The sequence below is a fragment of the Paramormyrops kingsleyae genome, chromosome 22, assembly GCF_048594095.1.
Source record: "Paramormyrops kingsleyae isolate MSU_618 chromosome 22, PKINGS_0.4, whole genome shotgun sequence".
Classification (NCBI taxonomy): domain Eukaryota; kingdom Metazoa; phylum Chordata; class Actinopteri; order Osteoglossiformes; family Mormyridae; genus Paramormyrops; species Paramormyrops kingsleyae.
In genome coordinates, this window is record NC_132818.1 from 17,394,132 (window position 1) to 17,641,469 (window position 247,338).

At 46.8% G+C, this 247,338-nt stretch overlaps 4 protein-coding genes across 10 annotated transcripts; 2 read left to right on the forward strand and 2 right to left on the reverse strand.

The window, feature by feature from the left end:
- Positions 1 to 16,166: 16,166 nt before the first annotated feature.
- LOC111852841 (cdc42 effector protein 4-like) lies at positions 16,167 to 28,664 on the reverse strand. Of its 4 annotated transcripts, XM_072705011.1 has the most exons (3): positions 28,363 to 28,664; positions 19,922 to 19,989; positions 16,167 to 18,805 (listed from the first exon to the last, which is right to left on the reverse strand). In XM_072705011.1, exon 3 carries the CDS (start codon positions 18,611 to 18,613, stop codon positions 17,597 to 17,599), a length of 1,017 nt encoding a protein of 338 aa, XP_072561112.1. In that variant the 5' UTR covers positions 18,614 to 18,805; positions 19,922 to 19,989; positions 28,363 to 28,664; the 3' UTR covers positions 16,167 to 17,596. The 4 variants fall into 4 exon arrangements, with proteins under 4 accessions (XP_072561112.1, XP_023684915.2, XP_023684912.2 ...); XM_023829147.2 differs by lacking the exon at positions 19,922 to 19,989 and having other exon boundaries at positions 16,167 to 18,800; XM_023829144.2 differs by lacking the exon at positions 19,922 to 19,989.
- A 4,090-nt stretch (positions 28,665 to 32,754) lies between these two features.
- On the reverse strand, positions 32,755 to 147,970 carry LOC111852845 (protein sidekick-2-like). Of its 2 annotated transcripts, none has more exons than XM_023829153.2 (45): positions 147,728 to 147,970; positions 77,341 to 77,500; positions 73,532 to 73,638; positions 72,955 to 73,102; positions 68,278 to 68,411; positions 67,865 to 67,976; positions 67,176 to 67,366; positions 66,957 to 67,040; positions 66,680 to 66,874; positions 65,975 to 66,091; positions 65,508 to 65,675; positions 65,150 to 65,252; positions 63,228 to 63,404; positions 62,074 to 62,210; positions 61,460 to 61,607; positions 60,382 to 60,522; positions 59,843 to 60,024; positions 59,582 to 59,697; positions 58,998 to 59,193; positions 58,620 to 58,718; positions 58,194 to 58,385; positions 56,632 to 56,753; positions 56,418 to 56,527; positions 55,613 to 55,763; positions 53,922 to 54,159; positions 53,251 to 53,366; positions 52,863 to 53,052; positions 52,399 to 52,497; positions 52,084 to 52,278; positions 51,301 to 51,502; positions 50,337 to 50,440; positions 49,889 to 49,959; positions 49,576 to 49,711; positions 48,802 to 48,858; positions 48,149 to 48,250; positions 47,899 to 48,014; positions 47,297 to 47,483; positions 46,986 to 47,123; positions 45,178 to 45,339; positions 44,709 to 44,834; positions 43,905 to 44,069; positions 43,543 to 43,683; positions 41,557 to 41,701; positions 38,322 to 38,451; positions 32,755 to 34,891 (listed from the first exon to the last, which is right to left on the reverse strand). In XM_023829153.2, exons 1-45 carry the CDS (start codon positions 147,831 to 147,833, stop codon positions 34,466 to 34,468), a joined length of 6,642 nt encoding a protein of 2,213 aa, XP_023684921.2. In that variant the 5' UTR covers positions 147,834 to 147,970; the 3' UTR covers positions 32,755 to 34,465. The 2 variants fall into 2 exon arrangements, with proteins under 2 accessions (XP_023684921.2, XP_023684922.2); XM_023829154.2 differs by having other exon boundaries at positions 32,756 to 34,888.
- A 56,864-nt stretch (positions 147,971 to 204,834) lies between these two features.
- Positions 204,835 to 231,075, forward strand: LOC111852847 (protein tweety homolog 2-like). 3 transcript variants are annotated; one of them, XM_023829161.2, is made up of 15 exons: positions 204,835 to 205,161; positions 205,269 to 205,415; positions 214,710 to 214,885; positions 220,023 to 220,134; positions 223,281 to 223,501; positions 223,959 to 224,054; positions 225,827 to 225,899; positions 227,159 to 227,228; positions 227,375 to 227,430; positions 227,876 to 227,968; positions 228,119 to 228,211; positions 228,436 to 228,578; positions 228,683 to 228,877; positions 229,258 to 229,342; positions 229,776 to 231,075. In XM_023829161.2, exons 3-15 carry the CDS (start codon positions 214,731 to 214,733, stop codon positions 229,854 to 229,856), a joined length of 1,473 nt encoding a protein of 490 aa, XP_023684929.2. In that variant the 5' UTR covers positions 204,835 to 205,161; positions 205,269 to 205,415; positions 214,710 to 214,730; the 3' UTR covers positions 229,857 to 231,075. The 3 variants fall into 3 exon arrangements, with proteins under 3 accessions (XP_023684929.2, XP_072561257.1, XP_023684928.2); XM_072705156.1 differs by having other exon boundaries at positions 204,835 to 205,415; XM_023829160.2 differs by lacking the exons at positions 204,835 to 205,161; positions 205,269 to 205,415 and adding an exon at positions 207,305 to 208,395.
- A 575-nt stretch (positions 231,076 to 231,650) lies between these two features.
- On the forward strand, positions 231,651 to 237,948 carry LOC111852848 (charged multivesicular body protein 6-like). The gene is made up of 8 exons (XM_023829162.2): positions 231,651 to 232,065; positions 232,347 to 232,456; positions 232,975 to 233,062; positions 233,368 to 233,454; positions 233,687 to 233,752; positions 233,883 to 233,963; positions 235,180 to 235,243; positions 235,939 to 237,948. Exons 1-8 carry the CDS (start codon positions 232,000 to 232,002, stop codon positions 235,983 to 235,985), a joined length of 609 nt encoding a protein of 202 aa, XP_023684930.1. The 5' UTR covers positions 231,651 to 231,999; the 3' UTR covers positions 235,986 to 237,948.
- The last annotated feature ends 9,390 nt before the right edge of the window (positions 237,949 to 247,338 follow it).

Consider the following 247,338-nt stretch of genomic DNA (forward strand, 5'->3'; position numbering starts at 1 on the left):
GTAGGAATAGGAATCTTGTTGCCAAATTTGGTCAGTCTAGGACTTACGGTTTAGGCTGGGCATTCAGTTTTAGGGAAGAAAAATAATTATTGTTCAACCCTCTGGAGTAGTGCCTGAGCACGTCTAAATTAACAATAATATAAGCTTCATTGATCATCGTGGGGGAAAACGCCTTTATGTCTCCCCAGCTCACTTCATGGAGGGTATGCTGTGCACATTGGGCTGCCTAGCTCGAGTACCTACCAAAGCTGGGTTCGAACCTGTGACCCTCTGATTACAAGCATACAAGTTTAGCCCACTGAGCCACCCGCTGCTGTGAGTAAAACGGGTGGGATCAGTAGACACCTTCCTACCTGATCTGGAAACTGATTTTACCTCAATGAGCCTAGGTGGGTCTTAGATGTATATAGACAGTGGCGTAGCGCTCCTGATTGACCGATTGACACGAAATTTGGACGGTCTCTCTGTGGTACAGTCCTACATCAGTGAGCCAACTGTTGTAATGATTGGCTGAAGCATCCCTAAGATATAGCTGTCTGATTGAAATGGGCAAGACACCAGTACAGTCAGGGTGTGGCTGGTGGCTGTATCTTACCGAAAGTTTAAGATTTTTCTGTAAATCTTTAAAAGGACTGTCTCCTGATTTGAATGACACCAGATTTATGGATGTTAGTCGAAAATCCTAGGAGGTTAACAAAAAAACCTGTTTTCAAAACATCTGTAAATCATGCAAGAAGGCAAAGATGTAGAACCAAGATCTATATACAGTTTGATTCGTCAGGACATAGTGAATTGGACTGGCAATAAATTTCAACTGTAGGCTTGACAGGTCTGGAGATATAGGCAGAAATGCAAATCGGGGTGCTGTAGCGCCCCCATCTGACTGACTGGGACGGGTCAGTGGGACTGAGTAGTGGGTAGGAATAGGAATCTTGTTGCCAAATTTGGTCAGTCTAGGACTTACGGTTTAGGCTGGGCATTCAGTTTTAGGGAAGAAAAATAATTATTGTTCAACCCTCTGGAGTAGTGCCTGAGCACGTCTAAATTAACAATAATATAAGCTTCATTGATCATCGTGGGGAAAACACCTTCACGTCTCCCCAGCTCACTTCACGGAGGGTATGCTGTGCACATCGGGCTGCCAAGCTCGAGGACCCACCTAAGCTGGGTTCGAACCTGCGACCCTCTGATTACAAGCATACAAGTTTAGCCCACTGAGCCACCCGCTGCTGTTGGTAAAACTGGAGAGATCGCTGGACACCTTCCTACCTGATCTGGAAACTCATTGTACCTCAATGAGCCTAGGTTGGTCTTAGATGTATATAGACAGTGGCGTAGCGCTCCTGATTGACCGATTGACACGATGTTTGGAGGGTCTCTCTGTGGTTCAGTCCTACATCAGTGAGCCAAATTTTGTAATGATTGGCTGAAGCATCCCTGAGATATAGCTGGCTGATTGAAATGGGCAAGACATCAGTACAGTCAGGGTGTGGCTGGTGGCTGTATCTTACCGAAAGTTTAAGATTTTTCTGTAAATCTTTAAAAGGACTGTCTCCTGATTTGAATGACACCAGATTTATGGATGTTAGTCGAAAATCCTACGAGGTTAACAAAAAAACCTGTTTTCAAAACATCTGTAAATCATGCAAGAAGGCAAAGATGTAGAACCAAGATCTATATGCAGTTTGATTTGTCAGGACATACTGAATTGGACTGGCAATAAATTTCAACTGTAGGCTTGACAGGTCTGTAGATATAGGCAGAAATGCAAATAGGGGTGCTGTAGCGCCCCCATCTGACTGACTGGGACGGGTCAGTGGGACTGAGTAGTGGGTAGGAATAGGAATCTTGTTGCCAAATTTGGTCAGTCTAGGACTTACGGTTTAGGCTGGGTATTCAGTTTTAGGGAAGAAAAATAATTATTGTTCAACCCTCTGAAGTAGTGCCTGAGCATGTCTAAATTAACAATAATATAAGCTTCATTGATCATCGTGGGGAAAACGCCTTCACGTCTCCCCAGCTCACTTCACGGAGGGTATGCTGTGCACATCGGGCTGCCTAGCTCAAGTACCCACCGAAGCTGGGTTCGAACCTGCGACCCTCTGATTACAAGCATACAAGTTTAGCCCACTGAGCCACCCGTTGCTGTGGTTAAAGCTGGTGAGATCGGTAGACACCTTCCTACCTGATCTGGTAACTCATTTGAGCTGAATTGGCCTAGGTTGGTCTTAGTAATATAAAAACAGTGGCCATAGCCACTGTTTACAGGGTAGGCTGAGGGTCAGAGGACAAATGTACCAGCTAAATTTGATTTAGATTGGTCATCATTAAGCCAGTCAAATTGCTGCTTGATTTTGATTGGCCGATGGCGGCCACTGTTTCAGGACTCATGACTGCCATTGTACGTGACTGACCTCAGGCTGCGTCCTAGTACATACCTTCCAAATTTCAGTTGGATTGGCCGAGGCAGTCAGATGATATTGGCAGTTTTTAGTTGTAGCGCCCCCTATGGACGAAATGCGGCCCGCCTTGGACCGTGCCCCCAAAATGGTGTAGGGAGGTAGGATTTGAAATTTGGTCAAGGTAGGCCAAGGCACGGCCAAGTTATAGTAGTCAGACCACAATGTGTCAAATTTAGATATTGTTTGGGCTAGGCTAATGGCCGTAGGACATAGAAATGTCTGAAATTTGTGGATGATTCTTGATCAGGTCAGAGTTCTGATTCATTTGACACCTCATTTGTCTGATTTGGTAGGGCAAGCTAGGACTGTAACAAAAAAGTATGATTTGCAAAATATGCAAATTAGCAAAAAATCTAAGTAGGCGGAGCTTCATGGTCCCATTGACTTTTTGGTAGGGCATGGCTGTCTGTATCAGCAGAAAAAAGAATTTCGATTGTAGGACAAACAGGACAGGAGATATCGACTGAAACGTGTTGGGGGGCGCTACGGCGCCCCCCTCTGGCTGAGTCGGACGGGTCGGACAACCTGAGTAGTGGGTAGGAATACCAATCATCCTACCAAATTTGGTCGGCCTAGGACTTACGGTTTAGGCTGGGCATTCAGTTTTAGGGAAGAAAAATAATAAAAAAAAAAATAAAAATAAAAATAACTAGAAACTGCAAGCAGTTACGAAAGGGTCCAAAGCGTAGGACGATCGGACTGGTAGGACAGTAGAGGAATAACGGCAGAGAACCAGCGGCCAGGGTAGTAGAAAGTCAGACAAAATTAGACTGCCATAACAGGATGAAGATTTAGCGTAGCTCTAATGCGACAGGAGATGTAGGGCAAACCGTAGAGGAGGGTACTAACAAGTCAGACAGAACTACAGGTCAACAGATGTCAGACAGAACAGAACTTGTTTAGGTCAGATGGTTTTAGTAGAAGGTAGAAATCAAGATGCAGATTGTTTAGTATCGGTCTAACAGGTCAGGAAATGTAGGACATAATGTAGAACCCTGTGGTGTAGTGCCTGAACCTGATTTAATGCATTGTTTTGGTCAGATGGTCTGAGTAGTAAGTAGAAATCATGATATAGATTAGTTAATATCGGCCTAACAGGTCAGCAAATGTAGGACAGAATGTAGAACCCTGTGGTGGAGTGCCTTAGCCTGACTGAATGCATGGTTTGGGTCAGATGGCCTGACTAGTTGGTAGACTTAGGCACCTTCATACCTGGTCTGGTAAGTCTAGATATTACACAGTTGCTTATTTATACTGCCTGTGTAAACATAGGCTGTGTTGCATATTCTTAACAAAGTGCTGAGTTGCGGCAGTGTGACATGTAACAGCAGTAATATCATGCTGTATCATATTGTAGGTTGTACATTTAGACAGGAGAAAGGCTAAAAGTATTGAAGGCATTATTGAAATGGAGCGCTGACTCCACCTGCTGGCCAATTTATTATAAAATTGTAATTGCTGCAGTGTACACAGCCTGAAGAAAGATTGAAGTTTGAAAGATTTGTAAAAGTCAAATGGCAGGACAATATAAGCAGATTAAAAATATGGACTTAGATGAAGGGAAAGGTGATTAATATTTAAATTTTTAAATAAACAGTAAGCAGATTTCAGCTGCATTAACCAAGGTTGGTCTTAGACATATTAGAACAGCGGCTGTAGCACCCCAATTTGACCGATTGCCACCAAACTTGGAAGGTCTGTCTGTAGTACAGTGACACAGAAGCGAGTCAAATTTTGTAAGGATTTGATGAAGCATCCCAGAGATATAGCTGTTTGATTGAAATGGGTATGGAAATGGTGTGGCCAGCAGGTGGAGTCAGCGCTCCATTTTAGAAATTCCATTTAATACTTTCAGGCCTTCTTATGTGTAAATTAAGTCTGATAATGTTCTATGAGGCAAATCGGTGAAAAATGAAAGTAAATAAAAAACATGGACTCAGGTGAAGGGAAAGGTAACAATTTTTTCAAGGTTTTATGAGAAATAAGGACATTTCAGCTGAATTTGCTAAGGTGGGTCTTAGACATATATGGACAGTGGCTGTAGCGCCCCCGTTTGACCGATTGGCACCAAAATTGGAGGGTCTGTCTGAGGTCCCTTACTACATTAGGCCGTCAAATTTGATGAGGATTGGCTGAAGCACGGCTGAGATTTAGATGGTTGATTGAAATCAGCATGGATATGGTGCAGGTTTGTTGTAGCTGGTGGCCATAGCATACAAGTCAAAATATTTTTATGAATTATCCATAAGGGCAATGTCCTGATTGATGTACTACCAGAATGACCTACTTGGGCTGGACATTGTAGAAGTTACAGTAATATGTTATTTATTAAGTTTTTAAACATCACAAGGGAATGAAAATTACTATCATTCGGCATTGCATGTGTCTTGATTTGGCATGACTCACAGAACTGGCAGTACAAAATATTTTAACCAGTAATATGTCACTATAACAGAAATGAGATAAATGTAAGTTGAACTGATTTTCAAGGTTTATACAGACATGTTATATTGTTGTAGCGCCCCCGTTTGATTGATCGGCACCAAATTTGGAGGGCCCTTCCGGACTACTATTCTACAGGATATATTAAAGTTTGGTGATGATTGGCTGAGGCAGGCCTGAGATATAGCTGTCTGATTGAATTGGGCATGGCACCTGTATGGTTTGTGTGTGGCTGGTGACTATACCTCATGGAAAGTTTATGATTTTTTTATGAATTATTTATTATGACTGTCTCCTGATTTAAATGATATCAGATTTGGGTAGGTTTGGTGAAAATCCTAGGAGGTTAATGAAATGTCTTGTTTTCAGAACAATAACAATTATGCAAAAACGCAAAGATGCATAAACAAGCTCTACATGTTGTTTGATTTGGCATGTCGTACTGAATTGACCTGGCAATAAATGTCGATTGTAGGCTTCACCGTTCTCGAGAAATAGGCAGAAACGCAAAAGTTGTCACTGTAGCGCCCCCATGTGGCCGAGTGAGGTGTCCTTTGCATGTTGGGCTGGGGGTCGGAGGACAAATATACCACCAAAATTTGGTCTAGATTGGTCATTGATAAGACTGTCAAATGGCTGCTTGATCTTGATTGGCCGATGGCGGCCACGATCTAAGGACTAATGACTGCCATTGTATGTGGCTGACCTCAGGCTGGGTCCAAGCACATATCTACCAAATTTCAGTCAGATTGGCCAAGGCAGTCAGGAGATATTGCCAGTTTTTAGTTGTAGCGCCCCCTATGGGCGAAATGCGGCCCACCTCGGACCGTGTCCCCAGAATGGTGTAGGGAGGTAGCATTTCAAATTTGGTCAAGGTAGGCCAAGGCACGGCCAAGTTATAGCCGTCAGACCAAAACGGGCCAAATTTGGACATTGTTTGGGCGTGGCTAATGGCCGTAGGATATAAAAATGTCTGAATTTTCTTAATGATTCTTGATCAGCTGAGAATTCTGATTCGTCTGACACCTCATTTGTCTGATTTGGTAGGACAAGCCAGGACTTGAAGGAAAAAGTAGGATTTGCAAATTATGCAAATTAGCAAAAAATCTAAGTAGGCGGAGCTTCATGGTCCCATTGACTTTTTGGTAGGGCATGGCTGTCTGTATCAGGAGAAAAAAGAATTTCGAAGGTAGGACAAACTGGACAGGAGATATCGTCCAAAACGTGTTGGGGGGCGCTACGGCGCCCCCCTCTGGCTGAGTCGGACGCGTCGGACATGCTGAGTAGTGGGTAGGAATTCCAATCATCCTACCAAATTTGGTAGGCCTAGGACTTACGGTTTAGGCTGGGCATTCAGTTTTAGGGCAGAAAAATAATAATAATAATAATAACTAGAAACTGCAAGCAGTTACTAAAGGGTCCAAAGCGTAGGTCAGTCGGACTGGTAGGACAGTAGAGGAATAAGGGCAGAGATCTGGCGGCCAGGATAGTAGAAAGTCAGACAGAATTAGTCAGCCATAACATGATGGAAATTTTGGCATAGGTCTAATGCGATATGACTATATATGTTCCTGGATTTGGTACGACATAGTAAATTTGACTGCCAATAAAATTTAAGTGTAGGACAAGTAGGACAGGAGATATCTACCAAAACATGTTGTGGGGCGCAACGGTGCCCCCCTCTGACTGACTGGGATGGGTCAGAGAGGCTCAGTAGTGGATAGCAATAGGAATCTTACTGCCAAATTTGGACGGCCTAGGACTTACGGTTTAGGCTGGGCATTCAGTTTTAGGGAAGAAAAATAATTATAATCGAACCCTCTGGAGGAGTGCCTAAGCCCGTCTGAATGGCTGGGTTAATAACAAAAATAGAAGCTTCATTGACCATCATGGGGAAAATGCCTATATGTCTCCCCAGCTTGCTTTACAGAGAGCATCCTGTGCACATCAGGCTGCCTAGCTCAAGTACCAACCGAAGCTGGGTTCAAACCGGTGACCCTCTGATTACAAGCACACAGGTTTAGCCCACTGAGCCACCCGCTTCTGATGGTAAGATGGGTGAGATCAGTAGACACTTTCATAACTGATCTGGTAACTCAGTATAGCTGAATTGGCCTAGGTTGGTCTTAGTAACACATAAACAGTGGCCGTAGCGCTCCCGTTTGACTGATCGACACAAAATTTGGAGGGTCGCTCGGTGGTATAGCAATACATTAGTGAGAGAAATTTGGTAATGATTGGCTGAAGCATGCCTGAGATATAGCTGTCTGATTGAAATGTACGTGGCACCAGTATGGTCATGGTTTGGCTTTTGGCCGTACCTTACTGAAAGCATAAGATTTTTTCTCTAAATCATTAAATGGACTGTCTCCTGATTTTAATGACAGCAGATTTAAGTAGGTGTGGCAAAAATTCTAGGAGGGCAACGAAAAAGCCTGTTTACAGACAATTATAAATTATGCAAAAATGCAACGATATATAACCAAGTTACATATGTGTTTAGATTTGCCATGACATATTGAATTAGACTGGCAATCAATTTTAACTGTAGGCTTGACAGTTTTGTAGAAATAGGCAGAAATGCAAATGGGGCCACTGTAGCGCCCCCATCTGGCCTAGTGAGTTGTCCTTTACAGGGTTTGCAGAGGGTCAGAAGCTGAATGTAGCAGCCAAATTTTGGTTTGATTGGTCATTGTTAAGCCTGTCAAATGGCTGCTTGATGTTGATTGGCTAATGGCAGCCAAGCTTTTATGATTGATGACTGGCATTGTATGTGACTGCCCTCAGGCTAGGTCGTAGTATATGTCAGCAAAATTTCAGTTCGATTGGCCAAGGCAGTCAGGAGAAATTGGCAGTTTTTAGTTGTAGCGCCCCCTATGGACGAAATGCAGCCCGCCTTGGACCGTGTCCCCAGAATGGTGTCGGAAGGTAGGATTTCAAATTTGGTCTAGGTAGGCCAAGGCACGGCCAAGTTATAGCCATCAGACCAAAACAGGCCAAATTTGGACATTGTTTGGGCGTGACTAATGGCCGTAGGATATAAAAATGTCTCAATTTTGTTAATGTATCTTGATCAGCTGAGAATTCTGATTCGTCTGACACCTCATTTGTCTGATTTGGTAGGACAAGCCAGGACTTTAAGGAAAAAGTATGATTTGCAAATTATGCAAATTAGCAAAAAATCTAAGTAGGCGGAGCTTCATGGTCCCATTGACTTTTTGGTAGGGCAAGGCTGTCTGCATCAGGAGAAAAAATAATTTCGATGGTAGGACAAACAGGACAGGAGATATCGTCCAAAACGTGTTGGGGGGCGCTACGGCGCCCCCCTCTGGCTGAGTTGGACGGGTCGGACAACCTGAGTAGTGGGTAGGAATTGCAAGCATCTTACCAAGTTTGGTCAGCCTAGGACTTACGGTTTAGGCTGGGCATTCAGTTTTAGGGCAGAAAAATAATAATAATAATCCTAAGAAAAACAATAATGGTCCATAAGGACTTCGTCCTTTGGACCCTTAATAATAATAATCCTAAGAAAAACAATAATGGTCCATAAGGACTTCGTCCTTTGGACCCTTAATAATCCTAAGAAAAACAATAATGGTCCATAAGGACTTCGTCCTTTGGACCCTTAATAATCCTAAGAAAAACAATAATGGTCCATAAGGACTTCGTCCTTTGGACCCTTAATAATCCTAACAAAAACAATAAGGTTCCATAGCACTACGTGCTTTGGACCCTTAATAATAATCCTAACAAAAACAATAAGGTTCCATAGCACTACGTGCTTTGGACCCTTAATAATAATCCTAACAAAAACAATAAGGTTCCATAGCACTACGTGCTTTGGACCCTTAATAATAAAAGAGAAAAATCCTAAGAAAAACAATAATGGTCCATAAGGACTTCGTCCTTTGGACCCTTAACTAGAAACTGCAAGCAGTTACGAAAGGGTCCAAAGTGTCGGACGATCGGACTGGTAGGACAGTAGAGGAATAACGGCAGAGAACTGGCGGCCATGGTAGTAGAAAGTCAGACAAAATTAGACTGCCATAACAGGATAGAAGATGTAGGAGAGAGCAGGACGGTCTCAGTAGTAGGCAGACATTATGATGGAGATGCTTTTAGTGCAGGTGTAAAACGCCAGTCAACATCAGAGAGTACACTGTGCACATCAGGATACCTAGCTGAAATACCAACCTAAGCTGGGTTCGAACCGGCGACCCTCTGATTACAGGCACACAGGATTAGCACACTGAGCCACCCGCTGCTGTGGGTAAGATGAGTGAGATCAGTAGACACCTTCCTACCTGATCTGGTAACTCATTATAGCTGAATTAGACTAGGTGGGTTTTAGACATATATGGACAGTGGCTATAGTGCTCCCGTTTGACCTGTTGACACGAAATTTGGAGGGTCTCTCTGCGGTACAGCCTTTCATCAGAGTTAGAAATTTGGAAATGATTGGCTGAAGCGTGCATGAGATTTAGCTGTCTGATTGAAATGGATGTGGCACCAGTAGAGTCAGGGTGTGGCTGGTGGCCATAACTTACCAAAAGTTTAATTTTTTTCTCTAAATCTTTAAAAGGACTATCTTCTGATTTGAAGGACAACAGATGTATGTAGGTTTGCTGAAAATCCTAGGAGGTTAACGAAAAAAGCTGTTTTCAGACAAATATAATTCATGTAAAAATGCAAAGATGGAGAACCAAGTTCTATATGTTACTGGATTTGGCTAGACATAGTGAATTTGACTTGCAATAAAATTTAAGAGTAGGACAAGTAGGACAGGAGATATTGACCAAAACGTGTTGTGGGGCGCAACGGCGCCCCCCTCTGACTAATTGGGATGAGTCGGAGGGGCTGAGTAGTGGGTAGCAATAGGCATCTTACTGCCAAATTTGGTCAGCCTAGGACTTACGGTTCTTAGGCTGGGCATTAAGTTTTAGGGAAGAAAAAAAATTATAATCGAACCCTTTGGAGGAGTGCCTGAGCCCGTCTGAATGGCTGGTTTAATAATAAAAATAGAAGCTTCATTGATCCTCATGGGGAAAACACCTTTAGGTCTCCCCAACTTGCTTTACAGAGAGTATGCTGTGCACATTGGGCTGCCTAGCTCAAGTACCCACCGAAGCTGGGTTCGAACCGGCAACCCTCTGATTTCAAGCACACAAGTTTAGCCCACTGAGCCACCCGCTGCTGTTGATAAGATGTGTGAGATCGGTAGACACCTTCCTACCTTATCTGGTAACTCATTTTAGCTGAATTGGCCTTGGTTGGTCTTAGATAGGGCTGGACAATAATTCGATATCAATATATATCGCGATATAATTTTTTTCGATAACGGTGATACGATTTTTAAACACATTTCCGATATTTCGATATACATTTGAATATTATATATATTCACCGGCTTTTAAAAATGTATCACAAGTGCTAAACAGCACGTATTCAAATCGCATTCGCATGGTAATTTGCTGAACAACGCAGCTGTGAAACGTGATCCAGGTAAAACTTTTTTAGACAGCATAAATAATATTGAAGCATTTGTTTTCAAGCAGACTGTTAAAAGCAAAAGCAACAAAGCATTTTAGACTTTGTAAAGAAACCATAGTAACCACGTGTATGATACTTTTCAGAGCTGCGTCAGAGGGAAATGACTCGTGAATTTAATTTTGACACTGGTTAGCTTTTTGTGAAAAAGGAGCTACAGTACACCCCGCAGGTTTTTTGTGATTTTGTGAGCGATCTTTGTGTTTTCAATGTTGGAGAATATAATTAAAGGTTTGTATCAAGAAACGACGGTGGTTTTTATTGTATACTGGTAAATCTCTGCTGTTAGTTGGTGGTATGTCTTTTGTTAGCCAACATGTATGTCGGGGCCGGCTCTACGCTGGGGCAACGCCCCCTTAAGCAAACGTCCTGCCCCCTTAAATCAAACTTTTAGAAGTTGAGGAAGAAAATAATAATTACCCACAAACTGAATATGGACAAGATTTACTACAGTAGCTGAAAAATCCACTGAAAAAGGCACAAACGAGATAAGTTTCACTTCTTGTTCGCTCTTTCCCTCCGCGTTCTGTTTGTGCGCGGGCTCACGCAGCACTCGGCAGATCCCCCACTCACCCTCCCCCCAGCTAAACATCCAATCACTGTTAGTATGCAAATGAGCCAGTTTCTCAGTAGGCAGGGCAAAGCGAAATGAGCTGCGTGATTGCGGAAGGTTTGGAGGAAACGGCAATCTCTCTCGTCAAAATCATAGTGACTAGTGAGATCATGGTTCGAATTATTTTTGTCTATTTGGGGGGGTCTTGATCGGGGGGTACTGTACCCCCCAGTACCCCCCGATCAAGACCCCCCCCAAATAGACAAAAATAGCAGTTTGGGGGGGGGGTATTAACATTTTTCTTGTTGTTTTTTTTTTTTTTAAGAAAGAACCTCACCTTGTAGGAAAATTTTATGTAAAACGATTTTAGACACCCCTAGTGTGGATCGTACCATTTGAACCACCTTGGCGCTAGAAGCAGCTTAGCCAGTCGGTTACGTCATTCATTCTCATTGAGCGACTTGTTCGTTGTGATTTCAAGATTCTTTATTCGTCACATACATAGTTATAACAAGTACAACATGTAGTGAAATGAACCCTGACCGATCCTATTTTTCAGTTTTATATTTCAAGACTCGGTGAATTGATTTTTTCTTTTTCATAACTTAGCCTACCCTTTTTAGTTTTGGTAATATTGGCAATAGTGAAAAGTGTTTTGTTGGGTTCAAATATGTTTGATATAGGCCATCCAATTAAGGTAAATGTCTTGTTTTTAATCTGATGAGGAATATTTTATTTTATTTTTTGTTTTACTTTTCAGTTTTCCCCCTGAGGGATTGCCACCTTATGTGGTCAGGGGCTTTGCGTGCCTCAGTGACCCTAAGAGCTACACCAGCAGAAGCTTAGCCTTCAGGTGGGACACCCAAGTTGGACAGGTCTTAGGGCAGAGGCCTGACAAAGTGCAATCCAATTACATGACAAAAACAGTTATCCAGAGCACCACCCCACCCCTTTCCCGCCTTTGTCGCCACCATGTGCCCCCTTCACATTTCTGTCTGCCCCCTCATATATGCATGTCTAGAACCGGCCCCGATGTATGTACATATTTATAGCATGCCGATCGCGTCAAACAAATCGCGGCAATGCCAAAAACCCGTGCATGTACATTCTCAGTTATTAACGCACATAAATACATTTCAAGCACATGCTAATATATTGCTGCCATCTCGATCATCGGTTATCTCGTCGCTTTTTGGCAACCCCCTAGGCCGGCGACATAATCGGGTTCGACTGTATATGAATAATCACCCTGTTCTAGTTTAAATGGAAATATATTATTGTTAATAAGCTGAGTCTGAGAGTTTTATTTATTTGAAAGTTTATTTCACATTTCTTGTTTGTAAAGGCTAAATACAAATAAAAAGTGAACCTTTTTTTTTTGTACTGTTTTTATTTAAAAAAAAAATTATATAATTTTAATAGGAGGAGCCTGGAGGTATTATAGACTTTGCAAATTCAGTTTGCAGACAACCATTGTGCGTGTCCTCGGCAGTTTTTTCCTGAGGCTTTTTAATATTGTCCATATCGATATCGGAATTATATCGTATCGACCAAAATTAAGAAATATATCGTGATATAAATTTTTGCCATATCGTCCAGGCCTAGTCTTAGACATATATAAACAGTGGCCGCAGCGCTCCCGTTTGACCGATCGACACAAAATTCGGAGGGTCTCTCTGGGGTACAGCCGTACAATAGGACCGCAAATTTGGTAATGATTGGCTGAAGCACGCCTGAGATATATCTCTCTGATTGAAATGGACGTGGCACCAGTATGGTCTTGGTGTGGCTTTTCGCCGTACCTTACCGAAAGTTTAAGTTTTTTTTCTCTAAATCTTTAAAACAACTGTCTCCTGATTTGAATGACACCAGATTTAAGTAGGTTGGGCGAAAATCCAACGAGGTTAACAAAATGTCCATTTTTCAGACAAATATAAATCATGCAAAAACACAAAGATGTAGAATTAAGTTATATATATTACTGGATTTGGCATGACGTAGGGAATTGAACTTGAAATAAAATTTAAGTGTAGGACAAGTAGCACAAGAGATATCGACCAAAACGTGTTCTGGGGCGCAACGGCGCCCCCCTTTGACTGATTGGGACGGGTCGGAGGGGCTGAGTAGTGGGTAGCAATAGGCATCTTACTGCCAAATTTGGTCAGCCTAGGACTTACGGTTTAGGCTGGGCATTCAGTTTTAGGGAAGAAAAATAATTATTGTTCAACCCTCAGGAGGAGTGCCTGAGCCCGTCTGAATGGCTGGTTTAATAATTAAAATAGAAGCTTCATTGATCCTCATGGGGAAAAACGCCTTTACGTCTCCCCACTTGCTTTACGGAGAGCATGCTGCGCACATCGGGCTGTCTAGCTCCAGTACCCACCGAAGCTGGGTTCGAACCGGCGACCCTCTGATTACAAGCATGCAAGTTTAGCCCACTGAGCCACCCGCTGCTGTTGGTAAAATGGGTGAGATCGCTGGACACCTTCCTACCTGATCTGGTGACTGATTTTACGTCAATTAGCCTAGGTGGGTCTTAGACATATGGATAGTGGCTATAGCGCTCCCGTTTGACCGATCGATACAAAATTTGTAGGGTCTCTCTGTGGTACAGCTGTACAATACTATGCCAAATTTGGTAATGATTGGCTGAAGCATGCCTGAGATACAGCTCTCTGATTGAAATGGATGTGGCAACAGTACGGTCTTGGTGTGGCTTTTGGCCGTACCTTATCGAAAGTTTAATTTTCCCTAAATCTTTAAAAGGATTGTCTCTTGATTTAAATGACAACAGACTTATGTAGGTGTGGTGAAAATCCTAGGAGGTGAATGAAATGACCTGTTTTCAGAGAAATATAAATCATGTAAAAACGCAAAGATGGAGAACCAAGTTCTATATGCAGTTGGATTCTTCAGGACATACTAAATTGGACTGGCAATAAAATTTAAGTGTAGGCTTGGCAGTTCTGGAGAAATAGGCAGAAATGCAGATGGGGGCACTGTCACGCCCCCATCTGGCCTAATGAGATGTCCTTTACAGCGTGGGCTGAGGGTCAGAGGACAAATGTACCAGCTAAATTTGATTTGGATTGGTCATCATTAAGCAAGCCAAATTGCTGCTTGATATTGATTGGCCAATGGCGGCCACTGTTTCAGGACTCATGACTGCCATTGTAGGTGACTGACCTCAGGCTGGGACCTTTCATGGTTAATTCTTCATTTTGTTGATTTTAATCTGCTTTTGTAACTGGAAATGTAAACTAACACAAAATAGACTAAACTGCCCAAAAGGGCGTTATATAGTGTTATCACAGAGCACAGGAATCACATGATTCACAATGACATTAAATACAGATATATATTATACATGATGTGTTTATTGAATATGCCTTTACTATTACGGTAATACCACACACACTCTCTTTTTGCACGGTTCTCCCAGTCAGAGCACACAGAGCAATGTTTGGCCACTAGACATTTCTGTGAAGCAATGAGATGAACACTTTGAAAGATTCGAACTTTGGCTGAATAAAGTGTTTCAATTGTCTTCGTCTCTCAGAAGCCCCATTTTTTGCCATCACTACATTCACCAGTAGGTGTCACTAGTGTACAGTGTAATAAATGAGACTTGGCTGGAAATGGAGCTTAACAGGAACCAAAGTTTGCAACAAAGGGCTCACATACACTATATAACACACCTCTTAGTCAGTGAATTCAGGTGTTTCATTCAGATCCATTGCCACAGATGTATAAAATCAAGCACCTAGCCATGCAGTCAGGTTTAAAGACATTTGTGAAAGAATGGGTCATTCTGAAGAGCTCAGTGAATTCAAGTGTGATACTGTCATAGGCACAAAGCAAGGTCCATACAGACATGGTTGAGTGAGTTAAGTGGAAGACCTTGACTGGCCCACACAGAGCCCTGACCTCAACCCCATCAAAGACCTTTGGGATGAAGTAGAATAGAGATTGCGAGCCAGACCTTCACATCCAACATCAGTGTCAGAAAATACAAATGCTCTTCTGGATGAATGGGCAAAAATTCTCACAGACACATTCCAATATCATATGGAAAGCCTTCCCAGAAGAGAGGAAGCTGTTACAGCTGCAAAGGGGGGACCAGCTTCATATTGATGCCTATGGATTCAGAATGGAATGTCATAAAAGTTCCTGTAGGTATAATGGCCAGGTGTCCCAATACTTTTGTCCTTATAGTGTACATATACCCCATTCACTATATATCCCATTCACTATATACCCCATTATACCCAAAGACTACAATAAGGGCCTCTTCCCCTCCCTCAGAAAGTTACCCTTGATGGTCACAAAGTTAATAGTCGTGTGTCTCAAGCTGCTCAGTGTAAGACTTGATCTTGGAGGGACAGTGAAAAGAGCCTCATGAAACAGGGATTAGAGGGAATCGGCACCTTATTTGGGGACAGGAGTGAACAGAGAATATAAAAAGGGTGGGAGGAACACAAAGAATAGTCACCATTTTGGCTTCAGCTGAGAGAGCAAGCAGAACCAGCTGTATATGATCAGTAATATCAGAAAGTATTACTACTGTTGTATAGTGAGCAGACAAACTGAAATTTGGACACTGACCAATGGGGCTGTAAGACACCACAGGCCCCATTTACAATGATGTTGATAATCATTCTTATATATTGAATGAGATATAATTCTAGCCTTAGCGGCAGGGGGAGAAGCTCATAGTGTGTTTTTATATTTTACTAATACTGCTCTGTCAATGTAATCATGATTTTATCTGTCTTGCTTTGCATAATTGTGTCTTTATTGGAAAAAAGTTTGCATTAATGTGTGGGCAAACTTTGCTGTTTTCAGAGTTTTATAACACAGGTAAAATTGAGCCTTCCCTGGTCAGTGAAGAAGTGAGGCATCTTATCCCGCAAGTGGAGGGATTATCACACCCTTTGGGTTACATCAGGCAGGGACTGACTGTTCCCCTTATTTCCAAGATGCTTGAGTTTGCAATTTTTCACGTCTACCTCTAGGGGGCAGCACATTACAGTTATTTATAATGGCTACGCTACATCCATTCTTGATGTATGGAAATCATAGATGAGGTTATAAACATTTATGAATAAAATAACTTCTCTTGTCAATATGACCAAAACAAAAAAAAACAACAATAACATAAATACAAGCTGGAGGAAGCACTTTAATATAAAACGGGGGGAAATTCCATGGATAATTCTTCATTTTGTTGATCTTAATTCATGACGTCTGCTTTTGTAACTGAAAATGTAAACTAACACAAAATAGAGTAAACTGCCCATTTTACACTGTACAAAAGGGCGTTATATAGTGTTATCACAGAGCACAGGAATCACATGGTTCACGATGACATTAAATCAGGTGAGACCTGCATCTCAGGGCTGAGTGCAAAACATCCATCTGGGACTAATGTGCGAAATTACAGCCTGGAATACAGTCAGATTATGGTCCCGTTTGTCCACAGAGAGCTCAATCCAAGCTGGGGGCCGATATCCTCCCCCAGGAAACATCAGAGAGCTGAGAAGCTGCTGGAAAACTTCATGAAAAGTAATTTGACAAAATCTCTCTGTCCCTTCACAGAAAAACATGGAATATGAATGAGACAGAATACAAGACTCACATTCCCAGAATGCATTTGGAATCTCTTCTGATAAATTACTAAGGAAAAAAAAGCTTTCCTCTTGTACTTCCTGTCAGATGATCAAGTGAGGAAGTGGTCAGACAGTATGAAGGATTTAAGCAAAACAGCTGGAAAATTATTTATAAAATATTTGCATGGATAAACATTATAAAGATTACTATTGCTAAACAGAATTAAAAGAACAAACTTAAAAGTTATTACTAAAGAGAATTAAATGGAAGAAGTAGTGGGTACCTAATTGTGTGAATCAATAGTCTGATTAGCACAATGTGACTGAAACACAAAACTGCAGATCTAGGGCAAAATGACCAAGAAAATCATCCCAGAATCCATCAGTTTGATCTAACAGGCAAGACAAACAGTGGAAATTCAAAACACCGGCACCTGCTGAGGTTTAGCAGAACCTAAATGGGGTTTCCTGTTTGCCAAGATGCGGAGGGGAGCGGGGGAGCGGAGTCTACAAATGAAACAGGTGTCTGGTGAGGCCCAATGTCTCCATCGAAAACAGGACCATCTATTCTTCTCTGTGACACCATCAGTAGGACGGCAATGGCACTCTTTAAAGGCCCAGATCTACCCCTGATACATCTCTAAGCAATGGGTCAGTGTAAAGGGATCCAAAGGTCTGGTACTGATTCCCCAAGCCATGGTCAGGAGGTCTCCATAAGAAGGGCAGAGGTGTTCGCAGAGATGATCCAGAGGGTTCTGATCCACATAGACCTGACTGGACTGTTGGCTACATTTATCCTTTACATTGAGCTCGTCTAATTTCAGCTGGTTGGAGATGTGAGCTGACCAGGGTTCTCTGATGTGGACTGAAGCCTGTCCATTAGGACTAGATCCGCAGTGAAATAAGAGTCTTGATCCAACATCCTCCCCCAGAAGTTTCACCCTGCTCCTGTTTGCTCCTCATGGTCAGATCTCGAGGCCACCTTACACACGAATCTCATCATCCTCTTCATCCATGAAGAAGCTCTCGTCTCCTACCTGCGGGGAGCTGAAGGAGGCGCTGTCCGTATCACCTCCTGGCAGCAGGTGGGGTAGTTTCTCCTCCATGGCAGCGGAGCCTGAGCTGGAGACAGAGCAGCTGTCTAGGTGCCCTGGGTGTCGGGCAGATGTTTCTGGGGTGCTGGAACCGACGCTCTGGTTCTCCAGATCCACAGAAGAGGAGAGCGGAACCGGGAGCTGCTGAAACACCATCCTCGCCTCCTTGACCTCCTCCTCCTCTTCCTCCTCCTCCTCTCCCTGTCCAGAAGCAATGAGCAAGGGGGAGCCCCTGTCCTCACTATTTCCACCCTCCTCATACCCGAGGTCATCTTCCTCCCTCTCCATCACACCCAGGATGTCCCCCAGCATGGAGGGGCCGAGGTCCACGTGGAAGGACAGGACGGACACGGCGTGTTTCAGGCCGGCACTGCGGATGGGGGTGGAAGGCAGCTCTGTCAGCTCCCCAAAGTGCTTCTCGTCCAGCTCGGGGTCCTGGGAAACACCGGCTGCTGTGGCGCCATTGGCTGCCCCGCTGTCCTGCTGCTTCAGGGGGCTGGACGAGAGGCTGTGGGTCACAGGGGTGTCCCCCCGGCCCCTGTTCCTGTCGTTGAGATAGGGTAGGGACATGGCGCTCTTCACAAGGGGCGGCGAGCCACCAGGGGGAGTCAGTACCTCGTTTTGTCGGTCCACCCGAGTCACCGATTGTGACCGCCGGCTATTCCGGAATGTCCGGGACAGGAGGCTGAGCTTCGGGGAGCGTGGCTGCATCCCCCCGTCCCTAGGGGGCTCTCCCGTCCGCGTGCCGAGGAAGGACGTGTCCCCAAAGGCATCGCCGCTCCGGCCCACGTGCATCGTGTGGCGGAAGTCCCCCAGCGGGGCGCTGATCATCTCCGGCGTTAGGTCCATCCGGGATCGGCGCTTGGACTGGGACGAGGTTGTTACCAGCTGTTTGAGGATGGGCATCTTGGCACTTCCTTATGACCCTCCAGAAAGTCGTCAAAGCCTCTAAAACTGCGAATTTACGTTTATGGCGTCAGGAGTTGGCAGGTGGTCAAGGAACAAACAAATCCAGGTCATGTGGCATCATCGCCATAGCAGTCGTCTGGAAGAGTCACTCAGGCTCCCGGAACCTCACTCACAGCCTCTGAAGCTACACTGGAGAAAGACAGAGCAGATATCAGATCAATGTTACGATGAATTCCAGTAAAACCAGTGTACTGTTATCATTCAAGAATTTGACTCCCTGAGATCTCCAACCAGACACCCCCCCTATCAGAAAACACACCAAATATCTACATCTCCTCCAAGACCAGTCAAACAGCATCAAGCAGCTGGTGAAATGTGTGCAATGTACATTCTTGGTAACACCTTAATGCATCAACAATACTGTCATTATGCATTATAATGCATTCATAAAGTATCATGAACATGGCTATAATTATTTATAAAAGGGCATAACACATTACAGCCATGATTATTATTTATTATGAATGCGCTATGAAGCTTGCGTCTATAATGCACTATAGATACCTTCATAATGCATTATAAAGGTCAGTATAAGAATTAAGGATGCTTTGTACTTCATTATGACAGTACGCTACCGTTCAAAAGTTTGAGGTCACTTAGAAATTTAGTTGCTTTTGGAAAAAAAAGCAAGTTTTTGTTCAATAAAATAATATTGGATTGATCTGAAATACTGTGTAGACATTGTCAATGTTGTAAATTACGTTCATAGCTGGAAACAGCTGTTGTTTAATGGAATATCTACATAGGTGTACAGAGGCCCGTTATCAGCAACATTTAGTCTTATGTTCCAGTGGAATGTTGTGTTTGCTAATGCAAGTTTATCATTTTAAAAGTTTAATTGATCATTAGAAAACCCCCAATTATGTCAGCACAGATGAAAATTGTTGTGCTGACTAAAGAAGTAATAAACTGGCCTCCTTTGGACTAGCTGAGTATCTGGATCATCAGCGATTGTGGGTTTGATTACAAGCTCAAAATGGTCAGAAACATCTTCTGAAACTCAGTCTGTTCTTGTTCTGAGAAATGAAGGCTATTCCATGCAAGAAATTGTCAGAACACTGAAGATCTCATACAATGCTGTGAACCACCCCCTTTACAGAGCAGCGCAGACTGACTCTAACCACAATGAAAGAGGAGAGGGAGGCCTCGGTGCACAACTGAGCGAGAGGATAGATATATTAGCGTGTGTAGTTTGAGAAACAGACGCCTCATAGGTCTTCAGCTGGCAGCTTCATTAAATAGTACCTGCAAAAGACCAGTCTCAACGTCAACAGTGAAGAGGCAACTTCAGGATGCTGGCCTTCTGGGCATAACTGCAAAGAAAAAGGCGTATCCCAGAACGGCCAATGAAAAGAAAAGACTGAGATGGGGAAATGAATACAGACACTGAACAGAGGAAGACTGGGAAAAGTGCTACGGACAGACTAATCTAAGTTTGAGGTGTTCGGATCACAAAGAACGTTTCTGAGATGCAGATCAAACAAAAAGACGCTGGAGGAGTGCTTCACGACATTTCTCAAGCAGGGTGGAGGCGATGTCATGGTCTGCGGCTGCTTTGGTGATGGTAAAGTGGGAGATTTGTACAGGGTGACAGGGATCTTGAAGGAGGAAGGCTGTCACTCCATAACGCCATGCCATAACCTGTGGACGGCGCTTAATTGGAGCCAATTTCATCCTACAACAGGACCATGACCCAAACACAGCTCCAGTCTATGCAAGAACTCTTTAGGGAAGAAGGAATCAGCTGGTATTCTGTGTATAATGGAGTGACCAGCACAGTCACTGGATCTCAACTCTATTGAGGTGTTATGGGAGCAGCTTGAGCGAATGGTACGTAAGAAGTGCCCATCAAGAAATCCAACTTGTGGGAGATGCTTCAGAAAGCACGGGGTGAAACCTCGTCAGATTACCTCAACAAACTGACATCTACATTTATTTAGCTCTATTTCCTATTCAAACTCGTTTCATGTGTTTCATTTGAAAGTGAACCCAAACTTTTGAATGGTAGGGTATAGTGCATTACAGATGAGGGCTTCATAGAGCATTCATAATGCATAATGAACATGGCTATAATGTGTTATGCTTTTCCATAAATGGTTTTAGTCACATTTATACTACTTTATGAATGCATTATAAAGTTATCTATAAAATTAAATTTAATTCAATTTTTCTAGCAGATGCTAAGAAGTGACATACTGAAAGCAGCCCTGAAACAATTTATGTTCAGGACCCCAGGACCCAACACTAAGGAGGTTTCTCTTTTTGCAGCAGGATTAGAGCCCACAACATTCTGGATATGGTCCCAAATCCCTCACCCACTGAGCTACACGCCACCATACCTGGGCTTCAGGGTACGACAGCAGCCCTCACCCACAGAAACATGAATTTACAGCAGGTTCAGAGTTGCCATCCTTAACCCTGCGGTAAAGTCACGCTGACATGTAGCCCTCATATAGGTGACCTAAAGTCCAATCGCTTCTAAAGAAACCCCATCGCCCACCACACTAATTACACACCACAAGACAGACTACTGAACAGAAAGGCGACTGGAGGGAAATAAACCTCTAAATTAGTCATATATACGAAAAACAGGGAACAGCAAAACAGGCGAGTTTAATCTTCAGAGACTGCTGCAGTGTGTGGCAGACAGAACTAATGATGAAACAGAGGTTAGGAGGTTCCAACATGGGGGGTGGGGTTCCTCTTTTTGGGCAAATTAATAACACAAAGATCGCAACGCCTTTTCGGTAAAATCATCCAAGGTCAGGGTGGTCAACTGAACTACCGGATGGACCTATAAAGATATCAGGACTCCCAGCCCCCCAGTATCAGCACAGACACCCAAAGACTCACAAACCCGAGCAAGACCCAATCGCAGTCAGCTGACGTCCGGCTGACTTTGACCAAACTCGTCCCCCGCACTCACCTTTGCACACATCAATTCTTCAATTCTCAAAACACTCCTGAATAACTTGGCTTAACAATAGTTCATATTTCCCATCTGGAAAAACAAGAAATTAATCAAAACTCCAATCTGTGCTTAGAACAAACCGCATGGCTCAGGCGGCTGTAGCATCGTGTCAGGGATGGGCTCTCCCTCAGAGTCTGGCTGCCTGCCACCATCAAGTCTGCATTTCCTGCCTCTCCTCGCTCACCTGCTCCGTCTCCATGGCAACCCCGCTCTGAAAGCCGCCTGAGGGTTTCTACTTCCTGTCTGTCCGCTGTGTTGTGACACAAATTGCGTGCCACGTGGGTCCTCGCTTTTAATCGCAACAGCAGACAGACCCGGCTGCTAACCACAGTGAATTCAGCCGCTTCTCTGAACGCCCAACTAGGGCAATGAAAGAAACAGATGGAAAGTGGAATGAAATTAACGAAAAAAACATATCAAGGGCAACGAGGAACCTGCACTAAATCTCCAGTTTCCTGCCTTTAGACGATGGTTTTGTTTTGCACATGCAGGCCTGCAATGCAATATTTACAAGAGCTGCCTGCTATATGTCGTTTTCCTGCAATCAACAATCCCCAAACCCCCAAATCTCAGAAGGATGCACTTGCATTTAGTTTTGCTTAAAAATATTCACTGCTTCATTTCTTTGAAGAAGTCTAGGCTCTTAGCCGTGTAGCGACAGTGTAATCTCTCTTTAACAAGATTTCACAATGAACATGAGAACGAGCTGACAACCTGGGGCCTTGATTAGCTTGGTGTCATTTGAAAACCTTCCAGAAACCCATACAAACGTTCCTGAAACAATTTATATTATATTTATAAAATTTATGTACACAAATACATATATATTAAATATGTGCGTGTGTGTGTGTGCATGTGTGTGAGTACTACAGCAGATATGGACCGCCCAGCCCCTAAAAAAACTACATTTCACTTTACATTTTACTTTACAGCTCTGATAGCTAAAGGGTCCACTCACTGAAACCCAGAATCAAACTCCCACTCCGGCTCGTTAGTGCGAGTGATTTATGGTATCATCTCGCGCTACGTCACCAACTTTTCCGACTTCCTTAACAGAGCAGAACGGTTTACATTTTGGGGTTTAAATCTATGCTAATTATCACCAACTTTCACAACTGAAAAACACTTGGTTTTATTACCATTTGTCAAACACATGCACATTTATCATAGCTGCATTACTGAGTCACTAATGGTTGGTCAATGTCAGGTGACTACTCCTTCAACAGACCCTTTCGACCAATCAAAACAGACAAGCCTCAAATAAAGTGCCGGCAGACTGATTAAAAACCACCCCTCCATGCAGGATCCAGGAGAGGGCTGAGGAGAGCCTGAAGACCATCCCATAAATACAGGACGCAATGCAGGGGATACACACACAATCACAATGTGTGGGTGATTCCCCAACTGTCATGTTTTTGAAATATCACTAGAGACTAGAGTACCCAGTGGAAGCCCGCAAGAACAGAGAGAACACCATGAACTCTAATAATGTGCATAATTATACTTGGTTATTATGTCACAATTAAGATTACATTTTGGATTGTTTATTGCTTAAAGTCAAGGGTTTGTCTCCAATTCTGGAGAATTAGTCGTCGTCCCCGGGGAACAATCCTTCCAGTCCCCTATTCTTTTTCCAATTAACTGCTAACACCTATTCCGTTGGAAAATCCCTACAGGCTACAGCCATTTCAGTAGAGCCCACATCAGTAATTAATTCTAAACTCCAGATTTCGCTTGAAATTCCATGCACCCCCCACCGCGGCTCACGATTCCAACGAACTTCTAGACACCAGCTCCTAATTCAGCATCAGTACGGGACAGATGAGGAGACAACAAGGTGCGGCCTTCAGCTGAAGCTCCGCTTTGACCTGCTTCAGACCTGCCAGCTTCTCCCACTTCGACACAGATCCTTCCTTTCCCCTGACTTCCTAAAAACCAGGATCACAGCTAAACTTTCTGTGGAGGACGTCCCGAAGCATTAGAGGCGTCCCAGGGCTGCTCAGACATGTAACCCCCCCCCCCAGCCACTGGGATAATCGGATGAGAGGCCCACTTGTTTATTCTACAGTGCCACACTGGCATCGCCCAAGCCCCCGAGGATGGAGCGAAGAGGAAAACATTTACAGACCCCCCCCCCCACCCCCAGCCCCACCCCAGGGAACCACACTGTGCTGCAATATTTCAACTTGGGACCTAAGACCAAATGATAAGACCCTAAAATGAACCCTCCAGGAAATTACTTAAAAGCTGAATGAAAGATCCATCTGCACAAACAAGCAAAGTATAGAGTTGAAAGTCATTGATGAAGGCGGCATAACTAAATGCTTGAACGCACCGAAATGCCTACTGAAGCACGGCCCATACCCGACTCCCCCCCGCCCCCCCCCCCGGCTAAGAGTGCTAACGCCCACTGCAGAGCAGGTGTTCGTTTTATGGAGGCAAATTTAAACGAAGTGGATGAAATCCGAGTGCCTCGCCTCGTTCTGCTAGAAGCTACTTACTTTCATCAGCGATGTCCCACCCCCACCACTTTAATAACCTAAAGGAGTCGGGGGGGGGGGGTGACCTACCCCAGGACCTTCATGCTGTGCTTCTGCCCTGCAGCCATTGCCCTCCTATATTTTTTATAATTTTTTTTTTTTGGTATTTTTTAATTTTGACAATATGTTTCGTTTGCGTACTTGTGTCTTGTGTCACCAAATTCCTTGTACTTGTGTACATGGCGAATAAAAAGAACGCCGATGTAAAAGACTCAGATTAGCGATGCCCAGGGGAACCGGGTGGAGCTGGCAGCCCGGTAAGGGCTTGGTGTGTGTGCTGTGCCGGCCTGTCGGGTCCAATCGGGCACAGAGCCGAGTGAGGGGACACAAAGCAACATCACGTGTGACAGCAATATACACACACACACACAAAGAGGTCAGCTAACAAGCGAGAGCACTCTGTGTGAGGGCGGGGGGGGGGCAGGAAAGCAAGGGCAGTGTATGTCACTGTGGCATAAACACACTACCTGAAATTACAAACATCACTCTATCAGTGACAGAGCCTATTACCTAATATCCCTGTGCATGTGCACAATGACAATAACGTTGATTTTGTCGATCCAGGCAACCTTTGAACAGACAGATCCTGCGTTCATATTCTTTTCAGCTGCCATTTGACGAGCACCGTTCCTTTAGCGACTTTCAATAAACAGTGCAAATGTAGCAAATGCACACTTGGCAAGAGCTAGAATTTATACACATGTAGGGTTTTTATTATCGAGGTTCAATCTGATACTTGACACGCCCGTCATGTGTCAAACCAAGTCTAAAAAAGCCATCATATTTCACACCGAGAGCGGTTATAAAGTGATGCTTGAGGTTTTCAATGGCTTTTTACAACACAGCCTCTACCGCTAAAAGAGTGGCGTTCACGTGGATTCCCCCAGAAACCCAACGGGGCTTTAGGTGTCAGCTGAAATTCAAACAGGGCCAGACAGAGAGGCTGTGTGCCCGCTCCAAAACTGGACATATTTTACAAACTAAAGAGGAGAATTTTTCAAACAACTCCCAGTGTGGTCACCTTAAACATCACATGAATGGCCAGGAAGACCACCCCCATGTGCCAAAAACCGAGTTCTAAGTGCATACAAGCAAATGTGAGCCACTCTGCCGAACAAAAGCAGCAAACAAAATCCGTTCACACACAGACATCTGGACCTGGTTAAAGTTCCCCTGGGGGGGATCGTGGTAAACTGAACATTTTTACTAATGTGACCGATTCACACGGTCAGCGAACATACATGGGGGTCCTGACAGCCTGGGGGCTGTTTAAGTAATAGAGAGCTACGTTTCACAGACTTTGGAAACGGAAGCTGGGGGGTGACGCTAAACCACTGTGTGCAAGGCCTCAGAGGGAAAATAACCAGCGACCGCGGCCTCCACCGAACACTGCGTGATGTTAGGATAATACAATGTATTTCAAATAAAAATACATAAAATTTTATTAAGGCCTTGTTGTTTGCTTAGCGACGCAAAACACATTCTCTCAAAACCAAATAAGGTCTGTTTCCTGTGTTGATAAAGGATAAAACAGACAAAAAATAACATATCTAACACGCTTCCCCTTCACAACCCCCCAAATATGATATAGGCCTATATTTTTCTACATGAAATATTTCCGTACACAGTCCCCAGTCAGTTAGCATCTCTCCCAGTCCTGACAGCTGGAGAGTTTCACCAAAAATAAACAAGTTTGGGTCGGAATTTCCTGGAATGCAAAGGGGCGTGGGAACGGTGAGAGTAGCACGACCAACGACGTATTCCGACGCGGAACGGGACACGTAGGCCGAAAATGGCCGCACTGGTTACTCAACGACCGAACCAGAAGAGTGGAGCAACTGGTGTGATGCATGTGCACATCAACTCAGATGATACTTGACCTTGACCTCTTATCATCCTCTTCAACTGATCTCTACTGGCAGCCAATGGCGGACTAGTAAGGAATGGGAAGGAAAAAAAAAAACGCAAATGATTTAGTGACTGACAAATGAACTGTGCAGAGATTGAGGCAAGAGATAATCAGTGTCTGGTCAAAGAAAATGTCACCCGGATGATGGATCACCATGAGCACCCAGGACGAAAGAAAAGATTCTGGTAGCAGCAACAATGAGAGGTGCAGAAAGGGGGATGAAGAAAAGGACAGGAAGGGCAAGAGGCTGCAACCTTGAGAAAGATGCATGAGGATTTATGTGTGGATTAAGTGTAGATAGGAAGAAGACAAGCAGATGTTCTGAGCAAATGAGTGTGTGTGTGTGAGAGAGAGAGAGAGAGAGAGAGAGAGAGAGAGAGAGAGACCAGCTGAAACCCTTTCTGACCCTCGGTGAAGACACTGCACACTCCGGGGAGTGACAGACCACTTTGGCCTCTGGACTATGAGAGAAACCAATCACTGGGCCCGGTCTCAAGGTCAGGTGGCTCCGGGGTCAATCCCATGTCCCGCCCCTTTCACACGGCCAGGCGCCAAGCAGAGAGACCTGCAGCGATGAGGTCAGTCACAGGGACGTCCAGTGACCCTAAATTAATGACCGATGAAAAAGCGAAAGCAGGAGATCGAGGCTGATATGCTGACCTCTGAGGTCCCTCTTAAATATGGCTCTTGGGGTTTACAGAGAGAGGCGGGGGAACAGACAGAAACATAGCAAATGCATTGAGCTAAATTCCTGCATCTCAAACCGTAAATGTTCTTACATGCGCCTCGTAGATGCAGATGCACAAACATACAGGTTTTCCTGCAGGGGATTGGAGCATGCCCAGTCACATGGGTTGCCCTTGGTAACCTCAGCTTCTTGGGATGTTCATTGAAGTAGGCAGATATATACTGACTGCCGGAGAGCCAAGTGACAGTGGTGGCCAGGTGGGATGGAATCACCCGCTATGGCAACCCTATCATCTCTGAATCTGAGCTCAATCTGAAGCTCAAAACCTCTAGGGTGACAAAGAAGTAAACTTTTACTCTCGACTCGCCTACAAAGTCCTTAACTGCAGAGAACACAGTAGCATCTCATGAGGAAAAGTCTCGGGATTTTCAGTGATGAACATCAGCAGTGTGAAAGGTAGACAGACTCAGATATATACGGATCTGGGGTGAGTTTCCCGAAGCGTTCTTAACGCTACGTCGTTCTTAAATTCTGTGTTAAAAGATAGAACTAACAAACGACGTAGCGTTAAGAAGGCTTCGGGAAACTCACCCCTGATCTCTGCTAAAATTTTAAAAATGAACCGAATTCTTCCACGGACCCTGCCACCCCATAGTCCGCAGCTGTAGTGAAAATCTTGGTACGAGGATTCAAGGCTACCCTTACAACTCACCAACCCAATCTAAGCCATAAATGGATAATATTATATTCAGTCATTTTTATATATATATATATATATATATATATATATATATATATATATATATATATATATATATATATCCAGAAGGATGATAGGGAGAGTGAGTGAAGAAATACCGCCACAACCTATTGAAACTTTCTTTGCGGTAAGTTGTAAGAAGTAACACTTAAAGCTTAAAAAAAAAGACACAGAGGCACTTGTGGCTCTTTGCAGTCCCACAAACACATGCAAACAGAACGATTAGCGCATGTCGCATGATGCACGTGCGCCTGAAAGGTCGCGTCCAGCTTTATAATAGCCGAAGATGTTACTCTGCATCTCCTGATACCACATGCACTCTAACGGAAACTCATCAGGCAACGGATGCTGCCTGGAACTACTCAATAATTTTGAGCAGCATCATCAGTTTTTCGAGAATAAACGGGTACACCCCGACCCTAAATTGCACAGGACATACACGTATCTCGATGGAGGGCATCGTCTTCGTCTGACCCTGTACCTGAGTAAAGCAAAGCTCACCAGGTGCCCGCAAACAAAGACTCTCTGGTGCAAACGGAGTCCTTTGTCCGCAAGCGCAGCTGACACTCCCAGCACAGCAGCGGGGCGCACATGCAGGATGCACTGCAGAGTGATGTTTCATCTAAACGAGCTGACTGATTAAAATCTCATCGGGCTGCAAAGCTGAACCGCCATGCATCCTCCACGCCAAATATTTCCTTGTAATTAAATAAACGACGATTTGCTCATCCTTTGGAGATCAGCGCTGTAGTTCCGGCGATCAACTTAACATCAACACAGAGTTTAAAGAACATTTTTCTTTTGCTAGTAATACTTACCCAGTCGGATCAGATTGTGAATTTCAGATCGAACCCTCTTCGCTTTGTGACAAACTGTACTAACAGCCCGTATCCCCTTTGTTCAAAACAATAAGACGACCTTTACATTCCGGAATAATAAAAATAATCCTTTCGACTTTATATTAAATTAAAACTCTAACAAAGAAATATGCAGTATGAATAGTTGTTTTTGTTAATACTGCGTTCACTATGTTTCTGAATTCAAACTCATACCAATTTTCTGCTGTCATGTACCGGAGGCGCGCCTCTGAGTAGCTGAAAGGTAGCGCACTGAGGGCAGCCAGGCCACACCCCCTACAAATACACATCCCCGCCCCCTTTTTCCATGTAAAGGCACAGAGCGACTCTATTCGACAGTGGTTTTGGGGGGAGGAGTCAAGACCATTCTATATTATTCATATATCTACCCATTCATCTTCAGACTGCTTCTCCTAGTGAAGGTATTACGTTTTTTTTGCTGGGGTCTTCTTTCTTGACATTAAAAAACGTCAAAATATATTATTAAGTACAATATGGTGGACTGTCAGTTATTTTTTCTGCAATGTACCATTCCATTTATACAGATGCATAAATGAGGAACTGAGGCGTTTATATATATACACACACACATACACACACATATATATAGATAGAAGTATAACAAATTAGTTCCCATGACCTGTGGCATCATATTGAAGATCCAATAGCTGCATAGCATGTGCGAAAATAAATGAAAGTGTAGTGAGTAGAGGGCTGAAGGAACACATGCCTTTTCCTTCATGTTTTCCCAGGGGGAGGGGGAGGGGTGCCCCGTCGGCCAGTGGAACGGAAGTCCACAGAGCTCGGGGGGGCTGAAAAATGCCTGGTTTGCCCTTCAAGCCCCTGGGTTACAAACATCCCGAGCTTGTTTAGTGGAACGTATGAGAATGTATGAGGGGTCGTCACAAAGGTCATGCCGGCCTGTATCTGTGAATACTCTTTACAATTCTGATGAGCCACAGCTGCCCTCTTCCTGCACGGAACCCTGACACGCTACAGCAGCCCTGTTTACCCCACGGGACCCCGACACGCTACAGCAGCATCATCTGCTGCCTATGATCCATTTCTATATGCTAATTATGTCTGATCTAACCTGGTATGTCAGCATCAGTGTTTGCAAATTACAGGAGATAACAGGCTCAGGTTCTACATAAAGGAGTAAATATTGTCTTAATGGCCGAGTTGGCTAGATAGCATTCTTGGCTACATTGCAGAACTACAATGCCTTCTCCAGGTACTTCAGTTTCCCCCCACAGTCCAAAACCAGGCTGAGGCTAATTGGAGTTTTCAAATTGGCCGTAGGTGTGCATGTGTGAGTGAATGATGGGCTGGGCCCCATCTTGGGTTATTTCCTGCCTTATGCCCATAGGTTCCGGATTCCCCATGACCCTGAATAGAACAAGCAGTTACAGAGAATGGATGGATGGATGAATTACAATGCTTCTTCACTCCCCCTGTTGGATTTCTAGTGAAAGTAGATTCAGACACAACCTATTTACATTATTTACAGACAAAACCTGGTCTGTTTTGGCTCATAAAGTAGGCCTTGATTAAGGCAGTGTAAGCTCCACCAATACTGTTCCGGAACCATACAGAGAAGCGATGAGATAGGATGCCCTAGTTAGAGCTTGTGCCTGATCACGGTCAATCTACCTATGTGTTCCCCAGTTTTGAGGAGGTCCAGTGCTGATGTAAAATGATCAAGACTCCATCTCCTCATATTTTCATCTCACTGGTCATTGCTTTTTCACACGGAATATAAATATATTTCACTAAAATAAGCTCTGATTCTTCTCAGCATGGGGTTTCCCCATGAGTAGGATTAGTTCACCTTTAATATCAGAATGTTTTGGCCCTAGTAAAGAAGCATAAAGGGTTAATTCACACCAGGAGATATATACCGTGCCCAAGCACATTTGACCCCCCCCAAGTCCAGTTCGTTTTACTAGTGTGATCACCTAGATGGACTCAGTCACGGTGTGCATCCAGTGTGATCACTAACCATGCCCGAGCATGGAACACTGACATGACGCAATTGATGTGACTGGCACATGCGTGTGCGCATGTATGCTATACATGGACCGGACCCAGAAAGAACGGATCTGGTAGGCCGTACAGATCAGGTAGCAAAAAACATTTAGCAAACATTGCAGCAAAGGGATCACTTTTGAGCAGAGGTGCAGTGTTTGCTGGAAACATGGGCTGATGACAGTATCCAGGAACCAGATGCAGCGCACAAAAATTGTGTGGATTTGGTAGAATATAGTACCGTCTTATAAGTGTAGCAAGATTTAATGAAAATCGCTGCATTGCATATTTGATAGTTCTGTAAAAGGAAACATCAAGGCCCTCTCGCTGAAGCCTAGTATAGGAACATCAAGGCCCTCTCTCTGAAGCCTACAACATAGGCCTAGTATAGGAACATCAAGGCCTTCTCTCTGAAGCCTACAACATAGGCCTAGTATAGGAACATCAAGGCCTTCTCTCTGAAGCCTACAACATAGGCCTAGTATAGGAAAATCAAGGCCCTCTCTCTGAAGCCTACAACATAGACCTAGTATAGGAAGATCAAGGCCTTCTCTCTGAAGCCTACAACATAGGTCTAGTATAGGAAGATCAAGGCCCTCTTTCTGAAGCCTACAACATAGGCCTAGTATAGGAACATCAAGGCCTTCTCTCTGAAGCCTACAACATAGGCCTAGTATAGGAACATCAAGGCCCTCTCTCTGAAGCCTACAACATAGGCCTAGTATAGGAACATCAAGGCCCTCTCTCTGAAGCCTACAACATAGGCCTAGTATAGGAACATCAAGGCCTTCTCTCTGAAGCCTACAACATAGGTCTAGTATAGGAAGATCAAGGCCCTCTTTCTGAAGCCTACAACATAGGCCTAGTATAGGAACATCAAGGCCTTCTCTCTGAAGCCTACAACATAGGCCTAGTATAGGAACATCAAGGCCCTCTCTCTGAAGCCTACAACATAGGCCTAGTATAGGAACATCAAGGCCCTCTCTCTGAAGCCTACAACATAGGCCTAGTATAGGAACATCAAGGCCCTCTCTCTGAAGCCTACAACATAGGCCTAGTATAGGAACATCAAGGCCTTCTCTCTGAAGCCTACAACATAGGTCTAGTATAGGAAGATCAAGGCCTTCTCTCTGAAGCCTACAACATAGGTCTAGTATAGGAAGATCAAGGCCCTCTTTCTGAAGCCTACAACATAGGCCTAGTATAGGAACATCAAGGCCTTCTCTCTGAAGCCTACAACATAGGCCTAGTATAGGAACATCAAGGCCCTCTCTCTGAAGCCTACAACATAGGCCTAGTATAGGAACATCAAGGCCCTCTCTCTGAAGCCTACAACATAGGCCTAGTATAGGAACATCAAGGCCTTCTCTCTGAAGCCTACAACATAGGTCTAGTATAGGAAGATCAAGGCCCTCTTTCTGAAGCCTACAACATAGGCCTAGTATAGGAACATCAAGGCCTTCTCTCTGAAGCCTACAACATAGGCCTAGTATAGGAACATCAAGGCCCTCTCTCTGAAGCCTACAACATAGGCCTAGTATAGGAACATCAAGGCCCTCTCTCTGAAACCTACAACATAGGCCTAGTATAGGAACATCAAGGCCTTCTCTCTGAAGTCTACAACATAGGTCTAGTATAGGAAGATCAAGGCCTTCTCTCTGAAGCCTACAACATAGGTCTAGTATAGGAAGATCAAGGCCTTCTCTCTGAAGCCTACAACACAGGCCTAAATTAAACCAACGCCCTGTCACTAAGAGCTTACATATACCAACAAGCTATGTAACAGAACTCAATATAACAACTTGAATAAATTAGTAAAAGGTGTTTTAAATTTTGATTAATAGACCTTCGCACATAAGAATTACGAGGTAAAATGAAAAGCAGGTATTATTAATTGATCGACTTGCCCAAAACATTTGTTATACCCAGTAGCTCAGGGGTTGCTTGTTAGCACACAGTTTCTTTAACTGTTTTTTTTTAACGTTTCCATAGTGACAAACAAGCAGTTCTTACGATACTCTTCTATTAGCATTACTACCAAAACTCTTGATAATTAAGAACTGTTCATTGTATTCCTTCTTTCTTGAAGACAAATGTCAATCACTACATGAAGCCACTGTGGAAAACACAATAATGCATTTTGGGATTTGAATTTAATTTATCTGTTTAATAGCAGACAGTTTTATACGTCAGTGATCCCAACACTGTGGGAAAGAGTCAATCATACCATTGAACCTACAGCCCTACCAGGCTTGTGACCAGTGCTATGCGGGATCTCTGTGTGACCCCAGTTCTCACTGACCATGGCTTTCCCTTTTTAGCACATTAATTCATGTGAATTACAAAATATCTGGAATTCCAGCAATTCGAGCTTCATTTTAAAAATGCATATATTCAATATATTCATATATTCAAATTTCATGAATGTAAAATATAAGCTATATATACACAATGAATTAGAATTTCTGTCTTATTAAATAAAATGTATAGCTTGTATTTTGAAGTCAATTGTTTATTACATAGTGACTTACAGTACAGGTTTTTTTTTCCATTTCAATGTGGAGAAATCACATTGTGAATCCTAGTAAAACACATATTTATGCCTCTCATTGTCTTCCACAGATAAAACAAATCCAGAACTGCTCAAGCAAACCCCCAAAAGTGTAAGCCACTGTTCCTGGATCAGTTTGTCTATTTTATTCATTAGGTCACATTAAAGCTTCTGTTAAATGTCCACCACCCTCCCCACTGACATTTATAGGTTCAAAGACTGAAAATGCAACATTATACCACCTATATTATGCTTTATTTCAAATATATCTCAGGTCTTCATCATCTTCTCCCAAAGAGCAACGTCGTGGATTGACACTGCACCTTTCATGTTATCTGACGTGGAAAATTTGCATGACATCGCCCTCTGGAGCTCTTGGCCCGGGATGATGATGTCACCAGAAAAAAAAGCAGCTGACAAGGCAACAGCAGCAGGGGAAAAAAAAACAAAAAAATGACATCACCAGAAATAGAAGAAGAACCTGTAGAGAGCTAAGGTCAGCTGGCCCTACATCATGACACAAGATCTGCTGAATGTGGCCGAACAGAGTCATCACAGCTGCCTGGCCGGCCTGTCATCCCCAAAACGTTACATCAGCCTAGCTGTAATCACGTAGGACTTCCTTAATCGAATACACATCCTTCCTCAGGTAATCCTATTTTCCTGATGTGCGATGAGGCAAAAAAAAAAACACAATTGCTCCTCCAGCAACAAGCTGAAACATTAAGGTAGCTCTACAAAATCCACGGCCAGTAGAGAAGTGTCCGGAACTAATCGGTGTCCATTAATCAATCAGCCTTTATTTTGTGCGCTGCTGTTCCTAATTGTTCACTGCTTCATGTCAATGTAGCATTTAGGATGCAGTTGCACCATTAGCAATGGGGCACGTTGGCAGACAATGTCAAATGTGTGTTATCTCGGTGAAATTTCTCAGCTGAAACACATAAAGCACAAATAAAGAACAAGACGTTCGCAGCAGCTTTGCTCTGGCCGACCACAAAAGACAACCTTTACAAATGAGAATGCATGTTAGAATTCTCTTACCTTTTTGTTTTACCTTTCAAATGTCTCCTTCTACACTCTTCCCCCCCCCCTTTCTCTGATATGTCCGTTTTCAGTACAAGTGTCAGTCACTTTTAATGAGTGTCTTTGTAACATTTGCCATCCACAAGGGGCACAGTTGTGATAGAATAACATCATTAAAAAAAAAAAAACAAAAAAAAAATCTGCCTTTTATCTTTTCAATAAAACACACACGCCTGGACACAAATATAAAAGAAAAGGGAAAAATGTCTTTATGCTTAGGGTTTGTCAGGTAATTTTAGGTATACCTATATCACTGTTCCATAAAGATATCTGCTTAGAGTTGAAAAACAAGCAAAGAAAAGGAGGAAAAAAAAAAATAGCAAGAATTAAAAAGAAAGTGCCAGATTCACATTTGTTGATTTTTTTTGTTTGGGACCACGGTGGAGTAAAAGTCTCGCCTCAAACAAACGAGGAGAATCCAGCGACGGGCGTCTGGGCGCCTGCCCCCAGGCTGCTGGGTGGCCTGTAGAGGGTGCTGTGCTGACTGGGCGGGTTCGAGGACTGCTGAGAGGGCGTGGGAGTCCGGCTGCCCTTGGGTCTGAAGAGGGTACCCTGGCCCAGGGCCTGGGGTTGAGGCTGGGGCTGCGGCTGGGAGGCAGAGGCAACCTGGGGTAGGAGAGGGGGTAGGGGGGGCAGGGGCGGGGGTGGCCCGCGTGACTCCGCCTCCGCCGTGTCCTCCATGTAGCCGTAGGCCTGCGGGCGGGAGAGGCCCTTCTGCTGGCGCCGCCAGGAGTTGTAGTACGTGGGGTCGCTGATGTAGTGGTTGACGAAGGAGTGGATCTTGTGTCGGCTCTGCTCCATCTCGTACTCGCTGTCGCTGCCCTGCTGTCGCACAAGAGGAGGTCGTGGAAGGTGTTATCAGGTGTGCATCAAGGACTCCGCAGTGGCATCAAATCAGACAGGGCAAACTCTTATCAGACTATTCCTTACAGATACTTTTAAACAGGCAGAACATTAAAGGTTTACTTTTTGAGCACAACGACCCTTATGTTTTATGAAAAGAATTAATGCCGACTGGTTATAATGAAACGAAAGCAACAAAACAAAATTCTTTGTGGCATCCAGGTTAATGCACGCCAAATACTCTCAAAGCAGGAAGCATGAAAGAAGGGCGAAGCAGATTTATTTACGATTTAGTTCTATTGTAAAAACATTCCAGAGGCAGCAATGCGATGCTTCTAAAGCCATCCTTGGCCTCGGAGCTTTTAAAAAATGCTCAGATTATGATGTGCGCTCTTTGTGCAATCCACCCTTTAACCACTTCCTACTTTGTGAAAGACGACTGTTAAAAACAAGTCTTTTTACTTCTGAAATGAAAAAAAAAAACATGGTGCGGCACTATTTAAGCACAACCGAACGGAAACATAAACCGCTCCTAATGGCCGCAGCAGCACCAAAAATAAATCATTCTCCATTTATGAAAAGGTGAGTCTATATCTACTCATTAGGTTTTACATTGTATTTCTCTAACTAGCCTAGCTAGTTCTAGACATAGTTCCTTTTCTAATCGAATGCACGCAGGAGCTCACCAAAAACACTGGAAAGCACCATTCTGGTACAAAAACAAGAGATCTTGGTTTCCAAACCATCAGTCACCACCATAAGTCGTACTAGGCGGAATTGGTGCGCAGAAAAATAAATTTGATGTTGCGAACAGGAAACGGGAGCCCAATGAACACAATTTGGACTTACAGTCCTCTTCGTTCGTATGTCTGAAAGTTCATAAGTTGAAAGTTCGTAAGTAGAGGAGCGTTTGTATTTCACTGTAACTTTTCAGATAACTTCTCAGCGGAAGGTGATAAACTCTCAGAGTCTAGATAAAGTCTCTGGTCACTTGGTGCAAAGTGGCCCCCCGTCTGGAAGCCTGCTGGCTCTCTAGGTAGCACACTTTCCCCACACTTCCAGCTGTGTGCATTGGAAGCTACCATGTGACTGCATGGATTTTACATTACGTTCATTACGTTCAAGAGAAAGCAGCAGCAGACAGTCCCTGGAGCAATTGATGGTTAAGGGCCCCATCCAGGGGCCCAACAGTGATACTGACTGTGCCACCCCAGTGATTTTAACTGGCAACCTTCTGATCACAGGCAGAGCATCCTAACCTGCTGAGCCACACGTCTCCATGTGCTTCACAGGCCTCTGGTGTCACATTGCATGTTTTTCAGTTCTGCGTGACATTTCCTTCCTGTTTCATGTAACGATCTTTTAGGAACAGCCACCCCCTTCTGAAGTTAGACTACCCCAGCTGACAAGAAACTTTTCTTAAGTTCTTTAAAGATGTGTTGAAATTTAAATTTAAAAGAAAGAAAGATACTGTAAGCATACAATTCATACAGCGATATTAACATAAAAGTGAAAAGCAAATGGGGTAATCTAATGCCAGTGTCCAATATCTGCCATTGTGTGCGTACATGTGAATGAGTGAATGTATTTCTGAGAGAGAAAGATCCTGGGAGCTCACACCACAGTGACCTGAAATTTAATAAAAACTATGGGTGGGTGAGGAGAAGGTAACCCAGCCCACCCAGGGTTCTTATTCACCTGTCAGGGTTCATAATACAATTCAGGACCCTACTTTACTCAATAATAGCTGTCCATTGATATGCCTGAAAAGCAATAGAATATTTCATTTACAAAGGAGGCAGCAAAAACATATACAAAGCAACTGGGGAAAAATAAACCACAGATATGGAAATTTTCTGTCAGCAGGAGAAACAGTCTCATATCCTGTGCCTTATTTTAAACAATATAACAAATTAATTATTCATCTGGAAAAATTTTTGTTCTCCAATCTGTGGAAATATTATTGTTAAAATGGCTATATTCTGAAAATGAAAGTGAGTTTCCATGGCGTGAATTAGGGATACTGCATTGGGAAAACAGTGTAGTAGATTAAGGAATGACAACCTTATTTAACAGCGTTCCACACAAAGAAAAAGAAAAGCTTCTGGTAATGAAAAACATTGCATATAAATCATTATATATCATGCTGCCTTGTATACCAATGCTGGACTGGGATCAAAAACTGACATTGAGGTTCCCCATGATATATTTTGTTGAGTGTGAGTGGGGGTCGTTCTCAAGATGAATTTTGCTGGTTAGAAGGGGGGTAACCCCACGATAAATATAAATTTTGCTGATTGGGGGATGGGGGCGGGGAATTGTCCTCCATGACAGCTCAGGAGGTGAGAGGTATCTGAAACGTGCCCAGAACATGGTTTATGTTGCACTTGGATAGTAGTACTCATTGAGTAGTATTCTTGTTTGGTTTTTGTTTTGTTTGGACAATGTTGTGCAGCTCCTGCTCCGATATTGCTTACACTTCTGGGCATTTACTGGGAGCCCATCCGAGTCGAGACCTCAGCAGCAGTTTGTAGTCTGTCTGACTTCCACATCGCTTTGGACAGAAACATATTACAGCTGAACTAGCTTTGGCTGGGTGAGCTGGGGAGAGGAAACGGAAAAGTAGGGCAGGGGGGCAGACAAGCACTAGAGGGGGCAGTAAATCATCCTTATGAATGATTCAGCCTGGCAGGAGATTACAGAAAGGCGCAAGAGGCAGGACACAGTCCACCCAGGAAGGGCGTGACAAAATCAGATCATCATCAAAAGAACGACATTGTTGTTTTCAAGCGTGATGCTTGCTCAAGGGACTTGTCGTCTCACATTTCTGAGAACGGGCAAGTAATTGCATGGTTTCTGCAAGTTATTGGCCCAAGAGATACCTTAGTTGCATGTGATAGGACAGGACTATCTCTGAAGCTATTTCAATTGGAGGGGATAAAAAAAAAACAGAGTTCAGGCATGACCTTATTGTGTCAGCCTGAGTGTTGGGCCTTCACACAGCGGGAAAGGAGAGGAGGAGGAGCTCTTTTTCAAAGCGGACAGCGACCACAGATGGGCGGGCAGGAGGCCAGTAACACAGGCTATGTTTGCTAGCATCACTCAAACGTAAGAACCGTGACTCTCAACAATATGACTGTAACAGAAAATAAACAATGATCTTCATAAAACTAAACTTTTGTGAACTGCTGTGTGTAACACAATAATGAATCAACAATAGGAAATGTTTTCCGAAATAGTTTTTGAACTTCCTTATACAGGGATGTGGAACTTGCCAGAAGTTCTGCCCACACAGTAGTCTCTAACATTATATTACACTGGTGCTCTATCACAGTCTGCATCTGGACCACAATGGCTACCGTGTATAGAACTCGGGATTCCAGGCTGCTAGGCAAGCAGTGGCAAGACGCACCTGCGAGTCGGAGACTTCAGACGGCTTCTCCGTCAGACTGCTGCTCTCTGCGGCCACCAGGTCATTGTATTTGGCGCTGACGTCCTCGTCCGAGTAGTGCAGACTGCCCGGACTGGGCCGGGGCGGAGACCTGGGCAGGCAGAGGACATCCGTAGAGACTGCGGTCACATCTCAAGCCCTCCAGTTTGAGTTTAAGTGAAACAACACATTTTTGCTCAAGTGTACACTGTCAGAAAAAAGGGTACAGCCCTGGTACAAACAACATTAATGTACCTCAAATGGTACAACAATGTTCTATTTCTGTACCTTAAAAGGTACATTTACCTACAGCTATGGTACAATTGGCAGACCCTTGAGGGTACAGCCTCAGTGACAAGTAATTGTACAAAGGTAAAAATTGGTACTTTTTCTTGACGGTGTATCTGTTCTATACCACCAAGCAGGGGTATAGAACCAAGGGGGTGTAGAACCTCCGAATGTTTAAATTGGCTTCATTCTTTATTCTATTAAGTTGTACCCCCCATAATATCAAACTCTCTCCTACACCCTTACTGCCAAGCTATACCATCACTCGTCAAAAACGCAAAAGCACACAAAGATCGGCCCACATCCCTCTGATTCACCAAGAGTATTTCTGGATATATATAGAATATATAATCTGTCTACAAATTCAGTTTCATTCTGGGATATTATATACTGCCCTGAGGTTAGAATGTTCACCCTCAGGCTAAAGCCCGAAATGTGATTAGAGGGGAGGCAGTAAAGCGAAAGAGATGACTGTGCCGTTATTTGCAAGGAAAATCAGATTTAAATTGGGTTACAATGTTCACAGCAGCTCTGAAAACACTGGGACTTTGGGATGTTAGGAGCAGACAAAGGCACAGACGCACTGTGTAGAGCCCTGACAGAGGCCGCGATCTGAGATAAGATAGGCCAGGCCTCTATTCAAATTTACAGATAGAGGGTGGGAGACCGGGGGATTGATAATGATCGTGGGGCACACACAAAATCCCACGGGGGGGGTAACACGCTGCCAGACTCAATGTTGGGGGTGGGGGTATGGAGACATTGCAGGGGTGTTGTGGGGCACGACTGAGCACACTCTAGGGGAGGGAGACTTCTGTTTGCAAAAGGACCCTCTTTTCATTCAAAGCACCACAGACCTGAGTGACCCCCCCCTCCCCCGTCCCCCCGCCCCATCACAAAATCAAACATTGCAAACCAGAAAAATCTGATGCAAGCCCAAGCTAAAAGCCCACCAGTCTTGCCATAATAAATCTGGACTCTTGTGAAAATACCCCCCCCCACTGTTTTTCCCACCTCCTGGCTGGGTTGTAAATTGCTTTTACACAGCTATGTGCGTGGGGGATTTTTCATTTTTTATGAAAGCTTTTTTTTTAAAAGCATCGCAGGCCTCAGGAAGTGCTTGCTTTAGCATAAAAAAAAACACTTCCCCAGAAAAGCCACTGAAAAAAAAACCATGGTAATAAGTTGCTCTGGCAGACAAACACGATTTCGGGTTGATGATCACCTTATTGGTGGTGGCGAAAGTCTGCTCTGCTTTACACATACACACAGAAGCTCTAGCAAAGAAAAATGTCTGGGGCAGGGCATTAAAGGGTTAACAGGAAGTGACACTAAAGGGTTAACAGGAAGTGACACGAAAGGGTTAACAGGAAGCCACTTAGTGCTGAAGAGTGAGAACTGAGGGATGGAGATTCGCCTGTTTGAGAATTCTGGAGAGACCCTGACCTAGACAGACAAGAAAACTTGGGGGGTGGAGTGAGGGGGGGGTGTATTCTGAAAGCAACAGCCTAATGTTTAAATAATTCAGAAGCAGCCCAGGCTGGAGCCCCCACCCCATCCTCAGCCCACCACAAAAACATGGAGACAACCCTCCCCCATGTGGGTGGAAGAAACTCAGTCCAGGCTTATTAGTAGGGGTACACCCAATGAAGGACTTCAAAGGCAGGACACGGCTTCCAGTCCCGTCATCTAAGAGGGGGGAGGAGACGGCCAAGGACCACCCCCTTGATGGCCTTGCTAGCCCTAACCCCCCCGTCCGTCCGTGACCCATCTGACACCATAGCTCTCAGTCTAGAATAACAATCCATCTGCACTGAAGGTAAGCTGCCACAAAAGCCTGCCGAACAAAACTTTCCCTTTCAAATCTCCCCGGCTCCTGAACAGAGATACACCGAATGCTGAGGAGATCAAAAGGCTACTTTCATATGACGAATGAATGAAGAAGCCAGGGGGCAAGCAATGAATAATTTATACAAAATACTTTTATGAAAATCAGACCAAAGAAATATAATCATTTAGAGAATGAAGTATCGGCGATTTAGAATACCCTGCCTATTAGTATGGTGGATACACAGATTTAAGATTCATTTACATCAGAGCTACTAATATTAACAATATACTGATGCACCGAATTTATTACAAATGGTTAACAACTATCCCCATGAGGAAGAGAATAATGTTTGGTCCCCTGTCTTAACACTTCAAAGAGTTTTGAAGCTGTCCACCATGTGACTGGGAAGCTGAATTAACCGTTTTTTTAGGTTGCCGCTGAACTGTGCTCACTGCTGCCTCCTCTGGCGAACAACTGAAAATGCCATAAGAACACATCAGCTCTGTAATGGGTGTGGAAAAATCAGTCAGATTTCGAGCGCAGCACTCATTTCCGGGATTTATCAAAGGCTGCCGCCTGGGTGGCAGGACTGAAAGGCTTCACCGCAGGAAAAATACGTGCTGATGGGAATCTATCCTCCTCCTGGCTGTTGTTTCGCTATGGAAACACGCGGCGATTTGTCAATTTACTGATTCCGCCACATTAGACTATTCTGTGTAATGGTCCTCCCGTTGGGGCAGCACAGCCCAGACACAATGTGCACTTACCCATTTATCACTTTACTGTCTGCTTGAATAAAACCACTCTTGTAAGATTTCTTAAAAACAATTCTGACTCAAACTGGCATGTCTGGCACAGGGGTGCTTTTTGGGCATACAAGAGCCTTTTGACAGCGACATCACCCCCTGGAGCAGTCGCCTGGTTCCCCGAGCGGTAAACTCAGGTATCAAGCACAGCTTGCTAATTCTTTTAGCCGGCAAGTGGTTTCGGTCGCTATGATATGGACTCGACCCCTGGCCGGTGCAGCCCGATTACCTTGGCATGCACTTCCTGTATCCTTTTCACCGGTTGCCGTGAAATTGCACACAGAGGCCTCACCTTGTGTAGATCCCGTTCTTGCGGCAGAAGGAGTTTTTAACGGACAGCCGTCGGTTGTTGAGCTCCAGGGTAGGAAAGCGGCCCTCGTCCAGCCTCACCATGTCCCCATGGGTTAGCTGGAGCGCGCTGCATTTAGTGTGGTTTCCTGGGGGGGGGGGGGCACATTGTCGCTGTGTGACGATGGCGTCGAAGACGTCGCAAGGCATATGCCAACTGCCCGCCGCTACATGCTAATCCATTCCAATAGCCCTGCGGCTACTTTATGCGAATGCTATTAGCGCTGCTGCCGCTGCTATCTATGCAACTTTTACAGCTAATGCTAATCGCTACTATGCAGCTACTATGGCAGCTACAAAGCCTAGCTGCACAGATTTAGCTACTGATGCTAATCAACAACCAGAAATACATCTAATAGTATTTGCAGATCAACATTCCTGTGCTCATTTTACGCCTGTGCGTCCTGCAAGCTCAGTTTGTCTAGTCCTGTGTTTTCAGTCCACGCTGCCTGCCCTTCACAAGATGGATGGGGAAGAGGCGCACGGGGCTATAAGGCCAGGATACATATGTTTTGCAAAGACCTAAGCAAGTCATGTGACCTCCACAAATAGCCCACTATCGCACATCCTCATGTGATGTCATGTTCAGCAAATTATCCCGGGGACACCGGGGGGAAATGTCATTGACCCTAACCCTGCTCCAACAGACTGAACAAGACCTCCATGCCTTCCCGGGACAGGTCCGAGGATGAGGCAACGGTCAAACAAACAAATTCAGTGGATGCGGGATGGTACGGTGGCTTGGGCGGACGGCGCCTTGAGAGAGGGCCTTTGTGTGGCACATGAACAAGCCGCTTGTGCTGGTGTGCACTCTCCATGGCGCAGCTGGGGCCCAGTGGTGACTGGGGGGAGACCACCGCGCTGACGTAAGCCCAACGTTAGCCTCAACACATCCCTGAACACCTGCCAGAACCCTGCGTCTGTTTTTGTTTACCCAGGGAAGCTGCTCTCAGATGATTCCTGAGATTGTCACGTGTCACATGTCAGCCAGCTCTCCGACTGAGACTGTCACATGTCAACCAGCTCTCCGACTGTCACATGTCACATGACAGCTAGCTCTCCGACTGAGATTGTCACATGTCACGTGACAGCCAACTCCCAAATGGGACTTATGGGTAAGTGGCATTGTTTATCAACAACTAAACCCAGGACAGGAGAAAATCTTGAAAGGTAAAAAGGCACTTTCTGTCCTAATATACTCTCACTGTACATACAGTTGTCCTAGCGATTACACACAATATTACAACATAAACCTAAAGTATGCTCAACAGACACCCATGAAATCTAAAGTACCATCTTCCCACAGGAAACACAGGAAATCCTCCTGGGCTAAGGGGCGGGTCCCCTCCATCACAAAGAGCCTGCCGCTTTTGCTTATGTCCTGCGCCCAAGTCGTCCCCAGTAGCCCACTGACATAATGGGCGCGGAACGTGTTATATTGACCGGCTCTCATGCTAAAAAGGCTCTCAGGCCAGATTGTTCGGTTTCCGATAAACGCCCTCCATAATTTCAAAATACGAGCTGAGTGCTTTGAGCCTGGGTTCACTTTACCACTGTAAAGGGGGTGACAGTTAGGACGATTCCAAGGGCCCCTAAGTACCAGGGGCCCCTAAGTAAAATTTGGAACATAATTGGATTGGTCTGGGTTGGAGACTCGATACGATATACTTTCTTGGGGTGCAAAATCTGTAGTGGTTCTCTTGCTGCTGTAGCTTGTACAGGAGATTGCCACAGGCAACAGGGGATTTTAACAATGCACAGATGAGCGCATTGTTTTCTAAGTTTTCTAAGTGTTTTCTCTTCACCGACCATTTTGATTTTCTAAGAATAGTCAAAAAGGCTGCTTTTTTGGAAAATGAATGGATATACGACCTCTAACACAAAACGTGGATTATTATCTCCCGCAGTCGAACCTGTGACGTTTCCTCACCTGAGTCTGATTTCTTTGCATATTTTTTGCTCTGTCCTCGAATGATGAGGATGAAGACCAAGAGGAGGATGAAGATCAGGCCGACGAGGGCGATCACCACCAAAAACCACCACTCTTCGTAGAATGGCGCCACCTTCTGAGCTAGAGGTGTAAATGACAAATTTAATAATAGAAAATAACAAGGAAATGGATAAATGCTCAGAATAATGCTGAAGATATTTTTGGTGCACTGTTCTGGTACAGAATCTTATATACTTATTACTAAAATGTGTTTTTAACTTTTGATATTTCTAGATGAGAACCATTCGTTGTTTTGGTACAATGCAAAGCAACTATAAAAGACGTAGAAAACTTATACATACCAGATATGGAGGGAGACGGGGCACTGGGTGACCCATAGCCGTAGTCATTTACGCCGATGACCCGGAAGTCATAGGTGACCCCTTCCCTCAGCATATCCAAGTTCAGTGTGTATGATGTCACTTCCTTGGGAATGTCCTTGATCAGGATATCCCACAGTCCCTCATCTGTGAGAGGTTGAGTGAGATGTGACTGTAGTTACTGAAGACCTCAACACTGACTGTGACCTCTATGGCCTTGTTGGACCACTGGGTTTAAAAAGAACACTCTACGACTCTTCATGTATACATATACATACATGCATATATATGCACGTGTGTGTGTGTGTGATGTAGGATCCATAATTGAAAGACAGATATAATGAAGATTACTGATCCTATTTAAGTACTGTGTACTTCTCCAGTCATTTGTGCTACATTTCCGGATTTGTACTGTGGATACCATCCTTGCTCCTTGTTTGTTTTGCACATGTGCCAGCCCTCAGGACGGCCCCTTTGCCTTGAGTCCGCCTCTATCTGGGGATATCAAGGCTCTCCGGTTATGACAGCGGAGAGAGTCCACTGCCACCAATTACCGCCGTCCCGCTTGTGCCATAAGACGTGGATAAAAAGCATCAGCTTTTGCATCTTGCTCATCTCCTCCCGTCTTATGTTGCTGTGTAACACGCTATATATGTGTTTGTCTCTGCTCTGTGTGCCTTGCTGCTGTATGCACAAGAGTTTCCCCCTGGGATCAATAAAGGTTCTCTAATCTAATCTAATCACCAGACTTGGCTGCCCGATGATGCGACGCTCTTAGATGCCCACCAGAGGGCCTGGCCTCAATGACGTAGCGGGTGATGGGGGCTCGCCCAGGGTCGCCGCTGGTCCAGTGGAGGGTGATGGAGGTGCCGTAGCGGGAAATGAAGGGGTCACCTGGGGGGCCTGGAGCTCCTGAGGGTGACAGCAGGAATATATGATAAGGGTGCTGGAGCTGCAGGAACAAGGTGAGCCCCAGAGCGTAAGTGCAAGGCATAACTGAGCGGCTGCTTAGGGCCCAGTGGCCACCAGATGGCGCCCCACAGCTGCTCAGCCTGTCAGAATGGGGAGGAAGGTGAGAAATGACAGCTTGGTTAATCCAATTTTCCATAGGGCACTGAAAAGGCTTGGGGCGACTCCAGTCAGAAAGACATATATGTGGTAAAACTGAGACGAACACAGGTTCTACGAAAGATAATTAAATGCAAATGACACAATATTATTATGTGTTAATCAGAGAAAGAGGACAGGGACAAACCTTCACCAGGCCCTGTGGTTATGTTAGCTTCGGCCTCGGGGCCGTAGGTGATGGTTTTGGCTCGAATGCGGAAGTTGTAAGTAACCCCATCAGCCAGGTCCTTGATTTTAATCCAGAAGGGGGCGCTGCCTTTCAGGTCCACTGTAACAACCTTACTGACACCTGGTTGCAAAGGAGGAAAACAGAAAACAGGAGTTGGGGACAACCTCCCCCTCTACCGTTCTCCCCCCCCCCCCTCCTTGGGCTCAGCCTTCATGGGAAAGAAGTGAGACTGAAGAACAGCCAGGCTTCCCATTTACCATTAACCCTCAGGATGTGTGGCGGGATGAAAAAGAAACCTGTGATCTTAGGATCTCCCATGGTCGACCGCCCTTGGTCGACCGCCCTTGGTCGACCGCCCTTGGTCGACCGCCCTTGGTCGACCGCCCTTGGTCGACCGCCCTTGGTCGACCGCCCTTAGACCATGGTTTCCGACTTATTACAGTTTTTCTCGTTTGCTTTGGAGTATTCTCTAAATTGCCACTAACATTTGCAAAACAATAAGCGTAATCCCCACATCATAATGTCCCTTCTGCACAACAGAACATCATTTCCCATTGCTGCACACCTAATTTCCTAATGTACATCTGTGCAAATGGTTTTGTACAATTGTCATCATTTGGCGCTATTTTCAGTCGATTTAATCTTGTTTGTCAAAATAGATGATGTAGTTTCCCATTGTAATAATTTTAGACCCAAAATCCACCGTGTTAGCCACCTCATGCAAAACAGTTACCAAGCTTTCGATTTCAATAAATTGCAGTGGTATTGCATTGTTGTGTTTTTGGTTCCCATGGTATGTGATTTTGTTGGCATTTTGGTGTTCTTGTGTTGCCGTTATACAGTGCTGTGTGACTTTTTTGTTATTGTACTGCGTCTTGAGATCTGAAGAAGTTACATGTGCATGCGAGTGCTTTCTCCTGCCAGTGAACTATACATACTGCAGTGTTGAAACTGGTATCTTTGACATGGATAGGTAAGAGTTTGCTAAAGAAAAATGATCAGTCGGTGACAATGAGAAAGCAAGAACCGACTATCCTTCACAGTTGTGGAGCTCAGAAACATACTTACACTGACATACTTACACTGTTTTACTTACACTGACATACTTACACTGACATACTTACACTGACATCTATCTAACCATTTTGACTCTCATCGCTAAAACAATGCTGATTGTACTATTTATTTTGGTGGCACGGACTAATTCATTGGTGGAATTATATGCTTTTAAGTTAATTGTTTTGGGTTAGTTACAAGCTTTTACAGCTAAACCATAGTGTTGTGCTGTATGCATGAACTGTTCTGAGAAATGTTGAGAATGTTAAGTACGTTTCATGAAATGTGCCGAAGCGATCGAGAATAACTGTAAGGAGCTGGAGGGGGTTGCTGTGATTTCCAGGAATGAGAGGAATACTCAACAAAACCTCTATTATTCAGGTGTGAATTCTCAAACTAAGTGATGGAGCTTCATGTGAGAATGCAGGTCTCCAAATGCAGTATGGATGGACAGACATAGATAGAAAAATACAACAGAGCAATAAACAGTAACAGAGCGAAGAATGTCTGAGTGTGGAATTCTGGAACTTAGGTTAAGGCGTAGAACTGGAGTTACCAATGACAGTACTCATTGTTAGAGTTTAACTGATAGAGTTCAACCAGCTCCCCCTCTGTAGACTTTTGGTGGCCCATCGTAACTAAGGTTCTGAATGTTGGGCAATTGTTTTGTAAACAATTAGCAGGAGTCGGGCAGCTTGGCTACTGCCTACCGTCCACGGGGGTGCAGGGCTCGTAGATGAGACGGTAGCCCTCGATGATGCCGTTGGGGTGCAGGGGTTCGGCCCAGGACATGTTGACGGAGGTAGTGGTCAGCTCGCTGAAGTGGATGAAACTGGGGGCACTGGGTGCTGAGAGCAGAGGGAGGAGATGGTGATTGGAATGCAAGAGGTGCAATGCATTGTGGGTTTTATGCACTTGGTAACATTGTGTCTACACAGCATCTGCGATGTGGTACAATGAAGGTGCCATACTACCCAAAGTTATAGAATGTAATATTTAAACTTCCCCTTTTTCTGCTCACCTGCTTGCTGAGTGCGCCCCCTGGTGGGGGGGGAGCGAGGCCCATCCCCAGCTGCATTGAAGGCGGTCACGCTGATCATGTAGGTGGTGTACCCCGTCAGGTTCTTCAGCTTGACACCAGCCTCAGGCAGGAAAAGGACCCGCATTCGCTCTGTCTCGTTGCGCTGTTGGAACTCCCAGAAGTATATCTGTGCGTGCGGTAGGCGTGGGGGGGGGGGGGGGGGCGGACAGCATGGGGGGGAACATGTGTGGTGTCAGCTGGCTCATGCTCAGGCAGTGGAGGCCTCTTTAATTACCCCGGGGAGTCCATCCTAGCTACAGTAGCTGCGCTGACAGAGATCCTGAGTAAAGTCACACTTTGTTCCGCTGGCTTATTCGATACCGTCACCCACAGACAGCGACGCCGCCTCATGCTTGCCGTACCTGAATATTTTTGTGAAGCGACCAAAGCACTAAGCTAGCATACAGTGACAGTTTTTCTGCAGGAATCAGCAAACCACCAGCTTAAAGTTTACTGGCCTCCCCATCACCTTATGTCAGCCTTCTGTCCCCTGTGGGGATCAGATCTCAAAAACCATGCATGAGTGACGGATTTCGACCCACCTTATACCCCTGAATGTCCCCATTTTGAGCTTCCAGGGGAGGCGGGTCCCATGTGATGTCAAGCTGGGTGGCCGTCGCCGATTGGATGGCTACATTTTGGGGCGGGGCTGTAGGGACTGACAGACAAGGCCGAGATGCGATGAGCTTCAAATAAGACCGTTTTTCGAAAAGATGACACTTTGTAATGGCGCGTGAGCATGAGTGAAGCCCGGGAACATTCGCGTGCGAAGCGTGCCCTGCATCCACTCACCCGCCTCTCCGACAAACACTTCCTGTGGTGTGCTGGTAGGGCCCTCGCCCACAGCGTTGTACACGCTCAGCCGGATCTCGTACCGCTTGTGTTTACTCAGATCTGTGCGAAACCACAAACCAGCATTAGTCTGGCGGCACAAGGCACCACACAGAGACACCTAAAACGCACATAATTATAGGCATTTTACCCAGCCTCACTCACAACATCCCAAGTATCATTAACATTATTAGTGTAGATAGGGTAAGTTTCACCATTTTTGCTCACGTTTAGATTCAGCGTTATTGTCATTGTGCTGAGTATAGTTACAGAGACAGTGAAATGCAGTTAGCATCTAACCAAATACAATTAGTACAATAAATTATGAATAAATATGAATGTGAATTATGGTTGTCTGTAAAACGATACATGAGGTAATTAGGGACACAAGACACAGACAGGAAGTACGGAGCGAACGACTGTGACAAGAAGTACGATACAAACGTGATATAACAAAATAAGTGGGTCAAACCCTGATTTTATAATCAGTCTTGTTTATCAGCACAATATATTTGGGTTAAAAAACATTAGCAAAAACACGCATACTGAGGGGCAGATGGAGTGTGTGGGCGTATATGAGAGTCTGAGGAACATGAAACTGCACAAGAACTTACTGTCCAGCTCGTACTCGGTCAAGGAGGACTGGCTCAGGTTCCTTACGCTGTAGGATGCTGAATGAGACAGCAGGGGGAGCAGTTTAGGGCACGATTGGGGCAGAGTGGGAAGGAGAAGGAGGCGAGAGCATGGAGAGAACGATTTTGGCGGATTAGCGCGTGCTGTTACATTGTCAAAAGATTCAAGCGGGATGTAGCCAGCGTGTCAGGCTGCAGGACGGCCAGAGAGCTGGCAAACAGAGCAAATAGATCCACACTGTCAGGCTGAAAGCGGCTGCTGGCTGGCAGGGAGCAGCAGTCACACAAACCAGGTTATAAACATTCACAAATGGTCATGGCAGGTCTCTGTCGAGAATACAACTGGTGTGATATGATACGACCGGTTCAGCCTTGCTTTCTGTGGGTGTGAACCACTTAAACCCACGTCTGTCTGAGAGAGAGACTGAAGTACTTCTTCTGTGGACACGAGTTTACAACTAAGAGAAAAAAAAAACAAGACGGCCATGCGTGACGGATGTATTTCTGCACCATGATGCTGAAGACAGCGAGCTGAAGTCCCACTTGAGTATAACACTTATTCTGCAGAAGTATGTAGTCAAATACCTGAAAAACTAGGTGTTACATAAAGTGCTGATATATCTAACCCTAGAGGAGGGATGACTGCTTAGCAGTTTTATATAACATGCTAATACATCGTTAGCACTGGCAGAGTAAGGTCTAGCTGAGTGTGACAGGGGCAAGGTTCCATCTGCAGGGGGCGCTCTCGCGACTCACTCGTGAGCTCCGCCCACGTGTTGGTGGGGCTGTTAACCGTGCGGACGGTGAAGCTTCGCAGACGGTCATACTGGAGCTCCCGGTACCGGACCCGAAAGCCCAGGAGGATGCCGTTAATCCGTTCATCCAGGGGGGGCTGCAGAATGTGGGAAAAGGAAAAGAGTCGGATCAAAATATTGCTCTGATTTACCGGTACTGCTCCCCCCCACCCCACCCACATGTGCCCACTACACCATCCCATACAGGTACTAAACCCCAGCCACGCCCCCCACACCACCATAAAAATCATGTCGCCCCCCCCATCCCCACTTGCCTGCCAGCGAATCAGCACTGACGTGGTGGTGTGCGGGGTGACAGAGAGGATTGTGGGAGCATCGTCAGGAGCTGAATGGGAAACGAGAGAACAGAACAGAGTCCGCCGCTTAATGAACGGGACGATAAGCAGCAGAATGATTAAATGATACTGATTAACACACAGCTCATGCGCGAGGTAATTAGGGGAGACAAGAATGAAGAGGAACTTTAAATAGTTGTCCTGGTTGCTGGATGGGAAGCTGTTTTAGTCAGCATGAACAACATAAGCATCCCATAATTTAACTTAATCTATAATGTCAGTATAGTAATTGTGCAGCGCTTGAATGTTGGTGTTGGGAAAATCCCGATTAAATGCACAGAAGGCCGCAGAAACTGAGAAATCAATGGCCTTGTTAGAGCAGCATACGGGAAAAAGGATGGTGTCAGAGGTCAAAGGTCAAGCTCACCATCCTGCAGTGTGGTGATGGCCTCACTCTCCTCACTGTAATCGCTGTCCCCGATGTCGTTGGTGGCTTTTACTCGGAACTGATAGGAGGTGAAGGGCTTGAGCCTGTCAGGCGAAGACCGGGGGCGAGAACTAGTCAGTGTCATGATTAATGAAGATCCGTCATTCCTCCGCGCTGTTTGCGAGACATGGGGGGAAGCAAGGGGGGCTCTGCACACCTCGGGGTTTAAAACTGGGGATTGTAGCCAGGAAAACTGATGTCAGGTTTTGGAAAAGGTTGCAAATGGGTGTGGATATGGACAGGGGGCATAGCTGGAAATTCTGGGCCCCCTGACAAATGGTAAATTCTGCCTAGTTGGGGGGGGGGGGGGGTCCCCCACAATAGATTTCGTCAAGCAGTGGGCCCCCGACGGTAGATTGTGGGGCCCCCGTACAGTGCTGGGGCCCCTGATTTTGGCCCTGGTATGGCAGTGGAGCGAAGGTGAATGAATGGGCTGGTCACCAGACTATGCCACACCCCCACAGAGGGCACACCCCCTCACCTTACACTCTTACACCAATGTATGCCGTATGTACTGAGGTCACTCCGAGCACATGACAGCTGCATATATTATAACAATAATGAGCACCTGACCATTCAATTCAATTCAGTTTACTTTTATATAGCGCCTTACCAAACAGACTCGACGCAAGGCGCTTCACATGGGTGTCATACATTCCTGCACCATTTGTATACAATAATACAAAAATAGGGAAAAGACAAGACAAAGAAATGAAAGAAAGAAAGCCAGATGACAACGGAGGAGAGGGACCAAAAACTCCCAAGTGAGGAGAAAAAAGACCTCTGGGGGTCCAAGGTCAAACCCCCCCCCCCCCCCCAAGACACAATAATATTATATTATTGAAAAAAGAGAATGGTCCAGTATGTTCTCCTTTAAGATACTGGCTATGTCTGCATGACCCACCTGTCCACGATGTAGGAGATGGCCTCGTGGTTCACCGAGGCCGAGTGGACGGTCCAGTTCCGGTCCGGCAGCTCCCGCACCTGGATTGTGTAGTAGCGTACGGGGGAGAGCCCATTGCTGCCCGGCTCCCAGGAGAGCAGCACGCTGCGTGCCTGCACCTCCTCCTGCGGCACCAGCGGGCGGCTCGTGGGCTGGGGGCGTGCTGCGGGGGAGCGGAGGCTCCGGAGTCACTTACCCTACACGCAAACTCAAGGCCTCCCACTATCGGGGTCATTCAGAGACCATCAATCGGTTTGCCTTTTGGTTCATTGTAAATACTTAATACAAACATCTCAAAGTAAAAATCTGTCAACCAATGAAATCAAAGATTTGTCTTTATTTACAATGCAAACAGATCTCTTAAGCAGGGACATACACAGGGACACCTGCTGAAAGCTCATTGGTTCCTGGAGAGTCCCCTTCCCTGTCACTCACCAATTCAAAACATATCATTGGCTAATGATAAGGTTGACCCCTCTGTTTAAATTATGGCCCCTCTTATGTCTCCTACCTTAAAAAATCAAGGTGAGGTCATTTAGCTGAGATTGCTTGATTCCTCTGCTATTTTATTTTGACCAACCTTTCACAATTTGATGTAGTTTTTTTGTGGAAAGACTGAAAAACCTCAAAAACTGAAAAAAACACACTTGCTGAATCGTCCATACTGCTGGCTCATGGTAATTAATTGTCACCGGTGGGACGAAAGCATGCACAGAGCACAAGCAACCCGCCATTTCCCCGTACCTCTCTTCTCTGTGGTAACCACCAGCGCCTCGGCCGCCTGCCCCCAGCCCTTGCGCGTCTGGGCAGTGATGCGGAACACGTAGACCAGCTCAGGCTTGAGACTGGATGCCGTGTACTGCCGCGTGCTGGGGTTCAGCACATCCACCGTGGCCGTGTTGCCATTGGTGGAATTCAGGCGGTAAGTGATCTGATATGCTGGGAGGGGAAAAGGGGAGGGAGACGGCAAAAAAACAGGACCAATGGCAGTCTGGAAGACTCACTTGGGGGGCGGGAGTACAAACAGGTCCACGTGATGTGGGGCCGACACACACTCACCCAGGATGATGCCGTTGGGCTGGGCTGGGGACTGCCAGATGAGGCGCACGGAGGTGGTCCGCACCTCGGGGAAGAGGATTCCCACCGGGGGGCCTGGCACTGCGGGTGAGGAGGTGGGGAGGGATCAGGAAATGGTAGTCTCACTATTTTATAACCATGGACAGACCCTGGCTGCTGCCTAAGGAGGTATCTTATGAGGATGCGCTCTCTCTCAGGCAACCGCTTTTACCATGGTCACCCACCCCACCAATACCCCCACCTATCACCTATTTAATAATCTATTTGGCTGAGGCAAAGTAATATCGGATAGTTTGCTGGGGGGAGCGGGGGCACTATTAATGACACCTGTTAAGTTAATAAAAGGTAAATGATGACATTTGGATGATACCGGTAGTTCCGGTTGGGGTTGCAGTGTCTTGCCTTGCACAGCAGAGGCATAACAGGACGCACTGAGAGGGTCGTACCGTCATCCAAGGTGCGTTCCAGGATGGGAGGTGAGCTGGGCGTGCCGTCTCCGATGCGGGTGAAGGCCAGCACCTGGATCTCATACAGCACGTACTTCCCCATGCCAGTCAGCTGCACACTGTGGGTGGTGTTGCCCTCCACCGTCCAGAACTGCAGCGGTGCCTCCGAGTCCTTTTCCTTGTACACCACCTGCAGGAGCGAGAGGGAGGAGGTGAGGGAGGTATAAAAGGAGAAAGAGAGTGAGGAATAGCTGCAGTGATAAAGGGAGAACCTGTGTACCACGTCTGATCATCGAAATTTCTGATGGCTATAGTATATCTAAAAACAAATGATACTGAGAATGTACAACATTCTGCATTTCTACTGGTCAGCCAGCAGATGGCGCACCTTGTAGCCCAGGATGAGCCCATTGCGGTCGGCTTCTGGGACCTCAAACCAGCGGACCAGGATGCTGCTGGAGGTGGTGGCGAAGGCGGAGATATTGGTGGGGCCACAGGAGGGGACTGAGGACGGGAGGGAAGGGTGTCAAAGGTCAGAGGTCCCGCTTGTGGGTTATACACTCTGGTATTCCCAGAATGCACTTGTATGCTGTCGTTTTTCAGACATGAGTCAGAAAGTAGTAGGTGTTGTGCTACGAGGGCTCTACTGGAGAACCACAGGCACACGGGATCCTCGCCCATCTTCCCAGTAGTTGCCATTTCTTGCCCATGCACTCTGTCAAGTACGACAACCCGACACGAAGTGGGCAGGCAGAGGCTTCAGCAGCACTCCTAAGACATTTGCTTCTGCTCACGCAGCACCAATCCCAAGAAAACAGGCAAATGTGTCAAATGAATTTGAGACCGGGGCTTGTAAGGCACACAGCATGCTGAAACAGTCTAGAAACATTGGATCTGTGGGTAAAAATGCTTAATCCACAACGCAGTGTGACAAGTATATGTGTGTAAGTGTCGGCATGTTTCTGTGCTCTGTGCATGTACAAGTGTAATTTGTGTGTGTGTATGCATGTGTGTCTGCGTGTGTGTGTGTGTGTGAGTGTGTGTGTGGAATGGACATACCAGACTCCCGTGTCCTTCCGTGCACAGGCTGGCTCCAAGGCCCCACCCCAATGCCGTTAAGCGCCTGCACTCGGACCTCGTACTCGGTCCACTCCTCCAGGTCCTCAATGGTGAACTCACGCTCCAGCCGGTCGGCGATGATGTGGAACAGTGGCTGGGACTGGGACCCCGTCTGGGAGTACTGGACCCGATAACCTACTAGGTCTGGGTTCCCATTATACTCCCATTCAGGGAGAGGCTGAAAGAAACACAACACATGATCAGCCAGGCAGGCACTCACACTCCTACAATCAGACGTAAAACAGCCAGACGGGCACTCACACTCCTACAATCAGACGTAACACAGCCAGACGGGCACTCACACTCCTACAATCAGACGTAAAACAGCCAGACGGGCACTCACACTCCTACAATCAGACGTAAAACAGCCAGACGGGCACTCACACTCCTACAATCAGACGTAAAACAGCCAGACGGGCACTCACACTCCTACAATCAGACGTAACACAGCCAGACGGGCACTCACACTCCTACAATCAGACGTAAAACAGCCAGACGGGCACTCACACTCCTACAATCAGACGTAACACAGCCAGACGGGCACTCACACTCCTACAATCAGACGTAACACAGCCAGACGGGCACTCACACTCCTACAATCAGACGTAACACAGCCAGACGGGCACTCACACTCCTACAATCAGACGTAAAACAGCCAGACGGGCATTCCCACTCCTACAATCAGACGTAACACAGCCAAACGGGCACTCACACTCCTACAATCAGACATGACACAGCCAGACGGGCACTCACACTCCTACAATCAGACGTAACACAGCCAGACGGGCACTCACACTCCTACAATCAGACATGACACAGCCAGACGGGCACTCACACTCCTACAATCAGACGTAACACAGCCAGACGGGCACTCACACTCTTACAATCAGACGTCACACAGCCAGACGGGCACTCACACTCCTACAATCAGACGTAAAACAGCCAGACGGGCATTCCCACTCCTACAATCAGACGTAACACAGTCAGACGGGCACTCACACTCCTACAATCAGACGTAACACAGCCAGACGGGCACTCACACTCTTACAATCAGACGTCACACAGCCAGACGGGCACTCACACTCCTACAATCAGACGTAAAACAGCCAGACGGGCATTCCCACTCCTACAATCAGACGTAACACAGTCAGACGGGCACTCACACTCCTACAATCAGACGTAACACAGCCAGACGGGCACTCACACTCCTACAATCAGACGTAAAACAGCCAGACGGGCACTTACACTCCTACAATCAGACGTAAAACAGCCAGACGGGCACTCACACTCCTACAATCAGACGTAAAACAGCCAGACGGGCATTCCCACTCCTACAATCAGACGTAACACAGCCAGACGGGCACTCACACTCCTACAATCAGACATGACACAGCCAGATGGGCACTCACACTCCTACAATCAGACGTAACACAGCCAGACGGGCACTCACAATCTCTCTCACACAAGATCAGCGCAGCACAGATGTGCACACATACTGACATGCACATTAGGCATATTCTCTAAGAGCTGCAACCCATATTTTAGCATTTTACTAATGAAAAGCAGACATAAAGAGTCTGTCAGCAGTGTCTGCTGACTATGCAAACATTTTCCAGATTGTGCCAACCTACCACCCATCGCAGCCATAGACTGGTCTCGCTGGCCGTGCGCAGGGTGACATTGGCGGGGGCCACATCGGGTGGGGCCTGCAGTGTCTGAATCTTTCTGGATGGCTGGCTGGGTGGACTGGTGCCAACGATATTGATCTGCCGCATTCGGAGCCTAGAGGTAGGGTTTGAAAATTAAGGATCATTAGCTAATCAGCATCCACTACTGCTTTACAAAGTTGTTGCATGGTAATGACCATGAGTTACCACATATCCTGGCCACAGTATGGCTGTTTTTGAAACTGCAAACTGTAACTATTATATACTGCGTACTGCATCCTGTTAGTCAGTGTAGTATCCAGGTGTAGTATGCTAGGATTTCGTAAGAGTTTTGTAGCATGCTGCATTTTACTATGAGCCTTTTAAATCCATTCTCCATAGACAAGGCATCGTTTAAAACAATGTTTTTCAACCTGTGTGTTGCAGTAACTAGTAAGGTGTGCCATGGAAAATTATCAGATTCTACAAACAGGTTTATTACCAATAATACCTTATGACTGTCGCTATAAGGTTTATGATATTGCACAGATGTAGTATGGTACAGTATGTCTACTTCTAGGAGGTTTAGGATATAGTATGGATGCGGTGTGGGTACAGTATGATTACTTGTAGGTGGTTTAGGATATAGTATGGATGCAGTATGTGTATGGTATAACTTCTTGCAGGAGCTTTAGGATATAGTATGGATGCGGTGTGGGAACAGTACTGTATGATTACTTGTAGTGGTTTAGGATATAGTATGGATACAGTATGAGTAAAGTATGACTACCTGTAGAATGTATACGGGTTTAGACCAGGTACTTCCAGGGATCTGGCATCTGGTTCATTGGGCAGCTGGTGAACCATGACCCACTCTTCCTGATCTCCAATCACAGCAATCTGTAGATAGACAGAGCAGACTGACGCCCATCACAACACATTACAGATGGGTCAGCAGGACCAATTGGGTGCCGGGTTCCCTTACCCCAAATCCACCCCCTTACCTGGGCTTCCACCAGCCACCGGGAGATGGAGGTCTTCCCGTCGTAGCCCGGCTTGAACTGCAGAGTGACGGAGCGGGGACCGATGTTGGAGATAGCCATGTTGGTGGGGGGGCCAGGCAGTTCTGCCAGGAAGAGAGCGAGCGGGAGCCAGACAGACAGACAGACAGGCAGACAGACAGACAGGCAGACAGAGAGACACACATGAAAACAGAAATTAGGTACAAAAATATCCACACTATTTAGAAGTGAAGTATCTAAAGAAGGTATCACTATTGTGGACTCAATGTGATCTAACACATCTAGTATGCATTGTCAGGGATTGGATCAAGACAATATAGTTAAGGGAGACCACATATTATGTCAGTAAATGAATATTATGTATTAAACAAAATCACAACACAGTTGCTGATAACTTAGGAATTTAACTTAGGAATTTTCCTGCCAACCTTAAGTAAAATTATTTGTAAGATGAACTCTGACCAAGATAGTCCTACTTTGTTTTTAGATTTCGTGTGTAACTTCTTTCTCACGCTTTATCAATAATTTCCAGTTTTGGCTTGTGTTGATCGTTGCATTGATCATTGAGCGGGATTAAATCTAGGAACCTCAACGGCAGCCAGAACAGCATTTTCTTCATGTTGTATTTGTGAACCTGGTGGGATGCTACCATTATACTTCTGTGAAGGGGGTGTTTAAAATCTGATGGGTAAAACCAAGTTGTTAGGGGGGTTTATTACATGGCATAATGAAAATTGACATTTTCAGTCTTTTGTACGTTTTATGACTACATTTGAATAAAATTATATTTTGAAATAGTATATTTTAGAACTGCTAATATGGGATGTTTTGTATTGAGAATGTCAATTGTTTCTTGGGTTAATTGCTCCGGGGGAGGGGCTAAAGTCTCTATAGACCAGTGTTTCTCAACCCAGTCCTCAGCGAACCCCAGCCAGTCCACGTTTTTGCTCCCTCCCAGCTCCCAGCCAACCAGGAACACCGAATAGCTGGCACAGGTGCGCTGGGAGCTGAGAGGAAGCAAAAACGTGGACTGGCTGGGGTTCGCTGAGGACTGGGTTGAGAAACACTGCTATAGACCCTGTGGAGGCCGTGACATAAGAGAAGAGTGTGGTAATTGGGGGGGTTGCTTCCGACGCAGGGCCTGCCAAAATATCACCTGCCTTGATTGATTATCTCTGTTTTTATTTTCATTATTATACATTCTCACACATTTTTCTGAGGTTAGAATGAAAGTTTCTCATAGTATTGGAACTCCTTTGCCTCCTCTGGTTTTTGGAACCTCCGTCCACTAATCCATTCCTAACACGCATCTTAAGCCTTCTACATATTTAGTGCACTGAATATAAATGAAATCACAACAAACCAATTTGGAAAGGTTGGTACAGATATGCATTCTTCAACAAGAGCTCCCCCTGCTGAGCAGAATATCTAATGCAGCCCAGCACATTATTTTTCGGCGATCCATGACAGCAGGATCTATCATTAACAGTTTAACTTAATGTGTGTAAGAACAGCAGGTGTACTGAGGAGGTAGGGACTCTGACCTGGGGGCACGCCTGAGGAGATGGTGGAGGAGGAAAGCTGGCCTTGGCCTTTGGAGGTCATGGCAGCCACTTGGATGGTGTAGGTGGTGAGGGCCGTAAGACCCGTGACGCGATACTCGTGGGTCACGTTAGGCAGATAGTGGGTCACCCTAGTATTGGTCCGGTTATACTCTTCCCAGGAGATGCGGTACCCTAAGGATCAAAGAGGGATAGGAGTCATGGGATAAAGATCATCTCACATGTCACATGTACACCCAATCAGAGAGAATAGATAAGCTTCAGAACAAACCGGAACTTCCCTGCAATGCATTATGACTTACACTAATGCAATGGTCACATGACACACTGAATGTCAGCTGACTCGGCGAAGCACTACGGCTCCTTCTCTAGCTCACGCGTAGGCCGTGATCCTGGGTGCCGTCTCACCTGTGAGGATTCCATTCTTCTCATGTGGATCTCTCCAGCTCACCTTCAGTGACGTGTCCAGGATCTCCGTGAAGCTCAGGTGGCCCACAGGACCAGGGGCTGGTTGCAGAAGGACAACAGGTTGCATGAAATAATGTGACCCCTCACCGTTAGCAATGAGACCCAGCTGGTCAGCCAGCATGGGACTTTATCTCATAAGAGATGATTAACTCCTGAAGGGCCACAAACAGAAAGAGCCAAAGATTTATCTGACACTTTTATCCACAGTGACCTACAGAAGAGGAAGGGAATCAAACTCACACCATTGCATTCCTAGCAGAATGTGCTACTTGTTGAGTAATCATTTTCACTTAAGGCTGAGATATCTATCACACTTACTGTCCTCATGCGTGCGCAGGCGCTGGGGGGGGCTCCGGGGCCCGTCGCCTGGCGTGGTGAAGCACAACACTGAGGTGAAGTACTCTGTGAACTTCCTCAATCCGGTGATGTAGCCGACGTGGACCGTGTCCTGGAAGTTGGGCCTCACCGTCACCACGGTAACCTCCTCCTCCTGACCCGGTTCCCATGCCAACAGCTGAATGCAAGGAGAAGGAGGAAACACGACAACAGATGAGCCAATGCTCCGACATGCTTCCGCTCTTAGGAAGTGCTTTAGTCAGTAATATACAGTTGTAGGTGTATCCTACCTTTAGCAATGTGGAAAATTTGACCAATACCGATGACCAATACATTTGTCGGATATTACTGATAATGATAACCAGCTAATCCATGAGCCACTCATGCCGGCAGTGAAACTTGTTGACCAGGAGAGGGTGCTACTAAGTTTGAAAAATTGACAAAGTTTTCATATTGGCCAGAAATATTGACCAAGACTGACACATCAGACCACTAGCGATGTCATAATTTAAAAGAAATATTGGCCAATAACGACATTAACCAATATATCATGCAACTCTACTCACCTTGTACCCCTGGTTGATGCCATTGATGAACTGAGGACTGGGGGCGCTCCAGGTAAGGCGGATTGCCGTGGAATTGGCAGCCTCAGCCTGGACATTGCCGGGCGGCACTGTTGGCACTGTGGGGGGCAATGGGAGACGGATCAGCGGCCTGTAGGTACAACCCAAGCTTTTGGGTTACATCCTTATCATCCATTGCTCAATACTCAAGTCAACTAAGGGCGGGGCTACACTGGCTTCACCGGATGGTGGCTCCGCCCTCACCTCCCTGCAGCGTCCACTCGGTGACCTTGTGGCTGTAAGTGCCCAGCCCCGCCCCATTGTACGCCGCCACCTCGATCTCATAGTTGGTCCAGATGATGAGGTCCTCCAGCAGCAAGTTGGTCTGCTCGTGGTTGGTGATGTTCTTGAACTGGTAGCCCACCGGGAGGCCGGCCAGGCAGTAGCTGGGAGCCCACAGGCAGCAGGTAGGACGACAGGGGGGTGCCCAGGAGGAAAGGAAACATTTGCAACATGAACGGTCTGATGTGACATATGTTGCTGCTCGCTATAGGATGTCGTGCATGTTGAAGATGTGTAGGACTGTGTGGGACCGTGTTTGTGCTCGGGTGACTATGAGACATCAGTAACAGCATGAGTGCTTGGTATGCATTTGTTTGTGTGATCTTTCAAAGGTCAACATGTATGGTTTTGAGACACGTAGAAGACACGTAGGTGTGATAGACAAGCACTGCATGAGCGCATGAGTGATTCTGCATGGTTAATGAGGGGTGCGGGGGCTGGGGGGTGGGCAAGGCCCTCACCGGATGATGTAGCCCTGCAGGATGCCATTCTGGTGGTTCTCTGGGGGCGGCTGCCACTGGATCATGATGGACTGGTTTGTGCGGCCGCTGGCGATGACCGTCTGGGGGGGTGCGCTGGGGGGCTCCTCCGGGAGAGATAACCTGCAGCAGAGGTGAGTTTAGAGTGGGGGTGGGGGGGCACAACTATTTTCCCCTGAGGTCCAAATTCCAACAGCAAAACAAAGCCAAGGGCCACTGCCCTCAATAAAATTTGCCAGTTGGGGGGTGCGGTCCTCCCTGATAAAATTTGATGAACGGGGGATGGGCCAGATAATAAAATTTGCTGGGGGCAGGTTGCCCTATGATTAAATTTGGCACGCAGATTGCTGACAATAAAATTTGCCATGTTGGCGGGGGGGGGGGGTATTTGATTGTGCAGTCTAGATTAAAGGATGAAGATGGCGCACTGGAAGAGAAACCTGCTGTTCAGAATTAGATGCTCTTTACCTCATTGGGCTTTTGATGTGTGTGTGTGTGTGTGGACTAAGCTTATATTATATTGTGATGTCCAAATGTCCCCCACAATGTGATAAAAATCTGTTCTTTTGACGTTGTGGGGACCATTTTTCACATCCCCTCAAAGATCTGTGAATAAAATCAAAAAAGCAAGAAAACCAAAACTCTCATATTTTGTTTGGTTACTTATGGTTAAGGTTAGGGCTGAGTAGGGGTTGAGGTCGTCATGTTTTCGCCATAGAAATGAATGGAGAGTCCCCACAAAGATATAATTACAAAACCTGTGTGTGTGTGCGTGCATATGTGCATGTGTGTCAGCAAGCTAAAATGTGTGTACCTGAGCCATCGCTTGGGTTGCTTTAAGGGGTTTTAGCCGACCACTAAAATGTTCTTTAGTCCCCCAAATAACTATACACTAATTAGTTTAAATAGTGTGTTGTCCTTCATTTCCATTACAATCAGACTCCACCCCCCCGTCCCATTAGCCGGAATCTGGGGGACACCATTAGCATGCTGCGGGATTAACTCGCTCCCCATCTGGCAGAAGGACAGGCTCGTGCAGCAGGTTCGCAATGCCGCTCACCGCTCCGTCTCCCTGCTGAACTGGCCCTTCCCCACGTCGTTGACGGCGCAGAGGCGGAACTGGTAGGAGCGGGCCGGGATCAGGCCGCCCACGATCACGCTGGTGGAGTCGGGCTCGATGTTGGCCAGGAGCACAGTCCACGGTGCATCTGCATTAGACAGAAGGATGTTGTGGGCCTCTACCTCAACCTCATAGTTGGTCGAGATAACCAAAGATATTAAGACTATGACCAGCTTTATTCTTCTCAATCCAAGCACTTCCAGCCCTCTGGATTTTTACATTTAACTTATTTTACAGACTTTTATCCAAAGCGACGTACGTCAGCCAGTCCCTAGGTTAAGAACCATGCCTGTAGCCAGAAATGAATTACTGGGGAAGGGGGGCAAATTTTAAAGAAAGTTCAAACTAGATATTTTACCACATGCCTGTTAAGGGCCTGAAATGTCTTTGCCAACCACAGGACTGGCGACCTTCCGATTACAGGCCATACGCACACACCCCTCTCCCACCATTAACCCTTCTCTGTCGTTACCAGTTCCCATCCGCATTCCCAGTTTATCCTCCAGTCTTTCCCAGCCCCTTGTCTCCCAGCCAACTCGACGGCCGCCACTCACTGTTCTCGGACACCTCCAGTATGTAGCGAATCAGAGGGCTGTTCCCGTCGAACGGCACGGCCCATGTCAGGTTGATGGCCCTCCTCTCAGAGGAGCTCAGCGTGGCCACCGGGTTTTCTGGGGCATGGGGGAGCTGCCTGCGGGGACGGGAGGGAGGGGTGATGGGAGGGAGGGGTGATGGTATTATATCACGGTATTACTTTTTTGCACGTTTTGGGAGGAGTAGCATGTCCTGTCCCTTTACGTAAATTTAAAAATAACTTTATAATGTGTTAAGTACAATTTACTTGCTATTACAGATGGGTATGTGCGCTCTATATCCGGGACCGGGATTTTACTGTAATCGCACAAAATTTGATTATTTTGAATTTTTTAATTTGCTATTGCAGCACTGTCTGCAATTCACAGAAAATTCACACAGCGCAGATAAACCGGTTACATACACTGTTTAAGGGCAAGTGTTCAGATTACAAATAAAGCTTTGAAGTACATAAAATGCTTTATGTTTTATAAATAAGCTGTTTTATAATTAAAATGTTGAATTCTCACGGTTAGAGATTTTCAAGTTCTGAGTTATTGGTAATGCGTCAATGCACCACGATGTGCGATACTATTAATATTGAATGATGAATAGAATATGCCCTTTCCCCTTCAGATAAACCGTGCATATTGACACAGAACACCAGTATCGTTCTGCATTCTGACCAATCACATGAAACCAGCTCGTTTTAGTCACGCTTTCGCCCCCCCTGCGAGTAAGGATGGCCATGTCAACAAGGGTAGGGGTTAGGGTTAGGGTTAGGGTTAGGTACGGCACGCTTGATTTACAATAGAAGACCATCACTTCACGGTACGGCTATGGCTGGGATCTTGGTGGCTGTTGAAAAGTGTTTTTATGTTAGCTAGAAAAAAAGGGCAGAATTCACGTACAGGACCCTTTTCTGGGAGGTGGTGGAATTTGATGAATCTAGTTGTCATCTTTCTACCCATTCTGACAGGCTAATCAGATGGAGAACCCCCCCCCCCTCCCCCCCGGTGGCTGCCGGGCCCAAAGCAGCCGCTCTGATTGCTTGTACCTCAGCTCGGCCATGTCTGTATGGGAGAGAGACGGATGAAGACAGTTCAGGGGCGCACAAAGAGGCCCTGGGGCTGACCTGACTCGCAGGTGGGCGCTGCGTGAGTCGTTGCCCCCCAGGGAGAGCACTCGGCAGGTGTACGTCCCGATGTCACCTGACCACGTCTGGGAGATATGCAGCGTGCCGACCGGCTCCAGGCGAATGCGGGGGGTGGAGTCGATGTTGAGGGGGGTGCCCCCTTTCTCCCACACGTACCTGCGGCAGGTACATGCAGAGGCGCTCAGTGCTGCCGTGCGTTAAATGCAATAAGACGATGGGGCTGGATTTATTTTGGTATTTTTTGTATTTAATTAGCAGATGGTTTTATTCAAAACAATATACTTTTTTTTTTTGAAAAATCTGGGTCAGACGATCCCTGAGGCGATTTTGGGGTTGAAACCATCACTGAATCCAAGTACAATAATATAATAATAGTAATATACAATATAGACATACAGTATGTAGGTGAATAGTGCACCAAAGTCAGGCAGTGTGCTCATATATTCTTTTAGCAGCGCTAAACGTAACTGCAGATGTTTAAAACCTTGGCAGGTGATATATGGTTAGAAATGAGCGCCGCATCCCGGTGTTGATGAGGTCTCAGCGAGCGTAGAATATGAATGAAAGTCCGTTTCGGATGAAAGAACCAGGTAAACGTGCAGATAAGAAATAAGGAGCAGCTTCAGTCGGGGGAGCCGGAGGCCGACGTGTCTGCAGACGCCGCAGTACAGCGCCGTGCGCCGCAGAACCACACCAGCCCAGTCACCATACGGCACAGTCATACTGAATGGGTCTGTGCTCCATGCCCGTCTCCGCACCACACGAGCAGAAATCCCGATGCCTGTTTATATCTTGCCAGCTTCCTCTTGTGCGGATGCCTCCTTCGTCTTGACTCCTCCTAGCTCATTCCTTGCACCCCTTTTTTCTCCCGTCCCAAAATTAAGTCCCCCATTCCATCCTCTCGTCCCCGAGTCACATTATCCTGTTTGTTATCCTGCACGGAGTCTGTCTTATAAAAGCAAATGCAGAAACATGGAAGGGCCTTCCACACTCACACACACTCGTACACACACACACACACACACACTCAAAGACATATGCACGAAACACAAACAGAGAAGCTCCCTCACCCACACAAACGGACACCTTCTGTCGCGCACGCACAAACGCCGACGCGTTTACACACGTCCGCCGTGTCCACCCCGCCAGCATATCCCTCGTTACTCGTGTTTAATTAGCGCTCTGCTCTTGCTACATCGCCCCCTTCTGACCCGCAGAGGCGGCGGAGGAGAGCTGCGGGTCTGAAGCGACGCCGCGGTCCCGGCTGTTCAAGCTGCGCAGCTGGGAAGATGCATAGCGGGCTGTCTGACAGTGAAACAGGAGAGGAGGCCAGACTACATAAAAATCCAGCGGATGGAGGAAAACACAGGAGACGAGTGAGGCAGCAGGATACAGGCAATGTCACATAAGCGAAGAGAGAGCGGATATAAGATACAGCTGTTTACATGGAGCCCTATGATGGACTGGTAACTCATCTAGGGCATTACATTACATTACATTACATTTATTTAGCAGAGTGTTTTATCCAAACTTTTGAGAGGAAGCTGGGTCAGACAGTCCCTGGGGCAATTAGGGGTTAAGGGCCTTGCTCAAGGTCCTAATGATGACATCACTCTGCCAACCAAGGGTTTTGAACCTGTGACCTTCTCTGAGCCGCACACTGCCCCCTATCCAGGATGTTCTTTACCCTTGGGATAGGCTCCTGACCCTCCATGACCTTCTACTGCATTTGCGTTTGGAAAATGGATGGATGGAGGGATGGAGGGATGGATGGGTGGATGGATGGGAGGTATATACATTGTTGCATGAGACAGCTACACACAGGGGACATAACATACAAGTGGGCAGGAAATAGAAAAAATTGGGGCAAACATTAGAACAGGCGAGAAACGTAGGCTTACTTGATGGTGACAGTTGGGTCATGGGTCACCCCACAGGTCATGACAGCTTTAGTTCCCTTGATGACGCTCTGATCCTGAGGAGGACTGGTGATACGGGTTCGAGCTGGAGGTCGAAAGGAGGAGAAGGAGCCAGAAGCCTTTATGTGGCTGATGTACAAAAGACTTAAGAACAGTTACAGGTGACCTACACCCAGTGAGTACACAGGTACATGTGACCCAGACTGACCCTTTTGCTGTATGTAGACGGTCACGGATGACTATGCTAGCCCGAGAACTCTGATGACCAGTTAAATGCCCAGACAGCCATCAGTCAACAGAACAGAACGTAAGCTGCGAGTGGCGGAGACGGGGGGCTCACCCAACACCAGCAGATTGGCGGAGGCCTCGTCGATGCCGCGCGAGTTGCTCGCCATGCAGGTGTAGGTGCCAGCATCCGCGACGTGGGCGGGGCTTATCAGGAGGCTTCCGGACTCCAGGAGCGTGAAACGCGGCAGCTGGACCGAGCCACTGGCCAGGATCCGCTCACCTGGGAGGTGGAGAAGAGGGCGCGGGTGTTGTCACCATACACCTTAGTACCCAGAAGTCCCTGCTTCACTGCTCTGGGGCCGGGTCAGCTCAGCGCTCTTACTCCAAGGTGGTGGCATCAAATTAAATTCCAATAAACCAAAATAATCTTTCATTGTTACCTAAGCGATGTCAGAGGAGGCGGAGCTAGGCATGACTTGCCATTTGATAGATATTATGGGCAGGGGCAGCTGTGATTGGCTATTTCGCAGATAAAGGCTACTTATTGGCCAGGCAACGACACCGGAAAGTTCAACACACCATTCTGCCAGGTGATGGCTGGCCGGGGGGCGCCAGAAGTTTCACAGTGCAGGAAGACCGGCATGCCGTCGATGACTGTGCTGTCTGATGGGCCGGCTGTGATGTTGGGGGCGATGCCTAAGAGGAGGGGAGATGAAGTCACAAAAACTAGGGAGTGTTTTCTGATTGGTCAGTACACTTGACAGTCAGGGCCACTGACGAATAAAAACACAAGTGCAATAAAAACACTCCACAGACATTTCCCCGTAGCGACTAAATAAACTTGCCCGAGATGCCGAAACACTTATAAAGAAGCCGCATTAATGCATTATGACATTTTTACTGATAATCTTTACACGAATAAACAGCACATTAGTATCGACAAGCCATTTACAGACGCCGAGCAGAGCATTCAGCGACGGTTTAAAGCCAATTCACCAGACCAAATTTAATTCAAAGTCATGCTGAAGGTTTGCATGAGACACACACGGACGGGACAGGTGAGAGACAGAGACGTAAGGCAGGGGAGACACAGCTGGAAATGAATCAAAGCGGATCAGCATCTCCCGGGATGCCGGCGGCTTTGTGGAGAATCCCAAACCGCAGCCGAGCTGGCAGTCATAAAGCTCGCCTCCCTCTCTTCTTCATGCAAGCCATTAATCACTCTGACAGGAGGAGCAGAGGCAGGGAGCGGGGAGGCGAGGGGAGGCGAGGCGGGGGCCGTACTGGTGACGGCGAGGTAGGTGTTGCTCTGAATCTCCCCGGCGGCGTTGCGGCCGAAGCACTGGAACATTCCAGTGTCGTCAGGAAGCAGGCCGTTGATCTGCAGGCTGCCTCCTACCAGCACACGGTACCTGGGGGTTTTCACGGGGCTGATGGGAATGGCGTCCTTGTACCACACGATGTCAGGCTGAGGGACACCTGGTTGGTAGGAGAAGGAGACTGAAGATCCAGTGCAGAGACAACCTCACGCCCTGTGGCCCAAACGCCCGCCCCTGCCGACCTCGAGCCTGGCACGGAAGATCCACCACCTTCTCCATCTCAGCAGTGATGTGCTTCTCTGGCTCCTTGACAAACTGGGGGGGCTCTGATCAGGGTTAAGGGAGGGGTGACAGGTGTTAAATGGGGACAGAGAGCTGGGTCAACACAATTCAACCAAGCCTCGAACATGCTATCCTCGGGAGTCACAGGGTGACAATGAGTTCAAAGGTCAGGGACGCACCGAGCACGTGCAGGAAGGCACCGGCACTGACGGACGGCACACTGCTGCTGCGCAGCTCTGCCTCGCACTCGTAGAAGCCACTGTCGCTCACGGCGGGGCCCGCCACCGTCAGCCGGCGGCCAAAATCGCTAACGCCTGCGTGGAGCACGGCGCCGTCCTTACGCCAGACGATGCTCAGCTTGGTGAGAGGCCTGGGGGGTGGGGGGGGGAGCACATACACACACATCCATCTTTATAGGCTTTCACTTTAAATGCAGAAACTCCAGGTCCCACTCTATCAGAGCTCGAGACAGGGTGTATTCATGGGCGGAGCTACATGGGCACCAGCTGAAAACTGATTGGCTGCCCTCCCCTGTCACTCACCAATTCCAAAAATATCATTGGCTAATGATAAGGTTGGTCCCTCTGTGTGAATTATGGCCCATCTTATGCCCTCCTCCCCACCTTAAACTTCTCAAGAATCACCTCCTGAATTCAGGAGAGGTAGAAACTGCTTTCATGTCGGGACGTCTATGAGACACGTGTGTCCCCAGCAGGACAGAAAAGCACCCACAGGCGTGGAGACGAACACAGAAAGGCACACAGATGTGATTAACACTTACAGTCTGAAAAGATTTAAACACTTACTTGGACATAAATAGTCACACAAATGTTACACGCACACAAACACGAGCTGTGACATCACCCACCTGGCGTTGGCCACGCACTCCATGGTAACCTCTGCTGTCCCAGTGACCACACTGGTGTTCTTGGGAGGGATGATGATGACGGGGGCAATGGGGTCGGCTGGACCCCCCACGTCTATACGGAGCCGACAGAGACAGGCACAGGTCAGGGGGTACAAAGATATCGACTCACACGAAAACTGCTCGGTTTAACACAATGACAACCAACAACCAATAAGAACCTGCCAATGATTAACAAGCTTGCTAAAGGCCAATCATCGTTTCTCCCATTATTTGTGACTGGAAGGCAGAACTATTACGGCCACTAGAGGGCTCCAAACTCCTGTTTTTGTACACATGTACGGCCACCTGTTGATGTTTCGGTTGACGGTGTCTCACGTACAGTGAGGTTTTTGTGGTTTTCTGTTAATACTCACTTTCCACAGTCAGAGTGATGGGCTGGCTGGTCTTGTTCTCGCCGTTCTTGTCGTTCACGGCCTGGGCGTAGTAGCGGCCCGAGTCCGTGGCAACGGTGGACAGGATCACTAGCGCGTTGTCCAGAGTGATGGCGCTGAGAAGGATTGGGAGGGGGTCAGAGGTCACAGGAGGTTAGTGAGTCAGATGGTGTGCAGTGGGGGCCGTTGTTGGTTTTGCGTGACTGGTGGAAATCTCCCCAAACCCCAATGCTGATCGAAGCCCTTACAGAGTCTTCGGTACTCGGTGCCAGTGCCCCCCCCCCCAGTTTCACTCTGTCTCATGCTCTACATGCTCCTCACACTGGAGGCGTCATATCAGTAGTTGCTGTTGACCCCCCCCCCCCCAGAATATGGTGCCTATTCACCTATGTTGCAATGCCCTGCAAAGCCCTATGTGACGACTCCCCCCACCTGCTCTGCTTCAGCGGGGATTCATCTCAGCCCCCCCACCAGCCCCCCCCCCCCCCCCCCCCCCGCCCCACAACCCTCATCTGTCCCTGCCCCTCCTCCCCTCCTCCGCTAGATGAGTCGTTGGTTCTGCGCTAAATAAACATCACTCACACAGCTGTAACTCTACAGGCGGGGGGGGGGGGGGGGGGGGGATACAGCACCCCCCCCCCACAGACACACACAAAGGCAAACAGGCTTTTGGTCTCCCTCAGACACACATACTGATCCCACGCTTCCACACACACACACACACACGTACACACCCACACACACACACACACACGTACACACACACACACACACACACTCACACACAGGCACACACACGTACACACACACACACACACAGGCACACCCACACACACACACACACACACACACACACACAGGCACATCGTGGCGCACGTTAACAAGGCAGCGTAGAGCTAAACGAAAACCCTCCCGCGTGCGTCTCAGTCCTCCCAGATACAGAGCAGCAAGCGGCACGTCACCCACAGCACTAAGACTGACTGCCTGTGGTCTCCGGGTGGGGGGCGGACACAATACTGCTAGTTAGCATGGGATGGGGGGGTATGGAGGCTGCTCATAAACAGCTGTGGAGCATTCTAGCTGGGGGGGGGCAACAAATGGGATTGTTCCACTCGCCGGAAATGCCTCCATCCTTGGTGGTGGTGGGGGTGGGGGGGGGATCAAGGCATTTAGAGGTCACCCGCTCCTCCAGGTTTCCCTTTTTCAAGTTACGGACACCTCCCGACAGTTTTGGCATAAAAGCCCCCACCAGAGAGCACGGCCCCCCATTTCCGACATGTGTTCTCTGAAAGTGCTGCAGCACTTTATATCTGTTGACACAGATGTGTGTGTTTATTTATTTATTTATTTATTTGCGAAATCAATTGTGGTTCGATTCAATTGAGTACAGTACTTTGTTAAACAGCAGTGCCGTCCCCCAGTTCGAGCCTGCGGATATTTGATTGCATTTTCAGATCCTTGCCCCCCCTCCCCTTCCCACCAAAGGCAAACAAAACACAGAGGGCTCGTCGTTCATTCGAGCTCACCAGCATCTTTATAAGACTGGAAAACAAACAGATGTCCATGGAGCCTCTCCAACGCGGCCTCGGCGACCCGCTCCGGAGGAGGGGGAGGGCACCCCACATCGTTAGTCTGCACTTATTAATCCCATAGCCTCTTAACCAGCCTTTCATCTGGGCCGCCTGCGCAGCCGCGATGTTCGTTAATCTGTTTATTAATATTTCCGCTGGCTGGTTTTGTGCACTGCGTGCGCTCAGTCGCTGCATACTTAGGACTCACAGGTCTAAGGGTCTTAAGGCGACATCATCAGCTGGTATTTAAATGTATGCAAATGAGGATGGGGAGGCGACGCCCCCTCCCACCGGCGCTACTGTAACGCAAATCGCCGTAATGGCTAACACCATTATTATGTCATCCGTCTTCTAAAGTCTCCCCCCCATTGTCCGGTGCTCCAAAGAGAGGTGAGCGCATTTTCCCGCGTGGAGAGAGCTGACCAGCTGGGTAGCTGGTAACCACCGGTAACCAAGCCCGGCTGAGAAACGGAAGGCACGCTCCTGAGCCAAATAACACAGGCTGGCAGGCGGGCACTCTCCGGGGTGCCGGTGTCCAGGTCACGCTCGGTTGGACTCGCACACTGCTGTAGGGGGTGGCCCTCAATTCCAGCCAGCTCTGATTGGACACAAATTAGATCAATTTTACTTGTACCGAGGTGTCCTACTTTTGCAATAAAAACATTTAGAATCTTTTCAAAACCGCGTTTACTTGGCACGCCAAAAAAAAAAAAAACCTTCTGAGGCTCACGGTAACAGAAGCTGGCTGTGAGATTTTAACGCGACTAAATATTACAGTAAAACGCTGTAACTGACGTGACGGGTGTACCAAACCGCGACGCAGTTATCGGTCTCTGCCCCAATTCCTCCGGAATTGAAGCCAGGAAGAATGAAGGAAGGCACCGTAGATACTTGGGCAGGATCCCCGATCCGGAGCTCACGCTCACGCTCACGCCGCCCCTAGCCGCCCGACCCGACAGGTTCTCTCTGGTTATGTATTCGCACGCCGTCTGCGAGGCCATTTGCTAATTAGATCCCTTGCCACCTTTATCTCCGGCTGGCCCTGCTGCTGTGTCCGGCCCGGAGCCGGGCAAGATGGCGTTCTGTGACAGGCCCCACCGCAGAAACCGAGTTATTAGGGTCTTCTGCCCCGAAAACCCGACAGGCGACGACTTTGGGTTGGTGGGTGGATTCCGCTGGAAATTCAGAGGCCTAATTGGCCCAGCCGAGCAGGCGGGTGCATGACGGCAAGCATCACGCCATAGATCCGTGTCGAAAAATCGGCCTGGTTTGCTCGCCCCCCCCCCCCCTCCAGCAGAAGCGGCACCCTGTCTCGTCACACTTGTGTGCGTTCACCTGCGTGGGCGTGTTGTGCGAACCGTCAGACTGTCTATTGGTTGCTAGGCTTTCTTTCCTTTTACGGGAGAGGAAACTCCATTTCCCGAGTAGAGCAGCCGGTGAGACCGCGTGCAGCCGGGACGGGAGGTCGTCACGGAGACGCCGAGGGTGATGCCGTCAGGTTGATCCCATGCTAAGGGCGGCCTGTTGTACTGATGCTGTCTGTCCTGCGAAAAAGCAGCGGCTTGGCACTTAAAATGTGAGACATGAAGCTCTCCTTGGAATGGGCCCCACATCCAAAAGTCCCCCCTTCCCCCCCCCCCCCACCATTACAGTTTTGTAGGTCCGGTGGTGTTGAAAGAAGGAAGACTACAGGGTCAGTAAATAAATGTATAGATTCGGTCTGGAGGTGAGCGCCAAAGACCACAAAGCAGACCACAGTGATGCACCAGGGACAGCTCCTCATACATGGATCCTGAAGACTGATATAACCCCCAGGGACAGAGAGTCTCCCTGGTACACACCCGCGAGCCACATCAGGGTGGGGGAGAATGAGCAGCGGAGGAAGAGGGGAGATGAAACAGATAGAGATGAACGAGACGGAGGGAGGCGGGAGTTGAGGGAAGGAGTGAACGGAGGATGAAAAGATGGAGCCCACGGCTGCCGGGAGAGATGACAGTAGAAGTGGATTTAAGGAAAAAAGGGAGATGGATTTGGAAGGAAGCCAAATAAGTTTGCGTGGAGGTACAGAAGCGGATCCTGTACTTCTGGAACCCCCCCCCCCCCACACACACACACACACACACACACACACACACGGATGCCCCCCCCACCAACCCGGTGGGCAGCAAAGGCCCGGCGATGTTGAAGTGCCGAGAGCTGAAATTAGTTCTGCTCCCGCTGGGACTCTTGACCAAAAGTGGCTCAATCCAAAATGACTGCAGCTTTGCTCCTCCTCCGACGGCGGGGGGAACGGGGTAGCCAATCAGGAAGCCATTCCGGTATCCCGCGGCAACCGCCACCACGTCACTTATATTGTCCCTGCCTGAAAATTTACCCGATACACAAGTATCCTGTCCCCCACCTACCCCTTTTCATTCGGAAATAAACAGAAATGAAAATGCAGCGGGGGAGAGGGCTGGTGACCCTGCCCCCCCCATAGCAGACATCTCACACACCCACGGACATGTCAGCGGAGACACAACAGAAACAGGTCTGGACAAACATGGACACATACAAGCTTGAATACACAGACATGCCAGCATGCAAACACATGCAAATAGAAGTGTGGATGTACATATAAGAACACTAACAAAGCAGGTTTATAAAAAAAGACACATAGACATATATAACATAGAGGGAGGTACACACTGATTGAGAGTGGACACACAAATAATAAAGGATAGGGAGAGCGAGCAGGATGGAGACAGAGAGACAGAGGGAGACGGAGAGGGACTGAGACAGAAAGGGACAGATACAGAGAGGGACCGAGACAGAGGGGGACGGAGAGAGAGAGGGACTGAGACAGAGAAGGACAAAGACAGAGAGGGATGGAGACAGAGAGGGACGGAGACAGAGAGGGACGGAGACAGAGAAGGACCGAGACAGAGAGGGACGGAGACAGAGAAGGACCGAGACAGAGAGGGACGGAGACTGAGAAGGACTGAGACAGAGAAGGATGGAGACAGAGAGGGAGATGAGTTCTTAGTTCATATTCGGACACACAGTAACGAACGTAAACAGTAGACTGGCCCGTAAAAATGGGACTTACATGCGGCTGCTGGGCGGGATCTTCCGTCCGTCGCGGAACCATGTAATCTGGGGGCGGGGGAAGCTGTGGATATGCGGGGCAGGAATCACCGCCGCCCCTCCCTGCGACACGGTCTGGGAGCGATCACCCTCGACAAAACCGCCCATATCTGATACACACAGACACAGACAGCGGGGACATATGTCTCACGGATGGGGGGGTACTCTGGCTCATCCGTGGTACTAAAAGCAGGATTGGTCATACGTCAAGTGCGCTCTCTGATCAAAGGACCGACCCGATTACAACAGAATAATAATGTACCTGACACTGAAATACTTAAAATATTGAAAGTTCTTTCTGACACTCATGAAAGGCTTCAAGGGTATAGCTACTGAACGGGTGTTATCTCACTACCTTAGTGTGTTATGTACAAAGATGAGAAAATAAAATAAAAATGAATTTCCCGTGATTCAACCCGAGAAGCGCCAAAGGCACTATGTATTCCACACCCACTAAGGTGAAAATATCGCGGTGACCCAATTATAGCTTCACAAACCCACGCAGCCCTCTAGTGTCCTGGAGGGAGTACTGCACTTACAGGCCACCTGCACTTCAGTCTTCCGTTGCATGATGGCTCCAACGCGGTTCCGGACGATGCAACGGTAGAAACCAGCGTGGGATCGATCCAGCGATGGGATCAAGTATCTTTTAGGAAGAAGAGAGATGCGACGCAAGGTTAGTGCCCTTCAGTTAGTATGGGTGAGGGATCTGCTCTGAAGTTGCGGAGATGAATGACTATATTGACTATGTTGAGTACCACAGGCACCAGAAAGGATACCTACACACACTGACTGACCCTCCTCGACAGCTGCCAGAGGAAGGCCACATCTGGGGGTGCATCTCCCATACCCCCCCCCCCCCCAGTATGCCGGCACCACACAGGTGAGCTATTTGCTGTGAAAGTGGGCAGCATTCAGGAAGAGCATCCAGGGCACATGTCCATCAGCAGTCACCCCAAAGTTCGACTTTCATGAGGCATCGGGGCTGAAATGGGATTAAAAACGGCCCCTACGTGTTTTGTCTACATGCCTATGACAAAAAGTGCCACTCTAGGGCCGGGGGGGGGGCTTCCCGGAACTAATTTTGCCATCTTACAATCTTCAGCCAACCAGGGAAATGCTAGTATGTCATATGGTCAGTGCAGCTCTGCGAGGCGTTGATGTTGTTCTCTGAAACCCACCGGAGTGAGATGGAAGGCCCCCTTGTGAAGAAACCATTTTCCTTTTGCTTCTGAACCAGGTCACAACACCCTCCGCAAATTCCCTCTAATGGGAACCAAGGTCCGATTTGTCAAGACCAGCCAGCCAAGGTGGGGGAGGGTGAGGGGGGAGTTATTTTCAACTTCCACGCTCCCTCATCAAGCTCTCTCCGTGGCCTTCAGAATGTGAATGTGCTCAGGCGAAGCTAGTGACGTCCAGCCCGCATCCTCCATGTGCAGCGGCGGACGGACAGAAGTCCTCTTCCTGGTGCTCGCGCACGCAGGCGATAAGTCAGAAAGCAGAAAGCGAAGGAATTATATTCCAAACATGACAAAGTCTATTCCTTATCTGTCTGGCTTATTGGATTTTTAAATAACTGTGCGGGCCTTGGATAGTCCTCATTTAAATTCTGTAATTTATAGTTTACATCACGCAGATGCAGGTGGGACTGACTGGAGAAGCTCCGCTCTGTTTTCACTGAAGATTAAAAAAAAAAAAAAAACTTTGGAAACCACATTCAGTTACCTGCAGAGAGCTCTACATCTTCACAGTGATTAGACAAGAAGTTCTGTTTACAGTCGATTTATCGAATTAAATGCATTCACTCCGAAAATCCATTTCTCTTCTCCATTTTTTATTTCCTGTGTGTGGCTGGGAACTGTAGGATGACTGTGGAATAAATAGACTGGGGAAATGGTAAGACTGATCGTATCTCTGCCGCAGAGCTGAAAAGGCACTAAGCAAATGACCCCCACTTGCCGCGGGACTCAAATCACCGTTCCGGGAACACCAGGGAGCTCCGAGAAGACACGGTCAGCGGGAGTGAGGCGAGGAGAGAGAGGAACGAATCAGCTGGGGGTGCAACTCCCGGCCTGAAAGGCAAATTATCTTGGAGAGACCTGACAGAGGGACAGGTGACGGAACCAGGGCTCAAGTGGCAGATGCGGAACTAACCCTAACCAAAAAGGCTGCCTACTATATCTCAGAAAAGCAGATGTTGTTATGAAAGCCACCATGAACGAAACCATCTATATCAAGCATGTTAATGATGTAATTATCAGAGCTCCAGTCAAAGACATGGTCAGGAGTAGGGCCAGCCTGCCCTATCGATGACACAGGCAACCGCCTAGGGCGTCATCTGATTAAGGGGCACAAAGAAGAGTAGAATCTCGCCTAGGAACCAAAACACCAAGGATCAGGAGGGTTCAGTTGGTGTATAATGAATTGGACAAAAATTTCCAGCCCACCATCACTCTCCCAATACAGCTTTGAACCGCACTCAAGGACAACAAGAATGGGAGATTAAAGTGGACGAATGGCCAATGAGAGCAGTGAGAGTTGACAGGGTGAGAGGAGCCATCTGGCAATGCTTTAAGAAAATTTAGCCTGAGTACAATATGTTGCGTAACGTTAGCAGGGAAGCTACTGGAGTAGATGCATAGTACCTGACACATGGCCTTTTCTGAAAAAAACAAAGAAGCCCAGGCATAGATAGTGAGGGTGGGAGGATAGGGGGGCAACCCACGGCAAGCATGAAGACCTGGCTTAGAAACACCACCAGCCCTGACTCGGGGTGTCCAGAATGTGGGACAGCTCAACCAAGTGGACAGTAACCCAAGCAGTGTCCAATGCAATATTCTTCACTTTGGAGTTTTTAGATTTTACGTGCATGCCGGCTCCATCAGTAGCACTACTGCCTTTTCAGGCATTGAATCCTGCCTCTTTGTGTGTGGAGTTCGCATGTTCTCTGCATTTTGAGTAGGCTTCCTCCACATTGGCCAAAAACACGTGATTAGGCTGCCATCTCTAAATTGCTCATAGTGTGGAAGTGCATGCATGCATTTGTCCTGCAATGAACTGGCCCCTTGCCCAGGGTGTTACCCCTGTTTTATGTATGATGATAGGTCCCAAGTCCCTTGCGACTCCAACCTGGATAAGCACTTGGAAAATGGACAGATCTTATAGAGCTTAGTTTTGGCAGTAAGGTTCTTAAGACCCTTACCATTGACACTCAGGTGACCATCTAAGTTCCTTGAGACTATTAGTCTAAGTGCTTATGCATGAATTTATTTATGTCTTGCAAGTGAAGAGCTATTTTCCTGGTAAGGAGCTCTTGCTCGAGACAGAGAGCCCTTGTTTGTAGCAGAAGCTCATGAATAACGCTTCTTGGCATGATCCAGATGCGACACCTCTGTCTCTGGTGACCACTTCTGAGCCCATGCCTACTTGAGCAGCCTTAGAAGTGGAGAGGCTGGAGTGCTGAAGTAAAGATGAAGTAACAATTAAACAGCTGGTTAATGAAGACAAAGTGGACCCTGCTTACTCAAGTGTGCCAGCACAGACGAAGCCCATTGGTACAATCCAAGCGGAATATGGCCTTGCTAGAGTCTATTTGCTAGGTAAAACACAAAGCAAACGGCCCAGGAATTGAAGGACAGGCCTCTCTGCTCACTCTCCCGGAGAATGGGCTCCATTAGCATCATCAGAAACAAGCAGACAGTTGTCTGGATTCATGGTCAGTGGGTTAATGGTGAAACCTTCGCAAATATGGGGTACATAGACGTGGGCAAACATTTCCACCGGGATACTAGTCAGTCCACCCACACCTCCAGTTCACGTAAACCTTGATATTTTGCTCCATTCCCTTAATGACAACAGAGCACTTAAGGCATCCTCCTACACGGACCAATAGCTATTGTGGACAGAAAGCTTTCAAGACGTCAATAAGCAAACGTGTTTCACCGGGATGCACGCCAGACCGAAACAGAAGAAGACAATCAGAATGATCAGGGACGGTTCACAAAGGCGAAGGTGCCTCAAGAATCAACCAAAAAAGGAATTAATTGATGTTGGTCTCATCTAAAAGGCTGCGAGTGTGAATCACAAGTCTAACATCTATACAGAGGAAGTTCACCCCAGGCAGTAAGGAGAGCGTGGTGCAAGTGAATGGCATGGGCTGTAATAATGTCATGTAAAACAAAAGCCTGAAATTAAATCCCCATGCTTTCTCATTAGTCCACTTCCACAAAGAAGACTTTCTGAAGCAATAATAATTCACCCACTTTAACTGAAGCGGCAATTTGTGTGTGCTGGGAAGATGTAGAAGAGTCCCTAAAAAAGACGCTAATCACACAGCCAGCAGACCCACCTGTACTCCAGGGAGAAACGCGTCAGCTCGGTGCCATTGTAGACCCACTTGAACTCCAGGGGCCAGCTTCCTTCTGCCATGCAGGTCAGAACCAGTCGGTTCCTCTCCAGGTGGACCTGGGTCGGCACAGGCTCCATCTTGAAATACGGAGGCACGTCGTCTGCAACACCGAAACATCGGCACGTTAGCGGAGCAGGTCTCGGCTCTCCAGAAACATCTACATTTTATTTATTTAGTTGATACTTTCATCCAAAGCGATGTACAAATGAGAAAGTAAGGTTAGACAATCCCTGGAGCAATTAGTGATTAATGACCATGCTCAAGGTCCCAATGGTGAAATCACTTTGCCAATCCTAGGATTTATACCAGCAACCTTCCGACCACAGGAACAGCATCTTAACCCACTGAGCCTCACACTGCCAGACTTTTCGTGTAGAGACTTTTCAAGGGTCCTGGTGCTCAACCTTGAATGGGAGGGGTTCGTAAAATATGAAATATGCCGATGGGGGGTGTCTGCTGCTGAAGTTAGGGTTAGGGATAGGGTTGGGTGCTGGTGTTCCCCCTCAAGAAATTTGTCATCAAAAATGGGTCGGGACCTCAAAAGGGAGGGAGAGGGGACCATGAACCCCTGAGTCCCAGCCTGGATAGGCACCGTCCCTGGATCAACAGGTGCCACCAAATCGGCTCGTGGAGGCCGAGGTGAGGGCTAAACCCAATCCATTAATCTCACGCCCACTCCAGCACAAGCAGGGGTGAGACCCTACCTGGTGCACAATAAGAACCCAGCGTGAGGAGCTCATTATCAGCAGAGCGACACGGTGGATGGAAAGCTGAAGATGGCTGACGCGCCAAAATAGAGCTTCCTTCCGTGAAATAAAAGTACATCGCTTGCAGATACGTCTCTGTGTACGCCTAGTGTCTGCCCACAGATTCTACATAAGGTAAAAAAAAACATTCCCATGCAGGGTTATCTATTATTCCCAGTCCACCAGGCTTCTGTTCGTTCAGTGATGAGATCGAGCCAACAGACTCGATAGTCAGGCTGGGTTCAGTTCAGTTTTTTTAAACAGCTAAATTCACCCCCCTCTCCAACACTGACAAACACAGTTATCCAGTCAGTCAGACCTCCTGATTTGCTAATGAGGACATCAGTCAGGCTGTAATGTTCTCCCTCCGGTTAAATTCCATAATTAAATGAAATCTCTTTCATTCAGTCAGAAAAAATAGAAGATAACCCTCCTACTTTGTTTCCTTCATGGATATTAATTGCCTCTCAGTAATTAGCATGGCCCTTACAGGTGACTGCTGAAAGCCTGGTGATTTTCTTTATTTACAAGCGCATGTTCAAGCACAAATTCTCGCCACGGTCCTTTTCACTCTAGCTGATTGTCCAAAGCTACTTCCAAGGTTTCTTTTTTTTTAAGGTGAATTAAACTTTGTGAAATTCAGATGCTTAAAAGTACTACAGCGGGGACCCCCCAAACCCCCTCCCCCCCCCCCACCAAGACGTGAGCCAGAGACCTTAACCCCTCATCGCTGCACCTACAAGAAAAACCCAGAAAGAAATAAATCAATAAACACTTATTTGCACTCCAGTACCTGGCACAAAGGTCACCATCAAGAGCCAATCAGAAAGGTCCAGCTGAAACTGTTCCTCTTTCCTCGCCTCCCAGTCCGTGTATCCCTGGGCGACGAGGCAGCAGTAACGATGCTGCGCCCTGACAGGCATACAGCTGCTAAAGCGGTTGTGTTTAGACAGGCGGGGCCAGAAAGTTGATTGGCTCCTGGAGTACCCGTCCCCTGTCACTCATCGATTCAAACAAATTATTGGCTAATAATATGGCTGGGCCCTCTATGTGAATCATTAGAATCGCCGTTTCTCACACTAGTGAACGTCAAACTCCTTTAACCACCAAGCAAGGCCGTATGCTGCTCTTTTATTTGTGCTAATGTGCTGTTGTTGTTATTAAGAGCCGTAAATGTAACACTCTCACATAAGTTCTGTCCCTATCATGGTGGCTGCTCTTTCCTGAAATCGTAATGCTGAAAAGTTTTCAAACACAGTATGTATTTTACAAAATGCTGGATAAATAGACGTAGTTTCCGCTTTTAAACAGCTGCATAAATCATCGCTTTTTTTTATAACACGAATCACCTCAGGTGAAACACTTAATTAAAAAATGTATGTTTTCAAGGTTTCCAACTCTCGCACATCTGGCGTGACACACACGCTTTCAAACTCTCATGCCCACGCAAGAAATCTTACGGCAAATATATATTATTCAATTAAACCTAACGCAAAATTAGCTACATCAAAAGCTTTGGGTAGTTTACAAACCCTACAGACTATTTCCATGGTAATAAAACTGATACATGTGTGTGCAGACTCGTCTCGAATTGATAATCTCACGCCAGCTGTCACAACTAGAAGGACATTGTGGTGGAACATGTGAGGTTTATTATGCATGTAAATGAACAGAGTATGGAAACAAACTGGACCACAAGGGATCAAAAATAGGAGGACCAGAAATTAGGAAGGGCACAGGCAACAGGAGGGTTCAACGTCAATGGCTGGACTGGGGAACATAGGACAGCGAAGCACGTATATATGGGGCTAACGAGGGAGCTAACAAGAGGCAGCTGGGAGAGATTAACATGAGGGTTAGGAACGAGAAGCAAGACAAACGAGTAACAGGCGTGGCTTGTTAGGGTCATGCTAGGGAGGATACAGGAGGGTCAGGAGGACGTGGTGGGCAGGACGTGACACCAGTCAGCTGACCAAAGTTGGCACCCCTTCTCTCTATTTGAAATGATCTGTAAAATGCACTGTTTAGGCTGAAGTATCCTGTCATTCTATTTGCATTGTTACTCCGACAAATATAAAATGAATATGAGAAAACATTACCTGTGTCACTTCAATTATATATATTTAAAATAATAAGACCTGTCATACCCAACTGCAATAGCAATTAAAGTCATCAGTTCTTCTGGTATTTATGTTAAAGTGAGGCTTTTATTTCCGTAAGAGATTAAGATTAATTTTACAAGATTAGTCTATCAAAACCAACACATAAATCAATAAGCAAAAAAACATATGACATAAACATGGCCATTATGGGTTTGACAGCTTTTTTGGGGTGACAGTAACCATGCCGCAGTGTGGCTTACTGACCGTCCCATTGTTTTCCTGACGGGTGAACAGTACGCTAATGCGATGCGCCGTTAACAAAAATGAAAGGTGTGATGCACCGAAGTACATCACTGCTGGCGGTTAAAGGAGGCAGTTCTAGTGTTAAATCCTTGACATAAGGGGACCCCAGAGCCCGTCAAAGCTTGGCTGACTAATGAAGACAGCGTGAGAGCCTGTCTGCCAGTGTGTGCATGCAGGCCCGTGTGATTACTATCAAGCAGTTTACCGCCTCTGATTGTATAACCCTCAGGACACCCAACTCATTATGCTTTTCAATTGTGATAATTACAATAATCTATTAGTTAATTTGACTCTTTTTTGATACGAGCTCTGAAAAGCAGCAAAGGACAGCCACGTGCCGACTGGAAAAGAGTTTCGGCTGCCTTCTCAGTGTAACGATATTTTTAAAAACCCATTTACTGGAATCTCTGGACCTTTATATTTTAATGTGATCCTTTTTTTATGCCTTATTCGCCTGGTTAGACAAACCCTACAAAGTCATTGTAACTTGCCTTAATTTATTGGGAACGATACAAGTTATCTATAGTACATGCTGACTGGTGTGTGCCCCCCCCCCCACACCAAAGAAAAGAAAGCCCCACCCTACCCCATCCCAAGGCCACACTGCTAACGTTGTTCCTGTGAGTCATTCACTCTGTCTGCTCCCAGCTTTTCTGTGTCATGCTCCATCTTGTCTATCTAATAGGATCTCAGCTCATTTGCTCATCATTATGTGTCAGTGTCTAGATCAAACATAGATACCATTCCATGTAGGAACTGGAAGGCGTGCTGCCAAGTGGCCAGGAAAATGAAACAGAGATGTGACATGTCATTACTGAGGTTGGGGAGGGGGTGGTTATTAGTGCACACGGTACAACATGGAGATGCTGACGAGGATGAAGACAATATCAGAGCGGTTTTCATCACCGGCTGTCCCAGACCAAAGGCTGAGAACCTGCCTGGTAACGGCTTTCAGTTTGACACACTTTCTGGTCCAATGCTGTCAGATGAGGAGGGGAAGCTGATCTCCTTCCTCAGCGAAACGGTGCCCATCTGGACCATAAAGTGGACGAAGGGGCATTTTAATTCGGTTTTGCTCTGCTCAGTCTTCAAGGACCCCACACAGTCCACATTTTTGTCCCAAGCACATGGTAGGTCTTTTCCACCTCAAAACCACCATGACATGGAGGGAGGGTGTTACCTTGGATACAGACAAGGCTGCCTGCGGACCTGACACGAGTAAACGCACATCCCAGTTACCCAAGGCCATGAGACTGGAGTCAAAGCACAGACCAGGATCAAAGATAAACCGCAGTGAGGGGAACGGCAAGTCCAATTCCCGTGCAGGAAGCTGGGGTCAGAACCCAGGCAAGGACTCAGAAACTGGCAGTCAATTAAAAGCACGTTAAGTCGACAGTTCAGTGAGGAGCAGGTGCAACCCTTCAAAACACCTCCTTGTATGTTCAGTAGGGCAATTCAGGAATGTGCAACAGGTGTGACTCATATTTGCATTTTCTAATCTATCTAGCAAACACTTTTACCCAAAGCAACACATTTTTTTGTGAAAGCAGGCTCAGACAGTCCCTGGAGCAACAGGGGGCTAAGGGGCCCAACGGTGACATCGCTCTGCCGACCCTCGGATCCAAACTAGTGACCTTCCTATCAGAGTCACAGAGTCCCATCCCAGTGAGTCATGCACCAGGCAGAGATGTGGTCTCTGGGCGTTGGCTGCAGGGACCAAGCGTTAAAACCGGCTTGAGAGGCACTTTGGACGAGTTCGGGGATATTATCATGGCTTTGAACCAGACGCTATTATTACACCACAAAGACCTCTGACCATGAAGCTCTGAATGGGGGCAGAGAAAGGATACAGCCACGCAAGCGGAGACTCCCAAACCCCATGAGCTAATAACATCTAAATGAAAAAGGCCAGCTACACTGCGGCTGCTCTTTGCTGTCTTCTCGCATCGGCAGCTCAGTCCCTATATCGGGGGGGGGAGCGTGAGCCAAAACCGCCCAGGGGAGACCAAGCGCGACTGACATATTGGATCCAGTGAGACGCGATGCCCCCCCCATGGCGCGGAAGTGACGCCCGCAGTCATATCGCCAGCTGATCCTGACAGCCGCGACGGAGTAACTACCCAGCGTCTGCCAGGGATGAGGAGACGCGCGCATGTACCGGGGCAGCGGCGCCAGAGAGTAACCCGGACTTAGAGATAGCATCCAGTGCCGTGATAAATGATAAAAACGATAAAAATGATAAAAACGATAAATCCTCTATTCGCCATTTGCACAAGTACAAATACAGGTACACTGCAATTCTCCTCTTCTCCTACTCCATCTTGCTTTCCATAGCTTGGGAGGGTCACAGCGCAGGGTCGGCCATCGTGCGGTCCCCCCTTGGAGCGGGGGGTTAAGGGCCTTGCTCAAGGGTCCACGGACATGTGACTATTTTGCCGAGACTCCTTGCTAGCCCTGAGTGGGGGGGAGGGGTGGGGGGAACACCGCTTGACAGGTCCATTAGTGGCAGGCTAATTTCAGCGGCAGTCTGGCTCTCCCTGACAGGTCCCCCCCCCACACCCGCAGCTTGCAGGTGTTGCGTGTCGCCTTGATAAACAATGTTATTAACGGCGGCGGGTCCGTCAGAGACGCGCGGCAGGTAGCAGGCAGGGGCCGGGCCTCATCATCGTGTTATTTATTTCATTAGCTGGGGCACTTTAATGGAGGGAGGGGGGGCGAGCATGCTGCTTTGCACACTAATGTACATGGAGAACATCTGGGATTAAGATCCCGGCGCTGGAGCGCGAGCGGCAGCATTCGTTCCACATCCAGGGCTATGATTCCAGAATCCGCTGGGATCAATGCAGCAATTCAGCCCAGCCCCGAGGACGAGGCACAGCCTGAACAGTAGGGGGAGCCACCGTCCGGTGGTGAAGCCAGATAGATGGGCTCATAGGGGAAGTCGCTCATATGCCACAGGCTATTAGACATGAGACGGGGCCATTGGAGGGAGGGGGGGAGGATTTGGAAGTCCCTGTTTAGCTAGGGGTGCTCATTGGCTGGGCAGGAGCCAGAGAAAGAAGCACCGGTTTGTTCACAGAATCTTAATGGCCACAGGACCAATCCAATTGCATCCATGAGACAGCCAGTCCGCGGCACGTCGTGCAGGTCGGCGGCCCCCATCTCAACCCTCTCCAGAGTCCTGGGGGAGTAGTACGTCCCCGTGTCTGCAGACCCTCAGCTCTGCGGGGGTCACTCTTTATTGAGGTAACGCCTTGGCCACCTTCCTGCTCGCCGTTTCTCGAGCAAACAGCTCAAACTGGCCTATCCTCGCAAGGTGGTCGACCTGTGAAGGTTTCAGTGCCGCACCTGGTCCCTTGGCGTCGATCTCGTCTGCCTTCTCGTCCTCTATGTTGGAGACATGGAAGCCTGTATATCTCAGGACACGGGGAGGTCAAGGCAAGTCCATCTATGCATTTACATCATACATTTCTGTTATTTAGCTGTCGCTACTATCCGAAGTGACATGCATTTCTGAGAAGCCAGGGTCAGCCTGTCCCTGGAGCAACTAGGGGTTAAGGGTCATGCTCAAGGGCCCAACAGTGACATCACTCTACGGACCTTGGGATTCAAACCGGCGACCTTCTGATCACAACCACAGCATCCAAGCACATTCAGCAACACGCACCATTTAGACTTCATAACAAATCATATATTCATGGTTACCAAGCTGAATTCACTGTTCATCCAATGCCTTTTTCATCTGGATCCATTCTGCATCCCAGCTGACACACATATTACTAATCTCTACTGCAGTAGCCAGAAAAGGATCCTCATTCCTCCCTCCTCACATGGTTCAACTTCTGGTAGTCTGGGAGGGGTTTGTCATGTGACATGGGGCAGACCCTGGCAGGGGTTTGTCATGTAACATGTAGTGGGTCCTTGCAGGGGTAAAATTGCCCAGGATGACATCTTCTGATTATCACCGATTTTCACTGCAGCCTACTTGACTTCTATGCATGTGAGACAAAGTGAAATCGGGCAGTGAAGCCTGCCCGGGATAAACATGAATGAGGGTGATCACGGCGACGGCGGAGTGCCCGCGTGTGTGAGTCTGCGCACTCTCTGGGAGGGTTACATGCCTTGGCCTGGACCACCGGAAGTGGGTTATCAGACTGCCGGCCCAGTCAACCGTGAAGCCTGACAGATGTTTCCACGTCTGCCAGGCCTTCAAAATGCCAGGGTGGGAAATTAATTATGTGCATAAGATCTTAGTAAAGAAAAAAACACACACACACGCTCTTAGGAATTCCTTAAAAAACGGACTGGTACTTCTTGATTTTTTTTTTTTTCAAGAAGCAGCTACCGTGGAAACGACATGACAAAGATGCGGTTGATAGAAGATGGAGGGAGAGAGCAGAGGAATTGGAAGGGGAGGGGGTGGGAGATGTACAGCCCATGAAGGAATACTAAGGAAATGTGGCCGGGGGTCATTAACAAGACAAGGTCTTTAGCTGGGAAGTGAACCGTGCACCGACTGGTGCTTGCCTGGACATAAAGATACCACCACTTCCTGAAAGTGAGGGACCCCCCCCCCCCCAATAACTCTGCACATTATAAATTCTTGCCGGTGGGAGAAAAACCAGCTTTGCAAAACCATGGTGGGCCGGTTCTCATGTCCGCTGTCAGTCACCGGCCCGATTTTCCTGGAGGGGAACCGGCGGGGTGTGCGTCTTGGAGTCTTACCCCTTCGGAGAGGAACAGGCCAGGGGGCTCAGTGAAAGTGCAGGAGGGGGCGTGCCTCAGCTTCCGTCCCCAGCCCCCGGGCCACCCCCCGAAACAGCAGCTCCGGGGCCATTAAGGCAATCAGCCAGCTGACATACGGAGCAATTAATTTGGCAGGCCAGGCAGCAGGCAGCCCCCGGCCCCCACGGGCAGCCGCGGTCACCTCGCGCCAGGGCCAGCTCTCTTCTCCCTCTCTCCCTCTCTCCCTCCCTCCCTCCCTCTCCCCATCCGTGCTTTTCATCAGGGGCATCACTAGAGATTTAGGAAAAGGCCTTTACTAGGGCGGTCTGACTTTAATGAAATGAACGAGGGCACACTGATTAGCGTATATGTATTTTTTTTGGGGGGGGGTCGCCCCTAGCAACACCCCTGCTTTTCTTTTTGCCATTCCTTACCTTCTTCCCCATTTTTATCACATCATTCCTTTCATCTCACCCTCTTTCCCCTCCCTCTCAATTCTTTTCTTCTTCAATTCTTTTCTTCCTTTCTTCCTTCCTTCCCTTCTTCTTGCCTCCCTCCTTCACTCTTCCTCATTCCCTGCCCTTCACATTGCCCCCCCCCCCCCGCATCCATACCTTTCTGGTCCTCAATGCCCTTCACGTCTCACCTTCTCCTCTTCCTCTCTTCCTGTGCCCCCTCTTCCTCCTTCCATGTCCTCCACCTGCTTCTATCTGCTTCTCTCCGTTGCCCGCCGCCCGCTGACTCGCTCTCCCTCCCTCTCTTGCCCCACTGCCCACCCCCCCTTTGGCTAACTGCCACGGCAGGGACCCTGCGGACCTCCGGCGTGCCAGCGGCATCCCTCGGATTAATTGGGCACCGGAGAGCGGTGGGGAGCAGCTCACCAGGACAGCAGAGCGGAGGAGAGCGGCCAGGTAGAGGGGTGACATCCGAGCGCCAATCAGCTAATGAGGCGGCAGGCGGATCACACAACCCTCCGGCGTCTCCGTCGTGCCCCTGATTGCCTCTGTGAGCAAGTGTGATCATGTGATCACGCTCTCCGGGAGGATTTGAGCCACCTTAGAACAGATACAAAGAGGGTGGGTGGCGAGGGAACAGCCGCCATGGGAGATTAGCATCTGTTCACCCCCCCACCAAAAAAAAACCACTCAAAGTACCTTCACAGGGTATAAAACTCCCAACAGGTGATGGTGATAGTGAGACGACTATAAGGCTCATATCTTCAGACACGCCGAGGTCCTTCCTTAGTGCCCCGACACATGGGGGCCACAGGCTCCCCCGGGCTGTTACAGGCATTAACAAGATATTTCGGCTCACGCTCTCAGTTAGGTGGAAGCAGGGGAATGGCCGAGGCAGGCCGGCTAAGCGATGATGAGAAACAGGGCGGACGAGCGAGCGCCGAGCTCAGGGTCACCCGTGCAGATTCCGCAGCCTCTGCCATCTGCTGTGATCGTTTACTCAGCCTCACATAATTAGTTTCTAATTAGTTAATGGCGGAGGGAAGCAAGAACGAAAAAAAAAAAGCCCTCTGCTTCCCAGAGACATAATGATTCATGGCTGGAGCCTCCAGTAACGACTGTACAGATGCTGGCTGAATATCCTAAGCGCCGGGAAGAGCGGAGGGGGTTTCAGGTTGACAGGCCGGGTTGGACCCTTCGGCCCCCCAACACGGATTGTTGGGGTGACCTGGCGGGGATCCGAAAGCCAAATTACCCAGCAGTGTCTCCCCCCGGTGACCGGCTGTCTGGCAACCTACCTGGGATGGGTTTGGCAGCCAGGCTGGAGATTACTCACAGCTGGTCACCACTAGGGGGCACAAACTGGCAAGTTTTACCATGAGGTGAGGGCTGGAGTGGTGGGTGGGGGGTGGGGGGTGGTAGGGGGGTGGGGGCGGCCCAGTTTACAACCAAAGAAATAAATCCTAGTAGATTTGAGAGATACACGGGCTTGGCATATTTCAGTGTTTACTTTAGAAATATGCCTGAACCTTAAATAAGCTTAGAAGGAATTAATTAACAAGCCAAACCGAGCCCTCAGGCCGAACATTTCCACACAACGCTAGATTTGACTGAAATTTCAATCAGTGCATAAATTAGTGCAAGTCCCTTGACGGCAGTTTGCACACTGCGCCAGTTCAGGTGAAAGACTTCTGAAAGGAGTGCCGGTCCCTGGCGGGCTCCTCTGTCGAGCCGCGCCGCTTAGATGTGACGGGGCCGACGGTGAAAAGTGCCAGAACTCACCCCGCGTGTCCCCCCCCCCCCACCCCCGTCTACACACGTGCCTGGTCGCCCAGCTAATGCACAAAAGAGCAGCGCTGTATTGAGTAGTCAAGGGTGGGAAAACCATGGGTATGGGGGGGGGGGCTTTTAAAAATGTCACCCTGGCCCCCATTGCCACAGAAGCAAGTTCAGGCAAACGGCTAGTTTCTGACACCGTAATTGAGCCGTTCGGCATACGGCGGAGTCTCGCGGCCTGACGAGAAAATGACCGAGTCCACAGCTACAAGTGCCCTTTGGGATGCCTGTCGTTCATCCACGATCCACACCCTGCCAGGCCACTCAGCCCAAATTCATTACCGCCGGTCTCTCCCTCTTCGCAGGTCGTTGGGCTCATTCCCCGGCCCCTCCCACCTCCGCCACCACCCTCCACACGGAAGCTGAGCGCGGTGTGCTCTCAAAGTCCCGATTAGTATTCCTGCTGTTGCTCTCGCTCCCTTGCAGAATTTAATTTCGGCCATTCGGCTTGTCAGAATACATCCAGGCATCACAGCAGAGCTAATCTAACGATTTTTTAAACCGGCAATTACGAGGTGTGCGGATCAATCGTCGCGGGGGGGGGAGAGGGGGGAGTGGGGGGGAGGTGCAGGTGACACAAAGGGGTGGGGGGGCCAGAAAGACACAGAAAAGTGGAGAAAGGTTTAGCCGGCAAAGGGTTCTGGATGACGGATGGGTCGTCTTCAAGTTTTTTTGAGATGCGCCGTGGAGAAAGCAGTGAAGGGGTCCCACTTGTGCATGCGATGGTCGCATTGTATCAGCGGTCTCAGTCGAGCAGCCGCAAAGCGCAAATGGGAGCCAGAGACCAGAACTCTCTGACCCGAAACTAAATTGTAAACTCACGCCCAACTTGTTCAGCCGCTATTTTGGTGAGAATCAGCTTTCAGTTCCCAAGGCCACTCAAGACACAGCGGATCGCTCCTCAGCACAGACACTCATCTGCATTCACCGCAGGCCAATCCCGGGAGTGCGACGTGGCCCAAAGCCAATCAAAGGCCTCACTGCCATTTGGGTCTGCCCTCGTGAGGAATCCAGGGCGTCTGATCAGCATGGATGATGGAACCGTTCGGACCGGTGGCCGAGAACTCGCAATGCAAGACAAGGGCCTCACTCTGAGCAAACCCAGCAGGCCCGAGAACCGTCAGCCTCTGGATAAGACAGTGACTGGTTCCCAGCACCAGGAATGCTCACGGCCCAGTAGACGTATCTTTAACTGCTGGGCCAGCAGGTTCCATTTCCAGGGTCACACACCAATCAGTTTCTACTTTATAACTGACAGAGCGGATCGATTACACCGAAAGTGGGCCTTTGTGCCTTGATTCTCACAAAAGATGAATCCAGCAGACCCCTTATATCGATTCCTCGTCCCCGTTTACTTTGTGTCCGTCAACGACAACATCGCCCATGAGCCGGTAACATGCTAGTTTACTCTGGCAGCTGCGCCAAATCTGGTTGACACGTCTGAGCTCGGCAAAAGAGAAATAAAATGAAAAAAAGAGAAGAAATTAAATCACGCAGGAACCCAGCGGGGTCCTTCTGCCATAAAGCCCCCCCAGCTTAAAGAATCCAGACCGCTGGACGTGCAGAAAGCGCTGAATTTCACGGCCCTCGCTGACCGCCTCGCTATCCGCCGCAGTGGGATTGGAAACGAATGAGAAGGAAACATAAACCTGGACCCTCGCTGACCCCCCCACCATCTCCCCAGACGGCACCGGACGTGACCGCCTCTGTAACGGAGAGCGGCGTGAGTATCCTCTGCACGTTCTCCTGACTTGAAATGACTTCCACACAGCATTTAATCACACAGGCAGGTCATCTGCAGTTCTGACACCATGGGGGATGGGTGGTTTGGGGGGGCGGATTCTCCAACTCAAAGTCCTCCCTCCTATTGTTGTACAGTCATCCAACCAGGATGTTGTGAATTTAAGTCTTGCCTTTCTCTTGCTGCCTGGCCAGGTGTGTCGATCCATCCATCCATCCATCCATCCACCCACCCATTCATCCAAGACTAATCTATTATAGGGATACAGGGAGCCTGCAGCTTATCCCAGGGAGCAGAGGGGACGAGGGGGGAGATGTCCTCAATGGGGTGCCAGTCCACTGCAGGGCAGGGTGCAGTGGAAAAGAAAAACAACAAAATGTTAATTTAATTGTGTTTTTATAAATGTGTGACTTGGGAGAGGGGTGGGTGTAATGGGTTTAAGTAATGCGATGATGCACTGTGCACTGCATTAGATCATTTAAATGAAGGAGAGAAGCATCGGACTTAGGGGCTGTTCAGAAAAGCATTTCATCGGATCCGCTCCGATTATGAACGGCATTATTTTCTCCACGACGCGAACGACTAACAGTTTTCCAAACTAATTGCCCGTGCATTTTTAATAATGGGAAAATTATGTTTCAGCAATAAATTTAATGAGAAAATAGCTTCTTGTTGTCATGGCTCAAAAAGGCTGGAAATTAGAGCAAAAGAAAAAAAAAAAGGGTCTCGTCTCTTGTAAGCAGGCACAGCTATTGTGGGCGCCAGCCCCTGCACTGGAAAGGCTTTCACATTCAAGACACCGCAATACACAACCTTCCACAGGGACTGATCCATAACACCGAGTCACACAGCACCCCCTGCTGGTCAGGGCAGGAAGACATTCCCAGTAAAAAAAAATTTTAAAAAGAGAGAGAGAGATTGAGGACCAGAATTCTGTGCAGTTTCATTCCAGTAAGCATATAGTTTTACCTTATGTTATTGCATTTGTAAACGCAACATACGTATATGCTGAATGTATAGTGCTCAGTCATTTGTTTTATTTACAATTCAAGCTTATAATCCCAGGCTTAAATGATCAACCCAGATACAGTAAATACTTGAGGAAAATAGCAAGTAAACATATTAACTTACAGCGAGTTACAGAAAATCCCCACTGCAGACAGAGGCTTTGCTCCTAAATGCCCCCGAAGCACTTAAACGGGGCATTTATGCTACAGATGGTTTGCATATAGATCATCATACTGTGTAAGAAAGTCGCAGCCTGTCCGTGCGCATTGTCTGTCCATGACCATGGGCGGTGTCGGTTTTCAAAGGCAGGAGGAACCATGTGACTTAGCGGGAGATTCGAGCTCACCACAGACTACCCCCAAATCCAGAGGGGGGGTCATTAGCGCAAAGTCAACAGAGAGCGATTCTTTTTTGGTCATGAATCTAATAAGATGTTTGACCAAGCAAGCTGGGCTGATCTAAGTTTACTTTCATATAGACTCTTCCCGCAGTATAATATTCCTCACTCCGCCCCCCCCCCCACCCCAACCCCCCTGTGTCTGGTTGTCACTGAGAGCATTTAAGCTCTTTTCCATATGCCAGAGAGGTTCCGCTTCCATATGCAATATCACAGCCTACAGAAAACCCGAACCGTACCATCCGTCTCACGCATATGGATGGTTCTTCAAATTCCGTTTTTTTTTTTATTCGTCCCTATAGCAATAAGAGACAGATGCAACTCAATCCTGATTCCTGAGCCTATAAAGTGCAGGGATTTAAAGCCTTTATCCTATCGAGGGCCATTTCTATCTTTATAACATCCTTCGGGGGCCATACTAAATGATTGAACGCGTATATCACGCTAACCTCGCGTGAAGTTATATTTCGTGATACTGTACCGGTTCTCAAAAGCACTGCGTCGATTTTTAATTAATAGTTCACATGCAAAGATTCGTGGCAGACGGTCGTTCATTTTGTGAACCCCCGACCGCAACAATTTTCTGCCATTTGACTCCTCCGCTCCAACGTTACGCGAAGTAGCATAAGGACGCACCGCTAACATTAGCATTAGCAAGCCCAAGTGACTTACCTGACAAGTAGAGCTACTGATTCTGTGGTGTACCGAGCTTATGCATTGGTGCTTTTTGACAATCACTTTTGTTTGTTTTTGTTTACCGATAAAGGCAAATGTTTATTCCTTTGTTCAGATTCCACAATGATGTTCGACGTTACAGCAACTGTGATAAATGAAAACGCAGATCCCACTGTTCTGATTACATAAAAATGTGCTTCATGCATATGGTAGTGTGTTCTTTATGCTATGACAGTTTCCGAAAATTACAGAAAAAAAAAATCAGAACATATCGCCTTACACAGCCCATATATTTAATGTTATTTTCTTTTATCACATGAAAAAAGTAATTGCTGTACAGAAGGTTGTTTTTAGTTATTTTTTGGGTTTATGAAAAGCCTTGTGGGCCAGATCAAACTTTCTCGCAGGCTGCATACAGCCCGGAAGCAAGACGTTGCCCCACCCCTGCTCTAAAGAAAGATAACAGGACTTACTTTTTGTGGAGATTGAAATGAAAAACCAGTCAGTTTGAGGACACAAGTGCTTCGGCTGCGGGACACCCAGGGCTGACAGGACTGAGAGGCTTGTGGTATTTAATGGGCATTAGGGGTGAAAAATAGCAGACACCATCTTATTCCCATCATACAGAATGAGAAGGCAGGTGGAACCAACCACCATGGTCACCTGAGCTTTCCACAACACGCTCGTTTCACACCGGTGATAACTAGACTGTGCAGAAACGTGTTAATTACACTCCACTGAGCGTGATCGCAGCAGAAGCTGTATTCTGTCCCAGGCAAAAAAATACCAGACAAATAAAAAGGAAAGAGGCGGAACACTCCTTCCTCGGGGTTAATTTCCAGAACAATCAAAGGTAGATCCAGACAGGCATCCGAACGACAAAACCTGCGGCAGCTAAATGCGAACGGAGTTCGAGGTCTGTAAGCCATTAAGGTTAAATTCTTTGCAAGTTGTAGGACGGCAGATGCATTGCCGATGCGGAAGAGAGCTCAGCGGGTCTCTCGGAGCCCCTGGCATCCTCTACTGTTCTGGACTTTAAAATTATACTTTGCTGAGCACAGTCCATACCGGACGAGCAGAAGCCCGGTAGCACAGATGACTCAACGCTACTAACACTTGCTGTACATGACTCAGATCTCTACAAAAAGAAGCCCCCGCACATTTAACCCAAAAACACAAATCAGTCCTAGAATAACTCCACAAGTCCTCAGTCCATTCTACAAATCGAGCTAAATCAACGTTATCTGAGGGCGAGAGGCTCCTTTTTACACTTTATTTATTTAGCAGATGCTTTTGTCCAAAGTGACGCACAAGTGAGGCAGATAATGCATAACAAACGTACATCAAATTCTACTAGGCCAAGACTGCAAAGAGATACTGGTAACAAGTTCAAGTTAGCATTGAAGCTATAAAATGCATTACACAAGGCTGCAGGGAGCAATTATAAGAGCTATTCATATCAAACACCAGAAGGACTAGAATCCTACGAGATGAATGCGCAGCACGGGGGTTAGTTACAGCGTTCCCGGAAAAGAATTATCTTGAAGAACCCATTGCTGGGTATGAGGAAAAATGTGCTAAAGTTATGGAAAGACCTGACGTCAACGGAGGAATGGTGTGTAAATGAGGTGTGTGTTACTGGTAAGCCAGCCATGATGAGCAGCGATGCACCTGGATTGGTGCACAGGTCACACCCACAGAGCTCAACGTTCCCCGTATCTATTTACTCGCTGACTTCCCCTGAGGCCTTCAACGGAGTAACAGAAAAACATAGCGACAGTGCCTATGATACTAATTGAATCGGCAGACTCTCCGTATTCCCTGTTCCTGGCAGAGAGTGCGCGGGGAACCTTTTGAAAACGGAGTGGAGCCGTTTCCGAGTCGGCAGACCTGGCACTGCAGTGCAGAGCTCACTCCGCTGAGAGGCAGAGCTGGCAGATCCACGGAATGAAGCGAGACAACGCAGCGCCTCCCACAGAGAAGCCTGCACCTTCCCGGGGGTCCCAGAAGCCCAAATCAAAGAGGCTCCATTAAAAAGGGTCCGAGTGGGGGTGGAGGACTTAGCACAGGGGACAATCTCAGGTTCTTCTGGGCCAGTTCCAACCTCCTCTGATCACCTGACAACTGCACTTACCTCCTACGGGAAGCACAGAACTAACATCGCTCCAGTATTGATAGCCTCCCTACTCATATCACTGAGCAACCAGACCTGGTGCAGATTCAAACTTTTATGAAGATCCTGCGGTGGTTTCAAACGGAAACTTCCTGGGAAGATCACCGCCTTTCAAAGTTTGCTTTAATTACGCAGCGGAGCGCATTCCGCTTGTGTGTCCGCCGCTACTCCACGTCCTAAAAGGAGGGGATGAAGCAGGCAGGCAGATTTCACTGCTGTAAATGTTCTTATTCTAAAATTTCTAAAATATGCCCATCAAAAGAAACGTCTCAGACTTTTCACATCTTCTTCGGCAGGCCCTTAAGGACACCTGAGATCCTGAAAACTGTGTGAAATGTAAGAACCGATGGAGAATTAAAACAGACAGCGCCCCTCCGCCCCGTGAATCATGAGCCAACACCTCCGTAATGGTCCAAAGCAATTCAGTAACATCTTTGAGGTTCAAAACCCAACACAAGTACAGCAACTCCAATTAAACGAATCACAGCTCATAGCTGATTTTTTTTCGAAGGCATTTTCAAAGATAGAAGTAGATAAAAACTCCCTAATAATCTTGGTTTGCTTTCACTCGTGTCAGAAGTCTTTTGAACCTGCGGATGTCTTTCGTCCCGTAAGATGAGAGTCAGATTCTACTCACGTTGCGGGATGGTGTGGGTGGTGAAACACTACTTACCAGCCAGCTGTATAAGCCTTCATAAGAAGTACTGTTCCAAAACACCCAGGATCAAAGGTAGGGAAGGGAAGGTTAGAAGGTCTGGTTCCATTGCTCTCAGCAGGGGACCGTCAGTGGTCCACACCTCCCTGGATGTGATATCTAAGCCAGGTCCGATCAGCAGCGCCCTGAAGGCACTGAAGAGTCCCGGATGCATACAGATGATGATATATATATTTATTTAGAAGACGCTGTTATCCGACGTGATATATTATTGAGGTAGGGTGAGGGAGAAATTCGAGGTTAAGGGTCTTGCTGAAGGACGCTACGGTGAAATCATTCTGTCGAACCCGGGATCTGAACCGGTGACTCTCCCATCGCGGAGACTCTACCCCCAGACCAGCATGAAGGTTTGCAGGAATGCAACAGGACCATTAAAATCCCGTGAATGTAGACAAGTGAGGAAATAGAGGTCAAGAATAGGAGAGCAAAGGAGTTTGCATGTCCATCCATTCTTCCAGTTGCTGTGGTTATGGGGAACCTGGATAGTATCTTGGGCAGCAGAGGGAACAAGGCAGGGGGCAGACTGAACACACACAGAAGGGAGGTGAGATATAAACGGCCAACCATGGAGGGTCAGGAAACAGCGCCACCTGCTGGTCCACCGTGGGCCATTGGGTATGTCTGCCTGATTAAAGGTGCATTGGCAGGTTCCCATTCATCCAAACCTGCACCCACCCTCCATCTGCCCAAGGACAATGGTGATTCTAGATCAATTCGACTGGGGGGGGGGGGGGGCAGTCAGGGGCCAGCTGCTTTGTAAGAGGGTCAGATGCATTTAACCTTAATGTCCTCCATGTATTACTTATACTAGATTGCCAGCATTAAGGAGCAAAAAACAATTTTAAAAACAGATTAGTTATTTATGCAATGCTTTGCAGTCACGTTTTACAGTCCTTACAAACTCACTCTGATTTCTTGTTGAGATTGTCTTGCTTCCACAAGCTTGATCATTTTTTTTTTTGTCGTTAACTTTTCAACAACTGATGTGACCCCACCACCCAGATTAAGAGTCCGTCGAGAAGATGTGCTAACATTTGTGTTTTGCCTGTTCCCAACACACAACATTGTAGCCCATCCATCCATCCATCCATCCATCCTTTATCCAAACTGCTTCACCTTCTGGGTCACAGCCTATCCAGGAAGCTATGGAGGTGGGGAACAACCCAGGATGGGGGGGCCAGCCCATCACAGGGCAACCTCACACACCATTCACACCTATGGGAAATTTTTAGTAACTCCAATTAGCCTCATTATGTTGTTGGACTGTGGGGGGTAGCCGGAGTACTTGGAGAAAACCCCACAACGACATGGGGAGAACATGCAAACTCCACACACATGTAACCCAGGCAGAGACTCGAACCCGAGTCCCTGAGGTGTGAGGCAGCAGTACGAGCCACTGCATCACCATGCCACCCCCATTTTAGCCCACATATATAAATGTAAATAATTATAATAGCAATAATAAAACATTGATTTCAAACCTAAGCAGCATGCATATATAGGGGGGGGGGGCATGCACGTTGTCACAGGGGCACTGCGCCCCCCCGAACCTCCCCTGGACTCAACATGGTTCCAACTGACCAATCAGAAACTCACATGGCAGAGCGAGGGCGGAGACACAAACCTGGGTTTCTTGCCATTGGTCAGAGATCAGAATTACACCGCATGCAAAGCATGTTCCCATCAAACCGAAAGCTTGTAGAGTGTGTCTCTAACGACCAAACAGTGCATTCTGGGAAAAGAAGCCTTAAAGGCAGAAATGGAAGCGCAGGGGTGAATGCAGTGATGGCCTGTGACGCCTCCTGCTACAGCAGAAATTGCCTAAAATTGTAGAGCACCTTTTTTGCAGAGCTCTACAAAAGGCCAGGAGACTTTTTTATTTTTTTTGCTATTCTAGTGTCTTTTGAATTTCTTTTAATGCAGGCATTTTCACTTCTTCCTCCCTTCGTGGCAGATTCGGTCCTGTTGCACATAATTTTGCCCATTACCCTGAGCGCGTAGGCAAGTGCGTGTGCCTGAGAAACCGGTCCGTGTGCAGACACCATGCGAAACACAGGGACATTAGGTTTGAAAAGACCACAGCGTTCCTGGGCTCAAATTGCAGAAGGCACTAAGCACATGTTCCTCCATTCTTACCCCTACCACCCCCCCCCCCCCAGCACCTCCCCATCACCTTATACCTCGCCAACAAATATGATTAGGCAAACACAGGGCATTACATGATAGAGGTGCATCAGAGTGTATCATGAATCCCCGAGTCTATGAGAGAAAAAAAAACAGATACACGCAGTATGATCAGAGAAATCCTGAAAATGAGATTTATCCCAACATGACGAAAAAATATCAGTCAGAGGTGACAGCCAAATACAAAGGCATCATCCCTGTCGGTTAAGGCTGTCTTCCTCTACACTGCGGTGGCACTGAACGTGAATAAACATATTGGTTTTTGTCTTGAGGTGCCACTTTCCCAGAGAACCATGAAACCATTTTCAAACAAAACAGTTAAACGTAAGCCTTTTTGCAATTTTTTGGAGCCAGTTGGCCAAACATAATTCAGTGTGTGAACTGCAACCCTGGAGCACGTCAGGTACAGCAGAGTCAACATCAAGGCTGAGTCAGCTGGAAATGTTGGCTCTAACCATTGTGACGGCGGGAGAGCGATTCTGGACTCAAACTCAATTTTAATGTCCTTGACTTTTCCGGGTTGCGAGTGGGACCATAAATGAAAACTTGGCCTTCCGATACTCCACACACACAAAAAAAAAACAGCAAAACAGACAGTAAAAAGGATAGTCAAATGAGAACCAGGAAGGCAGAGGAACTCTCAGTGAGCACGTTAGGCTGGAAGCCCAGAAGCAGAGTCTTCAAAGCTTACAGTCCAGCAACTACTGTTTTGTCAGTTGAGTCTTTCAACTGAAACATGTTTTTGTTCCACTTCTGCTTCTTTGTTCGGTATTAAACGTGTCTCAAACTGTCTTGAATCGCAACATCTCCCTGTTGTCTGGTTACGATTATCTTGCCTCGCTGTTTGTTTGTCTGTTTTTTTTTTGACCCAGACACTTCTTTTTCACATTCTGGACACCGCCGCAGGGGAAGGCCGCCAGCTATTTGTACTTTTACTGGAGACGAGAACAAGAGGTGCACGAGTACAAGCGGGACCCACTGGGCTGACCCTTGTCCGCAGGAGATCGGAGAATCAGACGGATTCAAAACGTGGATGACATTTACCACCAAACATGTGCAATCCTCTTTTTTTCACCCAGCACATTTTTTTTTCTGTCACATAGCAGCAGACTTTGAGTTACTTTCACTGTATCTCTCCAGCAGAGACATAATGTTCTGTCATGCCGCTAACATTCAATAGCCTCTTCTGGTTCAATATAATCCACTGACAGTACAGCCCATCTGCACGCCAGTGCTGATCATTCAGCAGAACCCTCTCCACTAAATTAAGTCAGAGAATCACATGTCACACCTTAACAACGAACATCCTTGACTAAATGAATTTTCAGGCAGCGGGGAAGGCAAGGTAACCTAATGAGACACCTGGATGCTTTGCTGAAGATTCCGCCATTTCCTTGTCAACTCCTTTTTCTGTTCGTAACACCTCACTAATGAACTCACACCGTCTTCCTGACCCTGCCGGAGGTAACGCACCCTTTGGATTAATTCTATTAACCTCCACTGGACTTTTAGTGGAACTTCTTGTGATATCTCCTCAACCACAACAACACAAGACCTACATCACCTCCTGAAACCATTCTTATTCATTTTTCTTTGTCTCCCCTAACCCTGTAGTAGTGTGGTCTTTATTATTTGTTTAGTCATTAAGGGATATGGAATAACAAAGTCCTTAAAGGGAGGCTGGGTAATCAAACAAGCGTTAATATGCCCAGCGCAAACTCAATCAGTAGCGAGATGAGGCAGCCATTGTGAACGTGCATAATGGGAACTCTGAGCTTTTATTAAAAATTATAATTGCGCAGGCAGCTAATCAGTGCTCATGTGGTACCAGGCTGTACGGACAGGACAGCTTCCTGTAAAAAAAAAAAAAAATACTATTATAGATGAAAAACAGACTCGTTTCCACCCTGAAGAGGGAGGGGACTCTATTATAATAACCGCACTCATCACAAAAGGTACCTGGAACAGCAACGGTAACACAGGACCTCAGGCAACCTAGCAGATGCCCCTGTCACCGGCAGCCAATGAGAGTTCTCGGCCTGTTGCTGCAACGTGTGACCCCCGGACTAATTTCCATCCACCTGAACAAGACAAAACCCACACACACCCACACCAACATGCACAAATGTGGGGCCAAACAATTACCGGAGTGCTTGCTTCCGAGGCTAATTTTTGAACAAAAATGCATGAGTCCAGGCTTTATGGTAATCTCAACCTCGCTCCATCACTCCCCAAATGAAGAGCAAATTTCCAAAACTCACTAAGTCCGCAGAAATGGTACTTACTTACAAATGTATCCCATCCATGTATCTGGGGGACTGAGTGAGTTTGGGAAATTCAGTATCAGTCTCGTTGCCCGTCTCCAAATGCACTCTCAGCTCAGCCCGCCCCAAAACCCCCTGCAGCTCTGACATCACCCCATGTGTTGCACCACTTAACCCACTAAAGGGAAGCCAGTGGTGACTCAGCCGATGACGCGCTTCTCGCGTCACTGTGACCCACTGGCTTTGCCTCGGGCAGCCCGGACGGGCACTTAGGGAGTCTGGAGACAGTGGCAGCTGGTCAATTCTAGGTCCCTCCAGCTGGAAAGGATGGCTGGAAGCTGCTGTCTTCCAGTAAAAGCCCTCATCTGTCCAGCACAGGATCACTGCCAGCTGTGCAGCTGCCAAACCCACTGGTGAGCATGTGGAGCCCTTATTACTTTGCACGGCTCAAGGGCACAATGCCCAGCCCTGGCTAACGCTGTGCACAAGTACCCGAAAGGGGAGTCTGAAGTGCAAAGAGGGAAACTCGAGGATGCAATCTGAGGATTTTTTTTCTTTGTAGTTTTTACTGTATCTAAATCCCAGCTAGGTGGAGGGTAGAACGTTTGGACACAAACAAGAACCCAACATGCACCTCTGCAGGCCAGGCCAAATGTAAGGTCATATAACTGTGGCAGCTTTGAAGGGAAGAAGGGGGTGGGTCTGGGCTGCAGTTAATCTCTCTGCAGTATGGGGCATGCAGTCGCTCCTGACTGGAGTTCTGCCATGCTATCTGTCCTTGCTGTGATGTAGCTAAGCGATGACTCGGCTGCTCAGTGGTAGATTAGTTGGGGCTGCCACAAGGAACAACGCGAGAATGGGCTATCTGGGCTTGGGCTGAAAAATGGGGATTTCACCTCAGCGGCTTCTCTTACTCCCTGCTCTCTCTCTGCATGTCTGTAGCTGGTGCCAGAAAATGCTTCCGATCCATCAGTTAACGGTCGACCGTCCTTGTCGAGAGTGCGTTGCTGTTGCTGGCACTAGCTCAGCGCTTGACACTGATAAGGAGCTTTGTGCTCTGGGGTTACGCCCACCTGTCGCCGTGATGTATCATTACCTGGGCAATATGCTGCCCCAGCTCAGTGGTCCGAATGGGCACCCAGGTTCGCTAAAGTGCCTGGCATTTGTGGGTTGTAACGAATGCTGTTTGGTTGCACCGGTTGTCCTGTGAGTGCTATGTGGCCCCACCCCCTTCTTCCAGCCGTATAGTTGTGAACATAATATAAAAACCCTGCCTCCCTCCACCCTCATTTTGCAAGCTGCACCCCGTAACCACTCCCCGACTATGCCCACCTTGGATTTTCCATCGCCTTTCTCTAGCACAGACGAAGCAGGAGAAAGAAGAACACAGAAAGATCTAATTATGCAAATCGCTGGCCAGGCTGCAAGCAGGGAAACAACAGGACCATATTGTAGGTGCATGTGGAGAGCAGCGCAGAAGAAGGAGCTTCATTGAGGCCGTCGTGATGACTCAAGCATAACCAGACCACACCGGGCACCGCTCCTCTGGTCAGGCTGTGTTGGCAAAGCTGATTCTCTGACGTACAAAAACCCAGGACGCGCTTCTCTTTTTCCGCTGGACCAGTCGTGATCTGCCCACACAATGTCAGTACTGGGGCCAGTCCTTCTGACCTCCCATTTTCTTCATCTGGAAATACAGCTCTACATCAAAGAGGTCGCGCCGCAGAGTGGGCCGGTAAATGCTTCACCAGCGGGGATACTCGTCGGCCCAGGGATGAAGCAGAACCTCATCAGCAGTCTTGGGGCCGCCTCCATGCAGGTGTTTCCGAGCCAGACCAGCGACCGTAAACAAGGAGGTACCAGGAACCCCCGCAGCACGATTCCGCAGAGCTCAGCGCTTTGGCCCGGAGTCCTGATCCCTCGGCATTTCGACAAGCTGCTCCCCGCCCTTCTACACACCAGATGGATCACAAATTCGTGGATCCCTCACAGCTAACGCTTCCAAGCTGCCTGACGACACAGACGCTTTCGGTAGTTCGACATATCCCGGCGTTCTCTTGCAAACACCAAAAACCCTTCCCGGCCGCTAAGTCTCCCCGCAAATCTTTCTCGTCTCCCATCTCCTTGCTTTTCTGTTTTCCTGTCATGAAATAGATTTTAAAGTGAGGTATATATTCAGGTTATCTGTAATGCTTAAAGGAGAAAAAAAAGTTATATTTGAGCAAGAGTCCTTGGGGAAAGATTGGATTATCCCCTTGACCTTTGCTCCTATGCTTTTCATTCAAAGAAAGAAGATTAAGTTGTTTTCCTCTTCAAAGGGCCCAGAAACGGAGCTGAGATAGAAAAGAAAAGTTCTCATGATGTCAGCGCAAGGCCATCGCGTTACTTATACAGATCGTACAAACATATTGGGAAAGTTCTGTGCCAGCTGGTAAGCGTGGAAGATAAATATATATAATACATTTTTATATAATTAGGGATTGTTTAAGTGACTCGACGGAAGAAGGAGAGTGAGTGAGAAAGAGAGTCGGAGAAATTCGACTGATTTAAACACTTAAATTGCTTTAGCTGAAAAAAAAACTGGCAATTCAGCTGAGTCAAAGTAGCGTGTTTGGATTCAATGAAACATGGAGGAAGAAGGAAGGAGACAGAGAGATTCACAAGCCTGAGGCCGCAAGACTCTGGCAGGAGGCTGTGCACTGCAAGACTGACACTCCACTGCAGAGTGCAGCATGTTTGATAAAATTCAAGAGCAGTGCTCGTTTAAAATATGTCTCGTGTGTATGTGTGTGTGTGTGTTTGTTTCGTGTCTCCTTAAAGATTGGAGGTCCACGTGTTCATTCCTTCGGAGCAGGAGTGTGTGTTGTTTATGCAAGAAAGCATGTCTGCAGAGGCTGTATGTGGGATTTAAGCAACTTAAATGCCTAATGTTGTCTGGAAGACATCTCTCTTCACTGCTAGGACCACTGTGCAAGTGGGATGAGGGGGTTATGAGGTTTGACAGGCTGCAGGGAGCTGTGAGGGCATGTGCTTCCTTAAGAATGCAGAGTGAGTGTGTGTATGTGTGTGTGTGTGTGTGTGTGTGCACGCATTTTAGTGGCGCGCAAGTGTGTGTGTTCAAATCATGTGGTGTATGCCACGCGCTCACTTAATAATTTTCGCACAAACGTGCAGGAAAGCGAGTACAAATAAAACCAAAACAGAGGGCTTTGCATCACAAAAAATAACATTCTCATTTGCTCACTCTCCTGTTTCCTGGTGCATTTGTCAGGAAGGTGACCAAAAAAAAACCAGTGAGCTCTGTCTTGATGTGAAATTCTTTTCCATGTGTGTGTTGAATGATTATTCAACAATCAAGATGGCCCATGGACCGTTTTAATGTTGAAAAGCACGAATTAGTATACTACCTGGTGCTGTTTAGAAATGAGGAAACACTGGTACAGGATTTATACTTGATGCTTGTGCATTATATCTGGTACGATTATTTATAAGTTAACAGCACCAAGCTATCAAGGCACCATATACTTCAGGAATGAAAAGTCCTCTTGTACACCTACAGTACACATCTCCTGCAGCTTGTGTTCTCCATTAGTTATGTTGTGAAAATTGGCTACTCGGTTCTGCTTTCTCCTACATTCATCATCGAGATGTCCTCAAGATAGTGCTGATCTGCAGCCAAGACATTCCGCTCAAATAACTCTCCACGGATAGCTCTTCCTATCTGTGTTCCCCTAAATATCGAGTCCTCCAAACACACAGAAATGCCAAGATAAAGGGCTTAAGCCGGACATCTGCACAACAACGGGGAAAACTGAATGAAGGAAATGGAAAAGCTTTGGTAATATGGGAAGCATATATCTGCACAATGGCATTGGGCATTTCTTTATTGTCTCCAGCTATATATGCTGAGCTTCAGCTGTTTCACTCCCAGTGGTTGGACGTATACATAACAAATCCTTAATATGAGTTCACTGATGTCAACTGGTAATAATAGTCATGATTAATGTTAGATGCTTCTCATGGGCCAAGTCAAGAGGGCCTTGGCTATAGACAGACCACACCAGCAAACCAGTGTACCCGTCTATAATTTCCATGTGTTTCTCCTTCTCTAGAGCTTAATGGTTGCTTTTTTGTCTCCTGTCATCCTTCTCCCTCCGTTTCCTAAACCACAAAACCCAAACAAATGTCAGTGGATCAGTTAGCCATCTTAGTGCTAGCAGTGAAGACTTGCCAACATTAAAACCATTTCCAATGTTAGAAAGTGAAATCTGAGGTTTGAGAATTTAGCCTGTGGTTTACCTCTTCAAGGAGGAGATATGATCTGAAAACATCCACATCTCTTTGTTTGGACCGAGGTAAAGGTCAATACTCAATGACATGCACCATCAAACAGCAGTTATGGATGGTAGGCAGAGATTGTAGGTGTGAGTACAGTATTTCTGTATGCATTTGTATTCACAACGAAGTTCAGGTGGTACACAAAGGTAAGACTCTTAATTATAAGATTCCGGGCTTTTTGAAAGGTCAGTTTGGACAGCCAGTGCAAGGGGCGTGTTGATCTGTGGCGCAGGTAATAAAGCATCATGCCACAGACAAAGTAGGAATATAAGAATTCCATTGTTCCCCCCCCCATAACTAGCAGACCCACAGAGAAATTGTAGCCGTGAAATCCTATCATTGGTCAAGGCCGTCAATAACATTCAACATGTGGAACGAACGCGCCCTCCCCCTCCCCAGGCATTCTGGGAGAAGCGGGCCCCCAGATGGGCACGCAGAGAAAAATACCCCACAGCATCCATCCCCAAGGCAGGGCATGCAGCAGTCACAACGATGAGGAAGAAGAGCAAAATGCACCCGAAGAGTCAGGTGACGGAGGCACGAGTCCAGGAACCATTAAGTGATGGAGAGTACAGCAAGACATTAGCTTCTAGGTAGGGTGTATACCGGGGTGGGGCCACATGGGCTTTGACCCCAGCTGAAAGCTGATTGGCCCCTTGTGCCACCTTTCCTGGCACTAACCAATTAATATCACTGGTTAATGATAAACCCCTGTGTATGAATTACAGCCCCTCTTATGTCCCCCATCTTAAAAAAATTCTACACCCGCCCCTGCTTCTGGACAAGGTCTCATCATTCTTGGGGCCCTAAGTGTTGGATGGGAGCAGGGGGGGGCTCCCTTAAATATTAGTGTCTAGGGATTAAAAGGAAAACTGTCCAATGGAGGGATTGGCAGTAAACGACACTAGAGTGTGGCCCTGGATCAAGATGGAGGGCCATCACTGCTGTCCTTATCCCCTGCGCCCCCGAGAAGGGATTCAGCCTCCTCACACAAAAGCTGCCTGGACTGACCCCCTCTGCCCCACCGTCCAGAGTAAGAGGGTAAAAAGAGAAGCAAAAATGGAAAATTTAACAGACTTGTTGATGGAGTGCTTTCAGGCCACGACAAGTGTTGCCCAGGTACCTTAAATGCTCAGGATGATGGGGAGGATGTTCTATGGGCTATCAGGATTATGATAATAGCCGCAGTCACTCCTCTGCATCTGAAAGTACCACAGTATGACTCATTGGGTGAGGGAGTGCAGGAGAGCTTGATTGGCATAAACCCGGCAACCAATAAGGATCTAAGGCGAATATAGTATTTTCTTCATAAATAGAACCTCATAATTAAAAAATAGCTGACATCAGTCTTCTCTAGCAAACCTAAACCATGTGGCTTAACTGAATTATTGTCTTTATATTGGCCATAGTGAGGGATTGATTGCTTTTTGAATGACTGACATCACAGCCAAGGTACATGCCGTTTGGGACAGACGACGCGCTTCATAGAACGTCACTAGAACGAGAGTCACATTTTTAGCGTGTTTTTAATTGGCAATGTTGACATAATTGAGCCAAATAGTCAGAAATATGGGCCGACTCCGCCGGCCACCTTTGAGTGATTTAAAGGTACATCTATTCTGTCTTGAAGTTGATTATTCCTCACAGAAAAGGTGATATCCTCAGTTAATTGCGACGCTTCTATAAAATGGAAATATTTGCCGTTCTCATTTCCCTGGCTGGCCGCATATTATTCAGCTGTTAATCTTTTTACAGAAGACAAAGACCGGTGAGTATAAAAGGGAAAAAATATATAAAATGTCAACAGCAAGCAGACAAAGAGGCAATGAAGCTTCACTGAAAAAAACAAATACTGTATGTCCAATCCAGTGGCTAACTTTAAAATATCATTACATGATTACAACTGATTTAAAAGATCTAGTTTTTTTGTCATGCTAACAGAACCTTCCAGAATTAAAATTTGGGACACATGGGTGGGGGCTCCAGCCTGATTGGAAAGAAGCATCTCAAATGACCAACAGCCAGGAGAGACTAGGCCTTCCTCAGACCCTGGGCAGTTTTGTCCCTCTTCTGTCCTGCTGTCAGGTGATAAACACACGCTTCCACTGAAACGTTCATCATATTCCTGTCGACATAACGTCTAATGTAATGTTACATAAAGGGGCGGGGCCACAGGGGCACTGGTCCCAGCTGAAAGCTGATTGGTCCCCGCAGTTCCCCCTCACCTGTCACTAAGCAATTCTAAACATTTCATTGGCTAATGATAAGGTTGACCCCTTTTGTATGAATTGTGGCCCCTCTTATGCCCCCCTCCCACCTTAAAAAAATCATAGAATCGCCCCTGGCTATAGACAGAAATGCACACGTTGTATGGGAGTGACCTTCTTAAATGGCATGCTGTGGACAGGGGTTTACCACGGTGGATTACTGTAAATAATCTGTTTTCAGAAGGGCTCTGAGGAGCACAGAAGAACACTTGGTGGGGGACGAGCTGGATTAGAGCTCCTAATCTGCTCTGGTGGAATGGGCAGGGGGCAGGGATGATGTGCTTTATGTCACTTCGAAATTGCTCCTCATCTGGTCCCCACCATCCCGGGGCTGTCACACAGTAGGGGGGGGCGGGGTCCTGGGGCCACCGTCAGGCCCCCCAAGGCGTCCAAAGCTCCTGGTGGATTATGCTGATCTTTGTCCTGGAGAGCTTCCCCATCCCCACCCATCCAGACCTCCGGCATCTCCACCCTGATCTTCACAAATCCTCCCCCCAACCAGCCACACTAATCCTACCGGTCCCAGGATAAATAAATACCACAGGAGCTTGTGTTTCTTCTTCTTCTTCTTGTGGTTCTTTTACGTCCCCATTTTTTAACAATAATTGTCCGTCTATCACGCTGCTGTTATTGTTAAATCTTTGTTACGCGCCCCGGGCCAAACCATGCCGGGGAAGGACGCTATATAAAAATAAATCGAACGGAGCTGAGCTGACGGTTATGTGTATTTCCCCTAGATATAATACACTTGATGTATGTTGCGCAGTGATTATAACAGCGGGCTTGTCTCCCGGGGCTTGTGCCGCGTCTGTCGGCGACATCACCCTGTGTCACATGACCTCAGCTGCGTGGTGAGCGGTAATGAAAACAACCTCGATCACGGCGCCTGCATACGACTGCGGGACGTGACAGGCTGGGCCCCTGTTCAGGATGCCCTGCCTCATGCAGCGGATTCATTTAAATTTTGCATAATTTTATTTACTTAGGAGGTGCTTTTATCTGAGGGAACTTACATTGTTATGGAATCGGGGGTTAAGGGGCTCAAGGGTCCAAAAGCAGAATCACTCTGCCTACTCTGGGATTCAGACCTGATCATAGGCACAGGAGCTTAATGCACTGAGCCACACAACATCCCCACCTAATATGCACCAACTAACATACACGCAATGACACAGACACACACAAACCCATAACCATGCACAACAACGGTGTTTACCATTTGGGGGGGGGGCTGTTGGCCACACAAAGGCACTACCCAATGGGGGGACTTGGGCTTAGAGTTAGGGCTGATCTTTTGGGGCCCTAGAATCAACAAACCACCTCCGAGCCTGCAGAAAAACTCAAGAATGCACGCAGAAAACAGAGGTGCACTCTGGGAAAGTTAAAAATACTCCGCCCATTGCTAATGTTTTATATTTGATTGGGACTTTAGAGATGTTTTTATACAAGACAATAAAGTCTTAAGTAATCTCTGGTGAGAGCTACATTTTGCCGTGTAATGCTCGAATTGCCAAACGAAGAATGATGCACTTAGACACAAATCCAGAGGCAGGCTCTCACACACTCACAAAAATGTGTACGAGTATAAATGCACACAGACAAGACAGCACCAGCCTGTGATTTTCAGAAAGGGGACAGTCCATTCCTGTCCAAGTCTTTAGGCTACATTTTTAGGGAGCGCAAATTTAGCTTTAAATAAGTCAAAGAAGGGCTGCTTGGAACATTTAATTCCAGATGTTGATTCAGGTCAAACTGCTATCATCATGAAACTATCCTGACTGGAACACCGATAAAAATAACTTCAAGACTGTCACTTTAAAAGACATATGAGAAAGACCCCAGAGTCCAGCCCTGTCATTAACTCTGGTGGTTATTAAACACAGAACGCTGGTTTCTTCAAAGCCTCTGAACATCGGAGCATGTTCAACACGTGGGCCCTGGACGCTGCTGGATCCCTCCCCAACGGAGGCCGAGTATCCGCTTCCAGGGTCGTGCACCAGTTTGCCCCCCACAGGGACCACCCCACCCCCACCCATGCAGACCCTCAGTTGCCTATGGGTCAGCCCATCAGGGTTGGGGGGCGGGGAGGGGCATAATCGCACACCATGCCGTATAACGCAAATAGAAAGCGACCACCCCCTAAATGGGAAACAGATGACAGAATTAAATCAATTTCCTGCGGCTGGGAAAATGGCTTCATGATGAGGCACGAAGTCATCGCACTGCTTCATGTGGCTGGGGAGTCATTACTGCCTGTGGCGGGGAGGGTGGGTGCTTTGAAGAGGGAGGGGGGACAAGATTCCACGAGCACGGCAAACGCCGGGGGAATGTCCACCTTCCTTGGCCCTTATTCCTAAGCTCCGCCTCCTCTGCCTTGGGCGAATCTGCCCCAACTGTCCTACTGCAGCTCCCTGTTTCCAAATAAATCACAATTTTTTTTTATTATATTTGTTCTGCCAGTGCCAGGTGGGTGAGGTGTAATTCATACAGAGGCAGCAACCTTATCATTAGCCAATGCCAGTGAGTGACGGGGAGGGGGCTCTCCGTGGGCCAATCAACTTTCAGCTAGGGCCTGTGCCCCTTGTGGCCCCGCCTCTCGTGTGCACACAGTGTCACTGGGGGCTGTCCTGATCTGCGGGATTGAAACGCAAGACTGGCCCACGGTGCCCACGCGTGTGTGTGTGTGTGTGTCTGTGTGTCCGAGCAGTCTCACAGGCGCACGTATCCGTGAGCAAAAAAAAAAAGAAAAGAAATTAACATATCAGTGCCTGACCTGTCCAGACACCCAACTAACGGGGCTCCCTAGAGGAAAAACACACACACCGTTTTCAGAGCCACATGCAGGAAGCCACCGCCACTGTTACACATGACTCCTGCCTAGAGGGGCAGGGTGGGGGAGTAGGAGAGGTGGGGGAGGGAGGAAAAGACAGAGAAAACGGCAGAGAGGACGTACATTTTCAAATGTCACGCCGGCATTACGTTGACATATATGGATGCATGGCGGCACACTGGAAAGGAGGAGACGACGGAGGTGGGGGAGAATAGGCCGCTGGGAGGACCAAAGGAGGCTCTGGAGGAGTGATTCAGCTGAAAGGACCTTCTCACTGACCTCCCGGCCACGGGCACTCCAGCACGCGCTCTTCCTTGACACGCGTGTCTGAGAGGGCAGCATCCACAAACAATATAGAGCATGAAGTCGGAGCTTCTGCTGAGTGAAGTACGTTAAACTGAAGACCGGGGAGGTTAACGGGAAATGGCACACGATGCCGGCCTTGCTCTGACGAACAAGGCCTCTACAGGCCTCCCTCCAGCAGATACTGACCACTGAACGCCCCCACCGTGCTCCCCACCCCAGCGAAACGTGGTCTTTCAAAAGGCAGGCCCCGCAGGCCTTAAACAGGGATGCCCCGTCATCCACACAGATATTTATATCGTGGGACCGTACGAAGAGACACAAACAGAGCGGTCGATTGAAAGACGATGCCGTCTACGAGAAACCGAAGACGGCCAGAAACGGCACTTCGGTGTTCGATGAACGGCAGTTTGGCCTCTTCTTGTCCTTTGAGACAGTTCCTCAGACACCCGCGAACAGGGAGGAACAGATTTTTATCAGTACGGGCAACAGGGGACAGGTGGACAGGGCAGGTGGATGATGAGCCACTAGAGGGCACCCCAAAGTCGACCATGAGTTGGTATGAGAAGTAGGTGTGGGTATGGGCATGCTCAGTAAAGGGACAATGAATGTGGGGGGGGGGGGACATATTTCCAGCCACCATCTGCCAAAACACGAACGACCTGACTTTGCATATTCTCGAAATCCCGTTCCTCGCTATCCTCAAATCCCCAGGCAGTGGAATGCACCATCCCTCTTTCATGGGACACAAAGGGCGGATTGTAGGCATAAGCACACCCCCAATGAGGGGAGACGAATACGCCCAGCAAGGCAACAGCGGACGGCCTCAACACCCCCACACCCCCCGGGCAGCAGGGATGCTGACCGTGACAGCTGGGGTGGCGCGCAGAGATGAAAGCCCCAAGTGCTCCACAGCACCACCTAGTGGCACTTATACACTTGTAGTCCTTTATCACCTATTTATGCAACATCCACCGAGGAGTGAACGCTATGTTGTAAATAACAGCTCGAAGAGAGATTTTCTGTGCCCACTTCGATGACCTTTCCTTTCACGTATTTACCACCGCTTCATCTACTTCTGAGCACTTGAAAGATGCCAAAACGAGGTGAAAATATCAAGGAACAAAAGAATCCGAGAAATAAACATGTAAATTTAAGAGCAGGGCAGCAGCCTGAGTTTTATTATGGGATGCTGCCAGGTTGCTAAGGAGCACCCCCCAGGACCTCCCCGTAAAGCCTGAAGTTATCCGGCATGCCATGGGGTCTCGACCTTGACCATGACACCCCCCATAGGCTCCTCACAGAACGACGAATAGAAACCGCCTCGCCGCATCAACTTCTCCTCCGTTCGCCTGTTCGATCCACCTCCCTCTCATCCGTCTGTTCTGACCTTTCTCCCATTTATTCTCTCTCCTTTATTTGCTTCTTCTGTTTCTTTCCTTCTTCTTATAAGAAAAGGAGGTAGGAGGGAAGTGGAGACACGTTGAGTAATGTTACCTGGATGACCTGCCCCCCCCCTTCCCCCATCTCGGTTACGGGCAGCCGCATTGACGCATTATACTGGGGGGGCTCGTCACTGCCTTCGGGAACGGGGCTGCTGGGGAGCAGCACTGCCAGATCGATTCGTTTTTGTGCCCCCCTCCCCCCACCCACCCACTACCGAGGCCCATTTTTCAGAGGAATGGGAAGTGTGGGCCGGGGGGCGGGGCTTTCTGACCAACTTGCCATCCGTGTCCCATCAATTCCATACGTTTTCTTCTCGGAGAGCCTCGAGACAAACCCCCCACCCCAGATGCCAAGGCGCAAGATGGGCAGTGAGCGTGGTCGCCATGACAATAAGCCTTCCTAGGAAGCCTTGTCTGAAATCAACAGGTCTGTAAGGACTCAAAGGCACTGTGGAGCAGTGAACAGGCTGCGGCAGGATGACCAGCATCCGCCATTCCCATTTCCAGACCTCACATCCGCCATTCCCATTTCCAGACCTCATGTCCGCTATTCCCATTTCCAGACCTCACATCTACACATCTATTCCCATTTCTGGATCTTACAGTACATCCGTCATTCCCATTTCTAGACCTCACGTCCGCCAATCCCATTTCTAGACCTCACGTCCGCCAATCCCATTTCTAGACCTCACGTCTGCCAGTCCCATTAATGGACCTCACGTCTGCCATTCCCGTTTACAGATCTAACATCCACATTCCTGGTTTTTTCACCAGCCGCATAGTACAGGCGAGACCACGAGCCAGGTGTTCTCCAGCCTGGGCTGATCAGCGATGCCTGTGCCGGGCTGCTCCTTCACAACGGCGCCGCTGGAGGAGATCTCGTTAGTGTCCCAATTACCGCTAAGGACCTTGTTCAAGGTTACATCTGCTGCGCACTGTCCCGTCCACCTTGCGCCTTACACGCACAGGCAGGCCGTCCCACGCTCCCCAGTGGGCCCCCTCCGACCCTAATGGGCTTCAAGTTACTGAAGTCAAACGCCAATTAAAGCTGCCTCAATATGAATGGTGAGTCTTTAATTGTTAATGCATGTATTTAAATTTTTTACCAAGTGCTGAATGGCCAACTGGTGGAGCAAAAAAAAAAAAGGTAAAGAACTTTGGCGGAATTTGTTTCTGTGAAACAAACGGTAGTCGTGAACCAGCAATAAAACGGCACACGAGGCTAATTAATGTGCCAGCTCGCCCCCTCCCCCAACCAAAAAAAAAAAACCCACAAAAGTTTTTAATTCTATTAAAGCCAGAACATTGTCTTTGCACGACACATATTTTTGGATAATAGTCGTCTACTCTCCAGTGGAACACGGCTTATTTTAAAATGGCAGTTTTGCCTAATAATCCACCCCCGCCCCCCAAACCCGACACTGCCAGATGATTTGGGGCACGGCTGGGACTCGCGCCAAGCTGCCAGAGCGCCCGTCCCATCCTGGGGAAGGTTAATGCACTGCCGGGGCTTTAACGAGCCCGGCGGACCATTAGTCTGAGCGCAGCGGAAGAAGCAGGATGCTTGGGACTGGCTGTCCGGTGTGTAAATGCGGCCCATTCCATTAGCAGATGCACACACGCACACACGCACACACTCCTCACACGCGTGCACTCCATTCCAATAATACACACACACAACTGGTGTCCTGGCTCTGAATTTCTGGGACCCGGGAAGGGAGATGATAACCAGACGACTCCCACCAGATGTCCGCTTCACTTGTGCCCCTCGTCATCCCATCTGCAGCTGTCTCACAGGATCTAACTCACCGTTAAATACCACTCATGGCGACATGAGGAAGGTCATGTAGGGTCACTTGGCAAATAACCTTTATATCGTTTTCAATTTTCCCCAACTTCTCATGATCTTGGGCAACTACGCCAAATTATACACCCACGTTGCCCCCTTCCAGCCCAAGGTGTAGCTTCTGCTTCAATGTCAGGAGCTCACCAGCAAACCTCCAGGTTTATAGCATCTCTCTACCTCCAATTCTTGCTTCCACATCGTTGCCTTTTCTCTTCCTCTGACCTGCTCCCCACTCCGGAGAAGATTCCGGGAAAGAGATACAGAGTCTGATACGCAGATCTGTGTATATATCACCGAGGGGGCAGAATCACCACCTGTGGGTATGGTGTCGGAAGGTACGAGTTTGGTATGAGGAGCTAAACAGCAAGTCTCACAGGTGTCCAAGAAAATTCAGAGGCTCTGAATGACTCATTAAACGTCCGAAAGGCCTGCTTCCTGACCATACTCACGACTCTTCGAAAAAAACAAGGAATGACGTTCTAGGGATCTATCTCCATTAGCTAGGGAGGCTTTCCAACAGAATAATTCGTTGTTTCAATTACACACTCCATCAGAGAGGAAGAGGAAGAGAAAGACGAAGAGGCCTTAATTACGTTCTTCTGATTATATGACCCTTCGGCTCCTTGTGGGTTTTAGGCCGGAATGCAGCACGTATTGGATGAAATGGCCTGTGAATAAAAATGCCACTTTGAGCTTTTCCATAACGCCAGAGCCTCCCCAGTTCATGAGGGCTTGTGAGGGAACATTCAGAGACCCATGGGAGATCCAGATACATTTCTACCATGTTCTGGTCCAGAAGAAATCACTGTGGATAGCCAAAAAGAAATAAGAAACAGAAGAAATCAATTAGAGAAGACATCTGAAGAGAGAGAGACACTGTAAACAAGTCGAGAGTGGTCAACGCAGTGACCTCTATAATTTCTACTGCCCATCATATTGCCTGAGGTAAAAATGACGGCAATTATTTTTCTATAGCCGAGGTTGGTGACATATTGGTGGTTAATTGATTTTCGCGTTTCTCTTGCAGCGCAAAATATCACAAGAGAAGATTCCCGTCAGTTGCCACGACTACCTGGCTGCTGCTTCGCTTAGCCAGCGGACGTTTTCGCGTCTTGGGGAGGAAAGGCTCCTGAGTTATTTGTGGTATTTGCACAAAGGAGTCCTTTCGGGTCCGTGTGCTTCGGAGTCACGTGTGGGACACAGCCGGGCTGATCCGGCACCGGCTTGCCCCCACCGACAGCACTCTGCGTGCTGGTGCCACAGGGGGGGTCACCGAAATGACAAAAATAATCAGCCAAAGATTCTAAAAAGGAACAATTAAGGTATATTTTGTGTACCTGTAGGGCTACCAATCTGTGGGAACTGCGGAGTACAGAAGAAGAAAGCAAGGCAATAAAAATTAGCCCAGAAACAGAAGCACATAATCACCCGAACATGACCGTATATACCCTGCCCGGCCAAAAAAAAAGTCGCCATTTGAATTTTTCATTGGACCGCCTTTAACTTTGATTATGGCGCACATTTGTCATGGCATTGTTTCCACAGGTTTAAGCAACATCTCACCCTTTATTTTAATCCATATTTGCATTAATTTCTCACCGAGATCCTGTATTGACAAGTGAGTTGAAGCACTCCATAAGGCCTCCTTCAGCACATCCCAAAGACCTTCAATGAGGTTAAGGTCACAACTCTATGGTGACCAAGTCATGCGTGAAAATGATTCCTCATGCTTCCTGAACCACTCTTTGACAATTCGAACCCAATGAATCTTGGCATTCTTGTCCTGGAATATGCCCATGCCAACAGGGAAGAAAAAATCCATTGATGATGGATAGAGGTGTAACCTGGCCATTCAGTAGATTCAGGTACTCAGCTGACTTCACTTTATTGCTGCATAACGTAGCTGAGCTGTAATAATGATCCAGTCATTGGCTCTTAAGTATTTGCTGATATAAATTCAAATGGCGACTTTTTTTTTGGCCAGGCAGTGTATATTCATAGGTTATGCTCTAATGAGTGTCATTTCCCTGAAAAGAAAGTATGTTTTAACATGCATTACCGTATAAATAAGTAGAAACTCTAAAATAAACAGAGTAAATAAATAAACTTTTTTCCCATCCTGCATTCAATCTTTCAGTCTTGCCTGGTGGGCAGTTATTTATAGCCGTAACGATCCATATAAACAGACGCAGCTGGTGCAGAGTTTTTCTTTAAGGAAAGTGTGGCATAAGCTGGACCTTTGCGGTCTGATACTTAACGCTCCTGTTAATGGTGCCCCAGTCTCCAGCTGGACAGTCAAGGGCTGCCAACCTTCCTTTCTGCTCAGTTCACTGGCCAATTCCTGCTCGATTCACTGGTCACTTCCTGCTCAATTCGCTGGCCACTTCCTGCTCAGTTCACTGGCCACTTCCTGCTCGATTCACTGGTCACTTCCTGCTCAATTCGCTGGCCACTTCCTGCTCAGTTCACCGGCCACTTCCTGCTCAGTACACTGGCCACTTCCTGCTCAGTACACTGGTCACTTCCTGCTCAGTTCACTGACCACTTCCTGCTCGATTCACTGGCCACTTCCTGCTCAATTCACTGGCCACTTCCTGCTCAATTCACTGGCCACTTCCTACTGAGGACACTGGTCACTTCCTGCTCAATTCGCTGGCCACTTCCTGCTCAGTTCACCAGCCACTTCCTGCTCAAAGCGGCAGTCACTTCCTGCTTAAAATGCCTGGGCCATAGGGACTCGCTGGCTTCTCCTTGTTAAGACAAGCGATGCACCACACTCAGTGCTGATCCTACGCCCGTACTCTCAATCACATTTATCCATTATTCGTATTATTATTCCTCTTTGGAGGTTGTGGGTAACTGGCCTCATTTTGCCCAGTTCACCAAAACCCAGGCTTCCCTGACATGCTCTTGGGATGTCCCTCTCATTGCACCCCAATTGCCCTACCCCAAAACACCGTCACCACACCACATGGTGAGCCCTTATTGGAAAGTGCTCCATAAGTCGGGCTCTCTACGCCCCTTCATTTGTTGCCTTTACAGGTTGTCCTCACCTCATTATAAAGAGTAAATATTCTGCCGGTGAAGGAGTAGCCAGCAGCGACTGACGGGCGGCTGAGGGGGAGGGGGGCGAATCCCTATCGATCTCCTGTCACCGCTATCTCCCCTGGCAGCCCTGTGCTGTTTAAGGAGTGTGGAAGGGACCAGCGGCGGAGAAAGAAGCCTCATGAATACATAAATAATGGAAAGCGAGTGAAATAAAGAACAGGAGGAGAGAGCGAGAGAGAGAGGAGGCCTGGCTGGGAGAAGAGGGTTAGGGAGGGAGGTTGGGGGGAGACGCTTAAATCTGGGGCCACAACATGTGTCCATAATTAACATGTTCCACACACACCACATGTGGGAAGTCAACTATAAACAACTGATGTTTCTTGTTACCCGTGTCATTCATTTGGGAGGAAAAATACATTTAGCCATAAGTGTGCGGTTTCTGTGTGTCTTATACGATGGCAGAGATGAAGGCTTCAGATGAGGAGGACGAAGGCGAGGACACAAGCTGAGGTGACGACTCTTTTCTGAGGCACACCGGAGGATCGCTGTCCCTCGTGGGGTAAAACCGAATGCCAAACTGCATCTCATTGAACTTCAAACAGAGGCGGGCATCGATACATAAATAGAGAGCACCCCCACGAGTAGCATCTTAGGATATGATAGTGTGGCATGGAGAAGGTCAACCACTTCCTGTCTGATGTCACTTCCTGTCTGATATCACTTCCTGTCTGATTTCTTCATCAGCCTGGGCTTTGGAGATGTGAGCACATGTCTGGCAACAGCTTCTCAGATGCTGCACATTAGCTCATGACGCCCTTGTATCCGCCTTCTGTGTGTGGGGGGGTGTTTTAAGAAGGCTGCAGATGAAACAGTGCCACTTAAATGCTGCCAAATGGGAGGGGGGGGGGGGGCGCGCCGTGGTAATGTGGCCCTCAGTGATTTCCTCGCTCCTCTCTTTATTAAACCACTCCATCGTTCCAGCAATCCGTGATTCAGAGGAGGTCTGCTTTTCCATGCATGCCAAGGCCTGCCTTGATCCCTGACCCCAGGTCCCCCCAGCCTGAAACTGGGCCGCCCACGTGCTCCTACACGGTGTCGCCATGTTTCGCACGGGACTTGGCGGCACACGCGTGCACGATTCCTCCTGCTTCTAGGCTTGCATGCAGCACACGCACTTCCTGCTCGCTTGTGGTTATCCCTCTCTAAGCAGCCCTTCTGGACCGCTGCTCCCGAACTCAAGCTGCTATCCAAGTCCTTCAGGCAAACCACCCTTCTGCAAGGTGGCGCCCCCGAGCCTGTAGCGGGACAGTGACCTGGGGACCCTTTATCTCTGCGGTGACGGGGACAGTCGTCGTCCAAACACAGTCAGCGCTGCCAGACACAAAGGAAATGAAAGGGGATCATGAACAAGAGATATCAGGGTGTGGAGTAATTGCCCTCTTGAACCTGGCTGACCAATCAAGACTTCACAGCAGGAAGAAAGGTTCTTCGTGTCCATCTACCAGAACATTCCTTCACATTCGCAACGGAGTTAAAAAAAAAAAAACTCTATTTCTTTATTTAAAATCCAGTGGCAGCGGCAGCCGGGTTGAACCTGACTGTGTCATATTTAGCGCTGACGCCGTGGATGCAGGAGACCCACATTTATGCAGTTCCAGCACCTTCTTCGAGCAGTTTGAGGGGCTGGATGATTCATGCAGGTGTGAATCCTGGACCGCAGTGGGAGAGCCCGCCTCTTTCATCTTGACAGCTCCTCATTGGCCCTGCTGCCTGTTGTCCCACCCACCAGCCCTGCCCATGGACACATGTGCGACTAGGCGTGTGTGTATATCTACTCCTGTGTCTTTCCACCTATGTGCGCCGGACGGGGGCGCCGACGTGATGGGGGGGCTTAATGTAAATAACAAAGGATGGAAGGAGAGATTTGTGGAAGGCGACGTGGCGTTTTTAATTAAATTCCACGAGCGATGGAGAGTCGGATACGCGGCAGGGAGAGCATAAGCTCGCAGGGGCGGGCGGGCGGGCGGGCGGCATCGGCCAGGGGACGGGCATTAATCACAGCAGAGCGCCCTCTCAGTAACGTGCAGCCCTTGCCCTTAATTAACAGTGGGAAACCCTGGGGGGGCTTGAAGGAGCTACTCCACCAGGAAAAGGAGGGAAGGGAGCGGAAAAGGGAGACGGTGGTAGGGGCGTCGCCCTCCCTGATGATTTATGTGGAGGGCAAATGATTGGAGGAGCAGTGTGGGGTGGGTGGGTGTGGCTCTCCAGCTGGGAGATGCAGCTGGACTGGATGCCAGATGAAGTTTAGGGAGCGTCGGGGGGGGCGAAGTAAAACACGAGGCTGGGGGGACGGCAGAGTACCCAAGAGGCGACCTTAAATCTTACTGTGTCCGTCCTCTCGCTTCCCCCCCAGCTCAAATGCAGAGGATCCCCCCCCCCAGACGGGAGGCAGACTGCAAGTGAATACAAAATCGATGATGATGATTTTCTTTGTAAAATATGTAAATATTTAATGGGGGGAGCCTGTTCTATTTTAATAACAAATATTAAATGTTTGCACAAGGCCCTTCGCTGGATAATGGCGTCCTATTTCACCTACCAAAGCGGGGGGAGGGTTATCATTTGATCTCCGGGGATCTGGGAGTATTAAAAAAAAAAAAAGTTGCGTCAGAGGACAGGACCCTGGGGGGAGTTTCAGTCGGAGTGTGAGACAGACGCGCGATTCTGCAGTCGGCGCGAGAGCCGGCGAGCGGCGGCTTGTTAGCTTAAACAAAAATACTCGCGCGGTGGCAGGAGCAGTGAGGCGCGGCCGCCGTCACCCCTCCCTCTCTGAACCCCCCCCGCCAAGGCTGCTCGCCGCGCATGACGCCGCCAAAGACGAGAGAGAGAAATAAAAATAATAATAATAAATAACAGAAAGGGCACTATGGTCCTTGAAGTCCGGCGGCAACGCGATGGCCGCTTGCGCGCTCACTAATAGATTCCCCCGAGAGGCCCAACGAGGCCTTGAGCCGGGGGGGGGGACATTCGAGCTCTTCCTTCAGCCCCTCGATTAAGGCGCCGTCGAGTCTCCATGGCAGGAATTACGATTCGTTATTTAACTCGCCCTCAAACACTTTCACTTTTGAGCGGCTCGCGCAGCCGGCCTCGTTTGTGCGGCTGGTATTTACCCAGTTTGAGGGCTTTATTTGAACACGCGCAGGCGGCCTTCTCGCGGGGCTCGAGTGGCCTTCGCTCTGATCACTCTCCACTCCAGCACATCCACTTAAGCGAAGCTCACTCCTCAGCCAGGCGTTAGCCGGACTCACAGCGGCTCCAAAGCTACCTCCTCCTTAACCATCTCTCCGTGTTATTCTGCAACCAAGGGGAACCCAACTGTCACTCCTCTTGTCATTTCTGTGCAGAGCAGTGAGAAGACAGTTCAGGATTGATGTAAGTAGCCCATTCCTCAAACGCCAACATAAGTCAGATCTTATATAAGTTGGATTTACCTTCACAGACCAAAAAATTAACAAAAGTATACTAGTAACGTGTAGTAAGGGACATATGTTAAATAAATAAAAAGATAATGAAGTGTAAAATTATTTACAGGCATATGTCGCCTGTTCGAATTTGTGCTTCTGTAAATTCTATGTATATTTTTTTTTTATTTGCGCAAGTCGGTTCTTGAGAGTCGCTCGTACCGAAGAAACTGTTGCACTGAACCTATTTCTCCCTGAGTGGAAAACCAGGATAATTCGAAGTACGACACCCAGCACAGAAGCATATCAGGGGATCAGTAGGCTGCAGTTAGGAATTTAAACATTTCAGATGCCAGAAGTAATGGGTACTCTGTCGGGCCTCCAAAGCATAGAATATAAACAACACCAGATGTGTAATCCCCAGAAAAACCATTAAAGAGATTAAAGAAGCGAGCAATGGCAGAGGTGACTTCTCTGCTAGCCGACCTCTGACCTCTGAGACGATGCTCGGGGGTCGGGGGTCAGTTGGGACAACTGACCTCTGGCTGCCAATGTGGCAGCAGACAAATTAAAAGGATGAGTACAGGGAGCCAAAAAGAGAAAGAGGGATAACAGATGGATGCGGATCCGAGTTTGAGGGACAGAAGTTCCCTGGAGATGCGAGACTGTTCGGTTACGCGGCCACCGATCCTCGCTGGCACCGCAGAGGAGTTATGAATCTGATCTTCTCCGAGCATCGGGCGTCAGCTCCCCCTTTCCCTCCTGGCCTCTATTACGTCCCATTTCTCTTGTTTCTGTCAGCCTCGAGCTGAAAAGCCAGCCCTGTCCTTAACCTCCCTTAAACCCCTGCCCCTTCCATCGTACCCCCACCCCACCCTCCTGTGGGGATACACAGGAGGAAAAAAAAAAACACTGCTTTTCAGGGCGGCCTGACTTCGGCCATTAATAAATAATCTTTTTTTTTTTTCTCCTCTGTCGCACTGTTGCAATTACAAGAGAGGCTGCTCCAGCCGATCGATGGGAAGCTCGTTAGCAATGTAAGCAATCAGCTATGCAAATGGCAGAGACAGGAAGAGGGGAGGCGGTCTGCTGGGGGGAGCAGAGTGGTACAGCATAGATCTGCCGCACAACAGCGCTGGTAAAAATATCGACTGTTATGCTTGGGAACTGAGTGTCCGAAGGTCCTGAAAGAGGCACTTGGACGTGTTTACCTCCCTCCTTTTCAGGAATGATACCTTAAAATTCCATTCAGCCCCTATCTGAAAAGAGCCTCTTCTGTGGCATGTCTAAGAGCTTGAGTTTAAGCAACATAAACGAAGGCTGAAGGTCGTTGCAGAGGGTCAGGTCAGGGGCGAGCAACAGGAGAGCAATGGGGGGTTATTTAGGAGAATTTCAGCTTGGATAGACACTCCATACTGCAGCTTTATTAGGGCCTGTATGAATGACCATAGAGTAGCAGCTTCTGTAGATGCAGAAGATCGTTCACTAGGAGCAAGTTCCATGCTTACGTGCAAACAGCCCCAGGGTGGTTTTTCACTCTCTGTGCTCCAAACTTCCCAGCCATATATACTGCAATTATCCTTGTTCCGGTTGCCCCTTTGTGGTCGGCTGTGCGTAAGACGTGACCCCCCCCCCCCCCCCAGACGTCTCGTCTGCTGCTGCAGGATGCAGAATCCGCCACCTGGAGGTACCGCGCTAATGGTGAACCCGGGGGCTGCCGCGGGGCTAGTGAATATCACCACCTCCCCCCAGCGGTGAGCTCAGCGTGAACCGTGCCAGTCGTCACGGAGCTGTCAGGCATCCTCGCCAAGGCAGCGCAGGCCCCAGGGTTACCGACGGGTGACGGAGAAGGGAAGGTAACATTTACATGCCGCGGATTCCCGGGATACAAGAGTGTTTCATAGCAACTGATGAGGAAAGAAAAACTCACGACGGCTGCGATCGGCTGTATTAACGCAAAATGCGACATTGCTGGGTGAGAGGTGTGAGTGAAGGCGGATCACCAAGGTGCCCAGCAGGAGATGAGGGGGCGTGTCTTAAGGCAAAGCGGCGAAATCGGAATCCGGTATGTTGAGGAAGAAGCTTCCACCAAACATTGAGGGAAAAAACTTTGAAAATCTTTTGCACCCCCTTTTTAAACCACTGCTTACGCCTGCCTGCCACTCTCAGACACTGCAAAAGACGCCCGGGCCTTACAAAAAAAGATATTTTTGGGATTAATACAGTGGAGGGAAAAAATTTATTTAAAAAAATTGGTAAGCGCCAGCTACAGTCAGGATAACTTTTCAACAGAAGAATTAGAGACGGACTTCTTTCATTTTAAGTGAAACAGATTCAAAGCTAAATCTGCAGACAGTCAGATCACATCAGTGACAAACATGAAAGCTTGCACTGCTCTACTCTGAGCTCTCGTTCTGATCTAAGAGGCTCCTGTCCGGGAGAAAGAGAGAGAGACACACACACACACACACACACACATTTACATTTCTGTTGATGAAGGGACTTCCCAATGCTTCCCGATTTAATCTCGTTAACGATTCCTGGCTATCACCTCAAAAAATGACAGGGAATGAAAATCAGGTGAAACTGGGCAGCAGTTTAAAAGGATAGATATATTTTTTCATCAAAACACACCTATAGTCTGTCACAAGCACACAGAGCACATGCCCCGCGGTGACACCGGTGATCAGGCGTGTCACTGGTGATCAGGCGTGTCACTGCAGCTTGATGCCTACTGAAGATCTGATGCCAATCTGATGCCATCCGAGCTGTCATGTGGCCACATTGAGGCCAGGGCTGTCGAAGGCATGAAGCCCCCAGGCTGGGGACGTGCACCCCCCAGCCCCCCCCCCTCCCCTAAATTTCTTACCTGGAAGCATCATAACTTAATGTACACACGCATAGGACCTGAAAGACGCCACTTAGGGCCAGTAAACATAACCACCCCCACCCCTGATCCTAGGGTCGAGCTCCTCGTTAACCGATACATAAACCGTGTTTCAAGATAGCGCCTCTGCTCAACGATTGATTTTTATACATCTACAGCTGAATAAAACTCATGTATTTAAAATAATGCACACTAATATCGGTAGCTGTAATTATTAATTGGCCTCATTGAGTAATTGGTCTCTTCTAAATATGCACTTCATGTCCATTAAAACATCCATTAAAAATCTGTAAAATACCAATGTTTTACTCATCTATATTTAAATGGATAGGAATGAAAGCCCGGCGTATTGCTTACTCAAATCAACGTTAGATCTCAATTAAAGAGATATCTTTAAACACCTAAACCATAACTATCATTATCCCGAGTCAAAAGCAATTCTATTTCATATACCTATAAAAAACATCTTATATAAAGATCTGACATAAATTAGACAGATCTTATATAACATAATGCTTCAAGGTATTTTGAAGTCATCTGAAGATGTCTTAAAACAGTTTAAAGATGCATTTCAAAGATTTAGAGCAAGCTGTAAAGCATTTACAGATAAGCGTAAATAATTTAGACATTTGAATGTCAATCCTCCTTCCTGTAAAGCATGCTTCTACCTACGGCTGTCTAGTCTTGGCTCCTTACAGTTTGCATAACCCAGTTCTCTCTCTCTCTCTGTGTTTACACGCTATTCTTACACACATTCCCAAATCATGCCAGCCAACGCTCTCAGCCTTGGCAGAGCCGGATTGTCACCGCTGATGACGACAAGTCACGCAAACCTTCAGAACGTGAAACCATTTAACACGGGTTCGGGGGAGGAGGGAGGGGGGGGGAGGAGTCCCTGGTGGCTAGGCCCAGAATTGTCAGAAATCATACGCGACGATCAGAGGATCACACGGCCGCTCACGTTTCGCGTCGTGCCGCAGCAGATGCACGATAAGTTTCTGCGCCGAGCCTCTTTCACCCCGACCCCCATCGCTGAGCGTCCGGACCCGTCACAGATGAAAGCGATGGAAATCAAACGGAATCGATCGGCCCTGATCACGTGACGTGGCGGGCACGCTCCTGTACATTTTGACAGTGTCAGCTTAAGCAAGAGACCCTGACTCGTCCGGTCCGTGTGCGAGCTGCCGGCTGTCGTCACGGTAGCCAGGCAAGAAAGAAATGAGGAGTTCCATAGGAATTGGGTCTACAAAGAATTAACGGGAAGATGCTCTATTTGCCATTTGCAGAAGTATAGATACATTTTAATGCTTCTTTTCACATATCCCACCTTTGTCATAACCACACATACATTCAACTGAAACGGTTGAGGGTCCAACAGAGATGCGACTATCCAGCATTTGAGCAAACTTCTCAACACAGGCATAACCCACCTAATCCACAGTCACACGCTAAGCCAAGAGGTACAAAAAACAACCTCTCGGTGGCTATACAAGTGGATAAATAGTTAGTTACTTCAATAGTAATGATGCCGTTTCTGTATTTTATGCTACTAATTGGTTCTTCTTTAAATTATTAAACTGTAAGATTGTTTTACGCCGAAACTCCACTGAGGGCTAATGAAGCACGGTTAAAATACACAACACAGGGTCCAGGGAGAACAGAGCTTTCAGCGGACAGGCCTCAGAAGTTCTATAAAAACGACCGTTTTTCATTCGTTCAGAGCAGGCTGTTAGCTGGGGCCGCCTGTGTACAGTGCTGTATGCGGTCGATCTGCTCAGACTGATACTGATCGAAACGCTCAGAGCCATGCCGCATCACGGGACAGGAAATTTAGTGATATTTTACAGCAGCGCGGCCGATTCTGAAAGCCATTTACAAACTAAATGGAAATGGTCTCGCCAGCCCCACCTATACGCTCTCTGTCCCTGGGGCACAGTCACTGAGAAATGCTGCATGCATAACAGTCTGTCTGCACCGGTCGCTAGTTTAAAGAAAGGAAGTTCACCTCTAAACAAACACGGGAGATTTGCACTTTGACCTTTGACCTCAAAGGGGCGGCGACATCGTGTTAGCGGCTATTCCAGGAAATACGGTCCGTCTGTTTTCTGTAAAAGAAATAAAGTTCCTGACATTCAGATGAATCATCACTTCAATAATGAAGCTCACTGCGACTATAAAATAAATATTAAGCCCACGTTTACGCGCAGAATTACAGTCGGATGTGCCTGACTGTGATCTAGCCTGCGAGTATGGAAAAGTGCCGAGACTTTCCGTGCCGTTTCAGTTTGTTTTTTACGGTTAAAGTCTTCGCTCTCCGTTAAATAGCGCTTGCCCCTAATAAACATTCCTACTCGCATAACAATAAACACGCACACACCCCGACCCGCCACCACGTAGCAAAACGCAGACGTGATTTAAGACTAAACGCGAGATTTAATTAAATGCAGCACTGTTTTTATATGAAAAGAGGCTCGGCTACTCAATACTTAATGTTTATTTAACGAGAATTTTTCAGGAACCAATATTTTCTTTATTACTCGGAAACAGCTGACGGATGAAGCGGGTGTGTTATTACAGTATAGAGCTACATAAATAAATAGTAAACTGAGACTTGTTGGTGTTAAAATAACAGCGTGGAGCCTGCAGACTGTTTCGGAGATCTGAATTTAAATGAAGATTAAGAGATGCTCAAAAGCCTTATTTGCATTGAAATGCCCGCGATCGGAATTATTACACACGCGCATGGAGAAGGGGGAAAAAAATCCAGTGTTTATAGGCTTTTCCCCAGGCATGGACACGCTACACTGCACACGCATAAACACACTGCACACGCATAAACACACACACACGCACGCTGCTCTCTCTAATCTAAAACTGCACCTTCCCTTCGAATGGCTTCTTAGGAAACAGGCCCAGATTACTAATTTGGTAAGGGGGTCCTAGTGCGAGCAGAGATGCGGATGGGAGGTCTACAGCCACAGCTTTCCAGAAATCCCTAACCCCAGGACGTAGGAAAGGCCGGGAGACCCAGGGGGCCGAAAAATAAGCCAAGCACGCTCGCCACATAAATATTTAGTGCTAACAAACACATAAGATTTGCTTTGTACCTAGCTCATAAAGTGAATAATTAATAAATTAACCAAAAATAAAAATTGAATGAAAGCAAAGAAAAAAAGTGTTCATAGTCATCATAATCATGCCAATATTTCAATCTGACTCCATTTCATGAATACTTCATAAATTCAAAAGGAACTGTGATAATTTACATTTTGGCAATGACGATGGTGATGACAATGACCAAAACAATGATTACAATGAATAAGAATACTGTGATAGGCGTAATATTTTAATAGCTATTGTGTTATTACCGTCATTGGCTATTGTCAGCATTCTTCATATTTATGACAGGTTCTTATTAATGACGTCCAACATCTGAATCTTGTCAGGGCCAGACATTCAGGCACCTCTCCTGCGGCCAGCTCATTATCACTGTGTGACCTTTGACCCTTCATGTTTATCCAGCATGGCTGACCGTAGCCTGGGCTCTGCCTGGTTATCTCCCTCTTCCCTTTCCCTCTGACTCGAGCAGTGCCTGGTAGAGGGATTGCGTGACCCATCGTTCCCAAGTAGACTGATTGGGAGAGCCCAGGGAAGGGATCCTTAGCAACGCCAGGGCTTGACCAATAGCATGGGACCCCTTCCTCAGCTGCAGCATCTGGTCTTGCCTCCGCTTTACACAAAATTAGGGGGACAAGCCATCTTTTGTCATTAGCCACCCACTAATTAAAGACAAAAAGGGAATTCTCCCATTTTCTTTTTGTCTCTTTCATATTCCTCCGACTGTCCTGTCCACCCTTATATCTCTCATCGGCCCATTTTCAGGCCTTCACCCCCCCCATTACATCTGGCTTCCACGTCACTCGTTCCCAACCCCATCTGTGGTCCCTCGCCTCCGTCCTCCTCCTCCTCCTCCATTTGTTTGCTCTTCTATTGCCAAGCAGGCTGCGCAAACTGCCAAAAAAAAAAAATCTTTAATCAACAGGATAAAAACATGTTCTTTTATTCCTCCGACCGAATCGGAGAGGAAGAAAGAGAAGAACTTTCAGGGCTGCCGTTAAAAGGCACACGCGTGCAAGAGCACACAATAAAAATACCCCATTAGCAGAGGCACGGGCTTGTAAACAATCACAGACGCGAACAAAATGCATCACGGTGTCCTTAATCAGAACATGGGCTTCATTCCTTTACTTCCCAATAATGAGCTCTTTCTTCTTTCTCCTTGTCATTCCTCCTTCCAAGAGGGCAGGGACCAGGCTAGAGTGAAGGAACCTCAGCCACTTTCCATCTCGGTGCAACAGATTGGAGTGCCAGTAGTCTTTGCCCATGTGGTGTCCCAGGCAGGCTTCACCGCTGGCGCCCCCTATCTGCAACAATGCGAAATTGGCATGCTAAGGCCGTGCCCCCTCAGAATATGGCGCCCTAGGCAGCCGCCCATGTTGCCATGAGCTGAAGCAGAGCTGACACTATGCGCAGAAACAATCCTGCGCACGGGACTCCGAATCCAAGATAGCGAGGGCTACTCCTCGGTCACTTCAGCTCGACACGAGGATGCAGAAAAGAGCTGTAGGCTAATAAGTTAGCAAGGCTCGCTAATCAAACCACTCTTGAGTTTTCGGGCAATAATTGCACTCTCCAGACTGGTGAGTCAGTTAATTAGTTGAGGAGCGAGCGAGAGCTCGATGGGTGGCTGAAGTAATGTAGTTCATAATTTTATTTCACATCTGACAGAGGAGGGGGAAAAAACAGACATCAACTAGACTTTTTGAATGGCACAACCAAGAATTAACTGTAGAGTGCTGACAGCACACATTTTTGAGTTGACCCCTGTAATCTACCTCATAGCATTAGCTATTGTATTTTCCCACCCTTTGATCTAGGAAAATTTCAGTGTAGACTCAAGTTTTCTTTGCAGGAATGTCTGTTTTGACACCAAAACGTTTCATTCGCCTCAAAGGGGAGTTTCTTTAATGTGTGAAAACGGGTCCCGGGAAATTCCGGTTGGTATTTGGAAGAAAAAAAAAATCTTTCCCCCAGGTCATGATAGCACTTTCCTCCTCTGTTTTTAACAGAGCGATGTTTGAACAAAAACAGGTAGAGGCAAAATGCGTGGGCAAAACAAGGTGGAAAGTGTAATCATCCATTCTAACTGCTGTCTCATAAAACATTTTAATTAACACGGCTTCTTTAGGGAGATGACAAATTTATGAACATTTTGTGCTGCTGCTGGATGCCCAATTCACCTTGTATACGTGTCCATTATAATCCGAACACAAACCTAGAGAGAGAGTGATGCTAAAGGTAATTACCAGACAAAGAGCCAATCAAAGAAGGTCAGTCGGCATACCGGTAACATTTGTTTACAAACAAATACAAAATAATTGATGTAGCAGTTGCTTAGGGCAATGTTTCTCAACCCGGTCCTCAGACATTCCATGTTTTTGCTCCCTGCCAGACGGTCTGCATTTTTGCTCCCTCCCAGCTCCCTACCGATGCTTGAGTAACTAATTCTTTCAGGAACATTAGCTCCATATGCATGAGGAAATAGTATCCAGCTAGCAGAGGACTTTAGCCAGTGTTATGTGAAGGTCTTCTTAAAAGCTGGAAGAGAACGTTTTTATTGTAACGTTAATGGAATTTTTACATTGTAACAAAGGTTAATTGTAACATTTTACATTGTAACAAAGGTTCTCTCAATGTCGGCATGATAACATTATTACCTGAACATACTTGTAACACAATGTTGAAAAATATTATTTTATAATACAATACTATTTTATAAAAGTGCTATGTGTGTATTCTATGTTTTTGTAACTAGTTTTCCCCACAATGTGATAAAAACCTGTACTTTTTTTGGGTCCCCCCACAAGGATGAACTTTATAAAAATCTGTGAATGTAATCAAAAAACTATGAAAGTTTTGTATTTTGTTTGGTTACTTATGGTTAAGGTTAGGGCTGGGTTGGGGTTAAGGTTGCCATGTTGGGATTAGGGTTTTGCCCATAGAAATGAATATAGAGTCCCCACAAAGGTATGAATATGTGGAGAGTGAGGAGACACCATCCAGCCTAGACCACATGACCATGGAGGTGTCAAGAAAGAAAGTCACCCTCTGCTCTGCAACGCCCTTCATTTGTTTTGACATTATTATTCTTAGTTGAAGTAGTAATTGTAGTAGTGGGATAATGTTCTGGGAACATCAGGAAAACTGGACAATTTGAACGTTTCCATAATGTAATTGCAACATTTCATAAACGTTCCTAGAATGAAAAATTGTTCACGGGGTAGGAGCCTGACTGCTGCCGATTCTGAGACTGAGGTTTTATTAGGGCATTTTTGAGATTTGAGGCCTGCAGGAGCAGGGACTTGAATCTCAAAGACTTACAGACACTGCAGGAGAGTTAGTCTGTCTGTGTATTTTCTGCATTAAAGAAAAGCAGAAAAGGAGTGAGCAGTTTACAGATGAAACCAATGATATCACCATTATCATTGGCACACTCCCTAAATACATTATTTCACTGACTATTAGAGCGTAAAGTTTGCTGGATATATTTACGAAATTTATTTGCAACACGTACATAACAGTACAAGAGTAGTGACAATTCTGAGATTTGAAACCAGTAACCTTTAGGTCTCAAGGTCATTTATTTAAACTGGGCGACATCTGCTTGTATGCCTATGAAGAACCATACCAAAACTCATGGGACGTGCCTCTGATAACAGGGAAGTGGGCGATACTGTGACATACGTCAGCATTCGGATTTTCAAATGAAAAACACTGAAACATTTCAGCTGCCAGAGATGAGACTTGAAAAAACATCTAAAGGATGACATCCAATGTGGAATTCAGGGCAAGTTATCCCAGTATGTAACTGGAGCTTACTAAGGCTTTACAAAGAAGAAGGAGATGCACCAGAAAGCACTGAAGCAGTCATTAGCAGACTACTGAAGAAACTCCAAGATAACCAACCCGTGACTTAGAAGAGTAGAAGAGAGTATAAGTGTGTGCGTGTGAAGGTCTTCAGTGTGTCTGAGAATGTCTTCCTCTACATATCCACTTTCCCCTAAGCAGATTCAGTAGCTCAGAGTCTATTAACCAGGGGCTACACTTCACTAATTGAAAACACCACCAAAAGGGTACCCCACCTCCCCCCCCCCCCCGCATCATCCAGGCCTGTTTATAAATTCTCAGCAGCAAGTTCTCTGCTCCCGCGTCGTGTTGAAGCCTCCGTAAGTGGGGGACAAGCCCTCCCTTTAGCGGGATCCGTTAAGTCGCCGCATCTCTGAGGCAGAAGGTTGCATAGGGTAACTAAACGATTGCTTAGGGTAAGTAAACACTGGTTAGATATGGTACAGTGGGGGTATTCTGCTCGAATGCCAGGCGTTAGCCTTGGGTCTTAAGGAATGTGTACGGGGGGATGCTGAAAGATCTGAGGAAGTCGGTACGAACTTAATATGGTTCTGCTAAGCTAATCAGCTGCCTTTACAGGAGCGTAAGGAAAGCTTTGTAACTGGATTCTTACCTTTCCACGATCCCCACAGCAACCAGGTCTTAACAATAACGGAAGGAATAACAGTGTATGGCTCTGAGGCTAGGGATCTGTGCTGGCAATCAGAAGGTTGCCGGTTTCAATCCCATGAACAGCAGGAGTGATCCTACTCCATCGGGATCCTGAACAAGGCCCTTAACCTGCAATTGCTCAGTCCTGGGTACGACGTTAACCTACACTCAGCCCTGCATGCAGGTCCTTCAACTTTTAGGGTTGGTGGCAGGATTGGCCCTGTTCACACTGTTCCATTCGGACTAGTGTGGTGCTGAGGTATCACCCGCCGCTGTGCTGCAGTGGGGTTCTCACTCTTGAGGTGGTTTCTCGTGTGGTGGGTGTCGCATCACGTTATACCAGCACACACTCCTTAACTCCCCCTCCTCACCATACACACATCAGGGGTGAAAAAAGGTGAATACAATCTGTAACAGACAGTGTCCCAAGCCAACCCTTACTCCATGGCTACAATATTAAACTGAGATGTATCAAATGTGGTGGTTTTGACTTTAGGCCGAACTTAATTCTCTATTTATAAACAGGAGGGTCACTGTCCAGTGTCACATTCAGTGTCAGAACAGGCAGTCTCTCCCTTGCCAGAGACCTGCACGCTCTGCAGTGGTATACACCTCCATTAACTGGAGACACACCTCAATGGCACATTTCTGCCTGACCTGCTGCATGGCACCTGTGCGGAAGAAAATTTGACCTTACCATAGAAAACTTTTTCCTTTTGAATTCTCCTATGGTGTTTTTAGAGCTGCGTTCACTGGAATGTTGATTACTCTGACCCGTCGAGGGTCGGACTCATCCTCGGAACGTTTTTAGCTTCGGAACAAAGGGATCAAACTGGGGAAGCATCGAATGACTGAGACTGATCGGATCAGCGGAGCTGGATGTGAAAATTCGCTGAAAACGGAACTCTGTCGCGTCTTTTTTTGGCGCGTGAGCCAAAAAATGAGAGTAGGTGTTGCTGGATTTTTTTGAAGGACTCATAAAGCTCGAGATGAACTTGACAGCACTGATTAGCAGCAGGGACATTGCTTTCAGCGAAGCTTTGATTGAAGCATTTACATTAAACCGTCACTGCGATATTAACAGATAAGACGGATCGCGCTGGTAAAGTGTCGTAGGGACGGGAACCTCCTTATGGAGGAGGGGTGACAGCCGCAAACTACGGACCAGCCTGTAAAACGTCATGCCACAAAGCTAGCAGCCATTTTTATATGCCACACAGCTCCACATCTACACCTGAGTCACTCGTGTAGCTCTACAAAAATACCGCAAAGCCGAATTAAAACCGGCCTGTTTTGAGGCTGAAAAGCTGGCCTCGGCCGTCCGTGTAGCTGCCAGTAGAGCTTCTTATCCAGAACGACGTTCCTCCCCTGTCCCCAGAGAGCCGAGAAGAACAGGCCTTAATACTTTAAGACAAGCCGGGAACACACAACGGCCAAGCTCACCCGGGTGCTGCAGAATCTCACATCATCTTGTGCATCGCCTCAGCTCTTACTCTTTATATGAGCGTCCTTCTGTGTTCATGTCCGACGTAGTTTCGGTAATCCCTCCGTCAAGTCCCACCTCCGCTAGGGTACGTGTGAGACAGCTCCAGACAGCACAAGCCAGGAGGCTGGGGTGAAATGAGTCGTAAATGATGTTCAGGGCTGACCCACGAAGGCCTCCGCGTATCGATCCAGGCCAGCTTTGCACTTTTACAAACGACTGTCCTCGAACTCGCGCGCGTATCTGACACATACTGAAGGGATTTCCCCTCGAGGTTGTTAAAGACTGGCACTGCAAATCACCAGTCAATGACCGGACTCAATAGCGATGAGTTTCTCCTGAAGTTGCATTTGACTTTACGTCGGGAGAGTCGAGGGCTGAGCCAAGCGAACTTCAGGCTTCACTTTACTTTCTTCCCCAGCTTATCCTTTTTTCCTTTTTGTCCCACGGTACATAAGAATGTGTCTCCTTCCTCTGCCCCTAGGATGCCCGGAAGGGAAGTGTGCCAGTTCCGGCTCCCTTTCTATGAGTCGACTCATTTGGTTCTGCTCATTCCCGGTGAGACATCTTTCTCTTTGTTCACCCCAGTGATTCTTTTGGTTTCCCCATTTTTTAAGCAGTAGCGGAAACCTTAACGGTAAAGTCAGAATCCACTTTCCCCGACTCTCACGTCATACACTTCTCTCCCCAAGCAAGTTGGCTTGAGACATCTGAATGCCATGAAAAAAGAGGTCAAAGAAAAGTGGTGACCAAGGACAGGAAGCACAGTACTGACATTAAATAGCTCACAGCTAGACAAAGCTGTAGTTCAGATTTAGCGTTAGCAACACAGAGCCGACTTTACTACATGTTCATCATCATTTCACTTTCAAACATACGTACTTGTTGACCCGGGTTCCTGCTCTGACATCCTTTCTTGTATTTATTTACCTTCATTGTAGTTGTTATTGTGCTACAGAAATTATTGCTCATTTTCTTAGCCGTGTGAGTGCGGTCGGAAGCCATCGTGCTAATTGTGTGGCACACAATAACAGACCCCAACGTACCTCTTGTGTAGAACAGTTCCCTTGATTACAAGGTAGAGCTGGAGGAACACATATAAGAGACCTAATTAGTCTAATGAGATGAATGTGAGGGGTGGCATGAAGGATCCATGTATGTATGTAGATTTTGTCGTCTCCATGGGGGGTACATTTTGAGAAAATATTCCCAACAAACAGAATAGCTCTTCAAAGGTAACACTCTACATAACACTTTCCTGAAATTAAAGGTGCATTAACATTTGTTATCATTGTTTACCAGTTTTTTTTTTGTTAATCCTCGTCAAAGCTAGTTTAGGGTTCATTAAGGTGCGAGGCGACAGGGAGTCTGGGATGAGAGACGGTATTGCGTGCGGATGCAGATCTCTGTGCATGCTTTTGTTTGTGCGTACGAATTTGTGTCTTTTCACTCAATATTTGCCGCCCCCCCCCCATCTCTACTTCTCACAAACCCCTTTAGCAGTAAGAGGGAAAGCAGCAAATGCGCGCCATGAAGACACGCAGAGACACGCGCAAGCACAGGTAGGCACATGTGCAGACGACCGTACATGGATGCGCACACAAACGCTCATTAGCAGTCATCCCCATTTACACACTGATGTGAATTTCCTCACTGGAATAACACCGAAGCTGCCTGGGGCTGAATGTCGTCGAATCTGTATTCACACGCACACACAGAAAGTAGGAACACAGCACTGACATATTGTATTAGCTAGGTATTTTATGCTGTTCTACTGCTCGTTAAGAGCACCTCTGCTATTGGCATCCTATTAATATACAGTGCTGGCATCTCTGTGCTGTTATTGTTCAAATCATAATGAACGGGAATCTTACCGTTGTGCATTGCAGACTGCATAGAAACGCTAACAATGTTAGCGCCCTTAGCACCCGGTATGGAACAGGCACCTGAGTCATTAGCATACCTGCCTACTGCAGTGTGTCTGTGAGTGTATACATCTTCAGGGACCTATGCAAATGTTAGCATCCCGCCAGCCCCCGTATGCACTAGAAGCACTTAAGCGGCTAGCATCCTGTCTCCATCCCCAAGCAACCAGCAGGCCCAAAATGACAGCTACGCAAACCTACACCGCAGGGAGGAGGGCCGTCCGCGTTTCTTAAAAAGAATAACAAATAAAATAAATAAGCGAAATCCCTGTCAAGCCACAGAAGCCAAGAAAAATAAATAAATTAAAATCAGCATCTGTTAGCGCGCCTACCTATTCGTTCGTTTTAATTAAGCCTGTTGACTTTCCAGATTCCCGCATGAATCTGGCTTTATGAGTCTTGTCACCCCTGGGGTGGGACAGATGTTCTAAATTTTTCTCAGACAGGCCCAACACCACCCCCCCCCCACCCCACCACCTACTCCCCACGGTCAGAACATCTGCACATTTTCGGAAAGGGGACGGGCTCTTCCTGCGTCACAAGTCACACTCCAGTTGTGGTCCCCGAAGACGCCGGTGACAGCGTCCTTCGCATACGTGCGAAACGCAGCTATTTTTTCCCGGATCTGAGCGACTCCCCGGCAGCCCGACTATAGACGTGCACCAAAAAAAAAAAAAAAGACGCGAATCACCTCCATCATCGCGTGGATACAAAAAACACCACAGGAAAAACAAGAAGGAAGCGATTTCCTAAGCGAGCAGCAATGTTCTAACATAATCCCGGATAACCAGCCATATCCGCCGTTTCCACCCTTTCCACTCCCACCGTGTCCTTGCAACATAAAGAGACGCAGCCGATCCGTTAGTTTCTCCCCGGCTCCAACGAGCCTTGCATGCAGGGCTGCCTTCTAAACGCTCTTCAGTCCCAATCTCCGTAGGCCCATAAAGGAGGCATTACAGACCTCGCAAGCCGTTCACTAAATGTCTGGTTTTATAAACAATTAAAGTTGCCTCGGGTAACTGCTTCCGCTGAGAAAATAAACCGAGCAACAGGCCGGTAGTTAACGTACCGAGATTGCAGCCAGCAGAGAGTGTGGGGCACGAGTTGGGGGGGGGGGGGCAATTTCACACTGAAATCCAAATAAATGCCGTTTTACACTGCAGATAAGCATTTAACCAGAGCTGTCTCAATAAAACGATTCGGTTCCATGAACGGCTAATGTGTTTATTTGTAGGCCATGTCAGTAGCGTCTAAGTGATGGCCTAAAATAAAATGAGGTCAACTAAACTCTTACCAAACAGTGTCAGCACTCTCAGTCAACATTCAGGGAAGCCCAGGACTCAGCTCTTACAATGTTGGACCCGAGCTGGCCTGGGAATCCCCGGAGGGTCTTCCCCGTCGATCACGGCGCCGACTGCCTCCGACATCTACATCCTGTCCTACTGTGTCTCCAGTCTTTGTTTAGTCTATAGAACGACTTTCTTCACATCCACCTCCTTTCCTATACCTGCCGTTCCCCTGTCATACAGCGTTAGGGGGAGCCTGAAGGTAAATGGTAACTACAGCAGAATGTAGCGCACGTCTTGGGCAAATTTGAATATGCCACCTCTTGTGAGGGGATTTTAATCAATGTGGAAGAGAGACAGCGAGCGTCATCCCGGCGCCCGGCACAAACATCTGTGCGGTTTCACGTGAGAGTGACACTCCAGCCGTGACCTGCTACGGGTTTAGGACAGACGGTGATGAATTTCACGAGGGCTTGGGGGTCTTTACCCTCAGGCTTTGTCTCTGTCCGCGACGTCACCGTCAGACACTTTGCTTAAAGCAACACCGCTCTGATCAAACAGCTTCAGCGTCCTCGATTTTATCAGTTGACGAATACACACGTAACTCCGTGTTGCATCTTTCATGCTTTCTGAGAGCCTCCCCAAAACCAAGCCAGGCCTCACGGTCAGACCGCTGTAAGGCAGAGAGTTCTCCCATTCTTTTTCTCTCTGACATGTAGAAGCCATTCGGATTTGCTAAGTGTCATTTAGCGAGTCACCTCCGGGACGCGTGATAAGGAGGGCCTCGGCTCGAGCTCCGTAAATTAACAACGTGTGATCTGAACATTGACCCAGTTCATGAATGGTACAATACTTTGTCTTTTTTTTGGGGCTGGTGCTGTTTCATTTACCAGCAACTGCAGACTCAAATCAGATCCCATCTGCAAGCCCAGAAGAAAACAGAAAGTTCATATCAAGGATATAATGTTTACCTTCATATCAGAAATACTCTATATGTCTCTTTAGACGTCGTCATAATATCCACCTTCAAACAGTTCTCCTGGTGAGGGACACAATAGAATATATTATTGTAATAAAAAAAAAGAAAAATATGACTCAAAAGTGTGTGTGTTCCCAGCTATATGTGTGTCACCAGCTTTGGGTGCTGAGATTTTGGGGCTAAAGATTCATGAATGGGCACCCGGGGGTCGACGTGAGAAACAGACACTGAGGTCATTGGTCCTATTATGAGAGTCAGTCATGACTTGGCAGAATGCAGCAGAATAACAGATGCATTATGCAACACGTACGTCCCAAGCAATGAGGCGTATCAGGGCAGCCGGCCTCCGCTGAAACGACGCGGACCTTGCTGGTCCACGGGCCTTTCTCTCGCCAGCCCTCTGCAGAAAGCTGTCGGGGAGGACCGCCACGCTTTGAAGCTCGTGTTTTGCCGGCCGCTCGCGGTTCTGACAGTAAAATATACTTCCCGCGGAGCTGATGTCCCCCGTCGGACTGGCCCATTATGTAAGGCTGAGAACAGACCAAGTGGGGCAAGCACAACCATACAGTATGGGGATGAGAGGAAGGAATAAGGGATTTATACTGGAGACAGTATTAACAATAGGAGTGGGCAACGGAATTGCCCAAAACAACCCAAACAAGCTTTGAGTCGCAGAAGGACTATAACTGGGGAGGGGTGGAGCTCTTTGGGCTCCAGCTGAGGCCAACATACACCAAGTAATGGACAGAGGTGGAGATCAAGGTTTTGTTTCAACGAACCAGTTGAGTATAAAAAGTCACAGTCACAGAATGTGGGCAGTGGTCACTTAATGGTTAGGGAAGCGCCTAATTGAAAGATTGCAGGTTTGAATCACCGACCAGCAAGGCACCACTGAGGTACCCTGAGCAAGGTACCCCCCCAGCTGAATTAGCTGCCCCCTGCTATGTCATGATGTCACATATGAGTTAAATGCAGAGGACATATTTCGTTGTTGTGCACTGTGTGCTGTGGTATGTTAACAATGATCACTGATCTCCTAATACTACTCAACTGTTTGGTTGAAACAAAATCTTGGCCTGGATTTGTACTCTCTGGACCGGAAATCTCCACCTCTGGTTATGGAAATCATGGAGCCTGGAACTGCTTTGCCATTGTAATACAGGCACAGCTATAATGAAGAATGTGTCTTTTCTGGACCTTGTGGACTAGCTAGCACTAAATGAGTCACATGTCTAAGATCAGTGTTGCCCAGTTCCCGTCCTGGAAGGCAAGAATCCATGACAGTTTGCAGATTTCCCTGCCCAAACGCGTCTTAATCAGGCAGTTTCCAGGTTTAGTAGGTGTGTTTGAACAGGGAAATCTGCAAACTGTGTTGCAAACTGGCCCCCCAGGACCGGAATCGGTCAACCCAGATTAAATGTATTTCCAGTGTACATTTAGTAGGGTTAAACAGTACACTAAACTCACAGTTCGTGACAAACTTCGGTTCTGGGTTCACGGTTCGGAGTGATTTCGGTACATCAGGGAAAGCAGAACTTGTTTTGAAATTGTTTATTATTAAAATTGCAAACACAATTAGGAACAGCAGTAAACCAAAGGCAACGTGAATAACAAAACCTAATAGATGCTTATTTGCACATTGCAAAAACAGTTTTGTACAAATAAATAAAAAAAAACAAAACTACAATATCATAACAATCATAATGAACTAAATTGCATGTTCTCTATCGAGGATGCCCGCATATCTGTTGCAATAGACACCCCTATAACCTATAGTTATTTTTTAGCCTGGTCTGAATTTCCTGGCAGAAGCACCATAAATGCCACGGGGAGACGAACCTGTACAGGCTGCTTCTGCCTCCTTCTGGTTGTACACACATTCGAATGATGTTGTCTCAAATGAGTTAGCATGTTGGATTAGTTTTCAGCAACAGATCCTAGTTAGGTATAAGACAGCCTGAGAGCTTCGGTCTTATCAGCTACTCTTTCCTGTGCCGGTGCAATGTATGGGAAATCAAAATGTTCCCAAACTGCCAATTATGACTGACTGTAACCAGCATTTGCCATAAACATCTCACAGCCACAATTGCGTAATGTTTTCTGTGTTGAACATCTACTTGTGAATTTAGGTTCCGCTCGTGTCAATAAATGTAGTAATCTGTTTCATTGTCCACCTCGAACTGAAAATGATGTACCGGACAGTGCACGATGAATATTTGTACTGTTACAGTCATAATATTTGGCCAAAATAACATATTCAGAAATCACATGCACCAGTTACACTGCCCTACAGATGGCGCTGAATGGATAACAGGGTCTGGATATGGGAGGGGGGGGAGAGAGCATGAATCTTTCATTCATTCATCTAGAATAGTGTTTCCCAACCCTGTCCTACAGGACCCCCAGACAACACACATTTTTGCTCCCTCTCAGCTCCCAAAACAGCAGTACCAGGTATTCAGCGTTCTTCATTGTTTGGTTTGTTCTGGGCTGTTTGGTTCACCTCTGCTGGGAGCAGGGAGGGAACAAAACTGACTGAGGCTCCCCAAAAAGAAACACTGACCTCGAACAATGAAAGGGCGAAGTCAATGAATATGCCCCCCCTCCCCGATCAGGTCTAAAACATTTAAGAGGATCCCCTCTGCTCAGAAAAAGTGCAGGCTTCTGTGAATATTATCAGTGCAGCAAGGGAACTTCAATTTTGAATGTCTTTAAAATGTTTTAAAAAAAATGAATTGTTGAATTGTGACACTTTGATAAAGGCCGGCTCTAGGGGTGGTAGGATTGTATATGACTTTAATTTTCTTTATGACTAATGATAAAACCATATATGCTCTCTCTATCTAACAGAACAAGAAGTATTAGCTAATTATATTTACAGCCAGCCGCTACATTTATTAAATAACTATGAATGACGCATTTTAGGTCAGGCTTTGAGCCCGTAGAGGGTGACGTGACCAGCTGAATCAAACGCAGACATCATTTAACACAGCACGAGCAAAACTGAGACTTTTGGGGCTATTCAATCCTTTCTTTTCTTCCTCCTTTTGTCTTTTGGGTCACGGTTTCCAGCACGATTGTCGCCTGGCACATCCACGAAGACCACCAAGTGGAAAGACAAACACACACAGCGCTCCTTCAATATCCAAGACTCTCACTTCCCAACAGATTAATACGCGCCATTGAAATTCAACACGGGTTAATGTCAGTCAAAGCTAATGTGGGGGGGGGTATACAATTTTGGCTGGTTAGAACCCATTCCTTCACACCCTCCCCCATCAATATGGGACAATTAGCCCGTGCAAACCCACAAGGACTGGTAGAACATCCCCTAGTCATCCTTCTGCCAGTTTTGGCCACCCACGCCGGAATAACATCATGGCTCAACATTACAACTCTATTAGCTCTGATATTAGAAAGAGTTTCATTTCATTGGTCCCCCAAGGCTTCTGCCAAACCATTTTATCCAATATGGACACATTCCAAATATGCGCTCAGCTAGCGCACCGCTGCTAATTTCTGAAGCGCTCCCCCCGGTCGCTGCGATGCAACCCGTGCCCTCACACACACACTCAAAATTCAAACGCACTCAATACGCTTGGTGTCAGGGGCCTGGGGTCCTGATTATATGAGCGAGGAACGCATTTGTTTGTGGCCGAGTTCGGATCGCATGACCTGCGTGCAGCTAGGTCAGATGACCTAACCTGTCAATAAAGGACATAATTTATACTTCCAGCCACAGTACTGGGAAGCAGGTACCCTCATAGTTCTTTATATATCGAGAAACTTCACAGCTCTGTATGTGGTGTCATTAGTTATTCAGGAAGCGGCAGATAACAGAAGAATGTGGAAAAAAAAAAACAGTATTTCTGGACAGCACTTCGACTGCAGATGAAACGCATGACAGATTGAGGGGAAGATTAGGAATTAGGAGCAGAGACACCAGTGCCAGTCCCTACTGGCTAAAGGATGAATTACTAACAGAGTAAATAATGCATGAGGAAGGAAGGGGGGGCAGAGGGTGTGGTTATTGTCAGTTTCACCCCACAGCAGTACAAATTGGTTCCCTGCTTGACGTCGAGGCGCGCATTCATTCTGTTTCTGAACCTGCCAATGGCAACCCGTTCACTTCTGCGTGAATTTAGGACGTGGAGCGCACGGACAGACGCTCAAGCAAATAACATTCCGCCGTTACTTGTCTGTCTTAGCTGTTCGGAGGAGACATGCCAGCGGACAGCTGGCGGAAGCTTCTGGCATTTTCAGCCAAGCGATCAAAAACACAGCGCTCTCGCCAGCAAGCTGTAGAGATGTAAGGGCCGGGTTGGTGTCTGAATCGATACCGAGGGAGTGGCACTGGGTAGCGACCAACGGCCCACAGCCATGCGAGGGGCAGGTGTGGGTCCCCACGAGAAGTCCTGTTTCCAGCGGAACATCGGATGCATTCGAGCTGACAGGGAGTGGGCAGCCGATGCCTGTTCAAGCCCCTATTTTTACATCCACATTCTGTTCTGGTCTAGGCACACCAGCCTAAAATTTGAGTTCTCTGGTTCTGCTCCACAGAAGACACGTTCCGTGTGTCCACAAGCCATCTCGCACGCTACAGGATCGCTCCTTTTCCAGCACCGCGTTTCCTCAAGGACGAGCTGGAAGTCCACTTCAAGGCACACATAGCTCCAAACGTACCCTCTGTGCTGCCGACCAGAAATGTTCAATCGGTATTAGACACCGGGAGTCCAGCTCTGGCAGGTAGCAGATAGTATCTACATGGGGTACTCATACCAGCCTTCCAGGAATCAGACAGCCTGACCTCCATGTAAAGTCAGCCCCTCACAGAGATGCCCGCAAGCTCCGGTCCATGCGATTCCACTTGCTCGCCTGCATTTTGTTCTTTCTTCCCTCGACCCCCGTCCTTGATTTGCCAGGTTGCCAGGCCTAATCTAAATCCCCCACATCCTCCCCCCCCCCCCACCCCCATTCACCAAACACCCCGCTCCCCAAAAAGCTGGCTCGACCGTTACGCATTAAAGAAAAAATTGCAGCGTCCCTCGGCGGAATTTTATTAATTTTATTCTGCCTAGCAGGTCATGGCAGGTAATTCCAAGCGAAAACTGAATCTGTTTCACTCGTAATTGTTTTCCCTAAAGGGCTCCTTCTTCCCATTTTTTCCCCGTTCCTAAAATCAAGCAGAAAGAGGAATGAAAGTCTTTCAGTCTATCACCAGTGCTACCAAGGGGCCTCACCTGAAACACTCACGGTCTTGTTTTTTGACTTGAAAACCTGATGGAGAACAAACAAGACTTATCGGAGCAATCCCACCCAGTCATCGCCCGCCCTCCCCAGCTTCGCTGTCTATTCAGATTCAGGCCAAAAGTCTAATTGCTTCAGTGTGACACTTGTCCCTGTAAATGTCACCAGCACCGCGTTTGGGTTTGCCAGATTGCCAGATCTCCTTGGACTTTCCATCACTGAGAACGTCACCACCACAATGGGTTCACCTCTTTCTTCCATAACCTTACTGCAGCTGACCTCCGCCACCACCATCTGTTCTCTTCAGAAACAGCCGAACGTTCTCAAAATCTCGCTCCTGCACACCGGAACACCCATCAGCTACACCCCAGAATGTACGCACGGTCAGACTCCGGCCAATGGGATGTGGAACTGAAGAGATTCACAGGACAGGTTCAAACCCTACTGCTGTTGAATAACTTCACACTTACTTACCTCGGATTTATGTGCACTGGTTTAAACGGTTGAGTAAAATGACATGTAGCAATTTGCACGAAAATTCTTACCGTACTGCAACCTTTAAATGTCATCTGAGTGGAAGTGCATTTGACTAAAATACCAAGCATGCCCTATGAGATGTGTTTTGTCTTCACTTTCTCCTGCTTAACTCCAGCAGTGGGTGGAGATGTGGGGGGGGGGGGGGGGTTGGAGCACAGAATGAAACAGATGTCCCAGGGGAGTCGGAATCCCGCTCCTTTCCGAATAAAAGTGAACGGAACGGAAAACAGCGGTTAAATTAATAGGGGGCGAATCCGTCGACGACGTCTCCCTCGACTCTATCCTCCTACCTGCGGCGTTGTTTCGGAGAGCCTCTTTAATCCCTGCTCCGCATATCGTTTTTAAAAAATGCCACTTATCGAACCCAATCCGCTCAGTGGAAGCCCGGCCACGCAGAAGGGATCTGAGCAGGGGACCAGGGCACAGCGGATGATGACTGGTACAGCTGGACTGACGACAGGAGATTACCTCAATTGCATACAAGAGCATGAATTCTAGCACAAGTTAAATTTGGTATTATTCATCTGTATTTACACGACTTTAGATGTTTTTAGATAACTCAGAACCACGGTTTTATAATGCTTCCACTGCCGACACCCCGGAATTTTTCTCAATGGTTTTTCTTCTCTCTCGGATAAGACGGACTGGGCTGCTGGTTCTTGGAAAAACTTTAGCTTTTTGCCTCCCTTATCATCCTAATAGTAGAGATTCTTTAATATACTGCATCGCCATGGCAACTCTGACAAAAATCCTTATTTAAAGTAGGAGCAGAGCAGTGAGTATGTCTGAGCGTCTAGAGAGGGCCTGACCCTGCCAGAAAAATGACCAGCAGCACGTTGTTGAGAAGGAGATGTGCTTCATGCAATGAGACATGCAAAAAAAGGGATTCTCTACTTAATTCAACAGATTTCAATTTCAAATCCTTTTACACTCTTGTATTCATCTCCTGAACATAATGCAATGGATCAGTTTTTCAGGGGAGGAACATATAGTTTTGGATTCACAATATACCCAGCTCGCATTTCTGCCGCTGACCTTGGGAGGGTGACAGTATGAAACATCATGAGGAGTGCCTAGTTAAGAGGCAGCTACGCTTACATCACAAGCAGATAAAACTCAAAACTAGGCTTGGACAGTATTACTGCAATACGGTATATTGCAGCATTCTGGGTATTGTTGGACGGCAAAATCACCCACCTCCATTCTGTGAATTTTATCACTTCAAAATACTAGAATAGTGTTGCTTTCTAAAATACTGTCAAGATACCATATACCATGGTACGTATGCATGACTCAACGGTATTAAACATGAGATATTGCCCAAGCCTACTTACCACCACCAAAAGACCCGACCCAAACATAAGACAGCCCCCACAAAGTAATCATACCACCACTGGCTCCATCAGCAAGCCGCTTGGCCCCAGCCGCTCCAGGAGCGCAGGACGCTGGCTGATCCTACTCTTTAGACCCCAGATTTCCTCACTTGAATGTCTCTTTACAGAAAAAAAAGCATAACCTTTCCATCCATTTTCTGAAATCTCTCATCCTATTCAGGGTCACAGGAGGTCCAGTACCTATAGGTGCGAGGCAGGGAACAGCCCAGGATGGGGCGCTGACCCATTTCAGGGCACACTCACACACCATTTACTCACACATTCACACCTACGGGCAATTTTGGCAACTCTAATCAACCACGGCGTGTTTTTGGGCTGGAGGGGGAAACCGGAGTACTAAGAAGAAACCCCACAAGGGAACAGGGAGAACATGCAAACTCCATACACATAGAACCCGGGTAGAGGTTCAAACCCAGGTCCCACAGGTGGGAGGCAACAGCAACAACCGCTGCAACCACCCCAACAGAGAAAGCTAAACAAACATAGGTGTCAACACATACACCCAGTTCATCTTTGTACCTGCCCCACTGATCAAACAACGCCGGCGACTCATTTGCAGGTCGCGATGTCATGTGTAATCTCACCTCCTACACTTCGGAAGATGGTGTTCCCGGGATCAGCCTGAACCCATCATAAGGAACCTCTTCTGAGCCCTTCATCCGCCATTACATGCTCCCGGTAAAAGCCGCTCTTACCAGCCCTCAAAATCGCGTTAACAAGCTCCGCCTGATGCCCCCCAGCCTCTATTTCGTAATGCTGAAACCTAGCGCCTCCTAGTGGCTGGATATTGGCGCGCGTCAAAAACCAGGTGACGACACTGCCCCCCCCCTCCCTTCCTGGACATCCTCAAATCTCCGGCCTGCTGTTCAATGTTTCATACCAGACAGATTAGACTGTGTTAGGACACAGCGACGTTCCGCTGTGTCCGGGGTCGCTGGTGTACTGGGGGACTGGGGTCCGTAGACGGCAGCCATGGTGGCTTCATATCACTCCCCACACGCCCCAGTTACCGAATCCGAGGTCTCACGCGGAGCCATTTCTCGGCTCCGGAGGTAATCCACGAAGTCCCTTCTGCATCTGCCGCCACGGTCGGGCCTTTAATTCGCCGCGGCGGAGTCTAACACCTGACACGGTAATATGACTGGATCCTTCACTCAGATAGCACATTAGCAGAAGCGCCTCGCCTAAGGGTCCAACGGCAGACCTCAACTTGAACCCAAGCCAGCTATCAGCTATTAGCCCTCATCCTTAAATGCTTATATGCTCCTGGAATTAAGCGGGTGGGCCATACAGAGACCAAGCTGGATGGAGGGATGGGAGGTGTATGCAGCCAGGCTTAGGGGCTTGAGATTTAATGTTATTTAATCATAGGTAAATACAAGAGTAATTACATGGCGAAGGATTAATGCAAACAGCTGTGACAGAACGGACCCTACGAGGTTATAAATCAGAGCGCCACCTGTGGCATATCTTGTGTGCGCCTTGTTTTTTACGTGCACTTGTGCTTAAATGGCAAAGCAGCTTAAAAACAAATTTGCACATTAACAGTACCTCTGCTAAAGTATCTCTGGTTGCTTGAGTGCGTGATGAAAGCACAGCACGGCTGTGCAGTATATGTTGGGCACGGTGCTGGGCTCTGTTCCCGTGATCAGAGTGCTGACGGTTCAAATAAAGACAGAAAAACGGATGACCTATATGTGGTTCCGGCATGAGGGGCGTAGCTAGAATTTATGAGTCCCCTGGCAAGATGTCATCTTGGCGCCCCAACAATTTCGCTAACCAGGGGTCCCCCATTGGTAGATTCAGGCAGCTGGGAGGCGTGGCCTATAGAGTGATAAAGCATCATCATGCGAACAGCCCACGATCCTGCTGGTGTTAATCATGCAGGGATTCATCGGGCCCTTTACGCAGGAGCGTGTTCAGATGCGACAGGGATTGTGGGATCTGATGACGGGACATAAGGACGATGGGACGGGCTACGGTTGCTGGGTCGACTCTCGGCTTATGGCCAGACGACCGTGTCGGCCAGGGTCCCGATGCGCGGTCTGGTGGCGGCAGTGCATTAAAATGGGGGTCCACATTGGGGGGGGGGGGGGTGTTGAGAGGAGCTTCTTATGGATGTAACTGTTGTCTGTATTTTTTTTTTTATCTCTCTCTGCGAATCGAATCTCAGTGGAGGCAACAAATCACATGTGTGTGTGTGTGTGTGTGTGTGTCTCTTTGTTCCTTACGGAGCTGTCAGAAGTGTAATCAAAGGAGCCAGTCGGGAAGAGAGGCTCCTCTGCGGACTCTATTAGGGCTCCCCACGTGAATTAAAGCCCAGTGAGCCGTGCAGAAAGCTGGCGCTCGGACAGCCCATTCTGGCCCTTTAATTCAGAGCACTCTTGGTGGGGGGGGGGGGGGGGGGGGGGTGTACACTTAAGGGAGAGCTGAAGTGTGGTGTGTGTTTGTGGCCACTTCGAGTGTCTTTTGGTAGGGCGATGGGGGATGGATGGATGGATGAATGGATGGTACCTATGGAGGGTGTCACCCTAATGAGATCCTGTCAGCATTAAAGGGGCCCAAGGCAGAACTTTCACAGCTCATGCTTTCCCTGCTACAGATTCCGTGTTCTGCCACAAAGTGACAACCGTCCCCCCCGCCCCCCCCCCCCCCCCCCCCCCCGCCCCTCCAAAGCCAGGGCCACCAGCACATTTTAAACAAACTGGAGGGGCGCGTTTACAAACACTCTGGGCACCAGGTGACGGGGTGGGGGGGGGGGGGGGGCAGTGAGTGGAGGGCTCTTCAAGGCTGCATTTGCATACTTTGACACGGCGGACCCAGACATTCCCGGGGGGGGGAGTTCGCAGCCCTGGGGACACATTACACAAAACATAACACTCAATCCGTGCACATGGTCATGCTGGCTCCGCCCACCCTTCAAACCAGGGCCAGTGGGAGGGGCACAGGGCACAGGGCCCCCGCTAATGGTGTTTCAGGGACGCCGCCACATAGCAGTACTTATAACGGCACTAAATAAGCAGGTAAATCGCCGGCAGTGGACCAGGCTAACGGGGCCATAAAACGGAACGTGTGACAGTATAAAAATGACCCTCTTTATTTCCCCACCTGAACTGACATTTTACATAAGTCAGCAGGCTCTGTACGCAACAATGATTTCCATTAGATTTTCTCGCTGCCTGCCCTCCCCCCATTTTCCTCCCTTCGTTCCTTTTTTATATGTTAATGTTTAGTAAATGATGTGTATGCAGGCGTCCGCATGTGTCCATTCATTACAGCGGTGTAGTCTACCACCTGCCCAGGTCCTCAAGTGTGTTTTAATCTTTTATACATTTTGAAAAGTATTTTCCAGCCCAGTCCACAGGCACCGCCAGCCAGTCCACATTTTTGCTCTATCCGAGCTCCCAGCAGGTGTAACCGAGAAATCACAAGCACCGAATACCTGGTACAGGTGTGCTGGTAGCTGGGAGGGAGCAAAAATGTGGACTGGCTCGCGGTCCCTGTGGATTGGGTTGGAAAAAGCGACTTAGAGTGTATGTAGGTTTGTGTGTGTGTGTGTGTGTGTGAGTGTGTATGTCTCCACATTGGGAGGAACATGGTGGCACGGGATGTAGTGCTATCGTTCGGCAACCAGAGGGTTGCAGGTTCAAGCCCTGGTTCCTCCTGACCCCATCAAAGTGTCCTTGAGCAAGACACTGATCCCCAAATTGCTCCCGGTGTTCAGGTTGGCGCCTTGCATGGCAGCCTTCACCACTGGCGTGTGAATGTGAGTGTGGATGGTGAATGTGAGGCATGAATTGTAAAGCGCTTTGAGCAGAAAAGCGCTATATAAATGCAGTCCATTTACCATTTACCATTCCACCAGACCAGTTCCTCACGTGCATGTTAAAGCTTAACAAAGTGTCCAGCCAGGAGTGTCTATCTTCATGTGGGTGTCTGAGTCTACAAGAACTTGACCCTTCCACCCACCAAGCTGCTGCAAAATGCTAAAGCACCCCCACGAATGAAAAACATGGACGTTCTCTGGAGGGCCTCATCTTCATCAGACCGCATCCCATTCATCACAGACATCCTTTCTTACGAGAATCTGCTCCCTGACTCTCCGTTTCCACTCCTCCCCCACCCGCTTCCATCATCCAACTGTGGATCTTCTCCATGGGGAACTGAATTTAAGCTGCTAATTTGGGCGTGATGAGACTTATTTGTGGAACACTGTGATTAAGCGATGTGAGAAGCAGCCACGGGCGATGCAGGAGGCTGGAGCACTCGGGCCGTTCATCTCCGCTTCGACCGTGCCGATAAACGCCTCGCGGACAGGGAGAGGATTTAAAAGCCGTGAGCGACAGGTGTGGTATTAAATAACACCGTGATGAAAGATACCAGGCTTCCAGACCAGCACTGGTGGGATGCACCATCAATCGGTACCTGGTTAGCAGCCTTCCTGCTGTTTATCACACTGCCCCCCCCCAGGTTAAAACCAAACAACGTTTGTTCGCCTATGCTAACTCCACCCGCTGTGGATGTGAAGCCTTCTTTCTCTTAACACTATGAAAAAGCATAATTTCTTTAATGTTGTCATGTCATGATAAATCAATGAGCACCCCTACCGACCCCCCCCCCCCCCCTCAGGGAGAGGCCTGATACCAAAGCCATGAATTACAAGCTTATGGTTGTTGCTAATCGTCCGTGTAGAGAGACAGCGGCATGGTCCGTTCATGCCTAGACAGCAGAGAGTATCTGTGCCATCTGCTCCGAGACTCTAAATGGCCCCTTTCCATGCTTCATCCTCCACTCCTTCACCCTCCCTTCCCTCCAGCCACCACCCAGCCCATCCACACCCCAAAAACTGTCACAACTGCTGCTTCCTCCACTATCCCGAGCGGCTCCGTAATCTTAAGTGAAAGGTCAGATGCCCAGGACATCCTCAGAAGGACCATGCTGGAGTAAGAGACCCGCCCTTGCAGACAAGGCACGTCTTAGTGGAACCCTGTGGACTCCATCACATCGCTCCGTAACCACGCCTAATCCACTGGCTCAAACAGACAGCAATATGACATTTTTCAGCGATAACTTGTATTCACCTGAAAGGCTGGGGCGGGATATTGGGGGTCGGATCGCGCCCACAGCGATGAAGGCACGGCCAGCTACGCCACTTGTTGAGCTCTCGGGCTGCCTGCCATTAAAAACCGTACTAAAAACGACACCCTGATTTCTAGCCAGCCTAGCAATCTCTCTCCCCTTCACTATTATTTCTGGCGATTTATTAAGGAGCTTTACGCTACGAGTAAACCAGAACAAGCCTGTTACACTTAAGCGACATGTAATGACTAAATTAATGGGATAAATTAAAAAGTACCCACTGGGTTTCAATAGTAAATTGACGTGTTTTATTTATACCCACCTCGGTTGCATCGCTCAAAGGATTTTAACTTCCAGTGTGATAAAGTATCCATTTCAGCTAAATTTAACACGGGGTTCAGCCTAATTTCATAGGCTGCACTAATCACCAGCACGCAAATGAAAAGTTACCTGAACCGAGTCATTATTTAATCACTGAATTTGTCATTTCCAGCCCTTATATATACGTTAGAAGACCATTCATTAATTTAATGAGGAAGTCGAACAGCATGAGGTGCCGCACAGCCGGGCGCAGCGGCGCCCTTTGCGCAGTTTCTCGGGGCTCGGTCGCTTTTTCCGCCTTTCGGAAGATCAAGTCCAGGTGTGGCGTCCTAAACCAGCTCGGGGGGCAACCGGTGTGTCCTAAACTTTTTTTTGCCCAAGACTGTCACTCATAAAGCAAATGAAGCGATAGCCGCCGCTTTGGTACGCATCGGTGCCTTGCTGAGGTGCGAAACGTGACGAGCCATGCTTACAACTATTATTAAAAACTGTCCAAGCACATGTGGCCGAGGAAAACGTGGGAATTATTCGTTTGCCCTAATTGCCCAGCCGTATATGAATATGCAAAGTAAACAATTTAAATATAACATTGCAGTATAAACACCTCCGCACCCTGGTGTTATTATAAACCTGAGCTGCTGTTATTGCAGCTGTACCGACGCATTTGCCCCGTGTGCCGCGCATCATCTCCCCCAATCTGGCATCCCTACCTTGAGCCTCCGCGACGTGGACGAGCGAGTAAAACAACAGTATCCAAGCGTATGGCTGCAGAGCCGGAGAGCCGGCAGCTGCGCGGCTGCGGGACGCGGGGGACATGTCGCCGGGCGGCCGGTGGAGATGCGCGCCGGTGGACGCCTGGCACCGTTTGGACGGACGCAGTCGAGACAGAAGCTTGAGACCCGGAGGTCCCTGGAGTTAGCGAGGCTTGCGCAGCATGAGGCGGGGTCTCGGGTGATGTAGAGCTTGGCGGTATCCAGGTATGATTCGCAACAGATTCTCAGGCATTCAGTGGGGGAAAAAAAAAACGGGTCGCTGTTGAGGCACTAATAGACGTCTGAGCCGCTTCCTACCGTCCTTTCAATTTTTTTTTATTAGGAAAAATAATAATACAGGTGATTATCCTGGAGGAAACCGTATTTCTATAATTAACACTGTGGCTTCTGTCAAATCTCCGTAAAACTTAACTAAACCAATGGTTTAATCTCTGATTAACAAAAAAGTCGCATGTGTTTTAAAATAGCAGACATTAATTTATCACACAAGCTTTCTCTGCCGCCTAATGAATGCTGTAATTCCCGCCGATCTGTTTGAACCAGCATCAGTGTTACTGTGTTACAGAATCATAAGCGGCGTCCTACTTTAATCCTGCGTGCGGTTCAGCTGCGCCCCTCACGCGCTGCGTGTGGCGGGTATACACTTTCTGCTGGCCCCGCGATTATCTGCCAGCTGACAGAAAATGAGCAAATTATGTACAGCGGTTTAAGCCTCGGGCTCTGGAGCCAAAAGTTGTCTCCCAAACGCGATCGGAAACTCCTGAACACTTTTGCTGTTTGGGGGTAATTACGGATGCCATCGTCTCGCCATCTCTTGGTCCTTACACAGATGGACTGTGAAATGTCGCCACCTCGCGGTGGTTGTCGGTACAACGCAAGTACTTGTGAAACGGAGTCGTGTGGGTAACGCAGGGGTGCCAAACTGCAGTCCTGGGGGGCCGCAGCCCTGTGTAGCTTAGTTATTTCCCTGTTCCACCATAAATGATTCAGCACAACAGCTATGTGGTAATTAGCACAAGAAGTTGAATCAGGTGTGTTAAACGAGGGGAAACCCAAAAATGTGCAGGGCTCCGGCCCCCCAGGACTGTAGTCTGACACCTGTGGCGTAACGCATAAGAGGGGCTGGCGAGAAACGCCTGATCACTGAGTACCATAAGACTCAATTTGCTACTGCTCACAAGACGAAATTAGGCCAAAGTGTGCACCGCAGCGTGACGTTTATGCTTCTGGCTGTGTTGTGAATGCATGCAAAGTAATAGATAACACAAATGTTCAAAGATAGAAGTTCTACCCATTCAGCACTGAGGATTACAAATGAGCAGGTGTGGGAAATAAGAACTCAGCATCTATGAATGGGATGGACTCCAAGTAACACAGTCTTTGCTGCTCATATTGCATCTCACCCTTGAGCAAATACTGCCCAACATCTTGTGGGTCAGACAGTGGAATAGCAACTGCAATGCATGGCACTGGAATGGAAAGGTACACGAGCTTCGATTCAAGGCCGGGGGGCACCTCTAAATGGCTGGCGAGAGAAGTGACAGGGAGCACAGTTTCACTATTTATGGGTTTCGGGGGAGCACGGGTCATGGCTACGCTCCAGTGGTCCAATGGCGCTGTCGTTCCTATACCAGTGTGCGCAAGACAGCCGTCCTCGGATTCTCCCCTCCAGGTAAATGACAGAAAAAAATCATCCCTTGCCGTGAAGGGATGTTGGAAATGACAGGGGTTAGTGTCACCATAACCAGGATAAATTACCTCCCAGCCTTCCCCTGAGGGATAGCGAATACCTTCAGGATGCCAGTCTTTGTTTACAGAGTCTGAAATGCCTAATGTGGCTCCATACTGATACCATTATTATTGTCTCTCACTAGCCACCACTCCAGAGTGCTTCACAAAGACTGCTGGTCCACACAGTAGAAATCACCATGGTACTAAACACTAGCATCCTGATAATTGCTCTACACTGACCACTACCCTACACTAACACCCTGATAATTGCTCTACATTGACCGCAACCCTACACTAACAACCTGATAATTTCTCTACACTGACCACTACCTTACACTAACACCCTGATAATTTCTCTACACTGACCACTACCTTACACTAACACTCTGATAATTTCTCTACACTGACCACTACCCTACACTAACACCCTGATAATTTCTCTACACTGACCACTACCCTACACTAACACCCTGATAATTTCTCTACACTGACCACTACCTTACACTAACACTCTGATAATTTCTCTACACTGACCACTACCCTACACTAACACCCTGATAATTTCTCTACACTGACCACTACCTTACACTAACACTCTGATAATTTCTCTACACTGACCACTACCCTACACTAACACCCTGATAATTTCTCTACACTGACCACTACCTTACACTAACACTCTGATAATTTCTCTACACTGACCACTACCCTACACTAACACCCTGATAATTTCTCTACACTGCCCACTACCCTACACTAACACCCTGATAATTTCTCTACACTGACCACTACCCTACACTAACACCCTGATAATTGCACTACACTGCCTACTACCCTAAACTAACACCCTGATAATTACTCTACAGTGACCACTACCCTACACTAACACCCTGATAATTTCTCTACACTGCCCACTACCCTACACTAACACCCTGATAATTTCTCTACACTGACCACTACCCTACACTAACACCCTGATAATTGCACTACACTGCCCACTACCCTAAACTAACACCCTGATAATTACTCTACAGTGGCCACTACCCTACACTAAGACCCTGATAATTGTTCCCTGCTGATCACTGCCCCACACCAAACACACCCTTCCACACTGCTTCTCCAACCACAGCCCTGCACAGATGTCACATCATGCCTGATCTTAAAAACATCCCAGAGTTCATGCGTTTTAAAACATAAAAATAGGAATACAGGTATTGTTGAGTGGAGCTGTCAGGATCTCTAGGAGATGCATGCGATGCCATTTATTTTCAGCACAGAAGTTAAAGATGTCACGGGTGAACACACATGTATGCATGAAGGTGTAATTTTTGACTGTACCATCGCAGGGCTCCAGCCAACATGGTGTGAAGGTCCCTCCCTATTGGTCCTTTCTCCATAGAGAGAAACAAATGAACATCAAGGACGGGGGAAAAAAGACCAGCCCGCCTACTCGCTTTAATGAGATTGAGTCAACAGGGCAGCCCTTCGCTCTCAGGGCTACATCGTGGGAGTGATTCGCGAGACGTTTCCCCGCACGCTCTTTCGCATCAGAGAGCCAGACGCTGCTCGCATCGGCCTCGCCAACGTGGACAGTAAAGCACCTGTGGTCTTCCAGGTGTGTGTCCGAGCGGCTGTTCTGTGAGGCAGATACGAGCATTGTAATCTGATGTGCACCCATGCTTTTCTTTTCCTCCGCACGGTCACTCTCATGCCTTGAAATACCGGACTCACTAACAGGAGGAAGGTGGTGTCCCGACTGATGTGTTGTGCATGCAATGAGTTGCACAAGTTACTTAAGAGACAAATTATGGCGCCATGAAAGAACACGTCTGGGAACAAGACTGACAATCGTGACTCAATTTGAAAATGTAGCAATACCTTCCTGTTTTACCCATGCCAGCAGTGCCGAAAGCCTGGCCAGAATATCATTTTTATACTGCTGACAGAAACCATTCTCTGTACCTGTAAGTAAAACCATTCGCTAGCAACTAATGGAAAGCGAGCATCGTGCCCCCAGACAGAAATCATTCTCTGTAACAGTGAGGAAAATCAGTCTCAGTACTACCTGATGGAGATCATTCTGTATACCTCTAAATAAAACCATTCTGTGCACCTGTAAATAAACAATTCTGTATATCACGTGACAGAGATCATTCTGTATACCTCTGAGAAAAATCATTCTATATTCCCGTAAATAAACAATTCTCAGTATCACCTGACGGACATCATTCTGAGAAAAATCATTGTGTATCAGTAACACTATATCTTTGGGTCAAGCTAAGGGAACCCACCAAGATTACCGGGCAACAATACATGGGGTGAAAAAGAACATATTGCTCAGACATAGTCAGTGCATCTAAGTTTGTGATTGGGCAGTGAGGATTGGGGTTCTGACACATGATTGGCTCCCATCCCACAAACCAGCAGTGCTACAAGACAAATGTGTCAGGCTGACACCATTATGCGTGAAGCAAATCTTTTAACTCCAGGCAGAAACCTGAGCCGGGGTGATGTGATGTTTTGAATCACGGCGCTATTGGCGCTCGGTGCAACCTCTTGCACAAAATGGTATGTTGCTGCCTATTCTTCGGTAACCATGACGACGGAAAGAAATGGGGAAACAATCAAACTATGATTGCCGCTCCATACGGTCACAGGCCCTTTGTTTAATGGTGGACACCTGGAGTCGGGGAGGGGGGAGTAAGAGGCACGGCACTCTGTTTAAAGTCCCACAGGGTCCTGTGTAATCCCTGCACTTCTCAGAAGGAGAGGACTTTAAGGGGCATCTCGCTCACGATATGGCAACCCTCCTCCTCATTAGGCATGTCTCACACAGAAGCGATAGGAGAAATCAAGGCTCTGAAACCCACAGTAGGTGGGATTATCATGCATGTCAATCACAGAGAGCTTTAACCTACTTCTTCTGGGTTACATAATTGGTTCCCTTTTGGGTTAAACCAGGCAGTGATGGATGGTGCACAATAATCCCACCCATCGTAGATGTTGAAGCCGGATCCCATTTATCTGCAGACTACCAAGCGGTGCTGGAATGGAGCTTGGGTTACGCCGCCCTGAGACGCGGAACAAGCCCTGTAGGTAGCTTGGGTCTCTTGGAGCTGAATGGAATTTCGAGCGGCCGTTAAGGTACCAAGTGGGTTAATGGGTGGTTTTAACGAAGGAAACCCGTTTCCAGGCCACATCACTTGAAAATGGCCCGAAATGTAATGAATTATTCACTGGGCCTGTCGTCACGACGATGGGAACCTAAAGGCCACTTCAAAGGCTTGGATGTCCAAACCCGTTTATACAAATCCCTCACTTTCACCACTGGCCTGTAAATCTGTACCTTGCGTTCCAGCCATTTGTCTGGTGAAAAGCCTTTTAATGAGGGGGGCCGTCAGAGACGCCGGCACGGCTGAGCTCGAGACCGTTGGCCACCGCGCCGATACTCACGCTGGGCGTGTCACAGCGGTGTTCGGCGCTAAGGGCAACAAACCGACGGTTAATTCATTCACCAGTCAACCATGCTGAGTTCTGACATTTGGTCTCCACTTCCTGTTTGCTCCTAAATAATGGGAGCCTGCTGCTGAGGAAAAGACACTCAATGGTATAACAGCAGTGCCCTTCTAGGAATACGATGCTCTCCCTCAGGATTGGCCCAGGCATGGCCACCCACCCCTTCCCTGGGTAAGTGTTCATCTATTAAAAACACCACCCTCTTTTTTCGTACTGTGCTCCCAGCCCGGCTCCTGATGAGTAAATTATGAATATTTATCGCACTGTCACCTTCACCTGGGTAACTGGTTTAGAAAATGGATTGATGTATTTATTCATGTTGTTACGCACGTGCTAATTATGAAATAAATAATTTGTGGGCGTCCTGCTTCACTTCTCGAGTTAAAACATTTTTTCAGTCTGAGGGAGGCGCTTGCAGAAAGGAACGAAAGGAGATGGATTTAACAGGCACAAACCTGGGGTCTCCCGAACGTACTCACCGGTGACCCGAGTGTCCACGTGACCACATCCGCTCGCTTTGATTGGTCGGCTGACTTGCGGGGTCTTGAACTGAGCAGTGTTGTGTCTCCACGGCGATCAGGACACAGCGCGACATGCATATTGTCCTGGGGAAGGCTGGGGTTGCCAAGGTGGCTGGGAGGATGGAGGCGTGGTCCAGAGCACAGACTTCTAACGGCTGCTACCCATGTGGGGTTACAGGCATCCAGCAATCAATATGGCAGCTGCAATTACATTTTTAACAAATCCAGGCCAGCCAAGTGGAGTTTTCACCGAATCTTCCGAACTGTGAAATGTGCAAGATTACTGCTTTATCTGCTGTCTGATTAAGAGAGGCAAGAGTGAAGCAAGGCACTGACCTCATATGGGGGCGGGGGGCACTGACCTCATATGGGGGCGGGGGGCACTGACCTCTCTTTACTCACCCTTCTCTTACCCGCAGAAGGTCATGCACCAACTCCCTCACATGGAGGCGTGGATCTGCTCCTGTCCGGGGATCGGGGTCGGTCTGTACCTGTGACCTAATCTTTGCAAAAAATATGTGGAAAATTCAGAACTAGATAAGTTAAACTGGCTTTAAAATACAAATGTCTGCACTTGTCGAAACATCAAGAAAGTTGCCTTCTGTACACGAGACGGAACTTTGCAGCACAGCATTGAAAAACCCAGTTAGTCACCCATAGGTGAAAAAAAATGGGGCATTTTATTTTATTTTTGTGAACCTTTGACATTTTATTCCACCACTTTAGCTACTATACCACCTGCTGCATACAGCAGAATGCCGACTGCACTGGAAACAAACCTTTTTACCGAGAAAATGTGATTTTATTTTAGATATATGTCAGGCAATGTAATAATCTCAGCAGAAACCTTATCCAGGAGTCAGCACGTTTAGGTAGTGCAGGAAGATGGGGGTATTAATAACGCCATAGCAGAGGCTGACTGATTGCTGATTCTGGTAAAGTTTCTTTCTCGCGTTTAATGATATTTAAAGACAATGAAATTCAAAGCCAGCTCTGTATACCTCCGCCGGGCGAGATCGCCGAAGTAAACAACACGCTCAGAGAGCTTACGGTAATCATCTGGAATTTTCCATCTTCGTCTCGGCGTAATTAGCTTTAATGAAAATTACACTGACATTCCCAAGCAGCTCTTTCTGAACACACGGGGGATTCGCACGTGTGCCTCCCCCTCGTGGTGCGTGCCGCATGGTGCGTGCCGCGTGTTAAAAAGCCCTGCCCCGTTCAGGGCCTGCGCAGGCGAAACGCTGGTTGCTTTCCTCCTCCGTGATGATTTACAGCCCAGTGCATCTCAACGAAAGTTTCTTCGCCCCGGACAGGGATGTAAGATTAACGCAATGCACGGGGACAAGTTCGGCAGGGCTTGTGTGTGGGGGGGAGACCGGGGGAGGTTGAGAATACAGGAGCATGACAGATACGTTTTCGGAACAAATCCAGCAAAATAGGGGTTTTACTTGTTCTGATGGCGCTGCCGTGCAAGTCTTCCTCTTTGGTTAGATCTCTTGGGTCCCCGAGCTCAGAGAGACAGTCATCCAACAAGCAGTCAACAAAGAAAAAGTATTACTGCTCTGTAGTGACAGTTCCTCACTAGTGATAGAAGCGATAAGGGCCCCGCAGTGGGCGGGATTAACATGTGGCATCAATCGCAGTCTCATTTAACTCACTTCCTGTGTGTGCTGTCAGTCACACACTTGTCCGATCCGATTCTTACTTGTTCCTTGCGCCCTGTAGTGTTAAACCTGGCAGTGACTGCCAGTGTACAGCCAGTCTACTGCAGAGTTCAAAGCCTGGATTCCAGAATGACTACAAGCGACCAGTGATTCAGGTCCTGTCGGTGACACGGCAGAGACGAGCCGCTCCCCGACAACCTCGGTGCCACAACGAGGAGGAGGACAGGCCGTAGATGGCCAGGACGGTAGGAGGTTGCAAGCAGCACCATGAATTCGAGGAAGGCGAGTGAGATACGACTCCAGACAGTACGGCCACCCAAACAGACTCAGCGGGAATAAACCGAGAGCGTTGCTTATCTGTATCTACTGCTGCCAGATAAGGTTACCTCCCAGAAGTTATCGCACGTTATCTGATTCGGCGACAGCCTTGGACAGAGATCTTTATTAGCTGACAAATGCAAAAACTATAACCGCAGAGGAGGTCTCCGAAGTCACAGCGAGCGGACTCGTCATCTATCGCTAATCGGTGATAGAAGGAGGGAAGAAAATGGATTTCAGTCGATTCAATGCGGGCGGGCGACATCGGGAAGAATGTGAGGAGAGCAGGAGAAGGAATGAAAGCAGGTGGGAGAGAATGGGCTTGTGAGACGTGGAGGTCTCCAAAGTTCTCCAAAGCTGCGCTACTCAAATAATATGATCCCATTGAATCGATGTACATAGAAAAGAAATTCAAGGTCAAAATTGGGAACTAAAAGGAAAAAATTCCTCCCTCAGGTGAAGGTGGTGAGAGAGAGAAAGCAGTACTGAAGCGATCGGCCGTCCTTTCATGATAAAGGAATCGCATTATTTTTCCATGCAGAAGACCTGGCTCGCCCACAAACCGAGAAGCGCAGTCAAGCCCACTCTGATAAACCAGATCTGACAGCCAATCGCAGCGGGAACAAAGCGATGATGTTTCAAAAAACACATAAATCTGTGGAATTCACATTAATACAACACGATAATGGTTGAAGACACTTAGACTTTTCAAATCAAATGCTATAAATGATGTGATGAAGCAGGAAAGGCATAGTAATTGTAAAATGATTAACCTGCCTATTGGCCACATCACTCTGTCCTCCAACCAATGACATCACACAGACGGTGTGGGTCTGATTACCAAGCAGAATTCTTCCACAGGGGAATTTTCTGTTTTCTGAAAACATTTTTTCCATGCATTCATTTGCTTACACCAATACCCATCACTGATTAACATCCAAAAAAAGCACAAACACTCACAAATACACGGCAGAGCAACGAACAATGAAGGTGAATCAAAGTCCAATTAGCATCCGTAATACAAAAAGAAAAAAAAAACGGCTAAAAAAACAAGTGAAGTTTCACCGTAGCCCATCTGTCTGATAGTGATGACAATGAAGATGCACCTGGACCAAAAGGTGCCAGGGGACCCATGTGGAGGGGGCTCTGTCTGACATGGGGGGGGGGGGGGAGTGTGTGGCTCTGCAGGTTGATACGTCAAGATCAGAAAGTCGCTGATCCAAAAAGGGCAAATATATGTCACAGGGTGAGATGGGGGTGCAGGCATGTAGCCCCCTCGAGTGGGACCTATCGGTAGGGTTGCCGGGACCACCAGCCCCCCCTCCCCCCAGCTGGGTGGGACCCATCAGTAGGGTTGCCAGACCCCCCATTCAAATTATGGGCATGGTGTCAGGTCAGGAACGTGGGTCCAGAACGTGGGTCCCAGTTAGCAGGGGAGAATGCCTAAGGACCACTAACAGGAAATAGATTTTAAACCCCCTCTGCCCCCGGCCTCGTTTGTTTGTTTGTTTATTATTTCTATTACATCAACATTCCAGGCAGAGTCCATTTATGATTATCTGCTTAGTGTGTATTTATGAGTCACCGATTTCCATATTAGTGGTGCTGTACTCACCGTTTATATTAGTCTTCTGGATTTTTTTAAAAATGAAAAGCGATACCACTTCTCCACTTCAGCCTGTCCTCGCATTTTGATCACACAGAAACACACACCAAATGCAGTATTTAAGCGTGAAGGCCTGGAGAGCACCTTTGAAGTAAACAGTAAGGCCTCTTTAGCCAAAGACGCTGCATTCCGGAACCAGGGGGCTCAGAGAAAGAGGCCTACAGGTAGCCCACGGTGGCATTTCACCGTGAGAACCCTGTGAAATCGAGTCTCCCCCCTGTGGTGGGATTATAGATGAACCGCAAGTGGAAACACAAAACAATGCAGCTTGGTGGACTGAAAAAGTATGGTGGAAAGAAACCAGAGAGAGAAAACAAGAGGCTACCGTTCCAAGCTAAGCAACCTACGGCCCGGCATAAATCTATCCATCAGACCAATCTGATAGATGCAGAGAGACGTGCTTGTGAAGGCGGTCTCTAATAATTCATAAAGGCTAGAGAGAAACAGACAATGCTCAGAGGAGAAAAACACTTTCCATAATGGAGAATTCCTGAAAGTCCACAGCACGTCGCTCCCTTAAGTTCCGTGGCTGGAATTTACTAAATTGAAAGCGAAGTGAGCTAGTGGAGTGAGAGAAAACCGGTGTAAAACCAGTTCAGCAGGCATTATAAAAAACTTATTTTACTCTACAGAGACCTTTATGAGATGCATTCCTGAGCAACTCGTTTCAAAATTTCTATTCATTAAAATTAATTTTAAAACTTTTTATTAAGCTGGAGTAAGACAGTGTCATAGAAGTCATAGACAACAGCCAAGCCTTCAATGCTTCATTAATGCTGTTCTAGCCTCAGTAGTTAGTCTTTCTGAAATTCACAAGCGACAGCCGGACAAAAGAGGTGGAAAGACGACGTGAGGAAACCTTGGCTGGGCTGTAGAATTTTAGATGAGCGAGCCGAATTTAAAATGCATACAAAATAAATGTCAAGAACAGCAAGCGAGAGGTTCTTGTTAGAGTTGTGGAGTGAGGTACTGTAGTAGGGATGAGAGGCAGTGCTGTCTTTTCAGGACCACGGACAGCAGCCCCCTTAGCGTGATTTTAGTACCGCGGACAGCCTCTCGATGAGCGACGCTGCCTTGTGATGTCACAACGACAGGAATGTTCCACTCTGAGGGGTGTAAGCTTCCATCATCCCGTGAAGGGGTAGTTACATTATCTGGGCTCTCCTTTTTTTTTGCCTTGTCAAATAGTCATCCAGGCCCAAAAACAGTCTGAAGTGATTGCCTGCTTTTGGGGCTTGCTTCCTGATTACAATTACAGATAGCCTGCTGCCTGTCTGCTCTACCAGGAAGCTGACCGAGCATAGGCGACGGGACAAACTCAAAGGACACCATTTCACCTAGCTGGCAGTTTCGGTCATACAACCTTGTTCGCATGACCCTTCTTCTGCTTAAATGCCTTGTGGTGCCTCAGGGAAAATGATGATAATATTTGGTGCCCAGGCAGGTCCATGCAGACGCTTTCCCTGTGTACAGCAGGAATTAGCATGCAGAAGGATGCACCAAATCAATTCATGGACTGGAAGATTAGGTTTCAGTTGTAGCAGAGTTCAATTAAAAATTTTATTTACCTCTGACAGAACTCCCTCGACAGACAGTCAGACTCCACTCTTGCAGAAACACGTCTTTGTTCAAATAAACTAAGAGCGATTGTTAAAAATACTCATTGCGGGCATAAATATTCATGAGGCGGGTGAGTCATCACTCTCAAAGGATGGCCCATCTAGGCCTTCGCTGAAGTAAGAAGGCGGGCAGGCCTGTGTTTGAGCTTCAGGTGGACGCCAGTCTGGCGTTATTAATCACCGTCCCAAGTGTCCCCCCTTCCTGACCCCTTAACTGATTAATCAAATTTCACGATCTCATGTGTGATGATCAGTTTGAACCTTTCGGAAAAACCCAAGGATTTAGCGCTGTAATTTATCTATGCCCTGGAAGGATGGTTTATTATTCACTGTGAAATTTCTTAGTGGTCAGTTAATTATTTGATCAATTAATAGTTGAAGAGTTAAGCACTGTAAATGAATAATAGATAAACCCTGATTAAACATTGATTGCAGCTTTGTTTCATATGCAAAAATGAACCAAATGTAAAAGTAAGTGCAGTCTTTTATTGACTCCACTGTACCTGTAAACCTACTGCAGTATCTTGTAACACTACACTTAGGTTTCATTGGTTAAGAAGCTGTAATTGGATGAGGCAGCTGCTTTCACCAGGGTGATCACCATGACAACCCTGTTATGGGCCGCCAGCCCGCCTGCCTTAATCAACCAAGCGAAATGCAAACCAGCACAAGCATTAGAGGACCGTAGTGGCCGCAAATTAAACAGAACGACCGCTAGTGGCACGGACCAAAGGATGCGGACTGTCGTTAATTAGCCTGTCCCCTGCTGCATTTCAAAGGCCGCTACTGGCCTCCAGGGGGAAACAGCTGGCGTCTTTCAATCAAACGGGCACTTTTGGAGAGGATCAGTCGTTCCTTGAGTTATTAATGGCCAGGGATGTGATTCTACGCTAAATTCAGAGCTGCCCCCCACCCCCCCACCCCGGCTTTTCCGGCTGTTACCAATAAAGGACAATGTGTTACCATGAAAATTCAGTTATATTATCTAAATAAACTGCTTTATAGTATCTACTGCGTATTACCTTCCATCCTTGTTTTGTCCAGGCCAGACTGCCTATGTGTGCCATTCTGTTAGAGGCCCTGGGATATGTGTGATAGACTAACTAACATAGCCTCTGTTTTATCAGAATGCTACGCCCTCACATTCACTTTGCACCCTTACACGATTTTATGCATCCAGTCTTTATCTGTGAAAGCACCAACCTACCAGCTTTTGTAGAACTTTATCTTTTTGCAATTACTCTTCCCTTTGTTGGACCTTACAAAGCTCTTGGAGGCTGTTCTATTATCAGGGCCTCTGCAACAAATGACTGACTTGAAACTGGGGTTAATTACTAAATTACTGAACACGGAGTAGCCACATTCAGTGGGAGAAACTGTCAACCCAACCAGCACCCCCCAGCACAACCACCATCAAGCCCCATCACCTCCCTGCTCATTTTGGCCGCCTTTCCCAGTACTGCCGCCAAAAAATTAACCACAGGCTGCTGGACACCTCCTTCTGTGGGCAGCTACTGCGATGGGAGCAGCCAAGGGGAGGAGAAGAGAAGGAGAGGAATAAGAAAGCAACAGCAGGAGGAGGGAAGGGAGGGACGTGAGAAAACCAGAGCAGCTGAGGATAGCAGTGCTTCGCTCCTGCTTCACCACAGTCCCACCTGTTATATGCTTAAATCATGCTTCGCTCCTGCTTCACCACAGTCCCACCTGTTATATGCTGAAATCATGCTTCGCTCCTGCTTCACCACAGTCCCACCTGTTATATGCTGAAATCATGCTTCGCTCCTGCTTCGCCACAGTCCCACCTGTTATATGCTGAAATCATGCTTCGCTCCTGCTTCACATCAGTCCCAGCTGTTATATGCTGAAATCATGCTTCGCTCCTGCTTCGCCACAGTCCCACCTGTTATATGCTGGAATCAGCAGGGCACATGCAGCAGCACACCCCAAGTACGTCCCCGGGGTTAGAGTAGGTACATAATTATCCTTTTGACCCTCTCCCATTCACCGCAATCTCGTGAGATGCTGAGCTGTCTCTTCTCACGCCCTTACTCCATCTGACCCTTGGTGCCCCTTCCCCTTCCCACCTCCCACTGTACCACCTCTCGTACACTTCCTCTTTCTCTTCTTTCTTCCATCATACTTTCTTTCTCTCCTCAGAGCCAATTTCATCCATCCCATCCTTGCCATGTCCCCAAGGCTTTGCAGATGGTCTCCAGGCTGAGATGCCTTCTTTAATTAAAGAAGAAAATTAAACTGGAACAGCAACAAAACAACATAATCAATACCCAGTTCACCTCAGTATAAAGTTTTGCGGCTTGGGAACTCCTCAAGGGGGCATCGACAGGACTGAGCGTTTTCTGCGTTAATTAGAACTTTCTGACTGCCTCAGTGCTGCCAGGCCTCTGCTGGCGAGTCGACGGAAAGCCCCATCCCAGGAGACTTACGCTGGACTAATAAAGCACCCTGAAGGCCTACCCTCACCACCCTGACACCTCACTCACAGCATTCTGTGGTGCTACCCCCAGCTGCCCTCTGCTGCCCCCTTGTGACCACGCGACACTTTCTGCAAGCTTGTAAGGCTCAGTGAATTCCCATGCTGCCTTCTGATCATTTTGAAGCCATTCTTTAATAAATAATAAATAGGACTGTTACAATGTCCGTGCAGTTTCTGTCTGTACTGTTTCTCATTATCAATAACACTTTATTTCTATACATATATCTTCAAGGACACTTCAATATCCAACTCTGATCCATGCTATAACGTGCAGGGAATGCGACATCCGCAAGCATCATCCTACCACCGTTCAGCAGAGCAACCAATGAACCGCGTGGCTGACTTTCTGGCATGTTAGCATGCGGCTCACTTGTAGCCTTCCAGACAACAACGTGCATATTCATACAGTGCTTTTTGAACAAGGAAATCCTGATGATTTTGTTTATCATCGCATCTGACGGACCAACGGAGCTTAGAGGCATTTTTGATGCATCATCAAAAGATAGGCCATCCAAACCCTTCTCTGTTCCAATTGCAAACATTCAAATACGAGACACATACAGCTGAGCCGACAGCAAAGGCTGCTTTGTTAGCTCAGCTACTGATTAATCTCTTATACACCCCTCGTAATGACGATATAAATCACACCATGCTAGACGCACAAATCCTTCCTCCACCAAATCGCATCTTGTTTGTGACCTAATAAGGGTCCATGTACCAGCGCATCGAATTTATCAGTTATTATTAGTGATATAGTAAATATAATGAGCTTTTTCTGCAAATTTCACATGGATGCTTCCAGCTTGCAGCGAGGATCTTTATGCAGGCAGATGGATTCGTCACAGTGGTGTCAACACTTCGCCCAGCAGAAGAACACGGCAGCTTCAGGAGTCGATGCTAAAGGTCTTCAGGTGTTTGGTGTCGCCAGCCTGAAGCCTTGAGAGGAGGCACGTGGCTAAATGGAATCATGGGAAATGTGTGGAGTCACCATGAAAAAGTCGTCGCATACTGACACGTTGGACTTCAGGTGGGTGGGGGGCATATCTCCTACTGTTTTCTTCAGTTCGTCCACCAGAAGCAGTTTGGTCCGGTAAGCGTCGCCCCATCTCAGCCCCATTCACAGTCTAACGGCGACGGGACTTCCTCTGGGACAGTCACCTGACCTGAAGAGACGTGATGTCACTGTTAGTCTCATGTGACCTCTCCACTGGTCCAGCCGGGGGCTGCTACCAATCGAGCATCTCAATCAAGCCTGTTCTCTGTTCATCTCACTGAGGATCCTTGAGGTATAGCCCCGTTTATCTCCTAAGCAGATGCGAAGCGTGACAGTGCTCCATATTGTCAGGGGGACGCCAGTCAATTACAAGTAAAGTGGTATAGTGCCCCCCCTCTGCCCCCCCCCCCGACTCTCCCGCCCCCAGTATTTAAGCTGTTTGTGAAAATGACTCTGAGAAGCAGAGCTCAGATCTTATGTAACACCTCTTAATTTGTTTGCCCCCCTTTCTCCTCACTTCCTTCCTACATCTTTTCTTCTCCTGGCCATTTTGGCCCCCAATTGAATAATAAACTGTTTTTTCTTTTTTTTTTACCAGCTGATTTTTCCTGGGGTGTCATGGTGGCACCTCTGGGACCTGCATTCAAGGTTCTACGTGTCTGGAGTTTGCATGTTCTCCCCGTAGCGTCGTGGGGTTTCCTCCAGGTACTCCGGTTTCCCCCTACAGTCCAAAAACATGCTGAGGCTAATTGGAGTTACTAAATTACCCATAGGTGTGTATATGTGTGAGTGCATCCTGCGATAAATCGGCACCCCATCCTGGGCTGTTTCCCGCCTTGCGCCCGAAGGCTCCGGACCCCTTGCGACCCTAAATAGGACAAGCAGCCTCAGAAAATGGATGGATTTTTCCATTCTCTTCACTTAAAAGAAAGACAGTTGCAGAAGGTTTAGGGTTTGAAGGCCATGATTGTAAGAAATCAGGATGGACTTTAATAAAGAGCTAACCCTTGTAGCCTTTAGCAGGACACATGCTCCTACAGTTACAGTGTGAATGTTAAATGTTCTTCCCGCGCAGCCTCTCATCAATCGCAGTTTTCCCTCTCCTCACTGTACGTTTTATTACCCCGGCGCATTGCTCTCAAGTTTTATGTCAAACCATATCATTTATTTATTGTTGAGTAAAAGCTATTGTGGACCAGCATGTGAAATATCGTTATAATACATTTCTTTGGGTGAGCCTTGACATTATCCAGTGGAACTCAGTCACATTTACAGGCAGGAACCCCCGGAAGGTCATTTACAAACGGACTCGCACCTCCATCGTGTTACTAACAGCCACAAACTAACACAAGCGCTGATTAATATGGGTGCATGATTTTGGGTCAGATAAAGCGCATAAGACATGGCGGTGACTCCATGGCAACAGTGAAACACCAGTCGTGCCTATTGACTCACACTCTCTCACTCTGATTTGTGTGCTATTTTAGTACTCACTACTACCCAGAACACAATAATAAAATTCCATTATACTCTAGTGTAGAATATAAGTAAACTCTAATGTAGAATATAAGTAAACTTTCCACAGTCCTACAGCTTTAGATGCCCTATGTAGCGGTGGACAAGGACGTTGGCATACTCTGAAGTTAATGTGAAGGCAGCACTTCTGGATGCCTTATTACCCACCAAGAGGTGCAGTGGATCTTTTTTAGTGTCTGCCTGGCTACGCAGACCGACCGGAAAGGCAGGAAGAATAAATAGGAAGGCTTTAAGGATCGATTCAGGTCCTGGGCATCCCTGCTAATTTCTGGGCCTTAATAATAAAGGCAATCTTTTAGCCTCAGTCAAATTTCGAATAAGGTGTGGTGCAGCCTGGACAGAAGTGAGAGAGGGAGATTAATCCCGTTTCGTGCGGGGGGGGTCCATCCACCATCTGATGGAGCAGCAGCGACATAAAGAGCAGCTCGAGAGTTTTGGTCAGCAGTAGTTAGGAAAAAAAGCACACCCAGCTTGTGGCTCCATGCCGGGCTATAACTCATACAGATTGACCAAGCTTATCATAAGCCATTGATATAGCTTTAATGTCAATGAGTGGCAAAGGAGACGACCAATTAGCTTTCAGCTGGCACAAGTTAACCTGTAGCCCCGCCCCCTGTATACAGCCCTGGGTAAAAACCTTGGCTGGTTTCCAGTGGTTCGCCATCACAGGTAGAGAACCTCCAGAAGCAGCAAGTGGTGTGAAAGGATGGAGAGTCCATGCCTTCAAACCCCAAAGGTGTCTGGGAACTGCCGTCACAGTCAGAAGATGTGATGGGGGCACTCTCATCCTCCCTGGCAACAGGAAGGTGCTATAAACACAAAACCCACCGTTACACATCTATGAGAATGATGTATAATAAAAGTTAGGACAGAGCTTGTGTAGGTGGTTATATTGTGCTAATAGGCATTACACCTTACACCTACGCACATACTGCAATTACTTCGGTTACACAATAAAATGGCATCACCATGGGCGGTTTGAACAACAGTAAGAGGGCTTAAACGTGCTGAGAAATCTACCATCGTTTTCATTTCCATATTTATTCCCAGTCGCACTTAAGATCTGGCGTCAGTGAATGCCCTACAGAATAGCATTTCAAGTGGACCTCAAAGTAAATGATCCAAGTGCCTTCTTTTCTTGATTTTGCCCCAGACTCCCTCCAGCTGAGGGTATGAGCCCCATGAATTCCTGACTCCAGTCTCTTCAGATGAGCCTGGGAAACCTGGAGAGCATCTCTGAGATGTTACAGGTGTCAGGCCACAAGCATCGTTCCATCCTCAAATCAGCTTCTAGAGCAGGGGTCTCCAACTCCGTTCCTGGAGAGCTACTGTCCAATAGGTTTTCTACCCTCTCTGGCTTCTGATGAGCTACACCTGTTCTCAGGTTAATGCCAGGTACAGGTGTGCTTCATCAGAAGCAGGTAGAATAGAAAACCTACTGGATAGTAGCTCTCCAGGACTGGAGAATAGCGAAATGGTTAGACAGCGTCATAACTGGCTCCGTCCACCAGCGGTCATGAAACCAAGCTCCTCTCGGTCTGTCTCTGATGACCAGCCCTCTGCTCCTCTCCCACTGTGACCCCCACTCCCCACGGACCACTCGCCATCTAACCGCTTCTGACGTCCCGAATCAGGCGCTCGGCCCGTCCGCTCCTGCATGTGAAAGAACAAAGATGGAAAGATGAAGCTAATCTCCTTCGGGTCTCGAAGCTCCCAGACAGCAAGCAGCTGCATATAAGCAAATGCCCCTTAATCCTGCTGTATCCTGACTGAAAGATAACTCTCACATCCAGGTATGCCAGAAACCAGCCTATCGGTTTCATACTTTTTTTAAATTAACCTCATTATAAAAAGCCCATCAGCAGAGACAGAGGCAGTACAGCGGCCGAGAAACGAACAGTAACGTTTTCTTACTCCCCTGGACAGATTTCAGAAAAATAACAAGGATTCCTCTACATCTTCTGTCCTTCTTTTGAATCATGTTCACCATAGAACTAAGATTCATCTGGCTTCTAAATAGAACTTCTCCATTTGAGTGGTAAAAAAATAATAGAGAAAGAAATAATAAGAAAGACACTGAGCTGTAACAATGAAGAGAGTGAATAATGTCTCGGTTCTTCAGAAATCTAAGGCTCTTTCCGATGCTCACTAATACACTGTATCTCCATTTTTAAATTAAGCACTTTAGTCATTCTTGGTTACCTGTCAGCTCTCTGTTCTTAAATTTACACTATAAAAATGAAATGGCAACCCACCCCAGGCTCCCCCATCCATAAAAATAGTGGCATAAATTGAAATTCCTCTCCCAAAATGGCATCTGGGACTTGCTGTGGACCGCCAAAAAAACACAAAAGAGCTGGTGGTACCTGTAGCGATGAAGGAGCATTGTTGCTTTGTGTTCGCTTGTACTTTTGATCCCCCCCCCCCCCCCCCAACTCCCAACGGCTGTAATTTTGCGATTCATCAACAGCATTGGCTGAAGCAAGTCAAATTGATTGCAGTGTCAACACGCATAATGATGCTGATGCTACAGAGTGCTTGTTTATAGAGGAACCTGTCAAAAGTGATTACCACCCCCCACCCCACCCCCTGCGTGAGCAGAGGGGAGAAAGCAAAAAACACATTTAGGGACAGTCAAATGACAAAACACCTTCAATCACTTTACGTGTTTGTTCAGGTGCCACGTTCGCTGTTTCCGTCTGAATCTGCACAGTGAACCCACGAGGTTTGTCTCTAAGCTCATGTCCTCCATCCGGGCTGTCAGACAACCAGAACTCACAAAACACACCAAATAACACCTGACATGATTCATAACAGTAGTAATTGGAGTCACAGCTGTTGGCCTGCAGATGGCGTAGTCATTAAGGACCAACAGCTAGGCTGTCAGGAAGGAGGCCCGACAGCTCTGTCCCAGAATATGTTACCTAAGTGCACCCTCCCGCTTCATAAATTGATAAAATGGTTTCAAATATTTAGAAAATAGCATACGCCAAGCAAATAAACAAAGTGACACAGAGAGAGCCGACAGACGATGGGGAAGGGGATGCAGGGAGGTGTCGATCACGGCTTGAAAGAGCAGTTCAGTAATAGAGAAAGCCAGCATCCAGTGCAGACTGGGGTTATTAATGGCTGAACACACGGCTCCCGGGTTGGGCACGGCTCCAGCCAGGCGCCCTGTCACTCCGTAATTATCACGTCAGCCATAACTCCAACAGGAAGCGACAGCTTCGGAGCAATGCAGGTATTTCATCGGCGACGACGCCAGCGTAGCACCCCCAGCTCGCATTCTGGGCGCCTACCCATAGTGCCTTGCACTTCTGTCTCAGCTGTAGGTCGTCTGCTCCGGAACCCACCACAGCTGGGATTTACACCTGCGACCCTCAGGTCCAGGCAATTTACAACATGCCCTCACAACCCTGCCAGCTTATTGACTGCACACTACAGCCAATAGCTACAACAGACTGGACTAGATTAGATTGATACACTATATATACACACATAATACTACACATTTATAGTACAGTGCCGTTGAATTCTCAAATCTGATTGGTTAGAAGGGTGCTGATTAAATTTCTATAGCCGCAGACGTACTGCTGGCCAGGTGAATCACAGTAGTAAATCAATGTGCGATTGCAATCTTTAATTATAACTAATGTCGCTTCAAATTTCAGATTCAGAACACAGTTTAAAAATAATGGAAATTTCTACAAATCATTTAGATAGCACCAGCGCTTCAGCCAGAGGACCAAGAGCAAGCTAATCCTCATGAATGTGAAGGGGTTACTGTACAGTATATTGACATACAATTGATTTGTGTTTGATTACGATGACTCATCTCCAGGGTGATGAGACCCTTAGACCCCCACCATCAACACCCATGGTTTTTATTGCAGGTTCTGCCATTGACAAAGCTACCCCTCCCCCCCCCCCAAATTGGAGATGACGAAGTGGCCAGGCAGGTGCTCATCTGAAGGAAACCCTGACCACCTGGAGAAGGTTTACATCAGGATGCCACCTGTCTACTCGGTTCCTCCCAAACCATCCGCTCTACACCAGCAGACCCCCCCATTAGCTTCTGAGTTCACAGATGCCATAAATCAAGGGGATCCTGGGTCTCGTGATGAGAGAGGCAGGCAGAGCGGGGAACCATCCCTGCCTTTGCTGGCTCTAACTCCGGGCCCCTTATTACGTGCAGGAAGTGCTGACCTGCCGCTCTGAGGGAGCGCTTTGATCCCCGCGTTCACATCGCCCACCGCGGCCGAGAGCCATTTAAGTGGACAGGAACGGGACTTCTTTCTGCATCGCCTCATTTGGACGGCAGTATGCGGCGATGCTCCGGTCATATTTAAACATCCCCACAGAGCCCAGCTTACCGGCAGAACGTTCTTGAGAAGAGCTGAGTGACTCCCGGACAAGGGTAAAATTGACAACTGTTATCCGAAAGGAGATGGATCTCCTTGTCCATCAGTCTCACATCCATTTGTCAGTCGGATTTCAAATAACCTGTCGTGCCCGCACGGGTGGGTGAAGAGATTTAGAGTTTGGCTTCGGTGTGGTGAGCCCACGCTTACTATCCTCTGCACGTTCCTGGGTAGCCACCCATCGCCTATGTGCAATAAAACACCCACCCCTACCTCATGCTGTTATTCAATGAAATTCTGTTGATAAAAATGACTGAAACCTTCTCTGCTCCATAGCAACCCCTCAGAAAGCCATTTCAAAATGTGGCCCTTTTTAAGCAGGACTCCGCCTGCCCAAATAAGGAATTAGAGCAGCCAGAAGCTACAAGTCATTGGGCCTGCCAGCTACCCCGCCCACAGCCTAGCCTGGCTTAGCGGCCATCAGCAAATGATGGCAATGAATGGGTGAGTGACAGACCAAGGGCCCAATAGAAATGTGGTTGTTAAAGAGGAGGTGGAGCTTACAAGAGTAGCTAGAATTGAAAAAGTTGGGATGGATAAAGAATCTGACCAGAACAATCTGGACTAGAAATTCTATTGTACCTTGCCGCAAATATGAGAACAAACACTATATAAATTACAATACTCAACAAACAAAAATGAAAAAGAAACATTTTCGGAACGAGAATGCAAAAACAGTATCTTTACTTTCCCAGTTATAATCAGCATTTGCAATTTAAACACAAAAGTAACAAGAAACAATATAAATGAAAATATATTTTTTCATTATAAAATCTATTAAACCTACAATAGCTGCTACTTCAATTAGACTGCTTGTGAAGTGCCATTAGTTTTCATTGCCATTTAAACATGATAAAAACAATATATTTGTGACTTAATATAGTTAGAAAATGACTGGTAATGACTTTCTTTTGTCTGAACTGGAAAATATGCATAAACTAGTAGAAAAGTATAATTAAAAGCATGTTATGATTTTCTGTATTTTGATTTTTTTCACCTGGCCTGTTTCGCCATTTTTGAAACGCACCTCAATAAGGCATCTGCGATTATGAAAATACTGCCGATGGACTGTCCTGGGTTAGATGAGGGGTGAGGGGACAAGTTTCAAGCTTTATTGTCACATGTGTCCCAAGGAACACCGTTGCAGGGTGGCCTATCAAGGGACATAGAACAAGCTATAGTGCAATGCAAGACAAGACAATGCAGGACAAAGTGCAATACAGAACAAGGCAGGGTGGGATAAACTACAGTGCAATGCAAGACAAGACAGTGCAGGACAAACAGAAGTGCAATACAGAACAAGACAGGGTGGGATAAACTACAGTGCAATGCAAGACAAGAGAGTGCAAGACAAATAGCTCAATATAAGAATGATTAAACATAATAGATAAGTGTAATAATAGATATGTGCAATGGGATGTACTGTAATAGATATATGCAATGGGACAAGGGATGTTGGAGGGGCATGAGTAACCTAGTAGATTCAGGCAGCCCAGCACTTTACAACCCCCACCCACCCAACCCCTCCTCGGCAAAATGTACCAAGTGGGTCCAATGCCAGAATTTCTAGCTACTGTCCTGTATGAGACAGTATATGATGGCAAATGGACCACAGTAGGCCTATAGGAAAAAAGATAAAGTGCATATTTCTGTGTATCCACACTGTCCTTGAACCAGTGACCAGACAAATGCAAACTCTGATTACAGCTAAGCATGAACTGGGCTCCACTTCTGCGATCGCAATCCAGATTTTAAGGGCATAACCCTGCAGATGCTTCATTAACACCTTTGAAGAAGCCAGACTTCCATGGATCCCCGAAACGTCCAGCGATTATTAAAAAGACATTAGTAAAGAATCCCTCATTTTAAACAAAGCAGCAGTTTAATCTAGGCATCTCAGGGACGCTGCGGTGCACGTTGCCATTTTATAAATTCTAAGCTAATAACAGATACAGTGTAGGTGGTGTTCAGGTGGCATTCAGGTTTATAGGGGAAGTTCTCAGGTTCCTGGCCTGCCCATATTATTTCCCCCCGTTCAGCTTGTCTCGATCTCCAATCGTATGCATGCCGCACACATTAAAGGCAGATCATCAAAGTGCAGTCAGTGAACTCATCTGCCACTTGAAAATGTAAAAGAAAAATCATAAAGGCTCTCTGTATTACTGATGATTATTCGATGAAGGTGGGGTGGTGGGGGGTTGGCATGAATCAGCAGACTTTTGTCTTGATAGAAACAACAGTCATTCCCCATTCTTTGCAAGGAAGGCAGTAAAAAGTATTAAAAGCAGGCAGGCGTTTGACGGCCTAGAAAAATCACGTCACTCCCTCTGCCTGTTCCTCCTGCTCTCCTGCTCCTCAGTGTCAGAGCATTCCTGGTATAAAGTCAGGACCACTGATGTTACATGCAGCAAATCTGGCTTTAAAAAATAAGTGGCTGGAATATGGATGGTCTGACTCTGGCATGCATGTGAATTACACATCATGAATTATTGAGAATATACGTAAACAAACATTGATACATTTGGAGCTCTGTTGTCCATGGCATTTAAATTTGTTTCAACACTACTTAAATATAGATCACTAATCAAACTATTATTAAAAATTAGCAAAAAACAAGTCACTGTGGATACTCATATTTTATATACAGTATACATACATGCATAAATACACACACACTCACACACACTCATACATATACACACACACTTTATATATATGCATATATAAAGCTCATGTTTTCTAAGGGTGTTCAGGATGTGCTAGAAAAAAAAAAATTATCCACAGTTTTTTCAAACCAGGTCCTCATTCCCTGGCTTTGTTTGTGGCTGCATTAAAAGGCATTTTAATGGACTTATATTAATCATAGACTGATATTTTTTCCTAATTATATTTTTCCGTTAATAGAATTACAGCATTCATCTTTCTTAAGCCAATAATGAGATATGACATGCGCTGACATATCAGAAAAGAATGATCCAGGCTATTTAATTACCTTTTCAACGTCAGTGTATAATTTACAAATGTGCTCCAGCTTCACTGTAATTGTAATTGCACTTTAATAACAGCTTGTACGCAACGCTCAGAAGCTAGCCCGCAATTGGGAGTTCATGTGTGGTCATGCGCATACATGCATTCACGGAAGTTACAGTGAGCCTCTGGAGGGAAAAACAAAAGGCTTTTACAATTATTCATGAAGACTGGAAGTGGTCAGTTTTAGTTTGGAGAGGGGGCTGAGGCCAGCGTGGACAGATTCCGTCACCGCGGTGGAAATGGACATCGTGCATTTCCATGAGATGGACACCCACACATTTATGTAACAAGCTTTAGGAACGGAACCTGACAAAACAATCCTGTCAGGGTCAGTCTTTCATGTCTCCTCCCTGTTTGGCCAGCAGGTGTCGCTGGTCATCCTGTTCTCCCTGTTGTTAAAGTATTTAGTGTGTTTCCCCTGCTCCCTGAACAGCTGCTTGGCTCAGTTTAGCATGTAGCTATTAAGCCCTGTAGTTTTGTGTTTAAATCCTGGCTCTTCTGTTTTTGTTCCCTAGTGTTTCATTTATCAGTATTTCTAGTTTCTTGTTCTGTTTTACCTGCCTTCATTATTTGCCCTGTGTTTAGATTGTTTCTTTGTCAGTTCTTAGTTTCCCTGTTAGTTTCTGAGCTTGATTTAATTATTCATTTTACCTGTTTCCTGTTTTTGTAGCCCACGTTTATTGTTCTCACTTGTCCTGTGTTAGCCTTGTTAGCTTACTGTGCTTAAGTTCCTGATCCTGCCTTGTTTTCTTGTGGAGTCATTGTTGTTGCTGTTGTTTATGGTGCTGTTGCTGAAGTTCTTGTTGCCTGTGTTTGATTTTTGGTTACCTGCCTGCTCCTTGTTGCCTTGACCTTTGCTAGTTAGTTTTAGTTTTTGCTATTTTGCTTTTTCACCCCTCGTGGTCCGTTTTTGTTTTGTAGCGTTTTCTGTTCCGTTAATAAACCGCTGTTGTGTTCCTGGAGCTGCCAGTGGGTCGTCCACCTTCGTTCTTACCTGCACCATGCCGCACCCCATGCCAGAAACTCCTGAGTCCATGACAGATCCATTGCAGGGTGTAATGGAAAGCATACGTCCTGCCTGTTTGACAAATGGGAATTTATGTCAGAATCGTTAACTTGCCCATACACAGACAAATGTGTCTGTGGCAAAATGTCTTTATTGAGGAAAAAAAATGTAGGCTACATTTTAAAATACCATATCCATGATAAAAATGCATTTTGATTAAAAAACCCATCATATTGCCATGGTAACGGCCCTTGATTTATGGAAACAAAAAAGAGTAGTGTATGTTAAACAAAACAACAATGGAGGCTATAATAGCTAAATATTTAGCAGATGCTTTTACCCAAGGCAACTTGTTGTTTTTTTTGTTGAGAAAGTAGAATCAAACAATCCCTTGGGCAATTAAGGGTAAAGGGCCTCGTTTAATGGCCCAGCAGTGACATCAGTAGGGCCAGGGTTCCGCTAATCTGCTAAGTGCTAATTAGCAAAGCTAACGTCTTCATTACCGAACTACAATTTCCGCTAACTTTGACAACCATTACTGGACCAATTAGCTTCTGCTAAATTTAGTTCTGCCAACTCTAATTCTGCTATTATTTTTTTGCAGGTAAATACAGTTTAATGGTCAAAAACGTTTGTAAAATTACACATACTTGTTCTGGCCTGTTGTGACTGTGTTTCCAACAGTTTATATAGCACGCTGCTGGCTGACTATGTGTAAACACAAGACGTGATTAGTGAATAACTTTTCATATGTAAGGTAGTCTGGGCTAAATGCAAGTGAATGAAGATAAAGTCCATTTAAACTGGGGTACCCTGAACTAAGAGGAGAACTGGATTTCTTGCTTAATCACATAACTTGTCAGATTTCAGGTACCTTAGTTTAAATGGACTTTATCTTCATTCACTTGCATTTAGCCCAGACTACCTTCAATATGACAAGTTATCCGACTAAGCAGGAAATCCTGCTTCAGCCAGTTTCCTGGTTTCTGATTGATAGAGCTGTAGACCAATAAAGAACTGAGACCCTCCTTCCTAGATCTGGGCAAATGTTTGTAGTCCCCCAGTGGCTCTAATGAGGGCAAAATGTCGGCATAAGCAAGTCGCAGAATCGGACTCCTCCAACAAAAATGCTTATATATCGTAAAAGGAATATTGTCATGACCTGCTCGTACGATCCTTCCGAGTGCCACGCCCCCCTCGTTACCTCTTGTGAATTCCTGATTGTTCTCAGCTATTCTGCATTTCTGTTCATATGTATTTAGTCTGCGTTCTAGTCAGTTTACCCAAGTCCGGTCATTGAAGTGTTGTGAAGTTTTCTCCGTGTTTATGTGCTTTGCCCGCAATAAACCCCATTTTTGGATTTCTGTCTTCCTGACCCTGATTCCCCACTCCCTGCTCGCTCATCCTGCGTGCAGACATCACAAATATCATTGAAAAAAAAATTATTCCGGCGACTAGAGAATCCAACAATCCCCAGCTGGCTAAGTCTTAAGTATGCCCAGGTAATCACTGAGCCCTGCAGAGATAAACTGTTAAACATGTTAGAATTTTAGATTTCTTTTCCATGTTTTGAAGGGTTTCAGAGCCCAAAACCAAAACAAAGTATATTCAATTAATAAAAGGTTAATGTTGTCACGTTTCAAACACCAAAGAGGCAGGATCAGATACAGGATATGACAATCGTTAGCTTGCGGCTTTTTTTTTTTTGTGGTTTATCGGTTTAGCGTTATCAAATTCAACTTTGAAGTTAGCCGATTAGCGGTTATCAAAGCCAACTTTTTGGTTAGCTGTTCCCTCCACTGGGAGAAATCACTCTGCCAGCCTTTAAATTTGAACTGGTGAGCTTCCAGTCACAGGCACAGTACCCCAATATTTGTTCATAGAACCACTCACCATTGCTCGAAAAAAAAAAGGAATCCTTCACTTTCTAAAAAGTTTTGGTTGACTGTTGCTCAGGAAATAGCGTTTAAAATCAGGTGCATCTCTCTTTCAAACCCTCTGATGGTCCTGTCATCTGTCTATTTCGATTGGACCATTTGAGTGGTCTGGTTATTAGCATGGATCATTGTTCCTGTCTGATGTGCTTTTTGCCCTCATGGACCAGAGGCATCAGAGAATAGGCTAAAAATTCAAGGGGAAACTTGGGAGTTCCACCAAGATGCAGTAGGGACCTCTGGCAATACTTATGAGTGAAGATAGGGCGGCACACAAGAGCTAAATGCAGAAAACCACACTTCTGCGTTTAATAAATATTTATAAATATGAATATTTTACTGGACAGTCAGAACGTATTGAGTCTGCAGAGTATTCTGTGGGTTAAACTGCTTGTTAATTCCCTTTGCTCCTTGCACTCGTTGGTCATGGTCTGGATTTTACAGTCAATGACAGAACACTTGCCCATGGTTGTCAATTTGAAGACGTTAAAAATTTGTGACCAGCACAGTGCTTTTTTAGATGGAGCCCCTACATACAGAGCAGAGCCTCTCATTATGGGCTTCAAGGCAGGAGACCAAGGCCGTTTATTCTTTGCCTTCCCCGTTTCATTGTGGAGTCCACATGATGCTGGGTCGGAGGCTTGTTGTTGGGGGGTTGAACCGATGTTAGACATGCAGCTGCGACTTGATGGCCTGGCGCTGAGACCTTGAAAGAATAGATCGAGCTTTTGGACTATCAGCCAAATCACGAAGTTAACATCTGCTAAGGCCTGGATGTCACATGACATCAGATGGGCTGTTTTTTGCACGTCAATACATCAGCGATGCTTAGAAACAAAATGCGTGGCACAAAGAGTAGAAAGTGAATCTGAACTCTTCCTCTCAGCTGCAGCATCCATTTGCCCAGTGTTTCGCAGAACATGGTAACATTGCTTTATTCAAAAAGCATAAGGTAAAGAGCATTATTACGAAAGCAAAACCAGTATTTCTTAGGGATCAGCAAAGGGTCCACAGATGTGACACTAATCTCCCTATTAAAACCATATAATTACTGTCAGTGGGTTCTGCTTAACATGATGTAATAATTTCTTTTGGATTTTTCTTTGTAAATTATACTGGATTCTCCATATAATTTCCCAAGACATTGTATATTTATGCTATAACCCTTCAAAGACTATTTTGAAGAACACAGACTATTTTCTGAGTCTCACAACAAACAAATGAATAGGCTAAGGAAGGTTCAAAATCCTATTGAATTTCTGGTTATATAATTTGATTGATGGACTTAGCTGTAGTCTAAAAAATCAGTTCTTAAAAACTGTGGTTCCACATTCAAGTTCAGTTCTTTTAGGAGAGCTGCTTTTTAAAAACAATCATTTCTAGTTTGCCTTCCAGTTATATGCTGTTTAAATTCTGTTTTATTCCCACTCCATTTCTCATGACAAGTCTGACTTTTAACAAAAACCAGCTTTTTTCATCCATCCATGCACCAGGATGTCTTGCTGGTATAATTCAGATTAGGCTCCTTTCTTAAGCATATAACCAGAAGGTTATTCTCTGGTGACTTGAATGAGGGTAGGAGAGCTAGCCTCCTGCTAGCTCAAGGCTACAATGACATGATTGAGTGAATTGATAAAGTGATCTGAAATCCATTGCGTTAATTATTTTATATTAGAAATGTGTCAATAGCATTGTGCAAAATAAAATAATGTTCTACTGTAAATGAATATAAAGGAATGAGGCCACTGGGACATGCAATTCACAGATGAGTTAGTCCTTTCGTAGGAGTGAGCAACACAATTTAAATGAGGCACAAAGCGCGTTGCAAACAAATCTGGGCCATCACCTGGCAGAGCCAAGAACAATCACACTTTGATGATCCCATCGCTTATCTCAATAAACCCCAGGGCAATGTGATGATCCCTTCACGCTGGCGTTCTGCAACAGCCGTGTCATTTTAATAAGCGGCCCGACCAGAGAACCCTATGTACGGATCCTGAATATGTACAGAGAACATGAACACCAGCGTTCACCATTGGCTGGGAGTGCCACAGCAGGGGCGATCTTTTTAAGATGGGGGCATAGGAGCGGCCACAATTCATACGGAGGGGCCAAACTTGTCATTAGCCAATGAGATGTATGGAATCGGTGAATGACAGGGGAGGGGGCACTCTGGGGGCCAATCAACTGGGGCCAGCGCTCCCGTGGCCCCGCCCCTGTATACGTTCCAGAATTCTGGCTTTCAACCAGCATCAAAATAAGACCCAGAAACCGAAAACCCCAGGGGTGACTTTCAAAACATGCCCAGTCTGCCACCCTCATCTCATTTAAACGCACCCTGAGGGGTCAGAGGTCACTGAAGGGACAGGCAGAAGCATGTGATCAACAGACACAATTCCCTCAAGGAAAGGGGTCTCGTGTTTGCCTGCTAGCCAAAAAGGGACAGCACCAAACTTACAAGCTCACAAAGCAGAGATTATAATAAGCCAAAGACGTTAAGGGTAGTGATGCGAGCAGAGATCTAATAGGGTGGTAATTCTGTGCTTTAGGGTTTACTGATACTTCACAGTAATTCTTGAAAATGGAGATGGTCCATGGGCTAAATAATTCATTTAATTGCAAGCTCCCCGCAGTGTTTAACACCAGTGTCTGTCTCCAGTGCTTCGATGTGATTCTCGGAATGAAAAGAACCCATTCGAGACACAGAATGATTCTGAATCAGCCTGCGTGTGCTCAAGCGGGCAGTGGGATTGGCACCATACTGCTGTCCGTGCACACGGCAGAGCACGGAATGCCAATGACACAATCCACGGAATCAGAGTGGCCAAGGCTGGGGGCTGGAAGGGGATTTCGGGGGGTGTTATATAATGGCAGACAAAGTGATAGATACTGACATCCGTGCTTCTATAAAGTTACTTGAACTGGCAGACCCTAAGATTTCATGTCTTCCTTTTGCATACGTGGCTCCTCCCATGCATGCAAACCCCACCAGCGTAACAAAAATCCGTCGTGCAGCTTCTGCTTTCCCACCGTTTTTGTCTCGGCATTCAGGCATCTGAAAACAGAAAAGAAAACAAAAACAAAAACCAAAAATCAATCCTGTTTCAGGGCAGATTTTAATTCCTCTTTCAATGCAGAGCCATAAATAGAAGCTTGGCCTCCAATGGGCCTGTTTAACCACAGCTGTGTCACAGAGCGTTTCACGTCCATCTCTCCATACGGGTATAGAACGATGCGGCTGGGTGTGCGTGTGGGCTGGCTCTCTCTCTCTCTCTCTCTCTCTCTCTCTCCCCCTTACCCCCGCTCACTCCTCATTGCAGAGAAAACTCGTAACTCCTCACCTTCATTGTCTTGTTGTCAAAGCAAAGTTCATCTCCCTAGGCGGCCTTGCACTAACATCTGTTTCGGGGGCCGATAACACCAGCCGCCTTTACGGCACCGAGAAATACCAGCTCCGTCAGACGCTGCATTATTCAGTGAGGGGCCTGGGTCCTTGCAGCAGAAAGCGGGCCCACACACAAAAGGTTGTTTCAATATTACTTCAACAACAAAGCCAGATAATAATAAATCAAAGGTTGTTGTATCTCCTGAGCAGGGGGCCCCTTTGTATGTGTCCCAGAATTACATCCATATGGAGATTCCAGGAGGAAACACCTACACAGGCACCTTTAGGAGATCTAATGGCAGATACAGGTGCACCAACATGTGCAGAAAGCTTGATTTCCCCCTCTTTTATTCATTACATTTTTCTCCTCCTCGTCCACTCTCCCTTCCTCCCTCACTCATCATTTGATTCAGTTTCTGGATAAAGGGTTTAAGGTGCCTGTGATTTTTTTATGTTTCTGCCTGTCCACAGGGGTAGCCTTCCACATTCCTATTAATTCACCGAGGAAAGACAATCACCCCCTAGGACAAGTACCCTACTTGGGGGGGAATGAGAGGGGGGTTGCAGTATGAGTTTAGGAAACAGGCATGAATGATACAGCGGGTCAGGTTTTCGCAGTTTATGTGCGCATTTCCTGGCCAGTCACTCCCAGTAGCGACAAGGCTGATTAAAATTTCATGGTGAAAGGAGGATGTCTGCCTGTGCACTATTGAATGGGATCACAGATCGCTTCCCTCTGCTGTCATGCCAAAGCACATCAATAAGCCCTCACAGATTCATGATAAATAAATGAATACAGAAATCACTCTGTCCTGTTTGTGGCATACTGATGCGACTGGAGCTGTGTGTGTAGCATAGTGAGGCGCTAACGCCAGCGTGTGAAGCCGTGGGCCAGTTAGCATGTTTAGCTACAGTAAGCCCAGTGTGACACCGAAGCATCTTCAGGGCCTTCTCTTTGCACGCAGGCTTTCTCATCGTGCCCCAACAGTGCAACTCCCCTGGAAGTGTTGGAACAGGAGAAAAAGACACAGAATACAGAAAATCCACTGCTTTTTCCCCACTTACCACCCCAGTAGTTTTTGATTTCTCTGACCATCAAGGGAAGAAATGTCAAACATAATCTGTTTATCAGGGTCGAGTCATTGGGGCTCACAGAAGGCACGGCAGTCCCTCACTGATGGTTCTGCGTTACTGATTTTTTTCAGCTGAAACATCTGCTATTATTGTATTTGTTGAGCTGGAACCATGAGGAAGTCTTGAAAGGAGACAGCTGATCCCAGACCAGAGCACAGTACCAGTGAAAAGTTTAGACACACTAGGGCTGGACAATAATTCGATATCAATATATATCGCGATATAATTTTTCTCAATAACGGTGATACGATTTTTAAACACATTTCCGATATTTCGATATACATATATACTGTATCATATAATATACAGTATATGAATAATCAGCCTGTTTTAGTTTAAATGGAAATATATTATTGTTAATAAGCTGAGTCTGAGAGTTTTATTTATTTGATAGTTTATTTCACATTTCGTGTTTGTAAAGGCTAAATACAAATAAAGTGAACCTTATTTTTTTTTGTACTGTTTTTATAAAAAAAAAAATGATATAATTTTAATAGGAGGAGCCTGGAGGTATTATAGACTTTGCAAATTCAGTTTGCAGACATCCATTGTGTGTGTCCTCGGCAGTTTTTTCCTGAGTCTTTTTAATATTGTCCATATCGATATCGGAATTATATCGTATCGACCAAAAGTAAGAAATATATCGTGATATAAATTTTTGCCATATCGTCCAGTCCTAAGACACACCTACCCATACAACGGTTTATTTGTACTATTCTCCACGTGTTAGAATGAAGACTTGAAAACTATAGAATAACATAGATGCAATTATGCTCTGTCCAAAAATTAGTCACAAATACCAGCGAAAAAACTGGCCGTCAACCCGACCATACATATACACAAACATCACATTATAGGGGGTAGACAGGTCAGGAAGACAGGGGACAGAGAAAAACAGAATTACATGAGGAGAGAGGAGGAGAATAAAAAAACAGCCCCCAGACTGTACTCCAGTAGGGAGGACATAGTAGGAACAGAAAAAACACCTCAGCAACATAAGCACATGGTCACCACACCTTACAACATAAAAAGTCATGACTTGCAACAGGGGAGGGAAATGGGGAGGTGGAGGTAATCCAGCATAGACAGACAGCCATCCGGTCCTGCAGCCAGAGGCGCTGGTCACAGACCCGCCTGTTCACGCTGAGGGTGTGAAGCGGCGAATGCATGGGATGGGGGGAGGGTGCAGTGAGTGCGTATCTGTACGTATGTACTGTATATGTGTGTGTGTATCCAGGTGTCCTTGGGATTGGGGGAGAGGAATGCAAGAGAGTCTCACTGCCTTGTTCTTCCGGGGGAGTTGTTAATTCAGCAGCGGCTTTGGCCGAGGCCAATGCTAATTAGGGGGGAGGCAAAAGCAGATAGGATAGGGTTGTTTGGGTTTCCGGGCGAGAAGCTGTAATTTCACAGCTCTTCTAATGTCCACGCTGGTCTCCGCCATCCAAAATCCTGTGCAAAGCCGTGAGCTTCTCCGTGATGTTATCCCCCCTTCACAAAACTTTATAGTTGACACGATGCAGTCAGGCAGGTAACGTTCTCCTGGCATCTGCCAAACCCAGACTCATCCCTCAGACTGCCAGACAGAGAAATGTGATTGAGCACTGCACAGAACACATTTCCACTGCTCCAGAGTCCAGTGGCAGCGTGTTTTACAGCACTCCATCTGACGCTTGGCATTGTGCTTAGTGATGAGAGGCTTGCATGCAGCTGCATAGCCAAGGAGGCCCATTCTGTGAAACTCCTGGCGCACAGTCTTTATACTGGAGTTAATGCCAGAGGAAGTTTGGAACTTTGCAGTTATTGAGTCACCAGAGCATTGCGACTTTTATGCACTGTGCGCCTCAGTACTTGACAGCCCCGCTCTGTTACTTTACATGGTATTTCACCTTGTGGCTGAGCTTCTGTTGTTCTTAAACACTACCACTTTGCAATAATACCGCTTACAGTTGACTGTGGAAGATCTAGCAGGGAAGAAATTTCACAAACTGACTTACTGCAAAGGTGCCATACTATGTCAGATGCAGCCTGAATTCACTGAGCTCTTCAGAACAATCTATTACTTCACAAATGTCTGTAAACCTGACTGCATAGCTAGGTGCTTGGTTTTATACACCTGCGGCAATGGGTCTGAATGAAACACCAGAAGTCAATGATTGAAAGGTGTGTCGCAATACTTTTGTCCATATAATGTATATTCCGAACATTCATTGGCCACTTTTCCTTCACTCTCTGGTCAAACTCCTCCAAAACCATGTCTACTGTTTCAGGTGCCTCATCTGGGTAGAAAGTGTGTATATTTGCTCAGAAAAAAACACAATTTAACATTATAACCTATGTAACACATTAAATTAGATAAATTCTTCTCTTCTCCAAAAAGCTAGATAGATGGATAGCTAGATGAACACTGTTTTGGCTCCCAAACCTCTCCTTAGGGCCACCTCAGTCATTCCATGTATTTCACCAACGGCACAGTTAGTTAACTTAGTTAAATAACTCAATGTGGCTGATTAGCCACATAAGTTGGGGTCGTTCTCAAGTCAAAAACACACCGATGTATTGGACAGCTGCTGAAAATACTGGGTTGACTTTAAGAGAATTTTTGAAATGGCTACGCTGACACACTCTGACAGACAAAATATCGTCCTTTTACACCAACATGAAGATCATTTAAACATCATTTTCTTTGACTGCTTTAGACTTTTGCACAGAACGGTATGTGGTGCACAAGATTACACTCTATTACAACTGCATTACACTATGTTACTATTACTGCATTTTTTTCCATGTTGGCTCTCACAACCACTAGTGCTGAAAGGTGGGAAAATTGAGTCCCAAAAAGAAAAAAACAGAAAAAATTACCCCAGTCCTTCTGCCACGAGAAAGGAGAATCAAAGGTTTGACAAAGCCCAGGGTTCCTAAAACAATAGCTACAAGTGCGTTGTGATTAGCATTTATGTTTGGCTCCGCATATAAAGATTATGGCCCTCATTCCAAATGCATTTAAAAGATATAATGACATGTTTACCGCTGGCCTTCTGACTCCACGGAATAAATGCACTGATGTACCATTCCTCAGAAGCATAGGGAAAAGCTTTAAATGGACAAGTTGTTAAAGCGCTGTGAATATGCCATTCTACAGGCCCCACTGATGGCGCGGAGACAAAATGCCGCATGAAACCACCAGGCAAAATGACTACCTGATATTTCGCAAAGCCCAGGCAATCAGAAGACGTAGTTGACAGAGTTATTGTTGCCAAGCAACTGAGTTTAAAAAAAATTGCTAAGCCAAAACCAGGGTACCCTTGGTTCATGTAGTATGCTGCTATTTGTAATCCGCCAAGGGACCACATTGACAATTGTTGCTTTATTTTGCAAAACAGAATATTTTTTCAAAAAACTCCTACCAACTTCTACCTGAGAGAGTAGCAGGGATGCAGCGAAAAGGTTTTTGTTTGGGAGCTGAAAATTAAATGAACCTGGAGTATGCAACCCCCTGGGGATCCGTAGAGCAGGGAGTCTATAGAGCTGGAATGAATAAATATATGCAAAACCAGCGTTCATCCTCTTAGTGCAACATTAAAACATTCAAGGGGGACCCCTGTGATCTGGGTTCCTGGATCAGAAATCGCCAAGGAAAGTCAATGGTCGTGTTTAGTTCAGGAATCAGAGCTGGTTGGGGTTTACTTATATCTTGTTTGCAATGTCCACCCCTTCTTACTCTGTCCTTCGCTCGGATTAATATAAGAACATAAGAAATTTGCGAACAAGAGGAGGCCGTTCGGCCCATCAAGCTCATTTGGGGAGAGCTCAACTAATAGCTCAGAGTTGTTAAAATATTATCTAGCTCTGATTTAAAGGAACCCAGGGTTTTAGCTTGCACTAAACTAACAGGAAGACTAACTACACGCTGTGTAAAGCTACACGCTGTGTAAAGATGTGCTTTCTCAAATCCATTTTAAAATGTTCTCCTGCTAATTTCCACCTGTGGCCACGAGTTCTAGTATTTAAACTAATATGGACATTTGGACTTATACCCGGGGGCTCCATGTCTTCAGGGGGCACCAAGCGGAGTGACCCTCCATAACCCCACCCCACCCCCCGCCCGGTCCCATATGTTATTTCTAATATGATTGTATATTGTTCCATTAATATGGCACTCACTGAAAAGCCTTTGTGATGTTTTCCCTACGTTACATGCATTTCTAAATTTTGTGATATCATGTGTGATGTTATCCAGGGGCACTTACAGTAGTACGCTATATCTTCAGCTTTCACCTGGCACCAGAGCACAGAACTGGGGAGTGTGGAGGGTAACAACACAGAAGATGCTCCATTAATCCATCACTTTCTACTCATTGCTATATTTTTTTTGTCTTGATTTTTAATCAGACTTGTACAGGTGCAGAGAATAAATGTGAAGAAATTGCCAGGGTCCTTTCCAAGCATTACAACTGCGCGGGAAAAAAAAAAACATTCAAATTCTCTTAAGGACATGTCAACAAGCCGTGCGATAGTTAAAATGCATAATTGGGCCAAAGTTTATGGGATTCCACCTGCATGCAACGTAAAAAACTAATTAAAGAAAATCAATAAAGTGACAAAGAGCACACCAATAGCTGGGGACAAGAATTTCGTGATTGATGCTGGTGCATTACTGTGGCGATACCTATTAGGCTGTGATAGGGAGATTGCAGTCTCCCCGTTCATGAGTCCATTAACACAGAAGGTCGACAGGCTGCAGTAAAAGTAACAAGCTCAAGATTAAACATTAATTCAGCATTTAGATCAAGGGGGCTCCAATACTTAAAAAAGTCAAAAATTGGTAAACTTCTGACATGGAAGAAAAATGAAAGACAATCACAAATGGTCATATTTGAAACACTGCTAAACAACTTTGCTCGGCATAGTGGGGATGAGAGTGAACAGGAATGAGGTTGGATGTGGCCAATGTGCAAAAACAGAATGCAGTGGCAGGGCAAACATGGGGGAACTTTCCTCTTTGGTTGATAATTCCGGTATCATTCAAAGCCCCGAAAGAACAGTTAAATCAGCTTGGTTCAGGGTGATCTGTCAGAAGATAAAGATGGTCTTTGAAGCCAAACAAAGAGAGGATGGAAATAAAAGAAGTGGCAATGAGTTTCAACGCTAGCCCACCAGGAGATTGGCTGAGGAGTGGCATGTTCCTATTGGTTACCAAACAACAAAGGAAAGGCCTTGAACGAGACTCTCCCATTGGTGGATATAATCTTCTCTCTATCCACCACGGACCTTTACAGACTCTGACAAAGAGGATGTCTTTGAAGGTAAGTGAGGTGTGTTTCTCTCTCTCTCTCCATTTCCTTCAGATGCACTTTACTCATTTCTTTTTGTCCTTTGATCCCCCGTGTCACCATTTCTTTTCTCTGCCGGCTTTCCATGAAGGTCCCTGGCAGATCGCTGAAGTTGTGGCTATTGCCACATTCTCCCAAAAGGACACAATCCCCGATTGCTAGCTTGCCCCCCCCCCCCCCCCCATGCAAGACCAGCCAAGCCCTGGAGTTCCCTGCACCTTCCTGCACATCCCTATTGGGTGAGCTCACCATCATATTGCTAAACTGTCCTCAAAGCTGAAATGGTGAGCAACAGTCATTTCTGTGCAGTCAGCGACCCTCTAGTGGATTTCTTGCTAGGACTAATACAGATGAGGATCCCATTTATACCAAATGAGCTTCAGGCTTAATTACAGTTACCCGTGAGGCAAAAGCTGAAGTTACACATTAACTGAATCCTATCTGCATTACCTGTTATCTCCAAGTTCTGCTGTATATTCCAAAAACTCTCTTGGCCAAAGGCAGAGAAGTACCTTTATCTCACTCAAATTAAGTCCACCTTGCTGCCATTTTCTTTCTCACCATTGCCCTCCGCAGAGGAGCTGATGTGATATGAAATGATGGATGGCTCTGATGTAGCCCAGCTTGGAAGAAATATTCATTAATTAAGTCTGGCTGGCTGAAGCCCATCCCACGAAATCAGGTTTCTGATAACTGGAAGGGGTGGGGCTGGTGTCATAGTCACTGGCCATCGTCCGTCGACCTTCTTTAACAGGCAACCAAACAACACTGTGTCATAACACTTTACCCCTCCCCCCCCAATTCCCTTCCTGTGCACAACTGGCACAACTGCAGGCTTTTTGTTATTGTGGAAAGAGCCTCCCGATGCCCTTCACTGCTCACTGGAATATTTGTCAACAAAAAAAATTAGGCCATTACAGCTAGCCGACTGAGTGGTCCAGAAAAAGCAGCCATTTATTAATAAGTTTTATTACTTCCTCTGCAAATCGCCCTACACCGTATCACTTTACTGCCTTACACACATTAACTGAATTACGCAGTGCGTTGATCAAAGGTACAACAGACCCGGTCTCTCCTAGGACTTCCTCAAAACTTTTCGATTAAAAGTCTGCTGCAGTCGCGTTTGGAGACAAAATATCTTTCATCCTCAATGGGAGCTGGAAACAGGCGCTGTGGAGCTGCAGTGGGAGAAACCCAATGGGTATTTTAATCCGGAAAAGGATGAAAGACAAACGGAATGTGATACCGAAGGGGACCCAATAAGAAAAACACCCATCAAGATGACAGGAAAATATTTTCCGGGAGCTGGTATCAAAGATTCTGGCCCCCCCACTCACACTTACACCTACTCTGACGGTATAATGCTCTCACTTATCATTGTAAAAGGTAATCCACTCCAAAAACTCCCTCACATCTCCCCGCACACATCAATTAGGCCCGAGGCCTGCAGTCGGCGGTGCCAGCTCTCTTCTCGCCCGCCCGCTCCACTTGGGGCTGCCAGCCTCGCCCCCACTCACACTCAAGCCCACTCTCTGCCAAAAGGGCCATCAGGCATGATGAAGGGAGGTCATTCAGTCCCCCTATTTTGCCCCAGGACAAGGCCGGGTCGATGCGACGCTTGGACGGATGGGGGAAATTCGGCATCGCACTCCCGCACCCACTTTCCTCGCTAGCCGTCAAAGAACGACTGCATTAGGGGGCTTTGTCTGCCCTGACAAAATGCAGGCACTGGAGCTTCCTAGGTTTCCATGCTTAGAAACTCAACAGCAGGTAGTCTCTCCACTTCCAGCATCCTCACATCCCAGGATTCCCCTCTCGCTTTTGACCTGCCCTATTTTCACACACATCAACACCAGATCACTAACTGTCATTCACCACATCACTCACCAGATCACTAACTGTCATTCACCACATCACTCACCAGATCACTAACTGTCATTCACCACATCACTCACCAGATCACTAACTGTCATCCACCACATCACTCACCAGATCACTAACTGTCATTCACCACATCACTCACCACATCACTAACTGTCATTCACCACATCACTCACCAGATCACTAACTGTCATTCACCACATCACTCACCAGATCACTAACTGTCATTCACCACATCACTCACCAGATCACTAACTGTCATTCACCACATCACTCACCAGATCACCAACTGTCATTCACCACATCACTCACCAGATCACTAACTGTCATTCACCACATCACTCACCAGATCACTAACTGTCATTCACCACATCACTCACCACATCACTAACTGTCATTCACCACATCACTCACCAGATCACTAACTGTCATTCACCACATCACTCACCACATCACTAACTGTCATTCACCACATCACTCACCAGATCACTAACTGTCATTCACCACATCACTCACCAGATCACTAACTGTCATTCACCACATCACTCACCAGATCACTGTCATTCACCACATCACTCACCACATCACTAACTGTCATTCACCACATCACTCACCAGATCACCAACTCATTCACCACATCACTCACCAGATCAGTCACCACATCCTTTATAATTTCATTTTCCAGTCTTCAAGCAGTCCTTTTATGATGACCAATGCCATAGTTACCCGTTTTGTTTAATGCAAACAGATACATTTATGGTTATACTTTTGTCGAAAGTGACATATGGCGAGGCAGATAATACATCACAAACACACAGCTGTTAGAAGCCAACTTAGGTATATAGGTATATGTGCAGATAGGCTGAGTTACCACTGAGGAACCAGCAGCAAGTGTAAATTAGCACTATAGAACTATTTAACAATATAAAACATTGTAAGAACATACCAGAAGAGCTATTCAAATCAACTACCGGGAAGACAAGGTCTAAACAAGTATTGAATACAAGGGTATCCGGTCAGGAAAGCTAGTTGAGGTTTTCCCAGATGAGATGTGTCTTGAGGCTTAAGGCTGACCCAAAAATCAATCACCAAATCAAAATGATATTGTGCCAAAAGGATCCTCTAGCTCTGAAGCACTACTGAAAACCTCATTGTGCCTGAATGGGTTGTTTTGGACATTGACTAAATCTCATATTTCCTGTACTTTCCTCACAAAGACCAGAAAGTAAAAAGGAGTCATACATTGCACAATGCCTTCGTTTTTTTCAGTGTATGGCTGTCTTCCAGGTCCCACACACCTGGCATATAATAAATGTCTTTAAAATAGCACACCCTACTGAATTAAATCTATATTAAAATACATTGCAAAATCGTCTTCAAAATAGCATACTTTCAAGAGATTTTTTAAAAAGCATTCCAGCAGTCAAAACTACAGTCTAATTTACTCTTTTCCCATTGGATGTTTTCTCTTAATTGTTGGTGTTTTTCTTCTCCACGTTTCCATTATAATTGCATGGAACCAGCTGCGCATGGGGATGAAAGCTTAGAAGCAGAGTGCCATAAGCATTAGCCTGGGTACCAAGCAAGATGCTCACCGCCACAGAGCTTAATCCTCGAGGATGGGATCGCAGTTGGCCTGAGCACGCGTGGGACCAAACAGAGACAGCATCAAACACGGGCACATCCAATGTGGGCAGAACCGAATGCAAACACCGGTGAACGTTTGGGCGTCCAAACTCAAGATGTAACACTGGAGCTGTAGGACTTACATGAATCCAAACACAGACAGATCTATTATTATTAGGTTCAGTCAGGTTGATGTCAACACCTGAAGAACATACAAGACCTCCTTCCTCCAGAATGTTGAGGAGGACTTAAACAGAGGAAGACCTAAACGCAGACAGGTCTAAACACAAACAAGCCTAAATATAGGAAGAGTCAAACACAGCTGGGTCGAAAGAGCAGTCCCCCAAAGCAGCATCCTACAAGCATGCGTGGCGCATCGCCGGCATCCTTCCAGAAGACGCTAGTCAAATTACCCGCTGTCATTCTGCTCCATTGATTTGCATTGTTAGCTGTTTGATTGTACAATTCATCAGTTTTTAAACACGGAAAACTACTTAAAATTCACAGCAATTAAAGTCCATTCAAGTAAATCAGCCGATACGAAAACAGAAACCAAATGAAGCCACCACAGCCTGGCTGTTAATTCAGATCCATTTTTTTTTTCAGCTTTTTCTTTCCCTCTCAGTTTTTCTTTTATCTGCCGTCTCTTGACTCCCCACGCACGCAGAGAGCTCAGTCCTGTCTTTATGGTGTAGGTGTTTGGAAACACTCAGTAAATAAGCTTCATGCATTCTCTTTTCTCTCATAAACGCCTTGTTATGCCCCGATCTGGAAAAGAGTAAAGGGGCAGAGCTGGGATCACAGTGTTTATTGTCCTGGCCAACCAATTGGTGCATGGTCGGCTACTCTGAATATCTTCTGCCATATCTCCAAGCCTCCTATGCTCCAAAGCATGGGCACATGCATGGAAATTGTGGCTCAGAGAACGTGGGCAGAGGACACTGGCATCTTCAGTTAACTGGGCAGCGCTGAAAGGCAGCACTGCAATCCCTGTCACTACAGACATCTTCACAGCAGACAGAACATCCCTAATAACTGGATCCCGGCTGCACCATTACCCCAGTGCCTGGCTTCTATACACAAGGTGAGGTAAAATCCCCAGCCACAAATCCGGGAAATAAATGACTGTATTCGCTCACACGTTTCAAAAGAAAGAGGCTCTTCTACCTGCTTAATAAATGTGTGGGTGGGACAATAATAATGTTTTTGATCAAACAATGAGCCATACAGTGAAAACTGCGCAGCGCTTTACTGGAAAGTGGAATGAGCGTGGTAAATCAGCTCTGGTAGGGAGCGAAATTGAACCCTTAGCAGGACTTTTCTCATGGGGGTGGGGGACAGTGCCAGAAGTGTTCATAACAGATCCTTGAAAGGGGGAGGAGCCAGCGACTGTAACCAAGAGGAAAGCAAGCGCCCCCCACTGGTGGATACTTACATAAGCTGATGATCCTGGTTAGTTTTTGTGGCCTTCCCTTGTACTGTAAGTGCACAGAAGCCACCATGACGCATTTCATTTGAGGCTGGCCGACTTGCATTTGCCTGTGATAAAATGGCCTTTGTCCTCCCTCTCCCGACAACTGCACCTTGCAAGTTCGAAAGCGATCGGGCAAGGGGAAGAAAATGAGCTGATTTTATGCTCTGCAGATTGAACGCGTTATTTTATCCATTTATTTATTTTTGCCAGGGAGAGAGGTGGCAAATGACGGTAATTGGAAACAAAGAGAAATACGCCTTCGGAGAGGCTTCGGATTTTCATTCCACTCAAAGGCTTAATCACCGAAATGGATCAATCGTTATGCTAAATGACTGCAGGTAAACACGCCTGGGTGGAACGACCCGGAAAAGCGTCTGGAATGGTGGCATCTTATGACGAGTGTTACTCATGCCTGACGCGTGTAAATCACCATGTCTTGGTCTTCCTAAACGGAGGGGAGGTCTTGTAGCAAGTGGTTCCTTGTGGCGTGACTGTCTTCATTAAGGTATCTGAAGTGCCACTGCTGTTCTTTTAATAGAGAAATACGTCAAGTGGGGGCCTAATGCAGCCGTGAGCCAAAAGGCGATACAGGAGCAGCCTATGGTGGGTGGTTCAATCCCACAAACCCCTTAAGTGCTTGAATATCTGATAGGAGCTACACGCGATGGTATGTAGCACTGCCTGACCGCTGAGCTGAAGTGCCTGGGGGGAGCTGTGAAGACGGATCGCACACATCATTGCCATTCCAAAAGCTGGACAATGTTTCGTGCACATGGCTGTGTGGGAATCGCCATGTCGAAGGAGGCTCTCCCTTCAGCCTGGCAGGATTATGCAGGATTGTGCGGCTGACATTTACATTTCATATATTTTTCAGGTACTTTTGTCCAGAGAGACGTACAATTGAAAAGCCTGTAGTGTCCAACAGTGTCCCTGGAGCAAATGTTCAAGGGCCCAGTGGTGACATTATTTGGTCAGCCAGGGGATTTGAGTTCAGGGCTATAGTCCTAACCCTGGACTGGCTAAAATCTACCACGGTCATCAAGCTTCAATGTTTATTCCTTGCTGCATTGGCACACAATGCCGATTTCAGAGCTAAGGGCACAGTTTTTTGCATAAAACTCGTCCAGTGGGACCCCAAGACGGTCTACGTTTTTGCTCCCCGTGACCTAGACCGTCTGGGGGTCCCCAAGGACCGGAATCTGAAATAGGTGACGATCCCAGCTGGAGATGTGGCAGCTGGCAGCTGCAGCATAAGATCCATAAAAGTTTCAATGAACAAGGGAGGGAAATGTTATGGTGGCAGACGAATATCAAGACCATATTCTGATTAACTTTAAATTACATCATTTCAGAGACTGAGAACAGCTTACATCAACAATGATTTCCAGAAACTTTCACAGTGTGTGGGCAGGAGGGTGAGCATATGGAGGTTCATCTCCCAATCTGCAGATTTGGTGCAGAGGTGCTAAGTGGAAAAGAGGAGCCCCACCCAATGTAGAGAACATCAGCAGCCTTTCTGCACATCTGAAATCTCCAGCCTGGTGTCATTAAACACATGGTCCATCCCAAGGTCACCCTTACACTGCCACACACTGTTTCCCTGACACCATGGTTCACCGAATGGATTTTTTTTTCATCACAGAAAAAAAAAACTAGCTGGATCTCACACACATACACATACAGACACACACACGCACATGTTTGAATATATGTCTTTGTGGGGACCGTCCATATATTTCTATGGGAAAAACCCTTATCCCAACAATGACAATATTACTCCCTACCCAGCCCTACCCTTAACCGAAAAAATGGTCCCCACAACATCGAAATAACAGGCTTTTACCACATTGTGGGGACATTTGTTTTCACTATGTAATATAAGCATAACCCACACACACACACACACACACAAAGGTACACATACACATTCTCTTTCACCTGGCTGCTGATAACCACACCAAGCTGTTAAATTACTAAGATCATAGACAAGACCATGAAACAACTATGATTCAAGAAAACTAAGGACTGCAACTACAGTGAAGATGTGACTACGACAGCAAATATATAACCATGAAACAGACCACAGAAATTACTGGAATTTCTTCTGTACCTGTGTACAACGTATTACAATTTTGCACACTATTATAATACTAATTATTTTTTATCTTCTCCTGCTGCACCAATATTCTTGTATATTATCTACATTGTATTGTTCTTTCTGTTCATTTTATTGTTTGTTTTGTTTTTTTTTTATGGTTAAACCCTGAACCTTTCATCTTGTACCAAGTTTCTATTATCAAAACCTTGTGAATGTTCTGTGGAATATCTTATCTTTACTTATCTTATCTTATCTTGTCTTATCTAATCTTATCTGACTGAGACTTGCTCAATGCCAAGTGCCAAGTTACTCAATGTAGTTTACTTTATGTCAACACTGGGCAGTGTAGGCTAGGTTGTCTTTACTTCTACATTAAGTCTCATTCAGAAATGGATTGCAGGGTATTGATTTAGGGATTTAAATTGAGATATATTTAAATGTAGATTTCCGGGTCAAAATCTCAGTGCAATGCTAATTTAACAAACTTACTCCCAAATCCACTGCTTAAAGGCCAGGTAAATAATCTGATCAGAAATTGCCTCCAGTCAAGACTTATCAGAGCTAGGCAAGGACAGGGATTGGCCGGGCCAAGACGATGTAAACAGAACTCGGTTTGGTTCACTGACAAGTAGGGTAAAAACACTTGCCTAATGTGTTGGGGTTCAAGAGGCAAATCCTGCCGGGAGTGGGATTACTGGCCTTGGGAGTGACATCGACAGGTATCCAGAGTACTGGGGCAAGACAAAACACAACACATATACGCATATTCAGGAGATCCAAGTAGCTGAAATAAATTAACACAAAGAAACTCCTGTCACGACACAACTAGAGGCCATAATGCCCCAATGGTAAATCACTTCAGATAAGGAACTGCACTAATGTGGTCTCTACATCAATGAATACAGCACAGCCTATAGAGAGACAGGCTGTATAACAGCCTCACTGAAGCATTAGTACATATTAATGCCCCGACACTGAGCTCATGGCATCATGTTCCAAACCCAGTGGCTGGGAGCAGTTTGTATATGTATGTGCGTGAGCAGTTAAGCTAAAGGCAACATAGACAATCCACTTCACAAAACTGGTAAACATGTATCTCCCTCACCTCTTGTTGGGCCTGGTCATTCTTTTGGTATCCTTTTAAAGCCATAAACTCAAACAGACACCCACCCACAATCCCCCCACCGCCTCAAGCCCCCAATCCTCCCCCCAGATCAATTCGGTGCTGTTGTAGTCATAGTCGGTACACACCATCGGTGGGATTTGTTATGCGGGGAGCGGGAATGACATGTGGCAGCGTGTTGTCGGCGCATGAGCCGGTATGTGAGGGCACGTGTGCAATTCCCCAGTGCAACAGCAGTGCAGCGCAGAACATAAGGAAGGATTTCCCCGCACTCGCGCACACAGATGTATAAACGAGGATGCAAATTACAGGCAAGGATAATGTTGTTGGTAATAGTGTCTGAGAGAAGAATAAAGGGGAAAAAAAACAAACAAACAAAATGCTACCTAGGGCCACATGTCAGAAAACAGGTTCTGGAACCAATCATCCTTGCAGGAACTGAGACTAGAGAAGCTGGCCTGGGCGCCAATTAGATTACCAGCCAGTGGAGGATCTGTCAGCTCTGAGGGTGATCAGAGTACGTGGCACGGCCACAGGGGTGCGAAGAATGACAAGAAGGGGCTGCCCATCTGCTTTTTGCTGTTTGTCAGTACAGCGAGGCCCAACCGCTGGCAGGTAAGCAGGTAAAAAGGAGGGAATCACTCAACTAATGACATATAACTTAGCGGGTAAAAAAACACGACAGCAGCCTGACAGGCTGCCCCCATTCCGCCCCGTTTTCCAAGCGGAGGACTAAAAAACAGTATTGCCTTTCGTTTAGCCACTGTATTCTTTGCAGGAACAAAAATTAGCGTTAGAAAGGCGAATCAAATACTCCGATGTCAACAAAATCACGCCTTGGTAGATCAGGGTCACCTTGTTTTCACACCGGAGTCTGCAGGAGGGTTTGCCTTAATCCCCTCCCGCATCCCTCATGACTGTTGTCTTCTAACGATAACACTACACAACATCGAGTTGTCACGCTGTGACATTCAGGACTCACATCTCAGAGGCAGTAACATGTTTGAATGTATAATAGTTACATAAAGTTTCAAGAACATTAATATCTGTGTATGTGCATTTTTTATGTCTTGTGTGTGGTTTTGAATGCATGCCTACCCATTGAATACTGGTGCCTACATCACTAGTAGGGACAACGGTTTCACCTTGTAGAAGAGCATTGTTATTTGACAATTTAATCCAAAACAGCCTAAAATATCCAACCCAGTTACCTAGCTAGAGTAATTCAAGCTAAATTGCGAGCCCCACAACTGGGTGTCCCCAAGGACTCTGGATTTCTCATCCATGTCCTAAACTGTCGTGCTACCTGCTATCATTAAGTCCAAATTAACTGCTCTTACCAGCGCCTCTTTTGCCAGAGAAGCTGGGGAACCAAGCAGACGTCTGAAGTAATTACGGCTTATTTATGTGATACTCACAGGCCGTTATTGACTTTGACTTAAGACAGACGCGCTGATTTCACTCCCGCTTTCAGTTGTTTTGATGTTCCGACTTTCTGAAGCCTCCCTCTCGTTTGCAGCTTTTTCACAGCTATTTGTCCGCCAAAGTCTCCAAGGATTGCTCCGACATGCAGTCTAATAAGATCATAAAATACATCTTAATGATATTAAATGACTTTTTTATTAAATGACTTGCTTTTTTTCCCCGATCCTTATGAAATCGGTGCCAAGGCCATTAACTGCCTTTCTGATGTGTTCACCAGGGGAAATTGTCAGCATGACTGAGATCTCAAACCTTTGGATTTATTTATTGACCTGTTTTATTATTTGGCTTTTGAATGGAAATGTAATAAAGGGAATCTGTAATTCATCCTGGCATTACATAGTCTAAAAAGTGTAGCATGGTGCCTCAGCTGGCAGTGCAGCTGTCTCACACCTCTGTTCTCTTTCTGTGGTTTTTATGTTCTCCCTATGTCACAGAATTTGCTCCCAGAGTACAAGGCAGGGCTGGATTGGAATACCAGGCATTTACTTGGAGGGCCAATAGGTATAGACCAGCAAAATTTTTGGTTCGCACTGGTATCTCTGCAGTGCCCATAGAATATGTGCATTTAGGTACCTTGTGATCGGCTGGCATCCCATCCAGGGTATACCCCAGTCTTGTGCCCTGTGCTGCTTAGGATAGGCTCCAGGCACCTCCATGACCCTGACCAGAACAGATTATTAGAAGGTGGTTTAATCTGATAAGGAAGTGACATGTTCACCGCTTTTGCATGAGCTGTAGTGTGTGGCTCAATGGGTTTGACCTCTGTGCCATTTAGTGGAAGGTCCCTGGTTCGAGTCCTGATCCTGTATTCAGACCCCAAGCTTCACTTGTACTCTGTGTGTGTGTCTCAAAACAGAGAGCAAGGCGGCACATGTGAAAGGATGCATACATATGTATCTGTACTTCTGCAAATGACAAATAAAACATCATTTAATCGCCTGTAGACTCTCTAAGGCAACAGAATTTATAGAACCCAAACACCACCAGGGACTCTGTAGACTTCTGCCTGACCGACATACTCACAGCTGCTCCAGCTGGAGAATGCAATGGGAGCTGTGTCCCCACAGCCCATGTCTGTATCGTCAGTGTACAGCTCAAGGTAGCTGTACTTTCCCGCTGCTCCATCATATGCTGTATGTGTCCACAGAGTCTTCTGAGGGAGTTGCACAGTTGACAGACTCTGATGTCACTCGATGCTCATCACCCGACAAAGAGTGATGCCTAGGAAGGACAGTAAGCTTGCCAAGTAAAGGTCGACTAGCGTAGATACATTTCCTCCAAAGGTCCGTAGACGAAATGGTGGCCATTTTCCCTCCTCTTTCTGAAGTCCCCAGATAGGGCACTTTTGATGTACCCATGTGTCAGCAAACTATCCAGACAAAGGTCTAATGTATTTCATACTTCACATAGTTCAAATTTCATTGTAAGGAGTCAAAAATTAACGAACGGTGCTTCTGAGATGCGGCCATAATTTAGTTCTTACAGCATTATTCCTAAAAACGTAAAGATTTTAAACATTCAGAAATACAGAGATATATTTAAATATGGTGCTTGTCTCTGTTTTAAAGCAGAGTGCCTTGCAGTTGAATGAAATCTCCCCAGAGGAGAAGATTTGTGCTTAATACTCTTCACATCAATTCCACTCATGGACCTCTGATCTTATCTGTGTCACTGACAAATCTGTGACCAATAAAATCCTTCTCTTGGTCTCTCCTGTTAAAGTTATTTGTACCCCAGCCCCGCCCACTAATGTTGTTTTTGCACTGGTCTCCCCCTCTAATTGTGTCCTTTGGCCCTAATATGTCTCTTATCTCTCAGTAGTATATATGCGCCCTGGTCTCACCCACTAATTTATCGGTGCTTTGGTCTCTCTTTACTAGGAAACTATTGATTGCGCTTCCCTTTTGCAAAATCCAATTTCAGCTCCTACACATTGTTCACAACCCCATTTCATTTCTGACACTGTTACTTTAAGTGACTTTCTTATTTGTTTCTTATCCAAGTGGCAATTTTCCCCAGTGAAATTACTGTCAGGTAAAGCCAATTTCGGTCCCTGCTGCATTGTGCTAGATTCAAATAGATGTATGAATAATTCATGAATTGAGATTACAAATACGTATAAACATGCAGCAAAAAATACATCAGAACTTGTCAGAGAGCATAAAAATAAATAGTCTTTTCAATTTGCTAATGATACTGTGACATTCTTTGTAACTAAAAGGAAAGGCAGATGTATCTGTGCGCTCCTTCATGCTCCACTTAAACGGTAAAATACATACATTAAAATCCGTGAAACAAATAGCAATTTGTTAATTTCTGCTGCAGCTCTACTGTAAATGCTCCCTTTCGCAGTGTGAATGAGCACTTCTCCTAATTGCTATCAATTTGATTTTGACATGCGTGCCTTTGACACATTTCTCTCTCCCGCTCTCTCTCGCTCTCTGTCTCTCTCTCAGATCAAATTCGGCTGGGCTTTAATGGCCTGACAGGTTAAAGCAGGAGCCGTAATAGACTCAGACAAAAGCATCATAAACTCTGACAACCTTCTGAACTCCCTCCCTTGCTCCCTAGCTCCCTCCCTCTCACAGTTGTCCATGCGGCTCTTTTTATTCAAAGTGTCAGCCAGCGTGGAGTCCAACAGGCCCAATGCTCATCCCAGCAGTTGGTGGATGTGATCAGAGGGCGCAGGCCCTTATGCGGGCTGGATTCTGACAGGACCGTGACATGCTATTAGCGGGGAGCCATCAAACCGTTTCGTCATTGGCATTTCCACCAGCGACCTGCCCCCCATTCCTAAAACCTGGTAGGAGGTTCTCATCCCAGCACAGACTCCTTGTGGCACTGGTGTCCGCCTGGTCAACACAAACTGTGCACAGTGCCGGTTCTTCAAAGTGGGGGGAGGGGGGGCATCTTGACACATCTGACTCTCATTCCCAAACCTCCAAATAGACTTAAACAAGTGAGAGACTCAACACTGCCTCCACCCAAAAAAGGTCTTAACTTCCCCTGTGGTAGCAGTCTAGCGATGGTGCAATACCTGCAGTGAGAAAGTAACAAAGTGTGATAAAACACCCTGTCTCGTTTTCCCTTGGGCTTTTTCCGTTTGTCTTGTGTCAATTTGAGTGACCCCAGGCCAACATCTAATAAATCCCAGTTCTTTTTTTAAAAAAAACCTCCAAAATTCAAAACAACACCAAGGTTACATCAAAGACCACAAGAACACAGTAGGATAGCACAACATGCTAAGACCCACATCCTAGGGGCTATATCTTGGGTATTCTATAACAACGCGTAACTCCCAGCATGCATTGCCTTGCTGCTGGATGAATCAGCCTACCAGTCAGCTGGACCTCCATCACAGACAGAGAAACTTCCATTCCGATCTTAGTAAACCCATGTGCCTGCAGATCAATGCCCTTTAATAGAGACCTTTTGCATCTCAGAAATGACCGACTGGCATCACCCACTGAACAAAGTGCTACATATGGGGGAAAGGAGCCCTGGATGGGAAGGTTTCAGAGGCAATAAAAGTTAAGAAATGGACGGCACACAACAGGGTGTTGTGATGGTGGGCGAGCGAGCCGGGAATCAAGCGAGGTAAGCCGTGAATGCAGGTAACGGGGTTTATTCACGGACGGACAGGACAAAGACATCCACGAACGTTAATGACGGATCTGGGGAAGACTGACTCAGACACGGACTAAATACTAAAGACAAGCCGAGACAACAAGGAACAGCTGGGCACGATCGGGAAAGCACACGTGGATAATGAGGGGCGTGGGACACATCGGGATCGAACGGAGCGGATCGTGACAGAACCCCCCCCCAAAGGCGCGCACACCGGGCGCGCCTGGGAGGAGGCGACGGACGAGACCGGGGAACAGGACCTGGAAGACAAAAGCAGAACGTCAACGAGACACGGGAAACAAGACAGAGGTACAGAACAAGAACAAGGACCAGAAAAACGACAGGACCCGACACAAGACAGGAAACGCAGACAGGCAGATCAAGAAAGGAGACAGAGAGGGGACAGAACATGAAGGAACAAAAGGGCCGGGAGTGAACACGGGAGGCACAGAGGGACGAGAAAAGGCAGGACGAGCAAAGGGACCAGAAGGGAACGGAGGAGGCACAGAGGGACGAGGAGCCAAAACTGGAGGGACAAAGGGACGAGGAGACGGAACAAAGGGAGGAGAAAGAATAGGGCGAGCTCGAGGGAACCCAGGCGGGCGAGGGAAGGCAGCCGCAGGGGCCACAGGCGGAAGGGAGGCCGGAGCAGGAGGGAACCACACAGGGGACAAGGAGACAGACGTAGGGACCGACAAAGGACACAAGGAGGGAGCAGGAGGGAACACTGGCGCAGGTGGAGGCGCAGCCGGAGCCAGGGTAGTCGCCCTCCGACGCCCAGCCGAAGTGGGAGGGCCCGGAGGCGGCCGACGAGGCGCCGACGGAGGGACCACAGGCGGGCGACGAGGCACCGGAGGGGGATCCGGAGGCGACAGCCGAGCCGGAGCCGTAGGACCCGCAGGCAGCCACCGAACCACGGCCAGGGGGCGCACGGGCGAGCCAGGAGTTAGGGTAGGCGGGACCAGGGACCGACGTCTGTGTCCCCGTCCCTTACGGGAAACAGACAGGCGCGGTCCTGGGGTGTGTCGGCCTTGCTGAGGCAAGGGTGAGGGAGTCAAGAGGGAGGTTAGTGTTGGGTGAACAGAAGTCAAAGCCTCCGCAGAGGCAACAGGTGGGGCAGTCAGAGCCGCGGGCGTGGCCGCAGGCGGGGCAGCCAAAGCCGCGGGCGTGGCCGCAGGCGGGGCAGCCAGAGCCGCGGGCGTGGCCGCAGGCGGGGCAGCCAGAGCCGCGGGCGTGGCCGCGGGCGGAGCAGCAAGAGCGACGGCCTTAGACGGGGCCGCGGGCAGAGCGGCGGCCTCAGGTGGGGCCGCGGGCCTGGCTGTGGCAGCGGGCGGAGCCGCGGGTGCGGCCGGCTGGACCGGCGAACAGGGCTGGGCCGGCTGGACCGGTGTGCAGGGCTGGGCCAGCTGGACAGGCGAGCAGGGCTGGGCCGGCGAGCAGGGCTGGGCCGGCTGGACAGGCGAGCAGGGCTGGGCCGGCTGGACAGGCGAGCAGGGCTGGGCCGGCTGGACAGGCGAGCAGGGCTTGGGCGTGCGGCCAACAGGAGGTGCGGCAGGCAAGGCAGCCAAAGCCGCGAGCGTGGCCGCAGGCGGGGCAGCCAAAGTCACGGGCATGCGGCCAGCAGGAGGTGCCGCAGACAGAGCCGGCACCTCGGCGAGCGTGGGTGCAGGCGGGGGTCGCACCGGAACCTCCATCACAACCGTGGGTACCGCCAGCACGTGGCCTGCAGGGGGCGATGCAGCAGGCACCACCAACACATGGCCAGCAGGGACCGCCCTAGTAGGCACCTCAGTCGTGCGGCCAGCACGGGGCGCCTCGGCGGGCAGAGCTGAGGCAGCTGTAGGCGTGTGACTAGCAGGGGGTACCTTGGCGGGCTCCTCCGGCGTCCGGTCAGCAGGGAGCGCCTCGGCGGGCTCCTCCGGCGTCCGGTCAGCAGGGAGCACCTCTGTGGGCGCCACCAACCCGCAACCGGAAGGGGGCGCAACCGCAGCCACCTCAAGTAGCTCAGGCGTCGGCGGGACAGGCGAGACAGGCACTTCAGGTGCCGGCAGGACAGGCATGACAGGCAGTTCAGGTGCCAGCAGGACAGGCGGGACAGACACTTCAGGTGCCGACTGGACAGGCGAAACAGGCACTTCAGGTGCCGGCAGGACAGGCGAAACAGGCACTTCAGGTGCCGGCAGGACAGGCGAAACAGGCACTTCAGGTGCCGGCAGGACAGGCGAAACAGGCACTTCAGGTGCCGGCAGGACAGGCGAAACAGGCACTTCAGGTGCCGGCAGGACAGGCGAAACAGGCACTTCAGGTGCCGGCAGGACAGGCGAAACAGGCACTTCAGGTGCCGGCAGGACAGGCGAAACAGGCACTTCAGGTGCCGGCAGGACAGGCGGAACAAGAGGGAGCGCCTCTGCGGCTACCGTGGACGCCTCAGTCCCTGGGCCAGTAGGGGCCGCCTCGGGGGGCGCCGCAGTCACTCGGCCAATAGGGGACGCCTCGGCGGTCGTCTTGGGCGTTCGGCCAGCAGGAGGCACCTCAACGGGCGCCGCCGTCACGCAGCCAGCAGGGGACGCAGCCATCATGCGGCCAGCATGGGGCGCCTTCGTGGCCACCTCGGTCAAGCAGCCAACAGAGGGCGTTGCCATAACGCGGCCAGTAGGGGGCGCCGCCATCACACGGCCAGCAGGGGGCGCCTCCGTGGGCACCTCAGGTAAGCAGCCAGCTGCAGGCGGTGCTGCAGGCGGTGCGGCGACGGCAGTCGCAGGCGTGGCTGCAGTGCCGACAGGCGATCCGAGCTGGACCGATGAGACGGGCGGGGCCGGCGAGCGGTCCGCAGGGGCCGCCGTAAGCAGCGCGGCAGCATCAGCAGGGAGAGCTGCGGGCGTGGCTGCTGGTGAGCAGGACAGGACGGGCAGGTCAGGCGAGCAGGGCAGGACGGGCAGGTCAGGCGAGCAGGGCAGGACGGGCAGGTCAGGCGAGCAGGGCAGGACGGGCAGGTCAGGCAGTTCAGGTGCCGGCCGGACGGGCGCCGCCATCCCGCGGCCAGCAGGGGGCGCCGCAGCGGGCGCCGCCATCACGCGGTCAGCAGGGGGCGCCGCAGCGGCCGCCTCGGGCATTGCCCTAGGCAGAGCAGGCAGGACAGGCGGGTCAGGCAGGACAGGCGGGTCCGCTAGCAAAGCGGCGGAAGCTGCAGCAGGCGGTGCCGCGGGCAGAGCGGCGGCAGCTGCAGCAGGCAGGACAAGCGGGTCAGGCAGGACAGGCGGGTCAGGCAGGACAGGCGGGTCAGGCAGGACAGGCGGGTCCGCTAGCAAAGCGGCGGAAGCTGCAGCAGGCGGTGCCGCGGGCAGAGCGGCGGCAGCTGCAGCAGGCAGGACAAGCGGGTCAGGCAGGACAGGTGGGTCCGCTGGTAAAGCGGCGGAAGCTGCAGCAGGCTGTGCCGCGGGCAGAGCGGCGGCAGCTGCAGCAGGCAGGAGAAGCGGGTCAGGCAGGACAGGCGGAGCTGCTGGCATCGCGGCCTCAGAAGCAGGCGGTGCCACGGGCAGAGCGGCGGCATCAGCAGCAGGCGGTGCCGCGGGCAGTGCGGCGGCAGCAGCAGCTGCGGGCAGTTCGTCGGCGGCAGCAGGCAGCGCAGCCGCGGGCAGATCGTCGGCGGCAGCAGGCAGCGCAGCCGCGCGCAGATCGGCGGCGGCAGCAGGCAGCGCCGCGGGCAGAGCAGCGGCAGCAGCAGGCAGCGCCGCGGGCAGAGCAGCGGCAGCAGCAGCCGGTGCTGCTGGCAGGTCCGGAGTAGGCGCCAGGATCGGCGCCGGCCGTGCAGGTGCTGCCCCTTTAAGGGAGAGAGAAGCGGCTCCCAGGCAGATGGTTAGGGCTTCCTCTGATGCCCTCTCCTTACGCCTCTTCTTCTTCCTCCGGCTTGGGGTTGGCGGTGGCTGCGCCGTCTCCGTGACGACGGGCGACAGGGCGTCAGTCCCTGCTCTGGACCGCGTAACGGGCGTCCTCACCGTTGTCACCCGTTGCACGAGCTGCTGGAGGCTTGCGTGTACTTCCTCCATCACGCGCATGTCTCCGTGCGGGGACATCTCGCTAAGGAGCGTCCCGCTCCGGCTGGCTAACTTCAGCGCTACAGGGTCCTCTTGGACCTCGGGCTGGTTTAGCCAGAACACCACCTCCTGTAGCAAGCCGAGGCGCCGCCGCTCGGCTTGCGGAGGCGAGTCTTCGTGGAGATCTGTCATTCTGTTGTGATGGTGGGCGAGCGAGCCGGGAATCAAGCGAGGTAAGCCGTGAATGCAGGTAACGGGGTTTATTCACGGACGGACAGGACAAAGACATCCACGAACGTTAATGACGGATCTGGGGAAGACTGACTCAGACACGGACTAAATACTAAAGACAAGCCGAGACAACAAGGAACAGCTGGGCACGATCGGGAAAGCACACGTGGATAATGAGGGGCGTGGGACACATCGGGATCGAACGGAGCGGATCGTGACACAGGGGGACAGAGCATAGAGTCAATGAAAAATTCCGCTCTAAAGTTTCAACCAAAGGGGTCCTTGGAATGTTCAGTGTGGTCTTCAGTAATATCCATAAAAAAGCTTAACCAAAAACAGACAGAATAAGTGGATTAAGTTTTCTAGTCAAACACTTGCTAGATTGTGATAATATCTGAGAAAATACAGGCTTAATTGTTTGATATTAAATTATTAACCTGATTGTTCTCACCAGCCACTTGCTCTGCACAAGGCATCACAATCGATTTCACACCCTATCCAATTCTTGTCGTGCCTTCTGGAGAACGATCGAAATCAACGAAGGAGGGAGAAGAGGGAGATGATGTAGGAGAAGATAAAAGAGAAATTAAATTAATATTGACTGCTTGAGGGAACAGGCAGCCATCTAAATTCCTGGGCGTTAAAGGCATCACATGGGTCAGGTTAATCTTCCCAACTCAGTTATGCAACAGGAGGCTAGGAGACCCTGACAATGAGTTATATTGAGGGCAGCAGAAGATAGCTGAGTGATATTACTTCGGCCTCCCAATGGAAGAATAATACATGCCAGCATCATGGCCGATAGCTGATTTATCATTTTGTCCTTCCCTGAATTATAGCTAACTATCAGGTGCTTGAACCTTAATTATTGTGCAGCTCCCTTCCCATAAACAACTCACGCGGTATGGCCCCCAGTCAAGTCATGTGACCAAAAACCAGGATGAGACAGGCAGGAGAACATTCCTTTTTAATCAGTGCTACACAAACATTGCGGCAAGAGATAATGAAATTTTCAAACTATTTGTGTGGCTCTCGCGCGCCAGCGTGTCCATCGATTCCCGGATAACAAGCTAAATTTTGAAGATGGGCCCCACGGTGGGAAACACAGCATGTGCAGATGTATGAAGACACCAAGCTAGCATTGTTAGAGGAAAACCACACAGCGGCAAGTATTTTTCCAAACCCCCACCACGTAGCCTTCCCCTGCAAAAAGAAAGCTTCCCTTTATGGGTGGTCTGAATTTGGCTTCCTGCTGCAAAAAAGTAAAGGTGAGGCACACAGCCATCTCAGCATTATACGGTTCATCTTCATTATATCTCTGCTAATTAGGTTTGTTTTTCTAGAGCTTTCCTTTTAACAGTATTTTCTCTCTGAAATTTCTCTCCAAAGCAAGCCCCAAACAGATTTACGGCTACATGCCTTTTTAAGCACCCTAAGCCATGCTCATTTTAAGAGTCAGTGCACACAGTATGGCAACCCTTCATGATTCATGAGAGCAAAGCAACCCTCACTGTTGATTTGCGCATCAGAGCTGCTGCGCCCACAGTGGCCAATCAAGCCTGCGAGAACTCATCAGGATTCTCGCAGAGGTGCCCAGGATAAAGCGTCTAACTCAAAGGCAGAAAAACAGGCCCACCCAGCTGGGATTTGTACCTGCCCACCCTTCAAGGCCACTGTCCACAGCACAGAGGACAGGATACACACGCACAAACACGCACCCACCCCACCTCTGTCAGTCCGACACACACACTGAAGCTAATGGAGCTGACAACATCCACTGGGCGACAATACACAGATTGGGTGTAACTGACGAATTACCCCAGATTCAAATATCTAATTTAGTCTCCTTAGCGAATGGAGTGTGGCAATCAAAAAGATAATGAGATTTAGAATGAAAGCTGCATAGTTGTAAAACTAATTACCCTCTGCTGAATTCCTAGCTATTCCTATTGTGATATGATTATTAGCAGTAACACAATTAATGATAGATTTTGAAGAGTTAGCGCACTGAAGCTTCGTTCCTTCATGCTCAATTTAGTTATTTGCAGCTGGTAGAGATTAATTATGTATGTTTCTGTTGTTAGACCTTAAAGTCCACTCAATAATAAATGCTGCCTTCTCCCAATTTTCATATTGTTATTTGTACAACAACTGGGAGAAAGAACAGTGATGTTCAGGGATAAAGTTCCTTGTCAGAAAAGCATCTCTTTTAAAAGAAAAAAAAATTAAAAAATAGGCCTACCAGTTCCACCTCCTGGTTTATATATGCATAACATCAAAACCTGGACTCTTCAAGCATCTCTAGAAAAAAAAAACATCAAAAGCGTGTCTTTTTGGTTGAATTTGTACACAAGAAGCCTTAAGTGTTTTGCATTCCACAATCTTTTTGACATTTATAATTATGGGTAATCATGTCTTCATTATTCAAATGGGTTATTATGGTGAATCATAGTTTTCTTTTACGCGAATTCCATAACAGCTGTTGATACGTGTCTTTCAAGGTTTTTACCAAGCTTTGTATTCGATGTGTATTCTCTAAGTAAAAGCCTTTCAATACGGTTAAATAAAATAAAACATTCAGGTTTAATGTTTCCTGTAAATCCTCATTGTTCCTTCATATATCCCAGATCTCTCCGATAAATTAATTGTGTAAGTAAATCAAGGAGTCCGATGTTCTCCCATGACATATTTTCAATCAAGTTAAATTTGCATTCCATTTACATGAGATTAACTTTCTTTTCCGTTTTGGCTTCTCCGTCTGAGTAACCTGTGTAAATTTCTAAATAAAAATAGTTGGGTATGTTTTTCTTATTATGTTTTATCATTTCTGTGTTACACCAATTCTCTCTTCTAGCTCTCGAAAAAGGCGGGTTATCACTGTCGAGAGCCATTGCAGATGCTGTGAAAAATACCCACAAGTCGGTTTTGGGTGGTAACACGCTGTTAGGAATGGTGAGGAGAATGATAAATTGTACTTGTGACCATAATTTCGTGTAGTTTACAAACAAGAAAACCATAATGAAATAACCCAGACTTACACTTCGCCTCTGGTTGATTATTCCTGGGAGGCGCGACTCATCATTTGGCAAACAGCGCCCTCTATTCGTCATTCACTGCTGCCGCTTCTCGTAACGGCTCATTTGGCGCGCGCGGGAGGTAACTGCGCCCCAGAGCGTCACGCTACGTGCGGTAACGTCAATATGCTCGAGCCACGGCAACGCGACGTTCGTTGCTGAGGGGATTTACTTGGTTTCATCATCTCCTTTTAATTTTAAGCAAGTACAGGCGTGTGGTAACAGTACTCAGGAAAGCCGTATGTTTGATAGTAATGGAGATTTTTCTGAAGCTGGCTCCTTCCTTGTGCCTTGAAGCAAGTCACACCGTTACTAAAACTTGATGACATTGCTGAAAGTTTAAGGATAGGAACCTGGAAATCTTCCAAAGGAATAGACACAAAAGCTGGGGGAGAGAATAAAGAATATTCTTATCTGTAATTAATTATATTTTTATTCTCGTTTTTCTCTTCATTTTCCCGCCAACAATACCCTTTTGTTCATCGTACGGCATCTGCAAATTAAATTGTGTTATCAATGGCAGAAAGAAAATACAGAGCAGACTGAAAAAGGAGAGAAGGCAATTTAGCGACTTTTGGACCCGCATCTTTTATTAGTGACACTCCTCATAAGTTTGTGGAGTTCTTTGCTGTGTGTCGTGAGGACCAAGAGAGAGCAAGATTCAGGTCAGGTAAGGTGGAGAGAAGGTGAACAACTATTGAGCCCTTCATGTCAGACAAGTGAGGTGGTATGGGTGCTAATTTCACAGTCTGACAGCTGATCGATACATAATTAAATTGAGGGCATGAAATCAAAATAGGCAGAGAAGATTTGTCTTAATGCCACAATCAAGCGAAATAGTAAGCCGCCCAGTTCTGATCTCCGTGCACCTACGGTACAGGAAAATGTGTCAAACTGTGCACGTGCATCGTCAGCTGTCATGCAAATCCCTCCTACCCAAAGACGGGTCAGCCTAAAAGATCCTGGATGAAATATCCTTAGGGGCAGATCCCTAGAAAAGTTGAATCGCCCCTTGTTGACCACATATGGAATTGCTGCCTTTGTAAACTATTTTGACACAAAATTCACGCGCAGTAATAGTAGCATGTGATGACCGTTAAACATTTACCGAGGCATTTGCAGGGAATTACAGATGACAGCTTTGCTGTCATGGGACTAATTACCTTCAAGCGAATTTTATTTAATAGTGATTGGGACCAATTTATGCATGACCAGTTCAATTAGCAAATAAAGCATGTTTGGTGTGAGAATGATTAGCTTGGTAAAGGCTGGAGGCCCTGGGCTATTGTTATTGTTAATTGTATAATGGTGACACTGCAGCCATCAGTACAGCCATGATTAAAGAACAAATGGGGGAATATTGCCACATTTATTTCATACTTCAATCCATTTATTCCTTTTTTAGTTATCTGTCTCAGGACATGCTTATAAAACAAAGTATCCGGTAACTGACGATCTATAGGGAAATGGCCATTAAGACGTGTGACTCATTCCGTCAGCCTTTATTAATGAATGATTGTTCACCACCGTGACAAACAAAGCAAGATAATTGCTTGAAGGGTCTGTCAGCCCCGTTGCTATGTTATCAGAAGACCCTATCCCAGTATTGAAAGCTGTCAGTCTTTTATTTGAAAAAAAAAGAGATGTTATCTCCTTCTTCAATAGATGCGAAAGTGGCCATTCATTTTTCTTTTGTACTAGACAAGGCAGCACCGTCGGTCCTTCTTTGTCTTCACATTAGATGAGAAGGTCCCAGTTTTTACCTTTTCACAGTCCAGATGTGGTGTGTTTTTTTCTGCTTGGGCATTCCTGATATAAACAATGCTGCCTCAACAAGCAACCATGTAATTTAATGCCTGCTTTAGACAAGAACAAGTGTACGGCAACTTCTACATTTCATATTTTAAAAGAATTCAAAAGAATATCAGTAGTTTCCAACCTCAATGAAGATCTCACAGCATGCTGTAAGAAGTCTTAATCAAACTGCTTTTTGCTTTGTAGTTTACAATCCTTATATTTTTCACTTTCAAAATCCTGTTAGCAAAATTAGGAGCATTTATATTACAAAAGACAATATGAGATGGAAATACTTTTTAAAAGACTGATAAAAATGCAAGAAATATTATATTTCCTAGGCTGGCAACTGGATGTTTGGGTACCTGGATTACATGCAACTGAAAGCTAATGACGTAATAGTAGGGAGGACCAGCAAAAATGGAGGGTGAAAATTCTGTACCACGTCAAATACACCATAACCCCCCCCCCCCCCCCCCCTCAGAAATACCGAAAACCACACAATGCGCCAGCATTTTTTCTTGTCCCTTTTTTGTCATACTTAGTTCAGGACCTACTAATGTGTCTGACGGGTGGACGTGTTAGAAATGGAAGTCGTTCATCACTCAAATGACACGTCGATTTAGAATTAGACGTAAAGCGCAGGAGTAATTTATCAAGCCGTAACTTTTCCCTGGGAAATAGGCTTTTGGGACATAACGGTGAAAAAGGAAAACGCAATGTCATTAGAGCTTATAGTTCTGTCGGTTTTTAGCTGTGCTTTACGTATTTCCTTTCTAGGTTTAGTTTAAGTATGATCCGTGTTTTTCATGCTCGTGTATTTGTTTTCTTTTCTGTTACAGTGTATAATTTAATCTAATAGGTTGCCCTTCTGCTTTGCCTAATAGTACTTAGCATTGCATTGCATTGTAGCGGTATTTGCGTTTGGGTCCACAAGATGGCAGACTTGTGTTTTTCTCTTCTACTTCGCTTCCATGTGTACGAAGAAACCGTTCTCTCGACGTCCTGCGTGTAGGTGAAACTTCGGAAGCTTTGTGTGATATTTTAGTTCTCGAGGAATTTGGTGGAATATATTTAAATTTGAGTTTTCCTTGCTAACTAAATTTATTCGTAAATCCTTTCACATTGGGTTTAATGGGGCGTATCACGGTTTTGATGTGCTAGTTAGTACGCCTCTAGACTACAATAGTTAAGTAACTTCTTATAAATGGTATTTTTTTTATAACCCTCAACTCTGAGCAGGATAAGCGGCTGGAAGATGAATGGATAGTTTGGATAAAATGCAGTGTCCCGTAGTGCTTTCAAATATGATGGGAGACCCTTTCCTATTAAGTTCCCTTCTCTGCGCGTCCTCGCAGGTTTCCTTGTCCCGTGGCCTCAATTCCTGCGCGCTCCCGAGCAACAAAAAGGTCTCCTTTGCGGGTGTATTAAACGGACGGGATTTGACAGACGACAGGAGATCTTCAGATTTAAAAGGAGTCCGCCGGATACCGTATACAAGTTTGGGACACTTTAAAGGCGTGCATTTGTTTTTTATTTTTATTTCGTAAAATGCCTGCTTTCGCCACAAATACCCTTTTTCATTAATTAACCAGTATCTGCTTTATGCGCATGCATTGTTTTATTGTCTTTCGTCGTGGGCAGGACTTTGTTGAGCACATCTGCATCCATTTCATTAAATCTTGAATTAAAAGTACGTAGCGCACGGACGGGTGAACGAACTGGAAAGCATGTCTACGCGACTGAATTATATCGCACCGTGGTGGATATACTGGCTTCACAATTTCCCACACCTTAACCTGAGTTTCCAGTCTGTTGACAGCAGCTTCAGACCGCAGGATGAGGACTATCAGCAGGTGAGTGAGGGTGGGGACGTGAACCTAACTATATATTGGCTGCGAGGTGCCAGTCATTCCTGGTAAATGAGTGGGGAAATTGCGTTTGTGGAAAGAAAAAGAAAACCTCCAAATATAGAAGTATTCCAATAAATGAAAGTAGATCAGCTCATTCTATTCCGTGAAATGTTTTGTTCTTATGCTAATTATAATCGTGGAAAAAGAAAATCGGACGCGTTTCTGAACGTTCCTTCGTTCTCTGCGTGTATGTTGGCTTGTGCAACACCCATCCTCAGAAAAAAACTCTTCTTCCCCCCGATGTATGACTTTTTTGTCGTTGTTTAAACTCTGGGACATTGCTTAAAATTTTCCGCTGTCTTTCAGGACCGAGTGTTGTATCTTTCCCCGAGAACAGCACGGTTCCAGCTGACTTTTAAAAATTACATTAATCAAGCAGTGTCTGCCTGTTTACTGGAATCAGGAATGTTTTAATTTAATTTTTCCATATATTTATTGACATCTATTAACACTATTTTGACCCCACTGACCGCCCACCCCCCGAAGAATTAGCATGCGTGTTGTATTGGATAGATTATAATCATGCTAAATTATACCTGTTAACCTGTCCCATCCCTAATTTCGAAAGGCTAATGGTGGCAGTGATGTTTAATTAAAGTCATTCTGCTTTACCGTGTGGAAAACACGAATGAAACTGTAAACGGATGAAATACGAGGCGGGCATTAATGACCCAAAAAAAACATTTAACAGGAGCAGGAGCAATTGAGACAGGAGTTTAATGCACTTAGAGTAAATTCTTCAAGAGTCTTGGTAATCCTTTTTCTTTAATTTGGGCCCACCACAGTGGAACGCTCGCCAGAGTCACTAATGCGAAGTGCGCGCATGCAGGCTACCCGAAGGAGCTGAGGGGAGGTTTTTGTCTGGCCTAGTATAAATCGGTTTCCCCATTTCTGGAAAAATCATCCTAGAACATGCCTCCCAACACTAGGAGTTGGGGGTCTGCGACGATAAAGTTTTCTGAAGGAAATATCGAGGATTTATCGCAAGGCTCTTCAAATCTGGTTTTCGATCCCAAATCCAAGCCTTGTTTTCAGTTCTCCCAGGTAGTTAGTTTAATAATTACTGATTCTGATCGGTCAGAGGCTTCACACCTGGGCCACAGATAAAGGAAGGCTGGAAAACCAGCAGTGCTCGGACCTCGAGGACCGTGATTTGAATAACCCTGGTTTATGGGAATAGAAGGTCAATTGGGAGGAGGGGTAGAAACCTGTGACTGAAACCTGGCACTAATGTCACAGTAATGCTGAGGCTTAATGCTTATGCCTGATGGCACGCTGATATGTGTGTGTGCACTGGGCTCCCATTGGTCTGCTGTGGAGTTTAATGGTTGTTTCATATTGAAAATCCTGTGTAGATCAGTGGTTTCCTGTAATGGCTGTTTGCCAGTCATGTGACCTGACACACGGCAGGCAGTAATTGCTGTCAAATGCATATGTGAGTTTAAAAAACCCATGCAGTTAGCGGTGGGATACTCACAAATTTGTTGTCAGCTGGAGCTAATTTGATGCTGCACACATGGTTAAACTCCGTGGCATTGTCCATGTGCGTGGTGGCTTGGCTGGCATGCTGAAAAGATTTTTTTCAGACTCCCCATGACTAAAATTTCAATTAAATTCATCGCTGCTGCTTTAGTGGTTCAAAAGTGTTGCATTTTGTCGGGTGTTGAACTGAAATTACAGCTAGTCTGAAAATTAGAGGTTGCACAAAAGAAGCGATTTGTAGGTGAGGGTATATATATATATATATATATATATATATATATATATATATATATATATATATATATATATATATATATATATATATAATATGCATTGTATTGTGGAAAGACAAAATACTGATTTTTATCATTCTTAAGTATTGATGGTTGTTTCTGTTGAATATTATTGAGTGACATCTCCGTTGGGTTGGTGAATAATTGAAATTGATTGAGACTGTTTAGATGAGGGACTGCAAAAATTGGAGAGCAGTCTATCTATCAGTGTGAAGTGCAGTTGGAGGGACGGGTAAATCCAGACTTTAGAGAGGGATATTGAAAGCACCAGTTTATGATGCCAAATGTTGGTGGGAGCTTGGATGGGACCCAGCAGGTTCTTGGAAGCTTGTCCTGGGAAGAGTGTCATGATGTCCCCTAGACTGTTGATACCTCTTCCACCACACTACAGGGTGTCTCACAAGCTTCAATGAAGGTGTTACTAGATTAAGTACTTTGGCATAAAAGCTTCTATGGCCAGTTTGGAAGGCTGATTTTACCATTTCTGTCCTTCCTGTTGGTCAGGGCTTAGTTACCTGTCCTGTCACGTTCTCGTCACTTAATGATATTGTTACGAAATGATATTGTCAGAAATGCTGCCTACCCTACCACATGGCACTTCTCGCACTTGCAATGTACTCACATCACATTTCTGATGTGCCGGCGAGTCTTGAGCCTGTTGCAGAGCGGGATTTCAGTTTGAATTAATTCCACCCAGCCTTGAAGAGCTGTCTTCAGACTCAATAAGGCAGGCCTCCAGCTCTGCTGCTCTCCAGAAGAATGTCTACATACTACCATGGAGATTCGTCTCTGCCTCCTGCATCTGGTGCAGTTGTAGGCACAGGAGTGGTTCTCTCCTCTCAAATTCTCTCTCTAGTCTGTTTCCTTTTTCGCTCCCTGTGATATACAGGATCCATGGCCAGGAGAAGGGTCCCTCCAGCAGTGCATGAACATAGCTTCCCTGAGAAAAAGACTGCTCATGGTCAGGGGTGGTATGGAAGGAGTCACGTGGCTGATTTGAACATGTAGAAGATGCTCATCAACCACTGAAGCCTTTAAAATCTGCTTCACGTTGTTCCAGTATAGTAGAGCTTGGTATTGGCACAGATGCCCTGATTCAATTCAGATTCACAAGCTAACATTTCGATTCAATCCAGTTCGATTCTGAATCGATTTCAGTCCAGTAGGAATAAGATATGAAATATTATATAGCAGGTTTCCATATTTGGTGAGACATTTAGAAAGCTCTAAATGGAAACAAATTTACAAATGCCGAGTCAGTGAAAACCACTAAAGAAAGGAAAAAGGCTTGTATACCAAAATCTTTTTTATCTGAGAACCATATGGATATAGCTCCTTAAAGACAAAAGCAACCAATCTCCATCTAAGCACAAAAAATGACTTTTGACTGAAAGGAATAGCTGAAAATAGAAATGGGCAAGTGTAAAACTCACAAGCAAAAACGTGCGCCAAAACATAATTTAGAACCTTTTTATCGGAACCACATCCAGGTATTGTTTAGGGCTGGGAATCGGCCATGACCTTACAATTCGATTAACACGTGCCCTATTGGATTCTATTTCTACATTTGACACATTAACATGATCTAACCTGATCTGTTGTAAAAACAGCAGGCACATCACTGTAGTATTAACTGAAAAGCAACATAGTTGCTTATTACATAACAAAAATACAAGAATGGAAAAACAATATATAACGTGTATATATATAACGTATGAAATTTATTCTTGAATTTACTCATGAATACACCAAATTATTCCATCCACACTTTTCCCTCTGCAGTTCTTATACTCAGCCCGAAATTAATACCTGCTTCACTACCCCTTTTCTCTCTACATCATTTGCATTTATTTAGTTTTATTTATTTTGAATTTACATATATCGTGTCACCATAAGCAGTGCAATGAAAATGAGTGATGTAAGAATAAAGCCCTACTTGACTTGACTTGCTTGCATTCACGTGCTCAGAGTACTCCATTACCATGACTGACAATGCACCAAGATGGCGGCACAAGGCAATTGTGCAATACTGTTGCAACTCTCCTATAGGTGAGAAAGTAGTGCCACCTATGCAACAAGAGGCCCGATGCAAGTGAAATGCAGTAAAAAATATTTTCGAAGTTATGGGGAAAAGGCATAAATTCATTAGATTGATCTTGGGATTTTGCAAATCAATAGTGAATTGTCAAAACTAGGGTCATGATTTATCAGATCACCACCATCTTGTCCATTTAAACAAGTTGGATGGTGATGATGCAACCTGCTTCGTTAAGTCACGCTTTAGACCCTGTTAGCGTGCAGGGCCATGTCAACGCGTGAGTACGGCTCTTTTCCCCCATATGTCTCTCAAAGACTTGGAAAACTGACATAGATACAGCGCAGGTGTTTCAATAACCTTGGAGGTGAGATTCCATGAGAATTTGTCCTCCCCCTCTCCTCCCCTATTCCCTTTTCGGGATTTTTATTTATTTATTTTAGTCACACCCCTCCTTGACCTTATCTATGATCTCACAGTTACTTCAAACAGCATGCTTGCCAAATGACGTCTTGAAGAGGTGGAACAGTGGGACTCAGAAATCCTCAAAGGCACGAAGATACGTAATTCACATTCGTTAGATCCCAGAGAGATTTGAAAGAGCAGACTTCCAAAACTCTTTTGTTTTTCTTGTTTTCGAGATGAGACCGCCAATGACCTACAGTCAGGATGAATTACAGTATTCGGAACCAAAACTCACCCAGTCCTCATGTAATACAATGAAGGACTTTCGTTAAATTTCTGTGGACTGAGTGAGTTTTATAAATTTGCTCTTCATTTGCAAGTGGGCTTGTAAGTTTTTGTTCTGTGAAGAGGAACACGCTGAAGCTTTGAAATAGTATTTACTGTCTTGTTTATGGTACTATTTGTAGTTCAGATGTTGCAGTTGACTGTAAACCTTGCAAACATGCCAGGTTGCACTTTTTTGGCTTCCAGGAGCGTGACTTCCTGACAACTGGTCAGCCAATAGCAAGTACATCATTTTCCCAAGGATGCGTTTGTTTTTTCCCCATTCTTTTTTTTCCCCAGGAAGTCTGTCATGCCTGTGCTCACAGCATGAGCTGTAAGACTGACAGGATTCACCTGCCCCAACAGAACAACAACAAAGGAGTGCGAGCAATTTACAAACATTTCATGGTGGGTGGGAATTTGACTGACGCCTCGGCCCAGTGAGGGGAAGGCAGTGAGCCAGTGGCTAAAGAAGCACCGACCCAGACCTCACCTGGGCTTGGTGGGACACAAATAAGCTGAATCAACATCAGACATGGATCGAACAGGAAGGGCAAAGGCCATATAGCCAATGTCAGTGGGGAGCGTCTCCTGTGGAGGGGACTCAGAGCTTGATCTAACTGCTGTTTTGCCCCAAACTCTGCCTGGCTCTGTGGAGAAAGCAGCTACATGACAGATCAATGTTGTTTTCGAGCAGGGCAGTTGGATCAGAGAGAGAAGCATTTCTGTTGAAAATGAGGAGAAACTGAGCTGGTTTGCTGGACCCAGGGTCAGTTCAGATTGTACAGTATGTCCCTAGGCGGCGGTCGATTTCAAATTATTGTTTATTAAGGAACGCAGCTTCTTCAAAGCCAAACCATAACTTGGTATCTTGTATTGAAACATGTTAAAAACATTCCCTTCTCTGCTTTTTTCATCTACTGCCTTTTGTTTTCCCTCTTTCTGTCAGTAATTATTTTTTTGAATGATCTCCCCACACACACACACTATGTCCTGCCCCCAGGAACACATCATATCCATACCACCACCATACATCTTCTGCGGGAAGCTGCTGTCTGTCTATCGACCGTGCTTCAATCTTGGCCGACAAATCTAGAGGGTGCTTCCACGATTAATTTTGCACCACTTTGGTCAATACCGCCCCCCCCCCCACTCCACCCCCAGCTGAAAGGTGATAATTGGCCTCTACCACGTCAATCAAGCTACCCTGGCAGCAGTGTGAATGTCAGGCTTGCTGGGCATCTCCATAAAAGCGCTACCCTGGCTCCGGTACACACACAGACGACATAGGCAGTCTCTTTTTATAATTAAATCGTTGCATTTTATAGCAGAAACGTCAGTGGTGATTATGGGGGGAGGGGGCGGGTCAGCTAAAACAGTACCCATATTGTTTTACTCAGAACCTGAAATTGCACAGCTGGTAATCAGATTAGGAGTCATGGTATTTTCTCACCAAGAAACAGACAGTGGATGTCAGTTCAATGGCGCTACATCCTGTGCTTTTTTTTTTTTTTTTGCCCAAGAACCAAAAAAACTGGTGATGACTGTATGGATCTGGGTTGCTGTACTGATGTTCTTATCGTGAAGTGAAGGAGTGTTCCACAGATCTCCAGAAACGCATTTAAATCTTCAGTAATGTATGTTAATGAACGAACCCCCCTCATCCCCACCGCTAGACTCCTTTTACTTCTGACTTTCTCTCCCCCCCCCCCCCCCAGTCACTAATCGTCCTGACCTGCATGGCCGCCATCGGCCTGGGATTGAACCTGCTCCTCCTCGCCGCCTACCTCACCTGCGTGTGCTGCTGCCAGAAGGACGAGGATGACGAGGAGAGTAAGAGGCCCGGCTCCCGTTGCGTCAGCTGGGTCTCCATGCTGGCTGGGCTCGTCATCTGGTGAGCGCGGGGCCTATACTGTCCACTCAGTCTCCTAGCATGAAACATGTTTAAAATGTTTAAAAAAAAATCATGTATAGCCAATGTGATTGGAAGTCCAGCCAATAGGCTCTCTACGTCCATTTCTGCTAGTGTTGCTTTATTCCATCATAATACTGGACAGCACAAAATAACTAAAGTGCAAAAATAAGTACATTTCCAGCGCATTGCATCACAATTTATGAGAAATGTATTGGCAGATACCTGTTGAATGAGAGTGGATGGGTAAATGATTTTTCCACTGAGGAAAACTATTTTTTTCTCATTTTTCTATTCACGACCTCTCCTTACCTCCTCCCAAAATGTTCCGGAGCTCCTTCCAGATGGTTCCTCTCCTCCAATGTTCTTGCTTCGTGCAGCCTTACTCTTTCTAGAACCGAAAAGGAAGGGCAGGCGCCCGCTGGGCCTCGGATGCAGATGGATCCAAAGCGCCATGTGGTCAGGAGCTTCAGTCCATGGAGAGAGACGCTCTCTCGCACTCAAACACACACACACATACACACACACACACACACACACACACACACACATACACACACACACACACACACACACACACACACGCTAACACATTTTAACAATACACGTTATTGACGAGGTAGCAAGCACTTCACTGACTGACAAGTTCTTTGTCCCTACAGTTATAAAGCCCCTGTGCCACCAGCCCAAAATCTTTTTCCTAAACCTACCTTTGGGAATTTGGAGTCTCTAGGAGAAAATGAACTGAAGCAGATTAGCCAGCTTGAGACTGAGCGTTTTGCCACGTTTCACATGCGACGGCAGAGATTTGGCTTGTGTATGGGATTAGTAAGATCGGCGAATTGGCCCAGTAAATGGTTGAAAGCATCTTCAGTTCAGCAGCCGTGGGTTGGCTGATTTCTCTGTGTACGGTGTTCCGTTGCCGGAATTGTTAAACCAGGGTTGCATTTTTTCCAAGCAAAGAGCCATAGTGGAGACGCCACACGGCGATCATGTTAAAACACACACTGCAGTCATGCTGTCGAATCCGCTGCCTTTCTGCTCTTGAGGGGTGCCCCCCCCCCCCCCACCTCTGGCAAGCCCACCCAGGTAGGATTTTTCATAACAAATGGGGGGCCCCTAATAATCAGCACAATGTGCTTAATTGAATAATGGTGGATCCTGCATCCTGCTTACTGTTAGACTGGCAGCTAGGTGAAGCATTTCAATTGAAATATGGGTGTTTGTTGTTATTTCCGGGCCTATAGAAAAAAGGCAGCTCACCATTTAATGGGTCATCACAACCCTTATTCATCACATTGGTCTGTCATTAACGTTGCAGATGCACAGCCTAACCCCAAATTATCAGAACATCCCAGCAACAGCTACCGAGCCCTTAGTCTTGCATCTGCAGCCACGTTGGGTCAGGTCTGCTTCAGTTGTAAGCAGTGCGCACCAATCACACATGAGAACTTGGTTCAACCCTCTCTGCATATGAGTGGAGAAGACACAGGATATTTCATTGCCATAGTTACCGCTGTGTGTTTTGCTTTTCCAGAATAATTTACGTTCATTCATCTGGCAGACACTGTTGTCCGAATCAGCATACAGGTAGGGCAGATGATGCATAACGAACATCAGGCTGTCAAGCGGCCATCTTAATACAAGGGCTGATAGGCTGAGCTTCCAGAATAATCTTGTACACTTTGCAGATAGGGTGTTACATGTGGTGCTGGAAAGACATTTTCAGTTAAATGTGAATGTTGTCATTTTTATGTTTACTGTCCTCTCTAGCTGGATTATTTGTTAACTAACTTGCTGGGCAAATAATTATCTTCGATTATAATCATGCCCTTTGGTGACATCAAAAAAAATTATGTTTTTTTTTTTTTAAATATCAGATTAACAATAATATTGATTATGCAACATCCCCCCCAGCTGTGTTGTCTTTTACTGTCACAGCAGCAACACTAAAATAATAACACTAAAATAACAACACTAAAATAATAACACTAAAATAACACTAAAATGATATAATTACCCTGACAGCACACATGCCTTGGCACAGTGTCTCCACGATGCTTGAAAATCCATCGGCAAAGCATCTCTGTCACAGAGACACCGCTACTGAATATTGATTCAACATTCCCCCCATGTCTGCGCCCTGTATTTCAGCAACAGTGCGATGTTAATGAGATCACTGTACCACGTTTCGTCTACTGTTGTTTTTCCCGATTAGGCTATATAACCCACAATAGGTTTATTCACTCTCTCTCTCTCTCTCTCTCTCTCTCTCTCTCTCTCTCATATATATTTTATATATGTATTATGTAATATAGACAGACTTGCATATACACACAGCATACAGTAGATTTGTTCCATTTACCCTGCATGTAAATGGTGCATGATCATTTAATCTTAAACCAATGTCCCGGCGACGTATGTGTGCTGTCTGGGCATGTGTGCATTAATAAGAGAACTGAAGTAACGCAAAAGTTACTTTCCTTAGTAACAAATTACTTTTTTATGTAGTAATTGGTAATTGAATTACTTTTAAATGAAGTAACTAACTAATTACTAATTTTCAGTAATTTGAACGACCCTGGTGTCGAATAAGGCTACTTCCCCAACAAAGGCGATAACTGCAACACAGTTACTATTTTCAACAATTACCGGTAATATTGTAGAATCACACAAGTCTAGTGCACTGTTACTTTGTTTAATTTACACTATATCAGAAATGTTTCCAGCACCTCACTGGCAGTGTTGTGGCCTCACACATCCAGGGTCGAATGTGCATCAACTGCACCCTCTCCGTGTGCCGCGTTTCGACATTTCCCTTGTTTTCTGCCTGGCTTTAATCCCAGAACTCGCCCCCCCACACCTGCAAAGAGGGCATTCATGAGTGTGTAGGCAGTAGATGTATCAAATCTGATCAGATCACTGGCGAGAAGCGACCCGGGTTGCCAGATGCAGGCCTCTTCGTGAGATAACTGGCCCAGTTAGGGTCCTGGCGTGTCGGGGGTCTCAGCTGCAGATGTGTCCTTTCAGGCCCATTAGAGCGATTTACTAATCAATACCTCCATGTCCCAGAGGGATGTCCACAATTTATCACTGCCCCGTTTAGCCAACAGGTGGCTAGTTATGGTCCTGTGATCTTCTGCTTGTGAATCTTACCTTGGAATAAGATGTCATCTTCCAACTATGGACTTAAAGCAGCAAATGTTTAAACTTTTTTGTTTTGATGATTAAAGTAAAGGAAAGCTAAGACTTAAATGTAGGACTTGTGAGCAGTATGGTGGTAATGAAAGGGAGCATTTTTGAGCTTATGACGCACTGCAGATGATTCCCATCAAGAGAACAATGAATGAATCTATTCAAACGCGGTTGGGGTTTCAGAAGATCTCTAAGGAAACCTTTCAGTTGGCACAGTGCTCTTGTCCTTATCATTCTTCCTGTTCCTGCCTGGGCTGTGAGCTAGTCTGGAATTGTGAAGGAGGGGGTTTTTCTTTGAGAGGAGGGGGAGGCCATGCAACGATTTCACCTCTGACCTGTCAATGTATGAACTGATTTGTCTCTCATGCCTGGGGGGGCTGTCTAATTCATTAAAAGTGGGATACCCTGGAAGTGGGGCACAATCAAGGGCTGACGTTCTGCTAAGTATTTGGGATTGATAATAGTTAATTATTCATCAAAGTCTTCAGGCATAGGAGTGAGTACTAGATGAAGATAAAGGCTCCAGCTTCACAAATACACACCACATTCATAATCATCAATGTTATGTCCCAATAACAGGCATTTTGGCCTCCTGCAGATTTTTTTAAGGCTTGATGGACCGAATGGGCTCCTCTCGTTTGTAAATTTCTTATGTTCTTATGCTCTAACAGTGATGGACCTAGATGGACTGAGGTCATCTTGGGGTAGTGGTTCTGCTAGAGATTATGATAAATGTCACTGGAATGACCCCCTGTGGTGTTCTGCGTTTCTCCTCAGCGCTGGTCATGCCGAACCAGAAAGCAGAAAAGGCAGTGAAGAATTACATCACGTGGAAATGCTCTTTCCAAGCCACTTACAGTTACATTTGAGTTAATCACCACTCTTTTGTAGTGTGAGTTCTCAGGCCCTATGGAGCGTACCTGTCATTCTGTTTATTTGTTTTAGTGATTAAAGCAAATTGGGTTCTGGTAAAAAAAAAATGTGATTGGTTAATTAAATGACTATATAGGTCAGGGTTCTCTGTGGGCCAGTCAAGTTCTTCCACACCAAACTCACCCAACCATGTCTTTATGGACCTTGCTTTGTGCACTAGGGCACAGTCATACTGGAACAGAAAAAGGCCTTCCCCAAACTGTTCCCACAAAGTTGGAAGCATAGAATTATCTACAATGTCTTTGTATGCTGAAGTGTTAAGGTTCCCTTCACTGGAAGTAAGGGCCCAACCCCTGAAAAACAACCCCATACCATTATAACTCCTCCGCCAAACTTTACAGCTGGCACAATGCAGTCAGACAGGTTACTTTCTCCTGGCATCCAGCAAACACAGACTCATTTGTCAGACTGCCAGGCAGAGGAGCGCGATTCGCCATTCCACAGAACACATTTCCACTGCTCCAGACTCCAGAGGCAGCATGCTTTTACAGTACCAAGCATGAATTCACTGAGCTCGTCAGAACAACCCATTCTTTCACAAATGTTTGTAAACCTGACACAATGGCTAGGTGCTTGATTTTATACACCTGTGGCAATGAGTCTGAATGGACGACCAAAATTCAATGATGAATAGGTGTGTCCCAATACTTTTGTCCGTAGAGTGTATATGGAATGACTGAGCGTCTCAAAGGAGGCTTTTGACAATCTGTGCATTACTCTCTGTTGACGTATGACATGAGTTCACTGGCCCTTTAGCACAGTGATTCCCAACCCAGTCCTGAGGACCTTCAGATGATCCACATTTTTGCTCCCTCCCAGCAAATGTACTGTCTGGGGACCTCCATGGACCAGTTTGAGAAGCACTGCTTTATTGTACAAACAACGGCTTATATTTTTTATAAATGGGTGTTCCTTCACTAAAAGATCCTGCTAGCCTGGTGTGGTATTGAATGTGGGTCTAGTAAAACAGAAAAATGTTTTTTCTTTACAGTTGTGCTGTAGGCGTGGGTTTCTATGGAAACAGTGAAGCCAACGATGGGGTGTACCAGCTGACCCATTCTCTCTACCAAGCCAATCACACGCTGGATGGCATCGATCGATTGGTGAGGGTTGGCACATTTTGACCTCCGTCGGCCAATGATATTCATACTTCCAGTGATGATGTGAAGATGATGAAGTCCCTGTGTTAATGGAGGCTCTCTGTGTTTTAGTTTACGATTCTATTTCAGCACCATACTGAGCGACTGTAGATGACAATTGAAAGCTAGTGCCTACATTGCCCTTGTTAATGAAAATCACATTGTTGTCTCTGCAACTTTCCATTGTAGATGTCCTCCCAGTACCTCATGAACAGCTTATTCTTTTTCTAGATGGAGATTTAAATTACCAGATCCTCACAGCACAGACAGAGGTTATAGATGTATTTTGGAGTATGGTAGAACTTTCCCATGTCGTTCCCATGGTTACATTTTTTTGCTCCAGCGTCATACAGTCCAGAACATTGTCCTGGTTCACTCAGAGGTACAATGGCTCTTATTTGTTTGTGACATCCCCCCCCCAGCCCACCCCTCAGACTCCAACAACCTCATTTATCTTCGGACCTCATTGTGTCTAGAGAACATTTCTCTGCATAGAACAACCTGCCTGTTTTTGTCATGGTGGTTGAATGACCCTGGGCTCTGACTTTTTGGCTGCCTCATTTCTCTGTGTCAGTGGGGGGGGGGGATTTAACTGTCACAACACACTCAGATTTTAACTTTGATTATTCCAAGAATAAAACTGCGTCGACTCTAAATAAACCCCAAATCTGCTTGGCCCAGACTCTTGTTTGAGACCTCATAAGACATGCATTATTCTCCCAGACTCCTGCCCCCCCCCCCCTACACACACACCTCTTCACTGACTGAAATTCAAGGCTGGAGCAAGGTGGTCAACTGGTAGGTACAGTAGGTAGGTGCACTTCTGGCATTGAAGGTTCTGCTACCATGGTATGCAAAGCACTGCTTAAAATCTACTTTAGCTTAAAACTTCTAATTAATGGAAGGCGGCACTAAAAGGCAGTAGTTGGGTTGTCTATGGGCTGGCAGAAGCCCTAGCGTGCCTGAAGGCTGAGCAGACAGAGAACAATGGGTCCTTACATCTGGATTGTGCGTGTGTTTAATGTTGAAGTATACACAGGAAGTGAAAAGGCACTTACAAGGAAGTGCACCGTTCCTGTGCTGCACAAAGCACCCCAAAGCATGCATAGCATGTTTCCCTTTGCTGGTTCCCATGGGGTTACGTTTGATTGACAGGTCAGTGCAACCCGCAGTACAGAGTCTCTCTTTAATACAAAGATTTAATAATTAATTCTTTGCCATTTGCTTCCCCAAAAAGCCAGACCAGCCAGCTAGTTTATCAATCTAGACCCACACTCCAAAAGTTTCCTTTGTTCTGAAAGAAAAGGGAAAAAACATTACTTATCTTCCACATATTCTGAGCATGCACGGAAAATTGAAGTGGCTCGTTAAAAGCAGCTTATTTTACTCAAAAATAGACAACAAGTTACTGGGCTTTTAGAGTTATGCAGTGTTGTGGGAGAAGACTGCCTCTGAAAGAGGACAGACATCCGAGTGCTGTGGAAATTATATATTTACGATAATAACGGCAATGTTCCCATGATGATAACCAGCAGTCACATCTGGATGTGGGGGAAATAAGAGAGTAATGTTTTGGGGGAAGGGGGGAGTTTTCATTTGGACTGACTGCTTTTCTGGCTCTGAAAACGGGCCAGGTGTCTGGATTGAGTCCTGTTATTGTAATCCACTTGTGCAGGAAGCCTCCACTGAAATCAATGGACACCCGCTATGAATGCGTAGGCCGCTGTTCACGATCGATAATCGCTAATTTACACCCTCTTTATTAGGGTAACAACTGAATGCAGCCAGAGGAGCAGGACTGAGGGGATGTAATGTGAATGGCAGGTGTGAAAGGGGGGGGGGGTATGAATACCATTCACCAATTTCCTCCTGAGTAAATCCCAGGGTGTTCGTTACTGATCGAGTTAAGCGGAAGCTGTTTCTCCCGAGTAACTCATCAGCTCTGTTCCTCAGCTTCGATTTCAATTCCTAGATGTCAGAAGTGTCTTCTTGTTTTTGTCGGCTGCATGAATAGGCTGCGGCATCCACTAAGCCTCTGATCCGGCGTGATCTTTGCACGGCGTGTGGCTTTCGCTCACTACTGTAAACACTACTCAGCACTCTCAGGACCCGCGTCCGACTCCAATTATCATCCCCAGCATTTCCCTGCTCTCTTCCGCCAGCTGCAGGGTCTCTCACCTCCAAAAGTCCCGTGATGTCACGGGAGATATGCCAGACGACGGAGCACTGAGAGAACTGTTCCAGAATTGTGGGGCTGGGGGTTTGTTGCATCTCCAGCTGTTGCTGTAGATGGAGTTTAAGAGGACATCTAAGCTAGCCTCAGATTCTAGCGCGATCGCTCTTGGTGAGATGGCATAGCGTTCACTCAATGGCTACTGCTAGCTCCAGGTTCTGCGTTCTCTGCATTCCCTTGGTGTCAGCTGCCGTTCGGATGCCACGCTTGGAGAAGCGACCCAGAGGTCCACAGTTCACTTAGGCATGGAGTCTCACTCGAATCTCTTCCATAAATATCCCCAAAGACATATGAGACTCTCTGTCCGCTCACACGCCCTCATTTGTACTGATGCCCTTGCTCAAACGTTCACAACAAGCCCAGAGGCGAGAATTGTCCGCTCTCTTTGTGCCGGACCACTGTGGTATCAGGTGCATGACTGCTCATCCAGAGACCACTTATCCTCAGTAAAAGCTTTCAGGAAACCCACATCACATGTGCTATTTGACTGCTGGTTAGTTTGCCAGCTGTGTTCACAGTAATGTAAAATCCTGATTTCTGGCAGAGTAAAATCTCTCGGATGGAGAATAAGAGAGCAAAAGCGTCTAGAACCAGTTCTCTGAAAGGAGAATCTCAAAGAAATATAGTTTAAAAAGATTAGATGTGCATGCATTAGTACTGTTGTACTTTAACTCAGTGAGTTGACGAGAGACAGGGGAACGTCTTGCATGAAATGAAGACTTGGGTTTGTTCCCATTCTGTGCAGAGATCAAGCCTGTACCGTGTCTCAGGAAACCTGCGCTATTTGGTGGTCTGTCTCCATCCTGTACTCACTGAAACCTGTCTCCTTCCTTGGTGAGATGCTCCGCCACACTGACCACGCCCCCTCAACGCGCAGGTGACTGGCACGGTCGGCGGCTTGGAGGGCGGGCTGAAGCAGCACCTGGGCCGGCTGGACGAGATCTTCGCCGTGCGCGAGGACTACGTACGGACGCTGCACGCCATGCAGCGGACAGCCGACAGCGTCGTCGTGCAGCTGAGGGGACTCCCGGACCTGGGCCGGGCCAAGCTGAACCTGTCCACGATCGCCGAGCACACCTTGTACTGGGAGCATCGCAGGTGAAGTTCCACCAATAAATAGCCTTGAAACAAAATGCAAAGTCAGCTGGAAATGTTATAAGCATTTGCACTGGCTGGAAAGTTTCTTGATAATACTCTGCACCGTTAGACTGGTAAATAGCCCAGATGTTCTGGTCTGACTGCCTCATATCAGTCCAGCTGCATCCACTGCATTAAGACTGCTGCAAAACATTCCCCACACTCAGCCCTCAAGTGTCCAGGAAGAGGATGTCCTGTTCAGCTTGGTGGGGGGGGGGGCATGCCATGAAATATGTAACAGGGCTAGGAAAGGGTCACGGCTGGGGAAGGAGATGGTGCACAACATAGCACATGCATAAGCCTGGGGTCAATCTGGGAGCCATCTTGGACTGAATGCCAGTCCATCACAGGGCATAAGAAGATAATGTAGAATAATGTAAAGTGTACGTGACGTTGCTGTTCGTCCTCCCTCCCCTAGGTGGCTCGCTTACTTGTTGGTGCTCGTTTTCTACCTGGTCATCTCCCTGGCAGTCTTCCTGGGCCTGGCCAAGCAGTCCCGCTGGCTGCTCACCATGTGAGTTGCTCAGAGTAACGCGCCGGATCGCCTGCGTTTGCCTGCTCCATCTCCTCTCCTTTGTCCGTCGAAAAAGCAGTGTGTGACTTACTGGGTCGGGATGCTGTGTCTGCAATCGGTCAGTCGCCACTTCAAATCCCATGGTCGGCAGAGTGATTTTCCTGATTTTACCCACTACTAAGTCCTCCAAAGATTACCTTCATTGGCTGCTGTTCTTCTGTAAGTGAAAGAATGAGTCGCTTTTTGTTGGGCCCCCATGTAGCGTGTTTTGCTCATGGCCACTCAGAGCCCCCAAAGATATATTTTCAAACTTTCCACGCTATTCAAACTTTCCACGCTAAGACTTTTCTTTCCAGCAGGATGATCCCTGGAAGTGGATTAACGAAGGTGGATTCTTTACAGCCACACAGCTGCTATCCCGTTGCGAGCGTAAATGATCTTTTTTTTTTTTTTTTATTGAGCCGTTGCCAAGGCGACACCCGCAAGCCCCTTCCCACGCATGGATGTGTAATCAAGACACACTCGTGGCCTCGAAGCAGGCATTTCCCTGGAGACCCCGTGCGTCTCTCCATTCGGCTCCGACCTTAATGATGCCCGTAATGCGTATTGATCACCCTCAGAAGTGTCTGTGTGTGCTCACCGCTAACGAAACATTAAGTGGCTCGGGTTTTTCCAATCCCTTGATGCTTTTTAGTCCGCCTGTGGAATGGGTCATCGCAGAGAACGATGCAACTGCCAGTAAGCATCCATCAGGGGGCCGTCGCCGCCCCCACCACCAATCCTGCCCTTCCTTTCGATTATCCATTCTCAGCGCTCCATTCACGTTGCTTGCGATGCCGGCAAATGCGACCGGGACGCCCATTAAGACCAGCTGTAGCTGAACTGCTCCCTGCTGGTGCTGATGCCACCATCTGCCGGCGGTGAACCGACCCGAGCGGAATGTCTTAAAATGCATCCCGAGAGAGTGAGGAAGAGAGGAAGTGGAGCAGAGCCGGGGGAGGGAGGTTGGCCACAACTGGACAAGGAGCTCAGAAAGGGGCCAGACCTCTACTCAGCACTGCAGCTTATTCCCATCTTCGCCCCCCCCCCTTCCCTCCCAGTGTCCTTATCTGTCCTACAGCAAACTCAGTGCGGGGTTAATATAGTCATCAATTACCAGTGACTGATCCCTGCTAGAAATATGATAATGCATTGCATGTGTATGATGTTTAACTGGCTTCTATAGTATAAGCATGGCGACAAGGTTATATGGACACGCCCCCCCCCAATATTCAGATGTGCTCACGATGTCCCCCCAGTATATGTTATAATTAGAGCTTTAGTCCCCCCCTCCAATGTTGACTACGTGGGTACGGCTTTGCATAGTGATATTGGATGTGTGGATGATTCGAGGTTTGCAACTTTAAATCCCAGTCATAAATGCTGCTGTATCCTTATTGTTTAGGCTCGTAAGGTTGTAATTGGTTAAATAAAATGTCCAGGTGAGACCTGGTTAGCCTGCATATTAACCTTCTCAACCCAGCCCTTGGGGACCCCCAGACAGTCCGTATTTTTGCTCCCTCCCAGCTCCCAGCCAATCAGGAGTACGGAATACCTATTGTAGGTGTCTTGGGAGCTGGGAGGAAGGAAAAATGTGGAGTAGGGCTCAGAAATGCTGCCGTCACTAAAGGCTTACGCTAACTGGACAGGTAGGCTGTTGGTAGCAGTCTGCTTTGGGGAGGGGGGGGGTGTCCCATGGCTCTGCAGTGAGCCGCATTCGGTCTCCCCCCCAGACTGACGGTGTTCGGACTGCTGACGCTGGTGGTGAGCTGGGCCTCGCTCGGAGCGGATACGGCCGTCGCCGTGGTGAGCTTTCCGCAGCCTGCCCCCCCCCCCTGACACTACACATATCTGCCAGTGGTGTTACATAGATTTGATTTACTTTTTAATTTTCATTGTTTTCAATTTTTCATTTGAAATCTAGTTTGGTTTTAGTGGTTTTATTAGTTTAATAGTTTTTATTAGTTTGTATTTTAACATAATGCATTTTACAGAAGCCAAGAAATGCCATGAAATATTGTTTTCTATGTTATGACTGCCTATATTACAGCCTCGGCGTGTCATTGATGAAGTTATCCGAGATCTCAAGAAAATTATTCTGTTTTCATGAGAACTTTTTATATTTTCATTTCAGTTTTAGTAATTTTATTTCTAGGGATAGACTGAAAGTATTTTATGTGTCTGATCTTTACGGAATCCAACAGGAATACACAGTGCACATAATATACTGATGTAATAACTCAAAAAATATGTTCCAGGTATTATTAATGGTAATGATAGATAGATGTGATATATATATATAATCACTAGCTAAATAGTATTTAAAAAGTATCATATTTTATTTCAGGTTCACAAAAATGTTTTCTTACTTTTAGTTTTTGTCCATGATAGTAACCCTGATTCCTGCTACATGAAAGCACTGAGGCCCTTAATTTGTCTGTCTCTCTATCTTTATCTTCCCTCTGTCTCTCTCTCTGTCTCTCTCTCTCTCTCTCTCTCTCTCTCTCTGTCTCTGTCTGCAAAGAATAGAATCGGTAGCTTGGGTAACTTGAGTTAAGTGTGCATCTCAAATAAGCGACATATTTTGACACTAGAAAATGACAGGTTTACTTTACTGTGGAGCTGTTTATATATATATAGCATATATCTCCCACTTAAAGGCATTGTGGGTAAGGAGGGTGAGCTCCTGTCATGCATATAGCTGATTGTCGTGCTGAAAAAGCAGGCAGACCAGACAAGAGGAGGCCTTCTGTACGTTTCTACACCGGCAGCTGGCAAGTCAGCTATAGGTTACAGCTTAAGGACCTTCACCTTGGACCTGGAGCAAAAATAAAATAAAAAAACAGTCGATAGCTGGAAATATGTTGGATTTACTTCCTCAGAAGCAGTGCTGCCTCCCTAATAAGTATTGGTTACAATGCTCATAATGTCCCCCCAATATATTATTGGTTCCTTATTTTACCATGTATTTGAGATCCAAAAATTCATGTTGTTAAAAACTTAAATAGAAGAAATGCCTAAAATGGCTTTAATATATGTTTGGTGCCTTCCCTTGCTGGCGATAGGGAACAAGTGACTTCTGTGTTTCGCCTGACAAGTTCATAGTCAACCAGACCGAGGACATTGTCCCAGCGGGTGAGTGCTGTGGTTCAGCCATATTCCAGTACAAAGGCTCGGAAATCAGCCTCTCTCCCTCGCTTTGCTTGTGGAGGTGAGGCTAGGCACTCTCTGGGGTGTTTTGCATGATTCAGAAGCTGAACTTCCTGCATTTCCCCCTACAGCTATTACTCACTACTACCTGTACTGCAGTCCAAGTCTCCTAAACCCCTTTCAAAAGGTAAACCTCTCGCCTCCCACTGATTTCTCTATTAGGTATCCGGTGTGTCCTGCCCCCACCCACTCATTGGCTCCTTGAGACTGCCGCTCTATCACAAAGAGGGGAGAGCCAATCCGGACTCACGCTACAACACCATATCTACCTTCCACATTGCTATTGTATGTTACATTTTGGTTTTAGACCACTAAAGTACTTCTTTAACACCCATCCAACCCTGGGATTCCACTGTGGGTATTATGGTTCAAGGTTTTTAGGGGCAAATGTCCTTTGTACCTGAGCCTGTGTCCAGAAATTCATTTCATGCAGACTGAATATCCTTGAAATGATGTATGAGATATGTCGCCACCTGCTGGTGAGGAGGGGAAATGACCAGCATCCTGTTCAGGAAATGTGTGTGTGCGTGTGTGTGTGTGTGTGTGTGTGTGTGTGTCCATTGGCTTTGCAGTTGCTGACCATCTTCCAGAGGTCCCTAACCACCATGCAGACCCAAACCCAGAGCTTGCTGCTGAGTACTGCTCTACACTTCCCTACCGCACAGGTGAGTCACAGGACACTCAAGAAGGCTGGGAGAGGGATACTTTGCTGTAGGGTGTTTTCGATCCATTTTATCGTGGTGTAAGGTAGAATACCTCTCCAGAGCTTAATTGGAGAAACATTACCGCTGGTAATCCACTGTTCCTGTTTCCAGAGGGACCTGTTTGGGATCCAGCAAATCCTGAACACTTCTGAGTCTAGCCTGCACCAGCTGACCGCCTTGCTGGACTGCCGCAGCCTGCATAAAGTGGGTCACCCCCCCCCATCATCCCCCCCCCCACTCACTCTCTCTCTCTCTCTCTCTTACTGCAGCCAAACTCATAGCAGCTAAGGTTAATAGGTCACTTAGGCTCCATGCATACAGGCATCTAGCAGGATTTCAGCTTCTGGGACATGATTGGTTGCATTGGATGTAGGCCCCGCCTACTTTGTGTGAGTTTATATATAGGCATGCGTGTTTGGGTCCTTCAGGATTACCTGGAAGCAGTGGTAGGCTTGTGCTACGATGGTGTGGAGGGTTTGCTCTACCTCTGCCTGTTCTCCCTGATGTCCGCCGCCGCCTTCTGCGTCTTGTTGTGCGCCATCCCGCGGCTCCTCAAGCACATCGCCAGCAGGTGAGAAGCCCAGCCCAGCTCAGCCACGCCCCTTTCCCCAAAGGCTCCCATAATTGGCTCCCGCCCCATGCCTGTCTCCTCCGCCCTCCCCCCCCCCCCCGCAGGGAGCGCGACTACGACGACATCGATGAGGAGGACCCGTTCAACCCGCGGGCTCGCCGTACGGTGGCTCGTGGCCGCAGATCCAGTCAGTCCCACGTTCACAGTTTCTGCAGCTACAGCAGCCGGGAGAGCCAAAGCAGTCTGCACCTGCCCCCGCCCCTGCCGACCACCACCAATGCGCCCATCGCCGAATACATGTGAGGCCCCCCTCAGAGACACTGTTTGTCTACTAAATTTTGAGAGTTATATGTGTGTGTGTGTGTAACATTTACTGTGCATTTTTGTGTAGGGCCCGCCCAAGCATTTTCAGAGCCCTAAGCAATATTTGATTAACCTAGTTACCATTTGTCATCTTCCTTTCCATTCTGACAGGCAGATTAGATGGGGAGGGGCGCCTCCTGGTGGCCGCTGAGTGCTAAGCACTTAGTTCCATTATGCTTAGGATGTGTACTTGGACAGGATTGGAAATGTTTGCCTCTCAGTATGCATGTGTGGGTGCCTGTATGTTTGCAAGCACATGTGATTGATTATTTTAGTTTTTTGTAATCCTATTGTGAAACCCCGCCCTCTTTTGCAGGAACCAGTCGATGTTGTTTGGGGGAAACCCTCGCTACGAGAACGTGCCTCTTATCGGGAGTGGCAGGAGCTCGCCGCCGCCTTCAGTGCGTTGCACCCGAGAGGCCAGCCTGTGATGCTCACACTGCCCCCTACTGGTTCACACAATTTCTCTGACTAGACTGTTACGTCACATGACCACAGCAAATACCGTTATTGAAATATCTAACACTTTTAAACTCGCGATAAGGGATCTTTATTTTTTTAATGCCATGGATACAGTCAAGTTTTCCATTTTCTCTTATTTAATAAAGAAGTATTTATAGAAGAATGTCAGTTCACAAGGTTTAATTTTGGACAAATGGTTAAGCTCATTACAATTACATTAATTTAACCTTTGCTCATGTGAAAGAACAAATTGTGCATTTGTGCTTTTTTTCTTTTGGCTTTGACATAACATTTTGTGTAAAAAAATACTTGATTGCATTTTGATTTGAAAAATAAAATGGTTTTCTGATCTTTCTCTCTCAAACCCTACAGTACTCTCCCAGCTTGAGGTCCACCTATCTGTCCATGACCGACAGCCAGATCCGGCACTTTGGGACGGACCTCCCAGTATAGATCCCCGCCCATCCATCCTCTACCCCCTCCCCCCCCACCGCCGAGGGCGTGTGTAGCTACAGTTCACCTTATGCTGTCGCTCCTGGCCGGCCCTGTCTTAGGGACAGAAGTGTTGCACGTGCTTTCAAAGACAAACAAAAAAGCACACTCTGGTGTGTGTGGTCTGCTGCCTCTCCCCATAATCCTGCCAGACAACAATAGCCCTGTAAAACATCTCTATGTAATTCCCTGTTAAGCCCCCTAGCGATGGAATGCAGATTCATTAAATAGGAGAGCAGTCACCCCAGGGGGGGATGCACTTCTTGCTATGCAGTAAGAGCCCCCCCTCTGGACTTCTGTCACTTTTCTGTATCAAGGCAGCAGAGCCTAAAGAGAGAAGAGATGGAAACACGGAACCAACATTCTACTCATCGGTCCCTATCGAGCCAAAACATTTCCAAAGCGATTCCACAGCCCTGAGCTGTTTATCAAGCCTTATCTACTTGCAAATGATTCTCATTTTCAGTCTGTCTGTGCTTTTTTTTTCTCTCATTTTGACATGGACGTGTTGTTTTGTCACTCCAGTATCACAGGAGAGGAGTTTTTCATTTTATGACAGTGATTTTAAGTTGTGCACGGAGCCAGTGCGGGGGTGCATTTCCATACCTCAGATGTGTCTTTGTTTAGATGAGAGCTCAAAGATCGTTAAACTCATTTGTCTCCATATGTCTGCTGTTCTGTGTTTTTTTTTTTTAATTCAATGATTTTCAAATATGAAGGATAGCGACCCCTAAGAGCAAAAGTTTCATCAGGGAGGGGTAATAGCATGGTGCAGCAGGACAAACTCTGAATGTGACCTCCCCCCAGAATTCCTTGGAGTTACATTAGTATGCATTAAAATTCTCCAGACAAAGTCCAGTTTGTACCAGGTCAGATTAGTGGCTGATTACTGCACTCTTTCTTGTCCTAAAGAGAATTACTCTAGCTACTTAAATTCAAACAATATATTTTTTATAATGTTTTAATTCACGTTTGGGAAACAGGTTTTAGTGGCCCTTTGCTATGATGTCCAGCCAACGGGATCTCTACTTTGTCTTTTTCTAGTGGATTTGTCTTTGAATCAATTGCAATTATATTCAGATCATTCTTCCGTTAATCTCACTGGGGAAATTGGAGTACATTTTGGTGTGTCTGCTTGATTTAATTTGAAAATTAAAAAATACCAGAAAATCGAAAGCTATTTAATTCGTGCAAAAAATGCATTCTGGTGTCTTTTCTTTTGCCTGCTCATTAAAAACGACGGAGTTGTTTTACGGCAAAAATTAAACCATGCTGTTGGCGTCAACGTCTTTGGTGGCTTGGCGGCTCTAATGAACAAAACGTTTTGGAGACACCTAGTGGCCAATTTGTAAAATGCACATAGAACGGTTTTTTTCTTTTTTCTATGGGGTAAGATGTATTTGAGTTCATGTAAAATCTACACAGGCGTTTTGAAGCGACTGCAAAGGCTCAGAATTAATTAAACATCATCGACACAATAACACGTGGGAAAGGCACATGTTTAAATGATAATATATTCGTGAGTCAAATGGAGGAAAAAATACACAACATTGATTAACAACACTTTGCCTCACATAAATGCGGTGGTTCACACGCACACTATATCACGAATAAGCTTATTTAAAACTTATGCTGTACACAATTCCATGGAACAAGATACAAAACCACTGATCACGTCAGACATCAAAGCGGATGTTATCGGTTTTTGGTGGTTTGTTTAATTTCCTTCCATCATTTTATGGCAGTAACAGTTTAGCATTCTCAGCCATATTTAAAGCTATTTAATATTCAGTAGATTGTCATATGTTTTCGGGTGTATTGATAAGGACACGGATGCATGCTGCGACTTTCTGGTGCTGACAGAGGCGCCCTCGGAGAAGTTTGTCGAAGTGCGGCCGCCGTACTTCCTGAATCTTCGGGTGCGGTTTTTGTGGAGTTTGTTGATGAATCGAAACAGTTTTGCCGGAGTGCAGTGACACTGCTTTTCTCGGATTCCGGCAATAAAATGCCATTTGCAAGATGGTCATTTGACAGACAAAAGTGTTAACTCTTTGCCTTTTTTACTGATTGTCCCGACGGCGATTTTTGGGAATGCGACTTCGAAATGGGAAACCTTTTTGGCAAAAAGAAAAGCGCTACTCGTGTCACGGAACAGGACAAAGCAGTTTTGGTGAGTAAATAACTAACTGACAGGGTAGGGTTTAGTGAGGTGGGGATCGCCAGGTTTCTTAAAAAGGTATATTGTCTCTCGATCTTCTATTTAAGTAAATGACTGACAGTGACACACGTGTATGTGAGCGTAAACTAGGGAAGTAAATATTTGCAGTATGTTAAAATCCACCGCTTGCCCGCAGGGTTCGAGTCACGCCTAAGCTATTTTATTTCGGAACCGTGGATCTAAATTCGTCCCGGTAGATGTCTGACCCCGTCCTGCCTTCTGCCCCAACCCAGCAACTGAAGCAGCAGAGAGATAAACTGAAGCAGTACCAGAAACGGATCTCGCAGCAGCTGGAGAAGGAGAGGCTTCTAGCCAAACAGCTGCTGAAAGATGGGAAGAAAGAGTGAGTTTGCCCGTGCATCGCCTGTTCAATATTAGTGCTTTATTGTGCATATGATCTTCATAAGACGTTTTAAAAACGGACCCTTTCTATCCGTGTTCCAGAGCTGTTCATATTTTTGCCAGCTTTTGGTCAACAGGCTTTTGGTCACTAGTTTATTTAACTTTTTAGATTATTATCTGAAGGGTATTAGTTACTAGTAATGGGTAAATTAAGCTTCATGGACCATTGCCCCAAAGCAAACCAAGAGCACCACCTAGAGGGGTCAAAAATACAGCAAATGGTTCATGAAGCTTCATTTAGTCTGTGCCAGTGAAACAGTTTGTGTTAACTACTTTGCATAAGATTGCAATCCCAGGGGCCTCTCTTGGGACGTAAACTGGCATAGGCTGTGTCCCAGTTCACCCTTTCGATTGGTTAATTACATGTGCAGAGAGGCGTGTCTCATAAAATTAGCCTATGGTAGTGCTGGCAGTGGGGGGAGTCTCTTGAGTGACTGATTGGCTGTTGGCTTGTGACAGGAAAGCCTTGCTTTTGCTGAAGAAGAAACGCTACCAGGAACAGCTGCTGGACAAGACAGAGACACAGATAAGCAACCTGGAGCACATGGTGAGACCTTAAAAGGACTGGGCACTCTTCAGGATCAAAGCGGCGCTAGCTAGCAGGACGCTAACTTCCAAACTAGCTTCACAGCTTTACCAGTTAATGGCATCAGACGACATGCTCTCACCAGGAGCCACTTGTGTGAATTTTATCACGTCTCTTCAGCTTCACTAATTTCCCCCTCCCCCTCCCCCTCCAAGGGTCTCTTATCTGCTCCGCTGCGTCCAGGATATATTTCAGAATGTGTCGACTTTGGTGTTTCTTTGAAGGCCTCTCCGTGCATTTATGCTATTTTTCTTCTCGCTGAAAAGGTTCAAGATATTGAATTTGCCCAGATTGAGATGAAAGTCATCGAGGGGCTGAAGGTTGGCAACAGCTGCCTGAAGAAGATGCACGAGGTAGAGGCCCCGCCACGTACTTGCCGCCATCCACTTCCTGCAACGTCTGTGGGAAGCTGACTAGGAAATCTCTGTTTAGCGGCTCCATAATCGCCGTCTCTGTGGTCCGTCACACACGGTCACATATGTGCTGTAGGTCTGCAGCTGTGCCCTGAAGCGTATCCATTGGTTAGCAGACCAAATGTCGTAAGCTTCAGCCGTGATGAAATGCACCTTGCTCTGCTCTTTTCAGGTGATGTCCATAGAGGAAGTGGAGAAGATAATGGACGAGACTCAAGATGCCATCGAGTATCAGAGGGTAAAGTTTCTACTCCGCCTCGTCAACCTCTGAGGACAAAAAAATATCAGTTTTTCCCTAATTGCCCAATAACGCCAGCTAATTGCCCCCTGACTGACTCGCCGTACTTTCGACCCCCTCCTACACACAGCAAATCGACGAGATGCTGTCAGGCTCGCTGACGCAGGAGGACGAAGACGCCGTGCTGGCTGAGCTGAAGGCCATCACACAGGTGCGCTCACCTGCCCGTTCCCTCACCTCCGCCGTCTCCCGGTCCTCCTGCCTCACTTCCCATCAGCCCCTTCAGCACTCACCTGACCTGTGGTTGTGCTCCATGCTCTGACTGCGTCTGCACAGCCGGAGTGTAACTCAGCGACACATAGATAACACTGCAAACCTTTTACTTTCTGATGCATGGATTCCCAATGTGGAATTATGGGTAAATACCCATAAACCTCCTCTCCGGAATTCTGTTCACACAAACGCACCCAAAAGAGAATCTAGTTAGAAACGAAGTCTAGGTATAATATGCAAAACAAAGAGTATCTCATAGTGTAAAGCAAACCAAGAACTCAACAGCGTAGTGGGGGTCAGTGGTAGGAGATGAGGTTAGTCTGCGTGACAAACGTCAAGGTGTTCCTGGAATTCTGAATGACCCTGAAGACGGGATCCAATTGGGTAGTTTGTTGTACCATTTAGTAACCATGGATGTATGACATGTAGTATGAAAAACAAAGAAAATTCCATGCGCTGTTCATCTGCCGATCATAACATCATAGATTCAAGTTAAGCAATTTGCTCTAGGCTGATATTCAAGCTTTAATCCACCAGCGTTGACTTAAAGGTTAGGGACTTACGCTGGCAGTCAGTTGGTTTTGGATCGGTGCTTAATTTGTAAACTCTGAGGTGCTGGACCTTGTAAAGAGCAGAGACCTGCTGCAACAACCATTGTATGAGGAGCTGGAACACTGAGTTACATTACACACATAAATCGGTCTTAACGATAATGCACTATTAATTACTTGAACACATAACAGTGCAATATTTTATCAATGCATGTTAGTTACCTTAAACTGTAAGACAGACTTACCCTATTAGATGAGTTTAATAGTCCAGAAGGTAACTTTATCTAAATTAGTGGGCAAAAAGTGGATTTTATTGCACGCGCATGGTGTGGTTTTTCCCTTTCAAATTAAAAGTCAAATAAGATAAACATAATAATTTAGGCAGATGTATGCCCCACAAACACAGCCAATTTTATAAATATACATGTCTTTGTATGTCTCCCAAAGTTTTAACTGTAATTATATTGGGGGTAGCATTTGATGTGGCAGAGTCCCAGAGCTGAGCTCCAGCACACATTAAGCTCTGGTTTGGTTGTGCAGTCTGCATTGTCGGCCATCTGTCTCTCCTGGTTATGAGTGAAGAACTTGTGTCTGTGACTGCAGGAGGATGTAGCCCTTCCGGAAGTCCCCGAGGAGGCCTTGCCAACGGTGCCTGAGAAGAGGGGAGGTATGAACTCTAAAAATTAACCCCCGTTGGTCAGTTCCAGCTTATTTCCCAGCGTTATTGGGAAATGTGTGGCTCAGCGGGGTAAGCCTTTGTGCCTGTGGTCAGTTTGACAGAATAGTCACTTGTCCGTGGGCCCTTGAGCAAGGCCCTTAACCCCCAGCTCTGACTGACCCTGCACTGTCACCCTCGAGCTTGGTCTCACCTGTGTATGTGCGTGTCTCATGGAGAGCAAGATGAGGTTAGCAGAGAGGGAATGAAGTATCACTATTCCATTCCAGTTTTAGTTAGCTTTCTCTCTGTCGTCCCTGCCTTCTGTCCCAACCCAGTCCGAAAACTCATCCTGCCTGGCCACATTTTTCTTATGATCCACAAATTACACACTTGTTTTTACATGTCAGCTAATCATAATGCCCTGCATTTGCCTGACTCAGGCAGGTAAGTTGCTGGTGGACTGGGAGGTGCTCAAGAACTGGGTACAGAACCTTTGTTTTATGTGACGAGTGACGTCCTTTTATGCGTCTTCAATGCAGAACTGGATGATGGGACATTCTGTCCATGCGAATGCTCTGAAACGCCTTTCGTCTGCTGATGTGCGTTTGCTTTGATGTGTTTTTCAGGCCCAGAGCTGGACATGTGCTCTGGCCCGGCAGTCTGCGGCAAGGAGCCTTTATATGCTTCTCTTTTCCGTCTTTCAGAGGGGGGGCGAGCGAAGGAGCCGAAGAAAGAGGCGCTGGCAGTGTAGTTGCTCCCCTCACCACAAGGGGGCTCCCTCTGGAGGGATGGATGCTAAGTCCTTCCAATACACACATATGTGTACTTGTGATATATACTGACTGGCCACTGCAACCCTGCGATGGATGGATGTGCTGACTGTGTGTGTGAATGCCAGAGAGAGAAAGAGAGCAGGTGGAATACGAAGGGAAACCCAAAAACAGCTCCACACCTCTGGTTCCCCCTTCATTGACTCTAAGCCAGTGTTTCCCAACACAGTCCTCAGGGACCCTCAGGCAGTCCACGTTTTTGCTCCCTGTCAGACAGTCCACGTTTTTGCTCCCTGTCAGACAGTCCACATTTTTGCTCCCTGTCAGACAGTCCACGTTTTTGCTCCCTGTCAGACAGTCCACGTTTTTGCTCCCTGTCAGACAGTCCACGTTTCCCAGGAGGGAAGAACGTGGACCGTCTGGGGGCCCCCAGCAACTGGGTTGAGAATCACTGCTCTAAGCTCTTATTTAAATGTGATTTCATGGATCTTTCCTGGGAAGTGCCCCCCCCCTCCCCTTCACACATTCAACTTATGTTTCCTGCCCAACAGACTGATCCAACACAACTCTCATAATCTGACCCTGAAACGCAGTGCCAGTCACATGACGGTGGTTAATTTTCAAGGTGACTTTCATGCTATGTTTCCTCAGTGTTCTGTTTTTATGTTCTTAATCAGCGTGAAATGCCAAAATCGGGCGTCTGGATATGGCTGAAACAATTCCGGCACTGATGAATGTCATTGTATTTATGGGGGAGACCTAAAAAAATATGATTCCTGTTTAATTTAATGGGTGGTCCTTTATCCAAAGCGGCTTATGATTTTTCTAAACCTATTTATTTCTGTTTCCATTTAAGTTCATTAAGTTCAAGCTAGAAACGTTTCGGGTTGGAATCTAACTCCTTAATCGCAGTGCCACCTCCTGGTATATTCTGGTATATTCTTCGTTGACCATGCGCTAAACCTGCACTGGAAAGCTTACTCGCTCATCCGCATTCAGTTACAGAAGATAGAACTAGATGATGCAAAACAACACAGACAGTGCAGTGCATGACTGCATAACTGCTACTCAATAGTTCTTCATGAAGCTACACTTGATTAATGCGATTAGCTATTATTCGACACATCTATTGCCTTTCCTGGGTGCTGCCTGGTAATGATGTCATATGGCATCACCGTGAATCATATGCACAATATTTGGTTTCCCTAGTGGTAACACTGTACTTAAAATAGTCACCATAATGCATTCATAAAGTATTATAAACATGGCTGTAACTATTTACAAAAAGGGATAACACATTATAACCATGTGTATTATGCATTATGAATGCTTTATGAAGCTCTCATCTATAATGCACTATACATACCTTCATAATGCATTATAATGGTCTCTATAAGTCATAATAAAAATGGCTGTAATGTGTTATGCCTTTTTAAAGTGTTACCAGATAAGTTTCTTTCTTTCTTTTTTTTTGGGGGGGGGGTGTGGTTCTAACTAGTAAATGTTCATTTAATCAGGTTTTATTTTAGCAATTATGCAAGACTGTCCACGAGTGAGATATCCTACCAGATATCACGGTGATTCCTGGGACGCGGTGTTCCAAAGTGACTTTACTGTATTTCAATGTTTAATGACCTTTATCAGCTGAACAGAAGTCATGTTGACATTTAATACTGATGCTGTGTGTGTGTGTGTGTGTGTGTGAGTGAGAGAGAGAGAGAGCATGCCTAACTCAACCTTTTGAGATATAGTATATAACTGTAAAAGGATTAACTGACTCCTGTCCTCTTGGCTGGTTAGTGCAAAATGCATTGATCCAGCCATTAGTTAGCCCTAGAACTGAACATCGTCATCACCAGGAATATTACTGTCCCACCCGCAAGGGTTAATGTATCTCTCTCAGATTGAATTGCATTGTGTGTAAATAAAGGGGTTTTTAACTGATGTCAGTGCTCTGCTATGAAGTTCTATGATGTGATGAGCCCCATTAGACACAAGAGGGCGCCATGAAAGACTGCGGAGCTATACACATTTTTTCAAGGTAGAGACTTTCGTGTGTGATTTGCAAGTGATATTTCTAATAATTATGTTAATATAGAAAAATAAATGCTTTTTTGGGAGGAAATTTGTGATGCTTTTTAAATGAGAATAATTCTTTCTCCGTTATTACTGAGCTAAGCCATGCCTAAGCCAGACTTGCTTAATTCAGAGTCCTGTTAGAAAGGCGCTCCCTCCACGCCGGACCCAAGGTTACCTCTGCCAATGGGCTCGTTTGTTCAGTGACGTCCCCGTCACTTAAAGGCCAGCTAGCAGGGACACGACACCAAGCACAGAGGCGTACAAAAAATTTATTTGATTTTTTAAAGAGGTGTGGGAGTTATTCTAGCGTTTGGCCCGTAAAAGGGCATTAAATCCATGTCACGGATCTGAAGGAGAGGAAATGAACAGAATGTGACCCACAGCATCAGAGACTATCGGCGAGCCGCCGCGGTCGGACCGGCCTCCCACGCGTGCTGCTGTTCCTGCCCTTGCTGCTTCATTGTGCGTGATGTAACCAGCCAAGCATTGTCCATTTAATTAATGAATAATTTGTTTATTCGGTGGGCCTGTTGTACAGCGAGCCCGGGTACCTTGACGGCCGCTTACGGAGTTCAGGGTGACGTCTCACGGGGGTTTGGTAGCTGTCTAAGCTCTTGGGAGACTTAAGGGGTGTATTATGTGTCTGGATTATTGAGCTGTGTTCATGCACTTTAACTCCAGCCCATTTCTGCAAACAGGCTGGGAATGTTTGTTTTATGTAAATTATTTTTAAACAGTCAGCCCTCTTTATTCCACACACCCCCCCCCCCCCCCCACAGATACCAAAATATGCGGGTGCTCAAGTCCCTGATATAGAATACCGCAGTATTTGCATATAACCTACACACATCCTCCCGTTTGCTTTGAATCATCTCTAGATTACTTATAACACCTAATACAATGTAAATGTTATGTAAATAGTTGTTGTTGTGAATGGTTGTTGTGTTGTTTAGGGATTAATGACAAGACAAATAAATCTGTACATGTTCAGTACCGACACAACCATCTTAGAACATATAGAAAATATATATTAATAAATAGAGAATATATAACTTCATTCTTTCACTTGCACACACTATTAACACACACCAACACCCAAAATTACACATCACCTCATTCGTCATGCTCGGCTTATGGGAAATTTAAGTTCTGCTCTTTTGGAATCTTCTGGAATTTTTTTAAAGAATATTTTTGATCCGTTGTTGGTTGAATTCGCAGATGTGGAACCAGCGAATATGGAGGGTGAACTGTATGTGGTGGAAAAGGCTCAAATCTGCCCATGCTGTGTGTATAGGAGGGGGGGGGGGCTCCTGTTGTTCTTGCATGTAGTTGAAAGGCATAAAGTTACGGAGAGCAGGTGATTATCAATTTCTCACACGTGTGTGTGTGTGTGTGTGTGTGTATTTGCGTATATCACATTTGGGGACCAAAATGTCCCCAAAATGGGGTAAAACCTGACACATCCCTTCTTTTGGGGACATTCTTCATGTCCCCATTTGGATAACCTCACTTTTATAAACATCTGTGACTGCAATCAAAAAAGAAAAAATTCCGAAAGTCTCTTATTTTGTTTGGTTACTTATGGTTAAGGTTAGGGCTGGGTAGGGGTTAAGGGTGTCGTGACTGGGATTAGGGTCTTTCTCATAGATTAGGGTCCCCATTTAGATAGGTATGCCGGCTTGTGTGTGTGTGTGTGTGTGTGTGTCAGGGAGAGAGAGACCCTTGTGTTGAGTTGTATATCCCTGTCATACTCAGCCATATCCCCTATATTTTCCATTATAGACTGTAGCCTGACGTTCCCCTAATTTGATAAGCACTGAAACCACCGAATTAATTCTTCTCACATTAGCTTGATTTTTTTTTCCCCCTCTCCACTGAAGTGTTTTGTGACATTTAAAAAATGACTGTACAGAATATGACAGGTGTTTTTTTTTTAAGGGCTGAGTAATGGCTGGGAATCTCAATTCTCTCGGTTCCAGTTTCGAAATTCGTTTTCGGCAACTTCTCTGCCTCGACGGCTGCCAGGTGTGTGTGCGTGCGTGTGTGTGTGCGTGCGCCGGCCTCACGGGCCTGGCAATAGCGCGCGGCACTGGGAGGCTTTCATCCGCCGCCGGGCGGCGAAGGCCACATCTGGCCTCGCTGAATATGGCCCTGCCCACTCGGCGTTCTGGCATTTACTACGGGAGACTCGAACCTCGGCGAGGTTGCGCTCATGTGTCTGTGCGTGGGTGGCTGGCTACGTGGTCTTTCTAGAAGGCTTGTCAGAGTAGAGTGCCTCACCAAAGAATACTAATGATAACCTGGGGGAGAGAATAGGCAAGACACCCACGAAATGCTCCCCCCCCCACCCAGTACACATCCTTCTCAGCAAGCCTGTCTGCCGTACTTCCGGAACATTCTCTCCGCCCCCTCGTGTGGGCTTGTTAGCGTTTCCAGCACCGAGCCAGACACAGGCCAGCCTCCCACTTACAATCCCTCCCCCCGTGACATCCTGGTAGCGCCCCCCCCCCTCCCTCTCCCTATTCTTGGGGCTGCCCCCTTTCCCACAACACCTCACCCTCCCTCGAGCGCTCGGTCACAGAATGTTCTGGTACAGCTGGGTTAGGTGTTTTTGTCAGGGCGCAGTCCCTGGAGACGCTCTGACAGTCATCGCAGTGGAGATGATCATTACCCCAGCTGGCAAATGAGACCGTTTCCACCTAGATTATCCGCTTTGGCGGTATTCGCTGGGCTTGCCATGCAACGGAGGGCGGAATGGAATTTTAAAGGGATCGATCGTTCACGGAATATGGGCATGACGCTTCCGGGCGGTCCAGCTCTCCCCGAATCTCTTATCTGTGTGGAAACAGCTTCATTCCTCTGATTGAGCTCCATCCGCCTGCCACCTATTCAGCTCGACCATCCTGTTAGGCTCTGCCAGATCCTGGTTAATCTTTCGAAATTCCTTTCTTAGAGGAGCCGGGTCTAAAAACGAACAAAACATGGTTTAAAAACAGTGTAGAATCACAACCCTGAAATGAAATTCTGATTGACTGCGCAGGACTTGTTGATCAGAGGTGGGTTTTGGTTCCTTGTTACCCAGAAGGGTGCTAATGAATAGCACAGGTCTGTCACTAATGATGGTTAACTGCAGAAGTGAAAAAAACATCATGATAATGCACCACTGGGGGGTGGGGTGGGGTGGGGGGCAGTTTGGGGCCGCCTGTCACAGCGGTGAATCAGCAACGACCATCCGGCCAACCAACCAACCCACTCAGCCCCCCCCTTGAAGTTTACAGGGCATCCAGGACCCCGTGGAACTCCACACGAGAACCTCGGGTGACCTGCATCTGTTCGCGATTTCCACAAATTGCAGTTGTGAACCAGAGTGGGAACAACTTGGGTGGGTCCTTCACATTAAACGAGAAACCCAACGACGGACAAGTTCCTCACTCTCAGGTTGAGAAGTACAGCTCTTCTGAGCGGCTTCAGCATTCTTGCCAACTGTCATGTGACCTGGCCGTCTTGTTTTTTTTTTTAGCCTTCCTTGTGTTTTTTTTACACATGAATTTATAGAGAATTGAAAACGGAAAGCCGCAAAGAGATACGGATCAGGCACGTCATTCTGATCCGTCTGGATTATGGTTTGTTTGGAGCGGGAATCAGGACTTAATCGACGCATTTACAGCTGTTTATTGAATTTGGTCGTCGTAGCTCCAGACGGAAAAAAGGGAGAGACAGACCTCAAACACAGCTCGTTCTACGCGTTGGCAGTGTCCCTGCCGGCTGCAAATGTTTGTTTCTCAGGGGTGGCACAAGTGGGGGGGGGGGGGTTAAAATTCCTATGCATATTCAAGTGGTGGGGGGGGATTCTGTAAGAATCTGTAAGCAAGGCAGAAGATCCGGTACCTCCTCTGTTTTCATCGCCTGGAATACAGACACGACTGACTGCTCTCTCCCACGCCTTCCCACGCAAGGCACACGCGCACACGCACACACACACACACACACACACAATGCACTTCTGCAGCGCACTTTTTTTTTTTTTTGGCTGAAGCTTGTGCGTGTGTCTTTTTTTCTCTGCATTGTTAAGATTTTATTACATTTTAAGGGCCGGTTCACATTTGGCTTTGATCTCTGCGGCGACTCGGAAAGCGAGTCACGAGGTCAGGAGCGTCGCTCGTGTGCTTCTTGTCAGTTCCGTTCCCGTCGGAGCCCCACTGTTGCCTTTTGAGTGCGTTTATATACATTTGACAGCTAAAAGGAGACATATGACAAGATGGGATTTTTGACAAGTCCGGAACTGTGATTCTGTCCATCTGTCTTCCATAACATCAGGATCACAGGGTTCCTGAATCCCATCCCAGGAAGTACCTTCTACAGGATGCCACTGCTGTACAGGGCTCATTCTGTGGGCAAATTTCAGTAGTGATTTGGCCTAAATTCATCATTTTGGACTGCCAGAGGAAACCCACGCAAACACAGGGAGGAGACAAAATACACACAAACACACACATACAACTAAAGATGAAGTTGTGAGGCACCTTGCCAGAAACCCAATTCATTAAAGATCAGTTATTGCCTGTTATTTGTTAAACTATCCTATCAGCAGTAGGCTTCTCTATATGCTATATCAATATTTATCCTTTCTCTCTTTGCTTAAAATTAAACGTAATTCAGAATTTGTATTTTGTTACTTTCGCCTGGTCACTGATCTGTGTACGAACCGACTTATCTGGTCATTATTGACCTTGAATGTGTTTTATCTCCTATGTGTGTGGCTGACGTCTTGTCATGTCTGTCATTTCGGTGAATTCAGCATTTTCTCTGCATCGTTTTTTTTTTTATCCCCCCTCAGGGACTGAATCGCGCCCGCATATTTGGCATATGCCGCAAGCCTTTGCGAGGGATCTGCTGACGCATTTTTAATTTCCCCGTGGCGTTTAAATACCCTTCCCTCCCCGCACCAGGTTCCGCAAGACGTGGCGTAGCAGCTGCAGAGGTCGTGGGTCGGGGTTATGTTGATCATCATCGTCAACACAACAGACGCACATCCAGTGGTGTCATGTCACTGGCACCTTAGCGAGGGAACGAGCCCTGTGGTATATTCCTTGCCTAAAATATTTTCACTGTCATCCCAAACTGTGATTATCAGTACGCAACCCAGACAGATGTCAACTTCCCCCATCATCCAGCCAAACACCTACCATCAATATTGAGCAACATCAACAGACTCCTCTCGGGATATGCAGCACTTCAAAACAAACAGTAATTGTGCAGTCAGTTCCTCTTATCTTGTAATCTGTTGACCCGGAGGTTATATCTACACTTACAGTGCAATTAAAAAGCAAGTTGTCTTTAAAAGGGAAAGCGTGTGGGCCCCTTTAATTCAGACTCCGCCCCAGTCTTCAGGATCATCAGCTGACTCGGTTGCATTTGATCACGTGATCCAGTTCTGTTCTAACAGCAGCCAGCAGCCCACCCTATGGAAAATTTGCATAGCTTAGATCCAATTTGTTCCTTTACCTAATTACAGCTGAACATGTACAGAAGGAATTCAGGTTAAATGCCATCCTTAAGGGTACAACAGCTGTCTCCCTTTGGAGATTCTTAATATAGCCGGCCTCTTAATATAGTTGTCCACATTTAGAATTTACCAAAGAGAGACAATTCAACAAGATATAAGACAAATGTAGGGGCAGGAGAGAAATGAGTCCTTGGCCCGCGAAATAATGTATTTGTAATTTTAAATACAAACTCTTCTAAAAATACTTTCTATTATAATTAAGCAGCTGTGTTTTAATCTTCAGGTATGAATCACAGTGCAGATGTCATGCTTTAGATCTTCACTTGTGGCTTTGGGGTTTCATGGCCACTGAAGCCCTGCATGAGGCCACAGCAGATGCATCTCCGGAACGGAACTCCAGTGCACAGGGCCTGGAGGTTCCTCCTCACGTCGGCTGCCATTCTGCCGCTGCTTAGCTTTTAATGGTCGGAAAGCATCATGCTGAGATTAGCACTTTGCTCTGGGGGAGCTGGAACCTCGTGTTTTTTTTTTTATTGCTTTATAAATTGAAGAGGATGCGTATCGGGCTGCTCTGTAGGTAGTTCTGCAGCCACCCCCGCTCTGTCTGAGTGTACGAGAACTTTTGCGTGTTCTCCCCAAGTGTGGATTTCCGGTAGGTTCTTCATTTTCTACCTCCAGTGCAGTGAAAACCTGTGGTAAAGCCAACCGCTGTCTCTAATTTGCCCATTATGTGTGCCCTGTGACAGATTGGCATCCCCCTGCCTAGGATGGGCTCTAGGTTCAACACAGCCCTGTCCTGGCTAGCGGTAACAGGAAATGTATGTAGGTGATAATGGGATTTGCAGTAGAACATGCACTACATAAAAGACCCTGCTTAAACTTTTGAGCATGTGGAGGAAAAAAAAATAACAGTGTCTCTAGCCTTTATGCTTTTCAAGATGCCTGGTATTATAACCATGCAGGGCACGGACCGGGGAAGCAGGCAAAGACAACGAAGGGCTCAGGGAATAAGGGTTTTAATCGACACATGGAGAGGCAAACGGGACAGAAGCGTCGTAACAATACAATGACATGACTAGGGAAACATACTCTGACGCGGACTTAAATACATCGAGCCAATAGAAACAACTCGAAACAGCTGGTAAACACAGGGAATCCACACGAGGTTAACGAGGGGGGCGTGGCACACAGGAGGATCGGACGAGCAGAGTGTGACACCTGGTATGAAGAAGGCACAGACAGTTACCATTAGCTGTAAAAAGCTTCATTGCTTTAGAAATTTAGCTCATGAGAGTTTTACTTACACAAAAATATTCTGAGGGCAGAACAAAAAAACGATTGGTTCAGAGAGATAACCAGTCAGATTGTAGAGAAGCTGGGTCTAAAAAAGTAGAGGAGGTGAGACCAAGACATCTGGTTGCTTGGACCACCTCATCTGCAATCTGATTGGTTATCTCTCTGAACCAATCATTTTTCATTCTGCCCTCAGAACATTCCATGAACTAGCATTTTACTCATATAGGCTTCTAATCCAGGGAGCTCAGTTGCTCTTTAACTCCATTGCCACCAGGGGCTATAATACCGACGTCCCCCGACCACCCTCCGGATATGGGCTGCCTTTAGGAACAATGAGCCCTTCCTGGAGCAAGCAGAGTCGCCACCTGGGAAATGCATTGTTTGGCTTTGCCGTCTCCGTGCCGACAAGGATGAGATGAAAAATGTTCACCGCCGCAGCAGTTGGAAATCTTGGAAGCGGCGTGAGTGTGGGATGGACCACCCGGGATGTCATGATGGACACCAGGATGTTGTCTCTGAAATCAGACAGTGACATAATATATTTATTCATATATACATTATTCATGTATTATGTGTCCAGTAAAGTACCGTATCTGTACCAAGTATGGAGGTGTTTCCTATCAAGGTAAACTCTGAGCATGTTTATTCAATTGCTTCCTACACAAGTTATTAAACAGGCGAAACCAAGTCGTCAAGCTGATTTCAACACTGATTTTTTTGTGAAGAATGACTGACTTGCAATCTGTCTTCGCAATCAGTTGTATTTCTTTAGTTTGTCTTTTAACGTTTCAGGAGGTGGGATGGTGGCTTGGGCCGTAGCGATTTTGCCTCACACTTGCAGGGTTGGGTTTGTCAGTATTCTGTGTGTGTGTGTGTGTGTGTGTGTGTGTGTGTGCGTGTGTGTGTGGAGCTTGCATGTTCACTCTGCGGCATTTGGGTTTCCTCTCACATGCCAGAGAAATGGTAATTGGCTTCTCTGAATTGCCCGTAGCGTATGAATGTGCCCTCTGATGCATTGGCATCCCACCCAGAATATACCCAGCATATACCCAGCGTATACCCAGCGTATACCCAGCATATTCCCAGCGTATACCCAGCGTATACCCAGCATATACCCAGCGTATACCCAGCGTATTCCCAGCGTATACCCAGCGTATTCCCAGCATATACCCAGCGTATACCCAGCGTATACCCAGCGTATACCCAGCGTATACCCAGCGTATACCCAGCATATACCCATGCCCTGTGCTGCCTGGGATGGGCTCCAGGCCCCCCTATGCTATGGGCGCAATTATCATCATCATTATTGTTGTTGTTGCTGCTGCTGCTGTATGTGAAATCTCTGTGGAGGGTCCTTCTTCTACCAACCTAGCTATTGGGCTTCAGCCTGTTGGCGATGCCTCTGAAGTCACTGCTTTCGGTGCGGGAAGCTGAAGCTGAAACCTCGGCGGGGGCTGCTCCGGCAGACGCCAGAAATAAGGCAAGGAGCTGAGGTCGGTAGTGTTTCCCCGTGGGTGCAATTCATCATGGCAGCTGTGGAAGGCTTAATGTAAGACAGGGATGTCAAACTCCGGTCCTGGGGGGCCGGAGCCCTGCACATTTTTGGGTTTCCCCTCGTTTAACACACCTGATTCAACTCCTTGTGCTAATTACCACACAGCTCTTGAGCTGAATCATTTGCGGTGAAACAGTGAAAGAACTAAGCTTCACAGGGCTGCGGCCCCCCAGGGCTGGAGTTTGACACCCATGATGTAAGACCAACATGAGGGTGCATGGTGTCGCCTCACAGGAAGGGGGCAGCAAAGCAACCCTAGCACATGCCCTAAGAAGCCTCTGTCTATATCAGGGGCTGCTGGGGGGGGTTGGGATTATCCTTCCATGTCCTTTTAAGTTCACTCAAGGTGTCCTGTGGGCGAACTCATTGAATCAGGACAGGCTGCTAGTAGCTCGCAGTCGATGCGTTGGCAGCCATGTTTGGGATGCCTTCTACATGGGGGACCAGGGTTTGAGTCTTGCCACAGGCTCCCCCTGGTGGAGTAACTGCCTTAACTATCCATCGTACTTCAGATATTTTTCAGATGTTGTAACTTTCTGCCTTTTCTGGTCAGATTTTCAATTGTCATAAATCCTTTTTAAAAAAACTATGTTTATTCTTTGCTTCGGAATTCAGATCAACCTTGGGAATTGCCATTTTCAAGACTTCTCTCCCAAGTCCTGTCCTTTACCCTAAGGTTTGACCTATTACAAGAAGGCACTGCCCTCTGATGCAGATAGGATGGATGTTGTAGAAGTAAGTCCTTTATCACTCTCCAGGTGCTAAAGTGTGATTTGGCTTGGGCCTGTGTGTCAGCTGGTATTGACGACATCTTCAGGAATTCCTCTGTTAGGGAGACCCGTTTAATTATTTATGTATTTTTTGAAGCCCGTGAGAGATTACTGTATTTTTTAAACTA

What these genes read in the sequence shown, in the direction of transcription:
- LOC111852841 (XM_023829147.2), bottom strand. Translation starts at nt 18,613, where the DNA reads ATGCCCATCCTCAAACAGCTGGTAACAACCTCGTCCCAGTCCAAGCGC.
- LOC111852845 (XM_023829153.2), bottom strand. Translation starts at nt 147,833, where the DNA reads ATGTCCCCCGCGTCCCGCAGCCGCGCAGCTGCCGGCTCTCCGGCTCTG. An exon ending in ATCCCGCCCAGCAGCCGCAT is followed by an intron (nt 68,412 to 72,954) that starts GTAAGTCCCATT and finishes AATCCTTCTCAG; the next exon opens with CGCCATCACTCTGGACAACG. An exon ending in GGCTCATCCTGGGCTACAAG is followed by an intron (nt 53,053 to 53,250) that starts GTGCGCCATCTG and finishes TCGCTCCTGCAG; the next exon opens with GTGGTGTACAAGGAAAAGGA.
- LOC111852847 (XM_023829160.2), top strand. Translation starts at nt 208,270, where the DNA reads ATGTCTACGCGACTGAATTATATCGCACCGTGGTGGATATACTGGCTT. An exon ending in AGGATGAGGACTATCAGCAG is followed by an intron (nt 208,396 to 214,709) that starts GTGAGTGAGGGT and finishes CCCCCCCCCCAG; the next exon opens with TCACTAATCGTCCTGACCTG. An exon ending in TCCTAAACCCCTTTCAAAAG is followed by an intron (nt 227,431 to 227,875) that starts GTAAACCTCTCG and finishes TTGGCTTTGCAG; the next exon opens with TTGCTGACCATCTTCCAGAG.
- LOC111852848 (XM_023829162.2), top strand. Translation starts at nt 232,000, where the DNA reads ATGGGAAACCTTTTTGGCAAAAAGAAAAGCGCTACTCGTGTCACGGAA. An exon ending in GCCTGAAGAAGATGCACGAG is followed by an intron (nt 233,455 to 233,686) that starts GTAGAGGCCCCG and finishes TGCTCTTTTCAG; the next exon opens with GTGATGTCCATAGAGGAAGT. An exon ending in ATGCCATCGAGTATCAGAGG is followed by an intron (nt 233,753 to 233,882) that starts GTAAAGTTTCTA and finishes TCCTACACACAG; the next exon opens with CAAATCGACGAGATGCTGTC.